At 60.2% G+C, this 232,119-nt stretch overlaps 12 protein-coding genes across 43 annotated transcripts; 8 read left to right on the top strand and 4 right to left on the bottom strand.

Moving 5' to 3' along the window:
* The first annotated feature begins 13,690 nt into the window (after positions 1-13,690).
* Positions 13,691-56,541, top strand: SCUBE3 (signal peptide, CUB domain and EGF like domain containing 3). Of its 2 annotated transcripts, none has more exons than XM_062013817.1 (22): positions 13,691-13,775; positions 23,593-23,715; positions 24,782-24,907; positions 28,331-28,465; positions 31,903-32,025; positions 33,549-33,665; positions 43,130-43,246; positions 44,747-44,869; positions 46,134-46,250; positions 47,217-47,339; positions 47,854-47,970; positions 48,215-48,307; positions 48,385-48,501; positions 48,576-48,737; positions 50,058-50,261; positions 50,351-50,512; positions 51,389-51,556; positions 51,650-51,811; positions 51,961-52,158; positions 53,038-53,190; positions 53,330-53,409; positions 55,530-56,541. In XM_062013817.1, the coding sequence occupies exons 1-22, from the start codon at positions 13,691-13,693 to the stop codon at positions 55,677-55,679; spliced, it is 2,955 nt and encodes a 984-aa protein (XP_061869801.1). In that variant the 3' UTR covers positions 55,680-56,541. The 2 variants fall into 2 exon arrangements, with proteins under 2 accessions (XP_061869801.1, XP_061869800.1); XM_062013816.1 differs by having other exon boundaries at positions 31,900-32,025.
* On the top strand, positions 42,758-73,110 carry ZNF76 (zinc finger protein 76). Of its 21 annotated transcripts, none has more exons than XM_062013830.1 (7): positions 42,758-42,778; positions 65,828-66,014; positions 66,137-66,251; positions 67,767-67,847; positions 68,122-68,235; positions 70,863-70,987; positions 72,102-73,110. In XM_062013830.1, exons 3-7 carry the CDS (start codon positions 66,191-66,193, stop codon positions 72,318-72,320), a joined length of 600 nt encoding a protein of 199 aa, XP_061869814.1. In that variant the 5' UTR covers positions 42,758-42,778; positions 65,828-66,014; positions 66,137-66,190; the 3' UTR covers positions 72,321-73,110. The 21 variants fall into 21 exon arrangements, 15 of the variants coding, with proteins under 15 accessions (XP_061869814.1, XP_061869809.1, XP_061869818.1 ...); XM_062013825.1 differs by lacking the exons at positions 42,758-42,778; positions 65,828-66,014 and adding exons at positions 63,469-63,539; positions 63,818-63,899; XM_062013824.1 differs by lacking the exons at positions 42,758-42,778; positions 65,828-66,014 and adding exons at positions 63,704-63,721; positions 63,818-63,899.
* On the bottom strand, positions 59,334-63,413 carry RPL10A (ribosomal protein L10a). Its single transcript, XM_062013818.1, has 6 exons — positions 63,318-63,413; positions 62,951-63,025; positions 62,775-62,855; positions 62,299-62,447; positions 61,096-61,268; positions 59,334-59,533 (listed from the first exon to the last, which is right to left on the bottom strand). Exons 1-6 carry the CDS (start codon positions 63,320-63,322, stop codon positions 59,363-59,365), a joined length of 654 nt encoding a protein of 217 aa, XP_061869802.1. The 5' UTR covers positions 63,323-63,413; the 3' UTR covers positions 59,334-59,362.
* Positions 73,111-76,007: 2,897 nt separating the features above from the next.
* On the top strand, positions 76,008-102,492 carry DEF6 (DEF6 guanine nucleotide exchange factor). 3 transcript variants are annotated; one of them, XR_009820267.1, is made up of 12 exons: positions 76,008-76,132; positions 83,791-83,931; positions 84,858-85,043; positions 87,177-87,404; positions 87,493-87,639; positions 87,774-87,882; positions 88,643-88,941; positions 89,404-89,552; positions 89,696-89,894; positions 90,878-90,968; positions 91,122-92,850; positions 102,434-102,492. XR_009820267.1 is itself a non-coding variant. In XM_062013433.1 (11 exons), exons 1-11 carry the CDS (start codon positions 76,037-76,039, stop codon positions 91,328-91,330), a joined length of 1,872 nt encoding a protein of 623 aa, XP_061869417.1. In that variant the 5' UTR covers positions 76,008-76,036; the 3' UTR covers positions 91,331-93,388. The 3 variants fall into 3 exon arrangements, 1 of the variants encoding a protein (XP_061869417.1); XR_009820266.1 differs by having other exon boundaries at positions 89,386-89,552; XM_062013433.1 differs by lacking the exon at positions 102,434-102,492 and having other exon boundaries at positions 89,386-89,552; positions 91,122-93,388.
* A 13,885-nt stretch (positions 102,493-116,377) lies between these two features.
* On the top strand, positions 116,378-123,600 carry PPARD (peroxisome proliferator activated receptor delta). 2 transcript variants are annotated; one of them, XM_062013435.1, is made up of 6 exons: positions 116,378-116,507; positions 117,470-117,621; positions 118,336-118,474; positions 119,305-119,507; positions 119,772-120,222; positions 121,418-123,600. In XM_062013435.1, the coding sequence occupies exons 1-6, from the start codon at positions 116,378-116,380 to the stop codon at positions 121,663-121,665; spliced, it is 1,323 nt and encodes a 440-aa protein (XP_061869419.1). In that variant the 3' UTR covers positions 121,666-123,600. The 2 variants fall into 2 exon arrangements, with proteins under 2 accessions (XP_061869419.1, XP_061869418.1); XM_062013434.1 differs by having other exon boundaries at positions 119,769-120,222.
* Positions 123,601-124,484: 884 nt separating this feature from the next.
* LOC133627588 (probable E3 ubiquitin-protein ligase makorin-1) lies at positions 124,485-128,500 on the top strand. The gene is made up of 8 exons (XM_062013876.1): positions 124,485-124,555; positions 125,086-125,205; positions 125,324-125,619; positions 125,852-125,934; positions 126,023-126,243; positions 126,946-127,056; positions 128,018-128,153; positions 128,345-128,500. The coding sequence occupies exons 1-8, from the start codon at positions 124,485-124,487 to the stop codon at positions 128,498-128,500; spliced, it is 1,194 nt and encodes a 397-aa protein (XP_061869860.1).
* Positions 128,501-129,617: 1,117 nt separating this feature from the next.
* FANCE (FA complementation group E) lies at positions 129,618-133,909 on the top strand. Of its 3 annotated transcripts, XM_062013683.1 has the most exons (11): positions 129,618-129,940; positions 130,151-130,775; positions 131,070-131,114; positions 131,401-131,460; positions 131,926-132,069; positions 132,150-132,273; positions 132,823-132,898; positions 133,000-133,066; positions 133,143-133,268; positions 133,410-133,504; positions 133,864-133,909. In XM_062013683.1, the coding sequence occupies exons 1-11, from the start codon at positions 129,717-129,719 to the stop codon at positions 133,865-133,867; spliced, it is 1,590 nt and encodes a 529-aa protein (XP_061869667.1). In that variant the 5' UTR covers positions 129,618-129,716; the 3' UTR covers positions 133,868-133,909. The 3 variants fall into 3 exon arrangements, with proteins under 3 accessions (XP_061869667.1, XP_061869666.1, XP_061869668.1); XM_062013682.1 differs by having other exon boundaries at positions 133,410-133,909; XM_062013684.1 differs by lacking the exon at positions 131,926-132,069 and having other exon boundaries at positions 133,410-133,909.
* A 19,752-nt stretch (positions 133,910-153,661) lies between these two features.
* MICAL1 (microtubule associated monooxygenase, calponin and LIM domain containing 1) lies at positions 153,662-171,187 on the top strand. Of its 3 annotated transcripts, none has more exons than XM_062013564.1 (25): positions 153,662-153,722; positions 157,664-158,173; positions 159,271-159,478; positions 159,597-159,713; positions 160,456-160,551; positions 160,629-160,784; positions 160,995-161,095; positions 161,925-162,182; positions 162,577-162,692; positions 162,775-162,901; positions 163,165-163,237; positions 163,693-163,843; positions 163,919-164,106; positions 164,214-164,320; positions 165,364-165,414; positions 165,512-165,589; positions 166,359-166,518; positions 166,767-166,849; positions 167,352-167,814; positions 167,935-168,020; positions 168,167-168,265; positions 168,391-168,484; positions 168,569-168,668; positions 168,767-168,840; positions 168,934-171,187. In XM_062013564.1, the coding sequence occupies exons 2-25, from the start codon at positions 157,919-157,921 to the stop codon at positions 169,062-169,064; spliced, it is 3,372 nt and encodes a 1,123-aa protein (XP_061869548.1). In that variant the 5' UTR covers positions 153,662-153,722; positions 157,664-157,918; the 3' UTR covers positions 169,065-171,187. The 3 variants fall into 3 exon arrangements, with proteins under 3 accessions (XP_061869548.1, XP_061869549.1, XP_061869547.1); XM_062013565.1 differs by lacking the exon at positions 153,662-153,722 and adding an exon at positions 154,385-154,448 and having other exon boundaries at positions 163,696-163,843; XM_062013563.1 differs by lacking the exon at positions 153,662-153,722 and adding an exon at positions 154,385-154,448.
* Positions 171,188-178,732, bottom strand: SMPD2 (sphingomyelin phosphodiesterase 2). Of its 4 annotated transcripts, none has more exons than XM_062013574.1 (11): positions 178,653-178,732; positions 175,947-176,032; positions 174,997-175,093; positions 174,159-174,235; positions 173,843-173,936; positions 173,665-173,754; positions 173,287-173,369; positions 172,951-173,083; positions 172,759-172,863; positions 172,524-172,680; positions 171,188-171,905 (listed from the first exon to the last, which is right to left on the bottom strand). In XM_062013574.1, the coding sequence occupies exons 2-11, from the start codon at positions 175,994-175,996 to the stop codon at positions 171,562-171,564; spliced, it is 1,230 nt and encodes a 409-aa protein (XP_061869558.1). In that variant the 5' UTR covers positions 175,997-176,032; positions 178,653-178,732; the 3' UTR covers positions 171,188-171,561. The 4 variants fall into 4 exon arrangements, with proteins under 4 accessions (XP_061869558.1, XP_061869555.1, XP_061869557.1 ...); XM_062013571.1 differs by having other exon boundaries at positions 175,947-176,068; positions 178,653-178,717; XM_062013573.1 differs by lacking the exon at positions 178,653-178,732 and adding an exon at positions 176,379-176,669 and having other exon boundaries at positions 175,947-176,068.
* Positions 175,995-178,823, top strand: LOC133627587 (RNA-binding protein FUS-like; the record flags this gene model as incomplete). Its single annotated transcript, XM_062013875.1, has 4 exons — positions 175,995-176,228; positions 176,403-178,285; positions 178,390-178,639; positions 178,755-178,823. Coding segments are annotated over exons 1-4 (2,436 nt in total), but the record flags the coding sequence as incomplete, so codon positions are not given.
* A 3,305-nt stretch (positions 178,824-182,128) lies between these two features.
* TEAD3 (TEA domain transcription factor 3) lies at positions 182,129-212,447 on the bottom strand. Its single transcript, XM_062013577.1, has 14 exons — positions 212,339-212,447; positions 198,783-199,039; positions 195,461-195,525; positions 193,574-193,636; positions 193,373-193,435; positions 190,913-190,924; positions 190,425-190,562; positions 190,135-190,178; positions 189,972-190,033; positions 188,963-189,096; positions 188,698-188,871; positions 187,350-187,490; positions 187,024-187,176; positions 182,129-185,213 (listed from the first exon to the last, which is right to left on the bottom strand). Exons 2-14 carry the CDS (start codon positions 198,916-198,918, stop codon positions 185,100-185,102), a joined length of 1,299 nt encoding a protein of 432 aa, XP_061869561.1. The 5' UTR covers positions 198,919-199,039; positions 212,339-212,447; the 3' UTR covers positions 182,129-185,099.
* A 7,454-nt stretch (positions 212,448-219,901) lies between these two features.
* Positions 219,902-224,485, bottom strand: TULP1 (TUB like protein 1). Its single transcript, XM_062013576.1, has 10 exons — positions 224,326-224,485; positions 223,975-224,088; positions 223,733-223,867; positions 223,455-223,546; positions 223,058-223,231; positions 222,517-222,629; positions 221,440-221,548; positions 221,133-221,231; positions 220,711-220,882; positions 219,902-220,035 (listed from the first exon to the last, which is right to left on the bottom strand). Exons 1-10 carry the CDS (start codon positions 224,483-224,485, stop codon positions 219,902-219,904), a joined length of 1,302 nt encoding a protein of 433 aa, XP_061869560.1.
* Positions 224,486-232,119: the final 7,634 nt, after the last annotated feature.

The following is a 232,119-nucleotide window of genomic DNA, read 5'->3' as shown; positions in this document are numbered from 1 at the left end:
TTCCCTCAAAGCACCCCAGGGCCTGTCTGGCACTTAGGGTTTGGCAGGTCCCAGGCTCCTGGGAGAATTCACCTCCCCCTGAATTGTGCAGCTGAGCAGCACAAGCCTTAGCACTGATTTCTGTGCACCCTGCAGGCAGGTGGACAAGGGCTTGGGTTTGGGTTGGCTTGTTTGTTTGTTTAGTTTAACTGGTTTTCCTAGAGAGAGTGTGACTTGGTGCAGCAGGCTGACCCTGGGCAGAAGCAGGGCTGTCTGCTCACTGGGTGCAAGCTGACAATTATTGTGTGAAACTTGCAAAAGAAGAGCATGTGCAATGCCAGAGCAGCAAACCAGAGCAGCTCTTGGTAGTTTCTGCATGGAAATCAACACCAGGAGGAGGAGAGGGGAGCAAAGGCAACAGGGCCCTGTGTACAAGGTGTGAAAGTCACAGTTGCATATGCAGGAGCATCCCTGGGATGGGTTCATCCCAAAGAGTACCCAGGAAGAGGGGCACAGAGAGGCTTTAGGGAGGTGGTTGCTCTGGTGAAAGCCACAGGAAGGGGAAAGCAGACAGCTTGTGGGCAGGAAAGCAACTGGTTGTGAGAAATAAAACCAGTAAAGCTCGTTGTGGGACCATTGTGTCCCAAATCCTGTCCAGGAACTCCCCCAGTACTCCCTGTTTGGCTTTGTGCAATGCCAGACCCAGCTGATCCTGAGCTTCATGTGGGGAAACAGCATTTGATAGAGAATAAAACAGCACAGCACTGGAGGTGACTTCAGTTTGCTCTAGTCTGCCTTTCAGAGCCGAGCACGCTGTTGCCAGCCTGTAACTCCTGATCCCAGAGGAGGCAATTGTATGTGGTTAAACATGTATGCATGTGCCCTGTGTCAATGTCCTGTCCCAGGTGACTGGTGACATGAATTGTAAGAGCAGAGTGTGTTTTTAAGGTGTTTCCTGCAGATTCCTACGAGAGAATCCAATCCCTGGGTGGCTTTAACTTGACACAAAGGTGAAAGACCTCAGGAGCACTGGCAATAAGCAGGGGGGGGGAGTTTTTAATCTACTGTTTTAATGAGCTCCATCCATCTCTCTGATTAGATTAATCTCATTTCTTTTAGCCCAGCCACCTAACTGAAATCCCAACAGGAGGAATTGGGATTTTGAGCCTTTCAGGGTGAGTGCTGCAGTGTCAGGCAGCAGCTCCACAGAGACACTTTCAATCTGCCCTTTTATCCTTGGAAATTTGTAACCCCGATGATCACATTGGGAAGGGACCATTGGAGCTGCAAACCTGCATCACCCACAGCAGCAGGGATGTGCCACAGAGAGCCTGGGAGTCTCTTCTTATAGACATAGAACCACAGAATCATTTGGGTTGTTAAAGCCGCTGAAGCTGCTGCAGCCCCAGCCCTGCCCTCACCCTGCCCAGCCCAGCACTGACCCACAGCCCTCAGCACCTCACCCCACGCCTTTGGGATCCCTCCAGGGCTGGGCACTCCCCCAGCTCCCTGGGCAGCCTGGCACAGGGGCTCACACCCCTCTCAGGGAAACAGTTCTGCCTCAGCTCCAGCCTCAACCTCCCCTGGGCCAACTGCAGCCCATTGCCTCTTGGCCTGTCATTCATGGCTGGGGAGCAGAGCCCGACCCCCAGCTCCCTGCAGCCTCCTGTCAGGGAGTGTCAGAGAGTGCTGCTGGCTGCCCTCAGCCTCCTCTTCTCCAGGCTCAACACCCCCATTCCCTCAGCCCCTCCCCAGCCCCTTGTGCTCCAGCCCCTTCCCCAGCTCAGTGCCCGGCTCTGGCCACGCTGCAGCCCCTCAGTGTCCCTGTGGCAGTGAGTGAGGGGCGCAGCACTGACACAGCCCTGGAGCTGCAGCCCCTCAGTGTCCCTGTGGCAGTGAGTGAGGGGCCCAGCACTGACACAGCCCTGGAGCTGCAGCCCCTCAGTGTCCCTGTGGCAGTGAGTGAGGGGCCCAGCACTGACACAGCCCTGGAGCTGCAGCCTCCCCAGGGCCCAGCACAGGGGACAATCCCTGCCCTGCTCCTGCTGCCACCCCAGTGCTGATCCCAGCCAGGATGCCCTTTGCTTCTTGCCCCCCTGGGCATGCTTCTGGCTCCTCTTCAGCCCCTGGCACCAGCCCCCCCAGGCCCTTTCCCTCCAGCAGCTCTCCAGCCCCTCTGCCCCAGCCTGTTGCACTCCCTGGGGTTGCTGTGGCCCAAGTGCAGGACCCAGCCCTTGCCCTTGTTAAACCTCATACAATTGGCCTTGACCCATCACCAGCTGAAGACAGGGACCTGCCCTATTTCAGTTAATTCCCCCCAAAACCAAACCAGCCCAGTGGGAAGGTCTCACCTTTCCAACAAAGCTCATATTTTCCCAGCAGGAGCATCCTCACCCGTGGAACAGCCACACATCTGCAAACCCAGGGGCACAGCAGCAGGTGGGAAGAGCCCTCTTGTTCAAGCAGAAATACCTTCAGCTTGGCTGCAGCCCATGGAGGGGGGAAGTGGATTTCTTTTTCTGTTTAAAAGCTGGCATTGGGTTTTTTTTCCAACCTGAGGAACGTGAAAGTCCCCATTTAAAGGAGTCGAAGCAGCAGTGAAGCTGGGCACTGTTTGCACACCCACACACCGACGGGGGTGGCCGAAAGCAAACTTCCTGGTGTGTCCTGATCCAAATCACCTGGGAGCACAGCTCAGCCAGCACAGCACCGAGCTGTGAGCAGCCCCACGGCCTCTGAAGGCTCTCTGCAGAAAAGCAAACCCCAGCCCCACAGGAGAGGCAAAGCCCAGGTCTCTTACAGCCCCCTGCCTCAATAAAACGTGAGGGAATCTGGAGCCTAAGAGCTACAGCTTTGCTTCTGTTGGAAGTTCTCCTTCTAGGAGGAAGGCTGGAGGGCAGAAAGTGTTAGCAGGTGTTTTGGGAAGGTGGAGAGGGGAGAGCTGGGGAAGCCAGGACTTTCCTCTGCCCCATCAGCCAGGGAAGCTCGTTTTGCAGCAGCTCCCAGGGCAGATCCCAAGGTCGGGATCATTTCTGTGCCGAGTGTGGGCTGGATCCTGAGGATCTCCCAGCTTCCCTGCAGGTGAGGGAGCTGGTGTTGTCTGCCTTGTCCAGGTGAGAGGATGTCTTGGTGTTTGGTCTACTGTAGGCCCTGGTTTTGGTTTGGGAGTCCTTTGGAGAGGCAGTGATGGGTGTACAAGGTGTGTACATGCCCGTAACAGCCCATGTGCCTCACCAACAACTACAGCGTCTGTTCCTTCTCTCCTCCTAAGCTGCTGCGTGATGCTTTCCATGAGACATCCCATATGCATGAGCTGGCTCTTGCCACCTCAGCCACGTGTCTGGCACTTGGAGCAAACCACCCCCTGTCCTGCCCAGCCCTCTGTGGCCAGCTCCCGAGCTCGGGGCATTTCAGACTCACCCCGTCATCCGCCTGGGCTGCGGCTGGGTAAACTGAGGCTTGGAGGGCTTTGGCTCATGGTCACGTAGGCAGCCTGGCTGGAGCCCAGCTGCTGTGGCTGGGAGACATGTCCAGAGCTGGGGAGATGCTGCTTGTGCCATCTCAGCCCTGTCACACACCCCCAGACCCAGAGCTGGGCTCCATTTGCAAAGCACCAGTTTGCTGCCGGTGCCACTGGCTCTGGGTAATCTTCACACTTGCTGACTTTGCTTAATTATTGCTCAGTGGAGAGCTCTGCTCTGGTGAGGCTGTGGGATGGGGAGGCCCAAACCACACACAGTGCTCAGGGAGGGATTTTGATCCAAAAAGAAGAAAGAGGGAGGGGGAAAAAAAAGAAGTTCAAAGGTGTTTTTGGCTTAATGCGGTTTATCTGAATTGCTTTATGGTTGTTAATCTGGATTAACACAAATGCTTTTGGAGCAGCTGGCTGGGGAAGGGGCTGCTCAGCTCAGTGAGGATGGACTCTTCCAGAAGTGAAAAGTTTGGGATGGAAAAGCAAAAAAGCCAGGATCTGTCTGTCTGTGAGCAGAGCAGAGCTGTTTGTGTCTCCCCTGCCCAAATCCAAGGGGTCCCTCCGAGGGTGAGCCTCAGCACCTCCATGCCAGGATGACTGATGTGCTTCCCCCACTGCTGATGGGAGATTAATCCCCCTGTTCCCTCTGGGGAGATGGGAACCCCTTTTCCAGCCTCGGTGCCAAAGCAGTTGGCACAATTAGTGAGTGAACTTCAAGGTAAATTGGAGGTCAAGCCCAGATTTGAAGGTGATGGTGGGTGCGAGCGTGACCCAGGGAGCCATGTGATGTGGGCGACGTCCTGGAGAAGCAGGTGACCTCCCCAGCCTCTCCCTTCCCCAGCACTGGGATTAGCAGAGATTTCACAGCTCAGTGGCCGGCCTCATGTTCACATTCAGTTTGCAGTGGCTCAGCATCACACTCACCCTGTGTCAGGAAAGACCTTTTAGGTCTTTTACAAACGTTTTGCAGCTCAGCAGGGTTGGCAGCAAATAACCATGAGCAGCAACGTGGCCTCGTGGGCAAGGCCAATGGCAGCCTGGGGGCAGCAAGAGAGTGTGGGCAGCAGGGCCAGGGAGGTTCTGCTCCCCCTCTGCTCTGCCATAGCTACTGAGGCCTCATCTGGAGTCCTGGGGCCAGCTCTGGGCTCCCCAGCTGCAGAGGGACAGGGAACTGCTGGAGAGAGGCCAGTGCAGGGCCAGCAAGATGCTGAGGGGATGGAGCATCTTCCTTGTGAGGAAAGGCTGTGGGACCTGGGGCTGTTCAGCCTGGAGGAGAGTAGACCTCAGTAACACAAGTAGCTAAAGGGTGGATGTGAGGAGGATGGGGCCACATTTTTTCCTGTAGTGCCCAGTGCCAGGACAAGGGCTGATGGGCATCAGCTGGAACACAGAAAGTGCCACTGGAACAGGAGAGAAAAACCCTTTTGTGCTGAGGTGAGGGAGCCCTGGCCCAGGCTGCCCAGGGAGGGTGTGGAGGCTCCTTCTCCGGAGGTTTCCAAACCCACCTGGACACGTTCCTGTGCCCCCTGAGCCAGGGGAACCTGGTGGGCTGGAGGAGCTCTGCAGGGCCCTTCCCACCCCCTCCATGCTGGGATTCTGTGATTCTTTGCATCTGCAGGGACATTCCTCCTTGAGAACAGGCAGAGAAACACCCAGTGTGGAAGCTGGGACTTGTGGAAGAGGCTCACAAAGCCCAGTGCTTTGGAGTGGTGGCCTCATGCCTGTGCCCTTGCCTGGGATCTGGATGCACTTTCTTGGCTTCTCATGCAGCCTCAGGCAGGTCCTTACATGGTGGGGCTCAGTCCTTCCCATGCAGTGTGGGGAGCAGAGCTTTCCACCAGCTGCTCTCCTGCCCAGCTGAAAGGGAAGTTGTAAATGTGACCTGGGCACTGCCCAAAAACCAGGGGACTCCCTCCTGCCCCTGCCCTGGCACAGACAGCAGAGCACCAGTTTATTTGCCATGTTGTGGCTCGTGGGTTTCTTCGCCTGCTCCCCTGATCAGAGGGAATAAATGTTGCAGTGTGCAATCATGTTCATTTCAGGTGAGGGTAAATATAGAAAGGAAAACCTGCTGAGAGCGAGCCATTTATTCCTGCACTTGGAAGCCTCTGCTCATAAACAGTCAGTCATAATGACCATACCCCTTTGGAAAATCCCAGCGTGGTTTGCTTGGCCATCCTAGAGGAGCATGGGCTGGCCTGTAGGCCAAGGAATTAGTTTTCAATTAAAGAAGATCATAGAATCATGAATCCCAGCATGTTGGGGGTTGGAAGGGACCTACAGAGCTCATGCAGCCCAGCCCCCTGCAGAAGCAGCTCCCACCTAGATCAGGTCACACAGGAACGTGTCCAGGTGGGTCTTGAAGAGCTCCAAGGAAGGAGCCTCCACACCCTCCCTGGGCAGCCTGGGCCAGGGCTCCCTCACCCTCATGATAATGAGCATCTCACTTCCAGTCCTTGAGTGTTTAGGGCTTGTGAGACACACTGAGGCTGCTCTGTTTTGTGTGACACTGCTCTGGTGCAGGATCACAGAGCAGACCCTGCAGGGGAGCCTTGTTCTTTGGGCTCCCCTCCTTCCCCTGCTTGTGCTGGGCTTGGGATGTTGTCAAACCTTTTAGTGATGTGCTGGGTTAAACCTCTCAGCTTTTGGGAGTGCTGGAGGGCAACGATGCAGGGAGGCACTTGGGGGGATGAGCTCTCAAGCCCTGTGGCTTGGGAGCTGTTTTTGGGGCCTGGGGCAGAGGGATGAACCCGCTGCACTGAGCTCACTCCGGACCAGCAAACCTCTGAGGGCTGTAGGAGAATGTGCCAAAGGCAACAGGACAAGGACTGCAGGAGCATCTGTCACACAAGCCAACAGCCAGGGTGAGCCCATGCCCTGATGCAGCATGACAGAGACACCCCAAGACAGCCAGGTAGCAGAGGGCTGAGGAGGTGCAGAACCCCTGTCTAGAGCAGGCTGCACATCCCTCCGGGGTGCAGCCGTGTGGCAGGAGCCGGGCGGGCGGCTGGAATTGGCTGCCAGCCCCGGGCCAGCTCCTGCCTCTGCAGTGTCCTGCAGCCCCTCCAGGGTCTCTCCGTGTTTTCCGACAGCCTTTGGGTTTGGCTCGGGTTTGCCTCGGTTTCTGAAGGCAAGAGGCAGTTAAGTCTCTTGGAAGAATGAACTAATTAGCAAATGCCTTTGGTCAGCTCAGTGCCCTCCGGTAGCGTGCTCCGTGCTTTAAAGCAAAGCCTCTGCACCCAGGTAAAGCCAGCGGGAGAGGCTTGGATTGCCCTAAGGCTTTTCAGAGCTGTGCAGACATCCTCCTGGAGGAACTCCGTTGGGAAAGGAAAACCAAGAGCAAAAAAAGCCTCTCCCTCCCCCCCAAGTCCCTCCCTCCCTCCCCCCCGAAACGCAGCAGTTTGACTCCAACCGTGGCATTTGTGTAAGCAACAAAATATTGACGCAGTTGGCTGGGGTCTGGCTGGGGCTTCTGGAAATAAAACTGCTGCCTTGTTAAATCGTAGCTGGAAATGGGAGTGGGAAAATGCCCGACACCTTCCCCGAGGCGGGCAAATAAAATCCCTGCTTCGGGGCGGTGACAGAGCTCGGGGATTAACGGGGCTCCTTCTGCCCCAGGCTGCTGCGCGATCCCCCAGCAACATTCACAAGCTATTTTAAGGAGAGAAGTGCTACTTTTAAGCAGGAGTGCGTGTCTGGGTGCTGGAGTTAAAGTGGTGTCAGTGGTGCCGAGTTAACCCTTCTCTCCCGCTGCAGGCAGCCCCCGGAGCAGCAGCAGGAGCCGCTGTGGTGGGCAGCCAGCCGTCTGGCTCAATGTGTCGGTGTCTCCACACCTGATCAGTGCTGGGAGCTTCTTTCCCAAGGGTGTTAAGTATGAAACCTTCCAACAGCTTATATCAGAAATGCATTTCAGGCCTCAACCTGAACCCTTGAGCTGGATTTTTACCTGTGTGGGACATAAAGTGCATGTCCAACACCTGCTGTGGAGCTGTGCTGGGGATGCGCCGGCAGCACCGAGCGCCGCCGAATCCACCCGGGCTCTAAGACCTCTTAGTATCAGCTACCTCCTATGGGAAGTGGCCTTAACAGAGCTTTGAAGGGTGATACATCACTTTCCTTTCTCCCCAGAGCCCCTTCCCTCTCCACCTGATGATGTGCCAGTTGATGTGCTGGTGGAAGAGCTGGATGAGCCTCGTGGAGTGAGCAGCGATTGTGCCGGCGAGCCGGGGCCCGACGCAGCACAGCGACAGCACCAGGGTAATTATACCTGCTCCAGCACGATTTCCCAGTAATTATTCTGGCATAAAAGCCTGCCTATTTCTGTAAGGGCTTATGTCACTTGGAAAGCTGTTATAAATTCAGCTGGAAAAAGGGACCCTTATTCTGGGTTAAGTGTGGTTAGTGGTTAGCTGGGAAATTGGGCTATTCCTGGTGCTGCCATCGAGCTTCCCGGTGACGCCGGGTAAGTCACCTCACCTCAGCGTGTGTCACCTTCTCCTGCTGCAAACAGGGAATTACAAACAAGGGCTTTCTCCACATGCACTGTTTTGAGAAGCTCTGTGACACTGGCAAAAAAACCCCAGAGGCATCCCAGGGCTGATGGGCACTCACTGAGAGGGACTCGGGGCTTTTTTATCCAGCTCAGTGGCATCTTGGTGAAGTGGGGCACTGGGGAAATGAGGGCTGGAGGTGGGAGCTGGTGATGGGCACTGGCTGGGTCACCTGAGCCTGGGCTACAGGGGACTGGAGCATCTTCCTTGTGAGGAAAGGCTGTGGGACCTGGGGCTGTTCGGGCTGGAGAAGAGAAGGCTGAGGGGGGAGCTCATTAATAGTTACAGATATCTCAATGGTGGGTGTCAGGAGGTTGGGGCAGCACTTGTTTGTGTTGTAGCCAGTGAAAAGACAAGGGCTGATGGGATGAAGCTGCAACACAAACAGTGCCACTGGCACAGGAGGAGAAGCTCCTTTGGTGCTGAGCTGAGGGAGCCCAGGCTGCCCAGGGAGGGTGTGGAGGCTCCTTCCTTGGAGGTATTCAAGACCCACCTGGACACGTTCCTGTGTGACCTGATCTAGGTGGGACCTGCTTTAGCAGGAGGTTGGACTGGATGATCTCTAAAGACCCCTTCCAACCCCCACCATGCTGTGATTCTGTGCCCACACCCCTTCTTAGGGCATGGAAGTGTCTCAGCTGCTGCCTTTGGAGCGTGCAGTATCAGGGCATGGTACCAGCAGCCACCACCCCAAGTGCCAGGGGCTCTGGGTGCAGCACAGAGGTTGGGTCCTGCCCTGGACACACACAGTGTTGTGCCTCTGGCCCTCATGGACTGAAGGGAGGGGGAAATCCCTTGCTTCATAGTGTTGTGGCCTTTTTCCCACCAGTACCCCTGCCTGGTTCAATCACTGCTTCTGCAAGCCCCAAGTTCCTTTTAGGGCAGTTTTGCATCTGCCTGTTACTTCTCAGCAGCTTCTTGCACAGCCTCAGAAATCCCTTTTGTCTCCTTTTGGTGCAAATTCCCATGGTCAGAGCTGAAACTGCATCTCCTTATCATGGCATATGGCCTGAAATTCATGCTGGAGATGGGGAGGTTTAGTCTCAAAGCTTTTTGTTTCATTGTTCCTATGTGACCCGATCTAGGTGAAGCTGCTTCTGCAGGGGAGATTGGACTAGATGATCCCTAAAGATCCCTTCCAACCCCTACCAGTCTGTGATTCTATGATTGTCAGAGTGGCTCGAAAGCTGGAACTTGCCTGCTTTACCAAAGCAGGTGCTGCCCAAGCAGCACAAGGACCAAGGAGCTGATGCTGAGAGGCGAAGGGCGCGTCCGTCCCTGCGGGAGCACTGGAGCTGGGTCGCTGTGCCTCCCATTGGGCTCGAGCCAAAGGGGCAGAGGGGAAAAAGCTTTTCACAGCCCATTAGTGTTCCCCAGAGCCTCAGACCCTCTCTACTCCAAGTGGTGGAAGCCACAGCAACTGTTATGGCTGGTGAGCAGAAGATTCCAGCCCAGCTCCGTGTCCCTGCCTGGGGGCTTTGCTGGAGACCCTCCCGGCTGGAATTCCCTCTGGGAACACAATCCCAGGCTGGTGAAGGCTGGTCCCAGGCTCCCCTGGCAAAATGCACGTGGGAGGGTTCCAAGTGCAAATGTGTGTGTGCTAATGGGAAATGAATTGCCTCTTGCCCCCGAGCCTTGCAGCTTGAGGAAAACAACCCAGGGTCTAGGAATGACCTCACATCGCCTCCCAGGGAATGTTTTGCCAGATGAAGGGGGGAGAGCAGCATCAAGACAGCACAATGTATGTATCTCTCTCCCTGTGTAAACATCCCTGTAGCTGCAGAAACCTCTTAAAGCTGGGAAGGAGGGGAGAGCAGCTGCTTTGATCTGTGCCTGTGGTTGTTGTTTTCTAAGTGCAGATCCGTTCTTTTTTTAATTTTGCTTCAAATTGAAAAAATGCCTGTTGTGATCTTTTGCTTTTCTTTCTTGGCTTTGGGGCTGGAGCAGGGTGCAGTAAATTTTCCTGCCTCCCCATGTAACCGTTTCAGCATGGCTGACAGTCCCTCGCCAGCTCTTCAGTGCTGCAGCACAATGGACCGAATCCTCTGGCCCTACATGAAGCCAAAGCAAATGGATTTTGCCCAGAAGTGCACGACGGGGAGTGGAGGCAGCAGGGAGGAGAGTCCTGCCACCAGCTCCCGACACACACACACACACACACACACACACACACGTGTGCACACAGGGCTGGGGGCTGGCATTGCCTTTGGAGGGCTCCGGGGGGGCTCCCGGGGCAGGGCCAGCCCCGGGCTGTGGCTGCAGAGCTGCTGGGGCTGAAGCCTGGGCTGTCTTACAGGCGATTTAAGTGTGATTCACGGCCCTCCCTCCAGACTCCCTGTGTGATCCCGGGAATCTCCATCTGCCTCACTTCCCCATCTGTGGGCTGGGCAGGGGGATCTGGGGCTGGGCAAGGGGATGCTCGCGGGGGGGTACCGTGGCACAGGCAGCTCTGGGACCTCCCTCAGCCCTTCTTCTGATTAGCTGGGTGACTTGCTGTGGGAAGAAGGCAGCATTAGGTGGAGATGTATATTTTAAGGAGCTTCTGAACATCAGCAGCCCACCCCAACCCTGCTGCTTTGCAGCCCCGTCAGAGCGAGACGTGGGGCTCCAGCCCCTGTGCTTCCAATGGCACAAGCAAGGCACTGGTTTAACTGGGAGCACTTGTGCAGAGCCCCATCCCTGCTGAGGGCAGGAGGGAGGTGTTTGCTCGTCCCCCTGTGCCGTCACAGGGCTGTTTGGGTGTCTTGGCTCTTTGATTCCACACGCTGCTGTGTATTTAGGGCTGGTTTATGAGTGTTTATACTGATGCGTAAACCTGTAATTTAGAAGCTGGGTTATAAATCAACAGCCCTGAAGGTCTTGTCCCTTGTGCCTTGAGATCAGGCTCCAGAATTAGAAGACAGGTTAGAGGAAAGGGGGGAAAAAAGAGAGAGAGAAAAGGAAGAGGAGTGTTTAGTTTTGCTCTGGTTGTGACGATAAAGCATCACAGGGTGGGATGTGAGTGTCCCGCCCTGAGGTGTGGTGATGGGCACAGGGCCCCTTCAGTGTGGAGTTTCCATTTTGACTCTGCTCTTACAACAGCCATAAGAGAGATTTGAGTTTACATGGCAAATCCCAGCCTGGAGGAAGAGCAGTGCCAGGGCTACCGAGCTGCTGCTCGCGAGAGGCTGGTGGCATCTCACCAGTGACGTTCTCAGCTTGTGCCAGGACGTGTTCTGAGAGGTACAGAGCTCCTTCCTGCTTGGCACTGCATGTGAGAAGGAGCAGCCTTCTTCCCCAAGAGCCTGGCACAGAATGGGGTGGGCAGGAGAGCCCAGAGCCTCCCCCAGCAGCAGTGCCAAGCAGGATGGCACGTTCCCTCGGATAGGTTGTGCTCGTCTCCCGATACCACCACAGCCCTGTGCTCATAGTTGAAGTTCTTTTACAGCTTTAATAATCCTTTCTGCACCTTTGCCCCTTCCCAGGCTGCCCTGGGGCCTTGCTGTGCCAGGGATGGGTTTGCATTAGTGGGCTGATTCAATCCTAGTGGGATGTGCTGTGAGTGACTGGGGCAGGTCGTGGCGGTGCAAGTGCCTCTGGATCCTTACCCAGCCGGGCCATGGCACAGCCAGTTGCTCCTGTTGAGGAGCCCCCTGTAGCCATGGCGGGCTGGAAGCTGCCTTACCCTGAGTGGCCAGCCCAGGCAGACTCCCCTGGCTCCAGCTCCACCTGCAGCCACCACACAATGTGAATTTGAAGGTTGCAGACTTGTGTCTGTGCCTCTGCCCTTCAGCTGACGCTGGTCTCCTGCTGCCCTGGAAGGGGCCAGTTCCAGTGTGGGTTTAGGACCCCAGTGCTTTGTGTGGTGGACCCACTGGCACCAGGCAGAACCTTACGGGTGCAGGATGGCTCCATGGGGCTGGTGGGGGGGGCTTTGCCCTTGGAAAGGGCTTTGGAGAGCCTCTGCCTTTGGAAAGATCCAATGTGCAGGTGAGCTCTGGGTTTCCACATGTGCTGGTCTCCTGAGCCAGCTGTGCTGCCTCTGTCCTGTCTGAAGCAAACCTGCTCTTGCCAACATCCTCCTCAGGGAAGGTGCCTGTGCCATGGGGGCAGCCCAAGGGTTATACATTACTGTAGGAGAACTAGGCTGCAGGGACTCCTCAGCATCCTCCTGTCCAGTTGCAGTCCCTTCCCTCCTGCCCACAGCAAGATGGCAGCAGGTGCCTTGGCTTAGCTGGATGCTTTCCATCACCCCCAGCCCCCTTTATTGCATTTTCAGGGGTTATTAGGACCAAAGGGGACATGTGAGGCTGCAGGGGCAGTACAGTGGGCTAGGAGGATCTCATGGGCAGGATGGCCACTGTGCCCATGGGACAGGTGATCTACACACACCTTTCCTCCCAGCCCTGCTCCTGGCTCCCAGCCCCATCTCCTGCTGCAATTCCCTGCCTGGCAACGCCTCTCCTGACCCAGGGAGCAGAAACACCCCAGAAGAGAGGCAGTGCCAGCAGCTCCTAGTGCAGGCACAGTCACGGGGGATGGCAGAAGGTGGAATGCTGGCTGCAGGGGGCCAGGCTGTGAGAGGATCCTACAAGCAAACAAACAACCCCCCCCCCCCCCCGAATATTTCAGAAATCTCTTTTTCCTTCCCCTCTCCCCCCTGACTCCCACTCCCCCCTGACTCCCACTCCCCCCTGACTCCCACTCCCCCCTCCCCAGCTCTCTCCTGCAAACAGCAGAGCTGCTCTCTGCTCCCGCTGAGCATCAGCCCAGCACCCCAAGCCTGTCCCGCAGCGCTGAGCCCAGCTCGTGCCATCTGCAAACTCTTTCTTTCCCTTTCTTCTTCTTCTTCTTCTTCTAGACGTTTTTTTCCCCTTCCCCTTTTCTTCTCCCTCCCGTTGCCTGTTCCCATGCCACACGCCTCCCCCTGCCCGCCCCCCCCTCCCCGCCTCCAACTTGCCACCAGCCTAAGCCGTCGCCGGCCGAGGGGCTGCGAGGTGCGGGGTGGGTCTGAGGGGTGCGGGGGGCTTTGCATTGATGCATTGATCGCCCATGGTCTCGGCCTGACCTCCCTGCTCCCAGGGAAGCAGTCTCCATGGCTACTGGCCCTTCTCCTCCAGCACAGACTGTAAATTCCTGCAGGCAAAGCCCAGCCTTGGGGGTGCGAGGGGGGGAGCCGGGAAGGAGTAACCAAAGCCAAATAGAAAGAAAGAAAGGCTGGGAGAAAAAAAAAAAAGGGCGTTTCTTGGATGGGGCTCTCCTTTCCACTCCCCTTTCCCAGGTCCCCAGCACCAGGGCAAGGCGCCTGCTTCCCCCCTCCAGAGCTGCTGCTGCTCCCGCTGCTGCTGCTGCTGCTGCTGCTCTCTTGCAAAACTGGAACTGGCTGGGATTATTTAAGGGAGGAAAAAAAGAAGGAGCAAGGATCAGAGCAGCCGCCAGAGAGAGGGCGATAGAGTCCACTTTCCTCCAACTGCCCTGGGTCTCCTGCCCTCACTCTCTCCTCTTTAGCAACACCAAGAGCCTCAAACTGATCCCAGAGAAGCTTTTTCCATCAGTTGAGCTCCCTTCCCTCCCTCTGTCTCACACACAGCAAGAAGAGAGCCCCTTCCTCCTCCTCATTCCCCTTTCGCATGCTCAGCCTCTTGTTTCCTTTAAAGCACTAGAAATCCCCCTTCTTGCCCCTGGCTCCTCCATGCAGGCTGGGATTGCAATGGGAGCCTTGCAGATTGCTGGATTTTCCATCCTTTTCTTTCTCCTCCACTCTGGAAACACGCTGGCAAATAAAGCCAGTCAAGGTAAGAGAAAACCCCGATCTTCCCAGCTCGAAGGTTTGCTGTTCGATGTGTGTGTGAGCAGCCAGACCTCCTCTTTAGATCTGGGGGTTTTATGTGCAGGCTGGAGAAATTAGCAGCAATAACAACAAATAGTGGAGGGGATTTTAAATGCTGCTTGCAGAGATTCTTGCCTCCTGCCTTCGATTAGGGTTGGCTTTTGGGTAAACTCTTCCAGGAGTTGCCTTTCTTACACTTTGCTGTTTCGCTGTTGTTCGGACTCTTTATCTCAAGGCAGGAGGTGCAGGGGCAGAAAACGAGGGGGAGCGAAGGAGCCTGTGCCCGTCCCAGGGAACGTGCTGCTCTTTGGAGGGAGTTTGGGGGAGATGTTTCTGTGGGTTTGGGGTTTCAGTGTCTGCGGGATGGGGATAACAGGCAGGGCGGTGTGGCGAGGGGCTGCCTCCAGCACTGCGACCCGCGGCTGCGTTTGTGTTTTACCCGGGCACGGGCTGAGTGTCGAATGGGGGCTGCGGGTCTGGGGCTGCGGGGCTGGGAGTTGCGGGGCTGGGGGCTGCGGGGCTGGGGCTGCGGGGCTGGGAGTTGCGGGGCTGGGGGCTGCGGGGCTGGAGGCTGCGGGGCTGCAGGGCTGGGGGCTGCGGGGCTGGGGCTGCGGGGCTGGGGTTTGCGGGGCTGGGGGCTGCGGGGCTGGGAGTTGCGGGGCTGGGGGCTGCAGGGCTGCGGGGCTGGGGCTGCAGGGCTGCGGGGCTGGGGCTGCAGGGCTGGGAGTTGCGGGGCTGGAGGCTACAGGGCTGGGGGCTGCGGGGCTGGGGGCTGCGACTGCGGGGCTGGGGATTGCGGGGCTGGGAGTTGCGGGGCTGGAGGCTGCGGGGCTGCAGGGCTGGGGGCTGAGGGGCTGCGGGGCTGGGAGTTGCGGGGCTGGAGGCTGCAGGGAACTTGGGCTGGCTGAACACAGAAAGACCTGAAAAACACGGGAGCTCTTGCCCCGTCTCTGGAGAAGGGAGGGACGTCCCATCCTTACCAACTTGAGGCTTTGCTGTTCCGCCGCTCCCGGATCCAGACGCAGTTTGTCGCTCCCGAGCGCAGCCGGGGAGCTGTGGGGATGCTCCGTCTGTACCTCCCGGGCTCTGTGGCACCTCTGTGTTCGCTTGGGCTGCTGCTCTGTCAGCACACAGACTCAAACACACAGCCCTGGCTGCTGCATCCCTTTGCCTGTCTCCAAGGGGGGGTTCTCCTTATTTCACCACTATCCAGACAATCTGTTGGGTTTTTTTCGTGTCTTTTCCCTTTTCCATAGCACTTACCAGTCTATAAGATTGATCAAAAGCAGCTTTGGCTCTTGCTGGTGTAGTAGTTGCTTGTTTATGCATAGGGTGAGATGGAATAGAGTGTGAATGAAATGAAGGAGGGCAGGGGAGAACTAGAGCTCTCCTGTAGACATCAGGAACAGGAGTGTTTCAGCCCTGAGCCCTGTCACCCACAAAGTCAGGAGGAATTTCAAGGCTATTGTCTTATCTGGCTTAAAGTGTTTTTAAAACAAAAGGTGACTTTTCAGGAGGGCAGGCTGGGCAAGCACAGGGGAGACTTTTCCAGGGCAAAGGTTTGGTCAGCTCTCACGTACAGCTTTGTGATTTAGGCTTTGAGAGGAATGCTTAGGTTTTCATCCCCCCTCAAATTATCTCCAGTGTATGCATTGCTTTCATTTCTTATCATAATATTTATTTATTAAGGCCTTTTGGTTTCCAGTTCCATTTAAGCCTGAGCCAGAATTGCATTAAAATAGCAAAGTAAAATTCCATCGTGCAGAGACTTGACAGATCCCTTCGGGGAAGGAGCAGAGCGGAGTGGGGGCGGAGAGAGGTGAGCTCAGTCCTGTGCTGGGGCACATCCCCCCGCTGTACACTCAGGATGGTGCTGGCTTGAGCAGGGAGAGGGGAGAGTGAATCCCCAGAGATGCTGCCCAGGGGTTCTGGGGGCTGGCAGAGGGGGGAGGCAGCTGCAGAGGGGTGAAGGTTGATGCCCATGGGGATGGCAGGGCTTTTTGGGGGGGTGAGTCCAGCCCTTCTAGGATGGGGCTGAACTTGCAGACCCAGTGTCACTGCTGGCAGGTAGAAGCTGTGCTTGCTCTGGGAGCCCAGGACTGTGTTTTGCTGCATGCACAGATGTCCTTTAGCTCCTCAAAGCCACCCCATATGCCTTGGGGACATGCTTTAGGAGGATACTTCTGAAAAGAATCAGGCACCCCCCTGCCCTGCAGCTGCAGAGTGATGCCCCAAGGATGGGCACACATCAGCTCTCTGCCCTCACCAAAGCCTCTGCCTGTTTTGGGGACAGCCACCCTCACCAGGTGACTGTCCCAGGCTGGGGATGGCTCTCTCCCGCTGGACTCTGGTTTTGCTGTGGTAACTGCACATGGGCAGGCTTTGCTGCCTCGTTTCTCACGCTGACTTACCTCAGAAAGTTTAGTCTGAAGGGAAGGGAGGATTTAGCCGAGCTGTCTGCGGGGCCTGGAGGGTGTCTGCCAGAGCACCCGGCTGCCTGAGGGGTTTCTTGGGTCAGTTTAGGGCCAGGAGAGCTTCCAAGAGGAGCACTGACTGTATAAATCCAAGTAATCCCAGGGAGGCTCCTGACACACACTCAGCTGGGATGAAGTCTCCCTGTGGTCCCCACGCCAAGCTGCCCCAGCAGCCCCCAGCTGCTGCCCTACCCACAGCTCCGCTGGTTTCTGGGGCAGATAATGCCACCCCCAGTCTCATGCTGTCATCCATCAGTCTGTCTGATGCCTGTGGGGAAGAAGAGCCTGTCCTGAGCTCCCATCTCAATGGAGCAAAGCCTTCACCCCTTGTCTGGCAGCATCACCCCCTCCCTGTGCCCTGAGCTAGCAGGTTTGCACCCTCCTCTTGTACCAGGCAGCACAGGGTCTGGCTTTGCCACGCTCCCCTGGCAGCACCCCAAGAACTGGAGTGGCTGCAGGATTCATCCCCTTTTGCTGCAGCTGAACTGCACATCCCTCAGGTGGTGCTGGAGACACAGCCTCTCCCTGGGGTACTCCCTTTGCAGCTCCTGCAGTCCCACAGCCCTGGTCACCCAGCAGCTCAGGGTCCTGAGCCCAGCTCCATAGTCACCCGTGGGGAAGAGCAGCCCTTGGCCAGTGCCCTTCAGCCAGTCCGTGCAGAGCCACGGCTGCAGTCCCAGCCCGAGGAGCTGCTTTCAGTGGGGATGCACCTGCAGACCCAGCACTGCCAGGCCTTATTTCTTCATTTTAAACTTGTTCCTTCTTTTTCAAAGAGTCTTCACACTTTCCAGTCCCAGTGTGGAGATGCAGTGTGACTCCCCTCCCATCTCCAGCCAACCTCCTCTCCCTTGGCCTCCGCTTTCCTCCCTCTCACGGATTCACAGTGTGTGACTGTTGTGCCTGTCCCCTCCACCCCTCTGAAATATGAAATGTAAAACTGTAAACATTTCAACATGCAGCAGTTCAAAGGAGATCTTTGACTGAGGGCGTCTGACATGCCCGTACCGAGATTAGAAGGAGGACGGGGCGGGGAGGCCGGGGGGAGGTGGGAAGGAGGGAGGAGAGGGGTTTTTTCTGTAACTGCCAACAGGAGTATAAATATTCAGACACCTCGAGTCTTCCAGTGTGAAGGTGTGTTGCTGGTCTCCAAACTGCTGAGGAGTCAGTGGGAGTTCTTTCCTGTGTAGATGTTTCCTTTGCATGAGTAACCTTCACCTTCCCTTTCAAAAATCAAAGTCCCTCGAGAGGCTTTAGGAGAAACCCAGCGTGGCAACTAAAGTTTGCTCTTTGTGGCACTGGAGGAAGCCTGGGCAGCTGTGTTTTGGTGTGTTCTTGTCCCTCTGGACATCTTGCAGTTGTTGCTCCTGAAGCTGAAAACAAACACAGGCATTTTTTTTAAGGGAAAGCTCGGTCAGGCTGATAAGGAGCAACAACAACAACAAGGATTCCCTGGGGAGGTCAATGTGCTGTTGGCTTGGAGTATCAAACCCTCCTTAGAGGAACTGTGGCTGAATTGAGCTGAAGTGACTGGGCTTGGCACAAGGAGTTGGGCTGGGGATGGAGGATGTTTCCAACCAGGAGAGGCCAGATCTGGTGATGGATCTGAGATCCATCAGAGTGACCTGGGCTGATGCAGGGGATGGGGAGCTCAACCCATCTCTGCCCTCATGGGAGTGGGAAGTGTCAATGAGAAAAATGCCTGTTTTGGGGTGCTGCCAGTGTTGGAGAAGTGAAACACAGGGTGAGGGGTACAGAGTGGGACCTGAGTGTGGAGTGATGGGGTCACCAGGCTGGGAACCCCCCAGGCCCTCGCTGCAAATGGCAGATGCTCATCCTTCCCCTCTGCAGGGCCAAGCACTGTGTGGCTGCATCTCTGCTTTTGGGAGAGCTGGGTAGGTGTGTGGGGTGTTGGGCTACTGCATGGGGCTGGTGCAGGGATCTCCATCATGCAGTGAGATGCAGAGACATCCCCTCTGACCCACCCCAAACACAGGCACCCACCCAGGGACCACCACCACGGCACCCCTACCCCAGCGAGCAGCCCTCACCCAGCACCTGCATCGGCATCCCCAGTTCAGATGATGCACTTTTGGCCCATTTACAAACAGCCACCCCACAGAGCACCTTCCCCCCACCTTCCCTGTGCCATCCCCTCCCAGGGGACGCCGCTGCCCGTGGCTCTGCCCTGTGCCCGTCCCACCCCGCACGGCACGAGCGGACAAATGATTAATAAACTGCACCACAGTGTCTGAGGTGGTTATTAATACCCCGGTAAAAAGAGCTACTGAAGTTATAAAGCTTTAATTTGGCATTAAGGCCGAGTGGAAACTCTGCGTGTCTGCCAACAGCTACATACACATCCCTATACAGAAGGGGCTGTTAATATAGTTGCCTATATAAAAACACAGAATCAAACTGATTTGAAAGAGAAAGCTGAAGAGAGAAAAGGAGAGAAGCAGGAGAGAGGAAAAACAACGGTGGGGGTGTGTTTGTTTAGGGGTTTTCTGGCAGGTTTTCACTGCCCCGTCTCGGCCCCCTCCTCACACTCAGAGGCACTTTCAGCCTATGGACAAACCAAAGATTTTGAAATCTATCGTTTTGAAACGGAGACAAAACAGGGAAGTGAGGAAAGAGCCTCAAGCCAGGCTCTGAAAGCACAGGAGCTGCTGCCGTGTGGGACAGGCCCGACCAGGCCCCGCTGCCCATGGCCGCCGCCTTCCCCCGGCCCCGCCGGGCTCCCCGGCGGCTGCGAGCCGGCCCGGGGGGAGAGCTGCTGGTCCCCCCCTTGTTCTCTTGGCGTGCTCCATCCAAATGGCAGTGGCGTTGAAACCCGTCTGCCTGCGCTGCCTTTGAAATGGAGAATAAAGCTGCAGCTGGAGCGGAACGGGGCCCAACAGCCAGCGCTGGAAAATCCCACCCACAATGGAATCAAAACCATGGCCCGAGGCGCGGGGCGAGCGCCACAGCCTCTGCCCTGCGCACGGCCTGGCACGGCACCGCTCCCGCCCTCTGGCCAGCCCCCGTTAGCCCCAAAGCGTGGCTGGCGGGGGCTGAGGTGGGCAGGGAGCGAGGCCACACGGCCGGGTCCCCACGTCCAAACTGAGTTCCCCAGCTGTGAGGATTCAGGGGTGTGATGTGCCCGGCTGTGCCAGCCGCTTGACACTCGCTCCAGACAGCTTTGAGTAAAATAAAGGGCATCTCTGATTATCCATGAGGGTGATGGCTGGAAAACCCCTCAAAAACCCCAATGGGATGTGGGCTCTGGACTTCAAATGTCCCCCCCAAGCAGGGGGACAAGCAGGCTGCCTGAGGGGCTTCTTGGGTCAGTTTAGGGCCAGGAGAGCTTCCAAGAGGAGTAAGGAGGAGTTTTCAAGTAAGTAAGTGAGGAGCTTTCAAGAGCAGTAAGAAGTAAGTTTAGGGCTAGGAGAAGCTTTCAAGCTTCCAAGTAATCCCAGGGAGGCTCCCGACACACACTGAGCTGGGATGAAGTCTCCCTGTGGTCCCCAAGCCTCAAGCTGCTGTCCTACCCACAGCTCCCCAGGTTTCTGGGGCAGATAATGCCACCCCCAGTCTCATGCTGTCAGCCATCACTCTGTCTGATACCTGTGGGGCAGAAGAGTCTGTCCTGAGCTCCCATCTCAGCGGAGCAAAGCCCACTGAGGGCAGCACCCCAGCAAGGATTTTGCAAGAGCAAATAGGAGCAGAACATCCAAAAGGATTTGGGCTTTCTTTTTCTTCCAAAACCTTCTCTTCACTTGGCTTGAAGATGAAATCCCTCATGCCTTGGTGGTGGCTGGAGGCACCTGCAGCACAGCCATGGGAGGTTCTTTGGAAGGAGAAGATTGTCCTGCAGGAAAAGCAGCCTGTGCCCATGACAAACCTTCCCTCTCATGGGAAAAACGCTCCTTGCCTTGACCAAAAAATGCAAAAAAAGCTCATTTTTCAGAGGGCTTTTTCAATTCACTCCATCATTCCTCAAGGATATTCCTTAGGAGCCAGAATTGCAGCATTCTGAAACTGGGATCGTTGCCAATCCCAGGATGGCTCCTGGGGTGCTGAGGGGGGTGTTTCTTTGCTCTTCCCCCCTCCCCACACACACTTTTTCCTTCTTCTTTTCCCTTTTCTTTTCTCTCTAACCTTTCAGGATGTCTCCAGCTCTGGAAAAATTACAGAGTGGCACATTCCTAATGTTTTCTTTTGTACTTTTGTGTAATCTTTCCAAAGTTAGAGGAGTTTTGAAGTTACAGAATGGAAAAAAGTCAGCCATAGAAAAAACAACCCCACTGTCCATGTGCAGGGGAAGGCTCAGCACCGTGTCCAGCACCCTGCAGATGTTCTTGTGTTTGTGTTCATTGTCTTGTGTTTGAGGGTGCAGGGGGAAGAAGAAATAGAAAATACCCCCCCTCAAGTGAAGGTTTCTGGCAAAGGGATGGGAAAATGTCAGTGGTGTGATGTCTGGTGGATGCTTCACATCTTGTGTCTTTAGGGGATGGATGTGTGTGCTGCTTGGGTGCTGATTCCCACCTATGTGGCAGTCTGTGGTCTGGGACCCATCTTGGGACCATCAACTTGAAGCATTGAGATGTGATTTATCACTTCAGAGGGGAAGAGCTGAGGGAGGGCTCTGAACCATGCGGGGTCAGGACCAGGAATTCCATAGTCAGTAGATCTTTGGTTCAGCATCAGCTTCGTTGTAGTCGAGTCCCTGCACTCACCACGTCCTGCCAAATGGTCAGCACTGGATGTGCCCCACATCCCAGTCTCTGGTGCTGCATCCCTCCCACCACCCACCTGAGAGCCAGCGAGGGCCGAGGGATTCTGGAGGCATCATAGAACCACTGAATCATTTGGGTTGTTAAAGCCCCTGAAGCTGCTGCAGCCCCAGCCCTGCCCTCACCCTGCCCAGCCCAGCACTGACCCACAGCCCTCAGCACCTCAGCTCCACGCCTTTGGGATCCCTCCAGGGCTGGGCACTCCCCCAGCTCCCTGGGCAGCCTGGCACAGGGGCTCACACCCCTCTCAGGGAAACAGTTCTGCCTCAGCTCCAGCCTCAACCTCCCCTGGGCCAACTGCAGCCCATTGCCTCTTGTCCTGTCATTCATGGCTGGGGAGCAGAGCCCGACCCCCAGCTCCCTGCAGCCTCCTGTCAGGGAGTGTCAGAGAGTGCTGCTGGCTGCCCTCAGCCTCCTCTTCTCCAGCCTCAACACCCCCATTCCCTCAGCCCCTTCCCCAGCTCTGTGCCCGGCTCTGGCCACGCTGCAGCCCCTCAGTGTCCCTGTGGCAGTGAGTGAGGGGCCCAGCACTGACACAGCCCTGGAGCTGCAGCCTCCCCAGGGCCCAGCACAGGGCACAATCCCTGCCCTGCTACTGCTGGCCGTGCTGTTTCTGATCCAGGCCACGATGCCCTTGCCCTTCTTTGCCACCTGGGCACGCTGCTGGCCAGTCACTGTGATGCTGTTTGCCAGCCATGGAGACACTTCCCCCTGTGCCAGACGCCTCTTTAGGCCTGTGCCCGTGGTCAGGAAGGTGTGAGCTCAGGGCTCCAGGTTTGTTACTTGCACGTGCATTTCAGTTGGTAGGATGGGGCTCTTGCAGGAGGGTCAGGGGTGCAGTGGGGCCTTGGCACGGGGATGGGGTTTGCAGCAAATGTGACGTTTGGCTGAGGAGGAACCAACCCTGAGCCACGCTCAGCTGCCTGAAGGGCCAAGGGCCCCTCTGAGCACCCCCAGCCCCCAGCACTGGGTGGGCTGGCAGCCCTCTCCCTGGGGATGAGGCGGTTTCTGGGGGGTTCCATGGGTGCTGGTGCCAGCTGGGAGTGGGGTGCTGGTCCCCCATGTGCCCCCTGTGCCGTCCCTGCTGCGGTGGGTCAGCCTGCAGCCCGTGATTAACGGCCTGAGGGAGGCCGTGGTGGCCGTGGGCCTCGGCCAATGTCAAACAACAAATATGAAGGCAGGCTGTAAATATTTATGCAAGGCTCAGGCACGTGCTGCCTCCTGGGTGCAAAGGCAAAACTCTGCTCCCCCCTGGGCGGGTGACTCACGTCTCCCGGCCAAAAAACCACGGGGGTGGCCGGGGAGGGCTGAGGCTGCCGCTCCCACGGCCATGGCCCCGGCCCGGGGCTGGCGCGGCCGCCCGCTCACCCCGGCGCACGGGGACGGCTCCTGTCTGTGGGGATGTCCCAGAGCACTCCTGCTCCTGGCTTTGCTGGAAAGCAGATTGTTTTAAAGGCAGCTGAGAGCTCCACAGCATCAGGCTCTGCTTCGTGAGGCACAGGGAAGCTGGAGGGAGCCTCGGGCCTCTTCCCCGGGTGAGATCCTCTCTGTCCTTGTGTGAGGTGGCAGAAGTGACCTCTCCATGGCATGGTCTCAGAGAGAGGAGCCCAGGGAGCTCGGCCTTGAACCTGGGGCTGAAGGTGATACTGAGCCTCCCACAGACACCTTACAGCCCTGCCAGGCTAGGGCAGGCACAGAGGGAGATGTGCCTACTGCGGGCACCACAGCTCCCTTACTGCCTGCACAGGGCATGCAGAGTGGCCAGGTGAGCAGCCTCTTCCTCATAAACCTCTGCCCTGCATGCTCAAGGCTTCCCTGCTTCCCAGATCCTATTAAAACCTCCACTCCTGTGGCCTCTGCCATGGCAAACCTTTGGGCATGGCTGCTTGAGGCCAGCACGTGGTGGTCTGGGCATGATGTCCTGGGCACCACGGTGCCGCGTCCTGGGTTGAGGGGCAGAGGGGGATGGAGGGGACATGGATTTTGGCTCTGTCCCCAAGGAAGCCTTGATGGTTTTCCCATCTCTTCCTTGTGCTCTCCGCTCCTGGCTCCCAGGTTTATTTAGTGTGGTCCCTGCTAATCCCTGCACATTCCTCCACGCCTAAGAATAGAAAGCGATGATGATTATTTGGGTGACTGGTCGGCTCAGGAAGTGCCTAATTGGAGACAGAGACTTTCACCTCTGCCTGGGCTGGCTCCAGCCTGGACTACGAGTGCCTGAGCAGAGTTTCCTGTCATCAGACACGTGACAGGGTTGGGGAGCCTCGGGGTGGCTTAGTACAGGATGAGGGACACGGGTAGGGCTGTTGGGGAGCAGATCCTCACAACGAGCCCATCACCACTGTGTCAGGGCTGGCTGTGGTGGAGCTGCTGAGGAGCAGAGCAGCGAGGTTGCTCCCTCCAGCCTTTCTGGTTCACAGGCAGGTTGGGAAGCTGGAGGGGCTGCTTGGCTTTGCCTCCAGCACTGGCTCTAGTGGGGCGCTGGGGTAGAGCCCCAAAGCTCTCTCCATCGCTCCCCTCACCTCTCCCTGTGCAGACGTGGACGAGTGTGTGGAGGGGACTGACAACTGCCACATCGATGCCATCTGCCAGAACACCCCCAAGTCCTACAAGTGCATCTGCAAGTCTGGCTACACCGGTGATGGGAAGCACTGCAAAGGTAGGGGCACCCTGGAGCTGGAGCCCTCCAGGGAGGACAGGCAGTGGCTCCTCAGCTCTTGCAACAGGCCTATTGCAAAACTGCAGAATTCCCCTTTTCTACCCCGATCCTCTGGCCTGTTGACCCTGCAGTGCGTGGGGATGGAGAGGAATGTCACTGTCCTTACTGGTGCCAGTGGCAGCTGTCTGTGCTCCCTCCCCTGCTCTGCAAAGAGCCACGTTTGCAAGGCTGGGGGTGTCCAGGCCCAGGAGGGTCACCTGGAGGGGCTGGTTGTAAATGAAGCTGGGCTTTTTCTGCCCTGCAGGATTTCCAACCCAGGGGCTGCAGAACTGGGGTTAGCAGCTAAAACATGAGCAGCTTGGAAGTAAGATACAGAGATATAGGTAGAATGTAGACATAGATATACAGGTAGATGTAAATGCAGGTACAGATATAGGTGATATAGGTATAGATGGAGATGGAGATGTAAATGGAGATATATAGATATAGATGTACATATAGATATGGATGTAGGTGTATATATAGATGTAGATATGGATGTATAGATATAGATCTGAATGTAGATGTAGATATTGATATGTACAGCTGAGTGGGGCATGGAAAGAACATGATTTCCTTGGAGGAGCAGCAGTAGGAAAGTGGGAATGGGACAGGGGAAGAATTCCAGCCTGTGCTCAGAGAGGGTGCAGGGTTGGGCTGGGCTGGGCAGGGGTGGCAGAGGGATGACAGCGTGCCCCAGGCACAGCAAGGCTCTGCCATGGAGGTGGGCAGCTCTGCCCAGCACAGTTGGGGAGTCCCATGTGATTCCAACACACTGCTAGGGCTTTAAACCAGTGCATTGGCAAAGCCCAGGGTCCAGACCAGGGAGCACAGTGGGTGTTTTTGCAGGGTATGGAGAGAGATGCTCGAAGTGATAACGAAGCTGGGAACCTGCTGCAATAAGCAGAGACAGCAGAGACCCCAAGCACAGCATGAGCTGAGAGGCAAACACACTGGAGCTGGGGAACAGCACTGGCTGTGCTGGGCTGGGGCAGCCCCACAGCTCCCTGCCCTCCTCTCTCTGCAGACGTGGACGAGTGTGAGCGGGAGGATAACGCCGGCTGCGTGCACGAGTGCGTCAACATCCCCGGCAACTACCGCTGCACCTGCTACGACGGCTTCCGCCTGGCACACGATGGCCACAACTGCCTGGGTGAGTGTGGCAGCCCCTGTGTGTGCACCCCGGGCTCCCATTGAGTCACTGTGCTAGGAAAAGCCCCTGAAGCTGCTGCAGTCCCAGCCCTGCCCTCACCCTGCCCAGCCCAGCACTGACCCCTCAGCACCTCAGCTCCAGCCTTTGGGATCCCTCCAGGGCTGGGCACTGCCCCAGCTCCCTGGGCAGCCTGGCACAGGGGCTCACACCCCTCTCAGGGAAACAGTTCTGCCTCAGCTCCAACCTCAGCCTCCCCTGGGCCAACTGCAGCCCATTGCCTCTTGGCCTGTCATTCATGGCTGGGGAGCAGAGCCCGACCCCCAGCTCCCTGCAGCCTCCTGTCAGGGAGTGTCAGAGAGTGCTGCTGGCTGCCCTCAGCCTCCTCTTCTCCAGCCTCAACACCCCCATTCCCTCAGCCCCTCCCCAGCCCCCTTGTGCTCCAGCCCCTTCCCCAGCTTTGTGCCCGGCTCTGGCCACGCTGCAGCCCCTCAGTGTCCCTGTGGCAGTGAGTGAGGGGCCCAGCACTGACACAGCCCTGGAGCTGCAGCCTCCCCAGGGCCCAGCACAGGGGACAATCCCTACCCTGGGCCTGCTGGTCACACATCCTCATCCAAGCCAGGATGCCCTTGGCCTTCTTTCCCACCTGGGCACGCTGCTGGTTCATGTTCAGCTGCTGTTGATCAACACCCCCAGGCCCTTTTCTGCAGGACAGCTTTCCAGCCATTGTGCCCCAGGCTTGTAGCAGTGCCTGGGGTTGATGTGGCTGGTTTTCTTCACCAGGCACCTCTCAAGCTTTGATTCCCTCAAACCCAGGGCACTGTGGTGGCACTGCCAGGGCAGGCAGCTGGCTACAGGATGTCTCATGGCACAATGGCCCCCTGGGGACAGGATTGCTCCCCACTGCCCAGAGGTGATGCTGGGCCAGGATGCTCCATGATGGGTGGAAAACTTGCTCTATTTGTCCATCCCTACACTGGGGGGACACTGGGGTAAGGAAAGACCAGGAGGGTTGGGTTTGGGGCTGCTGGGCAGCAGCCAGGCTCCCCACAGCCGTGGTGAGTGGCCAGGCTGGCAGCTCTGCTCCAGGAGCTGCCCTGGGGCTCAGCTCGCTCTTGAGGTCAGCCCTGCACCTGCCAAAATAGATGAGTTAATAGCAAACGTGGTGGGGATGGGAAGCAGCAGAGGGACTGGGTAAATAATCCCCGGGCCAAGACAAACCTGCCATCTGCCTCCAGAGCCCGTGCATCCTCCCCAGCACTTCCCACCGCCCCAAACCCCATCCGGAGCCCAGCTGCCGGCACAGCCCCGGCGCTGCCCGTGCCCCGCAGCCGCCTCCTCCCGGGGCACGGGGCCGCTCAGCCCAGCGCGGGCTGGCTCCCAATTAGCGCCTGCACGGGGATCATTAATGAGCTCATCACCGGGAGGAGGAGAAGGGAGCACGGCCACATACGCTTTGCATTAAGCAGCATCCCCGCGCTCGGTGCGGGCTCTGGGGAAGGGGGCGGGGGGACATTTACACAGCTGGGAGGAGGCGGCTCTGCCTTCCCCTCCCCGGGGAGGATGAGCCCGAGGAGAAGAAAGGAAAGCCGGGCTCGGCCAGCCGCAGGCATGGTGTGTTTACAGAGTTGGGTGGGAGGGGATGGGGGTGGCTAGGGAGCAGCAGGGCCAGGGGCTTCCTGGAGGCCAGTCTCGGTTCCCTCCCTTGAGGCTCATCCCAGCATCTCAGACGTGATGTTTGGCCAGGGGTGGTGCAGGTTTATCTTCTGCAGCCTATGTTACAGATGAGGATGTTGAGATCCTCTGTGCTTCATCTGGGTTTGCTCAGTGCTCTTTGGGGGCAGAGCAGGGATGAACCCTGGTGGGTTTTTCCCATCCTCCTTCTCCCCCCATCCTGCCCAGCCTGTGAGCATCCCCTGAGAAAGCAGCAGAGCAAAGCAGAGGTTCATGCCCAGGCTCTGCTGGTGCCACAGGCAGTGCCCAAGCTGGAGGTGGGTCGGGGTGCATTGCCTGCTGCCCCCCCATTGCCCACCCCGGGTGACCTTTTGAACCAGGACAGGAATTGAGGCTCCCATCCTGACCCAGGCCCTGCTGGCTTCTGCCCATCTCCATTGCATTTAATAAAACAGGTATTAGAGCAGTGGAGTCTCGTTTCAGCTGGGGCTTTGAACAGCTGCCCCCTCATCTCTGTGTGTGGGGCTCTGAGGGGAAGGCAGGAGATGTCACAGCCCTCGCTGTGAGCTGGGGGATTTGAGGAGAGTTATTGGCATCTGCAGGACAGAGCTTGGCTGGGATGAGCCTCAGGAGGAGCTGCAAGCCTCCTGCCATGGCAGGGGATGGCCCTTGGGTGCCTGGCTGCAGCATGGCCAGCAGCCCCAGCCTGCCCTGCAGCCACCTGGGCAGAGGAGGATGTTTCAGCATCTCCTTTCCAAGCTGGCAGGTTCATTGGGTGCTCCTGGGCTGAGCTCACAGGGCAGTTTCCAGCTGGAGCTACAGCCCTGCCTTGATTTCTGAGCATCTCCCAGGGCAGCATGCAAGGTACCAGCACTGCTGGGACACCCACCTAGCAGGGGGTTTCTGAGGGTGCTGTGCCAGGAGCCCCCCAGCATGTGCTGTCACCGAGCCGCTGGTGTGGTGTTTGGGGCTGGCACTGCAGGGCTCAGCTTTGCCCTCAGCCACACTCCAGTTCATGGCAGGTTTCCTTTGGCACAGGTCCCCCTGGCCCAATGGCATCACCAGGCCTCAGGGCTGTGGACAGAGGGGCAGCTGTGGCAGGGCTCTGCCTCTCTGCCCGAGCCTGGTCTCCTGGTTGCTCTGGCACCTCAGGGCACCAGTGGGGTTCAGCTTGGACCACTGTGCCCAAAAACCCTCTGGAGAGAGCAACAGGCTGCTGCTGTTCATTACCTGAGGGATGGAGCAGGAGCAGCTGGGGCAAGGGCATCACTGCTTCAAGCCCCTTGCAGCCTTCATCTGTTAAACCAAAACAGGCCTGAGGGAGCAGAGCTGCTGGGGCAAGAGTTTCCTTGCAAGTAATTAAGGGAAGGTTTCCCAGCTGCCCCTAATGAAGTGCAGGCATCCCCAGCTGGCCACAGGCTGGGACACCCACAGCCCCTGGCTGAGCATCCTGGCCAGTTTGGGAGTCCCAGGATGAGGAAGATCCCTTTCTCTGTGGTTTGGTGTTCCCTGGTGTAAATCAAGGCTGGCTCTTCTCTGCCCATCAGATGGGGAAGGTGTCTGGGCTCTGTGACCCACCCCTCGCCGTGCTTTGCCTTTATCCCCTCCACGTGCCTTTCTTCTGGCTGGGGAGGCTCACAGATGCAAACCAGAAGTAATTTGCCACCTTAGCAAATCTGTCCCAGCCCAGTTGCCATCCCCTGGCTGTGCCACAGAGCCTGGCTCACCCCTTCCCCTTCCTTCCCTTCGCAGACCTGGATGAGTGCTCGGAGGGCAACGGCGGCTGCCAGCAGACCTGTGTCAACATGATGGGCAGCTACGAGTGCTTCTGCAGGGAGGGCTTCTTCCTCAGTGACAACCAGCACACCTGCATCCAGCGCCCTGAAGGTTGGTGCCCAGCTCCCCCTCCCTGCCTGCACCCATCTGTCCCCCATCAGCCCTGCACAGTGCCTGGCTTTGGGTGCCAGTGCTGCCAGGTTCAAGGCACGTTTCTCCTGAGCACCCTGGGGGAAGCTGCTGTGGGGTGAACAAACATCTCATCTCGGTAACAAAACCCTCACAGGCCCCTTCCTTGAGCACCATAATCCCCAGCAGAGGAAGTTAATCCTGTACCCAGAGCATCTTATTAACTCCAAGGTACAGGGAGATCCTCAGGCTGCCCTGGGAGACCCAACCTCTGCTCAGCACCAAACCCTTGGGCTCGCTATCAGCCCGAAATTGCTGCCATCTGGAGTGAGCTCTGAGCCAAAATAGGAGGAAATGAAAGAGGTTGGGGTGGGGTTTTTTTCACATCTCTGATGATTTTTCTCTCTGCTGTTTGGCAAAGCTGGATGAGGGTTTGTGGGTCCCTCCTGCCCAGCCCAGGGTGGCTCAGCAGCCACGGTGCCATCTCCTGCATCCCCATCCCCTGTGTGCCCACCCTGGCTGCCCACCCCCTCTGTGCCCTGGACAGGGATGCAGGTGCTGGATTTCAGGCTGACTTTTTGAGCTGGATGGCTGCTGGGTATTGTTGGCCCAGGGATGTTTGTATTGCTCCTGCACCCTGAGATTGAACTTGTAGCTGTTACATGCCCAAGCCTGGGCTCAGGAGAGGCTGCTGGGAGGTTGCAGCTGGTCCCCAGGCTGTGAGCCTGGAAAAAGTGGAGAGCTGAGGACAATTTGGGGTCCAAGGTTAAAGCCTGTTCTGACTTTACTCCTGGCTCCTTGGGCACTGCCAAGGCAGAAACATTCCATTAGAGAGCTAAACCTCAATGTTATGGCTGCTTCCTTCCTTCTGGAGTCCTTGCCAACTCCTTGTCTCATCTTCTACTCTGGCAAGAGACTTTCTCCTTTCCCTCTGCTCTTTGTTTCTCAGTGTCCCTCCTGCCTTACTCTCTCTCTCTGATGCTGGGTTGGGAGCCCCAGGGGATGGATCCCAGGATCCCCATTGAGCAGTACCACAGCCCTCTCCCTCACACTGGCCAGTCCCTCCCAGTAAGAAGAGGCCAAGGATTGGGGCTCACTGGTTTATCAGTGCCTTTAAACCCCAATATGAGAGCAGACAACGATGTTGTAGGGAGAGGAAAGATTAAAGAGGCTGCAAAGCTCAAGGGCTCCCTTCAGGGTGGTGGCTGCAGGCACTGAGGGATTGCTGTGTCCTGGTGTCAGGCAGCAAAGGAGGAGTTTGTGATGCTGTGTCCTGGAGGATTCACCAGCAGTTCTTAGGAAAACAATGTGCAGCCATCCCAGCCTGCAGGGGAACCAGGGCCCACAGGTCTGCTGGGATGTGCTGGGGGGGTTGCTGCTGGCTGCTGGCCTTTGGGATAAGGCTCCTCTGGAAGGTGGCATCCCCAGGGCAGCAGCAGCGTGGCAGGGCAGGGGCAGCCCCTGAGGTCTGTGTCTGCCTGGGAAGCAGCAGAGATGCTGCCAGGCTGTAAAGGGCAGCAATGTAAAAGGAGGAGAGAGAAAAGGAGAAAAGCTGCTCTTCAGAGTAAAGGCTGAGAGCATTTTGTAGAATCCCAGCATGGTGGGGGTGGGAAGGGCCCTGCAGAGCTGCTCCAGCCCAACCCCCTGCTCAAGCAGATTCTCCTGGCTCAGGGGGCACAGGAACGTGTCCAGGTGGGGTTGGAAACCTCCTGAGCAGGAGCCTCCACACCCTCCCTGGGCAGCCTGGGCCAGGGCTCCCTCCCCTCAGCACCAAAGGACTTTCTCCTCCTGTGCCAGTGGCACTGTTTGTGTTCCAGCTGATGCCCATCAGCCCTTGTCCTGGCACTGGGCACTGCAGGAAAAAATTGTGTCCCCATCCCCCTGACACCCAGCCTTTAGGGACTTGTAGGAGTTGCTGAGGTCCCCCCTCAGCCTTCTCCAGGCTGAACAGCCCCAGGTCCTGCACTTGGCTTGTCACAGCATCCCTGAGACATTGCACATCCCAGGGCTCCCAGGGCAGGGCTGGGTGCAGCACTGGGCTTTGCAGCAGCATCCTGTCCCCAGGGAAGGCTGGAGGGTGCTGGGGGCATGGAATGGGGCTCCCCACAGGTTGGGGGTTCCCAGCCTCAGTACAGAAGCCAGGGAAGGGAGGGCTGGTGTGGTTGGAGGCAGGAGGCTCGTAACAGAGGGCTCCCCTGCCACTGCAATTAGGGTGATCAGATGGATCAGATCCTGCTGTCCTGGAACAGAGCCAGGCAGGATCTTTGGGGCAGATGACTGGCAGCAGCCTGGGACAGCCACGGGCTCCAGCTTGTGGGTTTTGCCCCTTTCTGTGCATGCTTGGTACATCTCAGCATCCTCCTTCCAGAGGCCCTGACTCCCCAAGGACCTTCCTACTGGAATCCCACGGGCTAGCAGCCCTGCTCCATCCCCCATCCTGCTGCCAGCATCTCTTGCCCCGTGGTGGGCTCAGCACTGGGGGTCTCTGCCAGAAGAAGGCCCTGAGCAGGCAGTTGCATCTCCCACAGGGCCATCTCTGGCTTTCTGTGGGATCTGATAAATGTCTGTTAAACTCCTGTTAATGCCACATTCTGCATCCACTGAACCTGTCTGTCTGCAGCTGAGAGTCCCTGTGAGAGGCCAGGGCAGGAGGGGACTGTGGATGGGTCAGCAAGGGCAGAATGGCAGCTCCAATAATGGGAACCAGCAGCTCCCCAACCCCTCATTCCCCAGAGGCTGCCAGTGTGTGGATCCTCCTCATAGCTTCAGGCACAGTCCAGGGCTTATCCCAGCAGAGCAGCTCCAGGGCTGTCCCACCAGCTCTGCCCCCTGCAAAACCCTCCCCTGTGTAGCAGAACATTGAATCACAGAATCATTTCAGCTGGAAGAGACCTTCAAGCTCATGGATCCAGCCTCTGTCCCAGCCCTATCACCCACCAGCCCATTGCTCTCAGTGCAACACCCACCTGGCTCTGAAACCCCTCCAGGGATGGTGACTCCAGCCCCTTCCAATGCCTGACAGCCCTGGCACCAAAGACATTCCTCCTCACATCCAGCCTGAACAATCCCACAACTGCTGCCCAGGGGTCTTTAACCACAAACAGACCCATCCCATCCTCCTTCTCCTGTTGGTGCCAGGCAGGGCTGCTGGGCAGCTGCCAGCCCTGAGGTGTGGGAGCAGAGTCTTGCCCAAGGCATTGAGAGGGAACCAAAGGTTAAAAGCTCCAGGTGGCTTTGTGCTGTGCCAGGGGGTGCTGCCCTTTGACACTGCCCAGGGTTCTCCTGTCCCCATGAATGTCTTTGTCACAAGGTTTTTCTCCTCTCTGCCCCCATCTCCCCAATCCCAGTCCCACCCCGACATCCTACTGGTGCCAGAGACCTTTTGGAGCTTTTCTTTGCTTCCTTCTCTCTTTTAGAAGGAATGAACTGCATGAACAAGAACCATGGCTGTGCCCACATCTGCCGGGAGACCCCCAAGGGGGGAATCGCCTGCGAGTGCCGCCCCGGCTTCGAGCTCACCAAGAACCAGCGTGACTGCAAACGTAAGCAGCACTCCAGGGCTGGGAATACAGCCTCCCAGGGACCCCTGACCTTGTTCCAGTGGTTCAGGGCCCTCCTGGCCCTGCTGCAAAGCCCTGACTCACCCTGGTACTGGTTGATTTATAAAGCCTAAAGCCCTCTGGCTTCATTTCCTTCTGGCATGCCCAGCTCTGCCTCTGTTGCCCTTGCAGATGATGCTCCTGGCATCCCCTCCCCCTTACACTGAGTGGGCTCAGATGGCAGTTGAAAAGAGTCCCAGAGGCACAGCATCCCCTGTCCCTGCCCCTCTGATTTGCCTTCCCAAGGGGGCATGAGCAGGGGGAGTGTGATGGGCACAGGAGGAGCCGGGAATCCTCTCCCTGGAGGACGTGGTGCTCTCGGCCTGTCTGATGTCCTGCCAGCACCTTGCTGGCACTGCCAGGGTTATTACACAGATATGTATGTGTTTATGCAATTGTTTTTGTTTCTCATTTGCTGTCTGCAGCAAATGTGTAAAATTGCTGATGAAATGGAGTTTTAATCCTCCAAACCTATTCTTCCTCCAAGCTAACTGCAGGGTACAGCACGCCCTGCCCCCCGGGGAGGGCTGGCAGAGAGTCCCAGCAGCACCTGAGTCACTGCAGAGCTTGAGAAACTCTCACCCTTCCCCTGTAACACCAGATCCAGGGTCAGGGGCAGCCTACCCACTTGTTCCCTTTGCCTAGGCTCCACTGGGGGCTTTTAGCAGGTATCCAAGCGGAAGATGCAGAAAATCATGTGAGAGTTTCATAGAATCGCAGAATCCCAGCATGGAGGGAGTGGGAAGGGCCCTGCAGAGCTCATCCAGCCCCTGCTACAGCAGGTTCCCCTGGCTCAGGGGGCACAGGAATGTGTCCAGGTGGAGTTGGAAACCTCCTGAGAAGGAGCCTCCACACCCTCCCTGGGCAGCCTGGGCCAGGGCTCCCTCCCCTCAGCACCAAAGGACTTTCTCCTTCTGTGCCAGTGGCAGTGTTTGTGTTCCAACTTATGCCCATCACCCTTGTCCTGGCAGTGGAGACAACAGAAAAGAGTGCTGCCCCAATCTCCTGACACCCAACAGTGAGATATTTGTAACTATTAATGAGCTCCCCCCTCAGTCTCTTCTCCAGGCTGAGCAGCCCCAGGTCCCACAGCCTTTCCTCACAAGGAAGATGCTCCATCCCCTCAGCATCTTGCTGTCCCTGCACTGGCCTCTCTCCAGCAGTTCCCTGTCCCTCTGCAGCTGGGGAGCCCAGAGCTGGCCCCAGGACTCCAGATGAGGCCTCAGCAGCTATGGCAGAGCAGAGGGGGAGCAGAACCTCCCTGGCCCTGCTGCCCACACTCAGTTTGCATCTGCTGGGATCCCACAGGGAAAACTGAAGGACTTCAGCAATGACCCAGGAGGGATCTCTCAGAGGGTCCAGACAAGGTTTTTCCAAGCCAGCTTCACGCTACCACCTGTGGATGCTGCTTGGGGGAGGAGAAGGGCTGGAGCCTCAGCTGATGGCCTGTGTTTTGCCTCCCACAGTGACCTGCAACTACGGGAACGGGGGCTGCCAGCACACGTGTGACGACACCGACCAGGGGCCCAAGTGCGGCTGCCACGTCAAGTTCCTGCTGCACTCGGACGGGGTGACGTGCATCGGTAGGTGTGAGCTGCAGGGCACAGGGTGCTTCATCCTCCTCCCTGGGCCATTTGCTCTTTGCCTGGTAAAGGTGAGGAGGGGGCTGTTCCAGCTTTGGGGGGATGTGGTGTTTCCTTTTGCTTGGTGCCTGTGTGAGGGCCAGGGGGTAGGTGCAGGGCACGGGGAGGCAGCTCTGCTCGGCCGTGGGGATGCTCCAGGGGATGTCTGTGGCCAGGTCTGTTGTGCTGGGCTGTGGGCAGGGATCCCTGGCTGCCTCTGCTCCTGGAGGGAGAGGGGTGAGGATGTCCCCATGCTGGCAGTTGTCATTGTCCCTGGCAGCACTGAGGGAGGGCAGAGAGGGGACAGACTTGCCCGTGCCGCTCTGCTCCAGTTTGGCACCGTGAGGCCTCGGCTCAGGAACAATTGTCTTGCAAAACAAAGAAATCCCCAAGCCCCAAGAACCTGACCCCCAGGATTGTCCTTTCCTCTGGGTGTCTTCAAATCCTAAAACACCAAGCAGAGATGGGTTTGCTGGTCTCACTCACTGGTGCCGTTGAACAGCTGATTTGATTTTAAGAAATGGTACACTGAGGGAGTGACAAAGACCACGAGCTGCTCTGCACAGATGTGTTCTTGCAAAAGAAAAAGGAATTGAAAGCAAGAGAGAGGTTTTGGCTTCCCTTGTCCCTGCTGAGCCTGAACAGAAACCCCTCTGTGCTTTCCAAAGACGACTCTGTCCTCAACAGAGCAGCCTCCAACCTGCTGGGGGGTCCCTGCGGGCTCGGAGGACGCCGGGGGCTGAAGCCCCAGCAAAGCCTTTGTGTCACTGCTGTCACCCAGACACTGCCAGGATTAATCCCAGTCCCTCCTGGCTGCTGCAGGCACTTGTAGCCTCTGGGCCCCGCCATCCCCTGCCTCCCGTCCCACCCGTGGGGTCATTGTGTTGCTCCCACAGGGCCTTTGGCTTTGGGTGGTGTGTTCCTCCTGGCTGGAGGCAGGGAGGGCTCTGTGCACGTGGTGCCTATGTGGGTGTGAGGGTTTGGGGAGGTTTGGCACTGAAATGATGTTCCTGACCTGCTGGGTGCAGGGGGAGGGGAGAACAGCTCTCCAAAGCCTCTCGTGGTTGCTCAAGAGGGGCCTGGTTGCCAGAGGCCCTCAGGACTAGGACCCTGGATACTGCAGATGTGAGGGTGGGATTTGGAGCTTTCCAAAATTGCTCATCCTTGTGGCCTTCACCAAAACCTTCCCTCTTCTCCCTCGTGCTCTGCACTGTATCTGCTGGGGAGGCATCTCCCACTGGAGCTGCTGCATCCCACCCACCTCCCTGGGGCAAATCAAACACTGCGATGGAGGGTGAGGGAGCCCTGGCCCAGGCTGCCCAGGGAGGGTGTGGAGGCTCCTTCCTTGGAGGGCTTCAAAACCCACCTGGACACGTTCCTGTGCTCCCTGATCTAGGTGGGAGCTGCTTCTGCAGGGGGTTGAGCTGGATGAGCTCTAAAGGTCCCTCCAACCTCCCCCATGCTGTGATTCAATGATTTGAGAAGCAGCACCAGCCCCAAACCCATAGCCCTGCCTCTCTCATCCCTTTCAGATGTGCAGTCCCTCAGGCTCCCCATGCCCTGGGGGATTCCTGAACCCCAGGAACACTGTGGGATTGTGCTGTGGCTCCATGGAGCTGGCAGCTGCCCCGTGGGGATGCCCAACCAGCAGGTTTCCAGCCGAGGTACCTGCTCGCATCTTTATAACCACCCTTTCCTATTTTATGGCCAGGGCTCAGCAAACAGCCCTCCCCCATCTCTCTCGCCCCTTCCCCATTTCCTCTCCAACGTTTCATCATTTCAAGGGGAATAAAGTTTCCAGCAAAGGGGAAACACAAACTCCCTCCCCGGGCCGCGGCCTTTGAAATTGTACGCGGTGCGTTTGATGGGCTGCCGGGGCCAGGCCCCTGCTCCAGGTTCCCTTCAGATCACACCACAGGGCAGGAAGCACAATCAGCCCCTTGGAGTGACAGTTTCATTAGGCCATGGCCGGTGTTTTTCATTTTTCTCCCTTTTTATTGCTGCTTTTAAAAATGCAGCTAATGAGGAACATGCCTGAGAGCAGAGCAGGGCCCGGCCTAATGGCTCCCAACGTCTGCAGGCTCCAGGGGGAGGGGGAGCAGCGAGAGCAGGCTGATGACCTTAGACATTTGTGCTCCAAAAGCAGCCTTTAAAAAACAAACCAACCCACCACAACACCCCAAACACATAAACTCACCCTCCAGCAGGCTCAGGGTGCAGCAGCCACGGGGAGATGCAAAGCTGTTGCAGTGGGTGCGGATTTTGGCTTGGGGAAGGGAACATCTATTTTCTTTATGAGGGAAGGCTGAGGGACCTCGGGCTGTTCAGCCTGGGGAAGAGACTGAGGGGGGAGCTCAGCAACACAAGTGCCTAAAGGGTGGGTGTCAGGGGGATGGGGACACACTTCTCTGCAGTGCCAGGACAAGGGCTAATGGGCATCAGCTGGGACACAAACAGTTCCCCTGGCACAGGAGGAGAAAGTCCTTTGGTGCTGAGGTGAGGGAGCCCTGGCCCAGGCTGCCCAGGGAGGGTGTGGAGGCTCCTGCTCAGGAGGTTTCCAACCCCACCTGGACACGTTCCTGTGCCCCCTGAGCCAGGGGAACCTGCTGGAGCAGGGGCTGGAGCAGCTCTGCAGGGCCCTTCCAGCCCTCACCATGCTGGGATTGTGTGATTTGCAAGCCAGGGCATCATTGCAGCTCCCTCCTGCTGATATTTGGGGTACAGCAGGGTCATCACTGTCCCCTCAGTCACCCACTGGTGCTGGGTGGGAAGGAGATGTGATGAGACTGAGAAAGTAACTAAATGCAGCTGAAGTTTCGTGGGCGATTCCCTGAGCCATGCCCAGGCTCTGGCAGTGGCATCGCCCCGGCTCTGTGAAGGGGACAGTACTGGCAGCAGTGCCAGGAGCAGGGGCTCTGTGGACATCACTGCAGAGTCAGTGCTTGGAGACACCAGAACAAAGGGCCTGTGGTGCAGGGGGGCTCTGGGAAGGGGAAGGCAGGGCAGTGGGACGTGAGCTGGGTGGCCACGGGCTCGCTGCACACTGTGGCCTCTCTGAGGAGGATGTGTGGTCCCTGCACAGCCTTGGCACCCGTGTCCTGGCTGCTGGATCCTTGGCCTGAGCCCCCCAGCACCGTGCAGGCACAGCTGGGGGCTGCCTGTCCCCCTTCCTACCATCCCCCTCTGCACAGGCCTGCTGGTGTTTCTCATGGAGGGGCATGTGCTCGGCCATGCTCCCACAGCCCCCAGCAGCCCAGCCACACGCTTGCCCAGGGACTCTCTGGCTTTGGTCCACAAGGCTCTATCCCCACATGGGAGCAAAAAGAAGTGCTGGGGTGCCTTGTTCCCTCTCCAGAATGACTGGCACGAAGAAGGGACATCCCCCAGCCATGGATGGGCTGTGCCAGGCCGAGTTTCCTTTGCAGGCCAAAGCTCAAGGTAATTTTTTTGAGGCAATGCGCCGAAGTGATCACTGTGTGTTTCAGTCCCAGTTTGGGGGATCTGCAGCCTTGCTCAGGCTGCTCTCAGCCCCTTCTTGGCCACTTCAGGCTCCCACGTGCTCCCTGAGGTGCTCAGCACCCTGGGGCTGTGTCTCACTGGGGCTGCCACACATGGCTTTAGCTTGGCTGCCCGAGCCAAGCAGCGCCAGTGCCACTGGCAGGCTGTGGTCGCCTTCCCAAAGCCCGTGGCTGTGCAGCAAGCCACACAGCTCCTCTCAGGGACTGCAAGCTGGCCCCAGCACCTGCTGGTTGTGCTGCAGTGAGGGTGAGGACCTCGATTCCCCCAGACTAACGGGCTGCACTAACGCTGCTGGTAACACGCTTCGTCCCTCCTGCATGGGGCACAGCACGAGGGCAGGGAGGGGCTGCAGGGACAGGGGCTGCTTCTCACAGCTGAAGTCAGGAGCATCACACCCAAACCTATTGGGGTTTGGGCTCTTTTTGGGAGGTGGGAGGAGAATAATCATAGTACTAAAGAGACAAAGAGACAGCTTCCAGCAGGCTGGAAGGGCAGGAGCTGAACCCATGGCTGTGTGACCAAGCTCCTTGCTGGAGACTGCTTCTAAATCACTTTTCTATAATGTTAAACAGGGGAGAGACACTTCCAGCAACACGTTATCCTTGAGACGTTTTCTAATGGTAAATATTTTCGTTGTCTATCTCTACCGAGGGGGATGTAACCACCAGCTCTGCTCTGCTCTGCTCTGCTCCTCACCTCGAGGTCACTGCTGGGCTAGGGGGAGGGCTGAGCTGCTGTGCTAACTGCATGCCTCGCTAACCCTGGCCCTGCTGCTGCTCCTAAACCCGGCTGAGCCAGCCTGCCCTCGGGACACTGCCTCTGGGGACAGAGAGAGGGACCCTCCCGTGGCTCTGCTTGCATGAGGGGGCTCTTGCATTGCCTGGTGCAGGGGGTGAGAAGCTGCTTGCCCAGGGCTGTGGTGATGGTTGTGCCCTCCCTGCAAGCCTGAGAGGAGCTGCTGGTGGGCTGCTGGTGGCTGTGTGGTGGGGAGGGGGATGCTTGTGCCCATCTCCACGCTGCACACTGCCAGTTATCCCTTCCCAGAGCCACCTGCTCACAGACAGTCCCCTCTGCAGGTCTGGGGTCGTTTGGGGGGTGTCAGGTTTTGGCCCAGCAAAGCTGCTGCCTGTGCCCAGAGGCAGCCAGGCCAGAGCTGCAGCAAACTGCAGACCTGCACTGACCCTTTACCAGACTGAGCACCTCAGCTGCTTCCCAAAGGGCTTCTCTGCAACCCCCATGGGGTCTCTGAGCCCCTGATGAAGGTAAGACAAGCCCTGTGCTTTGCCAACACAGAAACTGAGGCAGTGAAGGGGCAGCAGCTCGTCTACCAGGGGGAATCCTGTTTGTGGAGGGTCTGGGAGCACCAGCCATGGCTTTTGGGGGCTCTGGAGCTCTGCTGTGCTCCATCCAACCCGGCTGTAATCCCACCCATACCATGCACTTATCTCCCCTGCTCGTGGGCTCATAGTCCTGCTGCCATCACTGATGGGCAGGGTGCTGTGGGGCACAGACAGGGCATGGGCAGGGTGCTGTGGGGCATGGACAGGGTTCTGTGGGGCATGGGCAGGGTGTTGTGGGGCACAGACAGGGTGTTGTGGGGCATGGATAGGGTGCTGTGGGGCACAGACAGGGTGCTGTGGGGCATGGGCAGGGTGTTGTGGGGCATGGGCAGGGTGCTGTGGGGCATGGATAGGGTGCTGTGGGGCACAGGTAGGGTGCTGTGGGGCATGGGCAGAGTGCTGTGGGGTACAGCTAGGGTGCTGTGGGGTATAGGTAGGATGCTGTGGGGCACAGACAGGGTGCTGTGGGGCACGGATAGGGTGCTGTGGGGCATGGGCAGGGTGTTGTGGGGCACGGGCAGGGTGTTGTGGTGCACAGGTAGGGTGCTGTGGGGCATGGGCAGAGTGCTGTGGGGCACAGACAGGGTGCTGTGGGGCATGGACAGGGTGCTGTGGGGTACAGCTAGGGTGCTGTGGGGCATGGACAGGGTGCTGTGGGGCACAGGTAGGGTGCTGCGGGGCATGGGCAGGGTGCTGTGGGGTACAGCTAGGGTGCTGTGGGGCATGGACAGGGTGCTGTGGGGTACAGCTAGAGTGCTGTGGGGTATAGGTAGGGTGCTGTGGGGTACAGCTAGGGTGCTGTGGGGTATAGGTAGGGTGCTGTGGGGCACAGACATGGTGCTGTGGGGCACAAGCAGGGTGCTGTGGGGCACGGACAGGGTGTTGTGGGGCACGAGCAGGGCAGTGTGGGGCATGGGCAGGGTGCTGTGGGGTGCAGGTGGGTGTTGTGGGGTACAGGTATTGTGGGACATGGCCAGGGTGATGTGTTGTAAGGCTTGGGCAGGATGTGGTGGGACTCGGGCAGGGCACTGTGGGGCTTGGTCTGGGTGTTGTGGGGCTCAGGCAGAGCATTGCAGAGCTCAGTCTGGGTGTTGCATTGAGTGGTGGGGCTGAGGATTTCTGTGGCACAGCAGCTGGCAGAGGGGAGGGTGGAGAAGAGCATGTGTGTGCAGGCTGCTGTGTGCTCACCCTCCCTGGCCAAAGGCCTCTGTGTGTGTGGGGTGAGGCAGCACCAGGCTGGGAGCAGCCCCATGGCTGCTGCTCAGCCCAACAACGTCCCCTGGGCACCACCATCCCCACCTCTGCTGCCCAGCAGCACCCCCAAGCCTTTTCCTTTGCTGAGGGGTTTGCAGTGATGCTGCAGCCATGCTGGCTCAGCTCCTGCCCCGTCCATGCCCCCATCCAGCACGGGAGTGTGGGCAGGGTTTGCTCTGCGTTGCTGTTGCAGCTCCTGCAGGTGCAAAGGGGCCAAGAGATGGGTGCTGCTGTGCTGGGGGAAGCTGTGAGCACAGTGATGCTGCTCAGGGCACTGCTCTGCCCAGGGAGCACTGTGCTCCCCCATGCAGCCCCTTCACTTGCACTTGGGCCTCAGCAACACCCCAGGCAATGCTCCAGGCTTGGGGATGTGTGGCTGGAAAGCTGTCCTGCAGAAAAGGGCCTGGAGGTGTTGATCAACAGCAGCTGAACATGAACCAGCAGCGTGCCCAGGTGGGAAAGAAGGCCAAGGGCATCCTGGCTTGGATGAGGATGTGTGACCAGCAGGCCCAGGGCAGGGATTGTCCCCTGTGCTGGGCCCTGGGGAGGCTGCAGCTCCAGGGCTGTGTCAGTGCTGGGCCCCTCACTCACTGCCACAGGGACACTGAGGGGCTGCAGCGTGGCCAGAGCCGGGCACAGAGCTGGGGAAGGGGCTGGAGCACAAGGGGCTGGGGAGGGGCTGAGGGAATGGGGGTGTTGAGCCTGGAGAAGAGGAGGCTGAGGGCAGCCAGCAGCACTCTCTGACACTCCCTGCCAGGAGGCTGCAGGGAGCTGGGGGTCGGGCTCTGCTCCCCAGCCATGAATGACAGGCCAAGAGGCAATGGGCTGCAGTTGGCCCAGGGGAGGTTGAGGCTGGAGCTGAGGCAGAACTGTTTCCCTGAGAGGGGTGTGAGCCCCTGTGCCAGGCTGCCCAGGGAGCTGGGGCAGTGCCCAGCCCTGGAGGGATCCCAGAGGCGTGGAGCTGAGGTGCTGAGGGCTGTGGGTCAGTGCTGGGCTGGGCAGGGTGAGGGCAGGGCTGGGACTGCAGCAGCTTTAAGGGCTTTTCCAAGCCAAGTGATGCTGTGATTGTCCATCTCCATCCCACTGATGCTGTGATTGTCCATCTCCATCCCACCGAAAGCAGTCCCTGAGCTGGGACCATCATCTCATCCAGGCAGCAGCCCTGTTAAACCAATCCTCTGTGTGCTGCTTCTGCATCAGCTGCTGGAACAAAGGCTGCTGTTAAATAATTCATTGGGCTTGCAGAAGGTTTCCCTTCCCCTGGGTGCTGTGTCACTCACACCACACTCCCTGCCCTCGTGCCAGTCCCCGTGTGACCGGGGCTGCGTGTGGCACAAGGGCCCTGCCCAAGGGGAATAGCTGCACAAATCCCACCCTTGCCTTTAGCTTTTGTAATTGTGCTGCCTATTAATTTCATCAAAATGGGTCCCTTTTGTTCTCTTATTATGGGACAACCATAAAAATAGCAGCAGCAAGAGCAGCACAGAGCAATCCCAGCTCCCTGCCCCCGAGGCAGATGCTTGCGTGGCTCAGTCATCCCCGCCCCATGCAGCGCTCTCAGGGAGCAGGAGAACCTGGGATTTGCTCTTTCCAAGGAATCTCTTCAAGGCATTCTTCAGCTCTGGGTTCCTTGAAGCCTAAATGCCTCATTTATCTAAGCAACCAGCCTTCTGAAAGGAAGATTTTATTATCCTTTGTGAACAACTTCATGCACTTCAAGCCATTGTTCTGGTGGTTTTGGGCTGGAGTTGGGGGCTGAGCTCACAGGGAAGCTGTCAAGCTCCAAATCTTTCATTTCAATGAGTGTCCCTCTAGTCCCACCACCAACAGCTGACTTTGATAATACTCAAATAATTAGCCTTGCTTTTTTTCCCCCCCCTCCCTTTCCCACTGGTGCTGCCTGGCTCTGTGGGTGGGTTCTAATTAAACCAAGGGGCTCCCAAATTAGCCCATGAGCCTGGACCATCCAGAGTGCTCCAGTTGGGGATGGTGGTGTGGGGGTCCCAGGTTGGTGACAGAGATGGCAGTGAGGGGGATGGGACCTCCCCCAGACCCCTCTGAGGGACAGGGGCTGCACATCCCTGGGGAGCTGCAGCCTGGGCACCCCTGGCCAGACCTGGCCCTTTGTGCCCCGAGTCCTGTGGCTTTGTCACTTGGCAATGGAACTCCTCTTTGTTGGAGCTGCCACCAGGCTCTGTTCTCAGGGAGCACACAGCCCCAAAGCCAGTGTAGGGGCTGAGCACCATGGGGTTAATGCCACAGAGCTTTTTCCTCCATCAGCTGAAGCCATCTCTGCTTCTCCCAGCCCTGCTGTGCCCTGACCCCATCCCCAGCCTGGCCAGGTGCTGCTCTGCTCCCTGCACACAGCTAACAAAGCGTCCTCTGAGGGGACAGGGCTGTCCCCATCCCCTCTCTACCTGAGATCCTACACCCGGGCTGTAGGAGCAGGTTGTTGGAGTGCAGGAGGCTTGCACAGAGGTTTGGGTGGCACGTTGGGAGCCCTGGGTGCATTTTGCTGCCTGTGACAGGGGCTGAACCTCACGTGTCCTTATTTCACCTCCACAGTCCCTGGGGAGCAGCAGCTGGGGCTCAGAGGGGCCGTGGGAAGGTGACGGGTGTCGGGTCGTCTGCAGAGGCAGAAGATGCTGCAGGACCTGTGTCTGGGGGGGTTTATTAATTTGGGGCTCCATGGCCTCATGTCTGTGAGAAAAGGGCTCCCAAGGTGCTGAGGGGATGGAGCATCTTCCTGCTGAGGAAAGGCTGTGGGACCTGGGGCTGTTCAGCCTGGAGAAGAGACTGAGGGGGGAGCTCAGTAACTCTTACAAGTACCCAAAGGGTGGGTGTCAGGTGGATGAGGGGACACTTGTTTCTGCAGTGCCCAGTGCCAGGACAAGGGCTGATGGGCATCAGCTGGGACACAAACAGTTCCACTGGCACAGGAGCAAGTCCTTTGGTGCTGAGGTGAGGGAGCCCTGGCCCAGGCTGCCCAGGGAGGGTGTGGAGGCTTCTTCTCAGGAGGTTTCCAACCCCACCTGGACACATTCCTGTGCCCCCTGAGCCAGGGGAACCTGCTTGAGCAGGGGCTGGGGCTGGATGAGCTCTGCAGGGCCCTTCCAGCCCTCCCTGCTGGGGTTCTGTGAGAAGATAAGAGCATTTCAGTGGGCTGTGTGAGGAGCTGAGCACCAGCTGCCTCCTCAGTGCTCCAGTGTAGGGGGTATTTGGGTGGTGTGGGGACATCAGGGTGCTGTGACCCACCTCAGCCTTTGCAGCCCTCCTTCCTCACCCCAGCTGCTCTCTCCCCTGTCTGTGCAGAGACGTGTGCTGTGAACAACGGGGGCTGTGACAGCAAATGCCACGATGCAGCAGCGGGGGTGCACTGCAGCTGCCCCATGGGCTTCATGCTGCAGCCCGACAGGAAGACCTGCAAAGGTATGTGTGTGTGTGAGCAGGGCTGGGGGCTTCACTGCTCACCCTTGGCTGGCTCAGACATCCCTCTTGTGCCCTCAGTGCCCTTAGAAAAGGCTGCTTTAGCTCAGCTCAGCATTGCTGACTTGTTTGCATCTGTGGGGTGGGGACAGGGGTCACCCCCAGGCGTGGGGCTGAGCTGTGGTGGGTCCCACTCCCCCAGGAAGCCTGAGTGGAGTAGGAAAGGGAGGGTCAGGTCATGCTGAAGCCAGTGACATGGCACTTGTGGAGCTGGAGTGTCCTGTCCCACCTCACTCCACCCTGCTGCCTCAGTTTCCCCCCAGGTAGGGAATGTGTGTGTGGTAACTCAGAGCTGCTCAAGTCCCTCTGTGCTCATCATCCAGCTGGGCCCAAGCTCCATGTCCTGCTTGGGGGAGGATACCCTGGGCTGCCATGTGCCTCTGCACCCTCCCACCATCAGCCCCAGCCACCTGGATTGGTTCACAGCCACCTCAAAGCCTCCTCACCCCAGGCAAGGGGATGCCACGACCCCGGGGGCTGCCAGGCGCCTGTGTTGTGTCTTTCAGCAGCTTCAGGAACTTGACCCCAGTTGAAAGCAAAGGCTGTCCCACTGCTGGCTGCCTGTCTACCTGCTGACTGCTTCCAGAACCCCTTGCACCCTGTTATTTTATCAGAGCATCCCTCCCCCACCTTCTCCAGGTCTCCTGTTTCCAGGAACATGCCATAACCTGGAGCCACGTCCCCTGTGTCTGAGGGTTTTATTATGGCTGGGGGCTGCTTTACAGCTCCTTCCCTTGCAGCCATAAAAAGCAAGGCACAGCCCCAGAGAGACAGAGCTGCTGGGGACAGAGGGGACAGGGAAGGTGACTGCCTCTTGCTGTTCTCCTTCCATTTTCCAGGTTGTTTCCTGGCAGCAAATCCTGTGATTAGTGGAGAAAGAGAAACCCCCAGAGCCAACCCAGAGCCCCAGTGCTCAGCCTCTTCCCAGGCCCTTGGGGCTCTTTGCACTTAGTGTGTGCTGTCACTTGTAGCTCTGTTTGTGGCAGGAAGGAGGTGGCAAGCAGAGGGGTGAGGGGTGACCAGTATCTTCTTGAATGGCTGTTTTTAAAGGAGGGGGTTTCCCCTCCCAGCTTGGTCTTTCCTTCCCCCTGCTCCTAGTCCTTGAAACTAGCCCCCACCCCAAAGCTGTGACTCTGCAGACTCTGGTGTGGTGCTTTCCTTTGGTTGCAAAGCTCTTTCAGAGCCTGGCTGTGCTCTAGGGGATGCTCAGACCTGCACAAGTTGTTTTGCACAGTGTCTAAGGGCAGCTGAGCCCAGGAGCTGCCCAGTGTCCCACAGCAGCCCCAAACGCACCCAGATCAAACAGCAGCCACCTTTCCCTTGGGCCAGCAGAGCCCAGAGGGTTTCCTCCATTTGGCAGCTGCTGGTGGGATGGGGGTTGGAGGGGAGACCCCTCTGTCCTGGCCCAGCATCTCAGCCAGTGTCCCCTGTGCCCCTCCGCAGACATCGACGAGTGTCGCCTCAACAACGGCGGCTGCGACCACATCTGCAGGAACACGGTGGGCAGCTTTGAGTGCAGCTGCAGGAAAGGCTACAAGCTGCTCATCAACGAGAGGAACTGCCAAGGTAAAGGGCAACAGGACCCAGGCAGCTTTGCCCTGCCTGGAGACAACCCCCTCTCCCTGCTCTCTGACATGTGCCAACCCTCCCGTGGCTGCTGGGAGGGTTCTGCCCTGGTTACTCACCCTCTCTGCTTTCCTCAGACACCCTCCAGGGCTTTAGAGCTGGGTTTGGGTTCTGCTCTGGGGCTCAGTCCTTTGATGTGCAGAGCTGGGCTGTCATCCCAAGCCCTGCTCCTGCCTTGGCATTTCTTGGCTCTCCTGGCAGCAGAGCTGAAGTCAGCATTTAGGCAGATGCCAGGTGGAACCCTCCAGCCTTAGAGCTGTGATGAGAGTTTGTGACATTCCCTGCAGCCCCTTGGGCTGTTTCTCCACCATTCTCCCGGGATGGCTGATGGGGAGAGCAGTGGGATGTGTCCTGCCTTGCCTCTGCCCCTCCACCAGCACCCACAGCAGGGGCTGGATCATGCCCTGCCCAGGGACACGCTGCTGGGGATGCCAGCAAAGCACAGCAAGGATTTCAGGGGCTTTTGCAACAGGATTCCTCCTCCCTACGTCTGTTGGAGGGCAGGAGGGGAGAGTGAAGATGAATCCTGTTTGCTCTGTTGGAAACTGGCTTCTCCATGGTGCTTTTTCCTCCTGTCCCAACAGGGTCAAGTGAGCTGGCAGGTCTCTGGGCCATCCCAGGGGGAACACAGGGCTCTGTGCCCAGGGGTGTGCATGAGCCTGAGTGTTGCCTCCCAAAAGTGCAGAGCTGGGGCAGGAGAGGGCTGGCACATCCCAGAGCTGCCATGGCTTTCATCTCCATCCAGCTTCTGCACTCCTGGGCAATTAACTTAATGAAGCCAAGGAAATGATGCTCAGACCCAAGGGGTTGGATTTGGCTGCCCAGCCGGAGCCTCCCTGCCCCAGGGAGCTGCCCTGTGGGGCTGAGCACCATCCCAGGGCAGGACCTGCCTGCTCAGCATCCTTCCCTGGCATGGGGCAGCAGTGGAGGCTCTCACAGCCACCCTGTGCCAGGAACACAGTGCTGACCCCATTTCTCCTGATAGAGCTGCAGAGGGGCTGCAGGAGCTTTGGGAGGGGAGGGCAGGGCTGGTGCAGTGGGGTACTTGTAGTGGGCAAGGAGGGAGCTTGAAGCATCCCAGTGCAGGGTGCCAGGGCAGCCATCAGCTCAGTGGAGCAACTGGAGCAGGAAGGGGACAGCCCTTGTGCCTGAGGCTGCCCCTCCTCATGCCAACCCCTCACCTCTCCTCTCCCCCTCCCTTCAGACATCGACGAGTGCTCCTTTGACCGGACCTGTGACCACCTCTGCATCAACACCCCAGGCAGCTTCCAGTGCCTCTGCAACAAGGGCTACACACTGTATGGGCTCACTCACTGTGGAGGTAGGGCTGGCTCTGTCCTGGCAGGAGAAGCCCACCAGCCTGCTGGGTTTGGCTCCTGGGGAGGCACACAGGGCCCCGGGGATGGGGCAGCCTCATGGTATCTTGCTGCAGGACCCCTGGGGGTACCACTCACCCCATGGGCTCGTGGGCAGGGTCAGTTCCCCACATCCCCTGACGTGGGGCCAGGCAGGGAGGGGGCTCAGAGCCAGCTACTGGTGTCTGCAACCTCAAACAGAGCAACAGCAACAGTTTGTGACTTGTCTGCAGTGAGAGAGGGAGAAATCCCCAGTGTGTTTGGCAGGGAGCTGGGCTGGGGAACATCCAAAGGGTTTGATTTAGGTTTCACAAGGCAGATAACACCCAGGGGTGGGGGCAGATGAGACACCTTTGGGGGGGTTTGCTGTTGGTGACACAAACACTGCCTGGCCAGCCAGGGCAGGTGACCCTCCTGTGCTCCCAGAGTGCAGCCAGTGGGAGCCACTGCAGCCCTGGATACCCCCCTGTGACCCCACAGCAGGGGAACTGCTGCCCCCCACCCCTGCTCCCATGAAGGGAGAGCTGGGCACAAAGCGGGGTTTGGCCTCTCCCCACCTCTGCCCCTGCTTCATGCCAACCCTGAGGGGTTGACCCTCTGTTCCAGGCTGAGGCAGAGGGTCCTCACTGCAGGGAGCTGCCAAACAGCTGCCTTTAGAATGCAACTGCTTCTGTGTCAGCTCACTGTGCTGCTCCCCACAGCTCCCCACCACGGGGCTGGCTCCCAGCTCATCCTGGGTGGGCTGCAGCCGTCCCCCCAGCCCTTGGGGAGAGGAATCCCGTGGGGCTGAGGAATGGCTGGAAGCTCCCTGTGGGTGCACAGCCCCAACTCAGGCATGGAGCATACATTTAGCCATCCAAAATCAGAGCCCTGAGCCAGTGCAGTGCCAGGCAGAGCCCCCCCAGCCTCTGCCTCTCCCTTCTCCCCCACAGACATCGACGAATGCAGCATCAACCGCGGGGGCTGCAGATTCGGCTGCATCAACACTCCCGGCAGCTACCAGTGCACATGCCCAGCTGGCTGCAAGCTGCACTGGAACAAAAAGGACTGCACAGGTACAGCCAGGGCTGGGCAGGCTCCCAGTGCCCCCTGGCACCTCTGGCACCTTGGGGTTAAAGCACAGGGGGTCTGGGGACGTGCTGGCACAGGACACTTGGCTGGGGCCCCGTGTGCACCTCGCAGGGGGCTGGATGGGACGTGCTGGGTGGGAGGTGTTGTCTCCTTGGTCATCTTGTTGCTTTTTTGACCGTGCCTGGGGCTGTCTGTGAGCTTTTTGCACCAACAAGTGACCCTAAAGGAGTTGTTTCCATGGCCCTGGCTGTGCCCTGGTACCCAATGGCCTCCCCTTCATGGAAGACACGCTGCCCTCCCCCCAAAATATCCCAGTGGTCACATCTCCAAGGAGGACCTGGGGTGGCTGAGATGCTGATCCAGGGCTCCCATGCCACCCTCTGGCACCCTCTCCTCCCCTCCTGACCTGGGAGGGCACAGGGGTCCCTCGTGGGTGCCCTGACTGTGCAAGCCATTAGCATCCCTGCTTGTTGTCAGCAGCTGGTGCGTGTCCCTCAGAGCTGCTGAAATGCCTGCCAGGTTCAGTGCCACCACGGGCCACCCTCACCTGCAACAAGACGGGCAAGAAGGACAGCTGTGCCCTCACCTGTGCCTCCAAGGCTCGCTTTCTGCCAGGTACCAGCACCAGTGCCACTGCCAGCCTGGGCAGGGGGTTCCCATTTCCCTGCACAGGGAAGGCAGGGAGCAGGAGCTGCTCTGTGGCCAGGGTGCAGAGCAGCCCAGCAGCACGTGGGGCTCGGGAAGGTGTGTGAGCTCATCCCTGGGGTGGGCTCCTGGGATCATCCCCTATGGCACAGCCGCCCTGGCAGAGCATTGTGGGGACCCAGCACCCCCTGACTCTCTGTCCTCCCTCCCACAGAGTCTGACAGCAGCTACACAGTGAGCTGTGGGACCCCTGTGCTGCGGCAGGGTGCCCAGCAGAGACCCTCCAACAGCAGCCACCAGTGCCTGGGTAAGGGGGCTGCAGGGTGCCCGCTGCCAGCCAGGCTGCCCTGCCCAGGCCTGTTGAGCACCTGCTTTTTCTTTTAGAGACTGTTGCTGCACCAATCAAGCAAAAAGCTTCCTTCAAGATCAAGGATGCCAAGTGCCACCTGCACCCACGGGCCAAGGGCAAGCAGGATGAGGCCGGGAAGGTGGGGGCACAAGGTGAGGAGTGATGACAGGGTGTGGGGGGGTTGTGTGTCCCTCTGGGACGTGCTGACACAGCCCCCTGGGTGCAGGTGCCCCTGCACCTTGCTCTGACTGCCAGGTCGCCTTCGTCAACCTCAAGTGTGACTCGTCCAAGAAGGGGAAGGGCCGCCGGGCTCGGAACTCCTCCAGCAAGGAGGTGATGCGAATCACGCTGGAGTTCGAGGCAGAGATCAAGCTGGAGGAGATCACAGGTGGGCACTGTGCTGCCTTGGCTGCAGGCAGGGCTGGTGGGACTGGGGTGATGTGATGGGACTGCAGTGATGTGGTGTGACCAGGGTGATGTGGTGGGACTGCAGTGATGTGATGGGACTGGGGTGATGTGATGAGACTGGAGTGATGTGGTGGGACTGCAGTGATGTGGTGGGATCAGGGTGATGTGGTGGGACCAGGGTGATGTGGTGGGACTGGGGTGATGTGGTGGGACCAGGGTGATGTGGTGGGACTGGGGTGATGTGGTGGGACCAGGGTGATGTGGTGTGACCAGGGTGATGTGGTGGGACTGCAGTGATGTGATGGGACTGGGGTGATGTGGTGGGACCAGGGTGATGTGGTGGGACCAGGGTGATGTGGTGGGACTGGGGTGATGTGGTGGGACCAGGGTGATGTGGTGGGACTGCAGTGATGTGATGGGACTGGGGTGATGTGGTGGGACTGGAGTGATGTGGTGTGACCAGGGTGATGTGGTGGGACCGGGGTGATGTGGTGGGACTGGGGTGATGTGATGGGACCAGGGTGATGTGGTGGGACTGGGGTGATGTGGTGGGACTGCAGTGATGTGATGGGACTGGGGTGATGTGGTGGGACTGGAGTGATGTGGTGTGACCAGGGTGATGTGGTGGGACCGGGGTGATGTGGTGGGACCGGGATGATGTGGTGGGACCGGGATGATGTGGTGGGACTGGGGTGATGTGATGGGACCAGGGTGATGTGATTGGACTGGGGGGATGTGGTGGGACTGCAGTGATGTGGTGGGATCAGGGTGATGTGGTGGGACCAGGGTGATGTGATAGGACTGGGGTGATGTGGTGGGACCAGAGTGATGTGGTGGGACTGGGGTGATGTGTGGGACCAGGGGTCAGTGCCATCCCTGTGCAGCAAGGAGAGCTGAATCAGGCCTTATCCTGCACTGGACTGGGCTGTGCTGGGCAGCACATGAGACTGAGCATTCAGGAAATGGTTTGAATCCCACAATCATTTGGGTTGTTGAAGCCCCTGAGGCTGCTGCAGTCCCAGCTCTGCCCTCACCCTGCCCAGCCCAGCACTGACCCACAGCCCTCAGCACCTCAGCTCCATGCCTTTGGGATCCCTCCAGGGCTGGGCACTGCCCCAGCTCCCTGGGCAGCCTGGCACAGGGCTCACACCCCTCTCAGGGAAACAGCTCTGCCTCAGCTCCAACCTCAACCACCCCTGGGCCAACTGCAGCCCATCAATCCTGCTGAGTCTCCCTCTCCATCCTGGTTTCTCTCTGCATCCTTCTCCCCTGGCACCCCCATTGCCCCCTGCACCCCCAGCCAGCTGCAACCTGAACTGCCTGCGACAGAGGGTGGAGAAAAAGCTCAAGTCAGCCATCAAAGCCCTGAAGAAATCCATCAACCAGGAGAGGTTCCTGCTGCGCTTCGCGGGGATGGAGTACGAGGTGGCCAGGAAGCTGAGCGTGGGGCTGGAGCGGCAGGAGAGCTGCGGGCCGGGCCAGCAGCGCCTGGCTGGCAGATGTGGTAAGGGGCATCGTGGGGTGCCCAGGGCAGGGGCCCCTGGGGCAGGGAGTGTCCCAAAGCCCCTCGCTCACACCCCCCCCGGCTCTCAGTCAGCTGCTCGCAGGGAACGTATTACCACGGGCAGACGGAGCAGTGTGTGCCCTGCCCCGCCGGCACCTACCAGGAGAAGGAAGGGCAGCTCTCCTGTGACCTGTGTCCCCGGGCCGATGCCTTCGGGCCCGTGGGAGCCACCAACATCACCAGCTGCATGGGTAAGGGGGCACTGGCCTGGGCTGGGAGGTGCACTCAGGGGGTGGCCAGGGCTGGAACCTTCAACAGGCAGCCACCAGCCTCAGGTCAGAAGAGGGGAGAGCCCTGAGGAGCCCCAGCTCAGGAGTTGGTGCTTTAGAACCCCAGCATGGAGGGGCTGGAAGGGCCCTGCAGAGCTCATCCAGCCCCTGCTCAAGCAGGTTCCCCTGGCTCAGGGGCACAGGAACGTGTCCAGGTGGGGTTGGAAACCTGCTGAGCAGGAGCCTCCACACCCTCCCTGGGCAGCCTGGGCCGGGGCTCCCTCCCCTCAGCACCAAAGGACTTGCTCCTCCTGTGCCAGTGGCACTGTTTGTGTTTCACCTTGTGCCTGTTGCCCCTTGTCTTCTTACTGGCCATCACAGAACAAAGGTTCACTTAGATCAGGGGGCACAGGAACGTGTCCAGATGGGTTTGGGAAGCTCCTGAGAAGGAGCCTCCACACCCTCCCTGGGCAGCCTGGGCCAGGGCTCCCTCACCTCAGCACTAGAGAAGTTTCTCCTCCTGTGCCAGGGGCACTGTTTGTGTCCCAGCTGATGCCCATCAGCCCTTGTCCTGGCACTTGAGCCAACAGAAACAAAAGTGCTGCCCCATCCTGACACCCACCCTGTAAATACTTGTGTTGATGAGATCCCCCCTCAGCCTCCTCTTCCCCAGGCTGAACAGCCCCAGGTCCTGCAGCCTCTCCTCACACACATGCTCCATCCCCTCAGCACCTTGGGCATTTCGGGGGGACCCTGGGCAGGGCACCACTTGCTCCCCCATTTCTTGCTGCTGCCAAGGCTGGAGGGGAGAGGAGCCAGCCCGGGGGTGCCAGGCCTGAGCCGTGCCTCTGCCCACAGGTCAGTGCCCCCCTGGGCAGCACTCAGCCGATGGCTTCAGGCCGTGCCAGCCGTGCCCCCGGGGCTCGTACCAGCCCGAGGGGGGCCGTGCCCTGTGCTTCCCCTGCGGCGGGGGGCTCAGCACCCGCCACGACGGAGCCGTCTCCTTCCAGGACTGCGACACCAAAGGTGGGTTGGAGCCGCTTCCAGGGGCAGCTTCACCCAGCTGGGGCCGTGCCAGAGGCTGACACAGCCCCCCCTTTGCTGTCTGCCCCTCCCCAGTCCAGTGCTCCCCAGGGCACTACTACAACAGCAGCGTGCACCGCTGCATCCGCTGTGCCGTGGGCACCTACCAGCCCGACTTCAGGCAGAACTACTGCGTCGCCTGTCCCGGCAACACCACCACCGACTTCGACGGCTCCACCTCGGTGGCCCAGTGCAAAAGTAGGCGAGCTGGGGCATGGCAGAGGGGGCATGATGTGCCATGAACCCTCCAAAGCATTCATCCCCCCCCCCTTCAAGTGGAGCGTGGGGTCATTTGCGCCCCCGCTCTGCGGCGCCGCCGGTTCCCAGCCGCTGCCTGTGCCTTGCAGACCGGCAGTGCGGGGGGGAGCTGGGCGAGTACACGGGCTACATCGAGTCCCCCAACTACCCTGGCAATTACCCTGCCAACGTGGAGTGCACCTGGAACATCAACCCGCCCCCCAAGCGCAAGATCCTCATCGTGGTGCCGGAGATCTTCCTCCCCTCCGAGGATGAGTGCGGCGATGTCTTGGTCATGAGGAAAAACTGTAGGTAACCGAGCGTGGCGCGGGGCTGGAGGAGGCTGGGGGCTGTGCAAGGGGCAGGAGCTGCAGCCCTGGGTGGCAGGAGGGGAATCACAGAGCCACAGCATGGGGCAGGGGTGGAAGGGACCTGCAGAGCTCATCCAGCCCAACCCCCTGCTAAAGCAGCTCCCACCTAGATCAGGTCACACAGGAACGTGTCCAGGTGGGTCCTGAAGAGCTCCAAGGAAGGAGCCTCCACACCCTCCCTGGGCAGCCTGGGCCAGGGCTCCCTTAGCTCAGCACCAAAGGACTTGCTCCTCCTGTGCCAGTGGAACTTTCTGTGTTCCACCTTGTGCCTGTTACCCCGGTCTTCTTACTGGCCATCACAGAACAAAGGTTCACTTAGATCAGGGGGCACAGGAACGTGTCCAGGTGGGTTTGGGAAGCTCCTGAGAAGGAGCCTCCACACCCTCCCTGGGCAGCCTGGGCCAGGGCTCCCTCACTCCAACACTGAATGAGTTTTTCCTTGTGTTTCAATGGAACTGTTTGTGTCCCAGCTTCACCCCATCACCCCTTGTCCTGGCACTGGCTACAACACAAACAAGTGCTGCCCCAACCTCCTGACATTGAGACAGATAGGATCAGGAAAAGGGCCTCCCTCTGCTGCCCTGGGGAAAGGGCATCACCTGGTGTCCTGCTGGGCCAGGCAGATGGGCTGTGTGCTCTCAGAGCTTCATTTTTGAGTTAAAAAGCCCCGTTCAGAGCTTTCCAGAGCATCACACGAGGGTTGGGGGGTAGCTCAGCTTCTCTGACCACCCACCATCCCCCTCCCTGGTGGAAGCACAGTGAGGCTGGGGGTGGCCTTGCTGCAGGGCATCACCCGTGGGCTGGCTGCTCCCACAGCCTCCCCATCCTCCATCACCACGTACGAGACGTGCCAGACGTACGAGCGGCCCATCGCCTTCACCGCGCGCTCCCGCAAGCTCTGGATCCACTTCAAAACCAGCGAAGCCAACAGCGCCCGCGGCTTCCAGATCCCCTACGTCACCTACGATGGTGAGTGCAGGGGGCAGCCAGCCCAGAGCCCAGCCCTGCCTGCACAGCTTCACACACACACACTCACACCTCCCCGGGGCTGGGAGGAGGGGGCTCGGGGCTGGGGCTCGTGCCCTGACTGTGCCTCTCGGTGTTTCAGAGGACTATGAGCAGCTGGTGGAGGACATCGTGAGGGATGGGAGGCTCTATGCCTCTGAAAACCACCAGGAGATCCTCAAGGTGAGTGTGTCCTCAGTGCCCAGGGCTGCAGGGGATGCTGGCAGGGAGCAGCAGCCTTCCCTCTGCATGTGCCCCCATGGCTCTGGTTTGGAGCTGCCCTGGGGCAGTGTGAGGTGGGATGGTGACTGTGTCTGGTTTGGAGCTGCCCTGGGGCAGTGTGAGGTGGGATGGTGACTGTGTCTGGTTTGGAGCTGCCCTGGGGCAGTGTGAGGTGGGATGGTGACTGTGGCTGGTCTGGAGCTGCCCTGGGGCAATGTGAGGTGGGATGGTGACTGTGGCTGGTTTGGAGCTGCCCTGGGGCAGTGTGAGGTGGGATGGTGACTGTGGCTGGTTTGGAGCTGCCCTGGGGCAGTGTGAGGTGGGATGGTGACTGTGTCTGGTTTGGAGCTGCCCTGGGGCAGTGTGAGGTGGGATGGTGACTGTGTCTGGAGCTGCCCTGGGGCAGTGTGAGGTGGGATGGTGACTGTGTCTGGAGCTGCCCTGGGGCAGTGTGAGGTGGGATGGTGACTGTGGCTGGAGCTGCCCTGGGGCAGTGTGAGGTGGGATGGTGACTGTGTCTGGAGCTGCCCTGGGGCAGTGTGAGGTGGGATGGTGACTGTGTCTGGAGCTGCCCTGGGGCAGTGTGAGGTGGGATGGTGACTGTGTCTGGTTTGGAGCTGCCCTGGGGCAGTGTGAGGTGGGATGGTGACTGTGGCTGGTCTGGGGCTGCCCTGGGGCAGTGTGAGGTGGGATGGTGACTGTGTCTGGAGCTGCCCTGGGGCAGTGTGAGGTGGGATGGTGACTGTGTCTGGGGCTGCCCTGGGGCAGTGTGAGGTGGGATGGTGACTGTGTCTGGTTTGGAGCTGCCCTGGGGCAGTGTGAGGTGGGATGGTGACTGTGTCTGGAGCTGCCCTGGGGCAGTGTGAGGTGGGATGGTGACTGTGTCTGGGGCTGCCCTGGGGCAGTGTGAGGTGGGATGGTGACTGTGTCTGGTTTGGAGCTGCCCTGGGGCAGTGTGAGGTGGGATGGTGACTGTGTCTGGAGCTGCCCTGGGGCAGTGTGAGGTGGGATGGTGACTGTGGCTGGTCTGGAGCTGCCCTGGGGCAATGTGAGGTGGGATGGTGACTGTGGCTGGTTTGGAGCTGCCCTGGGGCAGTGTGAGGTGGGATGGTGACTGTGGCTGGTTTGGAGCTGCCCTGGGGCAGTGTGAGGTGGGATGGTGACTGTGTCTGGAGCTGCCCTGGGGCAGTGTGAGGTGGGATGGTGACTGTGGCTGGTCTGGAGCTGCCCTGGGGCAGTGTGAGGTGGGATGGTGACTGTGGCTGGTTTGGAGCTGCCCTGGGGCAGTGTGAGGTGGGATGGTGACTGTGTCTGGTTTGGAGCTGCCCTGGGGCAGTGTGAGGTGGGATGGTGACTGTGGCTGGTTTGGAGCTGCCCTGGGGCAGTGTGAGGTGGGATGGTGACTGTGTCTGGAGCTGCCCTGGGGCAGTGTGAGGTGGGATGGTGACTGTGGCTGGTTTGGAGCTGCCCTGGGGCAGTGTGAGGTGGGATGGTGACTGTGGCTGGAGCTGCCCTGGGGCAGTGTGAGGTGGGATGGTGACTGTGGCTGGAGCTGCCATGGGGCAGTGTGAGGTGGGATGGTGACTGTGTCTGGTTTGGAGCTGCCCTGGGGCAGTGTGAGGTGGGATGGTGACTGTGTCTGGGGCTGCCCTGGGGCAGTGTGAGGTGGGATGGTGACTGTGTCTGGGGCTGCCCTGGGGCAGTGTGAGGTGGGATGGTGACTGTGTCTGGGGCTGCCCTGGGGCAGTGTGAGGTGGGATGGTGACTGTGTCTGGTTTGGAGCTGCCCTGGGGCAGTGTGAGGTGGGATGGTGACTGTGTCTGGTTTGGAGCTGCCCTGGGGCAGTGTGAGGTGGGATGGTGACTGTGTCTGGGGCTGCCCTGGGGCAGTGTGAGGTGGGATGGTGACTGTGTCTGGGGCTGCCCTGGGGCAGTGTGAGGTGGGATGGTGACTGTGTCTGGGGCTGCCCTGGGGCAGTGTGAGGTGGGATGGTGACTGTGTCTGGGGCTGCCCTGGGGCAGTGTGAGGTGGGATGGTGACTGTCTCTCTGGTTTGACTTCTCCCCCCCACCCCAACCCCAGGACAAGAAGCTCATCAAAGCTTTCTTCGATGTGCTGGCACACCCCCAGAACTACTTCAAGTACACAGAGAAGCACAAGGAGATGCTGCCCCGCTCCTTCATCAAGCTGCTGCGCTCCAAAGTCTCCAGCTTCCTCCGACCTTACAAATAGCCCCCTGCAGCCCTGCTGCCCCTGGGACACCCCACAGCCAAGGAAACCCTCTTCTCCCTTCCTTCTCTGTTCTGATTCTCTCCTCCCTCTGCTCGGCTCTGGCAGGACCGGCACCTCCTGCCCCGCAGACATCGCTGCGCCTGGGTTCGGGGGGGATGCTCCAGCCTCATCCAGCCGCCGGCAAAGCTGCTCCTCCCTTCCAAAGCAGCTGCTTCCGTTTAGGAAACCCAAGAGCTGGTCCTTTTGCCTCCCTTTGCTTCCCTTCACACCACGTCTGGCCCAGGACCTCAGGGGATCATCGGCACCCCTGCAGCAGAGCCCGTGCAGCGAGGAGCGCGAGGCAGCGGCACCGTCCCCCTCAGAGCTCGGCGTGGGGAGGGGAGAGAGTTTCCCAAAGCATCACTCGGTTTAAAAAGCCAAACAACCAAAAAGAAGAAGAAAAGACCAAGGCAAGGAGAGATCAGCCAAGGGCTGCAGCGAGTGGCAGCTGTGGCAGGGGCTGCGGCCGCCGTCCCGCCGGCGCTGCGAGGGACCAGAGCTCGGCCAAGCCACTTCCAGCAGAACAATGTCTGGCTGCACAGGAGGCAGCTGGGAGCAGAGGAGAAGGATTTGCAGCCGGGTGCGTTGTTTGTCTGTTTGTTTTGTTGGGTTTTGTTGGGTTTTTCCCCCTCCCCATCCCTCCCACCCCCCAGCCCCAGCCACTCATGCCAAGAAGCCAGACGAACGAGCTCTGCCAAAGAGTCACTGGGACAAGCAAGCTTTGTGAAGAGCAGGAGTAAATGTTTGTGCACTAGGGTATCCTCCTTTCTACCTTTCTCCATATGTATTAAGTGCAATCATTTGAGTCTTCTTTATATTATTTAGAGGGAAGGTTGTTTTGTTTGTTTGTTTTTCTACTTGGAAACGACAATATTTATACCTGCCGGAGGAGTCAGGATGCGCAACACAGACCCAGCCCGCAGCAAACCCAGCCCTGGGCTGCCCTGCCTCCAGGGATGGGCTTTTCAGGCCTTGCAACCTTTTCTGCTGTGTTTGTCCCCCTGTTCGAGGAGTGAGGGGGGAGCTGGTGCCTCTCCTGCTCAGCCTGGGCTGGGCTGAGCCTTTGCAGGGGGTGTGAGGTGTCTGGGGGTGGAGGAGGTGCAGAGGCTGCGGGGGCTGAGAGCTGCCCGGCTCATCCACCGAGCTTTGAGGGTTGTTCAAGCCCCATCGTGAGGGGGATGTGGAACTGCATCAGCTGCTTGTCACAAACAGTTTTGCTTCCCTGCAGGGGCTGAGGGATGAGCAGAGACCCAGGGGCAGGTGCCAAGGCAGGGTTTGGGAGGAGGGGGCAGCTCTCCTTCAGCTCAGCCCTGAAATCTCTCCCCCAGGGCTGGAGGCAGAGCCAACCCTCCCGGCTCCAGGGGAGCTTTGTGCTTCCCACTCCCTTCAGCCGCTTTTGGCTCCATCCATCTGCGTGTGCTCATCCCTTTGGGGTGCTGTGGGAGCTCCTGAAAGGGGGGACCCCATCCTGCCCCCCTTCCCCATTGCACTGCTGCTTTGCACATGGCTGGATGGGATGGCCAGGGGGTGGCACCGATGGCTTTGTGCCCCTGGGGACGGGACCCGTTCATCCCTCCTCCTGCCCCTCAAGCCTCGCTCCCTTTCCAGCCCTGCCACCAGCTCTAGGCTGTCACCTACCTGTGCCTTCATCCTCATCTTCATCCTCTCAAAGACCTGGAGCTGCCAGGTCTAAACGTGCTCAGCTTGCCCTCAGCTGTCCCGTGGGCAAGTCCCCGCTTGTCTCTCGCTGTCCCCTCGGCCCTGGCTGGGCCCAGCCCTGCTCTTAATGAACCAGTTATTTATTGCTCTGCACATGCCCCCAGGTCCTCACCAAAGGCAGCTGCTCACCCCTGTGTTCCCTCCTCAATCTGTGCTGCTCCAGAACATCCTCTGGGCTCTGTGAGGGGCTGCAGCTGGGTGAGGGCTGGCAAAGGGGGCTGAGCTTTGTCCCCAAGATGTGTCAGTTGGAAAAGTCTGTCCTGATCCATCCCAGCTGGGGATTTGCCCCTCCTGCTGCCCAGCCACCAGCCTGTTTGGGAGCTCCATGTCTGTGGCTTGAGCTGTTGCTCCCTTGGTTGGTGTCTGAAAGCAGCTGCTTTGATGCACAAAAGCTGCTGCAGGGATTTCAAGGCTGGGGGTTGGGGGGCAGGGGGGAGCTTTTGTTGCTGTGGGGCGCCCACAGCAGAGCAGTGACCACTGAAAGGCTCTTTCAGATTTAGAAGAAAAAGAACCAGAACAACAACAGCACGAATAAAAAGCCATCCTGGGATGCCCAAGCCCAGTGCAGAGGTGCAGGGCAGCCCCTCTGCTCATAGCTCCTGAGCTCGGGGTGGCTTCATGGTGGGGTTGCTCTTGCTCTGATGCTGTGGGGCACTGGGGCTGCCAGAGCCTCCTGCTGTCCTGGTTGTCACCTCCCCTAAAGCAGTTTTGGAAGGGTGAGCTGGGCAGCACCTTCTCCTGTAACAGCCAGAGATACCTGGCAACATCTGCAACATCTCCTCCTCCTCCTCCTGTCATCATGCAGCTCAAACAAACCCCCCCCCAAGTCCACGGGGCCACCAGAACCCCCCTGAGTGCAGCTCAGCCCCTCCTCCCCCCCCCCACACCTCAGAAAGGGTTTGGAAGGCTGGAGGCTGCCTCAGCCCCCTCTGAGTGGTCGGGTGTATGACCAGGAACGAGGGGCCTGGGGCTTTGGTGGGGGGATGTTTGATGTGCCGTTTGCAGCAAGCCCCAGCTCCCCCTGCAGCCAGAGCCCCTCCTGAGGAAGATGCAGCTCATGAAGTTATTTGCACTCGATTCAAGAAAAGTCTCTGAACTTTGTAAAGAGAAATGTTTGCATTTTGTATTGTCTTTTTTTAATTATTAAATGGAATTGCTTGGTGTTGTTGGATCTTTCACACACTGGCTCCGATGCTTCTTGTAAAGGTTCCTAACAGCAGGATCCGAAGCTGCTCATTGTTTTGTTCCCTCAGATGCCCACACGAGCTCTTTCAAGGCCATGGGGGTTTTTTTTCTCTCCCCCCCCCTCAAGCTCCAACCCCACCCCACTTCACCAGCCCCCCCAGGCACAATGTAGTTATTTCTGTGCATTAATTAGATGCAACCTACCTCGTTTTTTAGCCCAGAACAGTTGCATTGGCTTGGAGGGAAGCAAAGGGGATGGAAGACATTCTACCTTGGCCTCAAGCCTCTCATTGAGCTACAGCTCCCACCCCACACTCCCTTCCCCTGGACCCTGTGGGCAACTGGAAGAAGCCGGTCAGCACATTCCCACCAGCTGCTGCTGGGCAGGAGCCCGAGGTCCCAGACACTGGTTGTTGGGGGGCAACACAAACAAGTGTCCCCCCAGAGCAGGGAGGCAGCTGAGGACAGGCACAGCACCAGCCAGGAGCCTCCTCAGCCAGCTGCAGAGGTGCTGAGCAGTTCCACCTGCAGCATGTGCCCACCAGGGGCACGGCCCCAGTTCAGCTCCTCCTGGCTGCTCCCTGCCCTCAACTGATGTCAAGGCTCCTCTAACCCGATGCTCCCCACCCCTACCAGCCCCAGGCAGCACAGGGAAGGAAACAGCTCAAACTCCTCCCACCAGCTTTTGGAGGAACACAACCAAACACAGTGTAGGTGTCCCAGGGGTTTATTGGCGCCCCTCAGTAGAGGCGCTGGGGCTTCCCCATGGTGCTCTTGATGTACAGAGCACGGACGTTCTGCCAGTTCTTCTTCAGCAGGGACACCAGGAAGTTGATGGCCAGGTGGATGTTGTAGACAAGTTCATCCTCTGTCATCTTCACATGACCAACAGCCACGGCCAGACAGAGCACCTGTGGGACAGGGACACTGGGATCACTCACTGAGGTAAAAGTGTGGCAGGGAAAGGAGAGCTGAAGGCAAAGGCCTGAGAACAGGCTCCTGCTCCTCTCATCAGGCTGCCAAACGATCTCAAGCTCTCAGCTGGATGGGACCTCTCCAGCTCATCACTGCTCCCACACTCTGCTTGGCACGTGGCTCCCAGGAATGTGTGTGGCAGCACCTGGATGTCACCAGCACAGCCCAGGGAGGTGTGGGGCAGGGTGTGCCTCAGGAGGGCAGGGCAGGAGCACTGCAGCCTCCTGGAGAGGGGGAACCCGGGAAGGAAGGGCAACAGGCTCCCAGGGTGCTGAGGGGCCTGGGTCTCATCCTTCTGATGAGGAAAGGCTGAGGGACCTGGGGCTGTTCACCCTGGGGAAGGTCGAGGGGGGACCTCAGCAACTCTTACAAGGACCTAAAGGCTGGGTGTCAGGATGGGGCAGCACTTGGTTCTGTGGTGCCCAGTGCCAGGACAAGGGCTGATGGGCATCAGCTGGGACACAAACAGTGCCACTGGTACAGGAGGAGCAAGTCCTTTGGTGCTGAGGGGAGGGAGCCCTGGCCCAGGCTGCCCAGGGAGGGTGTGGAGGCTCCTGCTCAGGAGGTTTCCAACCCCACCTGGACACGTTCCTGTGCCCCTGAGCCAGGGGAACCTGCTGTAGCAGGGGCTGGATGAGCTCTGCAGGGCCCTTCCCACTCCACCATCCCCTGCTCTGTGATTCTCTGCTGTGCTGAACCAGCTCTGGCCTCTGCCCTGAAACCACTGACCCGGCACAGCCCGACATCAGCTCCAAACTCTGCTGCCAAGCACAGCACCAGCTTCACTTTCAGTTTTGGCCCCCAGCCCTTTCTTTCCACACCCAGCAGAGGCCGAGCCCCTGCCTGCCAGCTTCACCCAGCAGCCTCCCAGTGCCCGTTCCCCACGGGCTGAAGACAAAGGGATTTATGAGCCAGCTGACAGGAGAAGCGCTGGGAGGCCACTCAGCCTCCAGAGCCTGCAAACTCTCCCCTTTGCTGTGAGCCCCAGGCCCACAGTAGCTGGAGCCCAAGGACACACATCAGCTGGCAGAGCTGCTCCCTCTCAATCCCCACGAGTCACATTCAGAGGCTGCTGACAGATGACAAGGCCTGAAGCGGGTTGGTTTGGTTTTAGGGGGTCAGTTATCTCTTGACAGCAAGAGCAGCTCCTAAATTCACTTGCAGAGCCAAGCCCCAGACTGCAGAGCAGTGCTGCACACACAGCCCCACGGGGCCAGGCTGCCCTGGGGCCTCAGCCTCCAACTGTCACCCCCTCACTGTAAGCAGCGTTAACTGTGACCAATTACACTCAGCACTGAAACATCCAGCTCATCTCCCTCAGCATTTGCCTGAAGATCTTTCACCACAGATAAATCCTCCTTCCCAGCCAGCAGCTGACTGCTCTGTCTCCCTCCTCCCTGCACACACTTGTAGGAAGACCCTCGAGGGACACCCAGAGCCCAGCCCAGAGACAGCAGCTGCCCCAGGAGCCCAGAGCTGCTCCCTGGCTCTGCTTTACCTTCTTCATCTGGAATTTGATGGTAGATTTCACCTCATCGACCTTGGCCACCAAGTTCTCGTTGTGAGTGAGGAGAGAAGGGAATTTGCCAGCTTTGTTCAAGCCAGGGCCCAGGATTCGAGGGATCTGCTTGATCAAGGACTCAGAGGCCAGGAAGGCGTCGTATTTCTTGGCTGGGAGAGAGAACCGAGGCGGGAGAATGGAACCAACTGCCCAGCCCACACTCTGCTGCTCCATCCTCCCTACAGGCACGTTTCCACAGCCCCAGCTCTCCAGACAAGCCTCCAGCACCCAGCTCTGCACCCTGCAGCAGCCCCACACCCTGCAGCACGAGCAGTTCCTCTCCCTGAGGCATCTGTGGAGCCTCTGCCCGTCTGTGTGGGTCCCTCAGCTCACAGAGGCCTCACCCCCAGCCATGGCCCAACTGCACGTGCTCCACAGCTAATTATGGACTGGCTGGGAAGTTCTTGCCTGGTCAAATTACTCTTGATTTGGGATTTCACTGTTACCAAGTAAAACCAGACAGATTTAGATCATTGCAGAACCGCAGGAGTGAAGCAAACTCCAGCCTCTGGCTTTACTGAGCTTCTGCTGCCCTCCAGCTCCACGTGCCTGAGCAGCACAGAGCAAAGCTTCAGGCAGAAAGGAACAGCCCAACCCCTCCTGCACCCCTTCCTTCCAGGCAGCAACCCACCTGGCTCCTGGAACACTCACCTTCATCCCCTCAGCACTTCTCAGGGCCTCCTGGCCCTTTGCAGACACATTTCTGCACCTCAGGCTGACTCTGGTCAGCTCTCTATTCCCTACCCGTGATAAGGAAACCTGAGCTCAGGGAAAACCACCCTGTGTCTCCAGCCCTCCCAGCACAGGCAGGGTATCCAGAGCCCAATGCACAGCACCCCTCACCCAGAGCCCAATGCACAGCACCCCTCACATCTCACCCAACCCCACAGCACCCCTCACTCAACCCCAAGAGCACCCCGAGCCCAAGCCTCAGCACCACTCACCTCTCACTCAACCCCAAGAGCACCCCGAGCCCAAGCCTCAGCACCACTCACCTCTCACTCAACCCCAAGAGCACCCCGAGCCCAAGCCTCAGCACCACTCACCTCACCCCAAGAGCACCCCAGCCCAAGCCTCAGCACCACTCACCTCTCACTCAACCCCAAGAGCACCCAGAGCCCAAGCCTCAGCACCACTCACCCAGCTTCTTCACCAGCTTCTTGTTCTTGTTGAGCTTCTTCAGAGCTTCAATGTCCATGTGAGGGATATCCACTGCTTTGGCCTCATCGCAGTGCTGCTGGTCCCCCAGCAAGCAAACGGAGAACTTGGGGCGTGGAGTGGACTTCAGCCTGGGGACAGAAGGGCCGAACCGTCACAACCCACCGGCACCACGGGAGCTGCCACGGGAGCCAGCACGGAGGTTCCTTACCGCGGCGCCTGGGAATGCTCCTCCACGCCTGTACCCTGCCTCTGCCGGCAGGTCGGTGGGGACGGCCCCGGGGCCTCCCGCACCTCCCCTCATGTTTTAAGACCCAGGGTGAGGGTCCGTCCAGCCGCTCCCGCCGAGGCGGGGCCGGGCTGAACTACCCGAGCGGTTCGGCGCCGCAGCCCCGCGGAGCGGCCGCGGCCGGGGGGATGCGGCCCGAAGGCTGGGTGCGAGCAAGAGGAGGCCGAACCTGACGGTGCCGGAGAAGCGTTTGTCTTTCTGCGGGTCGTAGTTCTTGAGGCTGATCTGCAGCTCCACCGTCTCCACGAACCTGGGCGAGGGGCAGAGGCACAGCGGCGCGGTGAGGCCCGGGCCGGGGCAGCCCCGGGCCGAGCGGCCGCTCCCGCCATGGCGCTGGGCTCTTACTTGCGCTTCTTGGTCTTGCTGCCCTGCAGCACCTCCTTCACCGCCTCGTACAGGGTGTCGCGGGACACTTTGCTGCTGCGGGAGGGAAACGGCACCGCGGGCTCAGCGCCGGGCCCGCCGCGGCCTACACACACACACACACACACCCGCGGGCCTCGGCGCGCCGCGGCCCAGCCGCGCTCCCACACGGCCGCCGCCACGGCCGGGCCCGCTGCCCGCACCGCGCCCGCTGCCCGCACCGCGCCGGGCGCGCATGGAGGCGGCTGGAGGAGGATGGAGGTGGATGGAGGCGGATGGTAGAGGATGGGGGCGGATGGTGGAGGATGGAGGCGGATGGAAGTGGATGAAACACCAGCCCCGCACCTACCTCATGGCGGCGGCTGCTCAGGGCCGAAAGGGCGGCGCTGCGCCACGCGCAGTATAAATAGAGCCAGATCTCGCGAGACTCTGCGCGGCGCCATGATGGGTGTGGCGGGACACGGGCGGGAGTGGCGAGCGCGGGACAGTGCGGCCGCCATGATGGGGGTGGCACAGGGTGTCCGCCATGATGGGGGTGGCACAGGGTGTCCGCCATGATGGGGGTGGCACGGTGTGTCCGCCGTGATGGGGGTGGCACAGAGTGACCGCCGTGATGGGGGTGGCACGGTGTAACCGCCATGATGGGGGTGGCACGGTGTAACCGCCATGATGGGGGTGGCACAGGGTGACCGCCGTGATGGGGGTGGCACGGCGTGACCGCCGTGATGGGGGTGGCACGGTGTGGCCGCCATGGTGGGTGCGGCGGGGCGCGGTGCGGTGCCGGAGCTTCCCCGCCGCTCGGCTCGTCTTGGCGGGCGCTGCTCTGACCGCAGCTCCTCCGTGTCCCAGAGCGCCCGGGGCCCCACCATGGCTCCGCAGCGAAGCGACGGGGGCTGAGCAGCCCAAGTGCCGGCGGCCTCAGCAGTGGGAGGTGAGGAGCTGCGGGGCACGGCGGGTGCGTGAGGAGCTGCTCCCGAGAACGGCGGGTGCGTGAGGAGCTGCTCCCGAGAACGGCGGGTGCGTGAGGAGCTGCTCCCGAGAACGGCGGGTGCGTGAGCTGCTCCCGATGCACGGCGGGTGCGTGAGGAGCTCCCGAGGCACGGCGGGTGCGTGAGGAGCTCCCGAGGCACGGCGGGTGCGTGAGGAGCTGCTCCCGATGCACGGCGGGTGCGTGAGGAGCTCCCGAGGCACGGCGGGTGCGTGAGGAGCTCCCGAGCACGGCACCGCGCCGCCGGCTCCCCGCCGCTCCCTGTGCGTTGAAGGCTCCTGACCCCGTGTGCCCGGGCAGCGCCGCCCCGGGCCCGCTCTCATTGGCCGCGGGGGCCCCGGAACCTGTATGGCGGCTACGAGAGGCTGGGACTCCACGGCGAGAGCTGTCGCTATGCAGGTTGCGGGGCGCAGGGAGCGGCGGCCGGGCGCGGTGCGTGGCGGGCAGGCGGAGGGCGGCTCGGAGCTGAGGGGCAGGGGGAGGATGGCGGCTGAGGGGCGGCTGAGGGGCGGCCGGGCTCTGCTGAGCGGCCGCCGCTACCCCGCGGTTAACAACGATGCGGGAGCCCCGCCGCGCCCCCCTGGGCCCGTCCCGCCGGCCGCTCCGCTCAGGGCTCGCCGTGGCGCCGGCCGAGTGCTGCCCCTCAGAGCTCGGCCCGGCCCGGCCTGGCACGGCGCCTACGGCCGCTGTCACCGCCCGGGAGCTTCACACCGCAGCCTGCACCTAGCTTTCCCCAGGAGCGCCGGCCCCGTCCATTGCAGGCCGCCGTGGCGCCTCCAGCAGCGCTGGCGGCGGTTGCTGTGGCAGCCAGGCAGTGCCGTAGCCCAGGCAGCGCCAGCGGCTGCGTTGGGATGGCGTCTGCTGGGAAACGAGCTGCAGTGCTTCTGAGGAGCTGTCAGCTGTAAAGGAAGGCAGAGTCTGCTGCAGCTGTCTCCAGTGGCAGGACAAGGGCTGATGGGCATGAGCTGGGACACAAACAGTGCCCCTGGCACAGGAGGAGAAAGTCCTTTGGTGCTGAGGTGAGGGAGCCCTGGCCCAGGCTGCACAGGGAGGGTGTGGAGGCTCCTTCTCAGGAGGTTTCCAACCCCACCTGGACACGTTCCTGTGCCCCTGAGCCAAGGGAAGCTGCTTGAGCAGGGCTGGGGCTGGATGAGCTCTGCAGGGCCCTTCCAGCCCCACCATGCTGGGACTCTGTGAGCTGAAGAGGAGCTGTCTGTGCAGGGAGTGCTTGGGTTAGAGGGTGCTAAGTGTGGCACAAGGGCTGTGTGCTCCCTGGGTGCTGCAGGGGAAGGCTGGTCACGCTTGTTCCTGGAAATCAAAAGGATAAGATATTAGGATATCTCAGAAATTAATCAACAAGAAGCCTCTGAAGCTGCTTTTAAAGATAATCTATCAGCAGAGTGTGTCTTTAGCAACATATTGTCATGAGGGTGCAGATGTTTTAACACCATCTGCTTATAGCCTGGAATCCTGTTCCTCAAAAGGCCAGGAATTAGGGAAGGAAGGAGAGAATGAGGGTGCTTCCAGGGACAAAGCTCAGTGTGGACACCCTCAGCCTGTACATTCAGACCTCAGAGTACCTGTAAACTTTTCCTGCAGATCATTTGGAGGATGGGCAAGGCTTGAATGTGACTTTTACACTGTCTCTAAAAAGACTGTGTCTGGCTTGATAAGCTTTATCTCCTGTTTGTCTGGGGAATAGATGGTGAGCCCTGGCTGCCATCCCTGTGGGAAAGGTGCATCTTTTGCCCCCTTTAATCCTTTATAATCTCCAAAATGATTTGCCTTTCTTGGTGTGGAACAAAAAAGTGAGTGTACACATGCTGGGAGAAAATGAGATTGGATTTGTTCCTTTTATTTGAGGCTTACAGCAAAGAAGACAGCTGTTGACTGTCCCACAACCCTTTTGCTCTGGGAGCTGGTGCTCTTGGTGAGGACACTGAGCCAGGGGAAATTCATGCCTGAGGACCAGTCACCAGGGCAGGATGGAGAGCTTGGGCTTGTAACCAGTGACCCTTAGTGATGGGACCACAGCCTACATTCATCAGGCTGTCAAAGATAAGGGTTCTTTTGGGCTGCAAAGCTTCATTTCACAGGGGGAGTTGAGAGACTTATCAAAACTCCTCCAAAGTGCCTTCACAGAGTGTGAAATCTTGTGCATCTTGTGTGGTCTTGTACAGGAAGCTAAACCCTGCCAGGCTTGGACAGAAGAGTGGTGACAGCAGAAGCAAAGCATGGAAATAAAGCTTTGGAGGTGGGAGAGCTGTTGCTGTAGAAAAGAAAGGTTCTGTCCAGGTGAGTGTGAGCCCTGTTCTCTCCAGGGTAAGTGTGGAAATGGATTCCCCTCAGCCAGAGCTTCCCCTGAAGCTGAGCAGGATGTTTTACTTCACTGAGATACATGCAATTTGATGCACAGTAGTGCTTTTCTCACTCAGAGGGTTCTGAGCTTGGTGATTGTTAGCTGAGGTGACACCAGTGCCAAATTCAACAGCTGCCCTTGTTTCAGTGTTTGTGAGGGGCTCCTTCATGGAATCACAGAATGCTGTGGTTGGAAGGGCCCTGCAGAGCTGATGCAGCACCAGCCCCTGCCAGAGCAGGTTCCCCTGGCTCAGGGGGCACAGGAACGTGTCCAGATGGGGTTGGAAACCTCCTGAGCAGGAGCCTCCACACCCTCCCTGGGCAGCCTGGGCCAGGGCTCCCTCACTCCAACACTGAAAGAGTTCTTCCTTATGTTTAAGGGGAGCTTTCTGTGTCCCAGCTGATGCCATCACCCCTTGTCCTGTCACTGGACACTACAAAGTGCTGCCCCATCCTCCTGTCACCCACCCTTCAGGTACTTGTGAGTGTTGCTGAGATCCCCCCTCAGTCTCTTCTCCAGGCTGAACAGCCCCAGGTCCCACAGCCTTTCCTCACAAGGAAGATGCTCCATCCCCTCAGCATCTTGGTGGCCCTGCACTGGCCTCTCTCCAGCAGTTCCCTGAACTCTTCTCTAGAAGTTCTTTCAGCACCCCCTGCTTCTGAGGAGAGGAACACACTTTCCCAGCCCAGGGACCAGGATGGCTGAGGTGCAAAGGCCTCGTGTCATGGCTCTTGCTCTCTCTCTTTCTTCTCTGAGTGAACTCACTCTGAGTTTGTTCCATGTGTGGAGCTGAACTGTCTTGACCCCACCAAGCTCTGTGACCTTCCAAACACCATGCAGCAGGTGAAAGCAATGTGGACTCATGATCATGAGGGACAAAGCAGTGCCTTCTGTGCAGCAGATGATTTGGTAGCTAAAGCATTATTGGAGGGTCACTCAGGGTTACACTATTGAAAGGGTCCAGCCTCACAACCTCACAATGGCACCAACACTTGAGGTCCTGTATTGCTTTTTTCCAAGTGCTTTCCTCCACCAAAGTGGAAGAAAGTGACTTTTCAGGCCCCTGCTGGTGCAGTTAGAAGCTCCTAGTTGACTTTTTTTTCTCCAGAAGCAATGTAATTGCTTTCTGCTTTAGATCCAAAATGCTCAGCACATGTCATTCTTCCCACTACTTGGCTTAAAGGGCTGTGAAGGGCAGCTTGTAAACAAGTGATGACTGAAGTTCTTTGTCTTGCATCCCCCTGTCTAGGAAGGGAGGCTCCAGCATTTCTGGGAAGTGCCTCTAGGGCTCTCCAGGGGAAAGCTTGATAAATAACAGCCTGTAAGGAACAGTTTGGCTGCCTTCTGTGGGACTGGTTTCCTTGTGAGGATGCATCAAAGGGGGCAGCTCCTGGGACCTGAAGGACTGGCCTCTGCAGGCAGTGCTGATGGCATTGTTGTAACTGTTTCAGGTGAAAAGCTGTTTGAGGGGCAAGTCATCAACCTTGAAGATGGGACCACAGCTTATATCCACCAGGTGACAGTTCAGAAGGGTGAGAACCATCAGTTCACTCCTTTCTTTTTACAAGGACATTGTGGATTTAACTGCAGTTGTCAGTTCCCACAGTTGGCTCCTCTGTTAGCTCCAGCTTTACCAAGTCTGGGTGGGTGTGGGGCTGCTTTTCTTGCCCCTGCTTTTGAGGCTGACTGAGCAAGGACACAGAGCATGTGACTTCTTGCAAAGGCTTTAGCAGTCTGCCAAGGAGGCAGGTTTGGCTTTGGCAAGCAAATGCTGAAGTGTTGTTTCACCTTTGGGCTCTCTCACAGCTGTCACAAGTCCAGAGGCAAGGCCCATGTGCTGTGTCTGTGCCAACTGCAGAGCCCAAGCTAAGTTGGTTTCACCTGGGACCAGCTGGACAGGGCATTTCTCTCAACTGGGAGGTAATATATGACTTGTAGAATAGGTGAGGGAGTGGATTCTTGGAAGTTACACCACTTTGGTCATTTACTTATGAGTCAGTGTCACCTAATTAATGAATGAGTTAATCTGAGAGGTGATGGGAATCCATTTCACGTGACAGGCACGAGAGTGGCCCAGAGGAATCCTCTCTGACGAGGACAAGATGTAAAAGGGCAGGTAGAAAGAGCTCTGTTGCTTTCAGCAGTCCTTCCTTCACCCTCACAGCTCTTTGTGTGCCACTTCCCTTTCCTCTTCTTAAGAAACTGCTTGAAACCTGCTTGGTATGCCTGGCTGTGCCCCTTTCCTCGCTTCATTCTCTTTCCTACCTCCACACACCCAGGGAGAAGCTTTCTTCCTCCTCAGCCCTGCTTCCCCTGCAATGGGCTGTTTGTGTTCTTCACACACCCCTGTGCCAGGCTGCTCCTGGCCTGGGACATAAGGTGGCATTGTGGAGTTGGTGAGAACCTGCATCACCCCCATGAAGGGGTGGTGAAGCTGTGCATGAAGCTTTAAAACTCACTGTGCTTGTCTGAAGGACTCAAATGGTGTCTGAACACCTGTAATTGTAGTTGACTTTCAGTGCAAGGAGGAAGACTCTGCTCTGTCCTCTTCTGTGGGTGAGAAAGGTTCTTCTGCAGAGTTCAGGACCTGACACAGTGTCCTCTCCATCCCATCTGAGGCTTCCAGTAAGGTTTGTGGATGTTCTCCTTTAGAGGCTGTGGCTTTTGAAGACAGTCAGCCAGTGGTGTTGGAAGATGACAGTGTGGCCTACATACACAGCACAGCTAAAGGCAAAGAATGTTCCCTCTTCTTCCCTTGGCAGCTGGAGTAGAAACTGCTGAAATATCAAAGACTTCCAAGGCTGTAGGTAGCCCCAGGGAGATGAAGGATGCCTCCCTCTCAGCAGCTCTTTACCTTTGATTTTCCTGGTTTCCCCTTGCAGGGTGTTATGACCCCAGCACCTTTGAGGCCATCCAGCTGGAGGATGGCTCCACTGCCTACATACATCATCCTGTCCTCGTGGCACCTGGCAGCACCATCCTGGAAGTGCAGGCAGAGCTGAGCTGGAGGAGTTGGCTGGAGAGGAGGGAGATGATGCCTTTGATGTTGAGACCATTAATGTGTTAAAGCAGTGCAGCAGTAAGGTGAGGATGCAGCACTGAGGGGCTGCTGTAGTAGCCCAGGTTTGAGCTGGGGTTTAAGTGTCCCCCTGGCATTGGTGCCTCTCTGGGTTTGGTTTTCAGCAATGACAGCTTTGAGAAGAGAAACTGCCCAGGGCTGTGGTGCAAGTGCCACCACTGAGAGGTGGCTGAGGCAGTTAAGGACCTAGAATGAGGCAGGTTCCTGCAGGACCCTCTGGTTAATTCCTCCAGAGTGCTGGGCCCCTGTGGTGGGTTTGTGTGGAGCTGTTTCTGGGCACAGGGAAGGGGCTGCAGTGGTGGCTCCTGGAAGAAGTGGCTCAAAACTTCCCCCAGCTCTGGGTCAGGACGACTTCTGGGGCTGAGCCTGTTGGGCACTGAAGCAGCAGCCAGAAGAGGAGGGTTGTTCTTTCTGAGAGATGATGGAAGGAGCTGGATGAGGGAGAAGCAACTATGTGGACCCCAAGGTCAGTGAGGGATGAGAAGAGGAGGTGTGCTGGAGCAGAGACCCCCCCCTGCACCCCATGGTGGGCTGGCAGCTGTTCCCTTGACACCCATGGAAGGTGCTGGGGGAGCTGAGCTCTGCCAGCAGCTCATGCAGGACCCCACAGCCAAGGGCTGGCTGTGCCCTGAGGGGCTGTGGCTCTGTGGGAAGGTGCTGCTGGAGCAGAATGTGCCTGGACATGTGCTGTCACAGAGGAGAGACCCATGGGGAGGGATTTGTGAGGAGCTGCAGCCCCAGGGAAGGACCAGAGAGGTTTGTTAGAAACTGTAATCCCTAGGAGGGACCCTATGTTGGAGCAGGGGGAGAATGTGAGGAGAGGTGGCAGAGACCATCTGTGAGGGACTGACCCCATCCCCCTTGAGTATCTTTTTTCCTCCCATCTCACTGGGGCCTCCAGCATCCTCTGGGAAGGAGATGTGTGTGAGGGGCTGAGCAAGCAGCTTCATTGCCAGCTGGGCTCAAACCATGCCAGTCCTCTCAGCCTGCTGCAGGTTACAGCTTGGCTTTGTTTTTCTTGCTTCCTTTAAATGTCCTTCCTTGTGTTTTCTTTCTGTTTGCCCAAGTTTCTCTTCACACCACCTGAGTCCAACGTTCTCTTGCACAGCTGACTCAGGCAGCAGATGGAGACGTGTCAGGAGGGGTTTGGTCATGGCCACTGCTCCCCATGTTGACAAAGGCCTCCAAATCAAACCAGCTTCATAGGACCTGAAATGTCACTGCAGTGCTCCACATGAATGTCTTGGGTGCTGCCCCTTTCTCCCATCTTCACAGTGGTGTGTGAGAAGGGGCTACCCAGGAGTGTGCCGGTTGGGCAGGGCTGGAGGAGCTGTCAGGTTATAGTGACCTTTGTGTTCTTCTCTGCTGGCCCTTCAGGCAACAGGCAGGTCTCAGGCTCAGGCATGTGCTTCCATCCTCTGATCAGTGCTCTCCTCCCTCCTTTTACTCCTCCCTTTCCCTGCTTCAGCTGCTGCTGCTGACAGAGGCTTCCCCCTGAAGAGCCAGCATATTGCCTTCCTGTCAGAGATGGAGGAAGATGAAGAGGAAGCTGCTCTGCCTGTGCAGGTCTCATCTCAGGATGGGACAGAGCAGGTATGGCCACTGACAGCCTCCAGTGTGTGAGGGGCAGCAGGGAGGGAGATTCTGCCCCTGCCCAGCCTTGATCTTGTCTTTGAGGCTTTTTTTCAGTGTAAAACAGCCCCTGGGGCCTCAGGGGCCCTCCCAGGCTCCCTCCAGCCTTACCCAACTGCTGCAGCCTTGAAGTGGAAGGTAAAGCAGGAGCCTCTAGTCCACAACTCACCTTCCTGCTGTGTGGGGCCTTGCAGGTGTTTGCTGAGGCTTGTGCAGGGCCTGCAGCCCTCAGCTCCTGGGCAGCTGTGCAGAGGCAGCTCCCAATGTCTGCTGACACAGGCTGGATTTGGGGCTTGGTTGCTCATCATTTGTGCACAGCAGGGCTTTTCTTGCACTTCCCTCCACCAGCTGCCCAAATGCTGACTGGGAAAAACTCCCTTCTGTGGCCTGGGGCAAAGGAAACAGCTGACAGGGTTCCTCTTAGGGCAGGGTGCTCCCTGCTGCAGCCAGGCACCAGCTGCCCCTTCAGAGCCTGGGGAGAAGATGCTGAATGGGAAGGGGGAGGGCTGAGGACTTGGAGCCTACACCTTCTGCAGCAGCTCTGTCCATGACCCCAGGCAAAGCTCCTGGAGCTCTCTGTGCCTTGGGCCTTGCACACAGAGGAGACAACAAGAGAGTATTTTCCCCCCTCCCTCAGTGCTGCAGGACTCAGCCAGCCTGGCTCAGAGCAGCTGCTCTTGCCCTGGCAGGGTCAGTTTGTCTCATGAGGACCTGGGCAGTGCTGGTGGCACAGGGCAGTGCCCTGGCTGTGCCCCAGGAGCTGCTGCCAGGGGTGACACACACACACCCCCCAGCCTGTGGGCAGCAGCACAGCGCCGTGATGCAGCCGGTGCAGAGCTTGGCCCTGCCCTGGGGAGGAGCAGCCCGCTGCCAGGGAGCTGCATTTTCTTCTCAAAGATGCTGGCTTTTCCTCTGCCCCTTCCCCAGGAGACTCTAGTCCCTGCTGGGGTGGCCACCTCTGAAGACCCAGCCGTTGCAGCCCTGGGCCAGCAGCAGGTGGCGTTGCTGGCTGCTGCCCACGGCACAGTGCAGGTACCACAGGGCTCCTGCCACATCCCCCCCTTCCTTCCCCCAGCCACCCACGGGCCTCAGCACTCACCCTCTTGCCCAGGCTGCTTCCTCCTCACCTCCCAGCTGCCCTGTGAGTAGAGGAGAGCAGGGATATGCTGCTGGCATTGCAGAAGGCTCCTTTGTAAGCAGTTTTTCCCCACCCCAGCTGTGTCTCTGCTTCATCCCTGTGTCACCCTCTGCCAGCCCCTCACAGCTCTGTGCTGCTGGGCACTGGCCTGGGTGAGCCCACAGCTCCTGAGCCCCCTTGTTGAAGGGACACTGTTACCATCCCTCTGTCTTTCCTGCAGCACTTGGAAGAGCAGCAGAGGCTGGAGGAAGCCATTGGTGTGGCAGCAGCCAGCCAGCAGCAGCCCCTGGGCCTGGGCACAGCCATGGCTGAGGGTGGGTGCTGAGGCCTGGCAGAGCTGCCTGGGCCAGGCCACCCACAGCACAGCCCGTGCTGGGGGCACTGGGAGCTGTGGGAAGGTGCCTGAGCCCTTCCTGCCCTGCAGCCAAGGGGAGCTGACGGCAGCAGCCTGTGACCCCGTTCCAGGAGGGGTGTCGAAGGTGCTGGGCTGCTGCCTCTGGAGGCTCTGCTGTTTGCCCAGGCCACTGGCTCCCTCTGCCTAGAAGAGAGGGCAGACTCTGGTCCTGGATTGATTTCTTCATGTCTGAGACCTCCCAGAGCTGCCCAGGCCTCTGCAGGTGAGGTGGAGCCACAGAGGTTCCAGCAGGCTGCAACCCTTCCTCGAGAGATACTCCAAGAGCCTCCCTGGGGCAGGGCCAAGGGGGCACCACGGGCACAGGAGCCATAAAGCCCCATCCAACCAGCCCAGCCTGCCCTGGGCTCTGGCTGCAGTGCTGCCCAGTCCCTGGCATGGGGCTGAGTGCCCAAGCTGCCTCTGGCAGCAAATCCCTGGGTCACACTCTGCCCTGGCTGAGCAGCAAAGGGCTCCTTCACCAACGCCACTGGGGGCTGGGCTGGGCTGGGCTGGAGATGCCGAGCAGAAATAAACCCAAATACAATCGGTTATTTAAAAGAAAACCCAAACAAATGCCGTGTGTGTCAGTGCCTGGGGCTGGAGGGGCAGGGGTCTGCAGATACAGGAGGGGCAGGAGGGTGTTGAATGGACTGAAGGTGGCCAAAAGCCCTGGGGAGGCTGCAGCTCCAGGGCTGTGTCAGTGCTGGGCCCCTCACTCACTGCCACAGGGACACTGAGGGGCTGCAGCGTGGCCAGAGCCGGGCACTGAGCTGGGGAAGGGGCTGGAGCACAAGGGGCTGGGGAGGGGCTGAGGGAATGGGGGTGTTGAGCCTGGAGAAGAGGAGGCTGAGGGCAGCCAGCAGCACTCTCTGACACTCCCTGACAGGAGGCTGCAGGGAGCTGGGGGTCGGGCTCTGCTCCCCAGCCATGAATGACAGGACAAGAGGCAATGGGCTGCAGTTGGCCCAGGGGAGGTTGAGGCTGGAGCTGAGGCAGAACTGTTTCCCTGAGAGGGGTGTGAGCCCCTGTGCCAGGCTGCCCAGGGAGCTGGGGCAGTGCCCAGCCCTGGAGGGATCCCAAAGGCGTGGAGCTGAGGTGCTGAGGGCTGTGGGTCAGTGCTGGGCTGGGCAGGGTGAGGGCAGGGCTGGGGCTGCAGCAGCTTCAGGGGCTTCAACAACCCAAACGATTCTGTGGTTCTGAGGGAGGGGACGAGCAAGTTGCAGCCTCTGAGCTCTCAGCGTGTGTCTTAGAAGGGCCAAGAGCTGTGTCTCGTGTCTCAGGTCAGATTTGGGCTCCTCTGAGTCTGGGGTTAAGGGCTCGTGGCAGCACAAGCCGGGGTGTCTGAGCCACATCCCGGGAGAGCCCCGGGCTGGGTCCCTCAGCCCAGGCAGCAGCAGCCTCGGCCCCTCCTGCGCGTCCCTCAGGCAGGAGCCGGCCAAAGCCCCCCCGCAGTGAGCAGCGGAGCATCATTTACATCGGAAAAGACCTTTTGACGCCGTTTGCCCTGCGCTGAGCCCCGGCACAGGCTCCCGGCGCGATGGGGGTTACGGATGGACCCGAGGAGTTCCTCTCCCTCTCCCCTCCCCTTCCCTTCTCCTCTCCCTCTTCTTCCTCTCTCTTTCTCTTCCTTTCTCCCTCTCCTTTGCTTCTTCTCCTCCTCTCCTCTCCTCTCCTCTCCTCTCCTCTCCTCTCCTCTCCTCTCCTCTCCTCTCCTCTCCTCTCCTCTCCTCTCCTCTCCTCTCCTCTCCTCTCCTCTCCCTCTCCCTCTTCTTTTCCTCTTCCTCCCCCTCTCCTCTTCCTCTCCTTCTCCTTCTCCTCTCCCTCTCCTTCTCCTCTCCCTCTCCTTCTCCTCTCCCTCTCCTCCTCTCCCTCTCCTCTCCCTCTCCTCTTCCTCTCCCCTTCCTCTCCCTCTCCTCTCCCTCTCCCTCTCCCTCTCCCTCTCCCTCTCCCTCTCCCTCTCCCTCTCCCTCTCCCTCTCCCTCTCCCTCTCCTCTCCCTCTCCCTCTCCCTCTCCTCCTTCTCCTTTTCCTCTCCCTATCCTCTTCCTCTCCCTTTCCTTTCCTTTCCTCTCCTCCTCCTCCTCCTCCTCCTCCTCCTCTCCTCTCCTCTCCTCTCCTCTCCTCTCCTCTCCTCTCCTCTCCTCTCCTCTCCTCTCCTCTCCTCTCCTCTCCTCTCCTCTCCTCTCCTCTCCTCTCCTCTCCTCTCCCTCTCCAGCAGCAGCGCTGGAGCCGTTCCGAGCAGACACAGCCCGTGCTCCTGCCGTGAGCCAGAGGAAGCTCGGGGAAGGGATTTCTCTCCCCAGGACACAAACGCCGACGGAGCTTTTGCTCCCTGGGCTGAGCTGGCAAAGGGCTACGAGCCCCTCTCCTCTCCGTGCCCCAGCCCCGGCCCAATGGCCCCTGGGGCTCCGGAGCCTCCCGGGGGTGTGAGCGGCCCGAGGAGCTGCCCCCAGCTCCGGGCACCGGCCCCTGGGGCTCCGGAGCCGTCGGTGGGTCGGGCAGGGACTGGTGGGTCCCGGCAGCATCCCGTAGGTCTGAGAAGCCGCCGGTGGGTCCGAGGTGCCACCGGGGGGTCCGGGCAGTGTCCCGTGGGTCTGAGGAGCCGCCCGTGGGTCGGGCAGGGGTCGGTGCATCCCAGGAGCCGTCGGAGGGTCTGAGGAGCCGTCAGTGGGTCAGGCAGGGTCTGAGGAGCCGTGGGTGGGTCGGGCAGGGGTCGGTGGGTTGGAGGAGCTGTCGGTGGGTCTGAGCAGCGGCCGGTGGGTCGGGCAGGGGTCGGTGCGTCCCAGGAGCCGTCGGAGGGTCTGAGGAGACGTGGGTGGGTCGGGCAGGGTCGGGGGAGCTGTTGGATGGTCTGAGGAGCTGTCAGTGGGTCGGGCAGGGTCAGAGGAGCCGTCAGAGGGCTGGGCAGGGTCAGAGGAGCTGTTGGAGGGCCGGAGGAGCCGTCAGAGGCCGGGCAGGGTCAGAGGAGCCGTCAGAGGCCGAGCAGGGTTGGAGGAGCCGTCGGAGACCGGGCAGGGTCGGGGGAGCCATCAGAGGAGCCGTCGGAGGGCCGGAGGAGCCGTCAGTGGGTCGGGCAGGGCCGGAGGAGCCGTCGGAGGCCGGGCAGGGTCGGAGGAGCTGTTGGAGGGTCGGAGGAGCCGTCGGAGGGTTGGAGGAGCCGTCAGTGGGTCGGGCAGGGTCGGGGGAGCCGTCGGAGGGCCGGAGGAGCGGTTGGAGGGTCGGAGGAGCCGTCGGAGGCCGGGCAGGGTCGGAGGAGCCGTCGGAGGCCGGAGGAGCCGTCGGAGGCCGGGCAGGGTCGGAGGAGCCGTCGGAGGCCGGGCAGGGTCGGAGGAGCCGTCGGAGGCCGCGCAGGGGCCGCAGCATCGCTCGCTCCCGGCGCAGAGGGCGCTGCTGCTCCGCCGCGGCCGCCGACACGGGCGGCTCCAGGAACCGGATCCGCGGGCTCGGCAGAGCCGCCTGTGCCGTCGGCGCCGGTGGCCATGGACCTGCGAGCGGAGCTGCTCAAGTCCATCTGGTACGCCTTCACCGCCCTGGACGTGGAGAAGAGCGGCAAAGTGTCCAAGTCGCAGCTGAAGGTGCGTGGTGGGGCCGGCGGGAGGGTGCGCGGCGGCGAGCGGCTGCGGGGATGCTCCGTGTGCCCCGGGGACCGCGACACCCGGCTGCAGCCCCCGCGCTGCCCTTGGGGAGGGTCTCAGGCCGTGTTTCGGCTCCCCTGAAAAACCCACACACGCCAAAAACCCCAGGTGGGGAAGTGACTATTCAAACGGGTTTTCTACGTGAAAATGGGGAGGAAAAGGCTTTGGAGTGGGCTGCAGCTTGTTGGGCTTTTCATGCCCAACGCTCAGCCCAAATTTGGGTTGTGTTTTCGTGCTTGCCAGACGTGTCTGTGCTTCCTGCTCAGCCCGCGGCTCGGGAGGTGCTGCAGACTCCTCAGCCTCAGGCTGCTCGGTGCTTTGGCCAGGAATAACACAGTGCTTGGAGCAAATCTTGGCTTTGCCCCTTCTCCCACCCCCTTCGCAGCTTGGCAGCGGCTGCTGCATTCAGCCCTTCCTCACCACCCCCCCCCCCCCGCGGCTTTGAAAGCCTTTTTGTGTGCCCCTGGGTCGGGTTTGGGATGAACCCATCACCTTGGACCTCGGCTCCAACCGTCAGCATTGATTTTCTTTCCTTCTTTCCACCTTCTTTTCCCGTTGCAAATGACGGGACTGTTGTTGTTGTTGTTGTATGAACGTCCCCTTGTGCTTCTCAGGCCGGGGCTGGGGTTGGAAATGCTGGTGGGAGCTGGGAGCTGTGCTGCAGAGGAGAGCTCGGAGCTAGAAACAGGGGAAGCACGGGGAGGTGTTGCATCAGGACTCCGCCAGACCACTTGGAAAATGCTGCAAAGAAACCTCTTTCCTTCTGTAACCTCGGCTTTGTAGGGCTTTCCCCAAGACAAACCACGGGCACTTGGCACCAGATAATGTGTTTTGTCCAAAACTTCAGAGCTTTGTTTGAAGGGGGTTGGAGGAGAAGCAGAGGGAGCTGAGCTCCTGCTCAAATGCTGCCTCTGCAGCCAAGAGCCTTCAGCTGCTCCCCAGGCACTTGTTGCATGGGAGCCCTGGGAGCCACCTACTTACAGCTGTAGAAATAGCTGAAAGGATGAAGGAAAATCCCAGAGTAAGCCAGAGCCTAATTCCCTTTGCTAATCCCTGAGAAGGGCTGCTATGCTCCCTGGACAGTATCTCCCTGCTCCCAGGCAGTGGGTGCTGAGCCCAGCTCCTCCGTCCCACGAGCAGCAGCGTGAGCACGTGCAGCACTCATCCTGCCTGATGCACATCCCCAGCCACGCTGCTGAGGCCACAGAGGCCCCAGGTTGAACAGCAGTTTCCTAGAGCTTTAGTGCAGGACGAGCCTGGGGAGCTGCAGGGGCTGGGAGGGGGGGTGATGGGGATGGCATCACCTGATCTAGGTGGGAGCTGCTTCTGCAGGGGGTTGGGCTGGATGGTCTCCACAAGGTCCCTTCCAACCCCCACCATGCTGTGATTGTGTGATCACTGCAGGGCCTCTGCCCGGGGTGACGTGTCAGAGGGGGAGGGAGATTCACCCCTCGCTGGTTTCGGGACTGTGACGGGTCAGGATGTGCCGCTGCTCAACGAAGCTTCACTCTGGAGAACTTTCCACTCACCTCGAGGCTGGGGAGAGCTCCTTTCCATCCTCTCTTGCTGCTCAACAGCAGCTCAGGGTTTGCCTCTGCCCACGCCAGCCAGCACTGGCATTTGTGCTTGTTTAGCACAGCAGACAGACAGGAGCTGCAGGTTGGAGCTGGAGGGTGCTGCAGTGGTGGCTGTGCCCTCTGCACACTCCTCCTGGGCTCTGCTCTGAGCCCTCACCCAGCTGGGCTGCTGCAAGAAGCGTCTTGGACAAGGAGGGGGAAGAAATGCTGATGTTTGCAGTATTTGCACCTACAGAAGCAAAATCAGCCCTGAGCTGCAGGACCTGGGGCTGTTCAGCCTGGGGAAGAGAAGGCTGAGGGGGGATCTCAGCAACACTTAAGTACCCAAAGGGTGGGTGGCAGGAGGATGAGGGGACACTTTTGTCTGCAGTGCCCAGTGCCAGGACAAGGGCTGATGGGCATCAGCTGGGACACAAACAGTGCCACTGGCACAGGAGGAGCAAGTCCTTTGGTGCTGAGGGGAGGGAGCCCTGGCCCAGGCTGCCCAGGGAGGGTGTGGAGGCTCCTGCTCAGGAGGTTTCCAACCCCACCTGGACACGTTCCTGTGCCCCCTGAGCCAGGGGAACCTGCTCGAGCAGGGGCTGGGGCTGGATGAGCTCTGCAGGGCCCTTCCCACCCCCACCACGCTGGGACTCTGTGATTCCAGGAGCTGGGGTGGGATTTTGCTGGCAGATGAGCTGGTGCTGGGAACTTTTTGCTCCTCCAACCTCTCTCCAGCCAGTTGTAAGTTTCTCAGTGCCTCAGAGGGTGAGGGAGCCGTGTGAAGCTCTGGGTTCAGCAGTTGAGCTCTTTGCATGGCCCCTCCTCCACAGCAGCCTGTGCTCATGTCTGTGAGTGTAGGTGTGGATCTGCACAGGAAGGAAAGAGTCTTGTGGTCGGGTGCTACACGGGTGGGGATGTCGAGTAGTGCTGTTCACAGCCTGGCTGTGCATCAGCCCAACTCCTGGATGAGTTTTACCCTCTCTGTGCCATCTCACCCTCCCTGGCTGAGCTGGGGAAGCCACTCTCTGTGTCTGTGGATGCTGGTGGGGATGTTGGATGCTCAGCTGTGGGCAGAGCAGGGCTGAGCCCTGTGGGGTGGCCATATGGAGCCACCTAGCAGCACTGTCCCTGTTGCAGAGGGAGAGGAGAGGTTTGCTGAGCAGAGCTCAGGCTCCTGAGGCTGCAAAGCCCTTGGGGAGCAGAGAGGAGGAGACAGGGTACAGGTGAGGAGATTCAATGTGTGCTGGGGACACAGGGATCCCCTCATCCTCTGCATGGGTGAGGTGGCTCTTGATCACTGTTTGAGGAGCCCAAAGTCGCTGTGAGCCTCTGGGTATCACTGGAGCCTTGCAGGGCTGGGTTAGCACAGCAGGGCCAGGTCAGGGACCCCTCCAGGGAGGAGGGAAGCGTCTGCCTTCCACTGAAAGCTCCTTTGCTTGCTACGTGTGTTAAAGGCTCTGAGAGGGTCCCAGTTTGGCCAGTAACAGCTCATCCATCCAGACAGGGGGGAATCTTTTCCCTGTGGTCAGGATCTGGTGGTCCTGAGGCTGGGCTTGGGTCAGGGGTCCTGGCAGAAGGGGCAAGGAGCCCCTCCTTGCTGCAGCAAGTGGCCAGCTGAAGGGATCCCTCTCCTCTGGATCCCGGTGCTGGGGATCTCCAGGGGATCTCCCTGCACTCCCAGCTCAGGGCATTTCCTCACCAGGGCTGGTCTGCTCTCACACACAGCCTCACACACAGCACACACGGGGTTGTGTTTAGCACCAGGCTGAGGCAGCCTGAAAGGTCCCCCCCAGGCTGGGCCCTCCCCCAGCACCCCGAGAGGAGGAGCAGGGGCTGGGGGTGTGGGGTGATGGGGGGCCGGGGAGAGGGCTTGAAGGAGCTGGAGATGCTCGGAGGTGTGGGGAGACCTGAGCCCGCCCCAGCCATCCTCTGCGCACCGCAGGAGAAAGGTGGGCTCAGCTCATCCCTTCCCCTCCGCCTGCCCTTATTCCCCCTCCCATCCCTCATGTCCGAGCCCGAGCTGGGGGGTTTCCAGCTCTGTCCGTGGGGTTGGGGCAGCCCTGGGAGCTGCCATGCCCTGGGAGCTGCCATGCCCTGGGAGCTCTGTGCCCTGGGAGCTGCCATACCCTGGGGGCGCTGTGCCCTGGGAGCTGCCATGCCCTGGGAGCTCTGTGCCCTGGGGGCGCTGTGCCCTGGGAGCTGCCATACCCTGGGGGCGCTGTGCCCTGGGAGCTGCCATGCCCTGGGAGCTGCCATGCCCTGGGGGCGCTGTGCCCTGGGAGCTGCCATGCCCTGGGGGCGCTGTGCCCGGCAGCGTGGGGGCAGCTCGGGGTGCTGAGCACAGCCCAGGGCACGTCTGAGACCAACCGGGCACCGGGGGTCGGGAGCAGGATGCGAATGGACCTTTGAGTCTGTGCCCGTGGGTTTGGTGCTGATCCCGGAGGATGCTCAGCACCCTCCCAGCACCTTTCCAGCACCTTTCCAGCACCCTTCCAGCACCCTCCCAGCACCTTTCCAGCACCCTTCCAGCACCCTTCCAGCACCCTCCCAGCACCCTCCCAGCACCTTTCCAGCACCCTTCCAGCACCCTTCCAGCACCTTCCCAGCACCTTTCCAGCACCCTTCCAGCACCCTTCCAGCACCCTCCCAGCACCCTCCCAGCACCTTTCCAGCACCCTTCCAGCACCCTTCCAGCACCTTCCCAGCACCTTTCCAGCACCCTTCCAGCACCCTCCCAGCACCTTTCCAGCACCCTTCCAGCACCCTTCCAGCACCTTCCCAGCACCTTTCCAGCCCAGCCCCGGGGCTGCAGCCGACCCGTGGCAGCGGCTCTGGGCTGCAACCCGCAGGGCTACTGAGCACGGGGTGGAGTTGTGCTGATAACATCGGGCTGGAGGGTGAGAAAGAGAAGGCAAAGCTGGTTGAGCAAGTCCCAGCTCCAGCTGCAGCAGCCACAGTGGCCTCCAGCGGCTTCTGTGCTGCTGGGAGGATGTTTCCAGCCCTGCACAGAGAGGAGCAGGGATGCTGCTCCCCATCTGCTCCAGCCTCTCTCTCTTGGTGAGCTGCAGCTGCCAACCCCACGAGCTGTCTGTGGCAGCCCAGGTGCAATGGCATCAGTCTGGGACGTTCATTGAACCCATCTCCTGCTTGCTGGGAGGTAAAGACAAGGAGGTAACTGCCTGCCTGGCACCGTGGGCTGGAGCTGCTGCTGGTGCTCATGGGCAGCCTTGCCCAGGGCTTGGCTGCAGGCCCAGCAGCAGGGTGGGCTTTCCTGGGAAATTTGGGAGCTTCCAGGCAGGCTTTGTTTTGGGGGATTTGAACAAAAAATGTGCTGGTTGGTGACACTCACAGGCTGCTTCTGGAGGTGATACATCTGCACATCTCACCTGCTCCCCTTGCAGACAGAACCTCGTAGTTTCTTAGAAGTCTTTTCCTGTTTCCATCTCTGCATCTTTCCCTGTCCCGTGGGCAGAAGGCAACAGCTGCCAGGGGCTTGTTTGCAAGAAATCACAATGGGCAGCACAGCCTGGGCTGGCTTCTCATCTTTTTTAGGTCCCCTGTTTGCTCTGTAATGCTTGAAACAGCCTTATAAAACCAAACCAAAGCTTCCCCAGGTGCAGTGGTACTGAGACTCAGAAGCAAGAAAACTACAAACCAAAGGGGAGCTGAGAAAGCTGCCATTGGGTTACTGCAGTGCTGGGTGGATGGAGGAGGATCTCTCCTCCCCACATGCACAGAGGGACAAAAGCACCTCATTAGAGGCTCATTAGTGAAGAAAATGAATATTCATTAAGATCTAATGCATAGACTGATACATCAGGAAAGTGCCTCCACAGGAGGGGACTGAATTGCAGAGTCCCAGCATGGTGGGGGCTGGAAGGGCCCTGCAGAGCTGCTCCAGCCCCAGCCCCTGCTAAAGCAGGTTCCCCTGGCTCAGGGGGCACAGGAACGTGGCCAGGTGGGGTTGGAAACCTCCTGAGCAGGAGCCTCCACACCCTCCCTGGGCAGCCTGGGCCAGGGCTCCCTCACCTCAGCACCAAAGGACTTGCTCCTCCTGTTCCAGGGGCACTGCCTGTGTGCCAGCTCATGTCCATCACCCCTTGTCCTGTCACTCAGACAGCAGAGCAAAGACTGGCCTCATCCTCCTGACACCCCCACTTTTGGGGAAGGGTCTCTGGTTGCTGCTTGAGTTTGTCCCAACTTCCAGCTTTGCAGTTTCTGCCCCTCAGCAGCACCAGGGCTCTCAGCACTGCCTGGCACCCAGGCTGCACCCAGACTTGCTTCTGTTGTTTGGGCAAAGTTTACACCAAGGGTCTTCCCTTATCCAGGCAGAGGGGTCTGTTCCTCACCAGGATTTGCTCATCTGCCCAAAGTGGGGTCTGTGCTTTCCTTCTTTCTATCTTTGGTATCACCAAAAACCAAAAGAGATGTGGAAAAGCCTTCCATTCTCACTTGTTTCTGAGTGTTTCTCTAAGGTTTACATTTGGGAGGATTCCCCTGTCCCATGCCAAACCCATGCCTCTGTGCCAGGGCACAGTGCCCAGGGACATGGGGCTGTGCTGGGGATGCTCTGTAGGGATGTGCTGTGGGGCTGTGCTGGGGTTGTTCTGTGGGGCTGCTCCGTGGGGCTGCTCTGTGGGGATGCTCTGTGGGGCTGTGCTGGGGATGCTCTGTGGGGCTGTGCTGAGGCTGCTCTGTGGGGATGCTCTGTGGGGCTGTGCTGGGGATGCTCTGTGGGGATGCTCTGTGGGGCTGTGCTGGGGATGCTCTGTGGGGATGCTCTGTGGGTCTGTGCTGTGGGGATGCTCTGTGGGGCTGTGCTGGGGATGTGCTGGGGATGTGCTGTGGGGATGTGCTGGGGATGCTCTGTGGGGCTGTGCTGAGGCTGCTCTGTGGGGCTGTGCTGGGGATGCTCTGTGGGGCTGTGCTGAGGCTGCTCTGTGGGGCTGTGCTGGGGTTGTTCTGTGGGGATGCCCTGTGGGGATGTGCTGGGGATGTGCTGGGGATGCTCTTGTGGGGTGGTGCTGGAGATGCCCTGTGGGGCTGTGCTGGGGATGCTCTTTGGGGATGTGCTGTGGGGCTGTGCTGGGGATGCTCTGTGGGATGGTGCTGGGGATGCTCTGTGGGGCTGTGCTGGGGATATTCTGTGGGGATGCCCTGTGGAGCTGTGCTGGGGATGCTCTGTGGGGCTGTGCTGGAGATGCTCTGTGGGGCTGTGCTGGGGATATTCTGTGAGGATGCCCTGTGGGGCTGTGCTGTGGGGCTGTGCTGGGGCTGTGCTGTGGGGCTGTGCTGTGGGGCTGTGCTGGGGCTGTGCTGTGGGGCTGTGCTGTGGGGCTGTGCTGGGGCTGTGCTGTGGGGATGTGCTGTGGGGATGTGCTGGCGATGCTCTGTGGAGTGGTGCTGGGGATGCTCTGTGGGGCTGTGCTGGGGATATTCTGTGGGGATGCCCTGTGGGGCTGTGCTGGGGATATTCTGTGGGGATGCCCTGTGGGGCTGTGCTGGGGATGCTCTGTGGGGCTGTGCTGGGGATATTCTGTGAGGATGCCCTGTGGGGCTGTGCTGTGGGGCTGTGCTGGGGCTGTGCTGTGGGGCTGTGCTGTGGGGATGTGCTGGCGATGCTCTGTGGGGTGGTGCTGGGGATGCTCTGTGGGGCTGTGCTGGGGATGCTCTGTGGGGCTGTGCTGGGGCTGTGCTGTGGGGCTGTGCTGTGGGGATGTGCTGGCGATGCTCTGTGGGGTGGTGCTGGGGATGCTCTGTGGGGCTGTGCTGGGGATGCTCTGTGGGGCTGTGCTGGAGATGCTCTGTGGGGCTGTGCTGGGGATATTCTGTGAGGATGCCCTGTGGGGCTGTGCTGGGGCTGTGCTGGGGCTGTGCTGTGGGGCTGTGCTGTGGGGATGTGCTGGCGATGCTCTGTGGGGTGGTGCTGGGGATGCTCTGTGGGGCTGTGCTGGGGATATTCTGTGGGGCTGTGCTGGAGATGCTCTGTGGGGCTGTGCTGGGTCAGGGCTGGGGGTTGTTGACTCTGTCCCATGGCAGGTGCTGTCCCACAACCTGTACACGGTGCTGTGCATCCCCCACGACCCCGTGGCCCTGGAGGAACATTTCCGTGACGATGACGACGGGCCGGTGTCCAGCCAGGGCTACATGCCCTACCTCAACAAGTACATCCTGGACAAGGTGAGTCCCTTGGCCATCCTCCCAACCTGCTGCATCTCAGGTGGGGACCCCACGGTGCCTGGGCTGCTCCTGCATCCCATGGGAGCCCCACAGTTAGACTTTTTTTGGGTGGGAAAAGGATGCAGAGAGCTGGGGAGCACTCAGGGGAACACCCAGATGGGTGGGAAATGTTCAGCACCCAACATCTGCTCAGCAAGGATGGAGCCAGCCCTTGATGGAGTCTTGGTGAAGTCAGACTTGATGAAGTGAGCAAGGCTCTGGATGGAGGTGCATCTCTGCCCACGTTCCCCAAAGGTCTCAGAGAGAGCAATCAGCCCCTTTTTCCTCTCCACCCCTGTTGAGATTTGAGGTGTGACCTCATTTGGCAAAGCAGAGGAGAGGGAAGAGGATGAGGTGTGGGGCAGAAGCAGAGGCTGAGGTGGCTCAAAGGCACCTTTGGGTGCTCATTTCCTCCAGGCAGGGGAGGAGAGGAAAAATCACTGACAACTTTCTTCCTCTGTGTGATCAAAAGAAGTGAGGGCTGGGAGATGGGTGCAGCAACCTTTCCCTCCCCAGCTGCCTCCCCAGGCCTGAGCTGTGCCTGTGCCCTCAGCTGCTCAGCAGGGCTGGGGCAGGGATGTGATCTCAGCTGTGGGCAGCAGCTCTGCAGCGAGCCAGGGCAGAGCCTTCCCCTGCTCCCTCTGCCCAAGGTCAGCCCAGCCCAATCTCCTCATCACACAGTGGCCAAAATCCTTCCAGGTTCCCCCGTGGCTCTTTGGGACGTGACCTTTAACCCTCTTCTTCTCCTTTCACCGTCACTAATAAATCCCAGGGGCAGCAGAGGAGGAGGAGTGGGCATTCCTAGCAAGAGGGGCTTTCAGCTTCCTGACAGACAAAGGTTTTTCCCTGGCTCTGCAGCACACTGACCCCCTGAGTCCTGCCTACAGGTGGAGGAAGGTGCCTTTGTCAAAGCAAACTTTGATGAGCTCTGCTGGACCCTGACAGCAAAGAAGAATTACAAACCCGACCGGAATGGGAACAGCATCGTGTCCCACCAGGATGCCTTCAAGCTCTGGTGTCTCTTCAACTTTCTCTCTGAAGACAAATACCCTCTTGTCATGGTGCCAGATGAGGTAGGAGCTGCCTCTCGTGCCCCCCTGCCCATCCTGCCAGGGCTCTGCTTGCTGGCACAGCCCCGTCTGGGGATGCCACATCCCACTATCGCTTCCTGCCATATCCCACCACATCCTGCACCATGTGGCAGAGACAGAGGGCCAGGGGTGGGACAAGGGGGGCTGTCTGCCCTGGGCACCCCCAACTATGCCCAGCCCTGCTCTCCAGGGAGAGGGGAGTGACCTGGGAGGACCCTTCCAAAATGCTGGATGTCTGTAAGGACAGATGTGGTGGAGGATGGGCTGTGGGCAGGGCCATGGTGCTCCCTTGTGCTCCAGCCTTACCCCAGGGAGCTCTTCTGTTTGCTATGAAATGCCCTTCTCTGAGTCCCAACCAAACAGCCTCTGCAGCTCAGCTCCTCCTGGGGCTGGTCTCTTGCCTAAAGCCCATCCAACTCCTCAAGGGCTTTGCTGGAGGAAGACTCTGGTCTTCATGGGGAAGAGAAGATGGCAAGAAACCCTTTAAGTGTGTGCAGTGGGAGGTTGCTGCCCTTGCAGTCACTGCCAGGCTGGGCAGGGCTGTGCCCCTCGTGCTGCTTTCCTGTGTGCCCATGCCATCAGAGGCACAACAGACCTGGTTGTCCCTCTCCATACCCACTGCTCACCCAGCACCCAGTGAATCAAGAGTGAGGTTGTCCCAGCTGCCCTGGAAAGTAAGCTCCAAATCCCATGTGGCATTTGGAGGGGGGGGTTCTCCCTTCTCTGGAGCTCAGCCCAAACCCTCACATGAAGATCTGGAGAGGAGGGACAAGCTCCAAAGCCAAGAGCAGCCTCGTTGGGAGGAACTGAGCTGGGCAAGCAGCTGCCAGTCTGCAGCTTCTCCACCATCAACATCCTGAGATCAGCAGAAAAGCCAACAAAGAAAATAAGAGAAGAGAAAAGGGCAAAGAAAAGCCACCAAGTGCAGAGCTGTGGGAGGGCAACCACACTTCCTGCAGCCTGGGACAGGGTTTCCTGTTCCCCAGAGCCTCACACACTGAATCATCTTTTTGCTTACAGGGCTGAGCTTGAAAAGAAGAAGAAAAAAGCAACGTTCATTTTTCCCCTTCTCCTTGTCAGATGATGTCAAAAACCCAAATCCAGGTTCAGCAGCCTGATGGGTTTTAGCTTTCTGCAGTCACCTGCTCTCAGTGCCTGGGTTGAGGGTAGAGGAGAGCTGGCAGCAAAAGCTGAGCTGGAATAAGTCTTCCCAACATCATGTCAACCATTTGAACTCTCTTTTGAAAGCCATTTCTTTGCAGTTTCCAGTCAATGCTCATCTCCTCCACGGGGAACTCATCCCCAGGGGTTTGGTGTCAGCTGGAAACCAGAGCAGTGCTGAGGCCACAGTCTGAGACCTCTGCCTCCAGGCTGTGAGGGGCAGCAGCCCTGGGCTCTCCTCCCTCAGGCACTGGACTGCTGCAGAGTTTTCTCACTCTGCAGCCAAGCCAAAAGCACCTCAGCCTTGTGATTAAAAGGAAAAACCTCCCAGTGCTAAAGCTCTAACCCAATGTCAAGCTCCTGAGCCTGCCTGCTGCCAGCTTGGCCATACCCATTAACCATCACAAAGGGTGATTCCTCTGGGGTAGGAGTCACAGAACCCCAGCATGGTGGGGTGGGCAGAGCTGCCCAAGCCCCTTCTAAAGCAGGTTCCCCTGGCTCAGGGGCACAGGAACGTGTCCAGGTGGGGTTGGAAACCTCCTGAGAAGGAGCCTCCACACCCTCCCTGTGCAGCCTGGGCCAGAGGAGAGTTAATGTCAGGTTCCACAGTGCTGCTGTGCCATGTGGGGCTGAGGGGATGAGCCCACACACAGCTCCCTGCTTCAGCCCCCAGCTGTGCCATGGCATGGGCAAAAGTGCCTGCTTGTCACAGAGTGCTGGGGGCTGGAAGGGCCCTGCAGAGCTCATCCAGCCCCTGCTACAGCAGCTTCCCCTGGCTCAGGGGGCACAGGAACGTGTCCAGGGGGGGTTGGAAACCTCCTGAGAAGGAGCCTCCACACCCTCCCTGGGCAGCCTGGACCAGGGCTGCATCTCCAAGCTGGAAAGAGATCCATGGGCTTATCCTCTCCAAAATGAGTCTGTGAGGATAGTTCTCAGCTCTCCCCATCCCCACAGGTGGAATACCTGCTGAAGAAGATCTGCACAGCCATGAACGTGGAGCTGAACTCCTGTGAGCTGGAGGAATACCTGGCCCAGGAGCTGCAGGGCCAGGGTGGGCTCACAGTCTGGCAGTTCCTGGACATGGTGAACTCGGGGAGGCTGCTGCGAGGGGTGGAGCAGGAGGCTGTGAGCATGGCTGTGGAGGAGGTGTACCAGGAGATCATCGAGGATGTGCTCAAACAGGCAAGGAGCTGGCACAGTGCGGGGCACAAGCCTTGCCCTCGCCCCTCCCTCCCAGCCTGGGTTGGATCACTGTGTGTTTTGGCTGCAGGGCTACCTGTGGAAGAAGGGTCATCTGAGGAGAAACTGGTCAGAGAGGTGGTTCATGCTGAAGCCTCGTGTCCTGTCCTACTACATGAGCGAGGAACGGAAGGAGCAAAAGGGGAGCATCGTGTTGGACAAACACTGCTGTGTGGAGGTACGGCCCCGAGGCGGGCAAAGGGGAACCCAAGGACACACCCCATGAGCGTGGAACAGCCAGTCCTGTGGCTGAGGACAGTGGGGGTAAGGTGGGGTACAAGGGGGTAACAGCTCCCTGTGTCTCTCCTGCAGGTGCTGCCTGACCGGGATGGCAAGAGGTGCATGTTCTGCGTCAAGACCTCGTCCCGCACCTACGAGATGAGCGCGTCCGACACCCGGCAGCGCCAGGAGTGGACACTGGGTCTGTGCCCACCCTGCAGCCCCTCCCCAGCTGCCCCCTGCCATCCCCACAGCCCCACTCAGAGAATCCCAGCATGGTGGGGGTGGGAAGGGACCTGCAGAGCTCATCCAGCCCAACTCTCCTGCTCAAGCAGGTTCCCCTGGCTCAGGGGCACAGGAACATGGCCAGGTGGGGTTGGAAACCTCCTGAGAAGGAGCCTCCACACCCTCCCTGGGCAGCCTGGGCCAGGGCTCCCTCACCTCAGCACCAAAGGACTTGCTCCTCCTGTGCCAGTGGCACTGTTTGTGTCCCAGCTGATGCCCATCAGCCCTTGTTCTGGCACTGCATACAACACAAACAAGTGCTGCCCCAACCTCCTGACACCCACCAGTGAGATACTTGTGACTATTACTGAGCTCCCCCCTCAGTCTCTTCTCCAGGCTGAACAGCCCCAGGTCCCACAGCCTTTCCTCACAAGGAAGATGCTCCATCCCCTCAGCATCTTGCTGGCCCTGCACTGGCCTCTCTCCAGCAGTTCCCTGTCCCTCTGCAGCTGGGGAGCCCAGAACTGGCCCCAGGACTCCAGATGAGGCCTCAGCAGATGTGGCAGAGCAGAGGGGGAGCAGAACCTCCCTGGCCCTGCTGCCCACACTCTCTTGCTGCCCCCAGGCTGCCATTGGCCTTGCCCACGAGGCCACGTTGCTGCTCATGGGCAGTTTGTTGTGAGCCAGCACTGCCAGGTCTGTGTGTGCAGAGCTGCTGACTCTCCTTCCCTCCCCAGCCATCCAGACAGCCATCCGGCTGCAGGCCGAGGGCAAGAACTCCCTGCACAAGGACCTGAAGCAGAAGCGCCGGGAGCAGCGGGAGCAGCGGGAGCAGCGCAAGGCGGCCAAGGAGGAGGAGACCCAGCGGCTGAAGCAGCTGCAGGAGGAGAAGGAGAGGAAGCTGCAGGAGCTGGAGCTGCTGAAGGAGGCCCAGCGGCAGGCAGAGATGCTCCTGCAAGAGGAGGAGCAGCGGCGCAGGCAGCAGCACGAGGAGATGCAGCGGACCCTGGAGATCCAGCTGCAGGAGGCTGAGCAGGTGGGTGCAGCCACAGAGCTGCCCCTGCCACGGGCTGGGTGCTTCCTTCCCCTTCCCTCGCCTGTGGCAGACCAAGAGGTTGGGAGGAGCTTTTGCAACAGCCTCCTGAGGACTGTGTGTGAGCCAGGGACAGTGAGCACTGCGGTGTGTGGGGTGCATGAGGAGCAGGAGGTGAGGAGAGCATGGGATGAGAGGTGTGAGGCTGCTGGGGGTGGCAGATGAGCTGTGAGTGCTGGTGCTGGGATGCCCAGGGAGCCTGTTTCTGACCTTGCTGGATCTGAGTGATGCAGCGTGTCCCCTGAGCCTTGCTCTGGAGCTCTGTCCGTGGGCTGTCCCTGCTGGGGGAGGCATCAGGCCCCATGCACCCAGGGCTGTGAGGCTAAGGGCAGCCTGCTGACGGCAGCAGTGGCTCTGGCCGTGCTGATGGCTTCTCCCCTCGCCCAGGCTCGTGCCTCCATGCAGGCAGAGATGGTTCTGAAGGAGGCAGAGGCAGAGCGGCAGCGCAAGCGCATCCTGGAGCTGGAGGCCATGCAGGAGCGGCTGCAGGAGGCTCTGCAGCAGGAGGTGAAGGCGCGGCAGGACGAGGAGTCCGTGAGATATGCACAGGCCAGGTAGGACCAGGCTGTCCCTGCCCCTCCTCAGGCTGCCCCACTCCCAGCTGGCTGTGGGGACGTGCTCCCCGGGGCACTGGGGTGTGCTGGGGATGGGGGAAGCTGGTGGAAGGGTGTCCTCAGCTCCTGGCCTTTGTTGACAGGCTGCTGGCTGAGGAAGAGGAGAAGCTGAAGCAGCTGATGAAGCTGAAGGAGGAGCAAGAGGAATATATCATCAAAACTCAGCGGGAGAAGCAAGTGCTCAAGCAGGAGATGGAGAACAAGAGCAAGTGTCTGGAAGAGGCGCAGAAGCAGCTGGAAGAAGTGAGAGTGAACAGGCAGCGGGTGGACCAAGACGTCATGGTGAGCAGCACACCCCTGCCACATCCCTTCTGCTGGGAGCCCTGGGGGACTTCCCAGCCCTCCCTGAGTCACCCCCACAGCAGGGACATGCAGCCCCCGTGGGACTGAGCTGACATTGCCTCAGGAGTTTTCTGAGCTGTGCCGTGTGCTGAGCCAGGGTCATTGTGCCCTGTGCTGGGCCCTGGGGAGGCTGCAGCTCCAGGGCTGTGTCAGTGCTGGGCCCCTCACTCACTGCCACAGGGACACTGAGGGGCTGCAGCTCCAGGGCTGTGTCAGTGCTGGGCCCCTCACTCACTGCCACAGGGACACTGAGGGGCTGCAGCGTGGCCAGAGCCGGGCACAGAGCTGGGGAAGGGGCTGGAGCACAAGGGGCTGGGGAGGGGCTGAGGGAATGGGGGTGTTGAGCCTGGAGAAGAGGAGGCTGAGGGCAGCCAGCAGCACTCTCTGACACTCCCTGACAGGAGGCTGCAGGGAGCTGGGGGTCGGGCTCTGCTCCCCAGCAATGAATGACAGGACAAGAGGCAATGGGCTGCAGTTGGCCCAGGGGAGGTTGAGGCTGGAGCTGAGGCAGAACTGTTTCCCTGAGAGGAGTGTGAGCCCCTGTGCCAGGCTGCCCAGGGAGCTGGGGGAGTGCCCAGCCCTGGAGGGATCCCAAAGGCATGGAGCTGAGGTGCTGAGGGCTGTGGGTCAGTGCTGGGCTGGGCAGGGTGAAGGCAGAGCTGGGACTACAGCAGCTTCAGGGGCTTCAACAACCCAAATGATTCTGGGATTCAGTGGCTGAGATGGGACAGTGTGTCCTGCCCTGAGGGCACAGCACTGGTGTCCAGTGTGGACGGGGTGTGTGGGGGTGGGAGGAGAAGACCTAGAGGAGAGTGAGCTGGGGCTTTGTCCCAGAGGGAGCCTCCAGCCCAGGCTTGCTCAGGGCAGGGGAGCTCAGGGGGTGTGGGGCAGGCAGCTCAGCCCTCTCCCCTGTGCCCTGTCAGGCTGCCCAGCGGAAGCTGCGCCAGGCCAGCACCAACGTCAAGCACTGGAACGTCCAGATGAACCGGCTGATGCACCCCATCGGCCCAGGAGGTAGGAGACTGACCACCACACCCTGCCCTGCCCCTCAGCACAGCCAGCCTGGGGCACCAGCACACTCCCACCCCTCTTGCCCTCTTTGTGGGCATCTGGGGATGGAAGGAGACACCCTGCAGGGCCCAACCCTCTTCTTCTCTTCATCCCCAGAGAAGCGGCCGAACGTGAGTGGAGGCTTCCCTGGCTACCAGCCCCTCCTCTCCCAGAGAGAATCCTCCCTCAAACTCAAGCAGAAAGTGGAGGACAAAGGCAGCGACCCCCCGAGGGACAACAGCAAGGGGAAGGTCAGCAACGGCAGGAGCTGCAGAGAGCTGCTGCCTGCGGAGACAGATACGGCGGGCACAGAGCCCAGCAACTAACCCAGCAGCGTGGCACAGCCTCCCAGGCACACAGCCTCCCATGGACACAGCCTCCCATGGACACAGCCTCCCAGGCACACAGCCTCCCAGGGACACAGCCTCCCAGGCACACAGCCTCCCAGGGACACAGCCTCCCAGGCACACAGCCTCCCAGGCACACAGCCTCCCATGGACACAGCCTCCCAGGCACACAGCCTCCCATGGACACAGCCTCCCAGGGACACAGCCTCCCAGGCACACAGCCTCCCAGGGACACAGCCTCCCAGGCACACAGCCTCCCATGGACACAGCCTCCCAGGGACACAGCCTCCCAGGCACACAGCCTCCCAGGGACACAGCCTCCCATGGACACAGCCTCCCATGGACACAGCCTCCCAGGCACACAGCCTCCCAGGCACACAGCCTCCCAGGGACACAGCCTCCCAGGCACACAGCCTCCCAGGCACACAGCCTCCCAGGGACACAGCCTCCCAGGCACACAGCCTCCCATGGACACAGCCTCCCAGGCACACAGCCTCCCATGGACACAGCCTCCCAGGGACACAGCCTCCCAGGCACACAGCCTCCCAGGCACACAGCCTCCCAGGGACACAGCCTCCCATGGACACAGCCTCCCAGGGACACAGCCTCCCAGGCACACAGCCTCCCATGGACACAGCCTCCCAGGGACACAGCCTCCCAGGCACACAGCCTCCCATGGACACAGCCTCCCATGGACACAGCCTCCCAGGGACACAGCCTCCCAGGCACACAGCCTCCCAGGCACACAGCCTCCCAGGGACACAGCCTCCCAGGGACACAGCCTCCCATGGACACAGCCTCCCAGGGACACAGCCTCCCAGGCACACAGCCTCCCATGGACACAGCCTCCCAGGGACACAGCCCATACAGCTGTCTCCAGATGGAGACAAGTGGGGAGCAGCACAGAGCCCAGAGCTGACTCTGTACCAGGCAGAGATGCTCCTGTTTGCTTCAGGGAAGGGCTGCAGCCACAACGTGCCAGGAGGCTCACACAGCCCAGCAGTGGGGAGAAAGCAGTGGAGGTGTCTCCTCAGGGGGCTTTCTCCTCCTCCAAGCTGTGGGACTTGGATTCAACCCTCCAGACTCTGGTTTCCACCCTGCCTAAAAAGCCAAGCCCCTGGAGGGTCTGGCTGCATGGCTCAGGGCTGCAGTTTCCCCTTGGTTTCTATCAGCCAACCCTTCTGCATTGCCTGCTGCACCTTGGCAGGCTGAGCAGTGCCTTCTCAGCACCCCAACAGAAGGGCAGGATGTCCTGCACAGGCACCTGCGCTCCCTGAAGGTGGTTGTTAGTCACTGGAGTCACACAGACATTGGCAGAAACCAACAAGCAATAAAGCCTTTGGAGCCCATGGCCCACAGAGCTCCTTCCCTGGGGCCCTGCAGGCACCAGCCCTCCCTCCACAGCTCTGCAGGGGCACATTGCCACCGTACAAAAGAGCCCATGAGGCTGCACCAGTGGATTTGGGGGCAGAGGAGGGGGAAGGAAGACACAGATGCAGGTGAGCTGGCCACAGGGACTGAGCTCCCCTCTGGGTGGCATGGCTGGCACAGGGGGGACGTCTGAGAGGGCCAAGACCCCACTATGGATATCATCATGTGCACAGCCTCCTGTCAGGGAGTGTCAGTGCTCCTGTCTCCCCTCAGCCTCCTCTTCTCCAGGCTGGACACCCCCATTCCCTCAGCCCTTCCCCAGGACCCTTGTATTTATGTAGGAAGCTGCTCTGAGCTTCATTTAGCTCTGGTGTCCTTGGCCTGCCAGACTCCCTGTGTCAGAGGCTGGTCCAAGGCCCACAGAGGCAATAGCAAAGCCTCCCAGGGGCCATCTGCATTGGGTGGCTGTGGCAGCTCACTTCAGCAGCACTGGCCTGGCCTGGCCTGTCTCCTCCAGCTAATTTGCTCCCTGAAGGACTATGAACAACAGCCAAGTCTGCTGGCAATGCCCTTCACACAAAGAAACCCCAACCCCAGCACCCAGGCCAGCAGCAGAGCTGGTCTTTCCAAGCACCTCTGTGTAAATACAGACCCACTCACCTGTGACTTTGGGGTCGTTGTTGTCCAGGGCACAGAGGAACAGACACTGACCACACACCCCACATCACCCCCACTCCCCCTGTTCCAGTTGTGCCCTGCAGGGCAGTTCTGGAGATGACAATCTCACAGTCTCTGTCCTATGTGTGCAGCTCAGGGTGCTCCCACAGCTCTCCCCACCCCCTCCCCACGCTGGTGCTGCTTTACAATCAGTTTTCATTGTGTCTGGCAGCCAGAGGCCGGGTGTGTGGGTGCCAGGGCAGCTGCAGAGCTGGGCCAGGACAAAGGGCTCTGTGTGGCTGTCAGGGTGACTGGGTGGCTGTGGGGGTAACTGGGTGGCTGTGAGGGCCATTAGGTGCCTGTGGGGGTGGCTATGGGGGTGATAGGATGACTGTGAGGGTGCCTGGGTGACTGTGAAGATCACTGGGTGGCTGTGAGGGTGACTGGGCTGTGGCGGTGGCTATGGGGGTGACTGGGTGGCTGTGAGGGTAACTGGGTGGCTGTGAGGGTGACTGGGCTGTGGGGGTGTCTATGGGGGTCACTGGGTGGCTGTGGGGGTCACTGGGTGGCTGTGGGGGTAACTGGGCTATGGGGGTGTCTGTGGGGATCACTGGGTGGCTGTGGGGGTCACTGGGTGGCTGTGGGGGTCACTGGGTGGCTGTGAGGGTGACTGCGCTGTGGGGGTCACTGGGTGGCTGTGGGGGTGGCTGTGGGGGTCACTGGATGGCTGTGGGGGTAACTGGGCTGTGGGGGTGTCTGGGGATCACTGGGTGGCTGTGGGGGTAACTGGGCTGTGGGGGTGTTTGTGAGGATCACTGGGTGGCTGTGGGGGTAACTGGGCTGTGGGGGTGTCTGTGGGGATCACTGGGTGGCTGTGGGGGTCACTGGGTGGCTGTGAGGGTGACTGGGTGGCTGTGGGGGTGGCTGTGGGGGTCACTGGGTGGCTGTGAGGGTGACTGGGCTGTGGGGGTCACTGGGTGGCTGTGAGGGTGACTGGGTGGCTGTGAGGGTGGCTGTGGGGGTCACTGGGTGGCTGTGAGGGTGACTGGGCTGTGGGGGTCACTGGGTGGCTGTGGGGGTCACTAGGTGGCCATGTGCCACAGTCCCACGCCCCCTCAGCCATGCACCAGGAGGGCACAGGGGTTGTAGCCCTCACAGTGATGGACATGGTGGCCCAGGCCCTGCAGGAGGTGCAGGTCAGATTAATCACCTCCCTCCTCCTTCCTGCTGCACCAAAGGACTTTCTCCTCCTGTGCCAGTGGCACTGTCTGTGTTGCAGCTTCATCCCATCACCCCTTGTCCTGGCACTGGGCACTGCACAAAAAAGTGCTGCCCCATCCTCCTGACACCCCAGCTTAAGGTACTTGTAAGAGTTGATGAGATTCCCCCTCAGCCTTCTCCAGGCTGAACAGCCCCAGGTCCCACAGCCTTTCCTCACAAGGAAGATGCTCCATCCCCTCAGCATCTTGGTGGCCCTGCACTGGCTTCTCTCCAGCAGTTCCCTGTCCCTCTGCAGCTGGGGAGCCCAGAACTGGCCCCAGGACTCCAGATGAGGCCTCAGCAGCTATGGCAGAGCAGAGGGGGAGCAGAACCTCCCTGGCCCTGCTGCCCACACTCTCTTGCTGCCCCCAGGCTGCCATTGGCCTTGCCCACGAGCCCACATTGCTGCTGATGGGCAGTTTGTTCCCAACCAGGGCTCCCACGTCCCTGTCTGCAGAGCTGCTCCCCAGCACTCCAAACAAGAAACAACTCCTGCAGCAGGATGCTGGAGGCAGCTCTCAGAGGCACTGGGAAAGAGCATCTGTCTGCCACTCCCACCATCCCACCCCTGCTGCAGTGTGGGGCTGCATGTCCCTGAGGCACTCCTGTGGGAACCCTCTCTGAGGTAACACCATGTGTGTGAGCACTTCAGAAACAAACCTTGCTGCTCTCTACACCAATCTTTCACAGCCCCAGACCCACAGCTCAGCCAAACTGCACTGGCCTGGGGTTCCATGGTTTGGGAAGGATGGGACAATACCTGGTTGTGACTCCATCTGCATTAACAAGGGGCATCATCTGGGCTACGTGCTGCTCCTTGAGTAACTGTAGTGGGGACACAGCCTCTGCTTCTTGAGTGTGTCACTTATCAGCCACTGCTGTGGTTTAGCTGGGGTGAGAAGGTGTAAAATTAGCTCCATGCTCAAGTAACAGCATCAACAGCAGAAAGTCTGCAACACTCCCACAGCAGCTGATCTGGGCCTGGGGGTGGTGGGAAGCAGTGAAAGGCTCAGATTGGGAAGGGGGGAGAGCCCCAGAGCTTCCACGTGCACCTTGAGCAGTGTGTTGTGATGGTCCCACAGGGTCCAAGGAAACAGCTGGCCTGGCAGAGCTGGTGTCAGCAGCTCTTCGGACCTCAGGGCACATTTTCAGTGCTCAAGACAAGCCCCCGTTCCCTTCTGAGTCCCACGGGCTGGCACACGCTGCGGACTGCCAGGGCTCCTGCCTGGGGCTGCCCTGTGAGGACTCAGCAGCTGCCCAGTGCTGGTTCTGCTCCCACTGCTGCCCTCACACTGAGCTCAACGCTGCCTGGAGGGTTTTCTTCTCTGAGATACAGCCCCAGTTACAGCCATGAACCAGCCTGACCCAGGAGCTGCTGCCTGCTCTGCCCTCACGTCTGCCCCTGGACAGGAGCCCACCCTGACCCCACTACACGGACACAGCTCCTCACACAGCTCCTCGCTCAGCTCCTCACTCAGCTCCTCACACAGCTCCTCACACAGCTCCTCACTCAGCTCCTCACCTTCCACAGCCATGAGAGCCTGGAGGAAGGCTCAGGCCAAGCAACACGTCCCTGTCAGCCGTGGTGGGCAGCCCACAGGCACTGGGGCAACAGGCTCTGCCCAGCCCTCAGGAGAGGCTGTGGGACCTGGGGCTGTTCAGCCTGGAGAAGAGACTGAGGGGGGAGCTCAGCAACACTTACAAGTACTTAAAAAAGGTGAATGACCTGGCAGTGCTGGCTGAGAATAAACTGCCCATGAGCAGCAACGTGGGCTCGTGGGCAAGGCCAATGGCAGCCTGGGGGCAGCAAGAGAGTGTGGGCACAGGGCCAGGGAGGTTCTGCTCCCCCTCTGCTCTGCCACAGCTGCTGAGGCCTCATCTGGAGTCCTGGGGCCAGCTCTGGGCTCCCCAGCTGCAGAGGGACAGGGAACTGCTGGAGAGAGGCCAGTGCAGGGCCAGCAAGATGCTGAGGGGATGGAGCATCTTCCTTGTGAGGAAAGGCTGTGGGACCTGGGGCTGTTCAGCCTGGAGAAGGCTGAGGGGGAACCTTATCAACTCTTACAAGTACCTTAAGTTGGGGTGTCAGGAGGTTGGGGCAGCACTTTTGTTTCTATTGTATCCAGTGCCAGGACAAGGGCTGATGGGCATCAGCTGGGACACAAACAGTGCCACTGGCACAGGAGGAGAAAGTCCTTTGGTGCTGAGGTGAGGGAGCCCTGGCCCAGGCTGCCCAGGGAGGGTGTGGAGGCTCCTTCTCGGGAGGTTTCCAACCCCACCTGGACACGTTCCTGTGCCCCTGACGGAGGGAAAGCCGCCGTGCCGGGGCCGGGCGGGATCAGCGCTCCCCGCTCCCCGCCACATCCCCTCAGGCCGCCGCCTCCATTTGCCGCCTCAGGCCGCCCCGTTTCCCAGCGTGCCCCGCGGGCGGCGCCTACAGTTCCCATAATGCCCCGCGGCGTGGGGGCGCGAGCGTGTCTGTGTAAGTGCGTCCCGCGCCCGCCAGGGGGCGCCGCGTGCTGCCGCCGTTGCCATGGTGATGCGCGCGGCCCCGCCCGCCCGCGGTGATTGGCTGCGGGCGCGGTGGCGTCAGGGCGGGCGCGGTGACGTCAGCGGAGGGGGCGGAGGCGGAGGGGCAGCGCCGCGCCGGGCCGCGAGCGGGGCCGCCGCCGGTACCGGAGGTGAGGGCGGCCCGGCCGGGCGGCTGCGGGGTCCGGGGACGGCGGGGGACGCGCCCCAGGGCGAGGGGCACGGTGTGGCGAGCTGAGGAGGCCGGGATGTGGGGTAGGGGGTGTGTAGGGGACAAGGCCAGGGTGTGTGGGGTTGAGGGCACAGCGCGATGCGGCAGCGGGACGGGGCACCCGGGGGCCGCGGCCGAGGGGCAGCGACTGAGGGGCAGCGGCCGAGGGGCAGCGGCGGAGGGGCAGCGGCCGAGGGGCAGCGATTGAGGGGCTGCGGCCGAGGGGCAGCGACGCAGGGGCAGCGTGCGGAGGGGCAGCGGCGGAGGGACAGCGTGCGGAGGGGCAGCAGCGGAGGTGCTGCGGCGGAGGGGCAGCAGCCGAGGGGCTGCGGCGGCAAGGCCGCGGTATGTGGGGAGCGAGGGCACGGGGTTGTGGGGCGGTGGGGGCAAAGGAGCCTAGGGAACGGGCTGTGAGGGCAGTGGGGATGGGGTGTGGGACACAGGGACAGGAGGCAGAGAGCAGTGAACGGACAGAAAACAGGGAGGAGACAGGATGTGGGGCGGAGGGGCTGTGCCGTGGGATGGGGAGTAACGAGGGGATGGGGATGAGGCTCCCTGTGGGTGGGGGGTTGAGATGGGGGTGCGTGGGGGCTGACTCAGGGCGTGGAGTGGAAGGGATAGAGAGCTCTGGTGATGTGGATCTGATTGTCGAGGAGGCAGGGAAGGGACTTGGGGAAGCAGTGATTTGGAGAGGGCTGGGAGGGCAGGGACACATTGATGATTTTAGGGTGCAGGCTCACGTTCCTCTTTGGGGAATCGGGGAAGACAGAGGATGGGATGTGACCCGAATGGGGGAAGCTGCTGGTAGGGACAGTGTGTGTGTCTTCTCTCCCAGAGATGGGGTAGCAGAGGGGAAACTGGCCTGTGATTTTAGGGTATCATTGAGGGGCTGGAAGGAGCAGCAAGTGGGTCAGGATGGCCCATCAGTGGTGCATCAGGTGAGGAGTTGCTTAAGGAGAAAGGATCTGGGGGCCCTTTTCTCATCCCTTGTATCTCCATGTTCTGCTCCTGCCTTTCCTGTGATCCCAGATGATTACTTTTCATGACATGCTTTTTCCACTTTTAAAGTAGGGGTACCCACACCTTTATTAAATGGTGGCTCAGAAGAGTCTGTGAGTTCTGCACAAGGTTCTGTGTGCTGGCTGGGCTGAGATTAACTCTTAACGAGCGTGTGTACAGAATCCTAGGTGAAAGGTAAAGGAGCATGCAGAAGTAGGTGACAGAACCTTGAAGCAAGAGACTAATATTCTTTCACCTGCTTCCCTCCTTTGACCTGTTGCATTTTTTTCCTTCCTTGTTGACTAGCTCCAAGCTCTGATCCTATAACAAACTAGAATCCTGTTGTTACACTGTGTTCTTCCTCCCCAGATGAATTCTGACCTCTATTTGTGTGTGTGTATGTGGACAAAAGGCCTCCTGGCCTCCAGAGGTTTATGTGCACTGACTCCACCTCAAGTGATGCTTAACAGCCCTATTTGGTTATGGTCAGGGAGCCTCCAACCTGCTTACAGAGCTAGTGAGTTAAGGTTCAAAACCTGTTTACAGGGTAGGCGTGTTTCAGTGCCCCTGGATGGCAAATCAAGGCACAGAGAGGAAAAGCAGCTGAAAGATGCAGTTTTCCAGTGGAGCAGAAGAGAATACACACCCTCTGTGACAACCCCATCTATGCTCTTCCTGCAGCATCTGTCTGTCATCAGCTGTATTGTATCTGCGTGGCTTCAAAGAGCGTCCCGGTGTAGCTGAGCTCAGCCTTGGCCGCCTTCCCCTTTAGCAGCTGTGCTGGGAAGCCTCTTGCATGCAAGTGACAATCCTGCTTGCAGGAAGGAATTGGTCTGCTGAGGCCCCACATGCTGGGAAAGCCTCTGTGAGTGGGCTGTGGGTGGGCAGAGAAGCAAGCAGGCTCTGCACGTGCTGTGAGGTCCAGGCAATGTCCATCTCGGTGGTGCAGAGGGAATTGAGTGTGGCAAGAGGATGCAGTGGTGGCCCTCTCATGAGTCAGCGGCCCAAGGCTGGTAGCAATGTTGATCTCTTGTGACCTGCTGGTTTGTGGATGTCAAGAGGATGGGGTGACACTTTTTTCTGTAGTGCCCAGTGCCAGGACAAGGGCTGATGGACATCAGCTGGGACACAAACAGTGCCACTGGCACAGGAGGAGAAAGTCCTTTGGTGCTGAGGTGAGGGAGCCCTGGCCCAGGCTGCCCAGGGAGGGTGTGGAGGCTCCTTCTCAGGAGGTTTCCAACCCCACCTGGACACGTTCCTGTGCCCCCTGAGCCAGGGGAACCTGCTGTAGCAGGGGCTGGGGCTGGATGAGCTCTGCAGGGCCCTTCCAGCCCCCACCACTCTGGGTTTCATGTTCTATGATTCTATGGTTGAGGCACCTCACACCCAGTTCCGTGTTTCTGCTCTGCTTGTCCCTCCTCCTGCTCTCTCTCTTCAAACTCCTTTGCTGCCTTCAGTGGAGAATCCCTTTCTCCTGATACAGACGTGCTCCAGGCTGTGCTGAGATGGGAGTTTTCTCTGTGACTTATGGTGTGTCAGCCAGGGATAGAAGAGGAAGCTTTCAGGAGGGATGTGCTGGCAGGTTCCCTGCATGCACTGCTGATCTGGTGCAAGTATTGCCTTGTGTGTGCTGGTGGTGGGACGTGCCCTGGCATTCAGCTGTGAGCAGGACGAGGTGAGCTAGTGATTTAGTTTGAACTCTCAGATGTCTGTCAACAGCAAAGCGCTCTGATCTGTGATGGGAAAGAGCTCATGGTGTGATTTGTGCACTCCCAAGCATGTGATTCATTGACAGTATCAACATAGCACTTGGTTACTGAACCAGGGATGGGCTTTATTGCTGGTGCAGATGAGGAAAGCCAGCTCCTGATGTGCCACCAGGGTTGTAATGACTTTATTATTGCCCCTCATCAGGAAGGTTAAAGGAAAACTTGTCTGTGGTTTTTGAGATGGACAGTGGAGTGTGAGAAACGTGCTGTAGCTTTAATATGCTGCTGTGAAAGTGAAGGTGCTGTGTGCAGGTTTATGGCACCCACTAAAGCAGGGCAGGGTGCTGGCTCTGCTCCTTCCCTCAGTGCTGCCCTTGGTGCACTCTCAGCTCGTGGCTCAGCCTTGCTGCATGGAGAGCAGCCACTTCTTTCAAGGGGAGCTGTGCTTTTTAATTCATTGTAAGATAAGAGTGATCAGAATGCAAAGGATCATAGAATCATAGAGCCATTTTGGTTGGAAAAGCCTTTTAAGCTGCTGCAGTTCCAGCCCTGCCCTCACCCTGCCCAGCCCAGCACTGACCCACAGCCCTCAGCACCTCAGCTCCACGCCTTTGGGATCCCTCCAGGGCCGGGCACTGCCCCAGCTCCCTGGGCAGCCTGGCACAGGGGCTCACACCCCTCTCAGGGAAAAAAGTTACAGAATCATAGAATGGTTTCAGCTGGAAGAGCTCTTTCAGCTCCTGGAGTGCAGCCTTTGTCTCAGCCCTAGCACCCACCAGCCCATTTCCCTCTGCAGCTCTGAACCCCCTCTAGAGACAGTGACTCCAGCACCTCCCTGGGAAATTCATCTTTGTCTCCAGTCTAAATCTCCCCTGGTGCAACTTGAGGTTGTTTTCTCTTGTCATTCATTATTTGGGAGAGGAGATTGAGCTCATGATGCTCCAGTGCAGGGGCTGGGGTTGTTTTTCTGGATCTCGCCCCCATGCCCTCCCCTGGCTGTACTTTGGGCTCCTCAGCAGCAGGGGCAACACCCTCAGCGCTCAGCGTGCAGGGAGCCTCGGCTTTTGGGACAGGGAATTTCCCTGCTTTTTTCATCCCTGACCGAGCAGCTGCAGCTCCTGGTGCTGTGTCAGACCTGAGAGGTGCAGGAGGGCGCTGGGATTCACTCTCTGCCCTGAGCTTGTCAGCCTGCCTGCCGAGCCCTCCCCCTCGGCAGGGGGCTGCCCATGCTGGGCTGCTTTGCTGCCTTGCCAGTCATCCCGTGGTGGAGGCAGCAACACCAAACGGGGCTTTTCCATGGGGGTGGGAGGAGCAGCTAAGCCTGGGTAATGTCAGGGAGGGGACGTGGGTTCAAGTAGCATCATGTTCACATCTTTGTTTAATATGTCAGTCCAGTTAGTCTGCATAACTGTGTTTAAAAATAGAACATTTTCTCCAAGTCCTCTAGTTCAAAGCCTCATAAGCTGTTGTTTTTTCCTGGTGTTGGTCTCTTGCTGCTCTCCTTTAGCCTGAAATTTGTACCAGGCTGTTTGCAAAGTTACTGGGAAAAGTGAGGAGAGTGAATGAACTCTGTCAAATCCTTAAGTTTCAGCCACCTGAGAGGGAAGCTCATTAAAGTTGCAGTAACTTTCTGGCATCCTCCTCAAGGTGGATGAAGCAAGCTGAGCTAAACAAGCCACCTTATGGGCACCATAGACTTTTTTTTCCAGCTTCACTTTCATGCACTGTCATAAAAGCTGGGAGGAACCTGCTCCTGTTGTATCCAGTGACAGGACAAGGGGTGATGGTAAGAAGCTGCAACACAAGAGGTTCCATTGAAACACAAGGAGAAAGTCCTTTGGTGCTGAGGTGAGGGAGCCCTGGCCCAGGCTGCCCAGGGAGGGTGTGGAGGCTCCTTCTCAGGAGGTTTCCAACCCCACCTGGACACGTTCCTGTGCCCCCTGAGCCAGGGGAACCTGCTGGAGCAGGGAGATTGGATTGGATGATCTTTAAAGGTCCCTTCCAACCCCCACCATGCTGGGATTCTGGGTCATAGACCTCTAGCTGTGGGTGGCATAAGGCAAAGGTAACAACATGGTGCTCCAAGCCCAGTGAGGGCTCAGGGCTGTCTCCTGTTGGGACACCCAGGGGCTGCTGCTTTGCAGGAGCTGCCGGAGCCCGGAGGGACGGCTGCGATGGCACGTGGCAGCTGCTCCTGGCTGCCCCTCACCTCCCCTGGGTTCAGCCTGCAGCAGAGGGAGCGTGTGTCTACATTTCAGAGCTGTTGCTGGATCCAGCCCAGTTCTCCCAGCAGCATAAATATCTGGCCTTCAGCACAGCCCTGGAAACCAGTGTTGTGTTTTCTTGCAGCTCACTGTGTTTCGGCTCTCCCTGCTGACATGGTCACTGGATGGTGGCTCCCAGCGACAGGCACACGGGCACAGCTGCTCCAGAGAGGTAACAGTTTCCCTTCTACCAAGGCACTTATGCTATAGATGTTTTGAAAAGCTCAGGGCATGGAAGAGGCTGGGAGCTGTGACTTGCTTTCAGCAAGTTTCATTTTTTGTCCTCAAGCTTAAAACTGCTTAAATGTCTCTTTGAGTTGAACTCCAGACCTCGGTCTCGTTCCGTTCCTGGATACGAGCGTTAGGGATTGCACTTAGGAGTGTGCTGTGACTGCATGGGCTGACCTTGTTCTTCTCAGCTGTTACTGTCAGACTGTAGGGACTGTGTATTTGATTATTTCCTGGGATTTATGGCTGAAGTTGCCTCTTGGAGATTGGGGAGGGCACATGAGACCAGGGGCTGGACTTGTGTCACCGATCACCCGGCCGTGGGCTCGGCGGCAGTGCTGGTACCGCCTGTCACTGCAGCTGCCTTCCTGGGACAGAGCTCAGTGGGTGTATTGGATCTGAGGTGGTGGCTACCAAAAACCTGACCCAGGTACAACCACTTCAGTGGGTTGTGGCTGAGCTGGGACAGTTGTGATGAGGTGGCCAACACAGGCTCAGGTGAACGTTGTCCTGCCAGTGGACCTCTGAAGCAACACCTGAGAGTCTTCACTGAGGTCTCCCTGCCCCTAGACAGTGCTGTGCCTCTCTGTGCTTAGAAAGGAGGAGTTCTTTTAGTCACAACACAGTCTAAGGTGTTTAGTTGGACAGAGATGTGTTTTTCTGTCAAGTTTGTGCAACTGTTGTGCTGTCTCTGTTCTGACATTTGAGACACAGACTTCCAAGGATCTTCAGAGCATGTGGAGGGGGTTTTGTAATGAGCCACATGAGCTTTTAGCTGATAGAAGAGCATTGTTGTAGGGAATTGCTTACTGGTGTTAATGGTTCTCTCTAGTGTGTTGCCTGATGACAAATATGTAATTTTGTGCAGTACATCTTGTTGCCTTTTGGGGAATATTTCATCTGTGGCTATTGAATTATGAACTGCAAACTAGCAAATGTTCTTAAGACTGAGGAATGAGCATGACAAGAGACTCTTGGGGCTTCTTTGTGCAGTGGGACCTGACATGCAAATGGCTTTTTAATTGCATGAGATGATGCTACAGTGCTTATTTCTGAGGGGTTCTTTGCTGCCAGAACCCAGCCTGGCTTGTCCTGGCGATGAAATTCTAGAGATGTTGCTTTATTTTGGTGTTTGTATTGGCTCCCTTGCTTTACAGCAGAAACAACTGCCCTGGCTTTGCCAGGCTGTGTTGCTGCCTTCTCATCAGGCACTGCAGAGCAATCTCTGCTTTTCTAGAAGTGTCACTTATTCAGAGATATAGTTATTGATGTCAAAATGTCAAAAGAACGAGGCCAACTTTGTTAGGGACACTGTAGGAACAACAACTAAGCTTGAAACAATCCACTATTGTATGAGCATGTCAGAAGCAGAAACCTGGGGAGGATTGATGGGAATTGGAGTCAAGAGACTGCAACGAACTGCCTGTGTCTGCCAAAACATGGAGGAGTTAGAGGAAGGGGAATTGTGGCTGGGGGAGATGGTGACCATTGCTCCATGGACCTTTGACTGTAGGTACAGCCCAGGCTCAAATGAGGAAGACAGGGAAGGCAAAGTGGAAGTGAATACGAGCTGAGGAAATTTTGACCAGTGGTGTAGTGGAGTATTAATGCCTAATGGAGTGTTACGTGTTGGATGTGTAAAAAATGATGTACATCAGTCCTGACTGGGGAGCAGGGTGTGCTGTTGTGGGACAGACACCAGTGTGCCAAGACCATATCTCTGTCCCCTGTGTGAATTGGCATCTGCACACAGGGTGACAACCCCAAATTTGGGGACTTTACCACTGGAGACTGTGGGTATTTTTAGCTATTTTTTCAGAGTCTTTTGTACTCTGAACTTGTGGGCTCTGAAATGCACCTGCATTGGCAGGGTGCCTTGCAAATTCCTTTCCTAAAGCAGGGTCTGAAAGTGGAACAATTAGTGCTAATATATGAGGGCTTTTGGTCAAGGAGTTTGTGACAGGACAAGGGGTAATGGAAAGAAGCTGGGACACAAACAGTTCCATTGAAACATAAGGCAAAACTGTTTCAGTGTTTGAGTGAGGGAGCCCTGCCCAGGCTGCCCAGGGAGGGTGTGGAGGCCCCTTCCTTGGAGGGCTTCAAGACCCACCTGGACACGTTCCTGTGTGACCTGATCTAGGTGGGAGCTGCTTCTGCAAGGGGTTGGACTGGATGAGCTCTGCAGGTCCCTTCCAACCCCCCCCATGCTGGGATTCTATGAAATGCACCTTCCCCAGACTAAATGTTTTGGGAGCCCTGATTAGTTGCAAGGAAAGTTTGGAGCAGAACTGACTTGAAATATATCTTAGTTTCAAGTTGACTTTGTGAGATGCTTTAATGCTCACTGCTGTGGTCACAGAGCCTGGAAACAACGTGCTACAAGGCTCAGCCAAGAGCTTGTGAATGTCCAAGATCAGGCCTTTCAAAAGGGCTTTGCAAAAGGCTCCAGTGGATGTTTGTGTGTGTGAAAGTGTGTCAGGGTGCTTCCTTGGGGATCCCTGTGGACAGGTTCTGCTCAAAGGTGTGGGGTTTGTGGGGCTGTGGTTTGCAGGAGAATCCTGCCAGGAAGAGATGGGAGGATGAAAGCACAGGCCAAATGAACCTTTCTCATAGTGCTGGGTCAAACCAGAGCACATCTCTGAGGCTTGTGGATAACAACAGCCACATCATGTCTGTGCTCACCAGAATCATTGCCCTCACACTGCATTTTCTGGTTTGCCCTGGTCTGAGAACTGGAAGTTGGAATAGCCCAGACCAGAACATTTACCTTCAGCCCCATAACACAGATGTGGGCTGGAGACAGGGAACAGCTCTGGTTTCAGAGAGCAGATTAGCTTTCCCACCTGAGCTGATAGGGAAGCATTTCTCTGATGGTCTATTAAGACAAGCTTTACTGTGAACCATACAACTGCCTAATGAATGTCTCCTGAGGAAAGGCTTTGCCAGGCTGAGGACAGGTGAGGTGGCTTCAGAAGCTGCAGGGGTTTATGCAGTCAGCTCAGTGATGGGAACCTCTGCACAAACCCTTATCCCACCTGAGTTGTTACAGACATAATGCAGCTCTTGATTTCATCTTAATGCCAACCTGTTTATTCCTCAGACTGCCCAAATCTGCTTCCCACCTTTGATGATACTGATTCTGTTGGCCCTTGAGCTGTTAACCCCATCAGGGCTGATGCTCAGACTTCTCATGTCCATGGTGTTATGTTGTAGGACTTTGGGACACGAGGGTTCTGGAAAAGGGTTGTTGGTGAGCCTGAGCTTGGGGCTGGAGCTGCTGGAGCCCACTGAGCTCTGAGCAGCTGGCTGTGTCTGGTCATTGGCTCACTGTGTACCTCTGCTGCTCTCTCTGTGCCAAAGACATGGGGATGTTATGAAAGGTGCTCATGCCTTGTTCAAGCATTTTGTTTTCTAGGGGCTGAGGAGGAAATCCAACTGGTCAGAGCACACTGTGATCCTCTAATTGGCAGAGGAGTCTTGGCAGGATCACACTGACAACAGTCACTGTTCATATGGCTGCTGAAACTGCAGGGAAGCCTCTGTTCCTCCAGTCAGCTCTTGCTGTGTGAAAGTGGCCAAAAATAGTAACAAAACATCCTTCTCCTCTGGTTCCCTAAGAGGATGTTGAACTAGTTTGTTATCTAATGCTCTCAGGAGTTGTTTTCCATATGGAGTCATACACGAGCAGACTTCAGACTCCTCTTCATTTTTCCTGCTGTGTGGTGGAAATGGAGATGCAGCAAACATGGGGGTTTATTCCAACTGCTTTGGTCTGGATGTTCCCAGGCTCTGCTGTATGGTCTGAACTTGTGCCTGGGTGTAATGGCTCAGTCAGCTGCCTCCTGGGGTCAGAGCAGTGAGGCTGCTGCCCAGGATGTTTTGCTAAGGCTTACAGGACTGTTAGCACTTCTCTGTGAGCCCAAGTGTAAGCATAACAGAACACAGAGGCTGGTGGATTGGGGTTTTTTTCTTGGTTAGCCCATGGGATCTAAAATCTCTGTTGCTGCAATGTGGGGAAGGCTTGCTACTGCTTTAGTGGGTGTTCTCTTGGATCTGGGAGCACTGGCAGCTTACCAATAAAATGTACTGGCCTGTAGGGTGTTTGGCTGCAGACAGCAGGCTGCACACACGTGTGTGTGACCCAGAGGGATGCAGGGACCCACTGCTGCTTTTCTAGCCCTTTATGGTTTTCCAGGGAGCCAATTGCCCTGTCCAAAGCAGAGGTGACACTGTCTGGTGTACCAATGGCACTGAGACACTGAGGAATCATAGAATCCCAGCGTGGTGGGGGTTGGAAGGGACCTTTAGAGATCATCCAGTCCAATTCCCCTACTAAAGCAGGTTCTCCTCGCTCAGGGGGTGTCCAGGTGGGTTTGGAAACCTCCTGAGAAGGAGCCTCCACACCCTCCCTGGGCAGCCTCAGCACCAAAGGAGTTTCTCCTCCTGTGCCAGCGCAACTGTTTGTGTTCCAGCTTCATCCCATCACCCCTTGTCCTGGCACTGGATACCATCAAAAAAAGTGCTGCCCCAACCTCCTGACACCCACCAGTGAGATATTTGTAACTATTGCTGAGCTCCCCCCTCAGTCTCTTCTCCAGGCTGAGCAGCCCCAGGTCTCACAGCCTTTCCTCACAAGGAAGATGCTCCATCCCCTCAGCATCTTGCTGGCCCTGCACTGGCCTCTCTCCAGCAGTTCCCTGTCCCTCTGCAGCTGGGGAGCCCAGAGCTGGCCCCAGGACTCCAGATGAGGCCTCAGCAGCTATGGCAGAGCAGAGGGGGAGCAGAAGCTCCCTGGCCCTGCTGCCCACACTCTCTTGCTGCCCCCAGGCTGCCATTGGCCTTGCCCACGAGGCCACGTTGCTGCTCATGGGCAGTTTATTCTCAGCCAGCACTGCCAGGTCTCTCTCCTGGAGCTGCTCTCCAGCAGGTCACCCCCAGCCTGTGCTGGGCCAGGGGGTTGTTCCTCCCCAGCTGCAGGACTCTGCCCTTGCCCTGGTTGCACCTCAGCAGGTTCCTTTGTGCCCAACTCTCCAACTGGTCAAGAGCCAGTTGAGGAAGGCTGAGGAAAGCTCAGATGGGTCCTGGTGTGTGCAGCACTGCCAGGTGATGCCTTTCCTCACTGCCAGCAGTGCTCCCATTTGCACTGACAGCTTCTTCCACTTGCTGCTTTCCTGGTTTTCTATTGAAATGCATCTCTGACCCTGTGACACCCTGTGCTCACTGTGACACCCTGTGCTCACTGTGACACCCTGTGCTCACTGTTTGCCTTGAAGTGTTGTTGCTGTCCCTGTGGGCTCCTCCCTCATCAGCCCTGTTCTATAATTACTGATGTTCCTGAAACCAGATCCTTCCATGTGTCCTGCCTGGGTTTGAGAGGACAAGGGGTCTGTCAGCAAAGCAAATGCCCTGGAGTGAAGCATGAGAGGACCTCAGGAGTTTCAGAAAGCATCAGCTTACAGTGGTTCTGTGGGTTCTCTGAGCCACCAACCTCCTCACCTTCAGGATGGTAAAGGAAAGGAGAGTATTATCTCAGAGAAGCAGCAGCAGGGGAGTGAAAGCTGGCACTCATGGAGCAGCAGCAGAGGCTACTGGAAGAGCACAAGCAGGAGATGCCAGACTGGGTGGCACATCCCTGACAGGAGACAAAAGCAAGCCTGTGGGATCAGAGTCCCCTGCAGCCCCTTTCCTCCTTGCTGCAGCCCCTTTTCCCCTCCCTGCAGCCCCACACAAGCTGCTCTGTGCCTCTCTCCCAGCAGGTTTGCAGCCATGTTCCCAAAACACTGACAGGGCTTCCCAGCCAGCTCTGCTGTGCCCTGGGCTGTAGGGGGGGGGGGATGATCCTCTTTCCTTACCAGGCTTCATGATCTTCTCAAGTAGCAACACTTCTGTGCACTTTCCAGCTCTGAGAAGCCACAGTGGTGTCACCTTTCTGGTACCTGTTTGTTTCCTGGCTGTGGTCCTTGTTGCAGCAGCTCAATCCCACGTGCCCTGGGTGCTCTGGGCTGTCCTGAGTTGACAGCAAACCAGAGGGGTCAGCAGTGGCCAGGATGAGTTGTGCTGCTTGGTTTGCTGAAAGTAATCCTGGAAATACTTCCTATGGGACTGTGCAGCAGGCCAAGGCAGTCAGGAGCAGTGTGGTGTGCTGCCCTGGGGCCAGGGAGGCTGGGGCCTGTCAGTGTGGCTGCAAACAGGTGTCAGAATCCCAAGTACAGGAACAAACAAGGTCGTGTGGCGCCGATGGACTCCTCAGCACTTCCACAGCAGGGTGTGTGTGAGCCAAGGCAGCAAGGGCAGGATCAGGAAGGAAGCACTGGAACAGCCCTGAGCCTGTGTTTTGTGGAGTGGGTTTGTTTGGTTTGGGTTTCAATGGGGTTTTTTTGGGATGATGGAGGAAATGGAGGTATGGGGGTTGGCAGGATTTGCTGAAGGTGGTGAAGCAGGACGTCAGGTAAGAGCTACCAAGTGCTCATCTCTTCACTGCCCAGCCTGCTGTCACCCTTCTGCCAAAGCCATGGGGCCTGGCTCACCAGGGGCTGGAGAGGGCAGAGGGTCCCTCCACTGAAAAGATGTGTAGGGATGATTTCTGTAGAAGCATCAACCATCTTCCAGCCTTTTCCATCTCAGAGCACATCTGGTATGGAAAAGGCTGGGTGATTCAGGGAGTGGAGCATCTGCCTTGTGCTGAAAGGCTGAGGGAGCTGGGGCTCTGCAGCTTGGAGAAGAGGAGCCTGAGGGCTGAGCTCAGTCATGTTCCAAACCCATCAAGGGTGGGTGTGAGGAGTTTGGAGCCAGGCTGTGCTCAGGGATGGCCAATGACAGGACAAGGGGCAACGGGCACAAGCTGCAACAGAAGAGGTTCCAGAGACACAGCAGGAGGAATTTGTTCCCTGCTGAGCTGAGGGAGCACTGGCAGGGGCTGCCCAGAGGGGCTGTGGAGGCTCCTTCTCTGGGGACATCCCAAACCCAGCTGGATGAGTCCCTGTGTGCCCTGCTCTGGGTGCTGCTGCCCTGGCAGGGGGTTGCACTGGATGAGCTCTGCAGGTCCCTTCCAGCCCTTAACACTCTAATTCTGTTACTGTGGAACATGCTCTGAGCTGCTGGAGCCAGGGGCAGTGCCAGGGGCATCTGCAGCTCCTGGAGGACGATCCGAAAGGCATGAGCAGCCTGGCAAGACCCCTCCTTTGCACGTGGTTTTGGGTTCGTTGCCCACAGTCTCATTTGCTTCTGTTTCTGGGATTCCTCTGCTCTCTGAAGAAGCCCAGCACTGGGGGAAAGCAGGAGGTTTCTTTTGGAGCAGGATACCATGCTGTGCTTTGGGGCACATCCTTAACTGTGGTTTGAGAAGAATCAGACACGTTTCAGAATCTTTTTAACTTCTTTTTTCCTTCCCCCTAAGTGTCCAGGAAGTGGGTGAGTTAAAACATGCCCCTGATGTGTGATTCATTTTGGCAAGCCCTTGGCTGCTCCAGGCAAGTGAGAGAATCTCCTGCACCTTGTGTCACATGTTCCCCAGTAATTAGCAGCAGCGCAGTAAGAGCAGCTCTGGCAGCACCCTGCTGCTCAGTCTGCTGGGCTGTGCTTGGTGGGATGCAGAGAGCAGGGCTACAGAGACATCACAGGACTGGGCTGGGGCATGATACACTGTCTGAGCAGATGTTTTAAGGGGAAATCTTGCCCTTGAGTGTGAAAGGCTGTTCCTTGCTAGCTTGTGTCATTTCTTCCTGTGTGTAGCCTGCCTTGCAGCAAGGCTTTGACTAAGGGAGGAAGCACTTGGGTAGTGAGTGCTGCTGAGATCTCATTAGCTAATGAGGGGGTGTGTTGATCTTTCAGGAACAAAAACAAACATGTTTTCAGTGTTTGTCCCTCGTGTTTGGTGCACTCAGTTACCTTTCCTGTATTGCAGCATCTGCTTAGCTCTTACTGGGCTTTTGTTAGTAGCAGCTGACGTGTAGGAGGAGGAACAGAAACTGGTGCTTGATGCACAGACGTGGGGAGCAGTGACACAACCCAAGGGATGTCTGCAAATAATGCCCACAAGTGGAAATCACTTGGCTTTTAGTGGGTTCAGTTCAGTTTGTGGATTCAGTTCATGCTGCTGTCATGAGGCTGAGTCCTCAGCTCGACCATCCAAAAGGATTCACTTCTGTGACTGACTCTGGCTGATATTTTTGTCCAGAGGAATAAAAGCACAAGCCAGGAGTGCTCCCACTGTCAACTGCTTTCCTTTTGCAATTCCTGGTGACCTTTTTTACTCTGCAGCTTGCCCCTGGGCAGGTTTGGACCTTTTTGGGTGCTTTGCTTTACCTGGACTGTCCCAGGGAGGGATCTTGTGTGTTCACTTGGACAATCCCGTCTGTAGGAATGTATTAGAGACAGGGGCATGCTGTGCTGGAGGGGAACAGGGCCAAGCATCCTCTCTCTGCCTCTGGGAGCACACCAAAGGTAGCTCTTGTTTGAGATCAGCACCAGTGAGCTCCAACTCCACCTGGTTTAAAGATGAGGTCCTTGTACTGACAGCACTTCCTTGCTGGCTGGTGGCTGCCTGCCAGTGCCTGTGTGGCTGTGCTCACACGCACGTCCCCTCCTTGTGACGTGTGGGACTCCAGTGCTGGGGAGGAACTGGGCTTCTCTGTCACCTCAGCCCAACCCTCCAGCCCTCCTGCCCACAGACTATGGGGAAACAGACACTTCCTCACCCCTTTGTCAGCTTCTGCTTCTCTGAGCTTGGCTCCCAGCTCTACACCCTCAGCAGCAGGGAGGAGATGTTGGGCCAAACCTGGAGGCTTGGCTCTTGGTCAGCTCTGAGAAGCCCTGTCCCCATGCAGGGGGTCTGTACTGAAGATTTATCTCCTTTTGACTTTCATTCCTGTTTGTTTCCCTCCTCTTTTTGTGCCATGTCTCTGCCACTCCTGCTCTAGCTCAGCACAGGTGCCAGCCCTTGCTTGCAGTGACGATGAACCTGTTGCCTGTGCTGTTTGCAGTGTGGGAGTGGGGCAGCCCTCAGGCATCTGTCCAAGCCCAGAGCCAGCAAACAGCCACCCTCTGCCAGCTGCAGCTCCTGGCAGGGAGGCTCCTGCCTCAGCCAGTGGTACCACAGCTCCTTGGAAACATGGATTGAGGTGAGGGCAGAGCAACTCATGGGCTGCTTGCCCTCTTGCTCCTTCCCACCCTGTGGGGAGAGGAAGGGAAACAGCTTTGCAGGTTTCTCTGGAGAAGCTTGGGAAGGAATTCACAGTCCCTGTGCTTGTTTCCATCCTCGCTTTCCAGCACTGCCCTGTGACAGCTGCCAAGTGGGAAAGGAGGTGGCTATGCCAGGCAGGAATCTCTGCCCTCCTCCCTGCAGCTTGGAGCTTGTGTGCTCTGCCCCAGCAGGTGCCTTTTTAGCCCAAGTTATCCCTGAAGGGATGGAGCAGCCCAGGGGTTGAGATGGGCCCCTTGGCCCAGGCTGTGTCACCCATACAGCCATCCCTGGTGCTGTCCCACAGGGCTGTGACAGCTCTGCCCATGGCTGTGCTGGCAGGGCAGAGCCCTCGTGCTCAGAGGGAAGCTCCAGCTTCCCAGCTCAGTTCCCTCTGAACTGTGGGGCTTGCAGGGGAATGCATGAGTGTGGGTGAGACTCAGCACACCTCTACAGCCTCTCTTGGGGTCTGCATCTCCCTGGGCACCCTGCCAGGCTGGCTCACTCCACACTGGGGAGCACAGACACAGCCCAGGCCCTGCCTTTTGTCTGGGCTGTTGGCTGCTTTGGCTTTTCAACTGCTGAAGGCAGGGGCTGTTACCTCCTGTGTGAAACCAGTCCCTTTACCCTGCTCCTCTCCCTCTATCTCTGTTGTTTAGAAAACAGGGGAATGGTAAAGGGAAAGGCAGGTGTGCAAACAGCTCTCCCAGCCTGCCTCTGACGTGGCTCCTGTACTCTTGGCCTGCAAGGAAATACTAAAACAATACATTCTGCCCAAAGCTTTATCTCTCTCTGGCTCTCCAGCTGCTCTCAGAGCAGGATCTGCATCCTTATCCTGCCCAGGATGCCTGTGTGCACGTGGGGAGCCTGAGCTGGAGCCTGGCATTGCACAGAGAATCCCAGAAGGGTGGGGGTTGGAAGGAACTTCATCCAGCTCAAGCCCCTGCTAAAGCAGCTCCACCTAGATCAGGTGGCACATCTTGCCCTCTGCTTTCCCCCTTCCCCAGGCCACACATCTGTCTCTAGCCAGACTGACTCCAAGCATAGTTTTGGGGTGTCTTTGGTGGGTTTTGGGGAGCAAGCTGCATGTCACAGCCACCCTGGGAGCAGAGGGCTCTGAGTAGAGGCAGCCTAGGTAGGACAGAGTGCCAGGGATGCACCATGTCATCGGGCCCCTGGGGCAAAGCAGAGGGCTCCATCTGTGCTGGGTTTAATAAAGCAAGTGATGTGTGCTGGATGCCAAAGGAGAGCTAGTAAGAAGTTCATTAAGCTGCTGCTGGGTGTGTTTTCCACCATACACTGCTGAATTCTGCCACAAGCTTCCCCCAGTAACTGCTGCAGCAGGCAGTGGTGTGTTCCTCATGCTTGTACATTCATCTCTGTGTAGCTGCACAGCGAGCTCCTCACCCTCCAGCTCTGGTGAACAGCTTTTCCTGCCTGTGGGCCTTGTCCCACAGTGTGGGATGTGTGAGAGGCCAAGGATAACACAGCCCTTCAATGGCCCCTCAGAGCTCTTGCAGAGGCACAGGATGGGAGTTCTTGGCCCTCATCTGAGCAGCCCTCTGCCTGCTCCTGCTGTCAAGGAGAGCAGGGCAGCTGTGCTTGTGTTACCTCTAACATACCTGTCCTTGAAGCACAGCCATCTGTCCTGGAGCCTGAATTCCCAGCGTGGAGGGGAAGAGCAAAGCCTCCTCACCCGTGGGAAACCCAGGCTCTGGGGGGGTGACTGGTTTCCTGGGTTTGTGGTGTGTTTGTGTCCAGCCTCCTGCCTGCAGGCTTTCTCTCCAGCTGCTGGACCACGCTCAGTGCTGACAGCTTTCCAAGGAGCTGCCTGGGGCTCCAGTTCCAAATGCCAGGCATGAAGCTCTGCTGGGGGAGGGAAAATGAACCCAGGGAGTCCTGGGGCACTGCTGCCCTCACCCAGCAAGCCCTGTGCTGTGTTGGGGTCACAGAGCAGCCTAATGCTTGGAGGTTGCCCATGTGGGAGCCCCTGTGAGGAGCTCTCTTCACTCTCATGCAGGTGCTGCATCGGATTAACTTGTGCCTGCAAACTGAGGCTTCCCAGGCTTTCTGTTTCAGTGGCATTTCTGATGGATGTTTCCCCACTTAAAGGCTCCTGTACCTCTACATAACCTGGGCTTGAGATTTAGTCATTGCTCAAGGAGGAGTCAGTTTAGGAACCAAGATCTGGAGGAAAGTGAGTGGCTGGATGTTGCAGCATGAGCTGCACACTCAGGGCAGATCTGGTGTGCTCAGGAGGAGGGTGGGAATGGCCCCACGATGCTCATGGTGCTGGTGATGCATCCCTCCCATGGCTTGTTTTATAGGCTGTTGGCCTTCAAGATGATCAGGGGCTGGAGCATCTTCCTCATGAGGAAAGGCTCTGGGCCCTGGGGCTGTTCAGTCTGGAGAGGAGGAGGCTCAGGGGGGAGCTCAGCAACACTTGCAAGTAGCCAAAGGCTGGGTGTCAGGAGGATGGGGAGGCACTTTCTTCTCTTGTTGTCTGGAGTGACAGGACAAGGGGTGATGGGATGAAGCTGGAACACAAAAAGTTCCTTTTAAACACAAGGAGAAAGTCCTTTGGTGCTGAGGTGAGGGAGCCCTGGCCCAGGCTGCCCAGGGAGGGTGTGGAGGCTCCTTCTCAGGAGGTTTCCAACCCCACCTGGACACGTTCCTGTGCCCCTGAGCCAGGGGAACCTGCTGTAGCAGGGGCTGGAGGAGCTCTGCAGGGCCCTTCCAGCCCCACCATGCTGGGATTGTGTGAGTAAGGCAAACAAGGAGTGGAAGCATGCAGGGGGAGGCCAGGGCCATCCCTCCCACAGGACAGCCAGGATCCAGACAGTGGCTGGATTGTGTGGCCAGAGCCACGGCGCTGCTGCCCCCAGGGCTGAGCACGGCCCAGCAGCTGCAGGGAGCAGCAGCAACACCTTCAGCACAGTTGCTCTTGGCAGAGGAGCTGGAGCTTGTTACACACAAGTGCAAATGAACAGCAGTGGTGTGAGGAAAGGAGGCTGAGCAGTGTCCCCTCCCAGGGGGAAGGAAAGGACAGTGCAGCAGTTTTTGTTTCCCACAACAGTGATGTGATTGGAGTTGGGAATGTATTTTACACCCAGCCTCAATCAGGATGAACAGACAGGGTTTCTGTTTAAGTAGGAGCATTTACCACACAGCACTATAGCTACTACTTATGACTGATTGAATTAACAGTTCAGAGTGAGCTTCATGAGTCCTCGTTGCACTGAGACTCCCAGAGTGATGCTGCCTGTGTTGGTGACTCAGCTCTGAGGGTGACCCTGGGGAGCATCCCCACTCAAGGGAGAGGTTTCCAGACACACTGCAAGGAATGTGTAGGAATCCCCCCCCCAGAGCAATGGGCTGGGCTTTTAGAGACCAGTGCTTGACTGTCAGTCCTCTGCTGCTGAACTTGCAGCTCAGCAGAGCCAGCAAAGACATCTGGTTTCTAGCAACAATGTTATCTCAGAGATGGCTGCTTCACAGCCCACTAGCTCAGGAATCTTCTTCTCCTCCTCTGTTATTCTTGGATGTAGCCAAAGTCAGGCTGCTCTGTAACAGCCTTTGCTACTAAGGACAGTCTGACTTCCTTCAGCTTGTACCTTTCCCTGGGCAGGGTGCCCTGCTACGAGCAGGGGGTGGGCAGGAAGCCAAGGCTTGCTCCCCAGCATCTCCCACCCACAGGCACAGAGCCTCTGCCCTCTGCCTGAGCTCTGCCTTGGCTGCTGGGGTTGCAGGGCGAGACCAGCCCTGCCTTCATGGACAGGGACAGTGCAGGGACACCAAGATGCTGAGGGGATGGAGCATCTTCCTTGTGAGGAAAGGCTGTGGGACCTGGGGCTGTTCAGTCTGGAGAAGAGACTGAGGGGGGAGCTCAGCAATAGGTACAAATATCTAATGGTGGGTGTCAGGAGGTTGGGGCAGCACTTTTGTTTGTGTTGTATCCAGTGCCAGGACAAGGGCTGATGGGCATCAACTGGGACACAAACAGTTCCCCTGGCACAGGAGGAGAAAGTCCTTTGGTCCTGAGGGGAGGGAGCCCTGGCCCAGGCTGCCCAGGGAGGGTGTGGAGGCTCCTGCTCAGGAGGTTTCCAACCCCACCTGGACACGTTGCTGTGCCCCCTGAGCCAGGGGAACCTGCTTTAGGGGTTGGACTGGATGATCTGTAGAGATCCCTTCCAACCCCTGCCATCCTCTGATTCTGTGATTCATCTTAGTGGTGTGTCCTGGAGCCACAGCACTCTGGGGCACTGTCTCAGGGGGTATTTCTCTATGGGAGTTGCAGGCTGGGGAGCCCAGGTCCTGGGGTGGCATCTGGACTCTGTCTTCTGGGCCTTAAATATGATTGTGGTGAGCTGTTGCTTCCTTGAGTCCTATGGGATGTGTATAGCAGTGTGCAAAGTGACCTTTCAAAGGGCTATCCCTGGCAGGGACAGGCAGCAGAGCTGGAAGGTGACAGCCCCACAGCATCCTGCTGCTGACACTCCCCTCACTCCTCCCTCTGTCCCACAGGTGAACAGGAACAGCCTGGTAGGGTCCATCTCGGATAGACACGGATGATGCCAGAGCTATGACAGGGACTGCAGCCTTGGCACTGAGGGGTGATCAGTTATGGAACAACTACAGGAGGAAGTACCTGAGGTCAAGGAAGAGGAGGAGGAAGAGGCAGTGATGGTGGCAAGTGGAGCCTCAGACCCAAGTGGAGGACCAGACAGCTCACTGCCTTCGAGCAGCTACACAGGTGAGTGGAGATGAGCCCCAGGAGCTCGCCTGTCCCTACAACACCCAAGCATCCTCTGGGCAGCATGCTCAGCTGAAAGGGCTTGCCCATGAATGGAGTTTGGCTCCTTTTAATCTCTCTGTGAAATAACATATCGAGGGCCAAGGTATGGAGAGCCTTCTTTCTTCCTCTGCAGCCATTGGCAGCAGGCTGGGAGATGGGAACGAAAAGGACAGGCAGGTAACGTTGTGCCTCAGAGTGAGGAGACTCCCAGGGAGCCTGAGAATGCTTCTCTGGCCACTTCTTAAAGTCCTCAGTGCAAAATGATTGTAGGAGCTGGGGGAGAAGGTTTGTTGCTGCTGAAGAGGCTCCTCTAGAGCCACAGGCATTGCAGCTGGGCAGCCCTGTGCCACCCCCCTGCCAACTGGGGATTATGACATTTACTGGCTGAGTTTCATTGTCTGGGCATGAATGCCAGAGGAAAGAATGAGTGTTGGTGTGGAGTCTCTCAGCTGCTGGGTGCACTGAGGCTGGAGCCAGGCTGTGCTCAGGGATGGCCAATGACAGGACAAGGGGCAACGGGCACAAGCTGCAACAGAAGAGGTTCCAGAGACACAGCAGGAGGAATTTGTTCCCTGTTGAGGTGAGGGAGCACTGGCAGGGGCTGCCCAGAGGGGCTGTGGAGGCTCCTTCTCTGGAGACATTCCAACCCAGCTGGATGAGTCCCTGTGTGCCCTGCTCTGGGTGCTGCTGCCCTGGCAGGGGGGTTGCACTGGATGAGCTTTGGAGGTCCCTTCCAGCCCTGGAGATGCTGTGATTCTGTGCACTGGGGGCACTCTTGGCTCTGTGCAGGGCATCTGCCCACAGTGCCTGATCTCAGACCCTCAGTGCCCCGAGGCAGTGCCAGCAGCAGGCTGGGGCAGCGCTGGTAGCCCCTTACCAGGAGTTTGGAGGCAGCACTGTGTCCCTTTGTGTGCCCACAGACCTCTCCCAGAGCTCCTCTCCCTCGCTGTCGGACCAGCTGCAGATGGGCTGTGAGGAGGCTGCCCTGGCATCGCTCAACGTGGAGTGCAGGGTGTGTGGGGACAAGGCCTCGGGCTTCCACTACGGCGTGCACGCCTGCGAGGGCTGCAAGGTACCTGCTCCCCCCTGCAGGGCTGGGCTGGGGCACAGCCAGCACACACCACAGCCCAGGCACCAAACAAAGCAGATTTGCAGCAAAACAGGGATGTGGGATCCAGGGATTGTAGAAGAACCCGTCGTCTGTAACTGTGCAGAGGGCGTGGAGAGTGCAGGCAGGGAAATGCTGTGCTGGGGGAGGCAGCTGAGATGCACGTGGCCCTGAGCTTGCCCTGTCATGCTTTAGTTTGTGAGGCAAATCAGCCTGTCCTCACAGGGGCCCTGGCTCTTTGCTTCTAAAGATGCTCTGTGTGCTGCAGATCAGCACTGAGCTGTTTATTCATCCCTCTGGGATCTCCAGCCACACTTTGGCTGTGCCTCTGAAATTCTTTCCCCCGCCCCCAGCAGCTGCCAGCGGGGCTGCACCAGCCCAGGGCCTGCCAGAGCTTCCTGCAGGCCTGTCCCTGCCCCTGTCCCTCCCTGCTGCCCACCTGCAGAGTCACACCCTGTGCTGGGTGCCAGGCTGGGGGCTGCCTCCACTGCTCCCCCCCTGCATCCCTTCTCCCAGCCCACGGCCTCTCCTTGAGACAGAGGCTCTGCTTCAGTCAGAGGGACCCGGGGCCTCCCCTCCCCACCCAGCTGAACCCCCCCAGAGGCTGCTGGGGCCAAGAGAGCAGCCTGTTCCCACAGCAGCAGCGCTGAGCCTGCCTCCCCTGCCCCTGTCCCCAAGGGTTTCTTCCGGCGGACGATCCGCATGAAGCTCAAGTACGAGAAGTGTGAGAGGAGCTGCAAGATCCAGAAGAAGAACCGCAACAAGTGTCAGTTCTGTCGCTTCCAGAAGTGCCTCTCCCTGGGCATGTCCCACAACGGTGAGTGCAGCCTGCAGGCAGCTCAGGCCTCTGGGGACTTGCTTTACCCCCCTCCAAGGCTGGCTGCTGGCTCTGAGCCCTCAGCTCCTCACAGCCTCCTGCTGCGGCTCGTTCCCGCCGCAGGCTGTCGGCAGCACGACGTGTGGGGGACAGGCTGGCCCAGGGGTCTGGGGACACTTCACAAGTAGCCAAAGGGTGGGTGTCAGGAGGTTGGGGCTACACTTTTTGCTGTGGTGCCCAGTGCCAGGATAAGGGGTGATGGGCATCAGCTGGGGCACAAAAAGTCCCCCCTCAACACAAGGAGAAAGTCCTTTGGTGCTGAAGGGAGGGAGCCCTGGCCCAGGCTGCCCAGGGAGGGTGTGGAGGCTCCTTCTCAGGAGGTTTCCAACCCCACTGGACACATTCCTGTGCCCTGAGCCAGGGGAACCTGCTTGAGCAGGGGCTGGGCTGGAGCAGCTCTGCAGGGCCCTTCCCACCCCCAGCATTGTGCCACACAAGTTGCTCTCCTGTGCTGGGATTTTTAGGCTTCAGCTGTAAGCAGCCTGTTGGTGGCTAAGGCTGGGTGGCAGGCGGGCAGCAGGTCTGTGTGACAGCCCAGAGGAGTGGGCACAGGAGCTCACTGAGAGGCTGCTCAGGGCAGCAGTGATAGGGGTCAGGAGGGGGTCAGTGCTGGAGGAGCTGCAGCCCTGGAGAAGTGCTGTTTTGCACAGCTGCAGGTGTTGAGCAGCAGAACTGTGCCTGTGGTGCCACAGCAGGCTGCTGCCTCCCTGACCTGTCTCCTGGGGTCATCTCCTGTGGCCTGACCTGCTGGCTCTGCCCTTTCCCCGCAGCGATCCGCTTCGGCCGCATGCCAGAGGCAGAGAAGAGGAAGCTGGTGGCAGGGCTGACTGCGAGTGAGATCAGCTGCCAGAACCCACAGGTGGCTGACCTGAAAGCTTTCTCCAAGCATATCTACAATGCCTACCTGAAAAACTTCAACATGACCAAAAAGAAAGCAAGAGGTATCTTGACCGGGAAGGCCAGCGGCACCACAGTAAGTTCCCTCCCCAGGGCAGGTGGGGTTGGGCTGCTGCTCTCCCTCCCTCCCTCCCTCCCTCCCTCCTGCTGCAGATGTTCCCAGGTGGGCTCTGCACACCGTGGCCCTGGCTGGGGAAGCAGCCACTGCTCTGGAGCTGGTGTGGGTGGGTACAGATGGCCTGGGCACCGTCAGGCAGGCGAAGGGCAGGGTCCTGGGCAGAGCTGCCGCCCCAAGTCCCTGCAGCAGGTTCCTAACTGCTCCTGCTTCTTTTTCAAGCAGCCTTTTGTGATCCATGACATGGACACGTTATGGCAGGCAGAGAAGGGGCTGGTGTGGAAACAGCTAGTGAACGGCATCCCCCCCTACAAGGAGATCGGGGTGCACGTGTTCTACCGCTGCCAGTGCACCACGGTGGAGACGGTGCGGGAGCTCACCGAGTTCGCCAAGAGCATCCCCAGCTTCATAGGCCTCTACCTGAATGACCAAGTGACTCTGCTCAAGTATGGGGTGCATGAAGCCATCTTTGCCATGCTGGCCTCCATCATGAACAAGGACGGGCTGCTGGTGGCCAACGGCAACGGCTTCGTGACGCGCGAGTTCCTGCGCAGCCTGCGCAAGCCCTTCAGCGACATCATGGAGCCCAAGTTTGAGTTTGCTGTCAAGTTCAATGCCCTGGAGCTGGATGACAGTGACCTGTCTCTGTTTGTGGCTGCCATCATCCTGTGTGGAGGTGAGAGGGAGCTGATGGTCATGGCAGGGTCAGGGAGGGGGTTATTGGAGGTGGGCTGGGGGGAGCTGAGCTGCAGCTGGTCCTGAGATCAGCCAGAGGTGTCTGAGGGGGGTGGGAGGAGAAGTGAAGTCAAAAGCTTCTCTGTTCTTCCAAACTGGGAGCACTGGCTGATTCACCAGAGGCTGTGCTGCCAGTCAGTGGGATCTGACAGGCTGAGAGTTGAGCAGAGAGAAACCTGCTGAGGTTCAACCAGGGCAAGGGCAGAGTCCTGCAGCTGGGGAGGAACAACCCCCTGGCCCAGCACAGGCTGGGGGTGACCTGCTGGAGAGCAGCTCCAGGAGAGAGACCTGGCAGTGCTGGGGGAGAATAAACTGCCCATGAGCAGCAACGTGGCCTCGTGGGCAAGGCCAATGGCAGCCTGGGGGCAGCAAGAGAGTGTGGGCACAGGGCCAGGGAGGTTCTGCTCCCCCTCTGCTCTGCCATAGCTGCTGAGGCCTCATCTGGAGTCCTGGGGCCAGTTCTGGGCTCCCCAGCTGCAGAGGGACAGGGAACTGCTGGAGAGAGGCCAGTGCAGGGCCAGCAAGATGCTGAGGGGATGGAGCATCTTCCTTGTGAGGAAAGGCTGTGGGACCTAGGGCTGTTCAGCCTGGAGAAGAGACTGAGGGGGGAGCTCAGCAATAGTGACAAGTATCTCACTGGTGGGTGTCAGGAGGTTGGGGCAGCACTTGTTTGTGTTGTAGCCAGTGCCAGGACAAGGGCTGATGGGATGAACCTGGAACACAAAAAATTCCATTGAAACATAAGAAAAACTGTTTCAGTGTTGGAGTGAGGGAGCCCTGGCCCAGGCTGCTCAGGGAAGGTGTGGAGGCTCCTTCCTTGGAGGGCTTCAAGACCCACCTGGACACGTTCCTGTGTGACCTGATGTAGGTGGGAGCTGCTTCTGCAGGGGTTTGGGCTGGATGAGCTCTAAAGGTCCTTTCCAACTGCCCCCATGCTGTGATTCTATTATAAGGAGCATAGAGGTGGCATCTCCTTCTCTCATGCTGCTGTGGGATGTGCTGCACTTCTCCCCTTGTTTAGTTGACAAGGTTGGAGTCCCAGGGGTTGGTTGCTGTCCCCATCTCCCTTTCCCAGGAGACATGTGCCTGGGAGAGCTGCAGCACAGCACTGCAGCTGCCACACCTCCTCTCCACAGACCGTCCTGGCCTGATGAACGTGAAGCAGGTGGAGGAGATCCAAGACAACATCCTACAAGCTCTGGAGTTCCACCTGCAGTCCAACCACCCAGATGCCCAGTACCTCTTCCCCAAGCTGCTGCAGAAGATGGCTGACCTGAGGCAGCTGGTGACAGAGCACGCCCAGCTCGTGCAGAAGATCAAGAAGACAGAGACTGAGACATCTCTGCACCCACTGCTACAGGAGATCTACAAGGACATGTACTAAAGGACCTGTTATTTATGAGAATGAAGCCATGGATTCCTGACAAGACTCTGTACAGAATCAAACACAAACCTTTCCCCATGTCTTCCATTTCCTCTGCTGGAAACTCTTTCCCTGCGAGCTGGGCGTACGGTACGTGGGGCAGGGCCCTGGGAGATGCTGCAGCTGCTGCTTGCTGGGCCAGGCCTTCCAGAACACACACTAAGCCCCTGACAAAAGCCAAGCATAAGCTACTGTTTCCGTTACTGCAGCTCCCTGGGGTCCACAGCCCTGAGGGTGGGCTCCCAGTTTGGGGCTGGGGGTGCTCTGGTCTGAGGGTTCAGCAGCAGCACTTACAGTCTGTCTTTATTGTCTGGTTCATATTGCACTCCAAAGGCTGAGTCCTGAGCTCTGAACTCCAGGACAGTGACATGGAAGTTTGTGTCTTTCCCAGAGCAGCTGACTGTCCTGGCACAGCCCCCCAGCTGCAGCCTCCCTCAGGGATGTGCCTCGGGGAGCCCTCGGCTCTGGTGCCCCTGTTCCAGAGGGAACCTGCCCCTTGGCATCTCAGTGTGAGAGAGGGAGGGGTGGGGAAGTGGAAGGGAAAGGGTTTGACTCCTAAAAAGTTGCCTTCAGAGCAGAGGCCAGAGTGTCTGTGCTTCCCAGGCTGTTCTGCACAGGGTGAGCTGCCAGAGAGGGCTGTGCAGGGCCAGGAGCAGGCCTGGGGCTGGCTGGGGGTGGGAGGCAGGTCTTGCCTGCAGCTCCCTTCCCAAGCCCTGTGGGGGCTCAGGGGGTCTCACAGGGCAGTGCAGGCAGCAGAGGCTCCCCAGCAGCACTGCTCCTCAGCACTGGAGCAAGCAAATCCTCCAGCAGCAGCAGCAGCAAGGGAAAAGCCATGGGCAGCCCACAGTGCTCATGGTGCCCAAAGGGCATTGCCCAGTCTGGGAGCTGCCCTGCCTCAGTTTCCCCCCGCCCAAGGGAGCTGGGTTGTCCCTTCCTCTCTGCTCAGAGGGGGAGCACAAGGATTGATTAATGCATTGGCTGCAAAGAGCTTTCCTGTGTAAGATACAGTTTAAATGCCAAGTATTTCTAGAAGGGAAGGGAGAGGATGGGATGCTCCCAGTGAGCAGTGAACTGTGTGTATGGAAGTGCCCCATTCCCTGAGCACAGGCTCAGGCTGGGCCTAAACCCAGCTCCCTGCTGGGACTTCAGCTTCCTCCAGCTGTACTGAAACCCCACAGTGCTGCCTGTGCCTGGGATGGAAGCCCTGGGTGGGGGCTGCATCACCTGGGCTCTGGGACAGAGGATAGGGCTGGGAAGGGCTCGTTCCCCTCTGGGGATGGGGGTGTGTGACCTGAGGAGTCTCTGCAGCTCCACGTGTCCCCAGCAGCCCTGGGAAGATGCTGGTGTTCCCAGGGAGGGGCTGTGGGAGCAACTGGGTCGGGTTCATTTCCTTTTTCTCCTCTTCAGGGAAGCAGATTTCCCTGGTGCAATAATTCCTTTAAACCCCAAAGGGAAAGAGCTCTGGGCTTCCCCCTCCAGTCACAAACCTGCCCCTGGGCTTCCCCCTCCAGTCACAAACCTGCCCCTGCTGCCTCCATCTCCCTGCCATGCCTCAGCTTCCCTGCCCTCTGCCCTCCCAGCCTTTCCCCTCCCTACCTCACAGGGGAGGGGGGTTACAGATGACCATTTCTGAAGCACTTTGAAGCCTTCTTGGCACTGGAGACGTGCTGTGCTGGAGGGAGCCCGGGATCTGTCCTCCCCAGAGGCCCTGGTGGCATCCCCCACGGTGCCCTCAGCTGGGCCACGTCCTGCCCTTCCCTCCTCAGCCAGTGGAACAACCCTCCAACTGAAATGTATATTTTTGCTAGAAGTACAAACCTCCAGGTGTTTTTATTAATATAAATAGTGTCCACAAGCTGACTCTGACTTTAAATAAATGGGAACTCAAGTACTGAAGGACTTTTTGAGTGCCCAGCTCTCCTCTGTGGGCTCTGGGGGTCTGCCCCTGGGAGGGTTTGTGGCAGAGGGGATGGGATTTGCTGGGATTTGCCACCATTCCCAGCTCTTGCAGCTGCTCTGGTTTTCCTGCCTGTGTCTGCCATCAAACCTAAAGGCAGCAGAAGCCAGTTGTGAGCCAGGGGCCCAGCCTCAGGGCTGAGTGCTCCCTGCCCCAGATCTTTGCAGGGTGAAGCTGGGCAAGGGGCTGAGCCCAGAGAGGGGTGAGGATGGGCTCAGGGCAGCCTGGCACTGTGCTGGCACCAGGCTCTGCCTGTGGCTGAACACCTGAGAGTTTGTGGGGAGCAGCTGCAGACCCTCAGACTTCCCTCTCCCCCTCTGTTGGGCTGTGTCTGGGGGAAACCCTCCCGTGGCCCCCAGCTGTGCCCACTGGCCATGGTCTCACTCCATGGAGCTCACTGCCCCCCTCCCCATCCCCCCAGCAGTGAGAATGGGGGGAACAACCCCAAGCCAGTAAAACTGCTCACAAGCAGCCAAGGGATGGGCAGCAGCCCCCCCCCATTATATCCTGGGCATCGTGTGCTCTGGGCTGGAAGAGCCCAGTTTGGCTCAGCTGCCCTGGCTGTGTCCCAGCTCCTCGTGCCCCCTCCCCAACCCCCTCACTGCATGAGAGGCTGGAGAGTCCTTGACTGGGTGCAAACAGTGCTTGGCACCAGCTGGAGCAGCCCTGAGTTATCAGCTCTGCTCTCATCAGAAACCCAAACCATGGCACTGCACCAGCTCCCAGAGGGAAAACTCACTTGATCCCAGCCCAACCCAGGACACCATCCAAGGCCATAAATAGCCCTGGGAGGTCACCCAGCCCTCTTGGCTGCCAGGAGGGGATGGAGCCGGGCTCGCTGCTGGCATCTGGGGCACTGAGGGCCCAGGGGGGTTGTCAGAGACCTCTGTGCAGGTAGGGCTTGGGGAATGGGGAGGGGGGAACGTGGCTGGGAGCGGCTCTGGGGGGGGATAAGCTGGAGATGGGGCTGTGAGCTCCTAACTGTGGGGCAGAGCCTGGCTGGCTGCCTGTGGGGCTGGGGGGTCTGGCAGCACCCCAGCCAGGCACCCTCTCCTTGGCAGCCCCAAGCTGAGCGCTCCTGCCCCTTTCCATGCCCCCCATGGGGAGCTGGAGGCTGCCCCAGCCCTCTGCTACCCCTGGCTTGGCTTGGTGCTCATCCCCAGGCTTGTGCAGAGGCTGCTTGAGCCTCCCGGTCCAGCCCAGCCCTGGGGTCTCTTTGCTTTGCCACGAGCCTGGAGATGAGGCTGCACAGGGCAGGAAGAGCCCTGGCTCTGGGCTTGGCAAGGGCTCCTGAGCCCAGCCACCAGCCTGGGGGCTCCAAAGAGCTGTCCCCACAGAGGCAAAGGGGGTTCCCAGGGCAGGGGGAGTTGGGGGTGTCTGGGGCAGGAGGCTGCGGGTGGCTCTGACCCGGCCACGCCTGGCAGGAACTTTGCCCGTGGATTCTGTCGGTGGGGCCAGAGCTGCCACTTCTCCCACGACAGAAGGTCAGCCCAGGTCTGCAGGTACTTCCAGAAGGGGTTTTGCAGCCATGGAGAGCAGTGCAGGTAAGGGGCGGCCAGGAGGGGGCCCGATGCCACGAGGACGGGCTGGGAGGCCGCAGGCGTCGGGCCGAGCTGACGGGACCCTCTGTCTGTCTGTCTGTCTGTCCCTGGGCTCCTCCAGCTACCTGCACGTCCAAGAAGAGCTGGTGGGGCCCTGCCACGGGCCTGTGCCCGCCGTGGGCCGCCGCTGCTGGGGCGCAGAGCCTGGCCGTGTGCCCGCAGCGGGGGCCGGGGGCTGGAGGGGAGCCCGGCGCGGCTCAGCCCACCCTGTCCCCAGCGGGACACACGCGGCCTCCAGGTGCCCAGGCGCGGGGGCTGAGGAGGAGCACGAGGACAGCAACGTGCCAGGACCTCGTAAGGCCCCCTGTGGGACCATCAGTGCAGAATCTGGCCCTGCACGAGCTCGGGGGGCCTCAGGTAGGTGCCGGGGGACTGTGGGGGCTGGGGATACCAGGGTGGTCACCGTGGAGCATCCCCTGTCTGCCCTTGAGCCAGATCCTCCCGGGCAGGGCCCAGGTGGGGCTGTGGAAAGCTCTCCCAGCAGCGTTTTTAAGGTGGGGGCTTTGCCTGTGCCCAGAGCAGCCAGCCTGCCCCTTCAGTGAGGAGGCAGGACGTGCTTTTCCCCCTCTGAGAGCCCCCCTGCCCGCAGGCTGCCAACACACAGGGCTGGGATTGGACCCAAATCCTCCTGAGGTGGTGATGGACACAGGGCCACGGGCTGACCCTGCAGAGGTGAGCTTGGGAGGGCGCCCCGTGGCTCCGCAGCCCCCGTCAGTCCCCAGGGCCGGGGCCAGGGGCTGCAGCTCGGCTCCACGCACAGGCGCCCCCGGTGCCAGCCCCTGCAGCAGCCCCAGGGCCCGGCGCGGCGCTGCGGGCACAGAGCCAGCCCGTGGCCTGTGGCATCTGCATGGAGCACGTGGCCCAGAAAGCGCTGCCCGAGGAGCGGCTCTTCGGCATCCTGCCCAACTGCAGCCACGTCTTCTGCCTCGGCTGCATCCGCACGTGGCGGCGCTGCCGCGGCTTCCAGAGCAACGTCCTCAAGTGAGTGGGGACAGGGACGTGGCAGAGGCAGGGCCAGCACCCCTCTGCACCCCAAAACCCTCCTGTGGGCCTGCCCAGGGGGCTTTGGCGTTGAAGCAACTTTCCTTTGGGCCCCTCACTCCCTGCCACAGGGACACTGAGGGGCTGCAGCGTGGCCAGAGCCGGGCACAGAGCTGGGGAAGGGGCTGGAGCACAAGGGGCTGGGGAGGGGCTGAGGGAATGGGGGTGTTGAGGCTGGAGAAGAGGAGGCTGAGGGCAGCCAGCAGCACTCTCTGACACTCCCTGACAGGAGGCTGCAGGGAGCTGGGGGTCGGGCTCTGCTCCCCAGCAATGAATGACAGGACAAGAGGCAATGGGCTGCAGTTGGCCCAGGGGAGGTTGAGACTGGAGCTGAGGCAGAACTGTTTCCCTGAGAGGGGTGTGAGCCCCTGTGCCAGGCTGCCCAGGGAGCTGGGGCAGTGCCCAGCCCTGGAGGGATCCCAAAGGCGTGGAGCTGAGGTGCTGAGGGCTGTGGGTCAGTGCTGGGCTGGGCAGGGTGAGGGCAGGGCTGGGACTGCAGCAGCTTCAGGGGCTTCAACAACCCAAATGATTCTGGGATTCAGTGGCTGAGATGGGAACAGACACATGGGAGTTGTGACAGGGACCACCCAGCTCCCTGCTGCCTTTTTGGTGGACCCACCTGCACCCATTACCTCCATCCAGGGCCTGCCCAGAGTGCAGAGTCAGCTCCAGTTACTACATCCCTCACAAGCACTGGGTCTCGGATGCACAGGAGAAGGAGAAGCTCATTGAAGACTTCAAGGCTCGAATGGGGTAGGTGCTGGGCGCTGCAGGCTGTGAGCTGCTCCTGGACACTGTGACCTGCTCCCTGGGCTCTGTGGGCTGCTCCTAGGGCTCTGTGGGCTGCTCCTGGGGCTCTGTGGGCTGCTCCCTGGGCTCTGTGAGCTGCTCCCTGGGCACTGTGAGCTGCTCCTGGGGCTCTGTGGGCTGCTCCTGGGCTCTGTGGGCTGCTCCTGGGGCTCTGTGGGCTGCTCTCTGGGCTCTGTGGGCTGCTCCCTGGGCACTGTGAGCTGCTCCCTGGGCTCTGTGAGCTGCTCCTGGGCTCTGTGGGCTGCTCCCTGGGCTCTGTGGGCTGCTCCTGGGCACTGTGAGCTGCTCCCTGGGCACTGTGAGCTGCCTCCTGGGCTCTGTGAGCTGCTCTGTGAGCTGCTCTGTGAGCTGCTCTGTGGGCTGCTCTCTGGGCACTGTGAGCTGCTCTCTGGGCTCTGTGGGCTGCTCCTGGGGCTCTGTGAGCTGCTCCCTGGGCTCTGTGAGCTGCTCCCTGGGCACGGTGGGCTGCTCCTGGGCACTGTGGGCTGCTCTCTGGGCTCTGTGGGCTGCTCCCTGGGCACTGTGGGCTGCTCCTGGGCTCTGTGGGCTGCTCCCTGGGCTCTGTGAGCTGCTCCCTGGGCTCTGTGAGCTGCTCCCTGGGCTCTGTGAGCTGCTCCTGGGCTCTGTGGGCTGCTCCCTGGGCACTGTGAGCTGCTCCCTGGGCACTGTGAGCTGCTCTGTGGGCTGCTCCCTGGGCTCTGTGAGCTGCTCTGTGGGCTGCTCCCTGGGCTCTGTGGGCTGCTCCTGGGCACTGTGGGCTGCTCCCTGGGCTCTGTGGGCTGCTCCTGGGCTCTGTGGGCTGCTCCCTGGGCACGGTGGGCTGCTCCCTGGGCTCTGTGGGCTGCTCCTGGGCTCTGTGGGCTGCTCCTGGGGCTCTACTCCAACTGCCCTTGGGATCCCGTAGGAAAATCAGGTGCAAGTTCTTTGTGCAGAACCACGGGCGCTGCCCCTTCAAGTCCGACTGCATCTACCTGCACGAGCCGCGGGACGGCCGCGCCGCCCAGCGCCCGGCCCCGCGCCAGCGCCCGCCCAGCGCGCTCGTAAGTGGGGCAGCGGGTGCCGGGGGCTGCGTGTGCCGGGGGCTGCGGGTGCCGGGGGCTGCGTGTGCCGGGGGCTGCGTGTGCCGGGGGCAGCGTGTGCCGGGGGCAGCGGGTGCCGGGGGCTGCGTGTGCCGGGGGCTGCGGCACGGCCCGGGCTGGGCCTCAGCCTCAGCCTCTCTGCTGTGCTGCAGGGGTTCAGCCTTCCTCCCTCCGAGAGCTCTGCCAAGGAGGATGAGGAGCTCTGCATGCTCGAGTGGGCTCTCAGGATGGCTCAGATGGAGATGGACTTTCAGTTCTTGAGCTGTGGCCACGAGATGCTCTTCACCAGCTCCAGTGACTCCGACTAAGCCGTGCGGTGCCTCTGCCCCGGGGCCGGGTGCTGTCGCTGCAGGGGAAACATGTGGGAGGGGGAAATGAGCAGCTTTCGATGTGGCCAGCTGCTCCAAGCACTGGTTGGAGGTGGCCGGGAGGGCGCTGCAGGGATGGGGAAAGCGCTGAACCCCCAGCAGGTCCCGCACGGCCGCGGCCCCCGGGGAGCCGGGGGGGTGACACAACCGCGGCTCAGCGGGTCACAGCCCCCGCTTTGCTCCCACCCTCCCGTGGGACACCCCGCGGGAGCCGGGGCAGGGTGTTGGGGTCAGCGCGGGGGGGGTGGGGCGGGTCACGCGCTGCGGGGTCCTTTTTAAACTGCTTTTAGCCAAATCCGGCACTTATGAAATAAACTGCTCTGCGTGGGGTCCCTGCGGCTGCGGCTTCCCGGGAGGGGTCGCAGGGCGCCCCCGACCCCCGACCCGCATCCCGCGGGCTGCGGCGCGCTCGGCTCCCGGCGCCCACCCGCGCCCGCGGCGCGTTTGCATACGCGGGCTCATTTGCATACGTGGCGGGCTGGGGCTCATTTGCATACGTGGCGGGCTGGGGCTCATTTGCATACGTGGCGGGCTGGGGCTCATTTGCATACGTGGCGCGCTGCTCCGCGGGGCGGGGCCGGACGAAGCGCGCGCTGCTGGTGGCCCCGAGTCGGCGCTTTCCCGTCTTCGGGCCGCGGTGGGTGCTCGCCCCGGGCTGGGGGGAGGAGGTGTGAGGGAGGGTCCCGTCCCGTCCCGTCCCGTCCCGTCCCGTCCCGTCCCGTCCCGTCCCGTCCCGTCCGTCAGCAGCAGCGGGAGGTTTTTCCCTCAGGCCCCCGGGAGGGCAGCGAGGAGCTGGGGGTAGCTGCGGGCCGCGGGTGAAGTGATGAGGGAGCCCTGGCCCAGGCTGCCCAGGGAGGGTGTGGAGGCTCCTTCTCAAGGGGTTTCCAACCCCACCTGGACACGTTCCTGTGCCCCCTGAGCCAGGGGATCCCGCTTGAGCAGGGGCTGGGCTGAGGGCCCTTCCAGCCCCCACCACTCTGGTTCATTCTGTGTGTGCAGAGGGCTGCGAGGAGCTCGTGGCCTCCGGCCGATCCTCGGTGATGCTCCCGCAGCCGCGGCCCCGCTGTGTGCAGCCCCCAGGACCTGCGGGTAGCGATCCTGCCTGCGCTTCCCCGCTGTGCCACACGGCTCGCCCAGGGGTGGCCGTGAAGCGGCGATGGAGCTCCCGCGCCCGGCCTGGCTGCAGAGCCTGGACACAGCCAGCCGCCTGCTGCTGCACGCCCTGGGCTCCGGGCCCGCGGGAGCACTGGCCGCTCTCCGCCTGCTGCAGCGGGGCCGGGCCTCGGGCAGCCCGGGGCAGGGCTTTCCCTGGCAGCCCTTCACCGCAGCGCTGTGCGCCGAGGAGCCCACGCTGGACGGGCTGCAGGGGGCCCTGGCCGTGTGAGTCGGATGCCTTCCCACAGCCGATGCTCTGGGGGAGGTTTGGTGTGTGCCCCGATGGGCAGCTGGGATGGCAGCAGGGACCTGCTGCTCTCCCAGCCCATCTGCAGCCCCCAGCCAAGGCATTTGCTGCCTCCTGGTTCCTGTTGCAGAGCTGCTGAGGCCTCGGGGCTTTGCTCTGACACCCTTTTGCCTCCCCCTTTTGCCCAGGAAGCCACGGCTGCTGCTGCTGCCCATCGTGTGCCAGAGGAACCTCTTGTCCCTGCTGCTGGTGCTGGGAGCTGTGGTGCCCAGAGGCTGCCTGGGCCAGCTGCTCCAGGCCCTGGGGCAGGATTCCCACGGGGATCCCTGGGTGCAGGCGCTGAGGGAGCTGCTGCAGCAGGGAGCAAGGGCAGGGCAGAGCTCCCCAGCTCCCACTGCCCTGTCCCCGGGCTGCCAGCAGCAGCTCAGGAGCCTGGGCAGGAAAATCACCCAGAATAAACGGCAGGGACAAAGGAAGCTGAAGTGGTGCCTCAGCGAGCAGCCCAGAGCCCCTGGGGATGTGGCTGAGTCCGTGCTTCAAAGGGGGAAGCGCAAGAAAGTGCTGGAGGAGAGTCTGGAGTTGGAGGAGGAGAGAGAGGGGAAGAGGTTGCTGCTGGAGGAGGTGCTGTGTGACTCCCCAGCAACCCAGCAGCGTGTGGCAGGGCCAGAGGAGGTGCCTGGAGACCCTTCAGGAGACAGATGTGCTCAGAGCCCTGATGGGGCTGCTCCGGGAGGCTCCCAGCAGGAGGCAGCCAGGGAGCCCAGACAGACTTCCCAGGCAGAGCTGGCAGCAGAGGTCCAGTCCTTCGTCCAGGTACCAGGCAGCCTTTGCTTTCCCTTCTTTGTTGCTTTCAGGCTGGATGTGGGGAGGAATGTCTTTGGTGCCAGGGCTGTCAGGCATTGGAAGGGGCTGCCCAGGGAGGGGCTGGAGTCACCATCCCTGGAGGGGCTTCAGAGCTGGGTGGGTGCTGCACTGAGGGCAATGGGCTGGTGGCTGATGGGGCTGGGACAGAGGCTGGATCAGTGAGCTGCAAGGCCTCTCCCAACTGGAACCTTTCTGTGAAGCCTCTACAGTGTGGTTCCAGTTCCTTCACCTCATTTTCTGCAGGTGCATGGACCAAGGCTGAAAATGCTGCTGCAGAAGGAGCCCAGTGTAAGTGGTTGTTTCTGTCTCTCTCCTGGAGCTGATGGTGTAAATGGGCTCAGGCCAAGGCCTCCAGAAGGGAGTTGAGATGGGGCTCACAGGGATGACTGGAGGGGGGTAGAAAGCCCCCCAGCCCCTCCCCTGGCCTCAGGTACTCATCCCTGCCCCCACCTTCCTGGTGATGAAGGGCAGACTGTGGGGTGAGTGCTGGCCCAGGGCAGGGGGCTGAGTCCTGGAGCTGGCTGTTCTGGGGGGTTATTTGGGGTGCTACTGAGAGACTGTTGTTTCCCTGCAGCACTTGGAGCCCATTGTCCTGCCTGAGCTGCGTGCCCTGAACAACTGCTCTGCCAGCCAGGTGAGCCTTGGCATCCCTGCTGTGACCAGCAGTGCCACACAGAGCTCCCTGCCAGCTCCCTGCCCCCTCCCTGCCAGCTCCCTGCCCTCTCCCTGCCAGCCCCCTGCCCCCTCCCTGCCCGCCCCCTGCCCTCTCCCTGCCAGCCCCCTACGCTCTCCCTGCCAGCCCCCTACCCTCTCCCTGCCAGCCCCCTGCCCCCTCCCTGCCAGCCCCCTGCCCTCTCCCTGCCAGCTCCCTGCCCTCTCCCTGCCAGCCCCCTGCCCCCTCCCTGCCCGCCCCCTGCCCTCTCCCTGCCAGCCCCTTGCCCTCCCTGCCAGCCCCCTGCCCCCTCCCTGCCAGCCCCCTGCTCTCTGCCCTCCCTAACAGCCCCCTGCCCTCTCCCTGCCCTCTCCCTGCCAGCCCCCTGCCCTCTCCCTGCCAGCCCCCTGCTCTCTGCCCTCCCTAACAGCCCCCTGCCACCCCCAGCTCGAGGGGCTTTGCTCCTTCCTCCAGCTCCCCACGTGCCCGGAGCCTCTCCTGCTGCGTTTCTGCAGCTGGCTGCTGCCCCTCAGCCCCGACCTCAGCTACACCAGCTCAGCCATCCTGGCACAGCAGCTCTTCCTCAGGCGAGTAGGTGCAAGGGCAGCAGAGGTTTCCTGCCCCGTGTCCCTGGCTGCCAGCCCTGCCCAGCTCCTGCCCTGTGCCCGTAGGTGCTGTCCCTCACCCGGCCGCCCTCCCGGCACCTGATGGCCGCCCTCACTTCCTTCTGCTCCAAGTACCCGCAGCCCTTCTGCCGAGTGCTGCTGCCTGCGGTCCTGCAGGAGCCTGGCCAAGGTGTGTGGGCTCCTGGCAGCAGCTGAGGGAGCTGCAGAGGGGCTGGGGGTGGCACCCAGCAGGGAGGGAAGCCCCAGCTGCAGAGTGCTGGCTCCTGGCAGGCGTTTGTCACCCCAGGTGTGTGTTGAGATCCACAGAGGGAAGGTGCTGGCTTCATCTGGGCACATGAACACCTGGAAGTCAGCATGGGAAGTGGGTTTGGAGATGACTGGAATGGAGAGGGGAGGCCAGGCTGGTCTCCAGCAGCAGTTCTCCCACGGGGCAGCTGCCATCCCTCCATGGATGAGAGGGTTCCCCACAGCTCCTGATGCTGGGGCCAAGGCTGTGCTGTGGTGGCTCTGCTGGCACGAGAGGAAGGTGCTGCCTGAAGCCTTGAAGCCCTGTCCCCTCTTCCTAGGGGCAGTGCTCAGTGAAACCCTTGCTGCAGATGGTCCCAATGCAGCAGTGGAAGGGGGCACTGTGTGGTGTCTGGGTGTCTCAGCTGGGATGAAGGGGTGCTGGGAAAGCTCAGCCTCTGGAGGCTCTCCCCCTTCTGCTTTGGCCTTGCAGGCAGTGAGCAGACCAAGCTGGTGTGTGAGCTCGTGGAGGAGTGCCTGGAGCCAGAGTGTGTGCCACTGGTGCTGAGGTAAGACATTTCAGGGGGAGACATGGCTGTGTCAGGCCCCAGGTGCTCAGGAGCACTGGCAGGGCTGTGTGCACATCCCATCTGCTCACTGTCCTCTGCAGCCAAGTCCTGGAGCTGCCATTGTCAGAGAAGCTGCTGCCAGTGATACAGTCGGTGCTGGGGCGGCAGGTGAGAGGAGCCTCCTTGTCCCAGGGCCTTCCCTGCTGGCTGCTGGAGCAAGGGCCAGCTCCTGGCTGTCTTCCAGGAGGTGCTGCCCCCCGAGCTCCTTGATCTGCTGGTCCTGACCCTGTGCCAGCAGGCCCCAGCCTTGGCCACGCTGCCCAGTTACACCAAGCTGGTGACGGCTGTGCTCACCATGCACCAAAGCCAGGTGGGTCAGACCAGGCTGGGCCCTGCAGATCAGCTGCTGAGCTGGTACCTGGGGCTACAGCTGACCCAGGACCCGGCCTGGGCCTTCTCGGGTGGGCTGGTGGCAGTGCAGCTCTCTGAGCTCCTTGCTTCTCTATGCCAGGTGACCCCAGCCCACCGCAGCAGCCTGGCTACTGCTCTGCATCACAGCAACACAGCTCTGACAAAATCCCTGCAGGCCATGCTGGGAGGAGCCAGGTGAGGTGGATGCTGTGCCCACTGGGCTGGGGTGTCTCTCCTGGGGAATGGCAGCCTCAACATTCCTGGGCTGGCCCAGAACAAGTGCTGGCAGAAGCTGTGCTGGAGTGTGGCTGGCAGCAAGTTTCACAGAGTCACAGAATGCTGGGGCTAGAAAGGCCCTGCAGAGCTGCCCCAGCCCCAGCCCCTGCTCAAACAGCTTCCCCTGGCTCAGGGGACACAGGAACGTGTCCAGGTGGGGTTGGAAACCTCCTGAGAAGGAGCCTCCACACCCTCCCTGGGCAGCCTGGGCCAGGGCTCCCTGACCTCACACTGAAACAGTTTCTCCTTATGTTTCAATGGGACTGTTTGTGTTCCAGCTGATGCCCATCACTCTCTGTCCTCAGAAAATAAAGTGCTGCCCCATCCTCCTGACACTCACCCTGTAAATACTTGTGTTGCTGAGCTCCCCCCTCAGTCTCTTCTCCAGGCTGGGCTGTTCAGCACCAAAGGACTTTCTCCTCCTGTGCCAGGGGAACTGTTTGTGTCCCAGCTGATGCCCATCACCCCTTGTCCTGGCACTGAATACAACAGAAACAAGTGCTGCCCCATCCTCCTGACACCCAAACTTAAGGTACTGGTAAGAGTTGATGAGATTCCCCCTCAACCTTCTCCAGGCTGAACAGCCCCAGGTCCCACAGCCTTTCCTCACAAGGAAGATGCTCCATCCCCTCAGCATCTTGCTGGCCCTGCACTGGCCTCTCTCCAGCAGTTCCCTGTCCCTCTGCAGCTGGGGAGCCCAGAACTGGCCCCAGGACTCCAGATGAGGCCTCAGCAGCTATGGCAGAGCAGAGGGGGAGCAGAAGCTCCCTGGCCCTGCTGCCCACACTCTCTTGCTGCCCCCAGGCTGCCACTGGCCTTGCCCACGAGGCCACGTTGCTGCTCATGGGCAGTTTATTCTCACCAGCACTGCCAGGTCTCTCTCCTGGAGCTGCTCTCCAGCAGGTCACCCCCAGCCTGTGCTGGGCCAGGAGGTTGCTCTTCCCAGCTGCAGGACTCTGCCCTTGCCCTGGTTGCACCTCAGCAGGTTCCTCTGTGCTCTTTGGGTTCCCTTCTCTCCCTTCTCCTCCTGCCCGGTGGCAGCCACAGGGCCGCTGAGCACGTTTGCTGAGGGCCGGTCGCTGCCGTTTCAGCAGCCTCAGCGCGGCACAGAGCGACCGAGGCCTGGCCGCGCTGCTCAGCCGGCCCAGCCCCGCTCCGTCACGCCCCAGGGCTCGCAGCGGCGCCTCTGGGTGCCCGTGTGTGGCCGCCCCGGCAGCGCCTGTCCCGGCATGGCGGCAGCCCAGGCCCGCGGCGGGACCAGGCCGGGCCGGGCCGGGCGGCGGCGGCTCCTCCCCTGCGGCCTCGGCGCGGCTCCTGGCCCGGCCCTGCGAGGCCCCGCGGGCGCGAGGGGAGGCTGGGCCGAGCGGCACTCGCGTGAAGGTGACTTCTGCGGGTGCTTCGTGCCCTAAACGTGGATTTTATTCATCAGGGAAAGCAAAAATAGATCTTTGTCCCCTTTTAATGGCTGATGGAGCATTGCTGGGTGATGCTGCACACAGGTATTGAAGAGCACCTGGAGTGCTGCAGCCGTTCTGGGTCTGAAGCTGCTGCCATCTCACAGGGTCACAGGGCTGGAAGGGACCTGCAGAGCTCATCCAGTGCAACCCCCTGCCACAGCAGCAGCACCCAGAGCAGGGCACACAGGGACTCATCCAGCTGGGGTTGGGATGTCTCCAGAGAAGGAGCCTCCACAGCCCCTCTGGGCAGCCCCTGCCAGTGCTCCCTCACCTCAGCAGGGAACAAATTCTTCCTGGTGTGTCTCTGGAACCTCTTCTGTTGCAGCTTGTGCCCGTTGCCCCTTGTCCTGTCACTGGCCATCCCTGAGCACAGCCTGGCTCCAGCCTCCTCACACCCACCCTTGATGGGTTTGGAACAGGACTGAGCTCACCCCTCAGGCTCCTCTTCTCCAAGCTGCAGAGCCCCAGCTCCCTCAGCCTTTCAGCACAAGGCAGATGCTCCACTCCCTCCAGCATCTCTGTGTCCCTGTGCTGAGCTCTCTGCAGCAGCTCCCTGTCCTTCTGGAGCTGAGGGGCCCAGAGCTGGACACAACATCCCAGCTGTGGTCTCACAGGGCAGAGCAGAGGGGCAGCAGAACCTCTCTGACCTGCTGCCCACAGCCCTTCTGCCCCAGCCCATGCTGCCATTGGCCTCTTGGCCACGAGGGCACGTTGCTGGCTCAGGCTCATCCTGCTGCCCACAGCACCCCCAGCTCCCTTTCCCCTGTGCTCCTCTTAAGATTTAATTCCCCACCATGTACTGATATTTACCCTCAGAGAGCAAATGTTGCCCATTTCCCCTGTGTGTTCCCTTTGATGAAGAGGTTTTCTCTTCAGCAGGTCCCTGTGTTACCCAGCTGGGCAGCAAGAAGCAGCAGGAGCCCTTCTGTGTTGTCCCTTTGGTTTGAGCAACGTGCTGGATGACATATCTCCTGCCCTGTGCCAGCATCTGTGAGAGTCACTTGTGAATGTGAACAGCTTGGCTGAGCATTCATGTGTCTCATCAGTCTGGTTTGCAGGTGTTCCCTCCTTGTTGTGCTCCACCTGGCTCAAGTTCATGGTTAAGGAGGTGCCAGTGCTGCAGTATGTGCAATGTCCTCCTGGTTTAGTTTCTCATGGCTGACAAGTGTGATGTCACCCCTCGATGGAGCAGGTTGTTCTTTCCTGACTCTGGGTCTGCACAAAGCCTCTTCTCACTCTCAGCCTGGTATCCAAAATGAAGAGTCATCTTGTCCAAAACCTTTCTATTTCAAGTGTGTTTTGGCAACGTGCTGGCCTGGAGCACCTGGTGTTAGTTCTTCATCCCCTTTAGCACATTGCTGCATCGAGACAGATTGATTTGCAGCTGTTAAAAGATGACCATTCTGCACCAGGCTTAACTGACCAGCCAGATTTTATCATGGCTTGAAGCAGCCAGGGTAGAGGTGGTACCTTGTGTGGATATCAGCACTTCTCTGTGATGCCTGAGCTGGTTTCTGGGTAGGGCAGCCGTGATCTGGGAGGTACAAATCGAGTAGGGCAGCCGTGATCTGCTGGGAGCTTCAAATCTCATCGTGTGGAAGAGTAGGATTTAAATGCAGAGGTGATAAACTTGAATCCCCTGCTTTAAATTGGCCTCTGTAGGGGTTTTTTTTACTGTTTTGCCTGAGTCTGCTAAAACCCATTTCTGGGTTTGAATGTGGTGATGGTGACACTTCTCATTTGAAGGTGTTTAGTGATGCCCTGATGGAAATCGCTGCTGTACCGTGGCTGTTCACACATTTCCATCCTCTGGCCTCGAAAACACACCCTGAGAACCTCACCTGGGCATCTCCTCAGAGAACTGGAAAGAGCAGTTGGCCAGAGCTGGTGGACTCTGGGGGAGGGGGTTTTACTGGAGGTTTGGAAGCGCTGCACACTTCAGGGACTGCTTAAAAATGCATCAGCACATCTACAAAGGGAGAAGAGGGATTAAAACACATGGGTGTGACTTGTTAGTGCTTCAAGTTTGCTCAGTAATGCTTAGACCCAGCCAGAGGAGTGAAACTGAAGCATTAAGTGATGCTCTTAATGGTGAGAGTGCAGATTCCTTTAGAGTAAGTCTCTTTAAGTTGTTTCAGATGACAGTGGACTGATGAGGCTTCAAAGCCTATGTGAGCTGGAGGAGAGAACCCTCCAGGGAGCTAAGCTGATGGTGTGTTTGCATACCAGTGTCTTAGTGGCTGAGTATATTGAAACCATCACAGAGCTGCCCAAATTATGACATAAATAGAAACTGTGCCCTCATCATCAAGGTCTGAGCCTGCAGTTCTGGCTTTATTAGGTAGCAGGCTGCAGTCTTTGCAGCTTCCCTGCAAAGCCTCTGCCACATGACCTCACTGTCACTGTCCCCAGTGCTCTGGCAGCCTGTGGCTGGTGACAAAACTCCTCTCCAAAACTCACCTGGTCATCAGTCTCCTGATGCCCTTGCTGCAGAACTGGAGGAACATATGTGCCATGTGTACCTAGAGCACCATGAGGGAGTCCCAGCATCTCCATGGGCTGGGCTGCAGTGGTTTGGAACCTCCTGGCTGTGGTGTGTGTCTCCTCCCTGATGGGTGTTTGGGTTTGTAGCTGCTGGTTTCTTTGGGCAATGCTCACATTGTGACAGGCTGTTCTTGGCTGCTCTGTGCTGTTGGCAGCTTGCACTTCCATCTCATCTGGAGATACTGGGAGCTGTGTTTTGGAGCAGCCTACATGGCTTCTTTGCAAGGAATAGTTGTCAGGCATGGATCAGCTTTGCAAACTGCAAGGGAGGGTCCTGTTCTGCTGGGAAACATGACACTGGCTTGTGGAAAGGCTCTTCTTAGGCCTGTCTTTGCTCTTGGCTGCAGTTTATTGAGTCCTGTGGGTTGCTCTGGGGTGTATGTGCAGGATCAGTCACATTAGGAGGGTTGGAAGGAAACCCTGAAGTCACTGGACATGCTGCTTGTGTGGTGGTTGGTGGCACACACAGGGAAAACTTGGCTCCTCTCAACTTTAAAATCCAGCCTGAACAGAGTAGAGAGGCCTTACATGAAACACCAGCCAGGCTTTGTAACTCAGCAGAACCTCAGCTAGGAGTGGAGGGAGAGCCCGGGCTGGATTCTTCCCTCTCCTGCCCTGGTAGCAATGTTGGTGAAGGGAACCATCTGAAGCCTTGTTTTAGACCTTTCCTAGGCTCTATGTACAATCATAGAATCATACAGTGGTGGGGTGGGAAGGGCCCTGCAGAGCTGCTCCAGCCCCAGCCCCTGCTAAAGCAGCTTCCCCTGGCTCAGGGGCACAGGAACGTGTCCAGGTGGGGTTGGAAACCTGAGAAGGAGCCTCCACACCCTCCCTGGGCAGCCTGGGCCAGGGCTCCCTCCCCTCAGCACCAAAGCACTTTCTCCTCCTGTGCCAGGGGAACTGTTTGTGTTCCAGCTTCATCCCATCAGCCCTTGTCCTGGCACTGGATACAATAGAAACAAGTGCTGCCCCAACCTCCTGACACCCCAAACTTAAGGTACTTGTAAGAGTTGATGAGATTCCCCCTCAGCCTTCTCCAGGCTGAACAGCCCCAGGTCCCACAGCCTTTCCTCACAAGGAAGATGCTCCATCCCCTCAGCATCTTGCTGGCCCTGCACTGGCCTCTCTCCAGCAGTTCCCTGTCCCTCTGCAGCTGGGGAGCCCAGAACTGGCCCCAGGACTCCAGATGAGGCCTCAGCAGCTGTGGCAGAGCAGAGGGGGAGCAGAACCTCCCTGGCCCTGTGCCCACACTCTCTTGCTGCCCCCAGGCTGCCATTGGCCTTGCCCATGAGGGCTGCTGCTCATGGTTGGTTGATTATGTTTAGAAGGCAGTGTACCATGTTCAGTTTGCTTGGGATATTTGACAGTCCTTACCTGTTTCATCTTTCCTGTGCAGAGATTTCCCACCTCCATGGCACAAGGGGGATTTCAGTCCAATGGCTCAAAGGACAATAACATGATGCCATTGCCATGTGTTATCCATCCTCTCTGCTGGCTCTTCCTCTCCCACAGTGATATTGGAATCAGTTGGCTGACAAGATGATCCCTCCACTCCCAAAGCGCCATCTCAATGCCAAGGGCAGGTAGCAGAGAACCTCTCTGGGGAAGGCAGAGCTGGGAGAAAGCTGCATCCAGACATGGGAACCACACAGGAGCCAACCCACCTTGGACCATGCAAAGGGGCTGAAACTCAGCTGCTTTCCTGCAGCTGGTCCCTCCCCATGCCCTGAGGGGCTGCCTCCTTTCCAAAGGGCACTTGCATCATATCCAGGTGGCTTCTTCCACCCCCTCCAGCAGTGCTGGGCACTGACAGTCACCCTGCTTCTCCCTGGAGGACACTTCAGTGTCTCCTCTGTTAGTTGGGTGGATGTGATCACAGAAGCTGAAGGGTTGGAAGGGACCTCCATGCAGTTTTGCACTGTGTCCTGGTGCTGCTGACACCCAGCTGTGAGGCTGAACTGCTCACAGCAAGGCTCAGCAGGCTTTTACCCCCCCTGCTTTCAGCATGAGATCTAAAACCAAGCCAGGAGCAGCAAACACTCTCTTTTTGAATCTGTTTTTTAAATGATAATAAGAGAATCATGTTCTCCCTGGGGCAGTCTGGTGGCTGTCAGGTCCCTGTCAAGCAGAGACCAGGGTGATGTGCTGCAGGGCTGGGGATGCTGCCCTATGGTTGCAGCCCCTGCACAGACGTAATAAGTCACGTTTGCTGCCCCTGTCAGTCTGAGCAGCTTTCCTTCAACAAGTGGATAATCCAGGTGGCCACAGTCTGTGTGAGCTGAGCTGTGAGTTCATCTCAGCTTCAGGAGGAGCTCTGGGAAGGTGCCATCCCAGGAGGGTGCTGTGTCACTGCTGGGACCTCACTGGAAGGAGACAAAGCCAGACCCCACAGCCTTTTGCTGCCCCTCACTTCTCAGGCTGGACATCTCCCAGGAGGGTCTTGCTCGTCCCTGCTGAACAGGTTTGTGTGTGGGGAGTTGGCTGCTTTGGCTTCAGGCCCTACCATACCTACATTGCCATCATCAGGGTTTAGATGCAAGGATGAGAGCAGGGATGCTTTTAGTAAATGCTTTGAGAAGCTCTTGGCATGGGATGGTCTGCAAAGAGGGACATTGCCTCTTCCTCAGCCCCCCAGCACCTGGGGAGGGAATGGAGTGATTTTTGAGCATTCTGGTGTGGGGAACCAATGTGATGGTGTCCTCAGGTCTGTGTCCCCCACAGAGCACCTTGGCTGCACCCATGGACCTGCCAGGACCTGGAGGGGTTTCAGAGCAGGGTGGGTGTTGCACTGAGGGCAATGGGCTGGTGGGTAACAGGGCTGGGCCAGAGGCTGCACTCCAGGAGCTGAAAGGGCTCTTCCCTGTGACTGTGTGGTTCTGTGATCTGCTGCCTCGTGCCAGGCTGCTGCTCTCAGGGGGAAGCAGGGTTTGTGTGGAGATGGAGCCAGCAGGACAGAGGTGTAAGCAAAACTGTCTGTCCTCCATCCCTCCTCTTTCCACCTCCCTGCTCAGCATCTTGCTTTGAAACTGCCTTTCTCCCCATGCCCTGCTGTGGCAGCCTGGGCTGCAGGCTCTGTGGAGCAGAGACCTTGAGGGCAAAATACTCAGCAGTAAAATCCAGAGCAGCTGGGGAAGCCCTGGGAGTGTGGGGCAGTGGGGAGGCTCTGCTGCTCAGGGTTCTATCCTGCTGCACAGCACCCAGGCTCAGCTGCCTGGCCTGTCCCTGTCAGCACCAGTCCTGAGCATCCTCTCACAGCTTGGGCCAGGTGACACCCTCACTCTGGGAACTTGTTCTCTAGAAGGAAGCAAAGTGCTGAGCCCTCGTGACTGGGAGGTCCTGGAGATGGACAGAAGCTTACAGGGCTGGAGAAGAGAGGGAATCCCAGGGGAGAAAGGCAGAGGGGGACAGGGCCAGTCTGCCTTCCAGCATGTCCTGTGCCTTCCTGCTCACAGGATGAACTTGTGAGGTGCTAATTGTGGTGCTGCCCAGGGAGGGTGTGGAGGCTCCTGCTCTGGAGGGCTTCAGAACCCCCTGGACACGATCCTGTGTGACCTGACCTAGGTGGGAGCTGCTGCTGCAGGAGGGTTGGGCTGGATGAGCTCTGCAGGTCCCTTCCAACCCCCCACTCTGTGACTCTGTGACCTGGTGCTGGCTGTGCCCACCACAGCTTGTGTTGCTGGAGATGAGTGTTCCAGGGCAGGCAGCACAGAGCACAGGGGCTGCCCTTCCCCTAAGCTGATGTGGTTTCTCATCAGCAGAAGGGGTTTGTCCCAAGAGCTGAAAACCCAGCCCTGAAGCTTCAAAGGTGTTTGAAATCCTGACCTGAGGACTGCTGGTCATTTCCAAGCCTCATCCCACCGTGGCACAGCAAAGCTCCCGCTTCAAGGCTGAAAATGGGCTCTCTCAGGGCCTCCCTGGCCCTGGGGCCACATCCTGTGCCCTTGCTCTTGGCAGAGGGGTATGAGGCTGGGCCAGCCCTGCCCTGGCACTGGGAGAGGTTGTGTCCTGGCTGACCTCTTGGGCTTTAATTGATCTGCAGACCCCCAAAGGACCTTGTTCCTCGTGGTACATCAGGCCTGGGTGTGGGGGGGCTGACAGGGGCTGCCTGGTCGTGGTGCTGAGCAGCAAGCCTGACTGCACATAAGCTCCTTAAGGGGCAGAAAGCGGCTTTAGATGAGGATGGATTTGAGGAAAGGGGTGGCATAGAGGAAGGGGCAGTGAGGTGATGGCTGGGGGAAGGTGAGCTTGCTAAGAGGGACAGGAGGGATGGGGTTCCTGGGTAGAGCAGCTCCCCAGCATCAGATACAGTGCTCATCAGCCTCCCCTGCTGCTGTGCACCGCTGGGAAGGCAGGGGGAGGCAGCCCCTGAGGGTCTGAGTGCCACCAGCCTGCCCTGAGCCCGCTGCCAGCCAGAGGCTGAGCCCCGGGGCCGCTCCTGCCCTCAGCTGCGGACGCACAGCGCGGGTGCAGGATCAGGCCCTGCAGCGAGCAGAGGTGGCCTGGCCACCTGCAGACGGCTCAGCCCGCCCTGGCCCGTGCAGGGAGCTCCCAGCGCTCGGGCATGTCCTTTAAAGGCCTGTTCACGTCCAGCTCTTCCCTGGCACATCCCTGTGCTCCGTGCTCCAGGGCCAGCCGCCGCCGCAGCTCCAGGGGCCCGGCTGCCCCTGCACCATCCTGCACCATCCAGCACCAGCCTGCACCATCCTGCACCATCCTGCACCATCCAGCACCAGCCTGCACCATCCAGCACCAGCCTGCACCAGCCTGCACCATCCTGCACCATCCAGCACCATCCTGCACCTTCGGGGCCAGCCCAGCCGGGGACGGGTTCAGGCAGGTAACGAGCCGGGGACAGGCTGCAGGAGCCAAGCAGAGGGAGGCTGGGGCTGCCAGGGACAGGGGCTGCCAGGGACAGGGGCTGCATGTGCCCCAGGGATTGCTGCCAGACAGCAAACGGGAGCCAGAGCCTGTGAGGCTGAGAGCCAGGGCTGAGCTGTGTGTGAGTCTGTGTGAGTGTGTGTGTGTGAGTGAGTGTGTGTGAGTCAGTGAGTGTGTGTGAGTGAGTGTGTGTGTATGAGTGTGTGTGAGAGTGAGTGTGTGTGTGTGAGTGAGTGTGAGAGTGAGTGCGAGTATGTGAGTGTGTGTGTGAGTGTGTGTGTGTGTGAGAGTGAGTGTGAGTGTGTGTGTGAGTGTGAATGTGTGTGAGAGTGAGTGTGTGAGTGTGTGTGACAGTGAGTGTGAGTGTGTGTGAGTGTGTGTGTGAGTGAGAGTGAGTGTGAGTGTGAGTGTGTGAGAGAGTGTGTGTGAGTGTGTGAGTGTGAGTGTGTGTGAGAGTGTGTGTGTGAGTGTGAGAGTGAGTGTGAGTGTGAGTCAGTGAGTGTGAGTGTGTGTGTGTGTGAGTCTGTGTGTGTATGTGAGAGTGTTTGAGTCTGTGTGTGTGAGTGTGAGTGTGTGTGTGTGTATCTGTATGTGTGTGTCTGTGTGTGTGTGTGTCTGTGTGTGTTTGTGAGTGTGTGTGTGTGTGTATCTGTATGTGTGTGTCTGTGTGAGTGTGTGTGTGTGTGTGAGGTGTGAGCAGGCTCTGCTGGGTGGGTGACAGCCCCCCTCAGCACAGGGAGGGCAGTTGGTTGATACCTGCAAGTCATTGCTGAGGCAGCTGAGCTTGGCCAAGGCTTTGCACAGGCACAGGGGGCTTTGAGCCTCTTCTGTTTGACTGCCTGGGGGCTGACTTGGAGGGCTGCACTATGCCTAGGGCAGGGTGGGTTGCTCCTGCTCTGCACTAGATGCTCACCCTGGTAGCTGAGTGCAAACACCCCCCACACCTTGGAGATGACCCACACCATAAGCCCCAAGCCAGGGGTGCCCTGGGGGAGGGTGATGGAGGTGGTGAGCAGGACAGACCCCCCAGTGCTGCACACAATGGGCCTGTGGTACAGTCCCTGCTCACCTCATCCCATCCCCTGCAGCAGCCTCCTGAACCCCAGCAGGCCTCCCCAGCTCTTTCCCCACAGCTGCCTCCCCGCTGAGCAGAGCAGCTCAGAGCTGCTGCTGGCTGAGGAAAGTGCTTTAAAAAGACAGTTTGAGGTGTTGTCCCATCTGTGTCTCATCTGAGTCTCTCACCATGGGTGTGCTGGGCCTGCAGCCTTCCTGCTCCACTGAGGACTCTGGGACCCTGTGGCTCGCTGGGACCTTGCAGGGACAGGAGACAGAGGAGGCACAAGGACTGGCCCCAGGCTGCCAACCCAGCCCCTTGCTTCAGAGGGACAGAGTCACAGTCGCAGAATCCCAAGGGCTGGAAGGGAGCTGCAGAGCTCATCCAGTGCAACCCCCCTGCCAGAGCAGCACCACCCAGAGCAGGGCACACAGGGACTCTCCCAGCTGGGTCTGGGATGTCTCCAGAGAAGGAGCCTCCACAGCCCCTCTGGGCAGCCTGTGTGTACATGAGAGATTTTGCCCCACAGCTCCCAGGGTGCTGGGAAGGCTGGGACAGGGACTAGGGGAGCTGGTGGCTGGAGCATCATCGTGCTCTGAGGCACCCAGAGTCACTTCAGCACAGGGGCCCCGTCTGTGGCCACCACTCCCAGGGAACAACCTCCAAGCTTATGGAAAGGAGAGGGAAAAGCTTCTTGTAGCCCTGTCCAGAGCCAGGAGCAAAGTCTGGGGGTTCAGCCCTTCACAGGTAGGTGCTGAGCTCCAGTACAGGGCTGCAGGAGGCTGTTTGCCCAACAGTCCCTGGTGCCATCCCTGGTCTGCTCCTGCATCCCCAAGCAGGGATGCTACAGAGCTGCCAGACTGCCTTGCACATAGGACAGGGGTTTGGGGTGACAAGGCCATTGCAGGGTGCTTTGGGGTGGGGGGAAATGCATGTGCCAGTGCCTGCTGTCCTCATGGCAGGGACAGGAGATGGGCCCTGGGCTGTGCAGGCAGCTGGGTGAGCTGTGGTGCCTGGGGAGAGGCTGGTGGCTGGCAGAGAGGTCCACTTGGCAGCCAGGGCTAAAAAGAAATGAGAGTTGTGCTGAGGAGATGCAGGGCCATGGGCTGGTGACTCACTGCTGGCTGGGAAGGGCTCTGCAGTGGCTGCAGGAGGGGAGGGGGCTGCTGTGGCCATGCCAGGGAGAGCAGGGACCGGCACGGGCTGCAGGGGATGCTCACAAAGGAGCCAGCTTCTGAGCAGCATCCCATCGAGGGCTGCTGTGGGGGCTGGGGGAGGGCAGAGGGGATGGGCTGCTGCCTCTGCTGCCAGAGTTCCTTTGGGGCTCACCCAGGCTTCTCTCTGCAGGGAGCAGCAGGCAGAGCTGGCCGGGCTGCCCACGGCTCCGGGTGAAGGTAAGGGCAGCCCAGGCTGCGAGTGGGGGAGAGGGGGGTTTGCAGCCTCCCTGAGCAGCACTGCACAGGCCCAGCAGGAGCATGTTCCCTGGCCTGGTGGCACCTGCCTGCAACCCACACCCCTTCCAGTGCTGGGACCCCAACCCTGTCCCCTGGATCTGCCTCACCAGCTGAACCCACCCGTGGCCCCAGGTCCCCCCCTGCCCTGGCCCAGCCTGGCTGCAGCTCCCTCAGCCCCTCAGGGGGGTTTTAGGGGGGCACCTCTACAGCCTGTGCTCTGGGGGAGCCTGCAGGCTGCAGAAATGCCAGTAGTGCCTTCAGAGTTCTCCCCTGAGGCAGTGTCCAGCTCCTGGAAGCTGCTGCCCAGCTCCCACCAGCCTTTTTGTCCCCAGGGAGGATGAGCAGTCCCCAGGGGCACCCGGGAGAGGTTTTGAGCAGGAGTGAGCAGAGCATGGAGCATGTCAGCAATGTAAGAGGGACAGGAGGGTGACAGGCTGGGGGAAAGCTTCCCTCTGCAGCCCCTTGGGCTCAGCTGCACCCCAGCTGCTTGGTGCTGCTCTTCTGGGGATGTGCCCAGCACTGGGAGGGATTTGTTCCCACAGCAACCTTATGTGTCCCCCCCAGGTGCCAGGCACGGACAGGCAGGAGCTGGCTGTGCACAATGGGGACAGTGATGGGACCAAGGAAGGTGGGTGAGTTCCCTCATCCCAGCTCAGTCCCCTTAGGGGAAGGACTTGAAGCAGCTGGGGACAAACAGCATGGCCTGGTGGGGTTTGTTCCCTCGGTGGGGACATGGGGATGAGTCCTGGGGGGACCTGGAGCCCTCTTATGCTGGGAGAAGGATTGGGGTGGGTTCACACCATGGTCACCTGCTCCCTGCCAGGGCAGGAGAGCAGATGGAGGAGGAAAGGCCAAGGGGAAGCTTCTGTGTGTGTCTGTCCTGTGCTGTTACTGCCTCCCTGCAGATGCAGCAACCCCAGAGGAGCCTCTGCTGAGTTTCCCCAGTGAGCTCTCAGTGCTGGAGAGACTCAGCTTGCCCAGGTAAGACCAGAGACCACCTGTGTCCTTCCAGGGGCTATGGGATAGGGGGGTCCCAGGCCACTGTGTGCTCCAGGGATTGGACTTTCCTCCTTTTCCACTGCACAAGAGCCACTCCTCAGGCGAGGTGCACTCAGGTTCTCGCTGCTGCTGGTGGCTGACAGCCCTGGGAGCAGACCAAGGGCATTCTCAGTGTGCAGCTCCTGTGGTGCCTCCATCCCTGACAGCAATTCTCTTTCTGCAGGATGGCTTTGACAGAGCAGGATGTGGAGGTGAGGGCTGCTGGGGGCTGTAGGTGGGCTGGGGAAGGGGGACAGAGGGACCCACACCTTGCTAGCTCACAGCCCTGCTCCTGGCTGCCCTCCAGACACTGCAGTCCTCTGCCTTACAAACCCTTCTGCCTCTGATGCTGTTGGCATTTGGAGGCAGCTGCTGTTCCATGGCCAGCTGAGCCTGTCCTCTGCACATCCAGCAAGCCCCCAAAGTGCTCTGCAGCTCCCCCAGAGCTCCCTCAGCCCAGGAGCTGCTGGAAGCTGTGCCAATGAAAAGCATTTCCCAGCGAGTGCCAGGGCTGAGTCAGGCTCTGCTGCCAGCTCAGGCCTGCAGTGAGGGCTGGCAGCTGCCCAGCTCCTGCTCTTGCCAGGAGGATTTGGGATTTCCAGGGGTTATCAGCTGCCTGGGGATGTGTCTCAGGCTGACATCTCACCAGGACCATCCCCAATGTGCAGCAGCCAAATGAATGTTGGGGCAAGGCAAGTGCTAATTATCCTTAGCTCTGCCCTACTTGGTGACATGCTCAGGGTGTCTGTGTGTGCCTTGAGGACACCAGTACATGGCCCTGGTGGCTTCCCCTTCAGGGAGAAATCTAATGACATTCAGCCAGGGCAAGTGCAGAGTGTTGCATCTGGGAGAGAACAACCCCATGGACCAGCACAGGCTGGGGAGTGAACTGTGAGAGAGGAGCACAGGGGAAAGGGAGCTGAGGGTGCTGGTGGGCAGCAGGATGAGCCTGAGCCAGCAACGTGCCCTCGTGGCCAAGAGGCCAATGGCAGCCTGGGCTGGGGCAGAAGGGCTGTGGGCAGCAGGTCAGAGAGGTTCTGCTGCCCCTCTGCTCTGCCCTGTGAGACCACAGCTGGGATGTTGTGTCCAGCTCTGGGCCCCTCAGCTCCAGAAGGACAGGGAGCTGCTGCAGAGAGCTCAGCACAGGGCACAGAGATGCTGGAGGGAGTGGAGCATCTGCCTTGTGCTGAAAGGCTGAGGGAGCTGGGGCTCTGCAGCTTGGAGAAGAGGAGCCTGAGGGGTGAGCTCAGTCATGTTACAAACCCATCAAGGGTGGGTGTGAGGAGGCTGGAGCCAGGCTGTGCTCAGGGATGGCCAGTGACAGGACAAGGGGCAACGGGCACAAGCTGCAACAGAAGAGGTTCCAGAGACACAGCAGGAGGAATTTGTTCCCTGTTGAGGTGAGGGAGCACTGGCAGGGGCTGCCCAGAGGGGCTGTGGAGGCTCCTTCTCTGCAGACATCCCAACCCCAGCTGGATGAGTCCCTGTGTGCCCTGCTCTGGGTGCTGCTGTGGCAGGGGGGTTCCACTGGATGAGCTCTGCAGGTCCCTTCCAGCCCTGGAGACACTGTGGTAGTGTCTCAGCTGTGTCTCCCCTCCCCAGGCAGCCTTTGCCCACCTGGCCCTGGCTCTGCGCTCTGACGTGTTCACGCTGCGGCAGCGGCTGCAGGTGGAGAAACGCGCCCGGGACGCGGCAGAGGAGAACATCCAGCAGGAGCTGGGGCAGTGCCAGGCTGCCCTGGAGGTAGGGGGCTGGCAGCTGTGGGGACATTCAGCCCCAGAGGGGCTTGGACCACCCAAAGACCCGGCTCCAGCAGCTCCATCCCGTCCCTCCGCAGAGGCTGGGCCCATCCTGTGCCGGTGCTGGCTGCAGGGAGACGCTGCAGCAGCTGCAGAGCAGCCTGGCTGTGCTGGCAGTGGCTGTGCAGCGGGCAACCAGTGCTGCTGAGAAGCTGGGGGCTGTTCACCAGGTCTGTGCACAGCCTGGGACTCCAGCCAGGGCTCGTTCCTGGGCTTTGGGACCTATCCCTGGGCTTTGGGACCTGTCCCTGGGCTTTGGGACCTGTCCCTGGGCTTTGGGTCCTGTCCCTGGGCTTCGGAACCTGTCCCTGGGCTTTGGGTCCTGTCCCTGGGCTTCGGAACCTGTCCCTGGGCTTTGGGTCCTGTCACTGGGCTTTGGGTCCTGTCCCTGGGCTTTGGAACCCCTCCCTGAGCTTTATATAGTGTCCCTGGGCTTTGGGACCTGTCCCTGGGCTTTGGGACCCCTCCCTGGGTTTGGGTCCTGTCCCTGGGCTTTGGATCCTGTCCCTGGGCTTTGGGTCCTGTCACTGGGCTTTGGAACCCCTCCCTGAGCTTTACATCGTGTCCCTGGGCTTTGGGACCCTTCCCTGGGCTTTGAGATCCATCCCTGGGCTTTGGGACCCCTCCCTGGGCTTTGGGACCCCTCCCTGGGTTTGGGTCCTGTCCCTGGGCTTTGAGATCCATCCCTGGGCTTTGGGTCCTGTCCCTGGGCTTTGAGATCCATCCCTGGGCTTTGGGTCCTGTCCCTGGGTTTGGGTCCTGTCCCTGGGTTTGAGTCCTGTCCCTGGGTTTGGGAGGGGGTTGGCAGAGCCCTCGGGGAACGAGAGGGGGGAGCCCGACGGCCGCCGTGTGCCCGGCTGCAGGAGGCCAGGCTGAGCCGAGCAGCCGACGTGATGCTGCAGCACGTGGAGAACCTGAAGCGGCAGCACGGGAGGGAACGCGCGGAGCTGGAGGAGATGAAACGGCTCATCCAGCACAGCTCCCGCTGCTGGCAGCTGCCCGACGCACAGGGTGAGGGGGAGCTGCCACGGGGCTCCTGGGCTCTGCCACGGGGCTCCTGGGCTGGTGAGGTGGGCTCCAGTGTGAGGTGGGCTCTGCCAGGGGACCTGTGGGCTCTGCCAGGGTGAGGGGGAGCTGCCACGGGGCTCCTGGGCTGGTGAGGTGGACTTCAGTGTGAGGTGGGCTCTGCCAGGGGGCTTGTGGGCTCTGTCAGGGCTTGTGGGCTCTGCCAGGGTGGGGTGGGCTCTACCATGGGGCTCATGGGCTCTGCCAGGGGGTCTGTGGGCTCTGCCAGGGGGCTCCTGGGCTGGTGAGGTGGGCTCTGCCAGGGTGAGGTGGGCTCTGCCAGGGGGGTTCCTGGGCTGGTGAGGTGGGCTCTGACAGAGGGCTTGTGGGCTCTGCCAGGGGGTCTGTGGACTCTGCCAGGGGGTTCCTGGGCTCTGCCAGTGGGGTTCCTGGGCTGGTGAGGTGGGTTCCAGAGTGAGGTGGGCTCTGTCAGGGGGTCTGTGTGCTCTGCCAGGGTGAGGTGGGCTCTGCCAGAGGGCTTGTGGGCTCTGCCAGGGTGAGGTGGGCTCTGCCATGGGGCTTGTGGGCTCTGCCAGGGTGAGGTGGGCTCTGTCAGGGCATCTGTGGGCTCTGCCAGGGGGCTCATGGGCTCTGCCAGTGGGGTTCCTGGGCTGGTGAGGTGGGTTCCAGGGTGAGGCGGGCTCTGCCAGGGGGCCTGTGGGCTCTGCCAGGGGGCTCCTGGGCTGGTGAGATGGGTTCTGCCAGGGTGAGGTGGGCTCTGCCAGGGGATCTGTGGGCTCTGTCAGGGGGTCTGTGGGCTCTGCCAGGGTGAGACAGGCTCTGCCAGGGGGTCTGTGGGCTCTGCCAGGGTGAGGTGGGCTCTGCCAGGGGGTCTGTGGGCTCTGCCAGGGTGAGGTGGGCTCTGCCAGGGGGCACCCAGCAGGGTTTGCCCCACAAGCCCTTGGGAGGCTCAGGGTGAGGCTGCAGGGCAGAGGCTGAGGGCTGGGGGCTGGTGACAAACACAAGGGGCTGAGGGAGCAGCAGCTGCAGTGTGGGAGCAGGGGCTGGTGCTGGCCTCAGAGTCATGGGCACAGGGCCCAGCTGGGGTGTGTGGGGCAGGGGGCACACAAAGGATGCTCTGTGCCTGGAAGCCAAAGCCCACACACACCATCACCATGTATGGCAGCAGGGTTCCCCCTGACAGGACCCCCCTGTGCCAAGCACAGAGCCAGGGCAGCCTCCCATGGGAGGGAGGTTTGCAACTGCCTGTGCCTCAGCCCTGGCTTGGTTTTTGGAGGTGATGGAAAGCTGCTTCTGTTTGCCCCCAGATGACCCAGAGACACAGCTGAGGCCTCACCCCCTGATCAGAACTTTCCAGCAGGTAACTGGTCCCAGTTCAGCGACCCCAGAGCCACCACCTCCCCGTGCCCTGCTGCTCCCCCTCACCCCCCAGTCCCCATTGCCAGTCCCTGGGCAGTGCCACTCCTGCCAGCTGCAAGGGCTGCTAGAAACATCGAGGAGGAGGCAAAACTTAGGGGCAGCCTCTGAGGGCTGCAGGGAAACAGGGTGCCTGGGGCTGGTTGTGCAGGAGATGTCAGGCAGGTCCCTCTGCCTTGCAGGGTCATAGCACAAGAGCTGCAGGCTTGGCTGTTCTCTAGCTCCAGCTCCAACTCAGCAGAGCCCATGAGGTTGGGCAGCAGCTTGAACCAGCCAGGACAGGCACAAACCTTCCCAGGCTTTGACCTTCCCCCGTGGCACCAGCTCTCCAGCTTTCCCCCCTTCTCCCTTAGCACCAGAGCCAGTGGGGAGCTGGCAGTGTCCTGTCCCCTCCTCAGCATCCCCTGCTCGTGATGGGAGGGAGGGAGGGAGGGGATCAGGAGGTGCTGATGGCCAGGCCTCCCTTGCAGGGGGCTGCCCGCCGCAGAGTCAGCATCGCCGTCATCCCCAAGCAGCTCTTGGTAAGGCCACACTCGGCAGCTGTGTCCCCAGGCTCGGTGCCACTGGGCATCCAGGGCCCTGCTCACCCTCCCTCTCTCTCCCCTTTGGTGCCCAGCCCGGGGCCAGCCTGGACAGCCGAGCAGAGAGGGAGCTGGAGAGGAAAGGGCCCAGCAGCCAGAGGTAACCACGGCAGGGCTGGGGAGGCCGTGGCAGCGGCTGCCACAGGGCACAGCCCCCTGTCCTCCCCCTGCCCAGGAACCAGCTGGAGCTGCAGGGCCAGGGCAGCAGCGTGAGCAGCAGCGAGCTGGAAGCCAAGGCAGAGGACAGAGGCTCGGATGCAGAGGACAAGGAGCCAGAGCAGCCTGAGCTGACGTGAGCAGCACCCTGCGTGTGCCCAGCATCCCTCCCTGGCAGCTGCTGCTCTCTCTGTGCTTCCACGCTGGGAAATGGGCTGGGGGGGTGTTGGTGGGGTTGGGGGGTGATGGAAGGCTGGGGTGTTGCTTGGCTGCCCAGCATGACCCTGCCCTGCCTCAGTTTCCCCCAGGTCCCTTCTACCTTCCTTGGGCTTGCATTTGGGTTTGCAGGAGGGCCAGTGAGGTTTGGGATTGAGTTCAACACCCTCCTCATGCCCAGCTAAGGCAGAGGTGGGGTTCACTCTCCTCCTCCCCAATGACAAGTAGCCCCTGTCTCCCTCTCCCCAGGTCCAAGGGGGCCCCGTGGGAGCTGTGGCGGCCGTGGCTCTTCCTCCCACAGCACTACTGGCTGCTCTTCTGGCTGCTGCTCCTCAGCATCACCTTCCTCCTGCTCCTCCATGTGCTGGAGCTGCAGCAACTGCAGCCTGTGCCAGCACCCAAGGCTTAGCCTGGGCAGGGACAGAGGCACCCGCTGCCCTGTGCTGCTCCTGCCCCGGGCCCCAGGACACCACAGCCCCAGAGTTAATAAAATTGGAGGGAAAAGAGAGTGTTTTTAGTGCTGGGGCAGGGGCTACATCCTGTGCTGGGATCTGAGCTCGGGTCCCAGCCAGCTTCCAGCCAGGCAGGGCTCAGGGAGCTGCAGCTGCCTCGGGAGCTGTAACTGGGCACAAAGCCGCGTGCAGAGCTTCCCGTGGCACCGCAAAGCGCTCACAAACAGAGGGAGCTGTTCCCGACCTCTCCGGGCCGGGGAAATCGCCTCGTTTGACGCACACGGCTCGTTTCCGCGCCCGCCCCGACAGACACGCGTGGGCTCCGCTGGGCAGCCGCGGGCTGGGAGCTGCAAAGGCTGCGGGCGGGCGCGGGACGGGAGCGGGGGCTGCAGCACCGCCCCCAGGGCGCCGCCGGCAGGAGGGATGCAGGCGCCGGGCTGGCTGCCTCCCAGCCGTCTGTCCCCGGGCCGTCTGTGCCCGGGTGCCCATCCCCGGCCCGTCTGTGCCCGGGTGCCCATCCCCGGGTGCCCATCCCCGGCTTGTCTGTGCCCGGTTGCCCATCTCTGGGTGCCCATCCCCAGGCCGTCTGTGCTCGGGTGCCCATCCCCAGGTGCCCATCCCCGGGCCCTCTGTCCCCGGTTGCCCATCCCCAGGTGCCCATCCCCGGCCCGTCTGTGCCCGGTTGCCCATCCCCAGGTGCCCATCCCCGGCCCGTCTGTGCCCGGATGCCCATCCCCAGGTGCCCATTCCCAGGTGCCCATCCCCGGCCCATCTGTGCCCGGGTGCCCATCCCCAGGTGCCCATCCCCAGGTGCCCATCCCCGGCCCATCTGTGCCCGGGTGCCCATCCCCAGGTGCCCATCCCCAGCCCGTCTGTGCCCCAGTTGCCCATCCCCAGGTGCCCATCCCCGGCCCGTCTGTGCCCAAGTGTCCATCCCCGGGTGCCCATCCCCAGGTGCCCATCCCCGGGCCCTCTGTCCCCGGTTGCCCATCCCCGGTTGCCCATCCCCGGCTCGTCTGTGCGCGGTTGCCCATCCCCAGGTGCCCATCCCCAGGCCGTCTGTGCTCGGGTGTCCATCCCCGGGTGCCCATCCCCAGGTGCCCATCCCCGGCCCGTCTGTGCCCGGATGCCCATCCCCAGCTCGTCTGTCCCCAGGTGCCCATCCCCGGGTGCCCATCCCCGGCCCGTCTGTGCCCGGTTGCCCATCCCCGGTTGCCCATCCCCGATTGCCCATCCCCAGGTGCCCATCCCCGGCCCGTCTGTGCCCGGATGCCCATCCCCAGTTACCCATCCCCGGTTGCCCATCCCCGGCCCGTCTGTGCCCGGTTGCCCATCCCCGGTTGCCCATCCCCGATTGCCCATCCCCAGGTGCCCATCCCCGGCCCGTCTGTGCCCGGATGCCCATCCCCAGTTACCCATCCCCGGTTGCCCATCCCCGGCCCGTCTGTGCCCGGGTGCCCATCCCCGGTTGCCCATCCCCGATTGCCCATCCCCGGTTGCCCATCCCCGGCCTGTCTGTGCCCGGGTGCCCATCCCCGAGTGCCCATCCCCAGGTGCCCATCCCCAGGTGCCCATCCCCGGCTCGTCTGTGCCCGGGTGCCCATCCCCAGGTGTCCATCCCCGGGTGCCCATCCCCGGTTGCCCATCCCCGGGTGCCCATCCCCAGGTGCCCATCCCCGGTTGCCCATCCCCGGGTGCCCATCCCCGGCCCATCTCTGCCCGGATGCCCATCCCCAGGTGCCCATCCCCAGGTGCCCATCCCCAGCTCGTCTGTGCCCGGATGCCCATCCCCGGGTGCCCATCCCCGGCCCGTCCGTGCCCGGCTCCGCAGCCGCCGGCAGTGCCGCGGGTGATTCACGGGCGTTGGACGTGGCCCCAGCCCCGTGTGCCAGCTCACCCCGTGGCCCTGAGTCACCGTCCCCAGCCTCGTGGCAGGTTGTCACCGGCCCCAGCGACACGGCGAGCGGGGGCAGCAGCCCCGGGACAGCACCGGCATCGGAACACCCCACACAGCCCCCGGCAAGGAGCAGCAGCAGCCGCGCCGGCAGCTCCATCCTCTGCCCCAGGTACCTTCACCCCGCTGAGGTTCTTCCCACCCCCGGGGACTTCCATGGAAACATCACCCCGAGAGTTCCCACGAGGGTCCGGTGCTCTGGGTCGCTGCTGGGGGTCGGGGCTGACCCTGAGCGGGTGCCCCCCATCCCCCGAGCCCGCAGCTCCGCCTGTGTGTGTGCGGGGGGAGGAAATCCGGGGCGGCAGCCGGAGCCGAGGCACAAAGCGAAGCGGGTTGGTTTCTCACACCGAAATTACCTCCCCCCCGCCCTCCCCCCAAGAAAAAGCCCCCAGCCCCAGCCAGGGCTGAGCTGTGCACCTCCCGCCCCGCTGCCCGCCGTGGGGTGTGTGTGTGTCTGTGTGTCTGTGTGTGTGTGTGTGTGTGTGTGTGTGTTTGTGATTCAGCCTCCAGCGCTGCAAAAACACAATTGCAGCAACTTTTGCAGCGGCACAAAGTCGGAACCGCCCCCCCGGCCCCTCTCCCGGAGCCGCTGCCCCCAGCCCCAGCCCCAGCCCCAGCGGGGCCGCCCCGGGGCCGCCCCCCGGCAGCCGCGCTGCGCGGGTCCCCGGCCGAGGGGGAGGGGAGGGAGGGAGGGGAGGGAGGGAGGGCGAGCCGGCAGCAGTTGCGGAGCCGCAGCCGAGGAGCGTTTCCTGCTCCTCCTCGCCCGGCGCAAACAGCGCTCAGCCCCTCCCCACGCCCTTGGCCGTGCCTCAGTTTCCCCCTGCGAGAGGCTCTGGAGGTGAGGAGGGGGGGTGGGCACGGGCAGAGCATCCCTGGAGGGGGGTGAGAGTCAGGGCTGTCCCCCCGCCCCGTGTCCCATGGGCTGTGCTGCGGGCTCGGAGCCGGCAGCATCCCGCGGGCCGAGGAGCATCGCTGCGCGGGGGGGGTATTGGGCGGGGGGCAGGGGGCGACTGCCGACCCCGGGGAGTGATTTGGGGGTGCTGGGGGAGGGAGGCTCTGAGTCCCGCCGTGTCCCCGCGATGCCGGGCGCTGATGCCCGCTGGTCTTTGTCTCCGGGTGTCCCCTCCCCGCAGCCTCTCCCGGGGGGCAGCTGAGTCTTCTCAGCCCCAGCCTCGTTGCTTTTCTTCTCCAGCTCCGGGGCTTTGCTCCCCCCTTCCTCGGGATGAAAGGAAAAGTGAGCAGCTCCCACTCCTCCTCCTCTTCCTCCTCTTCCTCCTCTTCCTCCTCCCATTCCCAGTACCGAGTGGGATGATGGGCAAAGCTTCACTAAGTGCTTTTCTCCCATCCCAAGCCCTCTGCCCATGCAGTGGGAGGATGCTCCATGGGCCCCACGGCAGGACTGAGGCTGGGGGACACTTCCCCCAGTCCCTCTCCTTGGGGTGGATGAAGACCCAGCTACATTTGGGTGACCAAACACAGGGTTCACCACCGTACCCAAAGACACATCTGCTGCTGTGGCTGGGGGCAAAGGAGGAAAAGGATGCAGGATGAGGAGCCTGCCTGTGAGCAGACTTCCCCTGGGGCTGCAATTCAGCTGCAAGTGGCAGTTCCCTCTGGGGGGCTGGTGCTGAGCAAGGTGACAAAGCTGAGCAGCCTCAGTAAGGGGAGGCAGCATCACTCTCCCTCCTCACAAGGTGTTGTCTCTGCCCTGGGCCATGGCTGGGCTCTGGCCTGTGCATTCCCTGCAAAGGGCAAGGCCAAAACAGTCTGGAGAAGTGGCCACTTCTGCTGCCCACAGCTGCCAGAGTCCTGCACCTCCCAGGGGGGATTTTGACATGTGCTTCCCGGGTGGGGTTTCTACACCCTTAAAAGGGAACTTCTTCCACCACAGCACCCTGCAGCTGCCAGCCTCTGCCAGCCTCTGCCCTCACCAGTGCTGCTGGCAGCTTTGTTCTCTCTCCTCCCCACAGCTCCATGCTGGGGGTCTGCTAAGGGGGGGGGGGGGGCTCAGCCTGGATGTGCCCATGCACCCACATGCCCATCCCTCCAGCCAGACCAGCTCAGGTCCCCACTGCCCAGTCCTGCCCCTGGGATGTTCCTCCTGAGCCTCCTCCTAGCACTGGCAGAGCTCAGCCAGTGCTCAAAAGCAGGATCTTTGGCCAAGCTGCTGGATGGCCACAAGAAACTCTCCATCCTGCCCTTGTGATCATCCCCAAAGTTGCTGGAAGGACTTTCCCAGGGTCTTGGGGGTCTCCAGGCTGGACCCTGGAGCAGCCTGGTCCATGCTGGGAGCCAGAGCAATGGTGAGGCAAGAAGCTCAGCTGGAAGGAGCTCTGCTGCTGGAAATCCTCCTGACTTTGCATCCTTTTCCACCCTATTGCCTGGAAGACCCATGAGCTCACCAGCAGCCCAGCACCCCTGAGGCAGCTCTCCTTACCCCATAATGCCTCCACCATCCCTGTGCCAGGGCAGGGGGAAAGCCAGGCCCTGTCCTCATAGTCTCTGTGTTTGCAGCCACCACAAGCTGAGTCAGGGCTGGCTGCAACCCCCCCACTTCCTTCCTTGCCAGAGGTGTTCATGGGGAGAGCAGAGCTGGAGGCAGCCTGACCCAGCTCCGTGCCCTCCTTCCCTGGCACTGACCTTTGTGTGCTGGAAGCTGCTGATTTGCATCAAACCTGCAGGAACTGAGGCTCTCAGGGGGTGGTTCTGTCCTTGCTTGCAGTTGTCAGGAGAGTTTCCAGTGTGCCAAAGGGGATGTGATGTGCCAGCACGAGCATCATTCCTGTAGGAAACTTGATGTAACACAAGGCTTGTTGTTCTCCCTCCCCCTTGCCTCTCTGCCAAAGTGCTGAGGCTGAAAAGCTTTCCTGGTCAGTGTGCCCCACCCCCAGCATCATGTCTGGTGGGAATTGAGGCCTTGAGATGTTTGAGGTTGTTTATTGGAGCCAGAGGCTGGTGATGCCTCTGAGCTCCCAGCACAGGCAGCTGCTTCTGCTCCATCACCCTGGGGCTGCTGCCTGGTGGCCTTGGCAGGTGCCACTGCAGTAACATGAGCTCTCAAACCCCATGTGCTGGGGCTGCAGGGGGCACTGGAGCCCTGCCAGGCAGCCTCCCATGGGACAGAGTGCCTGCACTCTCTGGGGAGGGTTGCAGCCGTGCCTCAGTTTCCCCAGGCTCCCTCTGTCCCACTGGCAATGCTCAGGAGGAGAGCAGGAATCGTCCTTGGGTGTCAGAGCCCTGACACAGATGCATCAGCCGTGTCCTCTGTCCCTGTGCTGTGGGTGCCAGCCCCTGCTCTGTCCCAGCTGGATGCTTTGTCCTTGTGTCTGCCTGGGAAGGCAGAGGTTAAAATGCCAGGATGCCCTGGCTGTGGGGCTGGGGAGGGAAGGTGACCTGCAGAAGTGCTTTGCATCCTCCTTGGCTCCAGCTGACATTGCAAAGCTCGTGTGGGCAGCAGGAAGTTGCCAGAGTGGGACTGAACTTGAAGCCCAGCTCCTTCCCCCAGCCCACCCAGGGCAGATTGTCCCCCACACACCACGTTTTCCCCTCTGGGTGCTGCTGCAGGGCAGCTGCCACCCCTGTGTGCCCGTGTGCCCATGTGCCCGGGTGCCTGCTGGCAACGCCGAGCAGCGAGAGGGCAAAGAACGATGGTTCAAAGGTAGGAGCACTGCAGCTCCCCCAGCCTTTCCTCTGGCTCCTCCTTGGCACTGCCACGTCTCGTCTGGCTGCTTTGCCAGGCTGGGGGAAGCTTTTCCAGCCCTGGGCCCCGGTGACAGCAGCTGGCAAGGGCAAAGCTGTGCGCTTCTTGGTGCTCAGGGTGGGCTGGGACGGTGCTGGGGGGACAGTGCTGGGAGTGGGGGGCAGATGCAAGGAGAGCCAGTGCCCTGGGAGGTGCCAGGGGCGGTTGGGGTGCCCACAGGGGGATGTGCTGCACCCCCCTGCCCTGGGTCCCTGGGTGTGATGGACGGGGCTGTTCGTGTGGTGGTTTGGCTTTTCGTGCTTCCTCTGTGCTGATCTGCCCCTGCCCTCCCCCCTCTCTCTGTCTCTCCCCAGTGAGGCTGAGGCTGAAGAGGAAGGAAGCCTTGAGCCACCTCACTCTGCTCTTGGCTGCTGCAGGTAGGGAGGGGAGGAAGCTGCTGCCACCGCAGCCGTCGCCGTCCCCTCCCTGACGTCACGGGTGACACCGGGGCTGGGGAGGCTCCGCCACGCGCTGCCAGAAAGGGCCCCTCGTGCCAAGGTGTGGTGTCAGCTGGGGCTGAGGCTGCTGGGGCCAGGAGGGTCCCCCCCTCGCTCCCTGCCTGAGCTGGGATGAGCCACCACGAGCCGGGCAACCCGGCCCATGCCACCTTCGAGAGGTTCCTGCGTGCCGGGGAGTGCCAGGAGGTGCTGAGCTGCTTCAGGGAGCTGTGCCAGCAGCTGGGGCTGCAGGGCAGCGGGCTGCAGCTCTACCATGGCCTCAAGGCTGCCCTCAACTACTGGAGTGCCAAAGCTCTGTGGAGCAAGCTGGATAAGAAAGCCGGGCACAAGGACTACGAGCAGGGCACAGCCTGTGCCAGCACCAAGGTACCGGGGCCGTGGGGTTTGTGTCCCTCCTTCCCCTGAGAGCATCCCCTGGGGCATCCTGAGCCCCCACCCCAGGAGGATGCAGGGGGTGCTGGGCAGGATGATGATGGAGTTTAATGGGACAGGGATGCTGCTCAGCTCTCCACAGTGTGATGTCACCTGGGTGATTGTCCTTCCTCCTCCCAGCTGCTCCTTGCAGGGGAGGAGCTGCTCCCAAGGGGGCTGCAAAGGGGCAGAGGGACCCACAGAGCCCTTTCTGGGGGACAAGAGCATCCTCCTGGGATTGAGGGACCCTCGTGTCCCAGAGCTGATGTCTTTTGTCCCCACTTGCTGGTGCCCCAGTCCTGTGTAGGGACAGGAGATCAAACCCAAGGCCTGGTTCTGAGCTGATGAAATCTCCTGAGTCCTGTGCTGCTGCAGGCGAAGGAGGGACCTGCCTTATCTCTCTGAGTGCTGTAAAGGGAGCTCAGCACAGGGCACAGAGATGATGGAGGGAGTGGAGCATCTGCCTTGTGCTGAAAGGCTGAGGCAGCTGGGGCTCTGCAGCTTGGAGAAGAGGAGCCTGAGGGGTGAGCTCAGTCATGTTCCAAATGCATCAAGGGTGGGTGTGAGGAGGCTGGAGCCAGGCTGTGCTCAGGGATGGCCAGTGACAGGACAAGGGGCAACGGGCACAAGCTGCAACAGAAGAGGTTCCAGAGACACACCAGGAGGAATTTGTTCCCTGCTGAGGTGAGGGAGCACTGGCAGGGGCTGCCCAGAGGGGCTGTGGAGGCTCCTTCTCTGGAGACATCCCAACCCCAGCTGGGTGAGTCCCTGTGTGCCCTGCTCTGGGTGGTGCTGTGGCAGGGGGCTGCACTGGATGAGCTCTGCAGGTCCCTTCCAGACCTTGAGACTCTGATTCATTGCTGCCAGTGCTGCTGTGAAGGCAGAGCTGGGGCAGCCAGGCAAAGGGCACCCCACAGAACCCCCAGTTTGTCAGGGAGAAGCAGTTCTGTCAGCCCAGGGGAAAAGGGGAGCAGCGGTGCGCTGGTGCCCGTGTGGGTGCCGAGGCCCCTGGGGCCGTGCCCGTGCCCAGGCCGTGCCCATCCCTTTGGCAGTGCCTGGTGGTGGGTGCTGGGCCGTGCGGGCTGCGGGTGGCCATCGAGCTGGCGCTGCTGGGAGCCCGCGTGGTGCTGCTGGACAAGCGCGGCTCCTTCTCGCGCAACAACGTGCTGCACCTCTGGCCCTTCGCCATCCACGACCTGCGCGCGCTGGGCGCCAAGAAGTTCTACGGCCGCTTCTGCACCGGCACCTTGGACCACATCAGTGAGTCTGGGGGGGTTTGGCAGGGGGAGGGGAAGCCTCTGCACCCCATGGGGGTCCCTCACACCGTGCCACAGGGGTAGGGGGGGGCGGCCCTGAGTTGCCCCCTGTGCCCGGGCAGGTATCCGGCAGCTGCAGCTGATCCTGCTGAAGGTGGCTCTGCTCCTGGGGGTGGACGTGCACGTCAACCTGCACTTCAAGGGGCTCGTGCCCCCCACGGACAAGGCTGGAGGACAGGGTAAGGTATCACAGGGTGACTTCTCTGGGGACGAGGGCAGGGATGGAGGTGGCTGCTCTGTGCCCCCCAGTCCATCTGCCACCCTGAGCCATGCCTTTTGTGGAGAAAGGGATGAGATGAGATGAGATGAGATGAGATGAGATGAGATGAGATGAGATGAGATGAGATGAGATGAGACGAGATGAGATGAAGCCTCATCTGGAGTCCTGGGGCCAGTTCTGGGCTCCCCAGCTGCAGAGGGACAGGGAACTGCTGGAGAGAGGCCAGTGCAGGGCCAGCAAGATGCTGAGGGGATGGAGCATCTTCCTTGTGAGGAAAGGCTGTGGGACCTGGGGCTGTTCAGCCTGGAGAAGAGACTGAGGGGGGAGCTCAGCAATAGTTACAAGTATTTCACTGGTGGGTGTCAGGAGGATGGGGCAGCACTTGCTTGTGTTGTATCCAGTGCCAGGACAAGGGGTGATGGGATGAAGCTGAAACAGAAAGAGTTCCCTTGAAACATAAGGCAAAACTGTGTCAGTGTTTGAGTGAGGGAGCCCTGGCCCAGGCTGCCCAGGGAGGGTGTGGAGGCTCCTTCCTTGGAGCTCTTCAAGACCCCCCTGGACACATTCCTGTGTGACCTGATCTAGGTGGGAGCTGCTCGGGCAGGGGGCTGGGCTGGATGAGCTCTGCAGGTCCCTTCCAGCCCCCCATGCTGTGACTGTGGCTGCATGAGCTGCAGCTCTGCCATGCCCCTCTCCCCCAGGCTGGAGGGCTGTGCTGCAGCCGGGCTCCTCTCCCCTCAGCCGCTACGAGTTCGACGTGCTCATCTCAGCCGGCGGCGGCAAGTTTGTCCCCGAAGGTGACGGCGGCGGGTCCCTGGCCAGCCCTGAGCCCGTGCCCAGCGGGGGTTGAGCTCATGGCTGCCCCGTCCCGCAGGGTTCAAGAGGAAGGAGATGAGGGGGAAGTTGGCCATCGGCATCACCACCAACTTCATCAACCGCCACAGCCGGGCCGAGGTGGAGGTGGCCGAGATCAGCGGCGTGGCCCGAATCTACAACCAGAAGTTCTTCCAGAATCTCTACAACAAAACAGGTCTGTGCTGGGGGGCTGCAGGGGGGGGCTGGGGCATCCCTGAGCCCTCCCGGCCCCGCTGCAGGCTCAGCCCTTGTTGTGCCCTGAGGACGGGGAGCGTGTCCCCCGGTACCCGCTGCGAGGGATGCTCGGTGGCTGAGCCCGGTGCAGGGGCTCCTCGTGGTCCTGCCTCTGCCCCGTGGCTCAGCTCAGCTCCTTCCCCATCACCAGGCATCGACCTGGAGAACATTGTGTACTACAAGGACGACACTCATTATTTTGTCATGACGGCCAAGAAGCAGAGTCTGCTCAAGAAGGGGGTGATCCTGCAGGTGAGGAGGCCAGGACCCAGCCCTGTGAGCCCAGAGTGAAAGCTGAAAGCATGGAGGGGGGGATGCAGATCATCGGTCAGGATTTGTCCCTGCAAGGGGTGGTGGAGGCTGCATCCAGCTGTTGCCTATGCAGGGGAAAAATCCTTTTCACAGCATCTCAGTGTGGTGGGGGCTGGAAGGGACCTCTGGAGATGATCCAGTCCAACCCTCAGAGAGAGTAGCTCCACCTAGATCAGGTCACACAGGGACGGGTCCAGGTGGGGTTGGAAACCTCCTGAGAAGGAGCCTCCACACCCTCCCTGGGCAGCCTGGGCCAGGGCTCCCTCAGCTCAGCACCAAAGCACTTTCTCCTCCTGTGCCAGGGGAATTGTTTGTGTCCCAGCTGATGCCCATCAGCCCTTGTCCTGGCACTGGGCACTACAGAAAAAAGTGTGTCCCCATCCTCCTGACACCCACCTTTTGGTACTTGTAAGAGTTGTTGAGATCCCCCCTCAGTCTCTTCTCCAGGCTGAACAGCCCCAGGTCCCACAGCCTTTCCTCACAAGGAAGATGCTCCATCCCCTCAGCATCTTGGTGGCCCTGCACTGGCCTCTCTGCAGCAGTTCCCTGTCCCTCTGCAGCTGGGGAGCCCAGAACTGGCCCCAGGACTCCAGCTGAGGCCTCAGCAGCTATGGCAGAGCAGAGGGGGAGCAGAAGCTCCCTGGCCCTGTGCCCACACTCTCTTGCTGCCCCCAGGCTGCCATTGGCCTTGCCCACGCTGCCGCCTCAGCCCATCCCAGGGCTGGGGCACAAACTGCGGGTCCTGTGCAGCTTCACCCCATCCCCACAGGACAAAGCAGACATCGAGAGCCTCCTGTCCCCCGAGAACATCAACAGAGATGCCCTCCTCAGCTATGCCAAGGAAGCTGCCAACTTCTCCACCAACTACCGCCTGCCTGAGCTGGAGTTTGCCCTCAACCACCGGCAGCTGCCCGACGTCGACATGTTCGACTTCACGTGCATGACGCGCTCGGAGAACGCGGCGCTGGTGCGGGAGCACAACGGGGCCCGTGTGCTGCTGGGGCTGGTGGGGGACTGCTTGGTGGAGGTGAGGGTCCCCTTCCCAGCCCCGTTCCGTGCCTCAGTTTCCCCTCTCCCTGCAGGGACCGTTGGTTGCACTATTCCCCCCCTCCCTGAGCGCTTCTTGCACCCTATGGCCGGGGGCGAGCTCCCCAGGTCCTGGTGGTGGGATGCTGTGGTGGGGTTAATCCCCTTCCCTGGCCCCACCAGAGGTCTGAGGTGGCTTCGGGGTGGAGGAGCAGCCCAGCTCCTCCCCAGAGGCGGCTGCAGGAGCCGGGGAGGAGGCAGAGCCTGTCCTTCCCCTGCGCGTCCTGCCGCCGCTCGCTGCTTTCATCCCCAGCCAAGCCCCGCGGCTCCCGGCCTCCTCCCAGTCCTCCCAGTCTCCTGTGTGGCTCCAGCTCTCTCTGCCCTTCCCTTCACAGCCCTTCTGGCCTCTGGGCACTGGCGTGGCCAGGGGCTTCCTGGCTGCCTTCGACGCGGCGTGGATGGTGCGGCGCTGGGCGGCCGGGACGCCTCCCCTGGAGGTGCTGGCTGAGAGGTGAGTGTCCCCACGCTGCTGGGCTGGGCCTCAGCTGGCTCAGGATGAGCCCCTCGAGCCCAGCCCCATCCCTTGCACCCAGGGAGAGCATCTACCAGCACCTCTCACAGACCTCCCCAGACAACACCAACAAGAACATCAGCCAGTACAGCATCGACCCGGCCACGCGCTACCCCAACATCAACCTGCAGGCCATCAGAGCCAGCCAGGTACCTGCCCAGGTCCTGCCATGGGGCAGCCATCCAGCCCAGGCCTCCCTGGGGTCAGGGTGACACCAATTGACGTGGTCACCTGTCCCCAGAGGGTGTGAGGCTGAAGCTGGGGGTCCCCAGGGCATCCGATGCATTGTCCGTAGTGGCTGCTGTGGGGGGTGGGGGTCTGGGTGCCCCCCTTGCCAGGGCCAGCTCCCTGTGTGCTGCCACTGGCTCTGTGCACGTGCTGACCTGCTGCTGGCATTTACTCCCATGGGCAGGTCCAGGACCTCTACCTCACAGGCATGGTGGATGTGGACCACAGGAGGAAAAGCGACAACCAGCTCAGCACTGGTAGGAGCAGCTGGTCCTGCCCCAGCCCCAACCCCAGGACACCCCATTGCTCCCTGCAGCCCATGCCAGAGCAGCTCCTGCCCCGATTTGCCTCCCCATCCTCCTTGTCTCAAGGCCTGGCTGGTGTTCAGCTGGCTGCCACCCTCCTGCCAGCACTGGCTGTGTTTCCATCCTGGTGGCACCGTTGGTTTCCATTCTCCCTGCCCACAGCCCTGTGGGCACACAGCCCTGCAGCTGCTCTTGCTGAGGGCAGCCTGGCCCCCTCCTTCTGGCCCACACTGATGCTGGGACGTGAAATCTTGGTGCCTGCTTTTATCAACCTGTTCATTGAGCCAGGGGATGGGTGGTTTTGGAGGGGTCAGTGGGGAGCATCACCCCCTCCAGCAGCCCCCTGCTGCAGCACTGGTGCTGGTGGCTGCCTCTCTGGGATAGGGACACGTGTGTTCCCTCCCCAGCAGTGGCTGGAGATGCCTATGAGGAGCTGCTGAGCTGGTGCCAGGCCAGCACTGCTGGGTACCGTGGCGTGGCAGTGACCAACTTCAGCACGTCGTGGAGCAGCGGCTTGGCGCTCTGTGCCCTCATCCATCGCTTCCGCCCCGACCTGCTGTGAGTGCCCCCGACCCTGCCTGCGCCCCCTCGCCCTGCACAGCCCATCCTCATGGCACCCACGGCTCCCTGCAGGGACTTTGGCTCTGTGGACTCCCAGGATCCCATCCAGACCCATCAGATGATACTGGACTTGGCAGAGCAGGAGCTGGGCATCCAGCCCATCCTCTCCAGCGTGGAGATGGCCAACGTGACAGAGCTGGATCGCCTGGGGCTCATCACCTACCTCAGCCAGTTCTATGAAGCCTTCAAGGGCTCTCCAGGTGCGAGGTTTTAGGGGTGCTTATCCCCCCTCCCACACTGGGGCTTGCTGGGTACCCCTCCTGCTGTGTAAGGTGGCTCCCACCATGGCCACATCTGCTCTGTGCAGAGGCAGAGGTCAGCAAGAAGCCAGCGTCAGCGGGCGGCACACGAGGGGCCATCCTCTTCCTCAGCAAGCTGCAGAGGAGCCACAACCTGACCCTCAAGCGTGCCCAGGTGAGGGACCCCCACACAGACCCTCCAAACCACCCCCAACCTCTGAGGGACCCCCACACAGACCCTCACACAGACCCTCCAAACCACCCCCCACCCCTGGGGGATCCCCATACAGACCCCCCACACAGACCCTCCAAACCACCCCCCAACCCTGAGGGACCCCCACACAGACCCTCCAAACCACCCCCAACCTCTGAGGGACCCCCATACAGACCCTCCAAACCACCCCCAACCTCTGAGGGACCCCCACACAGACCCTCACACAGACCCTCCAAACCACCCCCCACCCCTGAGGGATCCCCATACAGACCCCCCACACAGACCCTCCAAACCACCCCCCAACCCTGAGGGACCCCCACACAGACCCTCCAAACCACCCCCAACCTCTGAGGGACCCCCACACAGACCCTCCAAACCACCCCCAACCTCTGAGGGACCCCCACATAGACCCTCACACAGACCCTCCAAACCACCCCCCATCCCTGAGGGACTCCCACACAGACCCTCCAAACCACCCCCAACCTCTGAGGGACCCCCATACAGACCTTCCAAACCACCCCCAACCCTGAGGGACCCCCACATAGACCCTCCAAACCACCCCCCACCCCTGATGGACCCCCACACAGACCCTCCAAACCACCCGCAACCCTGAGGGACCCCCATACAGACCCCCACACAGACCCTCCAAACCACCCCCAACCCTGAAGGACCCCCACACAGACCCTCACACAGACCCTCCAAACCACCCCCAACCCTGAGGGACCCCCATACAGACCCCCACACAGACCCTCCAAACCACCCCCAACCCTGAAGGACCCCCACACAGATCCCCACACAGACCCTCCAAACCACCCCCCATCCCTGAGGGACCCCCACACAGACCCTCCAAACCACCCCCAACCTCTGAGGGACCCCCACATAGACCCTCACACAGACCCTCCAAACCACCCCCAACCCTGAGGGACCCCCACACAGACCCTCATGACACCCCAGGACCGCTCCCCATCCCCTCCCCATCCTAGCCACTCCTTTTGCATCTGCAGGACAGTGCCCAGAAGGATGTTGAAGCCAAGAGGATTCACAGGGATGCCGAGGTGGGTCTGGCCTGGGCAGCTTGAGGGGTGCTGTGCCAGGGTGAAGCTGAGGCAGGGGGGGAGCAGGGGGCTGACCTTCCCCTTGGGTTGCTCATAGCTGGACACGGAGCTGAGTGCAGACACTTTGGAGACTGTCCCCAAACCAGTGCAAAGTGCCACCATGGACCCAGGGCAGGTGTGTCTTTTGCCAGCCTGGAGTGTGGGAGGGGGGTTCAGCTCGGGGTGGGGGGGGTTGAGCTTGGGGTGGGGGGGTTGAGCTCGGGGTGGGGGGGTTGAGCTCGGGGTGGGGGGTTGAGCTCGGGTTGGGGGGGTTCAGCTCGGGGTGGGGGGGGTTGAGTTCGGGGTGGGGGGGTTCAGCTTGGGGTTGGGGGGGGTTGAGTTCGAGGTAGGGGGGTTGAGCTCGGGGTTGGGGGGGTTGAGCTCGGGGTGGGGGGGTTGAGCTCGGGGTTGGGGGGGTTGAGCTCGGGGTGGGGGGGGTTGAGTTCGGGGTGGGGGGGTTCAGCTCGGGGTGGGGGGGGTTGAGCTCGGGGTGGGGGGGTTCAGCTCGGGGTGGGGGGGTTGAGCTCGGGGTGGGGGGGGTTGAGTTCGGGGTGGGGGGGTTGAGCTTGGGGTGGGGGGGTTGAGCTCGGAGTGGGTGGGTGGGCGCTTGTGGGGACACCAGAGGCTGTGGGGCTGAGCTCAGGGCTGGCACCAAGCTCAGGGCTGGCACCAGGGCTGTGCAATCCAACGCCCACGGGCTGCCAGCTCCTCCCTGCTTGCTTCCTGGACCAACTGGTTTTCCAGAGCCAAGCCTCAGCGCTCCCTCCCCGGTGCCAGCCGAGCACCCAGACCACCATTGCAAGGGGCAACCCCCTCTCCCCATCTCCCCAAAACCCCTCTGGTGAGTGTCAGCGCTCGGGGCGCTGCAGCCCCCGTCCCTGCAGCCTCCCTCCGTGTCCCCGCAGCCTCGGGACAGCAGCGACCGCTGTTACTTCTGCGGCCGCCGCATCTTCCTGCTGGAGCGCTGCAGCGCCCACGGCCGCTTCTTCCACCGCGGCTGCTTCCAGTGCCGGAGCTGCGGCGCCACGCTGCGCCTGGGCGATTACTGCTTCCACCAGCAGCACGGTGAGGAGGGGGCTGGGAAGGGAGGGAGATGCTGTGGGGGGTGGGGAAGGGAGGGAGATGCTGTGGGGGCTGGGGAAGGGAGGGAGATGCTATGGGGCTGGGGAAGGGAGGGAGATGCTGAGGGGGCTGGGGAAGGGAGGGAGATGCTGTTGGGGCTGGGGAAGGGAGGGAGATGCTGTGGGGAAGGTTTGTGTGCTTCGGAAGGGTGTCATTTGGGGTTGGTTCCTTCTCCTCTCGCCCTGTCCCAGGTCACTTTTACTGCTCACTTCACTACCCCGGTGCAGCTGGGATGGAGCTGGCCCAGGATGAGCCCCCAGCGCTGCCCAGTGCGGTGAGTCAGTGCCCAGAGGGGTGGGGGGGAGATGCTGGAGTGTGGCCCCGTGTTGAATCATCCCCACAATGGCTGTGGATGGAGCATCTTGCTTGTAAGGAAAGGCTGTGGGACCTGGGGCTGTTCAGGCTGGAGAAGAGACTGAGGGGGGAGCTCAGCAATAGTTACAAGTACCTAAAGGGTGGGTGTCAGGAGGTTGGGGCAGCACTTGTTTGTGTTGTAGCCAGTGCCAGGACAAGGGCTGATGGGATGAAGCTGCAACAGAAAAAGTTCCACTGAAACACAAGGCAAAACTGTTTCAGTGTTGGAGTGAGGGAGCCCTGGCCCAGGCTGCACAGGGAGGGTGTGGAGGCTCCTCAGGAGGTTTCCAAACACACCTGGACACGTTCCTGTGTGACCTGATCCAGGTGGAGCTGCTTGAGCAGGGGGATGGACTGGATGAGCTCTAAAGGTCCCTTCCAACCCCCTCCATTCTGTGATTCCATGCTGGCTCTGCCCCCAGGATGCTGCTGCCACCTGCCCACCCTCAGATGCTGGGAGCCTGTCTGAGCCCCCCACGGAGGGGGCAGCCAGCGCCCTGCAGCCCCCAGCAGCAGCCCCACACACAGGGAGAGAGCCTGGAGCAGCAGAGGATGCTGCAGATGCTGGTGACACAGAGGAGCAGGAGCTGCTGGCACAGTCTGGGGGCGATGCCAGGGAGGAGCAAGATCCTGCAGCAGAGCCCCAGGGGGCAGCAGAGGAGGGTGAGGAGAGCAGGGGCAGGAAGAAGATTGTTCTCACGCCGACAGAGAAGCTCAAGCTGTCCACACTGAACCTCACCAGCGAGGCAGAGCTGGAGCCGCCACCAAAGCCAGCTCGGCTGCGGCTCCAAGCAGCACCCGCAGCCCTCCCTGCCCTGTGGCATGCACCAGACTCCTGGGAGGAGGAGGAGGAGGAGGAGGAGGAGGAAATGGGTGTGGAGGAAGGTAGGTGGCTACAAGCTGGGGTATCTGGCCAAGCAGGGCTCTGGGTCCTGCCAGCACCCTGCTGTGCCCCGTGTCTTGCTCGTGGGGCACCATCCCAGAATAGCTCTTTTCTTGGGGCAGCTTTGGAGGACAGTGACAGCAAAGAAGAGGAGGATGAGGAGGATGAGGAGGAGGAAGGCACAGACCTTAGCATGATGGCAGAGTCAGTGAGTGCTTTCCCTGGGTGGTGGCTGAGGCTCTTGCCAGTGACTCGTCTCACAGAGGCATCAGGTCTGGCTGTGCCATGGCTGCTGGGGCAGGAGGTGCCCAGCACAGGCCTTGACCCTCTGCCTGTGCCACCCACCCCTCACAGTGCCTGGAGCTGGCTCCAGAGGAGAAATATCCCACGTGGAAGCGGACACTGACCCGCCGGGCCAGGGAAGCCCAGATGAAGCGGTTCTGCAAAGCCCAGGTAGCCCCATGGGCAAGAGCCAGGACTGCAGTCCGGTGCCATCCCCTGTCCCCTGCATCCTGCTGCTGGTGCCCACGTGCCAGGAGGTGCTGGCCCCTGGGCAAGCACTGCCCTTGCCTTGCCAGGCCATCCAGAGGCGGCTGGAGGAGATCGAGGTGACGTTCCGGGAGCTGGAGCAGCAGGGCATTACCCTGGAGAAGTTGCTCCGGGATGAGGATGGTGAGGCCAGAGCAGTTGGGGCACTGTGACCCCTGCAAATGAGGGGGGTCTGTGCCCCACTGATGTGTCCCTCCTGGCCTGCAGGAAGCCCAACTGACCAGAAGACACAGTGGCTGAACCAGCTTCTGTTCCTGGTCCAGAAGAAGAACAGCCTGATGTCCGAGGAGTCGGATCTCATGATAGCGTAAGGCTTGGGGGGGGTGGTCCCTGGCTGCTGCTGGGGCTCAGCTCACCCCAACTCCTCCAAGCTCAGCACCCAGCACCCTGCTTCCCTCCCCACAGGGTGCAGGAGCTGAAGCTGGAGGAGCAGCAGTGGCAGCTTGACCAGAAGCTCCGGTGCTACATGAATAAGGAAGGTGAGTGCCAGCCCGTGCCAGGGGCATCCCTGTGCATGGTGGGGGGTGTGGGGCAGGGGCTCTGCGCCCTGCTGCAGCTCTCTGCTCCCACAGAATCCCTGAAGACCCCTGAGGATCGTGCAGCTGAGCAGAAGATCCTGGTGCAGCTGCTGGAAGTGGTGAACAAGCGCAACGTCCTCATCCACATCCAGGAGGAGAAGCGGCTCAGCGAGCTGCAGTCCTGAGCCCTGCAGCCCCAGCAGCCACCACCTCGCTGCAGGGGGACCTGTGCTGTCCCCCACCCCAGCAAAGTGCCACCCTGAGCTGCCTGGGAAGGTGATGATGCCCAAGCTGCTGTGGTGTCTCCAGCTCCCTGCTTGCCAAAGCTGCTGTGGAGGGGCCGACCTGCTGGTGGATGCCCGTGGGGGGAGACACTGAGGAGCAGCTTTGGGGTGCAGACAGGGCACCCCCACGCTTGGCTGCACTGGCTTTGCCTCGTGCTTGCTTGAAAATGAGATTTGCAGGGGCTGCAAAACAGGGGCTGTGGTGGCTCTGCCTGGGCTTTGCTACAGGAGGGAGCCCCAAAGGGAAGCAGGGTCTTGCCCAGCACTGCAGGTCCCAGAGCTGTCAGCCCTTCGAGGGGATGCTGCCCCGAGGCTTGGCCAGGGCATTGAAAGCCTCTGGTCTGCCAGAGTCCCTCATGCTTGAGCTGCACCCCTGGCTGCCTCACAACAGGCTCCTGGCAAGGGATCCCTCCAGTGCTGCCTGTCCCTGTGCCCCAGGCACCACAGGCAGGTCACAGCAGAGATGCCAGGTGTGGAGGGGCTGCACCAGGAAACCACCCCAGGACATCCTTCACAGCTGGGGATATCCATCCTAACCCAGGATATCCATCCTAACCCAAGGTACCCATCCTAACCCAGGATACCCATCCTAACCCAGGACACCCATCCTAACCCAGCATACCCATCCTAATCTGGGACATCTATCCTAACCCAGGATATCCATCCTAACCGAGGATATCCATCCTAACTCAGGATATCCATCCTAACTCAGGATACCCATCCTAACCCAGGATATCCATCCTAACCCAAGGTACCCATCCTAACTCAGGATACCCATCCTAACCCAGGATATCCATCCTAACTCAGGATACCCATCCTAACCCAGGATATCCATCCTAACTCAGGATACCCATCCTAATCTGGGATACCCATCCTAACCCAGGATACCCATCCTAACCCAGGATATCCATCCTAACTCAGGACACCCATCCTAACCCAGGATATCCATCCTAACCCAAGGTACCCATCCTAACTCAGGATACCCATCCTAACCCAGGACACCCATCCTAACCCAGGATACCCATCCTAACTCAGGATATCCATCCTAACCCAGGACACCCATCCTAACCCAGGATATCCATCCTAACCCAGGATACACATCCTAACCCAGGATACACATCCTAACCCAGGACACTCATCCTAACCCAGGACACCCATCCTAACCCAGGATATCCATCCTAACCCAGGATACACATCCTAACCCAGGATACACATCCTAACCCAGGACACTCATCCTAACCCAGGACACCCATCCTAACCCAGGACACCCATCCTAACCCAGGATATCCATCCTAACTCAGGAAACCCATCCTAATCTGGGACACCCATCCTAACCCAGGATACCCATCCTAACCCAGGATATCCATCCTAACTCAGGATACCCATCCTAACCCAGGACATCCATCCTAACTCAGGATACCCATCCTAACTCAGGACACCCATGCTAACCTGGGACACCCATCCTAACCCAGGATACCCATCCTAATCCAAGATTCCCATCCTAACTCAGGACACCCATCCCAGGCACACACCTCTGGCTCTACAGGTGGGCCCAGTGACAGTGAGGGCTGATGAGAGCACCGTGCATCGCTGCCCGTGGGTGCCACATCCATCCTGTGCCTGGGTGCTGCAGGGAGCCTGTGTCAGAGACCCCTCTGTGAGGCCTCTGGGCTGGGGAAGAGGCTTCGTGTTCAGCAGCTCACTGGGGGGACTGTGCCCAGGGTGTGACACCAAGGACAAGGGACGCTGGCAGCCGTGTCCTCTGTGCTTTCTCTTGCTTGCCAATGCCACAGTGGCCTTAGCACAGACCTCTCAGACCTCCCTGGTTGCTGCAGGGTGGCCTCCATGGCCAAATGGTGCTTATGGCAGCCCCAGCTGTGTTGGGTATGGTGGTCCCAGGCATGGGACCTTTACCCTCCGTGTTCAACCTTTGTCTGCCACTCCAAACCTCCTGGGTTTGTACCAGCACTTTCTATCCTGCTGCAGCCCCTCCTCCCTTTGAATAAAGCCTCCTCGACCCAGTGCCAAGGGCTAAAACTCTGCCTTTATTTTCTATCCAAGTCAAGTCTGGTTGCTGGAGCAGCTGCCAGGTTTCACCAGGAGCCCCCAAAGCCACCTCAGGCAAGGGGAGGCTGAGCCTCTTGAGCTTCCCTGGCCACACTGGTGGGTCCCTCCAGGTAGAAAAGGTGTATTAAAACCCCCAGCAATTAAAACCTGCCTCTGTTTTGCTTTCCACGAGGGCCAATGTGACAAACCTGCCCCACACGCTTCACCCAGAGAGGCAGCTGTCGGCCCAAAGCAGCCACAGTGGCCTAAAACCAGATGTCAGCTAGAAAAAGGGACTGAAAGGAGCGAAGATGGGGCTGGAGGGACACGGTGGGACAGCTGCAGCCCCAGTTCAGCTGTGGCTGGGCCGCTCCTGCAGCAGCCGCTGCAGCAGCCGCATCTGCTCCTCGGTGCCCTGCAGCATCTTCACCTCCATCGTGTGGAACAGGTGGAGGCCGGTGGCGAGGAGGAGGATGCCGACGGCCAGGAAGGCCAGGAGGGAGAAGGAGAGCTTGGGGAAGGGTTGCCCAGCTGCCAGCCCTGCCAGCACAGCCAGCATGGCCACTGCCTGCAGCAGCAGCAGCAGCAGGGCCAGCACAGCCATCCTGCCCGTGGAGAAGCGCTGCTGCCGCGCTGCCTGCAGCCCCACGCACACCTCTGCCCGCGCCTCGGTCACCACGTCTGCCAGAGCGGCCTCTGTGGGGCACAGGAGCAGCTCAGGGGGCTGGGACCTTCCCCTGCAGCCCTCCTTAGAAACCACCACAGGATCAGTTGGGTTGTTGAAGCCCCTGAAGCTGCTGTAGTCCCAGCCCTGCCCTCACCCTGCCCAGCCCAGCACTGACCCACAGCCCTCAGCACCTCAGCTCCATGCCTTTGGGGTCCCTCCAGGGCTGGGCACTCCCCCAGCTCCCTGGGCAGCCTGGCACAGGGCTGACACCCCTCTCAGGGAAACAGTTCTGCCTCAGCTCCAGCCTCAACCTCCCCTGGGGCAACTGCAGCCCATTGCCTATCACTTTGGAGAAGAGACTGACCCCCAGCGCACTACATTCCCCTTTCAGGGAGTTGCTCTAATCCTGTCTCCCCTCAGCCTCCTCTTCTCCAGGCTCAACACCCCCATTCCCTCAGCTGCTCATCAGACCTGTTCTCCAGACTCTTCACCAGCTCTGTTGCCCATCTTCATCCCTGCTGCTCTGCCCTGCCTGTGCAATGAGCAGGATGCCCTAAGCAAGGGCAAACATCCCCAAAATCTCCATCAGCCCATCCAGCAGGCCCCTTGCACACAGGGCACCCCAGCAGCAGCCCCCACCACCTTACCAGCTGTGCCAAGGGTGGCACCCACAGCCAGTCCCTGCCTCTGGATGTGCAGCGTTGCCATCACGGCTTCGTGGTCTGAGAAAGGGATGTCCATGCCCGGGGCTGTCCCTGTGGTGGTCTTCAGCTCTTCACACTTAACTGTGAAGCTGGAGACAGCCTGGGCAGGGGGATGGGAGGGGTGACACTGGTGCCTCCCCTCCTGCCAGCCACAGCTGCCGCCCCAGCGCCCTGGTACCTTGTAGAGGATGTAGTCGATGCGGATGCCCAGCGGGAAGGGCAGCAGCTCTGCCTTGGCAGTGAAGCAGTTGTTGGGGATGAGGGTGCAGCCATCCTCACAGCCCTGAGATGGAGCAGCTGGGTGGGTGAAGGGCTTTGTGTGGGGGGTTTTGGGGGGGGAAGGGGACCCTGCTCACTGCCTGCTGCTCACCTCAAAGCGCGCAGCCTCGGCGAAGGCGTCCTGCAGCCCCGTGCAGCCGCGCAGCAGCCGGACGCCGACGTCCTGGGGGTGCATGTTCAGGTCCCCTCCCAGCAGCACCACGTCAGCTGCCTTCGAGGTGTGTCTGCAGGGAGGGGTTGGGGCTCATCCCCTTCCCCACCCTGCACTGGACTGGGGTGATTGGGACCCCCCTTCAAGTGCTCCCCAGCCTCACTGGTGACTGGGCTCAGTGTGACCGGGAGGCCCGTGCAGCACAAGCCCTGGGGGAAGGGGTGATGCTGGGCACCTGCAGTGGGGGCACCCTGTGGGACCCCCAGAGCTGCTCACCGGATGAACTGTGCCAGCTCCCAGGCCTGCACCAGGCGGTGGGGCAGGTAGGCATCCTTCTCCCGGCAGTACTCAGCGTGCAGCTGGGGACAGGGAGGGGGGCAAAGCAGCTCTGACCCCTGTGCCAGCACCAGCCCTTGCTCCCAGGCTCCCTGCAAACCCATCCAGTCCCTTTGGGCTCTGGCTGACCCCTCTGCCTGGGTGAGGTGCCGGGCTCTGAGTCCCTGCCCCCCTGCACAACAATATTCATTAGAAGCCAGTGCACAGCCCCAGGAGACACGGTGCAGAGCACGAGGACAGCGAGGCAGAGGTAGAGGCCACTTGTCCTGCCCCTCCCCATCACCCTCCCCACGACAGGTCCTTCCCCAGGCTGCTCACATGGGTGACATAGACGTTGAAGGTGATCCCAGAGATCTCAGTGACGACGAGCCCGACGGACTTGCCGCAGAACCAGTCTCCGTGCTGGAGCTGCCGGAGGGGAAGGGGAGCAGGCTGGGGCTGGGGAGCCTCAGGGGCACTGGGCATGGCAGTGCTGTGTGCCCCCTGCCCTGCTCACCATGTAGGGGTACCCATTCAGTGAGTACTGGTATAGGAGGGTGTCCAGGATGGGGAACCTGGAGAAGACGCAGAGGCCGCTGCCGATCACGCCGCTGTGAGAGGGGAAAAGCCCAGTGAGGGATTGTGGCCCATTCTTCCTCTGCCTCGTCCCAGCCCCGAGCCAAGGGGGCTCCCCAGACCCCTCACACTGAGTGTGATCCCATGAACGTTGCTCATGAGGACAGAGGGGATCCCCAGCCCCTGCACTGATGTCCATGCCCAGCGCTGGCACTGCCCCACTGCCAACCCGGTGCCAACCCAGCCCAGCCCCTCACCTGCGAAAGTAATGGCAGAAGGGGTAACAGCCCCCCAGCCTGGCCTTCAGGTGGCTGTAGTCCTGCTCACTCCACACCTGGGGAACAGCAGCATGGGCTGAGAACAGGGGAGCTCATTTCACAGGCTAGGAAGGGACACTCAGCTCATGGTGAGGGAAGGAGCACACTCAGCTCATGGTGAGGGAAGGGACACACTCAGCTCATGGTGAGGGAAGGGACACAGCTCATGGTGAGGGAAGGAGCACACTCAGCTCATGGTGAGGGAAGGGACACACTCAGCTCATGGTGAGGGAAGGGACACACTCAGCTCATGGTGAGGGAAGGGACACAGCTCATGGTGAGGGAAGGAGCACACACAGCTCATGGTGAGGGAAGGGACACACTCAGCTCATGGTGAGGGAAGGAGCACACTCAGCTCATGGTGAGGGAAGGGACACTCAGCTCATGGTGAGGGAAGGAGCACACACAGCTCATGGTGAGGGAAGGAGCACACTCAGCTCATGGTGAGGGAAGGGACACACAGCTCATGGTGAGGGAAGGGACACACAGCTCATGGTGAGGGAAGGGACACACTCAGCTCATGGTGAGGGAAGGAGCACACTCAGCTCATGGTGAGGGAAGGAGCACACACAGCTCATGGTGTGGGAAGGAGCACACACAGCTCATGGTGAGGGAAGGGACACAGCTCATGGTGAGGGAAGGGGCACACTCAGCTCATGGTGAGGGAAGGGACACACTCAGCTCATGGTGAGGAAAGGGACACAGCTCATGGTGAGGGAAGGAGCACACTCAGCTCATGGTGAGGGAAGGAGCACACTCAGCTCAGGGGCTGCTTCACCTCCTGGAGAAGCACCAGGTCGAAGCTGTCCCGCTGCAGCGTGTCCCCGATGAGCCGCACGCGCTCCTGCCGCCGCTTGCTCAGGTAGCGGATGGCCCTGATGGGACAGGGGGTGGTCACAGCATGGGGTGATGGGGGCTGCTGGGACCCACAACAGGGGACACAGTGCTCCTGAACATCCCAGTGCTACTGGGACGGGCAAGATGCAGACTGGGAGAGAAGGGAGGGGGGAGGAAGGTGCTTTGTGAGGACATGGGGACAAGAGGGATGTGCAGGGAGGCTGCCTGAGGACGGCTTGTCCTGCCTGCAGAATCGAGGAAGCTCATCCCTGGCTGGGGAGCAGAGGGGACATGGGTCAGGGAGCAGTTGGGACACGGGTTGGGGAGCAGAGGGGCACGGGTTGGGGAGCAGTTGGGACATGGGTCAGGGAGCAGATGGGACGTGGGTTGGGGAGCAGATGGGACGTAATTTGGGGAGCAGTTGGGACACGGGTTGGGGAGCAGTTGGGACTCAGGTTGGGGAGCAGATGGGACGTAATTTGGGGAGCAGTTGGGACACGGGTTGGGGAGCATTTGGGATGTAATTTGGGGAGCAGTTGGGACATGGGTCGGGGAGCAGTTGGGATGTAATTTGGGGAGCAGTTGGGATGTGGATTGGGGAGCAGATGGGATGTGGGCTGGGGAGCAGAGGGGTACGGGTTGGGGAGCAGTTGGGACATGGGTTGGGGAGCAGTTGGGACATGGGTTGGGGAGCAGATGGGACATGGGTCAGGGAGCAGTTGGGACATGGGTTGGGGAGCAGTTGGGACATGGGTTGGGGAGCAGATGGGACATGGGCTGGGGAGCAGTTGGGACTCAGGTTGGGGAGCAGATGGGATGTAATCTGGGGAGCAGTTGGGACATGGGTGTCCCCATCCTCACCTGCACAACCCCGGCAAACTCTGCACTCACCAGCAGTTGAGGCTGAAGACGCGGAGGCGCAGGGGGGAATCTCCCTCCATGGCTCAGCAGGGCTTCGGGGGCGGCAGAGGGGAGTCCTGCGGGCAGCGTGTTGGGGTGACAGCCCCGGGGAGCTGGCGTGGGCAGAGCCAGGCTGTCACGGCAGAGGCCAGGCCGAGGCAACAGCCGGGATGCTCCAGCGCGGCCCCGGTGCCGCCTCCTTTCCCACCCACAAACTCCATCCCGAACCCCGACCTGCCCCCGGACAGGGTCCCGCGTAGCCAGAGCGCACGGGTGAGCCCTCCACCCGCGAACAGGGGCAGGGGGGTGCCAGCGACGGGCTCCGGGGCTCAAACACGGCAAATCCTTCCCGAACGGGCTTTAAGCCGCGGGTTCAAAGCAGCGCTGTGAGCCACGGGCACGGCCTCCCCCCGGGAAACGCACCGGGATGCTCCGGGCGACCCGCAGCCCCAGGCTCCCGCTGCAGCCGCAGCCCCAGGCTCCCGGCCCCGCTCCGGCCGAGCCCAGAGTCTGCTCCCGGGGCTGGAGTCCCCGGGCCGCTGCCTCCCTGCCCCGGGCTGCTGCCTCCCTGCCCCGGGCCGCGGCCTCCCTGCCCCGGCTCCCGCGGGACCCGGCGGGCGGCGACACCGCGGGGAACGGGACGGGGGCGGCAGCGGGGAGCGACAGGCGGAGCGGGGCAGGAACGGAGCGACAGGCGGAGCGGGGACAGGAACGGAGCTACAGGCGGAGCGGGGCAGGAACGGAGCGACAGGCGGAGCGGGGCAGGAACCGAGCTACAGGCGGAGCGGGGCAGGAACGGAGCGACAGGCGGAGCGGGGACAGGAACGGAGCTACAGGCGGAGCGGGGCAGGAACGGAGCGACAGGCGGAGCGGGGACAGGAACGGAGCGACAGGCGGAGCGGGGCAGGAACCGAGCTACAGGCGGAGCGGGGCAGGAACGGAGCGACAGGCGGAGCGGGGACAGGAACGGAGCTACAGGCGGAGCGGGGCAGGAACGGAGCGACAGGCGGAGCGGGGACAGGAACGGAGCGACAGGCGGAGCGGGGCAGGAACCGAGCTACAGGCGGAGCGGGGCAGGAACCGAGCTACAGGCGGAGCGGGGCAGGAACCGAGCGACAGGCGGAACCGGCGGGGAACGGAGCAACAGGAGGGAGCGGGGAGAGGAGCGGAGCTACAGGCGGAGCGGGGCAGGAACCGAGCGACAGGCGGAGCGGGGACAGGAACCGAGCGACAGGCGGAGCGGGGCAGGAACGGAGCGACAGGCGGAGCGGGGACAGGAACGGAGCGACAGGCGGAGCGGGGCAGGAACGGAGCGACAGGCGGAGCGGGGACAGGAACGGAGCGACAGGCGGAGCGGGGCAGGAACCGAGCTACAGGCGGAGCGGGGACAGGAACGGAGCGACAGGCGGAGCGGGGCAGGAACCGAGCTACAGGCGGAGCGGGGCAGGAACCGAGCTACAGGCGGAGCGGGGACAGGAACCGAGCGACAGGCGGAGCGGGGCAGGAATGGAGCGACAGGCGGAGCGGGGCAGGAACCGAGCTACAGGCGGAGCGGGGCAGGAACGGAGCGACAGGCGGAGCGGGGACAGGAACGGAGCGACAGGCGGAGCGGGGACAGGAACGGAGCGACAGGCGGAGCGGGGACAGGAACGGAGCGACAGGCGGAGCGGGGCAGGAACGGAGCGACAGGCGGAGCGGGGACAGGAACGGAGCGACAGGCGGAGCGGGGCAGGAACGGAGCGACAGGCGGAGCGGGGACAGGAACGGAGCGACAGGCGGAGCGGGGCAGGAACCGAGCTACAGGCGGAGCGGGGACAGGAACGGAGCGACAGGCGGAGCGGGGCAGGAACCGAGCTACAGGCGGAGCGGGGCAGGAACCGAGCTACAGGCGGAGCGGGGACAGGAACCGAGCGACAGGCGGAGCGGGGCAGGAATGGAGCGACAGGCGGAGCGGGGCAGGAACCGAGCTACAGGCGGAGCGGGGCAGGAACCGAGCGACAGGCGGAGCGGGGACAGGAACGGAGCGACAGGCGGAGCGGGGACAGGAACGGAGCGACAGGCGGAGCGGGGACAGGAACGGAGCGACAGGCGGAGCGGGGCAGGAACGGAGCGACAGGCGGAGCGGGGACAGGAACGGAGCGACAGGCGGAGCGGGGACAGGAACGGAGCGACAGGCGGAGCGGGGACAGGAACGGAGCGACAGGCGGAACCGGCGGGGAACGGAGCAACAGGAGGGAGCGGGGAGAGGAGCGGAGCTACAGGCGGAGCGGGGCAGGAACCGAGCGACAGGCGGAGCGGGGAGAGGAACCGAGCTACAGGCGGAACCGGCGGTGAACGGAGCAACAGGAGGGAGCGGGGCAGGAACCGAGCTACAGGCGGAGCCGGGACAGGAACCGGGGCAACAGGCGGAGCGGGGACAGGAACGGAGCTACAGGCGGAACCGGCGGGGAACGGAGCAACAGGAGGGAGAGGGAGAGGAGCGAAGCTACAGGCGGAGCGGGGACAGGAACCGACCGACAGGCGGAACGGGGAGGGGAACGGAGCAACAGGCGGAACGGAGCAACAGGCGGAGCGGCATCGAGGCGCGGAGCGGGGTCAGGATCGGGGTGCGGAGCGGGATCAGGGTGCGGAGCGGGATCGGGGTGCGGAGCGGGATCGGGGTGCGGAGCGGGGTCAGGATCGGGGTGCGGAGCGGACCTGGTGCGGGGCGGGAGCGGCGCGGGGCCGCGGGACTACGCGTCCCGACAGGCAGCGCAACGGCACGGAAAGGGAGGAGAGGGAAAGGGAGGGGAGGGGAGAGGAGGGGAGGAAAGGGGAGGGGAGGGAAGGGGGGGGGGGAGGGGAGGGGAGAGGAGGGGAGGAAAGGGGAGGGGAGGGAAGGAGGGGGGGAAGGGAGGGGAGAGGAGGGGGAGGAAAGGGGAGGGGAGGGAAGGGGAGGGGAGGAAGCGAAAGGAAGGGGCCGGAGCGGAGCGGGACAGCCCCGAGGGGGGTTGGTGGCTGAGGCAGAGGCGGGAGGGCAGCGGTGGAGGAGCGGGCAGAGGGCACTGGAGGGGGGCACAGGGGCAATAGCGGGGTAAGGGCGGCTTTGCACAATTCTTCCTCTGGGGATGCCCTTCCCCCCCCCTCCCCGCGGGACGTCAGCCGTGCAAGGGGCTGTGCCAGGGCCGGTTCTGCTCGGCGCCTTCCCAGAGCAGCCCCAGAGGCTCTGCCCGGACAAGAATCCTTCCCTCCAGCTCCTCGGAGGCTTGTGGAATCCTCCCCGACATCCCCCCGCTCCCGGGACATCAGCCCCTTCTTCCCCAGTTACCTCAGGAGCACCCCGCAGCCCCCCGGGCATTGCCCCTGGCTGGGGGCAGCAGGTCCTGGCAGGGGCCCCGGGCTGGCAGAGGCAGCAGCTGTCCCATACTGGGGACTGTTCTCCTCCTCCATGATCTCCTTCACATCCCAGCATTGCCTGCACATCCCACAGCCTGTTCCCGGGGCACCAGTGTCCTCCCCAAGGGCTGGTTCCCACGGGGCGACAGGGGGTCTGGCATTGCTCTCAGGGACTCTTTTTGGGAGTCCTACAGATGTGTTTTGTTGCTGGGTTTGTTTTTCCCCAGCCTGTGGCTGGATTAGCTCCACAGGGAGCCTGGTTGGGAACAAATCTCTCAGATGTCTTGGTGCCACACGGCACACTCCCACCATGACACAGAGCAGAGGCACAGTGAGAGTGGGGCTGTGGGTCCCCCCATCTATATGAGCCTATCATCCAGAGTCCAGAGGGACAGCAGCAGGACAGAGGCACATTTAGCAGCCATGGGAGGGTTTGTGTATTGATGAATCACAGAATCTGAAGGGCTGGAAGGGACCTGCAGAGCTCATCCAGTGCAAGCCCCCTGCCAGGGCAGCAGCACCCAGAGCAGGGCACACAGGGACTCATCCAGCTGGGTTTGGGATGTCTCCAGAGAAGGAGCCTCCACAGCCCCTCTGGGCAGCCCCTGCCAGGGCTCCCTCACCTCAGCAGGGGACAAATTCCTCCTGCTGTGTCTCTGGAACCTCTTCTGTTGCAGCTTGTGCCCGTTGCCCCTTGTCCTGTCACTGGCCATCCCTGAGCACAGCCTGGCTCCAGCCTCCTCACACCCACCCTTGATGCATTTGGAACATGACTGAGCTCACCCCTCAGGCTCCTCTTCTCCAAGCTGCAGAGCCCCAGCTCCCTTAGCCTTTCAGCACAAGGCAGATGCTCCACTCCCTCCAGCATCTCTGTGCCCTGTGCTGAGCTCTCTCCAGCAGCTCCCTGTCCTTCTGGAGCTGAGGGGCCCAGAGCTGGACACAACATCCCAGCTGTGGTCTCACAGGGCAGAGCAGAGGGGCAGCAGAACCTCTCTGACCTGCTGCCCACAGCCCTTCTGCCCCAGCCCAGGCTGCCATTGGCCTCTTGGCCACGAGGGCTCAGTCCAGAGGTGTTCAGGGTATGCAAAGCCATTGGCCCTGATGGCATCAGGGATCAGCTGAGGTGCCAGACTCTGCCTTTGGGCACCTAAATACCATGGTTTGTCTTGCAGAAAGCGGAAAAGCAGTTGGGGTTAAAATGCATCATCTGGATCCCCTGTTCTGGGATGGGGTGAATGGAGCAGCCAAGGCACTGTGAGCAAGGCTGTGGTGGGTGTTTCTTACAGGTAGGAGAGACTCAACCCTGATCCTGGCATGGGCAAGGATGTGACCCCTAAAATGTGTGTCACTGAAACCAGTGCTGCTGGAGGGAAGTGCAGAGATGTGTTTGCCATGGGGTTGGCTAACCCAGCAGTGACCTTTCCCAGGCAAACCCATCACCAGTGATGCCAAACAAAGCAAAGTGCTGCTGGACACAGCCTCCAAATGCCCAGAGCCAGGGTCCTGGGGGGAGCACAGCAACCAAAACACCAGCCAAGGTGCTCCCTGGGCTGTAGCAGCCCTTGTAACACTGGTTCATAGAATCACAGCATGGGGGGGGGGGGGGTGGAAGGGACCTTTTGAGCTCATCCAGCCCAACCCCCTGCAGAAGCAGCTCCCACCTACATCAGGTCACACAGGAACGTGTCCAGGGGGGTCTTGAAGAGCTCCAAGGAAGGAGCCTCCACACCCTCCCTGGGCAGCCTGGGCCAGGGCTCCCTCAGCTCACACTGAAACAGTTTTGCCTCATGTTTCAAGGGAACTGTTTGTGTTGCAGCTTCATCCCATCAGCCCTTGTCCTGGCACTGGATACAACACAAGCAAGTGCTGCCCCATCCTCCTGACACCCACCAGTGAGATGTTTGTAACTATTGCTGAGCTCCCCCCTCAGTCTCTTCTCCAGGCTGAGCAGCCCCAGGTCCCACAGCCTTTCCTCACAAGGAAGATGCTCCATCCCCTCAGCATCTTGGTGGCCCTGCACTGGCCTCTCTCCAGCAGTTCCCTGTCCCTCTGCAGCTGGGGAGCCCAGAACTGGCCCCAGGACTCCAGATGAGGCCTCAGCAGCTATGGCAGAGCAGAGGGGGAGCAGAACCTCCCTGGCCCTGTGCCCACACTCTCTTGCTGCCCCCAGGCTGCCATTGGCCTTGCCCACGAGGCCACGTTGCTGCTCATGGGCAGTTTATTCTCAGCCAGCACTGCCAGGTCTCTCTCCTGGAGCTGCTCTCCAGCAGGTCACCCCCAGCCTGTGCTGGGCCAGGGGCTGGTTCCTCCCCAGCTGCAGGACTCTGCCCTTGCCCTTGTTGAACCTCAGCAGGTTCCTCTGTGCCCAACTCTCAGCCTGCCCAGCTCTCACTGACTGGCAGCACAGCCTCTGGGGAATCAGCCAGTGCTCCCAGTTTGGTGCCAGCAGGGAACTTGCTGAGGGTCCCTCTGTGCCCTCACCCAGGTGGTTGATGAAGATGTTGAACCAGACTGGCCTCAGAACCCATCCCTGTGGAACTCCACTGGCCACAGGCCTCACACTGGACTCTGTGCCATTGATCCCCCCTCTGGGCTCTGTCACTCAGCAGCTCTCCATCCACCTCACTCCACCCATCCAGCCACACTGCCTGAGCTTTCTGATGAGGATGTTGTGGGAGATGGTGTCCAAAGCCTTGCTGAAGTCAAGGTAGATGCCATCTGGATGTCAAATGAATGACATGTGATGGTTGCCAAGGCAAACCAGGAGAGGTCAGGAAGCAGCTGAACTTGAGCCAAGCCATGAACAAATAATTTTAATGGTTTTGTTTCAGCAGACCATAGTTTTCCAGGAGCTCCAGAGTCTCCTCTGTTTGCAGTTGGACAGATACAGTAAACACAACAAAGGTATGATACAACCCATCACAGCTGGCTTAAAAAACAAAACATACACAAAATATATAATACATTACAAAATGGATTTGTAACATTGTGGGACTGAGACAGCTCTAAAAATGGTGACTGGAACCTGGGAAGCTTTACAAAGTCTTTAAAAAAATAAAACAGTACTTCATGTGAAATTCATAAATACACTGGAGGAGAACAGAGGGGCTGCAGGAGCGGGGAGGGGGCTGAGAAAGTGTCTCTGGGATGGTGGCTGAACCCTGTCTGGGACCTTCAGGGACAGGGTGTGCGTGGGGTTGGGCAGGGAGGGAGGCACAGACCTGTCCAGTTAACAAAGAGCTTTGAGGCCAGCTGGGGCTGAGAGCAGGGCACTGGTGTGTGGCAGGCAGCTCTGGAGCTTTCCCTGCCAGAGTTGTAGGTGGGTGAGTAAAACAGAAGAAAGAAGAAAAAGAACCATGAAACAAACTTGCTACATCTGAGAACTCGGCTGGGCAGCCCCAGCACAGCCCTGGGATGGGGCTGCAGTGCCTTGCCCTGGATTGTTCCCCCTTTCCCACTCCCTGCTGCCTCCATCCAGCCCCACCACCCACCCTGCTTGAAGTCTCCATGTCTCAGCCCTTTCCTGAGCACTGGGGCTGTTCTTGCTCCTCCACACCCAGCAGCATCGAGCCCAAACCTGCCCCTGTCCCCCTGCCTGGGCTCCAGCGCCCCTCAAACCGCTCCTGTTTTCCCCCAGCACCTGGCTCTGCACCTCCCCCTGCCTTCAGTTCCCCCCCATCACAAGAAACCCAGCCAGCCCTGCCTTGGGCTCCCTGTCCACCTGCCAGCACCCTGCTCCATGCACAAGCAGACCCCTGTCCCTCTGCCTTGGCTTATTTCAGGCTGTAGTCCCAACAATAACTCTCAGCAGCCCCAGCCCCTGTCCTGGCATCCCTCCTGTCCTCTGTCCTCTTCTCTGTCCCCATCTCTGCCCACTTGCAGCCTGGCCCTGCACTGCACAGCGTGCTGCTCCCTGCAGTATCACCTCCCCAGCCACATCCCCTGGGATGGAGGAAGCTCCTGGAGGGGCTCCAGGGAGCAGCTGAAATCGAGTCAACGTCAAAAAAAGGCCAAAAAAAGAAGTTCAAAAGAAAAAAAGAAGTCAGAGAATGTACATATGCAAAAGTAAATGAGGCAAATCCACCCTCAGCTCACTGCTCCTCAGCAAGAAACCACAGGGGATAGGTGCAGCCTGGGTAACCCCCAAGTGCAAGCCCTGAAAGCAGAGTGCAGAGCTCAGGAGATCCCACTGCCACATACACACCAACCTCCAGCGAGCCCAGAACGATGCAGAAACCCCCTCAAAGCCTCCCCTGCACGAGGCAGCTCCCTGTGCCCAGCAGCTTGGCTGCACAGTCCCAACCCAGCAAACTCAGCTGCATCACCTCCTCTGGTCACCATCCCTGGGGGGTGGGAGGGGAGCAGGTCCCAGACACCACAGAGGGCACAGTCCTGGTGTCTTGTTTAAAAAAGTATTAAAAAGCACTTTAATAAAAGGGGAGAAGGGGAAAGAGCCATAAAAACCATGGTTTGCATCATCAGTGCCCTCCCAGCCATCAGTGCCCTGGTTCCCAGTGCCTCCAACATGGCATGGAGGAGCAGCCCAGGTGCCCTCCCAACCATCAGTGCCCTGGTTCCCAGTGCCCCCAGCATGGCATGGAGGAGCAGCCAAAATGCCCTCCCAACCATCAGTGCCACAGGCTCCCAGTGCCCCCAGCATGGCATGGAGAAGCAGCCCAGGTGCCCTCCCAACCATCAGTGCCACTGGTTCCCAGTGCCCCCAGCACGGCATGGAGAAGCAGCCCAGGTGCCCTCCCAACCATCAGTGCCCTGGTTCCCAGTGCCCCCAGCATGGCATGGAGGAGCAGCCCAGGTGCCCTCCCAACCATCAGTGCCACTGGTTCCCAGTGCCCCCAGCATGGCATGGAGGAGCAGCCCAGGTGCCCTCCCAACCATCAGTGCCCTGGTTCCCAGTGCCCCCAGCATGGCATGGAGGAGCAGCCAAAATGCCCTTCCAACCATCAGTGCCCTGGTTCCCAGTGCCCCCAGTATGGCATGGAGGAGCAGCCCAGGTGCCTTCCCAACCATCAGTGCCACTGGTTCCCAGTGCCCCCAGCATGGCATGGAGGAGCAGCCCAGGTGTCCTCCCAACCATCAGTGCCACTGGTTCCAGTGCCCCCAGCATGGCATGGAGGAGCAGCCCAGGTGTGTGTCCCCAGGGAGGCAGCAGCATCACCCCTCCCTGCTCCCACCCCAGCAGCTCCATGCCCACATCCCTGCTGCCCCGTCGGTGCCGTGCCCATCGGTTTCAGGCTGCAGCTGGTGCCATGCCCCATCTGTCTGAGGTCACAGCTGGTGCCATGCCAGCTCCTCCAGCCCATCCCTGCTCGTTGCCCTCCACTCAGGACCAGGCCCACGTCTGAGCAAGGAGGGAGGTGCCAGGAGGGGCTGTGTGCTCTGCCCCAGCATCCCGCTGCAGGCGCTGGCACGGCTCCCGCCTTCCTCAGCCACACCGAGGGCTGCTGCTCCCCCTCCAGCACCAGGCTCAGCTTTCCCTCTCCCTGCACTTCCTTCCTCATGCTTCTTCTTCCTTTTTTTTCTTTTTTTTTTCTTTAAATTTATTTAAAAAAAGAAAAAAAGAACCTGTTCCTAAGTAGAAAACATCAGTGAGCACAAGTCAGTCCTTTTTGGCTATTTTCTTCCTCCTCCTCCTCCTCCTCCTCTCTTCAAATGACTTCTCACAAGGCAATGGGCATGGGCAGCCTTCCTGCACGGTTTCCCTCCCCTCCCCTGCATGCCCCTCGTGCCCCTGCCCGTCCCTGAGGGCCCCTAGTCCTTGACCAACTTGTACACGTGGTGCTGGGCGCCGTGCTCGCTGGTGGACACCTCGAAAACAAAGGCTATGCAGAGCAGGGTTTCCTGGGTATCCCTGTTGGTAACAACCTGCAGCAGAGCAAAAAAAGCACATCAGGAAGGAGCTGTGCCCATGGGGAGACACTGGTACACTGCACAGCCTCAGCCCAGCCAGGTTAACTGCATGGTCAAAAACCTCACTTCATAGAATCCCAGCGTGGTGGGGGTGGGAAGGGCCCTGCAGAGCTCATCCAGCCCCAGCCCCTGCTACAGCAGGTTCTCCTGGCTCAGGGGGCACAGGAACGTGTCCAGGTGGGGTTGGAAACCTCCTGAGCAGGAGCCTCCACACCCTCCCTGGGCAGCCTGGGCCAGGGCTCCCTCACCTCAGCACCAAAGGACTTGCTCCTCCTGTGCCAGTGGCACTGTTTGTGTTCCATCAGCCCTTGTCCTGGCACTGGGCACTGCAGAAACAAGTGCTGCCCCATCCTCCTGACACCCTGTGATGGGTTTGTGGGGAGATGCTTGGTAACAGGGGGAGGGGGCTGCAGTGCTGCCCCCATAAAGAGTTCTTGGAGCTTTCCCCTGGCCCTGGCGTTTGCACCCACCTCCATCCTGGCTGGGCCACCCTGGCACCTCTGCCAGGTGAAATCTGTGTGGGAGGAGCTGGAAGGGAAAGGCATGATGCATGCAGAGCCCACAGTCAGGGAAGAGGGGCAGGAGCAGTGATGCAGGGCCAGAGACAGCGTTGCAGCCCATGGCCAGAGGCAGAGACCCCGTGACAGAGCAGGTGACAGGTCCTGGGTCAGAGGTGGGGCAGCAGTTTGGACCCAACCCGGAGGAAAGGAGCTGGAGCTGCAGAGTCCCAGCCCAACAGCCTGTGCAGGGCTGCCTGGTGTGTGGGACACCCTGAGCTGCAGCAAGGGAGGGCTGGTGAGGAGCACTGCTCCTCTGGAGTGAGGAGTGCCAAGAGATATCAGGAGAGAGCTGACTGCACCCCCCATTCCCTACCCCCACACTGCTAATGGAGGCAATGCCACTGTGCTCAGGGCTCTGAGCCAGGGAAGAGAGGAGAGGTGGGGGAAAGGGCATCTTAAAAAGCTGATTGTGCTTCCAGTATTCACCCTGCTCTGTGTTGTCCTCCTTTGGCTATTTCCTTTTGTTCTGTTTTCCTTGAAGGCAGATTAAACTCAGTTTTGCTTTGTTCCCCAGGCTGAGCAGTCTTGTCTGTTTTGTCCAGGACCAGAAGTGGCAATTGAGCCCTCCCTGTCCTTAGGGGATTCCCAAGATCTTCGGCTTATGGCTGATAGTGGTCTTTTGTTCCCAGATGGGCCTAAACCTCCACACATTACACCTTTTAAGTACTTGTGTTGATGAGGCTCCCCCTCAGCCTTTTCTCCTCCAGGCTGAACAGCCCCAGGGCCCACAGCCCTTCCTCCTCACACACAGGTTTCAGTGCCCTCAGCTCCTTGGTGGCCCTGCACTGGCCTCTCTGCAGCAGTTCCCTGTCCCTCTGCAGCTGGGGAGCCCAGAACTGGCCCCAGGACTCCAGATGAGGCCTCAGCAGCTATGGCAGAGCAGAGGGGGAGCAGAAGCTCCCTGGCCCTGTGCCCACACTCTCTTGCTGCCCCCAGGCTGCCATTGGCCTTGCCCACGAGGCCACGTTGCTGCTCATGGTCAGTTTATTCTCACCAGCACTGCCAGGTCTGTCTCCTGGAGCTGCTCTCCAGCAGGTCACCGCCAGCCTGTGCTGCTGCAGGGGGTTGTTCCTCCCCAGCTGCAGGACTCTGCCCTTGCCCTCAGTGAACCTCAGCAGGTATCTGGGGGTGTGCACGGGCAGCAGCCGGTGGGATGGTCCATGCTCCTGGTGGGAAGCATCTCCTGGCACAGGAGGGGAAGGTACCTGCAGGATGGTGAAATTCTCCAGGACGCTGTTCATCATGTACTTCTCAGGGAGGTGCTTGAGTTTGTGGATGAAGTTGATCATGTACTCGCACATGGGGGAGCGGTGGATGCGATACACGAACCGGCCGTTCTCCAGCCGCGCGTACTCTGTCTGCGGGGCAGAGCTGGGGTCAGGGACCAGCTGGGACACGCTGGGCATGTCCTCCCTGCCCCACACCATAGCACACCATGCATCCATGTGTCCTACACCCACTCCTGGGGCTTTCTCCAGCCTGGGACTCAATTCCCACCCCTTTCCCAAGGCAGCGGGGGTGTGGGACTCACCTCCACTTTCTCCACGACCTGCTTCCCAAAGGAGCACACCTTGGTGGAGACTGTGATAGTCATGTTCTCTGCACTGCTGTACTGGCTGCTGACACCATAGAAAGTCCCTGGCCCGTCCTGGATCGTGCTGTTCAGATCCGCCTGGAGGTGGGAGATGGTCCCGTCAGGTGCCATCACACCCACTTCTCGATGGGGGTGTGGGACAGCAGCTACAGAGCTGCCCAACCTCCAACAAGCCCACGGCTTGAGGACAACCCTCCCCATCCTCATTCCATCCTCATCCTCACCCCCATACTCATCCTTATGCCCATCCCCATCCTCATCCTCCTCATCCCCACCTCCATCCTCATCATCCTCATCCTCACCTTCATTCCCATCCCCATCCTCATCCCCATCCCCATCTTCACCATCCCCATCCTCATCCTCATCTCCATCTCCATTCCCATCCCCATCCTCATCCCATTCTCATCCCCATACTCATCCTTATGCCCATCCCCATCCTCATCCTCCTCATCCCCATCTCCACCCTCATCATCCTCATCCTCATCCTCACCTTCATTCCCATCCCCATCCTCATCCTCATCCCCATCCCCATCTTCACCATCCCCATCCTCATCTCCATCTTCATCCCCATCCCCATCTTCACCATCCCCATCTCCATCCCCATCTTCACCATCCCCATCCTCATCTCCATCTTCATCCCCATCCCCATCCTTATCCCATCCTCATCCTCATCCCCATACTCATCCTTATGCCCATCCCCATCCTCATCCTCCTCATCCCCATCTCCATCCTCATCATCCCCATCCTCCTCATCCTCACCTTCACTCCCATCCCCATCCTCCTCATCCTCATCCTCATCCCCATCCCCATCTTCACCATCCCCATCCTCATCCTCATCTCTATTCCCATCCCCATCCTCATCACCTTCCTCCCCATCCCCATCCTCACCTTCATCCCATCCCCATCCTCAACCTCAACCTCATCCTCATCCCCATCCCCATCCTCATCCTAATCCTCATTCTCACCTTCATGCCCATCCTCATCCTCATCTCCATCCTCATTTCCATCCCCATCCCCATCATCCTCATCCTCATCATCCTCATCCTCATCCTAATCCCCATCCTCATCCCCATCCTCATCCTCATCCTCACCCTCACCCTCATCCTCATACCCATCCCATCCTCATCCTCATCCCCATCCCCATCCCCATCCCATCCCATCCCATCCCATCCCCATCCCATCCCATCCCATCCCATCCCATCCCATCCCCATCCCCATCCCATCCCCATCCTCATCATCCTCATCCTCACCTTCATCCCATCCCATCCCCACCCCACGGCCGTACCCAGAACTTGACCAGGAAGAAGGAGTTCTGTGGCCCCCGCTCATAGAGCTCCTTGAGGCCGCCTTTCTTCTCGGGGAACTTGTCGTAGATCTGGCGGATGTCCACGGCCTCCAGCAGCGGGTCGCTGTACGAGGGGTTCGTCTGCCCGATGTGCACAAAGAGGTGTTTGCTGTACTGTAAGGGGGGGGAACCACACCACAGAGAGGTCAGATGACAGCAGGGTGCGGCAGGAGCAGGGCTGGGGGTGCCACAGGGGGGTCGTTACCGTCTCGGCGTCCCGGGGCACCTCCATGAAGGCCGAGTACTCGAGCAGCCGCAGCTTGGCCGAGGCGATGGTTCGGTCCTGCCACACCGGCACGGCCGAGGCGGCCGGGGGCAGCGGAGCCAAGGGCTCATAACCTGTGGGGGCAACGGGCTGAGGAGAGGGGGCAGCTGGGAGCCACAGCTCTGCCAGCCTCCCACACAGCCCTGCAGCTCCCAGCACCCATCCCAGGGCGGGGGGTGAAGCTTTGGCAGTGCTGGGACCGCTCCTGGGGGGGACACGGGCAGGGGCAGTGGGGTCCTGCTCACCCTGGGGCTTCTCACTGTGTTTACAGAACCCCAGCATGGTGGGGTGGGAAGGGCCCTGCAGAGCTCATCCAGCCCCAGCCCCTGCTCAGGCAGGTTCCCCTGGCTCAGGGGCACAGGAACGTGTCCAGGTGGGGTTGGAAACCTCCTGAGCAGGAGCCTCCACACCCTCCCTGGGCAGCCTGGGCCAGAGGAGAGTTAATGACAGGTTCCACAGTGCTGCTGTGCCATGTGGGGCTGAGGGGATGAGCCCACACACAGCTCCCTGCTTCAGCCCCCAGCTGTGCCATGGCATGGGCAGCACGACCCCAAAAGTACACAGAATGGTGGGGTGGGAAGGGCCCTGCAGAGCTCATCCAGCCCCTGCTACAGCAGCTACCCCTGGCTCAGGGGCACAGGAACGTGTCCAGGTGGGGTTGGAAACCTCCTGAGAAGGAGCCTCCACACCCTCCCTGGGCAGCCTGGGCCAGGGCTCCCTCCCCTCAGCACCAAAGGACTTGTTCCTCCTGTGCCAGTGGCACTGTTTGTGTCCCAGCTGGTGCCTGCCCATCAGCCCTTGTCCTGGCACTGGGCACTCCAGATAAACCAGGTTTTTCCCTGTTGGGGGCTGGGGAGGGGACTGCAGGTGGGTGGCACTGAGGGTGGGGGTGGAATAGGACACAGCAGGGGTGTAGGGTCCCCTGCAACGGGGCAGGGATGGCACTTACTGGCTAGTGACGGAGGCATGGGTGGCTGGATGGGGTAAGCTGGTTGTGCAAATGGTTTAATGCTGGAAAGCAAAGAGCATTGTTACATTAACAAAGATTGGGTTGCCCCAGCCCCTTGCCAAGGGGGATCCTGCCCAGCACAGCAGAGGGGTCTCGTACTTACTCCTGAGAGGGTCCAGGCTGTCCTGGGATAGGCCCACTCCAAAACTGGGGGAACAGCACAGGGAAGAGTCAGCAGCTTCTGATTCACCCCCCACTGCAAATTCCCCCCCACATCTACTGCAAAGTGCAGGGAGCCCCCAAAGCCCCCCCTTGCATTGCCACCAGGGCTGAGGGTGGCCGTCCAACATCATCCCCATGTCCCCTGTGTAGCTTCTGAATGGGGATCCGTGTCCTTCCCAGTCCCAGGGTGTCCCCACAGGAGGGGAGGTGGTGGTATAGGGCTGTCCTCACCCTGGGGGCAGCAGAGAAGACAGCCTGAGGAAGAGGAGGTGGGGGGCTGAGCTTGTTCTGCAGGACACTGGCCGACACGATCTGGGCAGAGGACATGGAAGCCATGCTCTGCAGAGCCTTGTCCTTGGAGACCTGGTCCTGGCAGGAGACAGAGAGGACAGGACAGAGATGTGAGTTACAGGGCTAGACTGAGACACTCCCCCCACCCCCAATCTGAATGTGACCAGCAGGTTTTGCAGAGCTGGGAGCTTACAGCACAGCCCAGTCAAGGGAGCAGGGCAGGGGGATGTGTGTCCCCCCTCCACCCCAAACTGTGCCACTGTTAATGCCTGAATCTTGCAAATATCCCCTGGGCAGGAGCAAATATCCCCTGGTCTGGAAGGTGTCCCTGCTCCCCCAGGCACTGGAGGGTTTAGCCCATCCCTGGGAGGGGCACGAATGGCAATGGGGAACACAAAAGGCATTTTGCAAAGCTGAGCTCAACTTACCAAGTTCATGGCCTGTTCACAAAAGAAGAAAAAACAAAGTTAGAGTGTGATGGAAAGCTGTGTGTGCAGCCCCCAGCCCTGCATCTCCCACCCCAGCTCAGCACCACAGCCTGGGTTGGGCACTGAGCCCCTCGTCCCAGCTGGGATGCACATGGTGGGTGCCAATGCTGCATCCCACGAGGAAAGGGATGCTAAAGCCTCCCACTATTGGAAGGGGTGAGTGTGGTGAGACAGCCCTGCACCTTTGTTGGCTTTTTCATGTCCTTCAACATCCTTTACAACCTCCCCAGCAGCCAGGAGCTCCTTAAAGCTTTGGGGACCAAAATGCCAGCACTGGGTTTGATGGTGGCCTCTGCTGCCTGCCTCAGTGCTGGAGACTCTGTGCAACCAGGGCATGGAGAGGAAGAGCTGCCCAGCTCCTGCCCTGCCTGGCACATGGCACTTGCACTGGGATGTCAGCACTGACTTGTCTATGGGCACTGCAATGGGCACAACCCCCTGCTGCTGTGTCTGCATTTACACAGAAGACCGACCATTTCTCCTTCTCCCTTTGGCTCTGGAGCTTGCAGCAGCACTGAGCAGGAAGGGAGGGCTCTCAGGTGTTGCCCCAGGGCTGGGGGTGTGCTGGGCCAACCACACACCCTCTGTTTTCCCTCTGAAAACGTCCTCAGGGATCAATCCCTTCATTTCTTTCACCTGGGGCAGGGCAGGAGCGGGGACGTGCAGCCACACGCCAGGCACAGCCCCAACAGGCACGTGGCTGCAGCTGAACACAGGTATTGCTCAGGGAAGGGAGTTTCCATTCAGCAGGACAAGCACTGGCTGAGGGCAGAGGGCTGCCTGCACCTGGCTGTGCCTCCAAGTATGGCTGGGAAAGGATGTTTTGCATCCACAGAGCGTTGCTGAGGGGGATCTCTGCACCAGCCTCCTGCAGGCAGCGTGGCCCAGGATGGAGAGAGCACAACCCCATCAGCCCCTTGGCATCACTCCTGCCTCTGCCTCCTCTTTGCCCTGCCCTGTTTGACACAGAAACCCTTTTGTATTCGATTTTCCTTTATTTTACTGTTATTTTCTTGCAAAGGCTCCTGCTGCTGCTGCCCCTGCTGCCCCCCCCCCCCCCGGCTGCCCCTCCTGGGGCTGGGACCTGGGTTGAAGATGTGTAAGATCACAGGAACCTGCCAGACTAAGTTTTGGCTGTGGGCAGCCTGCTCACAGGGGATGGGGGTTCCTGCTGCAGGGGCTGGGAAGGCACAGCTTGGTGGGCTCCCAGGTAGCATGAGCTGGAGCTCCTTAGAGCTTTGGGGACCAAAATGGGTTCGATGGTGGCCTCTGCTGCCAGCCTCAGTGCTGGAGACTGACACAGCACCTGGAACAGGGGCACAGTGACACAGGGAGCTGGTGATGCTTTTGGGACCTTGAGGTCATGGCAGGGGGCTGAAAGGTTTTCAGGGCTCTCAGACCTTCGGTGGGGCAGCGAGTCCCTCCTGGATCCTGCCCAAGGAGATGCCCCCACTGTGATTCACCCAGCAGGGTTGATTAACCCAGCCAGCCCAGCCTGCAGGCAGCTGTCCCCAAGGGATGGCTGTGCAGTGGGGACTGCTCTGTCCTCCACCTCGTGCTGGGGGGGTCTGACCTGAGCAGGGCTCAGTCCCTCAGCAGTGCCCCTGCTCCTGTGCCCTCCCCTCTCCCCCCATCGCCGTCCCGCCGCGGCCGCGGAGCTTGGTATGAGCGGTTAGGGAAGGGTTAGTCGGGCTCCAGTTTGGAGGAAGAAAGGAAAGAAAAGCCAACTAGAGAAGAGAGGATGATGCAGTTTTTCCTCACTCAGCTCCGTTGGCCCCTGGAACCACAGGCTGCCCTGGCACTGCCAGGCCCTCCCCAGCAGCACGGCCCCAGGACTGCTGCCCACCCCCATCCCTCACGTGTCACCTGGGCTGTACTTAGACCCTGGTGCGTCACAAGCCACTGGGCTGGCAGCCTGCAGGGACCCTTCTGACCCCCCTCAACCCTGCTCACATCCCCCTGGCACCTGCCACAGGCAGGGCCAAGCCTCAGGGGGCTCCTCCCCATCCCGGGAGACGGCCCAAAAGCACAGCCCTGGAGCATCCCTGGAGGATCATTTCCCTGCGGATCACTGGAGCATCACTGAAGGATCAAGTCCCTCATTTCCCCACGACTGAGTCCTTGCCTGGGCAAAAAAAGGGAAAGGATTTGGCAGCCAGGTTCAGCCTCCTGGCTGAGGGAAGGACCCAGCTGCCTCCTCCTTGCACTTCTCCCTGGGCACTCCACAGCACGCCTCTGCAAACCAGCCGGTCCCAGGAGCCGAGGGAGAGGGCAGGGGAAAAAAACCCCACCACAAAGGAGAGGCACTGAAGGCAAGCAAAGCAGCACAGGGCAGAGCTGAGGGGTTAGTGGTGAGCAGGGGGGGCCAGGCGGGGCTGGGGGCGCCGGGGCGAGCGTTACCTTCAGCTTGGACTGAATCTCACGAGATTTCCGCCGGGCAAGAACCTGCAAGTGGCTAGAGACCTGCAGAGAGAGAGCAGAAGGAGAGGGGGAACAGCAGAGCCGTCAACCAGAGGAAAGGAGGAGGAGGAAGAAGGAGAGGAGGCTGCCCATGCTCACAGAGACACCGCCGAGGACACCTGGGCAAGGGCACCGACGTACCTTGATGCCAACCTGGTACTCCCGCACCTTCTTCCGAGCTAGAACCTGGATGTGGCTGGACACCTAGAGCCCGCCACGCCACACGGAAAGGAAAACACAGAGCGTGAAGATGGGCTCCCCCCACGGGCTGGGACGCTGTCCCCCAGGGAAGACAGCACAGCCAAGGCTGGGGAGGTGATGCTCCTGGAGCTGCTGAGGCTCCTGCATCCAGCACGAGCTGCAGGGAGCAGAGTCGGGGGGAGGGACTCCGGCGTCGGGCTGATGGATGGTGGGTTGTGACCTTCCCCAGCTGGGGGGAAGCTCCTCAGAGTGAAGCTGCTGCAGTTGAGGGTCTGTGTTTATCATCTCCTGGGGTTGGCCAGATAGACAGACCCCACCCCTGGGCCCCTGCATGTGGTGCTGAGGATGTGGTCTCGCTGCTTTGGGGTGTCCCTGGGTTACCCCAGGTGGGGCTGCAGCAAGACTGCTGGCCCCAAGGGAGAGCCAGGAGAGAGAGGCTCATGCCCCCAGAGCTCCTGCTCATTGTGCAGGTGTCAGAGAATCACAGAATGGTGGGGGTTGGGTCCTTTAGAGATCATCTAGTCCAACCCTCCCTGCCAAAGCAGGTCCCACCTAGATCAGGTCACACAGGAACAGGATCAGATCACACAGGTGTGAAAGGTAAGAAGATGGTTATGGGTTTTCTTTTGTGTCTGGACCCCTCTAAGAGCAGAAAAGAGGCTGATGTACAGGCTGAAAAGACACAATATGGCCCCAAGAAGTGTGGGAGTCCCTGCACCCACAGGCACCAGGGCTGGTTTTGGCAAGATCCTTCTCCCACTGGCACCAGGCTGCCCAAGAAGGGATGCCAGGCTGGCCAAGACAGCTCTGCACAGAAGGGACAATGCAACACACCCTCTCCCCTTGCCTTTTGAGTCCTCCCAGAGCACTGCTTTCACTCAGCACATCCTACCCCCGAGTCAAGGGGGGCCACGGAGTCACTTTAGGTAGGAAATAAAGCACTGCTCAGCTCTGCTGTGAACAGAGGGGCTGTGGCTGGTCCCTGCGCCCTCTCCCTCCAGTGTGAGTCCTGGACAGATGCTCCTGGGCACCAGTGTGCCTCCGTCCCGGGGTCTCAAGGCACAGGACAGCCCCAGCATCTGTGTGCTCCTGCCCCAAAGCCATCCATGCCCCCATGGAGGGAGATGCCAGCAGCTCTGCCAGGTCAGGCAGTGTGGCTCCCAGCCAGGGGTCACCACTGAGAGGAGGGAAGAGCCACTGGACATGTCCCATCGAGGGCTGCAGCAGCCTGTCCTCACACAGGTTTGGTCTCTGACCCTGGGGTCCAACAGGGATGGATGTGACTCTGGGGGCACTGCTGCATCCTCCACTGTGTGCTGCCTGCCCTGGAATCCCACCCTGCCCCTGTGAGTGAGCTCAGGGCAAGGGCTCTGGGGTACCTCCAGGCCTCCCAGCACAGACCCACATGGCCTGTCCCCTGGTTGGGGCAGAGGTCCTTTGCTCTTAGCCTGGGGGAGCTCTGGGGGTGCCTTCACCGTGGTGTAAAACCCACCAGGGGACAAAGGTGGGAAGGGTCTCTGGATCCAGTTGGAGCAGCAGAGATGCAAGCTGCTGCATACAGATGTACACACTGCTTGGATGGAGTCTTCAAGGGCTCCTGGCACATGCAGGGTAAACCCCAGCCAGGCAGGGAGGGGTGGCTGGATGCTCTGAGCCCCCACACCCCAAATTTCAGGGCATCTCCTCGCAGAGAATGAGGGTTCTTGCAGCAACAGTGGCTCCAGGAGGGGATGCAAAGGCCAGGCAACACAGCTGGACACCCACTCGCCACCCTGGGCTTACCTGGCACCCCCTCCCAGCCCCCCAGGAGCAGAGCAGCAGCCTCACCTGCTTCCTCGTGCGCGTCTTCCCCGTCCGCAGCTTGATGTAGCGAGCGATCAGTTCATTGCGACCTGCCGGCAGAGCACAGGGCTCACCCCGGGGAACCGGCCCCAGGACCGGCCTCTGGACCCCAAACCCACCCTCAGCCTGATGCTGGCTGCTCCTTAACCTGCTGGTGCTTAATGAGGGAGGGAGGGAGCACCAGGAGATGGCGCTGCCAGGATGGGTGCCCAGCCCCAGGGGCACGGGGTGGTCAGTGGGACGCACCTCAGGGCTCCCACCCCAGACAAAGGGGCTCAGATGGGGGTGACAGCCACTGGGAACCCCCCACACACTGTGGTGTCCCCAGACAGAATCACACGGGCTGGAGGGAGCTCCAAAGCTCATCCAGTGCAACCCCCTTGCCACAGCAGCACCACCTAGAGCAGAGCACACAGGAACTTGTCCAGCTGGGGCTGGGATGTCCCCAGAGAAGGAGATTCAACACCACCCCCCAAAAGATCACCCCTAAACAGCCTGCTCCCCTCAGCCCTTCCCAGAGAGGTCCTGGGGTGCCCCTCCTGCCACCCCACTTGTATCTGCGAGCCCCGCCAGCCTTTCTAGCAGTGTTTGCTAATGGCCTGGGTCTAATTTGAAGCAGAAGTGAGTTGCTTTTGCGCCACATTTGAGGGGCCAGCTGTGGCCAATCTATGCTCAAACGTCAGAGCAGCTGGGAGCTTTCTTGTCCCGGCCTTGGCCCCCTCCTTGGCTCCCCCTGCCCGGGGGCGGCCCCGCACGCCACATTGACTTTAATGGACCAGATGGTCGCGGTTGGAACTTGTCGAAATGCCCTTGGAGAGGGTTTGAGCTCTAAAAAAACCCAAACCAAACCCTTACAAGAAAAAACACACCCCCTCAGCCACCCCCCTGCCCTGGCTGTCCAACCCAACCAGCCCCCCCCCAGCTCCCCCTCCTTCCTTTCCCAGCCCCGGAGCAACTGGCCCCTCGGAGCCGGGGGACACGCAGGGACAGACAGGACCAGGTGCTGTGTGGAGATGGCTGTGCCTTGGGGTGTCTGTGCCATGCAGGAGATGAAGGGTGGGTGCTGGAATTGAGGGCACCCCTTGTATGGCAACCCCAGCAGCTCCCAGCCCTCCTGTGCTCCCAGCCTGCCCCAGCTCCCCAGCCTCAGTGCCCACCAAAGGCCGGGTCCCCAGGAGGGTCCTTTGAAGCCCAGGTGGGATCCTGCCCGCAGCAGGGTGCTGCCCAGGCCCTGTGAGGCTCAGGGTGCTGTGGGCATGCAGAGCAGCCCCTGGTGCTGAGCCCCAGCCTGGGGGTTACGATTCCACTGAGCACTCAGCATCCTGCCCTGCACACTCTGCTCCTGAGTCCCATCCTCTCCCTCACCAGCCCGTGGGAAAGAAACGCTGGTACCTCCATGCACCCCAGCTGGGGCAGTTCTGGCTCGGTATAGCACCCAGCACCCAGTGCCAAGCACCTCCTGCACCCATCCTGCCTCACTCCACGTCACAGCCACTGCCTCGAGCTGCACCCTCGCAGCCTCCCTGCAGCCAGCCCCGTGCTCATGTGCCTCATCCCTTGTCCCTGTCCCCCATGATTCACCCAGCCCATGCCATTCCCTCCAAGAGGGCATGTCCTCCTCCAAATTACCACATTCCCCAAATTCCTCTCCCCTGACACCACCACGTGAACCAGTTGGATGGGTTGGGTTAAAAATAACCCAGGCAACAGCCAGAGCACTCAGGGGCCAGCATGCCCATCCCAGCCCTCCCCCCAGCTCCCACCTGCTCCACCGCCCCCGCACTGCTGGCATCAGTGGGCATGGGCTGGCACGGCCATGGGCATCCCATGGGACCCCCAGAACAGGGGGAGGGAAGGACAGCACCAGCACCGGCCCTGGGGGTCCCTGCAAGCTCAGCACTGCTGGCTGGGGCTCCCTGGAGGTGCTGGGGAGGGTGGGGGGAGATGAAAGGCAGTCAGTGGGGGCTGCTGCCTCTTTAAGCAGCTGCCAGATGTATCTGAAAGGCTGGAAAAACCGGTTGGGGCTCGGGAGTGCTGCACAGGGCCAGGCTTCCACAGGGCCAGGGGCTGCACAGGGCCAGGGGCTGCACAGGGCCAGGCTTCCACAGGGCCAGGGGCTGCACAGGGCCAGGGGCTGCACAGGGCCAGGCTTCCACAGTCAGGGGCTGCACAGGGCCAGGCTTCCATGGGGCCAGGGGCTGCACAGGGCCAGGCTTCCATGGGGCCAGGGGGGTGCACAGGGCCAGGCTTCCACAGTCAGGGGCTGCACAGGGCCAGGGGCTGCACAGGGCCAGGCTTCCATGGGGCCAGGGGGGTGCACAGGGCCAGGCTTCCACAGTCAGGGGCCAGGCTTCCAGGGGCACTCCTGTGTCCCCCCACAGCTGCCAACCCCAAGACTCTGGGCTGGAGACCTCAGCAAGTGGGGTGGCACAGGGAGCCAGCATGGGGACAGGACAGTGGAAGCCTTAGCACCCCCTTGCTCCTCTCCCCCAGTGGCAGGTGAGCTGTTGCTGGTGATGGCAGCATCCCAGGCATGAATATCCTGCAGGCTGAGGATGGATCTGCTGGCCCTGATGCCTTTGGTGACAGTACTGGGTGACAGTAACATGGCAACCCAGCCCTGGGGGTGACACCATGGGAGGTGGAGGGGAGGAAGGAGCAGCCCCTACCCCAGCAGGGATGAGGACACCGTGGCACCTTTCCCTGTTCGCTGGTGGCAGTGTACAGCCCATGCCAGCATCACCCTGGGTCAGCATCACTCTGTGCCAGCATCACCCTGTGTCAGCATCACCCCACGCCAGCATCACCCCCTGACTGCACTGCCCATCCTCTTCCTCCCCAAGAGCGAGGTGTTTCAGGAGACACCAGAAACCAGGCTGATACTCTCCAAAAGCTCATTGCTGCAGTGGAGCCAACCAGCCAACAAAGCCCCTGAAAGCTGGTGGCGGCTCGGGGTGGGTGGGTGGCCCCTTGCTGCCTCCCACCGCCAGCTCTGGTTGCAGAGAGCCTGGGGAACCAGGCAGAGGCAGAGGGGAGCAGGAGGGCTGGCGCTGGCCTTGCAGCCCTGTGCCCTGCCCGCTCCCTGCCCCACGGCTTCACCAAACCAGTCTGTCCGGCAGGACAGAGAGCGGGAGGCAGCGCGCGGGGAGGGGACGCGGGTCACCGCCACCTCCCACCAGCCCCACCTGGGGGAAGCTGCTCTGGGGGCCGGGGGGATGCTCAGGACGATGCCCCAGCGTGAATGGGAGGCAGGAGCTTCGGCTTCACCCCCAGGCAGCCCGGCCTGGCCGCTGCCCCCCTCACTCACCGTACATCTTGCCCTCGTCCGACAGGATGATCTTGCGGCGGCCGCAGGGTGGGTAGATCGCCAGCGCCTCCTGGAAGCTCTGCTCGATGTCTGGACTCCACACCCCCTCGGCATCATTGTCCAGACTCTTGTCCATGCCGTCCTGGCCATCTTCCCGCCCCTCCCCGGGGCTGCCGCTGGCGTTCCAGCTGTTGGACGCTATGGTGCTGGCTGCTCTGGGCTCCGACCCCGAGCCCCCACGGACACACGACAACCTGCTGGGACACACGGGACGCCCGTCAGACCCTCACAGCTGCCTTCCCGGGGGTGTGGGGCTACAGCAAACAGCACGGCCCCAGCTCTGACCCCGCTGCTGGCCCTGTCCCCGCTCTGCTGGGAGCAACATCCCGGTGTGGGGCAGCAGACACACAAACGGGCAGAGCCTGTTTTTCTTGGGGGCAGAGCCGTGATTTCCATGTGGAACCCCAAATGTGAGCCACAAGTGACCTCCCAGAGTCCGCTCAAAGCTTGGGAAGGAAACAAGCCGGGTGCTGCATGGTCTGTGTGAGGAGCTCGGGCACACGGTGCCCACACCACAGCCTGAGCCCTGACCCTGCGCCAGTCCCCGCTGCCACCCTTCTGCCTCTTTCAGCCAGCCGGCCCTGGAACCACCCCCAGACCCCCCTTGGCCATGTCTGGCAAAGGCAGAGCTGGGCTTTGACGGGAGACACGGGGCAGCTCCGAGCCAGACCCTGCTAATGGGAACCAGGTGGCCGGAGCCCTTCTCCTGGCAATGGGACACATCCCCCCCGCTCCCAGCCAGGGCCGTGGGTGCTCCCCGGCTGGTGGGTGATGCCAGGGAGCCTTCACCCCTCCTCCTCCTCCTCCTCCTCCTCCCCGTGTCTGGGGCAGTGTTTTGCAACAACACGTTTGGCGGCAGCTGCGGGCGGTGGGAGCGGGAGAGGTGTCTCCTGCCGCTGCTTCCCGGCCGGGCTGGGAGTGTACAAAGGTCTCCAGCGCAGACATCTCCTTTTAAAGGAACTGCGGCAGCCCTGTGGCTGCGGCGCGCTCGGAGCCTCGGCTTCGGGTTCTGTTGTGTTGGGTGGTGGTTTGGTTTTTTTTTTTCCCCTTTCCCTTTTATAAAAAAAGAAGCATGTCCCCCTTCCCCTCCCCCCAGCCCGGCTCTCCCTCGCTGATGTGATGTCAGCCCCTCCAGCCCCTGCCGCCCGCCCCTGCCCCGCGTCTCCCCCCGCGCCTGCCGCTCCCCCTCTCGCCGAGCGCTCTGGCCAAATAAGGAGAACTGGATTGTAGGATGGAGCCAGCCGGCCGAGGCAGGGCCGGCGCTGCGGGGCTGGATGGGCCCCGCAACGCGCCGAGCCCCCGACAGCCGCGGTGCTGTGCGCGGTGCTGTGCGCGGTGCTGTGCGCGGTGCTGTGCGCGCTGCCGGGCGCTCCGCGGGGCTGCGCTGCGGGAACACTGCGGGCTGTGGGGGAGGGCAAGGGCAGCCCAGCGTGAGGAGCCAGGCAGGGACAGCGAGGGTGGGATGTGCACGGACCCCGCTGCTGCCTCCCGCTCCCACAGCTCAGCAAGTGCAGCGGGGCTCTGTCCCTGTGCGGCACCTACAATGGGGTGTGCGGCTGCCTCGGGTGGGCGCCCAGCCCTGCCTGCACCGTGGCAGCCTGAGACCTCCCGGCAGACCAGCACACCCCCAGACATGGGGGAACCTCAGATCCCCCCCGGCAGACCAGCACACCCCCAGACATGGGGGAACCTCAGATCCCCCCAGCAGACCAGCACACCCCCAGACATGGGGGAACCTCAGATTCCCCCCAGCAGACCAGGACACCCCCAGACATGGGGGAACCTCAGATTCCCCCCAGCAGATCAGCACACCCCCAGACATGGGGGAACCTCAGATTCCCCCCCAGCAGATCAGGACACCCTCAGACATGGGGGAACCAGAGGACCACCCCCAGCAGACCAGGACACCTCTAGACATGGGGGAACCTCAGATCCCCCCCAGCAGACCAGGACACCCCCAGACATGGGAGAACCTCAGATCCCCCCCGAGCAGATCAGGACACCTCCAGACATGGGGGAACCACAGATCCCTCCCCCAGCAGCCTGAGACCCTGCAGGTCCCAGACCCCACAGTCCCCTGGTGAACCCAGAGCCCACAGTGGCTTAGGACCCCGTGGCAGCCCCATGGCTCCCCAGCCTCAAGATCCGTCAGTGGCCTGGGACCCTGCAGCCCTGTGTCAGCCTGGGAGCCAGCAGTGTGCCAGACCTCACAGCACCACGGGCTGTCATCAGCTCACACCAAGAGAGGAAAGCCCCAGGAACTGGAGCCAGAGGTGGGGGTGGCTTTGCAGGGTCCCACCAGACTCCCTGCCCTCCTTGTCTCACAGGTGCTTTGGGGGCCAATGGTGAAGCTACAGGGCCAAAGGTAAAACCACAGGGTCAAAGACAAAGCAATAGGGCTGAGAGCAAATCGACAGGGCTGGCAGGATCCTGGAACAAGCTGCAATACCTGGGCCACTGTCCCCATGCTGGGCACTGCATGGAGACAGGGTCTGGCTGCCCCTACACCCTACCTACAGCCTGTGCCCCAGCTGCCAGGAGCTCCTCAGCCCCCCCTAGCACCCCCAGCCCGGGGAAAGCCTTTGCAGGGGAGCTGGAATGAGCAGGAGGGGGCTGCCAGGGCCAGGCTGAGGTGAGAAGCAGCAGCAGCAGCAGCAGCAGCAGCAGCAGCAGCAGCAGCAGCAGCAGCAGCAGCAACTCCTCCTCTCCCAAACCTGCTTTTGGCCAGGCCAAGAGGTTGGATTTCCTGGAGGGAGGGTGCAAGGCCCCTGCTGACGCAAAGCCCAGCTCCACCCAGCCCTTACAAAACAGCAGCAGCAATTAGGGAACCGGCAGGGCTGGCCGGCCCTCGGAGGGACCACAGGACAGACCTGCTCCAGGCAGGGAGGGGACAGACCTGACACCAAACATGTCACTGGCTCCTGCCTCCCGGCTGCTCCCCAGGGCCCAGGGGGACAGGCTCCTTCCCATGGCACAGGCAGGGCCTGGGGACCCCAGGGCTCAGGGAGCAGCCCCCATGAGCGGGATGCTCACTGGTACCCGTGCCAGGAGGGCAGCCTGGGCATCCAGCTCCCTTCCCTCTCTGTCTGTGGGGTCCACGCTCAGCCCAAGGCTTCAGAGGGTGCTGAGTGGGGGGGTTGCACCCTTGCAAGGTCCCTGAGCAGGTGCAGGATGGGTGCCTGCAGTGAGCAGGGGAGGATGCCTTTGGGGCAGCTCTTATCTCCCCACAAGGCCAAGGCTGAGCCCGAGACAGGGACAGCAGGGACAGTGTTCCCACGGGCTCACAGGGCTCAGCCCCAGCCCTGTGTGTGTGTGGGGGGGGCACCAGGGAGACCCAGAGCTTGGTGAGAGCTGCTTGGGGCTGGAGAGCCTGGAAAAGCAACAAGCCTCTTTAAACCCTGCAGAAGCAGAGAGGAGGGCTGCAAAGAGGGAAGGCTGCTCAGGACATGGGTGTTTTTTCTGGTGAATGGGGGGAAGGGAATATTTTTGAGGCAGTGGTTGTGGTTGGAGAAATATGGTGGGCACCTCACTGGGGCCAGGCATAGGTGCCAAGGTCAGGAGCAGGGTGCTGCTGGGACCAACACAACCAGCCACGACAGGGATTGGACTGGGGGCTTGAGGGGCAGCAGGGGAGAGAGCACTTGGGACTGGGAGCACAGGCACATCACTGCTCAGAGTTGAGCAGGGGCTGTGATGTGGGCAGAGGTGCCTGTCACACATGCAAAGCCCCAGGCAAAGGGCAGCACTCTGTCTCCATCCCTGTCCCAAGCCACCAAGGTGAAGGGAACAGTATGTTTCTCTGCCTCAGCATGCTCAGCCTCAAAAGCTCACACCACAAGCAGCACAGCCCCAGCAGCCCTCACACCACTCCCAGCCCCTGTATCTCAACTGTACCAGGGCACCCAGCAAAGAACTGGGGTCTGCACAAAGCAGGGGAGTGATACCCACCTGGCCAAGCAGCCCACCACGCCAGCCAGCCCTGCTTTGGCCAGTGCCATGGCACAGGGACTGATGCCTCTTGACAGTCCCAGCTGGTTCCCCAGCCAGGAGCAGTGTCAGCCCTGGGCACAGCCTCCTGCTCTCTTGCCCTTTGCAGACTGTGGGGAGGTGGCTATTGCCACAGCATCTCCCTGAACTGTGGGGGATTCAGGGCACAGTCAGCAGCACCACCTGCACAAGGGGCCCTGCAGCACAGCACGTCCCCAGCTGACACCATGCAGGGGACAAGATGTGATGCAGAGTGGCACCAAGGTCCTTACTCAAGGCTCCACCAGCCCATGGTGAGGTGGCACCAGGACCCCACAGGATGGTTTTCCATGGTGCTGGGGACACTGAGAGGGTCTGCAGATCCTGCAGAGGTTGGAGGGGGGAGGTCTGGCTGCATCCCAGCTGCAGTCTGCCCTGTCATGTGCAGGCCCAGGGCAATCCAGCCCTTCTCCCTCCCTCCCTGCACCCGCATCTCACAGCGGAAGAATAAAAGTTCACCAACAAGCCCAGGCAAGTGCAGCCCAGAGCAGTGCAGAGGCTCACTGACACAGGCAAAGTGAGCCCCACAGCAGCCCAGAGCAGTGCAGAGGCTCACTGACACAGGCAAAGTGAGCCCCACAGCAGCCCAGAGCAGTGCAGAGGCTCACTGACACAGGCACAGCTCAGCCCCACAGCAGCCCAGAGCAGTGCAGAGGCTCACTGACACAGGCACAGCTCAGCCCCACAGCAGCCCAGAGCAGTGCAGAGGCTCACTGACACAGGCACAGCTCAGCCCCACAGCAGCCCAGAGCAGTGCAGAGGCTCACTGACACAGGCACAGCTCAGCCCCACAGCAGCCCAGAGCAGTGCAGAGGCTCACTGACACAGGCACAGCTCAGCCCCACAGCAGCCCAGAGCAGTGCTGAGGCTCACTGACACAGGCACAGCTCAGCCCCACAGCAGCCCAGAGCAGTGCAGAGGCTCACTGACACAGGCACAGCTCAGCCCCACAGCAGCCCAGAGCAGTGCTGAGGCTCACTGACACAGGCACAGCTCAGTCCCACAGCAGCCCAGAGCAGTGCTGAGGCTCACTGACACAGGCACAGCTCAGCCCCACAGCAGCCCAGAGCAGTGCAGAGGCTCACTGACACAGGCACAGCTCAGCCCCACAGCAGCCCAGAGCAGTGCTGAGGCTCACTGACACAGGCACAGCTCAGTCCCACAGCAGCCCAGAGCAGTGCTGAGGCTCACTGACACAGGCACAGCTCAGCCCCACAGCAGCCCAGAGCAGTGCTGAGGCTCACTGACACAGGCAAAGTGAGCCCCACAGCAGCCCAGAGCAGTGCTGAGGCTCACTGACACAGGCACAGCTCAGTCCCACAGCAGCCCAGAGCAGTGCTGAGGCTCACTGACACAGGCACAGCTCAGCCTACACTGACAGACACAGCTCAGCCCCACAGCAGCACAAAGTGCCACTGTTGCTGCCCATGCCAGCATAAGGCCACTGTCGCCCCCTGCCCATGGCTGGCACCAGTGGTCCCTGTGCTCTGGAGGTGATGGGGGAAGGAGCCCCTGTCCTGCCCAAGCTGAGCTGGCTCAAGAGAGGGGCTGGGAAGGTGCCCTGGCCTCGCTGCACTGAGCTCCCTGGGGACAGTTCTCTGGTGACAATGCCAAGAGGGGCTCCTCCATCACACAGCAGGCTCTGTGAGACCCCAAAGGAGCAAACCCCAAAGCTGAGGCTCCCAGGCACCCCAGCTCTTCCCCACATCCCTCCTGGCACATCAGGGCTCAGTGAGAAGGGGGCTGGGGGTCCAACAGCAGGCATCAGTGTGTAGGCAGGCAGAGGCCTTTGGTAAGATGCTCCCTGTTCCAGGCAGGGTCACTGATGTGCCCCTTGTTTTGGGCAGGAGAGCTCTGGCTGGTACCTGCTGCCATCTCTGCCCACCCTACCATGTGTCTGGGAGAAATGCCACCCGTGCTGTCAACACAGCCACCAGCTCCAAGGAGCCCTTTTGAAGCAAACCTGAAAGCCTTGGGGCTCCCAGGGCATCCCACCAAGTCCTTGACATGCCAGAGAAGATGCTGCCCTTCCTCTGGCAGCCCCAGGACAGTGTACAGAGCCTGGACACTCTCGGCTGAGCAGGACCCTGCAGCACTTTCCTTGCAATAGCCAAGCACTTCTTTGCAGGCAGCCTGATGCTGGCAGCTCGCCCAGGGACCCTTCAGGAACCTCTTGCCCCATGTCCTGCCTCAGACCCTTCCCTGATTCCCCAAGGGGCACCGTGCTGGCTGGCACACGGCCCTCCCAGAGACACCCAGCAGCAGGGTGAGACCAAGCTCAGTGGGGAAGGGGGTGGGAGGAGGTTTGTTGACACCAGGCTCCTGTCCCAGATGTCTCTCAGGCTGCAGTGAGGGATTCCCCAGCTGGGAAAAGACTAAAGGCCGCTGCCCTGCTCCTTTCCCAACCAAGTTTGCGCCTCCCTGCCAGGAAGAACCATCCATTCTCTCCCCAGATGGGCCCTCAGTGTGGGCTGGGGACCTGGGCAGTGGCAGAGCCCCCTGTGCACCAGGCCAGCTCCCCGTGAGAGAGCACAACTCATTTCCTCCCCTCTATCGTTTCCCGTCCCTTCCGGCTTGGCGCGCGGCTCAGGAAGCAATCAGAGCGGGGAAACCACAGGAGGCCACGTGGCAGCATCCCACCACGGTCCATGGCACTGCCAGGGCTGCCCTGGGCACGTGCTCCACGGCTCCAGCCGGGCTCTCGCAGCCACAGGAAGGCCTGAGCCCCTTCCCGCAGGGATGCTCACATCCCTCACCCCAACAGTCTGTGGGTCAACAAGGAGGAAACTGGAGGGATTTGCCCCAAATAAAAACCCCCCAACAATTTAGGCAGGGAGGAGGGAAAGGACGAGGCAAACCCCAGGGCACAGCCTGAGATGCTTCATCCTAAGGGCAGAACCGAGCCCTCCCTCTCCTCCTCTTCCTCCAGCCCCGGTAGGGCGGCAGAGCTGGGCTTCGGCTGCTGGAGGACCAGAGCTGGCTTTGCTCAAGCCTCCAGGCTGAGGACCTGAGGGCAGGGGACAGACGGACACCGTAACCCAGCTTCCCTCCCTGGCCCAATTAGGGCCTCCCTGCCCAGCCAGGCCGGGGCGTTTCACCCAGCAGAGCATAAATAGAAAGCTTTTGCAGCATTAATTGCTCTCTGCGTTATGAAACGAGCTGGATGGAAATAACAGGGTTGGAGTCACCTGATGGGGACGAGCCACAGCCACGGCCATCCCGTGACACCCCAGCGTTGGGGTGCTGGCCGTGGCACCCACTGGGCACTGCTCAATTCACTCCTGTGCCAAAACACGCCCGTCCTAGGACGTCTCTCACGGAACATCTGTAGAGGAGCTTGGGGTGGCCAACACCGAGTCCCTGGGGTCTCCCAGCACTGCTTGTCCCAAGGGCAAGTCAGGGGTCCTGGGGTCAGGGGAGCCCTAGGCCAAGCAGCCCGTGCCTGTAGCAGGATGGTGCCCTGGGTACCCTGCCAGTCTCTGGCTTCATTCCTGAGAGGAGAAATGCCTCCACAGAGCAGTTCTGCATGCTGCTGACCACATTTTTATGCCATTGCGGCAGGGGCAGGGAAAAATATCTTCCAGGGGACGCCAGTTGCCAGGCAAAGAGGAGGAGGAGGAGGAGGAAGAGGAGGAGGAAGGCTGCAATGCATTTCACACCTGCCCCCAGCCGCCTCCACCCCCACGAAACCCAACCCTGCCCAGGGAGCAGCTGCACCCGCTGCCTGCACCGTGGCACCCAGCACCACCAGCTGAGCAGAAACCCAGCGGGGTGGGGGGTGCAGGAGCTGACCCAGCCCCAGGCACTGGGGGCTGTCAGGCCTCACCCTCCCAGCTCAGACACAGCCCCGGCAGCCAGAGGCTGGGGCACAACCTGACAGGGCAATGTCGCTCAGTTAGTGTCACCCTGGCGAGGTGGCACGTTTGCAATGAGCTCACCACACTCAGGGCAGCATCAAGCTGAGGCCTTGCACTTAATGCAGGAGCTGGATGGGCTGCTGAGCACTGCCCTGCACAAACCACATCACTGGTTTGGACTCAGAAAGGGCTATTTCAGGTTAGCACCGTTTCACTGCATGCCATCAGCCCAGCCCAGCACAGCCAGGTGCCCGTGGCAGAGCATCAGCTTCACCCAGCGCCTCTCGCTGCTGCCCCAGAGCTGGGATTGGGCACAGAGACTGAAGAATGGCTCTGGAATCCTCGGGGAGGAAAGCTGCTAAAAATACATGGAGGCAGTATTCTTGGTAAAAGAAGGAGCTCTGGCAAAAGGCATCGCCCATGGTGCCAAGAGAGCCTGGCACAGTGCAGCACCCCCCCAGCACGCCGATGGCCAACCCCCGAGCCTCTGCTTCATGATGCCACCCAGGCAAGGCTGTGAGCAGGGCACCCCCCGTGAGAGCCAGAGCCCAAACTCATGGCACAGATGAGCAGAGGCACTGCCAGGACAGCACCCTCCCCAAACACACGGGCAAGGAGCCAGGCAAGGGAAAAGCAGGGTCTTGCAGCAGACCTTTGCTCCTGGAGCGCGATGCGCCCGGAGCTCCCTGCTAACAACACCCCAGCGCTCGCCTGGGTCAGGGGCTCTCGTGTCTCTGTTCCTCTTCTAAAACCTGAATTGCCAGAGCTGGGGGCTGGAGTTTGAGGGAGGGGGGGAAGGGGAGGAAGGCAGGAGCTGGCTGCCTCTGGGGGAAGGGCGGGCGGCGAGGAGCTGGCATGGGAACAGCCCATCCTCCACGCATGCCGCGCCGCGTCTGTAAACTTTGAACATCTTCCGGAGAGAAGTTTAGTGGCTATTGTGAACAGCTGGATCTAATTTTACGAGGAGTGAGGAGGAGACAGTCGTGGGGAAATAATCAAGACTTGGAGCTCCCTCCCAGGCGAGGATCCCTGAGCCTGGACAGCCCCTCCTGCCTCTCCTGCACCCCGCTGCGGGGCAGCGCCGGCGGGACGGCCGCGGGGGAAACTGAGGCACGGAGCTCAACCGTGTGCTGGGTGATGCAAAGCGGGACCCCAGGCAGCTGGAGCGTTGCCCCTCTGTGGGTGCCTGCTCCAGGCACTGCTTTTCCCTGCAGCAGAAGGTTGAACTGCTGATGCTGGGTCACCTCCTCGGTCCAGAGCGGCATTTGCAGAGCCCGGGACCCCCGGTGCTCACCCTCAGTGCTCGTGGGCACAGCGGCACATGCACCCCTCTGGCTGGCTGCTTCCACGAGGCTCTGCCCACCTCCTAAAATTAGCTCCAGCTCTGCTGTCCCATCCCCAGCCACCCCCTGCAGCCGGGGAGCTCTGCCAGCACGGGCTCAGGCTCCCCACCGACCTCCCCCGGGGAAAAGGGGACAGACCAGCCTCCTCCAGCTCGCCAGCCGCCAGCATTGCCCAGTGCCCCTTCTCATGGGGTGAAGCACAGCCCTGAAGTTGCTCAAGTCACCCTCTCTCGCTCGTATGAAGACGGTGGAGGATGAGCTCTGTGTTGGCTTCAGCCAGCTGAGCCCCGGCACTCCTCATGGCACAGGCAGTGCCCAGCTGGGAGGCAGTGTCAGGCTGCACGGGTTGTGCCCTGGGTCTCAGTGCCACTCCTGTGTCATGGCACGTAACAGGGGACGCTGGGGACATCAGGCCCTTGCATCCAGCCGGGACCAGGTGAGGGGATGTGCCCTGTGGGATTTGCACTGCTGGGGTGTGATCAGAACCTGGTGTTTCTTGGGACCTTTTGCCTGCAGGATACCCTCAGCTGTGCCAATGCAGAGCCCTACACAAACATCATCCCCACAGGGCCACCAGCTGCCACTGCCAGGGATGAGACCCTGGGGTTGGTGGCCCATCACCTCTGAAGGCTTCAGCCACACGTGCTCACCACAGAACCCAGCTCCATGGGGAGCCCCAAACAGCGCCCAGCACCACATCAACCCCACTCCGCACTGCCACAGGTGAGGGGCTGCCCAGCACCACGAGGACATTCTGCCAGGGCCCCTCTCTCCCATTTCACAGCAGGGGGAACAAAAACCCCCCGAAGGCCCTGGAGCTGCAGCGGCGTGTCCAGACCCGCAGCGGGATGCGGCTGCGTTATCGCAGGGTGGGGGGCGGCTGCTGCCACGTGCCTGCTGCAGGCTGGCGCGGGGCACGGCCCCACTGGCTCACCCCATCATTACCTTCCCTCCCTCCTTCCCTCCCTCCAAAAAAACATTTCATAAGCCGCCACGTGACGGTGGCAACAGCAACCGCCCACACGCCTCAGGTGCCTGCCCCGGCCGCAACACGCAGGTGCCCGCGCTCGGCCGCCGCAGCCCCCGGCACGCTCCCGGCTGCCCACCCACCCCAAACAACGCCTCACACGCGAGGCTGAGGAGTTCAGGGCATGGCCTGCTCACCTGGGAAATGTCCCAAGGATGGGAGCTCCCAAAACCAAAGGGATTTGGTTAGAGCCCACCCAGCGGCAGCGGCCCGACGCCGTGACGGCACTGCCAGCCCCTCACAAGTGCTGTCAAGGGTTTGATGAGGGAGAAGCTGCGTGAGATGAGGCATCTTTTTGGACAGCATCCATCCTGTCTATTGACAGGCAGAGGGATCCCAGGCTCACAAAGAGCCCCAGGATAGCTCTTGCCACACAAACCCCGGCAGAACCCTCAGTCAGGGCTTCGCAGCCCGTTCTCCTCCTTTCCCCTCCATCCTCCGCTCCCACAGACAAGTACTAAGGCAGGAAAACACCTTTTCCCTACAAACAACCCAAAATTGCCCAATTCCCTGCTTTGCAGTCACTGTGTGCCTCCACCTCTCCTGCTGCCCGGCTCACCTTCCACCAGCCTCGTGCCCTCTGCGTGTTTGACGGGCGCTGAGTGGCTCCTCGCTTTTTAATACATTAATTACAGCTGATTACCACTGCCACCCCCACTCCCCAGAGCCCTGACCTGCTCACACTCCGCTGGGAAAGGCCTCCTTCCTTTGGCACGGTGCTGAGGTCACCAGGACTCACTTCCTGACCCGCTCAGTGGTGGCAAGATGAGGATTAAATGGCAATTAAAAGGAGATGCTGGTGCTGGCGTTGTGATAAATACTGACCGTATGTCATGGGAAATGGGTGGGAAGGAGAAGTCCCTTTTATTGATGGAGGCTGGAAGGGGTTTGCTTTCCAGGAGGGGGGTGTTAGAGGTGTGATGGCTGCTGGAGCATTCACCTCTGCATCCTTTTGCCCCTAAAATGCCCTCAGTTGAAGCATCCCCCTGTTCCAAGCTGAGCCCCAAGGCTGCCCTTGCCCTGAGGGCCCTTGAGATACCCAGGTGTGGCTTAGGCCAGGCATCTGGAGCCCACCACAGAGCCCACCACTGAAGGGTTATTTCTGTTGGAACAGCCAGAGCAGTGCCAGTCGTGCGCTCACCCCAGGGAGGCGGCTGGGTGCTCCAGGTCTCCTGGGCATGACAACACTCTGCCATGGCACCTGACTCCTCACCCCACAGCAGCCCCTTCCCATGGGAGTGCTGGCCCTTGCAAACCCAAACAGGCTCAAATCCAGCACCTTCTCTCACCAGGACCCTCGTGCCTGTCCTCTCCAGTGGGGAGGTGCAGGGAAACACCATTCGGGCAGTGTTGAGGTGACCAGCCCCAGTCCCAGCCTCAGTCCCAGTCCCAGTCCCAGCCCCAGTCCCAGTCCTAGTCCCAGCCTCAGTCCCAGTCCCAGTCCCAGCCCCAGTCCCAGTCCCAGTCCCAGTCCCAGTCCCAGTCCCAGTCCCAGTCTCAGTCCTAGTCCCAGTCCCAGTCTCAGTCCTAGTCCCAGTCCCAGTCCTAGTCCCAGCCTCAGTCCCAGTCCCAGCCTCAGTCCCAGCCCCAGTCCCAGCCCCAGTCCCAGCCCCAGTCCCAGTCCTAGTCCCAGTCCCAGTCCCAGTCTCAGTCCTAGTCCCAGCCCCCGCCCCAGCCTCAGTCCCAGTCTCAGTCCTAGTCCCAGCCCCAGTCCCAGTCTCAGTCCTAATCCCAGTCCCAGTCCTAGTCCCAGCCTCAGTCCCAGTCTCAGTCCTAGTCCCAGCCCCAGTCCCAGTCTCAGTCCTAGTCCCAGTCCCAGTCCCAGTCCCAGCCCCAGTCCCAGTCCCAGTCCCAGTCCCAGTCCCGCCACCATCTCCACTTTTCCCCTGGCTTCACTGTTGGGTGGCCTTGGCAAACCCTCACCCCGTTTGCTTTGTGGACCCTTTTCCTCTCATCCTGCAGAGAAACAACTCCCTGTGACCTCCCCCCAAAGCCAGCAGCGGGGCTGGGCTTTGGGGCTGCGCAGGCCCCTCAGGGCTCAGGGGTGGGCTCACGGGGCCTGCTACACCCCAGTTTGTCACTCACCCTTGCGAGCACCCCCCCAAAACTGGGGAGGGGGTGTGTGTCCCGCTGGCAGGGCCCCCAGGGAGCCCGGGCAGTGCCAAAGGCCTGACTCACAGCACGCACGTACCCGAGGGGAGAGAGGACACCGGAGCCCAAAATACCCCGGCGCGCCTGACACCGGAGATTATCGCTTCGCCGTGGGACAGTCGCCCGGCCCAGCTCACCCTGGCTCCTCACAAAGCACCAAAACCCCCCCAAAACCTCTGCCCTTGCCTTTTCCCCCGCGCTCTGTGCCAGCCACGGGGAGCTGCAGGGTGCCAACCACCACGGCAGGGCCTCTGGTACCATTCCCAGCTGGTTTCTCCTCAAACTATGGTTGGGGGTGGTGTTTTTGCCCCCCTCAGGTCAACCGTGTTGCGCAGGGCCCTGGTGGTTTTGGGGAACAGAGGTGGGCAGCACCGCAAGGGCTTGGCCTTATTTCTCTTCCAAGGGGGAAGGTTAAGGGGAAGAAAAACACCAACAGCCCCAAACCGAAGGAGGGTGTAAAAAGAAAACAATAATAATAATAAAGATGACACACTGCAGAAAATTATACACCTAATTGCTGCCTCGTTAGCAGTGCGCCTCTATGACGAGGCACAAAGTGTGTTGAGCACACAGTCAGGGGATGGTCACCCCCTCCATGTGTGTGACACACGTGTAACGTGACACGCGTGTGGCCCCCGCAGCCCCCCGGGCCCTTCCCGGGCGGGTTATCGCTTTCTATACGCCTGGCGCCCGCGCCCTCCGCGCTCCCGACCTATGGGCCATACGGTACACAAGGCCCCTTTGTAACCCCACAGCCCGCGCCCGCCGCGAACCCCGCGATGTGCCGCGGCGGCGGGACGGGGGCGGCGGCGCGGCCCCGACGGGGCGGGGACCCGGGCAGGGAGAGGCTGTGCCCCCCTCACACACACACACACGCGCCGGGACCCCGCCAGCGGGGACTGAGGCGGCCCTGGGGGGGACGAACCGGGCTGCCGGGGGTGCGGAGCGGGTGGGCTGCGGGAGCCGCCGCCCCCCAGCCCGCGCCGGGGCTCAGCGCGGCCGGAGGGCTTGGGGCCGGGAGGAAGGAGGCGCCGGACGAGGAGGAGGAGGAGGAAGGGGGGGGTTGGGAATCTCTTCCCGGCCAGCACTTACCTGCTCCGTGCTTCGGAGGGGCTGGGCCGGCCGCAGGTGCCGGGAGCGGGGCCGGGAGCGGGGCCGGGCCGGGCCGGGCCGGGCGCAGGAATGCGGGCAGCGCGGCGGGCTCCCGGGTCCGCGCACCCAGCCAGGCGCAGCGACGGGAAAGTTTATGCAAGGGAGGAGCAGAAAGTTGGGAGTCAATCAGGAGGCGGCGGGGCCGGGCCGACCCTCCTCCCTCCTCCCGCTGCCCTCCTCCCTCCTTCCCTCCCTCCTTCCCTCCCTCCTTCCCTCCCTCCCTCCGGCCGCCGACCCTCCCTCTCTCCCCGCCCGCGCCTCCGGGCCGCCGGCGGTCCCCGACGGGGCAGCGGGGTGTTTGGGAAAGGGCAGCCACGGATCCCGGCCCGGCCCGGGCTCCGGGAGCGCCCTCTAGGAGCCTTCCTCCCCCTCCTCCTCCTCCGGATGCAGGCCCGGACCCAGGCTTCAGGGTGCTGCTGTCCCGTCTCGTCACCAGCCAGACAGGGTGACACTTTCATCCCTTCCTGCACAGCTTCACTGGCCTCTGCAAGCCTTCATCCTCCTCCACACATCCTCACCCTCCTGTGCCCACCTTCATCCTCCTGCGCTTGCTTTCATCGCTCTGCACTCACCTTGATCCCTTCTGCAAAGCTTCACGGCCCTTTGCACAGCTTCATCCCCTTCCACACATCCTCACCCCTGGTGCTCATCCACAACCCCTGCACTGCCTTTATCCTCCTCATCCCACTGTGCTCACCCTCATCCCACTGTGCTCACCTTCATCCCTGTGCTCACCTTCATCCTCCTGTGCTCACCCTCATCCCCTTGTGCTCACCTTCATCCCCCTGTGCTCACCTTCATCCCCCTGTGCTCACCCTCACCCCTGTGCTCACCTTCATCCTCCTGTGCTCACCTTCATCCCTGTGCTCACCCTCATCCCCTTGTGCTCACCTCCATCCCCCTGTGCTCATCTTCATCCCTGTGCTCACCTTCATCCCTGTGCTCACCCTCATCCCTGTGCTCACCCTCATCCCTGTGCTCACCTTCATCCCTGTGCTCACCCTCATCCCTGTGCTCACCTTCATCCCCCTGCCCCCTCCCTCATCCCTGTGCTCACTTTTATCCCCCTGTGCTCACTTTTATCCCTCTGTGCTCACCTTCATCCCTGTGCTCACCCTCATCCCTGTGCTCACCCTCACCCCTGTGCCCACTTTTATCCCTCTGTGCTCACCCTCATCCCTGTGCTCACCTTCATTCCCTTCCACGCACCTTCTTGTTCTCAGCATACCCTTGTGCTTTGCCACACAACTTCACCTCTCTTCATCCCCATCCTCACCCTCCAGTCACCTTCCTCCCCATCCTCACCCCCTTCCTCACGTCCCTGCACACCCCTGTGCCCCCTGTGCCTCACTGCCTGATGCCATCCAAGTCCCTGGCCGTGCCCAGCTGAGGGAACCGTGGCTCTGAGATGGGCAACAGGCAGCCAAACGCCATCAGCCGTGGGGCCTGGCACACAACCAGGACCTTGTACCCCAGCCCCACAGAGCTAACTGGGACAGAGGGGCTGCTCTTTGCATCCCATCCCTTCAGGAAACAGATTGTTCTCATTTTCGTGCCGAGCTTGGTTTTATTCAGGCATTTTGGGACAAGACAGCCAAGGCTGCAGCCCATAAAGCGCCAGTCTCTGGAGCATCCAGCACATTCAGCAGTCGTGTGTGATTAATAAAGCTGTGTTGCATTCTTCCACCCTTGGCCTGGTGCTAACTTGTAAGAAATCTGGACCAAAAACTGCACCAAAATGGCTGCAATTCTCCAAGGGCCCTTCGCAGCACTCGTTACTCATCCCTTACTTGGGCAAAAATGACATTGACTGCTCCTGGAGATGACAGGCTTAAGTGAGTTCAATAGGAGTTTAGGCTGAGTAAGGCATGAGCAAACAAGTGTGCAATAGCCCATGAATAAAAGCTTGATCTGCAAATGTTTAAGAACACATGTAAGAGCAGACAGGGGAGCAGAGAGGGGATCCTGCTGCCCTGAGCCTGCCGGGCTCAGCCTCTGCTCCCTCCCAGCATCCCAGCCCAGGATGGGCTTGCTCTGCACTGTGCTGATCCAGCCCCAGCTCTGGGGCCTTCTGCAGTCCTGCCTCTTCTTTGTAATGTTCCTTCGCCCTTCACAAGTCCAGGATCCTTCTTTCTGCTGTTCTTTGCCCACTAGTGGGACCAGCAGCTTCCTTTCCCAAGTTGTAACATCAGGAGCTGCCAGCAGCAAGGGCAGTGAGGGCAGTTTGCTATGGGCACAACATCCGAGCCCAGGCAGGGCAGCAACAGCAGCTCCAACCCTGGAAAGCTGCAGCAACACCCTGCAGGAGGGATGCAGCCAGGGGAGGCTGGTTCCTCTGGGAAAGCAGCTGAAAAAACTGCCTGTGCCACTGCTGCCTGTGCCACTGCTGCCTGTGCCACCACACTGCCTGTGCCACTGCTGCCTGTACCACTGCTGCCTGTGCCACCACACTGCCCGTGCCACCACACTGCCTGTGCCACTGCTGCTTGTGCCATCACTGCCTGTGCCACCACACTGCCTGTGCCACTGCTGCCTGTGCCACTGCTGCCTGTGCCACCACACTGCCTGTGCCACCACACTGCCTGTGCCATCTCACTGCCTGTGCCATCTCACTGCCTGTGCCACTGCTGCTTGTGCCATCACTGCCTGTGCCACTGCTGCCTGTGCCACCACACTGCCTGTGCCACTGCTGCCTGTGCCACTGCTGCCTGTGCCACCACACTGCCTGTGCCATCACGCTGCCTGTGCCACTGCTGCCTGTGCCACCACACTGCCTGTGCCATCACGCTGCCTGTGCCACTGCTGCCTGTGCCACTGCTGCCTGTGCCACCACGCTGCCTGTGCCACTGCTGCCTGTGCCATCACACTGCCTGTGCCACTGCTGCCTGTACCACTGCTGCCTGTGCCATCACACTGCCTGTGCCACTGCTGCCTGTACCACTGCTGCCTGTGCCATCACACTGCCTGTGCCACTGCTGCCTGTACCACTGCTGCCTGTGCCACCACACTGCCTGTGCCACTGCTGCCTGTGCCACTGCTGCCTGTGCCATCACACTGCCTGTGCCACTGCTGCCTGTACCACTGCTGCCTGTGCCATCACACTGCCTGTGCCACTGCTGCCTGTACCACTGCTGCCTGTGCCACCACACTGCCTGTGCCACTGCTGCCTGTGCCACTGCTGCCTGTGCCATCACACTGCCTGTGCCACTGCTGCCTGTACCACTGCTGCCTGTGCCATCACACTGCCTGTGCCACTGCTGCCTGTACCACTGCTGCCTGTGCCACCACACTGCCTGTGCCACTGCTGCCTGTGCCACTGCTGCCTGTGCCATCACACTGCCTGTGCCACTGCTGCCTGTACCACTGCTGCCTGTGCCATCACACTGCCTGTGCCACTGCTGCCTGTGCGACTGCTGCCTGTGCCATCACACTGCCTGTGCCACCACACTGCCTGTGCCACTGCTGCCTGTGCCACTGCTGCCTGTGCCATCACACTGCCTGTGCCACTGCTGCCTGTGCCACTGCTGCCTGTGCCATCACACTGCCTGTGCCACTGCTGCCTGTGCCACTGCTGCCTGTGCCACCACACTGCCTGTGCCACCACACTGCCTGTGCCACTGCTGCCTGTGCCACTGCTGCCTGTGCCATCACACTGCCTGTGCCACTGCTGCCTGTGCCATCACTGCCTGTGCCACCACACTGCCTGTACCACTGCTGCCTGTGCCACTGCTGCCTGTGCCACCACACTGCCTGTGCCACTGCTGCCTGTGCCACTGCTGCCTGTGCCATCACACTGCCTGCTCCACCACTCTGCCTGTGCCATCACACTGCCTGTGCCACTGCTGCCTGTGCCACCACACTGCCTGTACCACTGCTGCCTGTGCCACTGCTGCCTGTGCCATCACACTGCCTGCTCCACCACTCTGCCTGTGCCATCACACTGCCTGTGCCACTGCTGCCTGTGCCATCACTGCCTGTTGCTCACTGCACCCAGCACCAGCCCATCCTGCAAACCCAGAGCCCAGCTTTGCCTCTGCAAAAAGTCACTGAAAGAAACACACAAGCAGGGGATGGGGAGGCAGAAGCAGCCCCTTGTGACCGCTCCTTTAATTAATTCATGTGCCAACACTTGAAAGCACAGAGCCAGAGCCCCTGAGGCTGAGGGAACAACACAGCTCTGGCCCTTCCACTGCTGGGGAGGAGACTCCCTGTGCTGGCCTCTGCTGCCATAGCTGCTGGCACACAGCCTGGCACTCCATGGGCTGTCCAGCTGATGGGGCATTTCCCCTGAAAACACACCCCCTGGGCTTCCCTCAAGAGTGCAGGGGCTGAGCCTGTGCTCAGGGCTGGTTGTCTGGACCTCCCTGAGCAACTGGGATGTGGGGCAGAGGGAGAAGAGTCCTCTGCTTCCAGCCTCCTGCTCCGTGCTGGACCAGCAGTGTGGGATGGGGCTGCCCAGGGGGGTCACCAGCACCTCGGTGACATTGGTCCTGACTGGGATGTGGTGCTCAGCATCGAAGTGGGACCTTTATTTTGTCCCCTCCCCTTTGCTTTCTAACCATCTGTGCAAAAATAAACCAGCTTTCCCAGGAGGTTCCCTGGAGGAGCTGCCAAGGGCCACCTGTGGCTGTCGTTACACCCATCCCTGCACCACCAGCCACAAGCCAATAGAGCTCCAGAAGCCTCAAAGTCGGGCAAACAACATCCCTGAGGATGGAGAAACCCCTTTGTCCCAGGAAGACACACACTTTGGGCTCCACTGCTGCTGCTAAGGCTCCTTCTTCTGCTCTTCCCTTGCAGGGAGCATTCCTTTCCCTCCCACACAGCCCCTGCAGCCGCAGCCATTGGGCTGCTGGAGCATCCGTCACACTTTCCAGCAGCCCAAGTAGACACATTTCAACTGCTTCCATTCCTCCTCCTCCTCTCCTCTGGTGTTATCAGCCAGCACAAAGGACCCAAGGGTCCCTCACCCTGTTAAATGGGTTTGTGCTGCAGTTGGTTTGGGGAAGAGGCTTTGGGGTGGGTGGCTGGAGGGGTACCAGTGCTCAGCTATGGGCTGGTGTGGCCCTGGACACACACAGCAGATTGTTTTGCTCCCCATGGGCTACAGGCTGGGAACCCCAGAAGGTTTTCCAGCAACAAGGAACAATGATATCAAGGTTTTTTGGGTGAGGGGGAGAGAGAAAGTCCCTGAGGAGCAGCTGGGATAATGGCAACTCATGCTCTGGTGAGAGCTTGGGGAGCCCAAACTCTTCTGTCTCCCCCTGCTTTGGCTTTTCTGCTTCCACTGTAGGAAACAGACAAATATTAGCTCAACCATTAGCTGAGCTTATCCCAATTCCAACCAGATGTTGGGTTCATGGCTCAGTTTGGGCAGAGCTCTGGCTTTCCCCACATTTGCTGGCCATACCTAGCTGGGGATGCTGGCCCCGAAGCGTGGGAGCTGGTTCTCCCTTGAGCTCACAAGGTCTCTGATCTCAGCACATGGGTGAAGGGTGATGTCCCCCCCTGGCCCCTTGTCCCCAAGCTGTCTGGCTCCATCTGCCCCCACTGTCTCTGCCAGTGAATCACAGAGTCTGGATTCATTCAGCTGGTGGGAAAATCTCAGCTTGGGCTGCAGATGGGGCAGATGTTCAGTAGCTGTTTGGCTGCAGCTTATGGTCCCACTGTCACTGTACTCTGCCCCCAGCCCTGCACAGGGATGGGTTTGACCATGAAGGTGTTGTGATGCTGCTCAGCAAGGATGAGCATCGCTCCTGCACAGCTGCATCTGTCTGTGATACCTGTGTCCTGCTCCTTGGCCATTCTGCCCTGGCTGGCTCTTGCAGAGTTAACTGAGGTGGCTTAGATCACCCCCAGAATGGGGGAAAAGACCTGTCTGTGTTCTGGGAAGGGGATCCCAGGTTGTATCAGGCCTCCCTGGGGGAAGTTTGTGAGCTGGGAGGGTGAGAAGCAGGGTCAGGGGATCAAGGAGAGTGTCCCAGGGCACCTTGGCATATCCCACTGTTCCTCACCATGGAATCAGACTTGAGACTCAGGGCAGCCAAATCCTCACCCCACAAAGGTGGGTTTGTGCTGGAAATGGGGGCAGAGGCTGCCCTGCTCCCCCCAGGCAGCATCCCCCTTTCCCAAGGACTCTCCCCAGCTCCCATGACACCCCCTGGGTGAGGGCTGGCGGGATGCCACGGGCTGCTTGGTGGGGGGAGTGGGGGAGCAGGGGGCTCAGCAGGGCCTGGCCAGGTGCTGAGCGTGACTCAGCACCGCACCACACCTCATGAGTCACCCCCACACTTCCTGATGCACCCACAGTTTTCCCCTTCCAGCTCCCTCCTGGTGTTACAGACCCACCCCAGCCCCGTGCTGCTGATGCCCACCCTGCCTCACGTGGCTGCCCTCAGCCTGTGCCCCTGGTGCTCTGGCTGCCAGGCTGGGACACCAGTTCACAAAGGCTTCTGGGCAGCAGGGTTAGACCCAGCATGGGGGGGCCTGGGGTGTGCAAAGCCATTGCCTGGGCACTCACAGCAGGGCAAAGCAGGGCAAGCCAGTAGTGTCGTGCTCAGTGGGGATCAACGTGGGTTGAGGGTCCCTCAGGGGGAGCTGGGACTCTGTGCACACCCACAGGGGATGAGGAAACATGAACTGAGGAGACCATCCCCCTCCCCTCACTGAGAACTTGAGCTACAAAACACAAACCAGAGCCTGAAAACAGAGAAAGAGGGAAAAAAGAAAGAGAGGGATGAGGTGCCAGGATCTGAGTCCAAGAAACATCTCAAAGGGATGAGATTGGGATCACAGTCAGCCTCATCTGCTAAATATACCCTGGTCCTGGCTCTGCCATCTGCCCCAGACAAGTGATCTGTCCCCAGAGAGGGTGACCAGGGCCAGATCAGCATCCCAGGGCCAGATCAGCATCCCACAACCAGATCAGCATCCCAGAGCCAGATCAGCATCCCACAACCAGATCAGCATCCCAGGGCCAGATCAGCATCCCACAACCAGATCAGCATCCCAGGGCCAGATCAGCATCCCACAGCCAGATCATCATCCCACAACCAGATCAGCATCCCAGAGCCAGATCAGCATCCCACAACCAGATCAGTATCCAAGGGCCAGATCAGCATCCCACAACCAGATCAGCATCCCAGGGCCAGATCAGCATCCCAGGGCCAGATCAGCATCCCACAGCCAGATCAGCATCCCACAACCAGATCAGCATCCCACAGCCAGATCAGCATCCCAGGGCCAGATCAGCAGCCCAGGGCACTCTGGGAGCAGTGGGCACAACAAGCCACACCAGGAGCAGCCAGAGCCATGAGCAGGAGCTGGGCAGAAGGTAGAAACAGAGGGAGCAGAGCAGGAGGGGGATCCAGGAGCACAGAGCAGCCCTCAGCCTGTGGGCCAGGGCACTACTGGCAGTCCCTGGCAGCCTGAGGCTGGCACTCTGGCAGTCCCTTGCAGCCTGAGGCTGGCACTCTGGCAGGCCCTGGCAGCCCGAGGCTGGCACTACTCGCAGGCCAGCTTGCCGTCGAAGCTGGAGAGGGCGATGGCGAAGGCCTGCAGGGCGCACAGCGGGTAGTTGTAGTCCATGGTGAAGGCATCATCCGCCACCCTCCCAAACTGCATCACGATGTAGTCGGCTGTGGGACAGAGGGAGAGCAGCTGAGGCCCCCCCTGCACCCCCCCTGCTGCCCTTTGCCCGGGGAGCCCACGCAGCAGCGGCTCACCCAGCGGTGCTGTGCCCCCTGCCCCAGCTCCGCGCCCGCTGCGGCTGCAGCACAAGCACCAGCACAGCACAGGACCCTCCAGTGCCCCCAGCACCCCCTCCCTGGGAGCCACAGCCCCCCAAGGGACAGGGCTCCCACCCCCCTCCCTCTGCTGCTGCTGGAGAACTGGTGACAGGAAATCTGTAAAAATAACCAGGGGCCCCTGAGAGGTTTTTTCTGTCCCGTAACCCAACACCCCGGAGGCCAAAGGCTCTGACTGCGCCAGACAGGTGACAAACGGCCGGCACACAGCCACTGCCACCCCCAGGGGCTGTGCACCCCGGGCTGAGCCTGGGTGGCTGCTGGGGGGATGCTCTGGAGCGGGCTGGGCCGGGTGGGTGGCTGTGAGGGGGCCATAGGGTCAATGGGGCTGCAGGGTGCGTGTCTCTGCCTTGCCCTCACCCTGCCTGGCTGCATCCCAGCCCCAGCAGAGCACTCAGGACCCCAAAGCAGCCACCAACACAGCACAGCATAGATGCAAGGTGCTGGGTGCAGCTGGCAGCAGGGCTGCTCCCCTCCATCCTCCCATCCCGACCCTCCCCAGCTTACGGTCGCTGCCGTGCACGATCTGGAAGTTTTTGACCGAGGCGTGTGTGACCCGGCCGTGGAAGTTGAGGACGTAGGACTGAGTCTCATCGTTCCACACCGGTGCCTTGTTCTGCAGCTCGATCACATTGTCCATGTTTTTGTTCTGCCATCGCATCAGGAGCCCGTCGTTGTCCTGGGGAGGGACAGAGTGGGGCACAGCACACCCAGAGTGCTGCTTCCCCCCGTGACGTGCCCAGGGGGATGCTCTGTAGCAGCACCCAGCTGGGAGGTGGGATCCCTACACAGACACCACACGTCCCACCTTCCAGGGAGTTTCAGGGACAGCTACAAGCATTTCCATTCCCCAAATGAGGAAACATCCAAGGTGAACCTCAGCAGATCCAGTCCCCAAGGAGTTTCTCCCAGTCTGACCCCTCACTTACGTTTCGGGGCCGGATGGGCACCCTCTCGTTGTCAGCATTCATGCCAGGGATGATGACTGTCATCTTCCTGGGGCCTTTGAACCCTAAAACGTTGGTCTCCTGCAAGAGAAGGAGACCAGTGACTTAAACCAGTGGGTGCTGTGGGCTGCAGCCTCTCACCAGCAGCTGAAGGAGGAGCTCAGGGATGGCTTCAGCCCATCCCACACCTCTGCAACATCCCCTGGCGCAGTAGCTCAGCAAAGGGGTGCAGGTTGGGACCCCCCCAGGAGGTGCTGGGGCAGGGATGTCCCCCCGTGCTGCTGCTTACGTAGACCACGGCCGAGAGCTCCTGCCGCACGTTGGACCAGTCGGCGTTGGCCCGTTCGGGGTTTGTGCCGTTGTCAAACACCGTGAACTTCGTCCCCATCAGGTTGGATCTGCAGGTGGGAGCAGCAGCTGACCATGGCTGGTGCCACCACGTCCCTCCTTCAACCCCCCAACCCTGTCCCCCCAACCACAGCCAGCCACAGCCCCAGCTTTGCTTCAGCCACAACCCCCACGTGCAGCCCTCAGCCACTAGCACCCTTCCCACCCTTTAGCTGTTTGCTGGGGTTCAGGACACCCCTAAATCAGGCTGTTAGAGGGTGCTGTCACCGAGGGGACCCCCCAGCATCCTGCACAGCTGCTGCCAGCACAACGGGCTGGGACTTGTTGGGCTCACCTGGGTCGGTTTCCAGCCATGACCTGTCTGCCAGGAGGAACCAGAAGAGCCTGTTTTTTCCCCTCCCGCCCCCTGACACTCCTCAGGTCAGACTGTCAACAGGGAACTCTGAATTTAACCTCCTGCCTGACCCCAGCCACCACTCAAGGCAGCCAGCACCCCATGGAGCAGGAGCGGGGTGCTGCAGGAATGGGGTGCTGCAGGAGGGGAGTGCTGCAGAAGTGATGCAGGAGGGAGGTGATGCAGGAATGGGGTGCCTCAGGAGCAAGGTGTTGCAGGAGGGGAGTGCTGCAGGAGAGAGGTGATGCAGGAGGGAGGTGATGGAAGAATGGGATGCTGCAGGAGAGAGGTGCTGCAGGAATGGGGGTGCTGCAGGAACAAGGTGCTGCAGGAGGGGAGTGCTGCAGGAGAGAGATGATGCAGGAGGGAGGTGATGGAAGAATGGGGTGCTGCAGGAGAGAGGTGCTGCAGGAATGGGGGTGCTGCAGGAACAAGGTGCTGCAGGAGGGGAGTGCTGCAGGAGAGAGATGATGCAGGAGGGAGGTGATGCAGGAATGGGGTGCTGCAGGAGGGAGGTAATACAGGAGCGGGGTGCTGCAGGAGGAGGGTGCTGCAGGAGTGGGGTGCTGCAGGAGCAGGGTGCTGTAGGAATGGGGTGCCACAGGGTGCCCCATCAGCTCCTACCTCAGCTTCCCGATGAAGTTCTCTCCCCCCCGTGACAGGTCAGTGGGGTCGATAGAGATGAGGTAGTTGGAGGTTTTGCTCTTCTTCCTCTTCCTCCCAGCGAGCAGGAACACCTTGGGGAGCAGTGGCACCATGGGGGTGGTGGGACATTGGCATGTCCATCACTGCTGCTGTGCCCAGCTCGCTGCCCCACTGTGCCCTCTGAGCAAGGCTTGGCCTGGCAAGTCAGTGCTGTGACCTTACACAAGCCACAGAGTGGAGATGGTCCCCAAATACCAGCTGAGCCATGGGGTGGGAAGGGCTGAGCCCAGCCTGGCATCAGCATCACTGTGGCTGATGTTTGCTTATCACTCTGGGTACCATTGACATGGGGCATTTCCCAAGAGAAACTGCAGACAGGCATCTCCCAAAGCCTTGAGAGTGCTCCCTGCAGGGATGTCCCTTCCCCCTCTCCCTGCAGGGATGTCCCTTCCCTCAGTCCCTGCAGGGATGTCCCTTCCCCCACTCCCTGCAGGGACCTTCCTTCCCTCACTCCAGTCACCTTCCTGTCGTTATCCAAGTGCAGGTAGTAGGTGGGGTAAAGCCCCCGGTCCATCCCCTTCTTGTCCCGTGTCACCCGGCACTTGATGGTCACTCCCTGTGGTGCTGGTCTCAGCACAAACTCCTCCAGGTTGTCCACCTCAATGATGGGTGATGGGGGCCTCTCCTCCTTTGTCTGCAACAAGAGAAGGGATGGAGACCCCAAACCTACCCAAAACTCCTCCTGGACAGCTGCTCCTGGTCTCCCCTGGGCTGTGGCTCTGGAGCTGGTGGCTCTGGGGGCAGTGCCTCGGTGCATCCCTGGGAGATGCTCCATCTTCCCAATCCACTCTTAAGAGGGGAAGAGCTGCTGCTTCTGCCCCCAGGGGATCCCCACAGCCCTGAGGGGGCTTTTGTACCTTCTTTGATTTCTTCCCTTTCCCCTTCTTGTTGGAGTTTTTCGGGGGGGTCTCTGGAGTCTCCTCCTCGCTCTCGGCCACTTTCGGAGGAGCTGCAGGCAGGAACAGGCAGGGGCACAGGGCACAGGGAAGAGACTGATTCTACCAACCCCCTAAACCAAGCCTGGCACAGAGCCATGTCAGCCCTGCTGATCATAACCCCTTCTCCATGGCCAGCTCAAGCCCACCCCCTCCAGCGCCCCTCACTCTCCATCGCACTGACAGTGCCAGGATCTCACCTTTCTTTTTGGTTTTCCTCTCCTTGGGGGGGTCCCCACCAGTCTGGAAGAGGGATGCTGGGTTCTTCTTCTTCTCTGACCTGATGGGTTTGGTGCTGGAGTCAGAATCATCCTCCTCATCGCTGCCAGTGGTGTCTGGAGGGGGGACACGGGGACAGCGTCGGGCAGCGCTGGTGCTGTGGGCTCAGGGTGGTGCTGTGGGGCAGTGCCATGGGCTGCCACTTCCCCTGCTCCCCCTCTACCTTTCTTCTTGCTTTTCTTCTCCTTCTTGTCCCTGTTCACCTGGAACATGGACATTGGCTCCTTCTTGGCGCTTTTGGTGGATTTGGCTTTGCTGTCAGGGTCGCTCTTGTCTCCTGGCAGGATGAAGGAGCTGATGGGCAGGGGGATGGGCACAGGGAAGATGGCAGGGTAGGGGCAGCAGGAAGGAATGGGCCAGGAGGAGATTGCAGGGGGAGGGGTGATTGTCCCACAGCCTCCTGAGCCTCCCAGGACAGCCATGGGGGTGGGACACGAGGGGTTCCTCACCCCAGCAGACAGATGTAATTGGCAACGGAGCTGGGCTGGAGCCGCCCCTGTCCCTGGGCACTCACCCTTTGGCTTCAGCTTCTTCTCCCGGCTCTCACCAGAGGGGGCTTCTTTGGGCAGCTTCTTCTTGAGTTTTTTCGGTGGGTCTTTATTGTCCACCTCATCCTCCTGCTCCTCATCCCCCGAGTCCTCGGCCAGCTCTGCCCAGAGGTAACACCACGGCATCAGCACCGGGGACTCGCAGCCTCGTGGCTTGGGAACGTCCATCCCCGGCACCCATCCATGGCAGCAGGGCCGGGGTGCTGGACCCGGGGTGCTGGGGCCGGGGTGCTGGGGCCGTGGCACAGCGCAGAGCCGCATCGCCATCTCGCGGCTGCAGCCCCGCGGCGCGGCCGAGGAGCCACGACCCCAGCTTCTTGCCCCCTCCCTTATCTTTTAACTCCACGAAGATGTTCAGGGAGCTACAGGCTCCAGACAGCTGCCACAGTCCCTGGGAGCGTGTCCCCTCCCGATCTCCACTCCCCAGGCGATGCCACGTAGGATGGGATGGTCCCCTGCCACATCCCCGTTCCAAAAAGGTCTCCAAGGGACATGCACAGACCCTCCAGAAACATGCACAGACCCTCCAGAAACATGCACAGACCCCCAGAGACATGCACAGACCCTCCAGAAACATGCACAGACCCCCAGCGACATGCACAGACCCCCAGCGACATGCACAGATCCCCAGTGATATGCACAGATCCCCAGGGACATGCACAGACCCCCAGCGACATGCACAGATCCCCAGTGAGATGCACAGAGCCCCAGGGACATGCACAGCCCCCTAGAGACATGCACAGCCCCCCAGAGACATGCACAGTCCCCTGGGTACATGCACAGAGCCCCAGGGACATGCACAAGCCCCCCAGAGACATGCACAGTCCGCTGGGGACATGCACAGACCCCAGGGACATGCACAGTCCCCTGGGGACATGCACAGACCCCAGGGACATGCACAGTCCCCTGGGGACATGCACAGACCCCCAGGGACATGCACAGAGCCCCAGAGACATGCACAGTCCGCTGGGGACATTCACAGAGGCCCAGGGACATGCACAGCCCCCTAGAGACACGCAAAGCCCCCCAGGGACATGCACAGCCCCTGCAGACACGGGGAGCATCGATGGCTCTCATGAGGTGTCTTGCATGAGAGATTTGTGCTGCCCTCCCACCTTGCTGCTTCTTGGGGCCCTTGCTCATGTGGGAGTGGGGGGCCAGGCTCTCTTTCTTCTTCCGAGGCTCTCTGGCACATTTTGGGTGGGTGTCCTTGTCACTCTCCTCCTCCCCTTTCTCCTCCTTCTTCTTCCTCAGCTTCTTCACCCCTGTGCATTTACGGGATGCCCGCAATGGAGAACACGGCGGGGGCAGGATGGGACCATGGGGGTGCCAGTGTGAGCCCTCACGGCCGCGAGAGCTGGAGGGGGGTCTGTGCTCACCCTGTGCCGGGGCACGGGGCAGCTCCGCAGCGCCGCCCTCACCCGGCTTCTTCCCCCGCAGCCGCCGGGGCTTGGCCTCGGGCTCCGGCACCGGCTCCTGACGCTTCTTCTTCAGCTTCTGCCCCCGCGGGAGGTGCTGGGGAGACGGTGCCGGCTTTCAGCCCCTTCCCTCAGCCAGTCGGTCCCTGCCCATCCAGCACCGGCTCCTTTCCCTCCCAGCCGGGCTGATCCTGCCCCGTGTGCGCAGGGACCGGCCCCAGGGAAGGACACGCAGTCACACCTTCAAACGAGCGACTCACCATGGGGCAGCCCCCCGGGCAAGGCAGAGGGAGGAAAACAGACAGGGCTGTTAGCAGACAGACAGGGGAGTGTCAGTGCTGGGCCAGAAAGCCACTGCCAGCCCCGGGGATGAGGGACGTGATGCTGCTGCTGCCCAGACCCCGAGGACTGTGCTGGGACACAGGGACACACCACATTGTGCTGCAGGGACCCCATCCAGGAGGCAGCAGTGGGCATCCTGTGGGGCAGGGGACACGGGCACAGCCAGGCAGCCTGGCTCCACACCTCCATCTCCCCTCATCCCATCAAAGGCAAGGAGCTGTGGGGTCACGCTGGGATGGAGGTCAGTGGGAGTGGGGAGGTGGGGGGATTAGGCACAGCACACCTAATCCTGGTGAGCTGTGGCTATAAATAACCCTGATTTACCCAACACAGAGCATGTGGGGCAGCACTTGTCTCTGGACAGGAGATATATGGGGGGTGGGTGTCAGTTTGGGACCCTCAGAAAGTGATTGAAGCAAATCCAGTCACACCAGGGCACCCATCACCCAACAAAAGCACCTTCCCACTACCGGGGGTTTTGTCCCTCCCACTTGCCCCAGAACCACTGGCTGAAGGTGTTCTGCAGAAGCAGGGGCTGCTGCCAGATCCCAGTGGGATCCCAGTGCTGTGGATCTATGAGGGTGGGCAGCTGGGGGTGGGGAGGGGGTCCCACAACAGAGCTGGGAACTGGCTGGTTCCTTCCATGTCATCTGCTCACACCAAAAAGCTCCTTCACATCCTTTTAATCCCTTAAGCAGCTGGGGGCAGGGCAGACACTCACTTTAGTACTTAATGACACCCTTTGAGAAGGGGCTGCTGATTAAATGGCTGCTGAGTTTGCTGCCCAGAGCCCTCCAAAGCAGCCAAGGGCTGAGCACAAATGCAGAGAGGGGGCTCTGGCCTTCAGGGTCATGGCCTGGGGAAAGTGAGCCACATCTGACAGGTTAACTGAGAGGCTTAATTAAAGTGTTAATTAGGACTTGAGAGCTCACCTCATCGGGTGATGGAAGGTTTGGAAGGATGCACAAAGGCTGGATGATTATCTCCACCCATCTACTCTGAAGGAGAAGCAGAGGGTGTCCCCAAAAGCTCATGAAACAGAGCTCAAACACTTTGATGGAGCAGCCCATCCAGCCCCAAATTGGTCTCATCCTTGGGGCCAGGGCTTGGGGATCTCCAGCACCTCACCCTTGGGGACAGCCCACAGCAGGGAACGGTGGCACCGGGCACAGGAGGAAAAGAAACTCTCACCTGCTTGGGCTTCTGCTGCTGGGGGCTCCCTGGCTCCTCACTGGGGCTGTGGAGCACAGAAAGCAAAGAGGTGAAGGGCTTTTAGCCCTCTGCAGCTCCCAGGGGGTCCAGGACCCTTTGGCCAAGCATCATCCCAGCTTTAGGGCTGCAGGGGAAAGGTCAGCATTGCATTTGGGTCCAGGAGCAGGTTCCCCGTCTCAGCTCTGGGTCAAGCTTGGCTGCCAGTATCCCTCGTGGCAGGGAGCGCAGGGCAGGCTCTGCCCCAGCCAAGGGTGCCAGCAGGGTGCTGAGCCTGGGCACCCCTCTCTTACAAGCAACCCCTCCCCCAGCTCATTAAACGGCAATTCAACTGAAAGCAGGAGAAAAAGGTCCTGGAGGAGAGTGGAGCCTGGGAGGGGGCACAGGGACACCCCGCACAGGGACACTCAGCACCTCCCGGTCCCGCGGGTCACATCCTGCCCCCGCACTCACCTCTCCGCAGCCCAGACCTCGCGCAGGATCTCGGTCTGCAGCGGCATCGCTGCCGCTCAGCACGGCGCAGGATGAGCCCCTCGGCCCCTTCCCCGCGTCGTCCCGACCCCGAGCTGCTGCAGCCCCGGGACGGAGCCGGAGCCGGAGCCGCGGCCGTCCCCGTGGCCTCAGGGCATCGGCGCCTCCGCAGCCCCGGGCGCCGGGAGGAGGAGGAACGAGACGATTAACTTTGTATTTCCTCTGAAAGTCGGTAATAGGATTTCAGGGGCTGGTGGCCAGGCCCTGGCCAGAGCAGCTGGCCGCGGGTAATCCCAGGGAAGGGCTGTGCAGGGGCAGGGGCAGCCTGGGCACCGTCTGCGGGTGCGATGCCCAGCACGGTGTGGCCACTCACTCCAGATTGGTGTGGGCAGAGAGATGCTGCTTAGGGTTAAACTGCTTGGATGAGCATTTTTTTACCTCCCCCCCCAAAAAAAAATGTCCTTGGTGATAGAAACAAAGGATTTGAGGTGTTTTGTGTGAGCTGGGCAGGGGATGCAGCACCCCTGGCTCTGGGTGATGCCAAGAGCTTCCCCACATCCCACCTTGCTGTGGCCCCCATCCTGCTTCAGCCCCATCCCTGTCCTGGTGACAGGATTCACACCCTGACACCACCCCTCCTGCCTCACCTCATCGGTTACAGCACTTCATGGGCAGCTGTCAACACCCCCTTTGACAGGCCACCCGCAGACGAATCCACCGTGTCCCCGGTGACCCCTCTGGACACTCGGCCTCACCCAGCCCCCCACAGACCCCCCCACTGCCCCATTCCCATTTCCCAGTGCCACTAGAGGGCATTTGGACACCGCACACCAGGGACCCGCCGCTTCCCCGGTACGAAGCCTCCTGCTTTCCCTTTAACCTTCAAACCACACCTCACTTCTGTTCCAAGGAGGAGAAAAGCACCAAACCGAAATACGCCAAAAAAAGCTGCTTAAAAACAGGGGAAAAGACCAGAAACCGCAAAGCAGTTGGGGTCAGTTTGTTGGGATCAGTGTGTTGAGATCAGTTTGCTGGGGTCAGTTTGTTTGGGTCAGTGTGTTGAGTTCAGTTTGTTTGGGTCAGTTTGTTGGATTCTGTCTGTTAGGGTCATTTTGTTGGGTTTAGTTTGGGTCATTTTGTTGGGTTCAGTTGGGGTCAGTTTGTTGGGTTCAGTTTGGTTGGGTCAGTTTGTTGGGTTCAGTCTGTTGGGGTCAGTTTGTTGGGTTGAGTTTGTTGGGTTCAGCCTCTTGGGGTCAGTTTGTTGGGGTGAGTTTGTTGGGTTCAGCCTGTTGGGGTCAGTTTGTTGGGTTGAGTTTGTTGGGTTCAGCCTCTTGGGGTCAGTTTGTTGGGGTGAGTTTGTTGGGTTCAGCCTCTTGGGGTCAGTTTGTTGAGTTTGTTGGGTTCAGCCTCTTGGGGTCAGTTTGTTGGGTTGTGTTTGTTGGGTTCAGCCTCTTGGGGCCAGTTTGTTGGGGTGAGTTTGTTGAGTTCAGCCTCTTGGGTTCAGCCTGTTGGGGTGAGTTTGTTGGGGTCAGTTTGTTGGGTTTAGATTTTTGGGTTCAGTCTGTTGGGGTCAGTTTGTTGGGATCAGTGTGTTGGGTTCAGTTTGTTTGGGTCAGTTTGTTGGATTTTGTCTGTTAGGGTCAGTTTGTTGGGTTCAGTTGGGGTCAGTTTGTTGGGTTCAGTTTGTTTGGGTCAGTTTGTTGGGTTCAGTCTATTGGGGTCAGTTTGTTGGGGTGAGTTTGTTGGGTTCAGCCTGTTGGGGTCAGTTTCTTGGGTTCAGCCTCTTGGGGTCAGTTTGTTGGGGTGAGTTTGTTGGGTTCAGCCTATTGAGGTCAGTTTGTTGGGTTCAGCCTCTTGGGGTGAGTTTGTTGGGGTCAGCTGGTTGGGTTCAGCCTCTTGAGGTCAGTTTGTTGGGTTTAGATTTTTGGGTTCAGTCTGTTGGGGTCAGTTTGTTGGGATCAGTGTGTTGAGATCAGTTTTCTGGGGTCAGTTTGTTTGGGTCAGTGCGTTGGGTTCAGTTTGTTTGGGTCAGTTTGTTGGATTTTGTCTGTTAGGGTCATTTTGTTGGGTTTAGTTTGGGTCAGTTTGTTGGGTTCAGCCTGTTGAGGTCAGTTTGTTGGGGTCAGCTGGTTGGGGTGAGTTTGTTGGGGTGAGTTTGTTGGGTTCAGTCTATTGGGGTCAGTTTGTTGGGTTCAGCCTGTTGAGGTCAGTTTGTTGGGGTTAGCTGGTTGGGGTGAGTTTGTTGGGGTGAGTTTGTTGGGTTCAGCCTGTTGGGGTCAGTTTGTTGAGGTGAGTTTATTGGGGTCAGTTTGTTGGGGTGAGTTTGTTGGTGTCAGTTTGTTGGGTTTAGATTTTTGGGTTCAGTCTGTTGGGGTTTGTTGGGATCAGCGTGTTGAGATCAGTTTGCTGGGGTCAGTTTGTTTGGGTCAGTGTGTTGGGGTCAGTTTGGTTGGGTCAGTTTGTTGGATTCTGTCTGTTAGGGTCATTTTGTTGGATTTAGTTTGGGTCAGTTTGTTGGGTTCAGTTGGGGTCAGTTTGTTGGGTTCAGCCTATTGGGGTCAGTTTGTTGGGGTGAGTTTGTTGGGTTCAGCCTGTTGGGGTCAGCTGGTTGGGATGAGTTTGTTGGGGTGAGTTGTTGGGTTGGGGTCAGTTTGTTGGGGTGAGTTTGCTGGGATCAGTGTATTGAGATCAGTTTGCTGGGGTCAGTTTGTTCGGGTCAGTGTGTTGGGGTTAGTTTGGTTGGGTCAGTTTGTTGGATTCTGTCTGTTAGGGTCATTTTGTTGGATTTAGTTTGGGTCATTTTGTTGGGTTCAGTTGGGGTCAGTTTGTTGGGTTCAGTTTGGTTGGGTCAGTTTGTTGGGTTCAGTCTATTGGGGTCAGTTTGTTGGGGTGAGTTGGTTGGGTTCAGCCTGTTGGGGTCAGTTTGTTGGGGTGAGTTGGTTGGGTTCAGCCTCTTGGGGTCAGTTTGTTGGGGTGAGTTTGTTGGGGTCAGTTTGTTGGGTTTAGATTTTTGGGTTCAGCCTGTTTGGGTCAGTTTGTTGGGGTCAGCTGGTTGGGTTCAGCCTCTTGAGGTCAGTTTGTTGGGGTCAGTTTGTTGGGTTTAGATTTTTGGGTTCAGTCTGTTGGGGTCAGTTTGTTGGGATCAGTGTGTTGAGATCAGTTTGCTGGGGTCAGTTTGTTTGGGTCAGTGTGTTGGGGTCAGTTTGGTTGGGTCAGTTTGTTGGATTTTGTCTGTTAGGGTTATTTTGTTGGGTTTAGTTTGGGTCAGTTTGTTGGGTTCAGTCTATTGGGGTCAGTTTTTTGGGGTGAGTTGGTTGGGTTCAGCCTGTTGGGGTCAGTTTGTTGTGTTTAGATTTTTGGGTTCAGTCTGTTGGGGTCAGTTTGTTGGGATCAGTGTGTTGAGATCAGTTTGCTGGGGTCAGTTCGTTTGGGTCAGTTTGTTGGATTTTGTCTGTTAGGGTCATTTTGTTGGGTTTAGTTTGGGTCAGTTTGTTGGGTTCAGTCTATTGGGGTCAGTTTGTTGGGGTGAGTTTGTTGGGTTCAGCCTCTTGGGGTGAGTTTGCTGGGGTCAGTTTGTTCTGGTCAGTGTGTTGGGTTCAGTTTGTTTGGGTCAGTTTGTTGGTTTCAGCCTATTGGGGTCAGTTTGTTGGGGTCAGTTTATTGGGTTCAGTCTATTGGGGTGAGTTTGTTGGGTTCAGCCTGTTGGGGTCAGCTGGTTGGGATGAGTTTGTTGGGGTCAGTTTGTTGGGTTGAGTTTGTTGGGTTCAGCCTGTTGGGGTGAGTTTGTTGGGTTGTTTGTTGGGTTTAGATTTTTGGGTTCAGTCTGTTGGGGTCAGTTTATTGGGTTCAATTGGGGTCAGTTGGTTTGGGTCAGGTTTGTTCAGTACAGGTTTGTTTCCTATGGAAAATGTCTCTTGGGCTGCTCCCAAATGACCTTTTTTTCCTCCTGCCTGCAAGAATCGACCAATTGTTTGCAGAGCCCCTGGGTCTCACAGTACCCACCCCCACAGATGCTTTGCTGGCTATGAGAGGGTGGTCTAAAAGCAGAGCCCTGGCTGAGCAGGCAGAGAGCTGCACAGCACCCTCGGTGCTGGGATGCCTGCTGCATGTGTCCTCTGCTCCTCCAGGCTCGTGGCAACTCTGGGGCTCAGCCAAGGGGCAAAAAAGGCATCAGGGTAAACCTGCCCAGGCTGGAGAAACAGCCCCAGTAACATCACCCAGCCAGGCACCTGAGCAGCACAGCGTGCTGGCCCTGCCCCAGGGATGGATGGTGCTGGTAAAAAGGAGCAGCATTGGTCCTTGGGGACACCAGTAATTCCT

Source organism: Colius striatus, chromosome 22 (genome assembly GCF_028858725.1).
Source record: "Colius striatus isolate bColStr4 chromosome 22, bColStr4.1.hap1, whole genome shotgun sequence".
NCBI classification, from domain to species: Eukaryota; Metazoa; Chordata; class Aves; order Coliiformes; family Coliidae; genus Colius; species Colius striatus.
The sequence above is the reverse complement of the archived record's forward strand: the minus strand, read 5'-3'. Positions and strand labels throughout refer to the sequence as shown.

Excerpts from the sequence above, each read along its gene's own strand:
- PPARD (XM_062013434.1), top strand. The coding sequence starts at position 116,378 with ATGGAACAACTACAGGAGGAAGTACCTGAGGTCAAGGAAGAGGAGGAG. Across the intron at positions 118,475-119,304 it reads CCTGGGCATGTCCCACAACG|CGATCCGCTTCGGCCGCATG; the intron begins GTGAGTGCAGCC and ends CTTTCCCCGCAG. Across the intron at positions 120,223-121,417 it reads TGCCATCATCCTGTGTGGAG|ACCGTCCTGGCCTGATGAAC; the intron begins GTGAGAGGGAGC and ends TCCTCTCCACAG.
- ZNF76 (XM_062013830.1), top strand. The coding sequence starts at position 66,191 with ATGGAAATAAAGCTTTGGAGGTGGGAGAGCTGTTGCTGTAGAAAAGAA. Across the intron at positions 66,252-67,766 it reads AAAAGAAAGGTTCTGTCCAG|GTGAAAAGCTGTTTGAGGGG; the intron begins GTGAGTGTGAGC and ends TAACTGTTTCAG. Across the intron at positions 67,848-68,121 it reads CCAGGTGACAGTTCAGAAGG|CTGTCACAAGTCCAGAGGCA; the intron begins GTGAGAACCATC and ends GCTCTCTCACAG.
- LOC133627588 (XM_062013876.1), top strand. The coding sequence starts at position 124,485 with ATGGAGCCGGGCTCGCTGCTGGCATCTGGGGCACTGAGGGCCCAGGGG. Across the intron at positions 124,556-125,085 it reads TGTCAGAGACCTCTGTGCAG|GAACTTTGCCCGTGGATTCT; the intron begins GTAGGGCTTGGG and ends CACGCCTGGCAG. Across the intron at positions 125,935-126,022 it reads CACGGGCTGACCCTGCAGAG|GCGCCCCCGGTGCCAGCCCC; the intron begins GTGAGCTTGGGA and ends CTCCACGCACAG.
- SCUBE3 (XM_062013816.1), top strand. The coding sequence starts at position 13,691 with ATGGGAGCCTTGCAGATTGCTGGATTTTCCATCCTTTTCTTTCTCCTC. Across the intron at positions 48,502-48,575 it reads CGGGAAGGTGGGGGCACAAG|GTGCCCCTGCACCTTGCTCT; the intron begins GTGAGGAGTGAT and ends CCCTGGGTGCAG. Across the intron at positions 52,159-53,037 it reads CTTGGTCATGAGGAAAAACT|CCTCCCCATCCTCCATCACC; the intron begins GTAGGTAACCGA and ends CTGCTCCCACAG.
- TULP1 (XM_062013576.1), bottom strand. The coding sequence starts at position 224,485 with ATGCCGTGGTGTTACCTCTGGGCAGAGCTGGCCGAGGACTCGGGGGAT. Across the intron at positions 223,868-223,974 it reads GAAGAAAAGCAAGAAGAAAG|ACACCACTGGCAGCGATGAG; the intron begins GTAGAGGGGGAG and ends TCCCCCCTCCAG. Across the intron at positions 220,036-220,710 it reads GATCGTGCACGGCAGCGACC|CCGACTACATCGTGATGCAG; the intron begins GTAAGCTGGGGA and ends TCTGTCCCACAG.
- SMPD2 (XM_062013574.1), bottom strand. The coding sequence starts at position 175,996 with ATGGAGGGAGATTCCCCCCTGCGCCTCCGCGTCTTCAGCCTCAACTGC. Across the intron at positions 175,094-175,946 it reads GTCTTCAGCCTCAACTGCTG|GGCCATCCGCTACCTGAGCA; the intron begins GTGAGTGCAGAG and ends CTGTCCCATCAG. Across the intron at positions 172,864-172,950 it reads CCGAGGCTGCGCGCTTTGAG|GGCTGTGAGGATGGCTGCAC; the intron begins GTGAGCAGCAGG and ends GCTCCATCTCAG.
- MICAL1 (XM_062013564.1), top strand. The coding sequence starts at position 157,919 with ATGAGCCACCACGAGCCGGGCAACCCGGCCCATGCCACCTTCGAGAGG. Across the intron at positions 162,183-162,576 it reads TGGGGGACTGCTTGGTGGAG|CCCTTCTGGCCTCTGGGCAC; the intron begins GTGAGGGTCCCC and ends TTCCCTTCACAG. Across the intron at positions 164,321-165,363 it reads TGACCCTCAAGCGTGCCCAG|GACAGTGCCCAGAAGGATGT; the intron begins GTGAGGGACCCC and ends TTGCATCTGCAG.
- TEAD3 (XM_062013577.1), bottom strand. The coding sequence starts at position 198,918 with ATGGACAAGAGTCTGGACAATGATGCCGAGGGGGTGTGGAGTCCAGAC. Across the intron at positions 193,436-193,573 it reads AGTACCAGGTTGGCATCAAG|GTCTCTAGCCACTTGCAGGT; the intron begins GTACGTCGGTGC and ends CTCTCTCTGCAG. Across the intron at positions 190,179-190,424 it reads TCTTCTCTGCTGCCCCCAGG|TTTTGGAGTGGGCCTATCCC; the intron begins GTGAGGACAGCC and ends CTGTTCCCCCAG.
- DEF6 (XM_062013433.1), top strand. The coding sequence starts at position 76,037 with ATGGACCTGCGAGCGGAGCTGCTCAAGTCCATCTGGTACGCCTTCACC. Across the intron at positions 87,640-87,773 it reads ACAAACACTGCTGTGTGGAG|GTGCTGCCTGACCGGGATGG; the intron begins GTACGGCCCCGA and ends TCTCTCCTGCAG. Across the intron at positions 87,883-88,642 it reads GCGCCAGGAGTGGACACTGG|CCATCCAGACAGCCATCCGG; the intron begins GTCTGTGCCCAC and ends TTCCCTCCCCAG.
- RPL10A (XM_062013818.1), bottom strand. Across the intron at positions 62,856-62,950 it reads AGCAAGACCAAGAAGCGCAA|GTTCGTGGAGACGGTGGAGC; the intron begins GTAAGAGCCCAG and ends CCCCTCGCCCAG. Across the intron at positions 59,534-61,095 it reads TCAAATTCCAGATGAAGAAG|GTGCTCTGTCTGGCCGTGGC; the intron begins GTAAAGCAGAGC and ends CCTGTCCCACAG.
- FANCE (XM_062013683.1), top strand. The coding sequence starts at position 129,717 with ATGGAGCTCCCGCGCCCGGCCTGGCTGCAGAGCCTGGACACAGCCAGC. Across the intron at positions 132,274-132,822 it reads CCTGCAGGAGCCTGGCCAAG|GCAGTGAGCAGACCAAGCTG; the intron begins GTGTGTGGGCTC and ends TTGGCCTTGCAG. Across the intron at positions 133,269-133,409 it reads TCACCATGCACCAAAGCCAG|GTGACCCCAGCCCACCGCAG; the intron begins GTGGGTCAGACC and ends TCTCTATGCCAG.